The sequence below is a fragment of the Oryza sativa genome, chromosome 8, assembly GCF_034140825.1.
Source record: "Oryza sativa Japonica Group chromosome 8, ASM3414082v1".
Taxonomy (NCBI): Eukaryota; Viridiplantae; Streptophyta; class Magnoliopsida; order Poales; family Poaceae; genus Oryza; species Oryza sativa.
The window spans coordinates 24,113,836-24,384,016 of record NC_089042.1 but is presented as its reverse complement, the minus strand read 5'-3'; the positions used below and the strand labels follow the sequence as shown (position 1 = coordinate 24,384,016).

At 43.3% G+C, this 270,181-nt stretch overlaps 28 protein-coding genes, 1 long non-coding RNA gene, 1 other non-coding gene and 2 pseudogenes across 68 annotated transcripts; 16 read left to right on the top strand and 16 right to left on the bottom strand.

The window, feature by feature from the left end:
- Nucleotides 1-1,752: 1,752 nt before the first annotated feature.
- On the top strand, nucleotides 1,753-5,607 carry LOC4345901 (uncharacterized). The gene is made up of 2 exons (XM_015795612.3): nucleotides 1,753-3,783; nucleotides 5,325-5,607. The coding sequence occupies exon 1, from the start codon at nucleotides 1,810-1,812 to the stop codon at nucleotides 3,619-3,621; it is 1,812 nt and encodes a 603-aa protein (XP_015651098.1). The 5' UTR covers nucleotides 1,753-1,809; the 3' UTR covers nucleotides 3,622-3,783; nucleotides 5,325-5,607.
- Nucleotides 5,608-9,893: 4,286 nt separating this feature from the next.
- On the bottom strand, nucleotides 9,894-11,162 carry LOC4345900 (dof zinc finger protein MNB1A). The gene has a single exon (XM_015795007.3). It carries the CDS (start codon nucleotides 10,996-10,998, stop codon nucleotides 10,168-10,170), a length of 831 nt encoding a protein of 276 aa, XP_015650493.1. The 5' UTR covers nucleotides 10,999-11,162; the 3' UTR covers nucleotides 9,894-10,167.
- A 4,003-nt stretch (nucleotides 11,163-15,165) lies between these two features.
- LOC4345899 (transcription factor BIM2) lies at nucleotides 15,166-21,461 on the bottom strand. 2 transcript variants are annotated; one of them, XM_015795006.3, is made up of 11 exons: nucleotides 21,255-21,461; nucleotides 21,018-21,140; nucleotides 20,101-20,349; nucleotides 17,870-18,073; nucleotides 17,597-17,726; nucleotides 16,911-16,980; nucleotides 16,690-16,824; nucleotides 16,381-16,594; nucleotides 16,135-16,276; nucleotides 15,828-15,960; nucleotides 15,166-15,593 (listed from the first exon to the last, which is right to left on the bottom strand). In XM_015795006.3, the coding sequence occupies exons 1-11, from the start codon at nucleotides 21,265-21,267 to the stop codon at nucleotides 15,480-15,482; spliced, it is 1,527 nt and encodes a 508-aa protein (XP_015650492.1). In that variant the 5' UTR covers nucleotides 21,268-21,461; the 3' UTR covers nucleotides 15,166-15,479. The 2 variants fall into 2 exon arrangements, with proteins under 2 accessions (XP_015650492.1, XP_015650490.3); XM_015795004.3 differs by lacking the exons at nucleotides 21,018-21,140; nucleotides 21,255-21,461 and adding an exon at nucleotides 20,527-20,642.
- Nucleotides 21,462-33,331: 11,870 nt separating this feature from the next.
- LOC4345898 (phosphatidylinositol 4-kinase gamma 6) lies at nucleotides 33,332-39,444 on the top strand. 2 transcript variants are annotated; one of them, XM_015794050.3, is made up of 2 exons: nucleotides 33,332-33,654; nucleotides 37,085-39,444. In XM_015794050.3, the coding sequence occupies exon 2, from the start codon at nucleotides 37,175-37,177 to the stop codon at nucleotides 39,074-39,076; it is 1,902 nt and encodes a 633-aa protein (XP_015649536.1). In that variant the 5' UTR covers nucleotides 33,332-33,654; nucleotides 37,085-37,174; the 3' UTR covers nucleotides 39,077-39,444. The 2 variants fall into 2 exon arrangements, with proteins under 2 accessions (XP_015649536.1, XP_066159778.1); XM_066303681.1 differs by lacking the exon at nucleotides 33,332-33,654 and adding an exon at nucleotides 35,756-36,225.
- A 2,409-nt stretch (nucleotides 39,445-41,853) lies between these two features.
- LOC107281978 (uncharacterized) lies at nucleotides 41,854-46,544 on the bottom strand. Of its 2 annotated transcripts, none has more exons than XM_015793883.3 (7): nucleotides 46,107-46,544; nucleotides 44,617-44,971; nucleotides 44,284-44,537; nucleotides 43,987-44,199; nucleotides 43,821-43,913; nucleotides 43,617-43,718; nucleotides 41,854-42,486 (listed from the first exon to the last, which is right to left on the bottom strand). In XM_015793883.3, the coding sequence occupies exons 2-7, from the start codon at nucleotides 44,912-44,914 to the stop codon at nucleotides 42,109-42,111; spliced, it is 1,338 nt and encodes a 445-aa protein (XP_015649369.1). In that variant the 5' UTR covers nucleotides 44,915-44,971; nucleotides 46,107-46,544; the 3' UTR covers nucleotides 41,854-42,108. The 2 variants fall into 2 exon arrangements, with proteins under 2 accessions (XP_015649369.1, XP_025883242.1); XM_026027457.2 differs by lacking the exon at nucleotides 46,107-46,544 and adding an exon at nucleotides 45,115-45,476.
- Nucleotides 46,545-48,948: 2,404 nt separating this feature from the next.
- On the bottom strand, nucleotides 48,949-52,961 carry LOC136351602 (uncharacterized; annotated as a pseudogene).
- A 1,605-nt stretch (nucleotides 52,962-54,566) lies between these two features.
- On the bottom strand, nucleotides 54,567-57,403 carry LOC9272626 (uncharacterized). The gene is made up of 5 exons (XM_015792804.3): nucleotides 56,876-57,403; nucleotides 56,178-56,235; nucleotides 56,008-56,091; nucleotides 55,763-55,904; nucleotides 54,567-55,453 (listed from the first exon to the last, which is right to left on the bottom strand). The coding sequence occupies exons 1-5, from the start codon at nucleotides 57,318-57,320 to the stop codon at nucleotides 55,163-55,165; spliced, it is 1,020 nt and encodes a 339-aa protein (XP_015648290.1). The 5' UTR covers nucleotides 57,321-57,403; the 3' UTR covers nucleotides 54,567-55,162.
- Nucleotides 57,404-74,819: 17,416 nt separating this feature from the next.
- LOC107276662 (flavonol 3-O-glucosyltransferase UGT89B1) lies at nucleotides 74,820-76,517 on the top strand. Its single transcript, XM_015793380.3, has one exon. The coding sequence runs from the start codon at nucleotides 74,876-74,878 to the stop codon at nucleotides 76,265-76,267; it is 1,392 nt and encodes a 463-aa protein (XP_015648866.1). The 5' UTR covers nucleotides 74,820-74,875; the 3' UTR covers nucleotides 76,268-76,517.
- A 7,576-nt stretch (nucleotides 76,518-84,093) lies between these two features.
- LOC4345896 (flavonol 3-O-glucosyltransferase UGT89B1) lies at nucleotides 84,094-86,504 on the top strand. Of its 3 annotated transcripts, none has more exons than XM_015792915.3 (2): nucleotides 84,094-85,462; nucleotides 85,805-86,504. In XM_015792915.3, the coding sequence occupies exons 1-2, from the start codon at nucleotides 84,096-84,098 to the stop codon at nucleotides 85,854-85,856; spliced, it is 1,419 nt and encodes a 472-aa protein (XP_015648401.2). In that variant the 5' UTR covers nucleotides 84,094-84,095; the 3' UTR covers nucleotides 85,857-86,504. The 3 variants fall into 3 exon arrangements, with proteins under 3 accessions (XP_015648401.2, XP_066159732.1, XP_015648402.2); XM_066303635.1 differs by having other exon boundaries at nucleotides 84,094-85,474; XM_015792916.3 differs by having other exon boundaries at nucleotides 84,094-85,492.
- On the bottom strand, nucleotides 84,546-87,381 carry LOC136351471 (uncharacterized). The gene is made up of 2 exons (XM_066303636.1): nucleotides 86,979-87,381; nucleotides 84,546-86,804 (listed from the first exon to the last, which is right to left on the bottom strand). The coding sequence occupies exons 1-2, from the start codon at nucleotides 87,240-87,242 to the stop codon at nucleotides 86,505-86,507; spliced, it is 564 nt and encodes a 187-aa protein (XP_066159733.1). The 5' UTR covers nucleotides 87,243-87,381; the 3' UTR covers nucleotides 84,546-86,504.
- A 7,330-nt stretch (nucleotides 87,382-94,711) lies between these two features.
- LOC107281855 (UDP-glycosyltransferase 89B2) lies at nucleotides 94,712-101,075 on the bottom strand. 2 transcript variants are annotated; one of them, XM_066312931.1, is made up of 2 exons: nucleotides 99,394-101,075; nucleotides 94,712-94,990 (listed from the first exon to the last, which is right to left on the bottom strand). In XM_066312931.1, exons 1-2 carry the CDS (start codon nucleotides 100,822-100,824, stop codon nucleotides 94,976-94,978), a joined length of 1,446 nt encoding a protein of 481 aa, XP_066169028.1. In that variant the 5' UTR covers nucleotides 100,825-101,075; the 3' UTR covers nucleotides 94,712-94,975. The 2 variants fall into 2 exon arrangements, with proteins under 2 accessions (XP_066169028.1, XP_066169026.1); XM_066312929.1 differs by lacking the exon at nucleotides 94,712-94,990 and adding an exon at nucleotides 97,802-99,322.
- Nucleotides 101,076-104,596: 3,521 nt separating this feature from the next.
- LOC136351313 (uncharacterized) lies at nucleotides 104,597-106,986 on the bottom strand. The gene is made up of 2 exons (XM_066303313.1): nucleotides 105,367-106,986; nucleotides 104,597-105,270 (listed from the first exon to the last, which is right to left on the bottom strand). Exon 1 carries the CDS (start codon nucleotides 106,778-106,780, stop codon nucleotides 105,668-105,670), a length of 1,113 nt encoding a protein of 370 aa, XP_066159410.1. The 5' UTR covers nucleotides 106,781-106,986; the 3' UTR covers nucleotides 104,597-105,270; nucleotides 105,367-105,667.
- A 2,267-nt stretch (nucleotides 106,987-109,253) lies between these two features.
- On the top strand, nucleotides 109,254-114,123 carry LOC4345894 (uncharacterized). 2 transcript variants are annotated; one of them, XM_015794788.3, is made up of 6 exons: nucleotides 109,254-109,901; nucleotides 112,405-112,441; nucleotides 112,732-112,968; nucleotides 113,060-113,107; nucleotides 113,198-113,685; nucleotides 113,872-114,123. In XM_015794788.3, exons 1-6 carry the CDS (start codon nucleotides 109,558-109,560, stop codon nucleotides 113,960-113,962), a joined length of 1,245 nt encoding a protein of 414 aa, XP_015650274.1. In that variant the 5' UTR covers nucleotides 109,254-109,557; the 3' UTR covers nucleotides 113,963-114,123. The 2 variants fall into 2 exon arrangements, with proteins under 2 accessions (XP_015650274.1, XP_066159577.1); XM_066303480.1 differs by having other exon boundaries at nucleotides 109,299-109,901; nucleotides 113,060-113,098.
- A 466-nt stretch (nucleotides 114,124-114,589) lies between these two features.
- LOC4345893 (heat shock protein 90-5, chloroplastic) lies at nucleotides 114,590-121,176 on the top strand. Of its 2 annotated transcripts, XM_015794787.3 has the most exons (20): nucleotides 114,590-114,939; nucleotides 115,151-115,224; nucleotides 115,362-115,487; nucleotides 115,577-115,670; nucleotides 115,792-115,875; nucleotides 115,981-116,124; nucleotides 116,230-116,346; nucleotides 116,468-116,512; nucleotides 116,597-116,674; nucleotides 116,823-116,927; nucleotides 117,009-117,149; nucleotides 117,268-117,360; nucleotides 117,473-117,550; nucleotides 117,628-117,882; nucleotides 117,970-118,072; nucleotides 118,161-118,332; nucleotides 118,405-118,510; nucleotides 118,598-118,687; nucleotides 118,772-118,978; nucleotides 120,582-121,176. In XM_015794787.3, the coding sequence occupies exons 1-19, from the start codon at nucleotides 114,691-114,693 to the stop codon at nucleotides 118,973-118,975; spliced, it is 2,358 nt and encodes a 785-aa protein (XP_015650273.1). In that variant the 5' UTR covers nucleotides 114,590-114,690; the 3' UTR covers nucleotides 118,976-118,978; nucleotides 120,582-121,176. The 2 variants fall into 2 exon arrangements, with proteins under 2 accessions (XP_015650273.1, XP_015650272.1); XM_015794786.3 differs by lacking the exon at nucleotides 120,582-121,176 and having other exon boundaries at nucleotides 118,772-119,214.
- Nucleotides 119,649-122,277, bottom strand: LOC4345892 (transcription factor BHLH094-like). Its single transcript, XM_015794790.3, has 7 exons — nucleotides 121,812-122,277; nucleotides 121,476-121,709; nucleotides 121,257-121,322; nucleotides 121,080-121,148; nucleotides 120,906-120,983; nucleotides 120,590-120,784; nucleotides 119,649-120,258 (listed from the first exon to the last, which is right to left on the bottom strand). Exons 1-7 carry the CDS (start codon nucleotides 122,151-122,153, stop codon nucleotides 120,145-120,147), a joined length of 1,098 nt encoding a protein of 365 aa, XP_015650276.1. The 5' UTR covers nucleotides 122,154-122,277; the 3' UTR covers nucleotides 119,649-120,144.
- Nucleotides 122,278-129,800: 7,523 nt separating this feature from the next.
- LOC4345891 (E3 ubiquitin-protein ligase CIP8) lies at nucleotides 129,801-131,021 on the top strand. The gene has a single exon (XM_015792581.3). The coding sequence runs from the start codon at nucleotides 129,842-129,844 to the stop codon at nucleotides 130,655-130,657; it is 816 nt and encodes a 271-aa protein (XP_015648067.1). The 5' UTR covers nucleotides 129,801-129,841; the 3' UTR covers nucleotides 130,658-131,021.
- Nucleotides 131,022-131,583: 562 nt separating this feature from the next.
- Nucleotides 131,584-133,124, top strand: LOC136351424 (uncharacterized). The gene is made up of 2 exons (XR_010734519.1): nucleotides 131,584-132,702; nucleotides 132,819-133,124. It is a non-coding gene; the product is annotated as an uncharacterized lncRNA (long non-coding RNA).
- A 6,436-nt stretch (nucleotides 133,125-139,560) lies between these two features.
- LOC136351399 (uncharacterized) lies at nucleotides 139,561-140,947 on the top strand. Its single transcript, XM_066303479.1, has 4 exons — nucleotides 139,561-139,822; nucleotides 139,914-140,169; nucleotides 140,241-140,303; nucleotides 140,389-140,947. Exons 2-4 carry the CDS (start codon nucleotides 140,019-140,021, stop codon nucleotides 140,781-140,783), a joined length of 609 nt encoding a protein of 202 aa, XP_066159576.1. The 5' UTR covers nucleotides 139,561-139,822; nucleotides 139,914-140,018; the 3' UTR covers nucleotides 140,784-140,947.
- An 18,273-nt stretch (nucleotides 140,948-159,220) lies between these two features.
- LOC4345889 (bZIP transcription factor RISBZ3-like) lies at nucleotides 159,221-160,633 on the top strand. Its single transcript, XM_015793591.3, has one exon. The coding sequence runs from the start codon at nucleotides 159,455-159,457 to the stop codon at nucleotides 160,145-160,147; it is 693 nt and encodes a 230-aa protein (XP_015649077.1). The 5' UTR covers nucleotides 159,221-159,454; the 3' UTR covers nucleotides 160,148-160,633.
- Nucleotides 160,634-161,184: 551 nt separating this feature from the next.
- On the bottom strand, nucleotides 161,185-164,563 carry LOC4345888 (uncharacterized). 2 transcript variants are annotated; one of them, XM_026019843.2, is made up of 5 exons: nucleotides 164,397-164,563; nucleotides 164,225-164,295; nucleotides 163,079-163,182; nucleotides 162,497-162,548; nucleotides 161,185-161,860 (listed from the first exon to the last, which is right to left on the bottom strand). In XM_026019843.2, exons 1-5 carry the CDS (start codon nucleotides 164,493-164,495, stop codon nucleotides 161,674-161,676), a joined length of 513 nt encoding a protein of 170 aa, XP_025875628.1. In that variant the 5' UTR covers nucleotides 164,496-164,563; the 3' UTR covers nucleotides 161,185-161,673. The 2 variants fall into 2 exon arrangements, with proteins under 2 accessions (XP_025875628.1, XP_015648300.1); XM_015792814.3 differs by lacking the exon at nucleotides 161,185-161,860 and adding an exon at nucleotides 161,973-162,413.
- A 3,009-nt stretch (nucleotides 164,564-167,572) lies between these two features.
- LOC9267239 (uncharacterized) lies at nucleotides 167,573-182,346 on the top strand. The gene is made up of 7 exons (XR_010734658.1): nucleotides 167,573-167,724; nucleotides 168,390-168,504; nucleotides 171,479-171,604; nucleotides 173,534-173,848; nucleotides 173,978-174,133; nucleotides 175,263-175,443; nucleotides 181,917-182,346. It is a non-coding gene; the product is annotated as an uncharacterized protein (transcript).
- Nucleotides 169,608-170,815, bottom strand: LOC4345887 (protein SOB FIVE-LIKE 4). The gene has a single exon (XM_015793511.3). It carries the CDS (start codon nucleotides 170,343-170,345, stop codon nucleotides 169,851-169,853), a length of 495 nt encoding a protein of 164 aa, XP_015648997.1. The 5' UTR covers nucleotides 170,346-170,815; the 3' UTR covers nucleotides 169,608-169,850.
- Nucleotides 182,347-190,822: 8,476 nt separating the features above from the next.
- LOC4345885 (transcription factor MYB93) lies at nucleotides 190,823-192,706 on the top strand. Its single transcript, XM_026027441.2, has 3 exons — nucleotides 190,823-191,109; nucleotides 191,433-191,562; nucleotides 191,666-192,706. The coding sequence occupies exons 1-3, from the start codon at nucleotides 190,977-190,979 to the stop codon at nucleotides 192,474-192,476; spliced, it is 1,074 nt and encodes a 357-aa protein (XP_025883226.1). The 5' UTR covers nucleotides 190,823-190,976; the 3' UTR covers nucleotides 192,477-192,706.
- An 8,174-nt stretch (nucleotides 192,707-200,880) lies between these two features.
- On the top strand, nucleotides 200,881-203,834 carry LOC4345884 (serine/arginine-rich splicing factor SC35). Of its 2 annotated transcripts, XR_001548266.3 has the most exons (9): nucleotides 200,881-201,077; nucleotides 201,172-201,250; nucleotides 201,341-201,420; nucleotides 201,520-201,586; nucleotides 202,465-202,536; nucleotides 202,852-203,163; nucleotides 203,241-203,418; nucleotides 203,516-203,651; nucleotides 203,753-203,834. XR_001548266.3 is itself a non-coding variant. In XM_015794580.3 (8 exons), the coding sequence occupies exons 1-8, from the start codon at nucleotides 201,002-201,004 to the stop codon at nucleotides 203,519-203,521; spliced, it is 870 nt and encodes a 289-aa protein (XP_015650066.1). In that variant the 5' UTR covers nucleotides 200,881-201,001; the 3' UTR covers nucleotides 203,522-203,768. The 2 variants fall into 2 exon arrangements, 1 of the variants encoding a protein (XP_015650066.1); XM_015794580.3 differs by having other exon boundaries at nucleotides 203,516-203,768.
- Nucleotides 203,835-204,866: 1,032 nt separating this feature from the next.
- Nucleotides 204,867-213,046, bottom strand: LOC4345883 (copper-transporting ATPase PAA1, chloroplastic). Of its 2 annotated transcripts, none has more exons than XR_010734351.1 (17): nucleotides 212,435-213,046; nucleotides 212,085-212,138; nucleotides 211,823-211,976; nucleotides 211,553-211,627; nucleotides 211,153-211,430; nucleotides 210,688-210,918; nucleotides 210,321-210,419; nucleotides 210,052-210,201; nucleotides 208,965-209,111; nucleotides 208,366-208,416; nucleotides 208,122-208,294; nucleotides 207,794-207,923; nucleotides 207,483-207,580; nucleotides 207,049-207,286; nucleotides 206,104-206,605; nucleotides 205,858-205,938; nucleotides 204,867-205,645 (listed from the first exon to the last, which is right to left on the bottom strand). XR_010734351.1 is itself a non-coding variant. In XM_015794578.3 (17 exons), exons 1-17 carry the CDS (start codon nucleotides 212,909-212,911, stop codon nucleotides 205,406-205,408), a joined length of 2,880 nt encoding a protein of 959 aa, XP_015650064.1. In that variant the 5' UTR covers nucleotides 212,912-213,046; the 3' UTR covers nucleotides 204,867-205,405. The 2 variants fall into 2 exon arrangements, 1 of the variants encoding a protein (XP_015650064.1); XM_015794578.3 differs by having other exon boundaries at nucleotides 206,104-206,307.
- Nucleotides 213,047-217,009: 3,963 nt separating this feature from the next.
- LOC4345881 (haloacid dehalogenase-like hydrolase domain-containing protein At4g39970) lies at nucleotides 217,010-220,705 on the top strand. The gene is made up of 12 exons (XM_015793492.3): nucleotides 217,010-217,446; nucleotides 218,034-218,127; nucleotides 218,402-218,446; nucleotides 218,543-218,593; nucleotides 218,852-218,926; nucleotides 219,017-219,050; nucleotides 219,522-219,577; nucleotides 219,682-219,741; nucleotides 219,817-219,876; nucleotides 219,949-219,995; nucleotides 220,061-220,166; nucleotides 220,259-220,705. Exons 1-11 carry the CDS (start codon nucleotides 217,043-217,045, stop codon nucleotides 220,107-220,109), a joined length of 975 nt encoding a protein of 324 aa, XP_015648978.1. The 5' UTR covers nucleotides 217,010-217,042; the 3' UTR covers nucleotides 220,110-220,166; nucleotides 220,259-220,705.
- A 787-nt stretch (nucleotides 220,706-221,492) lies between these two features.
- LOC9267730 (putative EG45-like domain containing protein 1) lies at nucleotides 221,493-223,535 on the top strand. The gene is made up of 3 exons (XM_015794898.3): nucleotides 221,493-221,667; nucleotides 221,976-222,264; nucleotides 222,952-223,535. Exons 1-3 carry the CDS (start codon nucleotides 221,556-221,558, stop codon nucleotides 222,962-222,964), a joined length of 414 nt encoding a protein of 137 aa, XP_015650384.1. The 5' UTR covers nucleotides 221,493-221,555; the 3' UTR covers nucleotides 222,965-223,535.
- Nucleotides 223,536-223,622: 87 nt separating this feature from the next.
- On the bottom strand, nucleotides 223,623-229,118 carry LOC4345880 (uncharacterized). Its single transcript, XM_015794894.3, has 4 exons — nucleotides 228,279-229,118; nucleotides 226,722-226,863; nucleotides 225,404-226,648; nucleotides 223,623-224,488 (listed from the first exon to the last, which is right to left on the bottom strand). The coding sequence occupies exons 1-4, from the start codon at nucleotides 228,959-228,961 to the stop codon at nucleotides 223,901-223,903; spliced, it is 2,658 nt and encodes an 885-aa protein (XP_015650380.1). The 5' UTR covers nucleotides 228,962-229,118; the 3' UTR covers nucleotides 223,623-223,900.
- A 4,018-nt stretch (nucleotides 229,119-233,136) lies between these two features.
- Nucleotides 233,137-241,353, bottom strand: LOC4345879 (uncharacterized). Of its 23 annotated transcripts, XR_010734495.1 has the most exons (8): nucleotides 240,495-241,353; nucleotides 238,774-238,915; nucleotides 238,159-238,699; nucleotides 237,455-238,068; nucleotides 235,968-236,246; nucleotides 235,043-235,661; nucleotides 233,550-233,629; nucleotides 233,137-233,464 (listed from the first exon to the last, which is right to left on the bottom strand). XR_010734495.1 is itself a non-coding variant. In XM_066303502.1 (5 exons), exons 1-5 carry the CDS (start codon nucleotides 241,157-241,159, stop codon nucleotides 235,650-235,652), a joined length of 1,974 nt encoding a protein of 657 aa, XP_066159599.1. In that variant the 5' UTR covers nucleotides 241,160-241,353; the 3' UTR covers nucleotides 234,537-235,649. The 23 variants fall into 23 exon arrangements, 6 of the variants coding, with proteins under 6 accessions (XP_066159599.1, XP_015650348.1, XP_015650344.1 ...); XR_010734491.1 differs by adding an exon at nucleotides 234,786-234,922 and having other exon boundaries at nucleotides 233,137-233,629; nucleotides 237,455-238,699; XR_010734494.1 differs by having other exon boundaries at nucleotides 233,137-233,629.
- A 2,716-nt stretch (nucleotides 241,354-244,069) lies between these two features.
- Nucleotides 244,070-245,325, bottom strand: LOC4345878 (EPIDERMAL PATTERNING FACTOR-like protein 1). The gene is given in 3 exon segments (XM_015794070.3): nucleotides 244,070-244,644; nucleotides 244,647-244,802; nucleotides 244,913-245,325. Coding segments are annotated over 3 exon segments (390 nt in total). The 5' UTR covers nucleotides 245,048-245,325; the 3' UTR covers nucleotides 244,070-244,545.
- Nucleotides 245,326-247,619: 2,294 nt separating this feature from the next.
- LOC4345877 (uncharacterized) lies at nucleotides 247,620-256,002 on the bottom strand. Of its 6 annotated transcripts, XR_003243865.2 has the most exons (8): nucleotides 255,845-256,002; nucleotides 255,521-255,733; nucleotides 253,784-253,879; nucleotides 253,376-253,521; nucleotides 253,043-253,262; nucleotides 248,873-249,009; nucleotides 248,088-248,262; nucleotides 247,620-247,944 (listed from the first exon to the last, which is right to left on the bottom strand). XR_003243865.2 is itself a non-coding variant. In XM_026027621.2 (7 exons), exons 1-7 carry the CDS (start codon nucleotides 255,977-255,979, stop codon nucleotides 248,259-248,261), a joined length of 951 nt encoding a protein of 316 aa, XP_025883406.1. In that variant the 5' UTR covers nucleotides 255,980-256,002; the 3' UTR covers nucleotides 247,890-248,258. The 6 variants fall into 6 exon arrangements, 3 of the variants coding, with proteins under 3 accessions (XP_025883406.1, XP_015650725.1, XP_066159495.1); XM_026027621.2 differs by having other exon boundaries at nucleotides 247,890-248,262; XR_001548405.3 differs by lacking the exons at nucleotides 247,620-247,944; nucleotides 248,088-248,262 and having other exon boundaries at nucleotides 248,492-249,009; nucleotides 253,043-253,278.
- Nucleotides 256,003-265,899: 9,897 nt separating this feature from the next.
- Nucleotides 265,900-268,372, top strand: LOC136351620 (uncharacterized; annotated as a pseudogene).
- The last annotated feature ends 1,809 nt before the right edge of the window (nucleotides 268,373-270,181 follow it).

Below are 270,181 nucleotides of genomic sequence, written 5' to 3'. Positions count from 1 at the left end.
TCCCCAGTTGGAAATGATTAGAGGGGATTGAGGTCAAGGTGTGAAAACCCCTTTAATCCTCTTAGAGGAGGGATTAACCGAACAAAACGTAAATGATTCTATGACATGAGTTAGAATAAGAATATTAAGAAATTAGTTAAACCGTTATATAGTTGAGTATGGTAGGATATTTTCCCTCCGTACTGTCAATCGACTTACCATGATAAATTTAGACAGCCAAGCTTTTCCATCAACCCAGAAAAACAGCTGAAGATCTAAGAGTCCAATTCAAACAAAAGCTGGAGCTCAGCCAAACAATTTCAGCTCCACTAAAACTGGGAGTGAAGTTGGGTGGAGCTCTCTCACAAAATGTACTAGAGTTCTGGAGCTGGGTTTAGGCAGCTCCACAACTCCACTCCAGACTCAACTCCTGGAGTTAAATTTAGAAGTTGGAGCTATACCAAACATGTCCGAAATTCATACTGACTTGCCAGTGCCAAAAAAAGATGCAGAGGTTGAATAAACCTGACTCCATGATTAAACCAAGCATATATTCCATCCGTTTCATAATGTAAGTCATTCTAGCATTTCCCACGTTCATATTGATGTCAATGAATCTAGACATATATATTTATCTAGATTCATTAGCATCCATATGAACGTGGAAAATGCTAGAATGACTTACATTGTGAAACGGAGGGAGTATTTTTTTTCTGAGAGTATGGCACCCTAGCATGATTAGCATCCAATACCGTGTTCTTCACTTTCTATGCTTGTTTAGGCTGTGTTTAGTTCCTTCCAAAGTTGGAAGTTTGGGTTGAAATTGGTACGATGTGACTGAAAAGTTGTGTGTGTATGACAGGTTGATGTGATGAAAAAAAATTGAAAGTTTGGATCCAAATTTTGAATCTACACACAGCCTTACTGTAGTTTTCAGCTTCTGAATGTGCTTCCTCCAGCTTATTCAATCTTGTTCTGAACAAATGATCTCTCTTCAGAAACTTGTGCTGTAGTTTGAAGCCGGATGTATTTTCCATTTATTGCAGCTTAATTTTCACCACACAGTTCGTCGATTTTTTTTCAGCAATCTTTCAGCATGGTCTCTTGCCTACCTTAAGGGCATGTTTAGTTCTCAAACAAAATTTTCTAGCTGTTACATCAAATATTTGGACATATACATAAAGTATTAAATGTAGAAAAAACCAAGAGCAATTACATAGTTCACCAGAAAATTATGAGACGAATCTTTTAAGCCTAATTGCACCATGATTTGATAATGTTGTGCTACAGTAAACATTTGCTAATGACAGATTAATTAGGCTTAATAAATTCGTCTCGCAGTTTCCTGGTGGAATATGTAATTTGTTTTGTTATTCTACTACGTTTAATATTTCAAATGTGTGTCCGTATATCCGATGTGATATGTAGGGGCAAAATTTTTTGCCAACTAAAAAGGCCCTAAGTCATATCTTCCTTCAGATAAATTTTCAAAAGAAAACAAAATATTCCTGGTTCAATTGTTCAAACCATTGTTTTAAAAGAAGAAGAAGAAGAAGAAGAAGAAGAAATCCTGGGCTAAGATGGGCCGGCCCACGAAATGAAATCGTGCTCAGATTTCTGACACGGACCAGCTATTGACCTACCTCACTGACATATGGGTCCCACAGCACCGTATTGCGGGGCCCAGGTGCGTCCTCCCGAATCCTGATCCAAATCCCCCAAATCGGACTCGAATTCGCAGTTTTGTCCACCTCCCCGCCTCCACCCCCCGCCGCAAACCCTAGCTCGGGAAAAAACCCTAACCCTAGAGGCCTCGCCGACCACCCAGCCATGGAGCCCGACGGCGACGCCGCGTTCCACCGTAACGAGGCCATCTCCGCCGTCCAGGACGTGGACCAGTACTACGGCGACGACGACGACTTCGACGACCTCTACAACGACGTCAACGTCGGCGACGGCTTCCTCCACAACTCCTCCTCCTCCCAGCCCCCGCCTTCCCAGCAACTCCCTCCGCCGTCGCTGCCGCCGCCGCTGCCACAGAAGCAGCCACCGTCCCAGCAGCTCCCTCCGCCTCCCCAGCAGCAGCAGCCACCGCCCCAGCACTCGCTGCCCCCGCCGCCGCCGCTCCCGCAGGCGCCGCCTCCGCAGCAGCAGAAGGTGCACATCCCTGGCGTGGCCGCCCCGGCTCCGAATCACCCTCCATCTCAGCCCAATCTCCCGCCGCCGGCCGCCCCGGCGCCGCTGCCGCCTCAGCAACACCAGATCCAGCAAGGCGGTGGCGACGGATTCCACCGCCCGGGAGGCAATTATGGCGGTGGTCCCATCGTGGTCGGGAACGGCGGGCCAGCTGTTGTTGGGGGTGATGGTCCTGGCGGCACGACGCTGTTCGTCGGGGAGCTCCACTGGTGGACGACCGACGCCGATCTTGAGGCGGAGCTCATCAAGTATGGGCCGGTGAAGGAAGTGAGATTCTTTGATGAGAAGGCGAGTGGCAAGTCCAAGGGTTACTGCCAGGTTGACTTCTATGATCCTGCTGTTGCCACTGCCTGCAAGGAGGCAATGAACGGCCACCTGTTCAATGGTCGTCCGTGCGTTGTGGCCTTTGCCTCGCCGAATTCCGTCCGTCGAATGGGCGAGGCGCAGGTTAAGAACCAGCAATCCATGTCTGCACAGACATCGTCTATGCAGCCCAAGGGTGGGAGAGGCGGCGGCGGTGCTGGAAGCCCTCAGGTTGGTGGTAATTATGGTGGTGGCCGCGGAGGTGGACCTGGTGGTGGTGCAGGCGGAGGTGGCGGAAATTGGGGGAGAGGTGGTGGAGGGATGGGGAGAGGACCTGCTGGGAATATGAGGAATCGGATGGGAGGACCAGCAGGCGGCCGAGGGATCATGGGAAATGGTGGAATGGTTGCACCACCACCTCCAATGCTGCCTCCAGGCGGAATGATGGGGCAGGCTTTTGATCCTACTGGTTATGGTGCAATGGGAAGGATGGGTGCTGGGTTTGGTGGATTCCCTGGTGCACCAGGGGCAGGGCCATTCCCTGGGTTGATGCAGCCATTCCCACCTGTGGTTGCACCACATGTTAATCCTGCTTTCTTTGGAAGGGGTGGGATGGGTGCTGGCGGAGTTGGTATGTGGCCTGACCCCAACATGGGGGGATGGGGTGGGGAGGAACAATCAAGTTATGGGGATGATGCAGCGTCTGATCAGCAGTATGGGGAAGGGGGAAGCCATGGTAAGGAGAGGGCCGAGAGGCCACCTGATAGGGAGTGGTCTGGTGCATCGGAGAGGAGGCGGGAGAGGGAGAAGGATATACCCCCAGCACAGGAGTGGCCAGATAGGAAGCACCGGGATGAACGAGACATGGGCCGAGAGAGAGATCGTGACTATGACAGAGAGAGGGAGAGAGATCGTGATAGGGAGAGAGAAAGAGACCGTGACAGGGAGAGGGACAGAGAGAGGGACAGGGAAAGGGAGAGGGATAGGCACAGGGATGACAGAGACCGCTATGGCGATTATCATCGGCACAGGGACCGTGATTCAGAGCGTAATGAAGATTGGGACAGAGGAAGATCATCTGGTGTGCGCAGCAGGTCTAGGGAGGTTGATCATTCTAAGCGTAGGCGGATGACGCCTGAGTAGCATAGCTCGATGCGCTACTTCTCATATAGAGGCAATACCAATCCAGGGCATCTTCTTCTTTTTGCTTACGAGCATGGACAATTACCAACTCTTTACTGCTTGTAGCTGTGGTGGTTCTTACTGCTTGTGTCTCCGGCGATCTGTTGTAGCATTATTTGAGATGTAAGTTAAGCTGATTCTGATCCCTTGCTTGTTTTCAATTGTAACTCTTCATATTTAATTGTACTTGCTAGGTAGTATGGTGGCATTCTATGGCATGTAACTCATCTTTTCTGTATTGATTTTAGTCATGTAACATATCCTGTACACTAGAATATTTTTTTCCTCTGGTTTATTCTTTTGGTAGCTACATGCAGCATGGCATTTTTTAAGCCAAGAACTGCATCATAGCACCATTGTCTATCACCATCGAATGTAACTTTGACTATTGTAGCAATTAGACCCCATTCTTGTAATCAGGTTCCCTCTGCCATCTTTTATGCAGGAAAGGTAGTTTGTAAAGGCTGTATACCAGTTCTTTGTAATGAACACCGTCTATCCTTTGTTAGTGGATGTAAGGGTGACAGTACTTTATTTATCTGTTCACTCGTTCACTCATGGAGTGGATGTTATGAGAAATTAATGATTTCATTCAATTCCATGATATAGAAACCAATACTAGCTTGCTTACATTGTGGCAATCTGTATTTATTCTTGTTGGATCACTGTATTTTTCTTAATAGTATGCATACTAACATGCATAGGAATAGTTCATGCACCTTTAAGAACACACACTAGCATTCTGAAGTATCATTCATATAAATAGGATTGTGGGAATATGACAGACGGCCTAATTAAGATGTGTGTTACCACATAAATGGATTATAGGAGTGAACCCTAGGATAACATTTTCAGGAAGCTTGTTTGGCTGCATAAGAAAAACTTGGTGAATTTTCATCTTTATGCATCCTGAAAGTTTTGGTAACTTACTATATATTAGTTGGTGCAACTCCATAATTTTATTTCTGAAATCTTGTTCTGTTTTCTAAACAAGTGCAACTTATGTAAAAGAAATATTCCTTTACAAATCTTGATTAATTGACTTGGCTTATGAATAATTCAACTGAGAATCATAAAAAGTGTTATATTTTTTATAATCCACCGCTGGAGAATATCAGGTACACCCACAAGCCACAATGAAATTGGATAACGGTTCTTTTCTCCCTGTTCCATACATGCTTATCAATTGGTTAGGGTGATATACTTTTATCATTTAAATATCTGTTGATATCATATATATATATATATATATGATGTCTAATTTGTGCCTAATATGTGTAGTAAAAAATCTCATGCATTGCAACCCTGACATAGTGACATGTATGAGTATACACTAAAATTTATGGTTATAATTGTGAAAAATCTTGGCGAAGGGGACAATACCAGTTTTAGCTTGTCAATATATTATTTTTTGGTAGGGTTTGGAGAGTATTTGATTGAATGAGTTATTTTGCATTATGAACTCCTTTTTTGGCTACTTACGTGTGATGCAACATTATGCTCGCTGTCATAACTTTTTACATAAAATAACCTTCGTACATGATGCTTCGTTGCTACTACTTGTACTTTAAGACAAGCACTTCACTAATTACAACTGATACCACATTGATTGATTGTATCCTTGCATCGTTTTTTAATATGCATTTATCCTGTTTCATTTGCAGCTAAAAGCGGTTGGAGACTTTGGATCTGTTCTGCTACATGAAGATCGCCTAACCTGGATGATAGTTGTTTCTTGATGTATTTTGATGTGTCTGGGAGAGCATACAAACATAAGAATCTATAAATGTGTAAGATGCTTTGTAGTTTGGACCAATTTTTGGAAAACATTACTCTGAGGTGTACCGTTTTGGTAGTAGGATGTTTGACTGCTTTGTATTATTAAAATTCTTTGTCATCTCTGTCATTCTGTTGGTGACCAAAATGATTTTTTTGCATTCCTGTGAATCATATTCCCTTTTTATAGTTCATTTTTGTCACATTTCTGTTTATTATTTAGTAGCTAGCAGCTTGCTTGTTTAGTGTATATTAGTTTTCCTCGGTGGAACTTAGTTTGTGGAGTATCATATTACTGGAAGTTACAGGTTAATTGTCTTATGTACTTGTTATTTGTTAATGTATTCCTTGCAAAAGGAATGGCAGTTTCCTCTTCAAAAACGTTGTAGCTGCTTTCTGGAAATGATCCTCTCAGTTGCTGAGGGTGCAAATGGTCTATTAGGCCACTCCAAAGGGCGTTTCTTTCTTATTAAATTTTGGGGTATGGCGAGTAATCAATGAAATGAGAGGATGAAAATGAAATGGGTTTAATTTAGATGAAATCATGTCTACACTGTTTTCAATACAACCTGTATTGTGTATGAAACAACAAAAATAAAACAATGTATCATATGAGATATTTCAATTATAATTAGTATGTGGTACCCTTGAACATAAAAAGTAGGAATTGCCCTATATCTTCTGTGGACTGTAGTTTTATCACCTTTGCTGTGTGGATGTCTGCATCCGAAACATAGAACGTCAGGGTGGAATTTTTGCTCTCTTGGATGGTGGCGGTCAAGCAGTGGGTATGCCACTCGAGGCGTTGTGCGTCGCTCCAGTTTTTCATTGAAACATGATGCACTGCCGAGCTTATGGCGTACTGTATTTCGTACCATCTTTCGGGTAGACAATAGCTCGGTGATTGCTCAGTCGTACATGAGTATTTTTGTCTTTGGGGCACTCGAGTTCTAGAAATATCCGCTCCGGTGATCAGCAAGCTCCTCCATCATGGCAGCTTTTGTATCTTGATCTTTTCCTGGGTTGTGCCAGAACATGAACAATGTCGACTTGGAACATAGAAAGATGGGATGGCATGCCTGGGTTGCCTGATGAGGCTACGGAGCTTGGCTGCTGGTTGGTGAACCTCTGTACAAACCTGATCAATTGTGGTACTTCCTCCATTCTAAAATATAACAATTTTTATAGGACTATCCAGATTAATAATAGTACTAGCATACGTCCCATTCACTCAAAAGTTGTTATGTTTCGGGACGGAGGTAGTAATAGAAATGGAGGGCATAGTATGTAGATATATACTCTCTCCGTCCCAAAATATATCACACTGTTAACTTTTCGCATAACGTTTGATCATTCGTGTAATAAAAAAAATTATAAATATAATTTATTTATTCGTGTAATAAAAAAATATAAATACAATTTATTTGTTATGACTTATTTTATGATCAAATAAACTATAATCTTAACTTATATGTTTACATATTTATACTAAATTTTTAAATAAGATGAATAAAACAAATGACCAAACGTTATGTGAAAAATCAACGGCGCCATGCATTTTAAAACGGAGAGAGTAGTATAAAAAAGGATGGTAAATGGCTAGCGACATATTTTAGAGCCAAAATCATACGGATTACTGACCATGGGTTTTGTTTCATGATTCGTGCTCTAGTGACAATAGCTCCTGACGAAGACATTGGAGTTAGGGTTTAGGGTCGCAGGTTGGAGTGAGGTGGAGTAGGGCCAGAGGAGGGAGATCGCCAGGTTTAGAGGAATGACCATGGGAGATGGCACCCTGGTGATGGATGGTGGACATGGGCAGGTGACGAGGCACCAACAACGATGCCGAAGCCGTGGGGATGGAGAAGGGTGGTAGGTCGGTGTTGGCGGCAAGGTAAAGCAAGCTTGTGGTTAGGAGACGATGGCTGGTGGTGATGAAGCTGGCATTGAAGAGTTGTTAGAGATGGGGAAAATGGCAGGGGCTGGGGGCACTTCTTGCAGCCTATTTAGGGAAGAGAAGGTGGGGGTATAGATGAAGGGGGAGGAGATCGGCTAGGGGGCCTCACCGGCGTCGTTGATCCCTTTCAGCTAGCCGGCGTCGTTGATCCCTTTCAGCTAGCCGGCGAGGTTGGGCGGCAGTGGCGGAGGCAGTGCGGATCACGTGCTGGTGAGCGGAAGCGGCGCGATGACGTGTTGGGAGGTGGAAGAAGGAAAAGGGTTTTAGAGATTTGTTAAGTAATCGGACGATCTAAAATTCGTAAAATTGCTAAAGGGGTTTACTGTCAAATTGCTAAAGGCTCTTCTATCTTCTTCGATGACGGTGAGGCCGGGGTTGGTGGCAGGATGGCGAGACCGCAAGAGGGCCAGTGCACGGAGCGACAGCCCAGACGAGAATTGGAGCGGTTAGACCATGGTTTAGACATTACAGAAGGATAAGATCGTTTTCATCTCGTGAAAAATGAAGGTGCTGTACCCATAGTCCATAGACATCTCCATTACTTCAAGACCAGTGGGCATCTGAAAGATGGCACGTTTTCTGAACTGCCCTGCGCCTGCACCACTGCACTGCTCGGCCTTAACCACACGCACTATGCGTCGCGTCAGAGCAGAGCAGCAGCCAGCAGGACACACCTTCACCGCCTACCACATTGACTGTCGGCGCCTACAGTGCTCTTCGTTGGACGCCGTCCATTTGCCACCCCTGTACCGATGTACGTCCACTGTACCTCATCGATGTACTGGTACAACTGTTCATCGTCAGTGGAGAGTAGTATTGGCTGTGTATAGTTCCACGTTAAAATTAAAAGTTCGAATAATTTAAAACGATGTGATAAAAAATTAGAAGTTTGTTTGTGTAAGAAAGTTCGATGTAACGAAAAATTTAGAAATTTTAAGAAAAAAGTTAGAATCTAAATAGGACCATTGCCTCCGTCGTCCCCACACTCCTACCACTGCAGTACCCGTCAATGGGCACGAAGCAGACGGCGCCGAAGTTAGGCCGATCGATTAGTGCGAAATGCATAATCTAATTTCCTATCGAAGCAGAGAACCTGTCAGCAAACCACCGTCGAGTACCTGTCGAATCGCATTGGCATCATTATAAAAACGCCTAATCCCATCGGGAACCCGAGTTCACCGACCCCTGCTCCAACCAGAGCCCCACAGCTCAAACTCCATCCCACGGCCACGTCGCCGTCGCGTCGCGAACCACTCCCGCCGGCAACACGCACGCATAGTACATCAGTTTTTTAAATAGATGATATTGTTAACACGTTTAATTATATATTTTATTTTCAAAATTATGTAATTATAATTTATTTTTGTTATGAGGTTTTTATATCACTTAAAGTATTAAATGTGTTATATCTTATACTTTTAAATAATACGAATGGTTAAATATATGTTTAAAGTTAACAGAATCCTCTATTAAAAACGGAGGGATTACTACTACCCGTCGCGTCACCGTCTCGTTCATAGTTAAAACCTTATATAATTATTATGCGGAGCGTGCGTGTGGTACCGACAGCGCGCACGACACGCCACGCTTCACGGCGCCTCGGCTCGGCGCGACACGGCTCGTTCGCTGGTGTGGTCGCATGTACTACTACTACTTGCAATAGCACCCCCCGCGCGCCTCGTCGCGGCGGCAACCCTCCGATTTTGACCCCGACGCGCACGCGGCCCCGTCGCGGTCGCCGCTGGGACTGGGACGGGAGGGGTCACGGGCGCGCGCCCGCAGGTGGGGGTCGGGGGCCTCCACCGATCGGGCACCCACCATTTTTAACCCCTCCGACCGCGACGCCCAACCGAACCAACGCCACCCCCCCCCCCCCCCCCCCCCCCCCCCCGAGCGCGACACGTCCTCCTCACCTCACGCGCTCGCTCGCGTACGAGGCGGCAACGCAAGTGGTCTCGTACTCGGTGTACTCTCGTCGTCGTCTCATCACGCTCGCATCGGCGGGGCGGCAAACGGCTTGGCTGGCTGCTGCACTGGACGCAATTATTCCCGGGGCCCCCGGGGCGGCCGCTGCCGCTACACGGTGGCTGGCGACCGATCCATCACGCGATGCCCGGGGAGATGCGCGCACGACAGCGATTCCGCCACGCCCCCCCGTGGAATCGGATGCCATTGCCCCGCCGCCCCAAACGCCACGCTCCGAATCACGCCCACTACTCGTACTCCACCCCACCCCATCCGCGGCTACAAACCGCCGAGAATCACCCACGCATCAACAACTCGTCGTGGCTCGCACGGCTCAACGCCACACGGAAAACTGCCCTAACAAGTCCCCTCAGCCACATGAACATCTTGACGACTTCATCGTAACGCTCGAAAATTTCAAGAAAAGCACTTGTTTTCATCGTGTGACGAAGGATGGTACTACTGCGACTATGCAACAGGGATGACTTTTGAAGAGATTTTCAGAAACAATAATAAAAGCTGTAGAGAAATGGAGTAGAAAATAGCAGGACCATTGTATGAAAAAAAAAAGCCCAAGCCTTGATAGGAGTTATACACATGAAAAACAACCCAAACTTGGTTGAGTTAGCCCCTCTCGAGAGTAAAACACGGCCACTAATCTCAAAAAGCTAAGATTAACGTCATCATTTTCACCATATACCCCACGCGCAATTTACTAATTAATCGGAAACTGATGAAATCATCATCGGGTGTAGTTGGAAACCCCCACACCCACCTGAGCCGCCGCCGCCGCCGCCGGGCGAGTGGGCTCATGGGAGGTTGAGGAACACGGCGGTCGGGTCCGGGTCGGCGAACCCGGCGCCGGCCGGCCAGTAGGACGCCATGTCGAACGCCGGCGGCGGCCACTCGAAGTGCAGGTCCGGGTCGGCCAGACTCTTGGTGATGGACGGGTAGTCGGAGAAGTCGAGGCCGAGGGTGACGGCGGCGGAGTCCGGCTGCAGGAGGTCCGTGAACGAGTCCTCCTCCACGGCCGGGACGACGAGCTCCGTGGTGATCTCGCTCGTGGTGTCAGGCGCCGGCGGTGTCGTCGTCGTTGTGGAAGTCGTCGTCTTCTTCTCCGACGTAGCTTCGGTCGTCGTCTTGGCGGCGGAGTCAGCGGCGGCTTCGGTGAGGACGGGGGTGGTGGCGGCGAGGGGCTCGGGAGTCGTGACGCGGCGCTTCTTCGACGTCTTCTGGCGCTTGGCGGCGGGTGCTGCGGCGGCGGCGGATGACGAGGAAGACGACGACGACGAAGACGAGGACTTCTTGCGCGTGCCGCCGCCGACGGGGACGTTGCGGAGCGTGCCACCCTTGGTCCAGTAGCGGCGGCAACACTTGCAGAAGTGCCGGGGCTGGGAGGTGTTGTAGTTGTTGTAGTAGCAGAATTTGGTGTCCCGCGACTCGCACCGCGGGCACGGGTCACCCTCCCCCGCCGCCGCCGCTGCCGCCGTCGCAGCCGGGCCAGCGGCGGCAGCAGCAGTCGCAGCCGAACCAGGCTGTGGCGTCGCGGGAGCCGCCGCGTAGCCCTTGGGACGGCGCAGGTCGACGGTGGCGAACTGCTGCGCCGGCCGGCGGCCGGTCTCCGGCTGCTGCTCCTGCATGCGCGGCGGCGCCGTGGCTGCTCTGGTCCCTCCGCGCGCGCGCGCCGGTGGAGTCGGGAGGAACCGAGGAGCGGGGGCAAGCAAATGGTCGAACGGGTGGTGGGCGGTTGGCGGAAGCGGGAGTCTCTTATGGTCGCAGTCGCGGTGACGACGAAGGTGGTTACACGAGGTACACTCTCCCCACTCCTATACATACCGCCACCACCGCCCCCCAGGGGCCCACGGGTCAGCGGTCGGTTCATCCTGTCCACGGGTCCCACCTGTCAGCGACGTCCACCGTGCGAGATCGGCCATGATTTTGTACAGTTAACCGCGATTAGCGCCGCCGTACGCCGGCGTGGCGCCTAGCGAAGGGGGGAGGACGACAGCGACCGACCTGTGGGGCCCACCACCCACTTACCACCCCCCCTCCTCGCGTCGATGACGCGGGCGGCGGCAACCACCGTGGTGGCCCACGCGTCAGCGGATGTGGGTTGGGTTCACGGCGGGTGAGGAGCCGTTCGGACGGATGGACTTATCGTCTCGGGCACGGAACTATGCGCCGTGTCGGCCACCGGCGCGGGTGGTCGCGGGTTGGCCACGTGGGCGGACGGCATTAGTTGGGCAGCCATGCTTCGTGAGGCAAGCAGCTGTCTGTCCAGTGGGGTCCACCTCGTACGCCGGTGTGCGGGCCCCACCCCTGTTGACGCCTGCCTGCCCGCTCCCAGCGGCCAAACCCAACGACGCGAATCCACCGAAACCCAATAAAAAAACCAAACGAGCCGTTTCAACGCGACGCCGACCTATCAGCTCCCGCTGCCGCCGAGCAGTTCAAATCACCCGAGACTTCTTTGAGCCCCTCCTAACGTTTGAAATAATACGAAAAATTTAAACGTTTTGTTGCAACAAGTGCACTTCAAATTCAAAGTTTCACCGGCCCAGCTGTGGATGAGGGTGAGAGTGAGAGGATACCACCTCGTATGAAAAAAACATGCGACGAAATCGAATCCGGCAAGGTGGTACAGTAGTAGTACACTGGCGCAGTAGCGAGACCGCGGCGCGTGGGGCCGAGCTGCCTGGATTTCACTGGATCAGAACGGGATGGGCCGTACGCCCGTGGGCCAACCCCTCCCCGGCCGAGCACATGGCCCCCGCCCGGGCCATGGACGGTGGTCTCGGTCGCCGCACGCACGCGGCCCCCACACCCAACCCCACCCTTGCTGCTGTCCTCTGCCGCGCCGCATCACGCAACCGAACGAATCCCCCCCGCCTCTCGCCGCGCCGCGCCAATGCTGCCCGCGTCGCCGCCGCGCAACGCAATCCATCGGATTGTTTAGGACGAGCTTTACCGTCGTCTCACGGTTTAGCGGTTACCGTGAGATATATCGTGGTCTTAGGAACCGAGAAGATTATCGTACGGATATATCGTGGTCTTAAGAACCGAGAAGATTATCGTACGGTTTTGTAAACTCTGTGCGGCGTCCGCTGCGCGTCGGCGCACACGGGCGAACGGCTCGGCGCGCAGACGACGCGGAGACCACCACCGATCTCGGCGACAGCGACGCGACGCGACGCGTCGGGAGTGGTGACCGGATCCGATTGGACTGGATCGGATTGGGTTCCTCTCATCTCTCTCCGCGATCGTCGTGGGGGGCTCACACGCACGCACGATGGATCGATCGATCGATCGTCGCTTGGTGCATGGCACATTGCCTCTCTCTCTCTCTCTCTCGCACATCTCATGATCCCATCGGCTGGGCAGTCATTGTTTGCTCCCCGACACAAACTGGATAACAACATCTCATGATCTCGGTCTCTCGGGAATGAAAGAGAAGGCCTTAGAGCAAGTTTAATAGTATAGCCAACTATTGACTCTAAATCATCTATAGCCAATGTAATAGCTAATTTATACAATAGTTGTTTACTATACTATTAATACCTTGTACTACTTGTTATACACACAGTACGTCTTGAAATCCGTGCTGCAGCTGGCTACAGATCTGTAGCCCGCTGCTCTGCTCTCTCTTTTTTATCTCTTTAAAATATGTTTATAGCTGGCTTAGAGCCCTTTTGAATCGCAGGATTGAAAAACCGGAGGGATAGGAAAAATACAGGATTTTGATAGGAATGCAAGTGTAAAATAGAGGATTGGAAAACACAGAAAAAATATAGGAATGACCGTTTGATTAGACCGCAGGAAAAATGCATGAATCAGATGAGAGAAATAGACTCAAGGAAAAGTTTTCCAAGAGGTTAGAGTAGATGTTAACTTTCCTACGTTTTTACTTTAGAATTGTAGGATTAGAAAAGTTTCCTACATTTTTCCTTTTCTCATTCCTACGAATAAAGACATAAATAGTGTAGGATTTCAATTCTTTTATTTTTTTCTCTATTTTTCCTCCAATTCAAAGGCGGCCTTATAGCCTGCTATAGTACCTGCTCTTATTCCCTCCCCGTCAGTAGTAGTAAAACCGATCGATGATGGATGCTACTCCAACACGACCCGGAACAAGTTGCTAAATTAGCCGTACTCCTCCGCTATATGCCTGCATGTCGCGGCAAACGTGACGATGAGATATCGACAGATATAAATTGGGATCGAGCCTCGATTAGATCATTATCATCACAATATCCCCTTGTCGATCTGCAATTAGAGTTTAGTAGTAGTAGTTGAAAGCTGATGTTGTGAACCGTTCTTTTGACTCTGGGTAGGGGTGGCGTCTCGGCGACGTGGTGCGATGCCGTCCAAGAGACGGGAAGAGACATGGGTCGCCGTAGGATGGTCCTGGGAGATGCGAGTGATCTGCCATCTCGAAGGATTCGGATTTCTTTTCTGATCCGCCGTTTTCATTTCCAGTCATGGATTAGCCAAGTCCATGACCCGAATATATTTTCAGTATCCATCGTCTCAGCGCCGCTATCATAATATCATATGGTAGGGTCGGTCCAGAGCTATCATCCGCAAATTCGTGGGTCGCAGATTCGGTCGACACATGGGCCTGTTTAGTTCGCGAAATAAAAATCTTTAGGTGCCACATCGGACATTTGATTCGATGTCGGAACGGGTTTTTGGACACGAATAAAAAAACTAATTTCATAACTCGCCTGGAAACTGCGAGACGAATCTTTTGAGCCTAATTAATCCGCCATTAGCGCATGTAAGTTAATGTAGCACTTATGACTAATCATGGACTAATTAGGCTTAAAAGATTTGTCTCGCGATTTCCCCCAACTGTACAATTAGTTTTTCTTTTAATCTATATTTAATGTTCTAAGCATGTGTCTAAAGATTCAATGTGATATTTTTAGGAACTCAGGACTTTCCCTTGAGTTGGAAGCAACCCATCCGTCCGTCCTGCACGTTTTGATCAAATTCAGAGAACGTACAACAGTACAGAGCTTATTCTAATACAGTTTTAATGAGTTTGATTGATTCTGCTACAGCGTTGGCACGTCAGGTTCACTCGGCGTCGTGCTCAGCCGCAGGCCGGGGTCGTGTTTGGCTTTCGGATGCGGCGGCCACTCGATCGACGGACGTGGGGCTCTGCAACTGGAAGCGTCAGGGGAGAATTTCGGCTACGTATGACGCAACGGCGGCGCCGGCTAAAGATGACAGTGCTCATCAGAACCTCAGATCACACGCTTTTCAACGTGTCACGTTTATTTTTTTCTACTTGACTGCTAAACGTCAAATTCGTGGAATCAACGTGTCACGCATAGGTGCAGATTATGTGGTTGGCAGAATGGGATCCGTGTAAACATCCGGTGCAAAAGCAGCCTCATCGAGTCATCGTATCAGCCGTGAAATAGTGAACGAAGTAACCAGGATTACACGAAATAATCTACAGGTAAAACTTTTACATCTGTATCCTTCACGACTTAAAAACCAATGCTAGAATATAAACTATGTAAAAAAAAACACCCTCAAAACATACTCTAAAATTAAGTTTTAGAATTCAGATTTTTGCTGTAACTGATAAGCCAATCGATGGATCACCCTTGTGATTTATTTATGGTGAAGGATACCGGGAGGTTTCGAGCAGTAGAAAATCGAATGATGTGTCAGAGTATGCAGAAACACGAAATCATTTTCACGGCATGAACCAATGGACTGCAAATACACCATCATCAGATTACAGGTTGGTCTTGTGTAACTTCAATCTTCAGGGACAAATAACACATTACACATCACAAGGGGAACTGATGGAACTTTGGATAGCTCATTTCTGAATTATGTTACAAAAGACATTCTGTCAGAGGGTGGGAGAAACTTCTCATATGAATGGAAGCATATGGACAAAAGCAGCTTCACAATCTGCAATGGAAGCTTCCTTTCTTCCCTAGGGGCTAGAACGGCGAAGTGATTAAATGAAAGAATACATCAAGGCCTTGTTTTGTCGAGACGTCACAGGTAAACTTAATATACATAAAACCTTGGGGCTCCCCGTACACAGTTAGGAGCAAAAAATGGTTGAATATCTGGGGTTTTCAGGAGCAAACCATCAGCTGTTATCTGATTTGTGTCGCTTTGAGGCTTGTCGATGTTCTTCAGCGCCATCACCCAACCTAAGCTGACGGCCCATTGCTTGACTATTAGATGCCGGATCAGTGAGCTCCTATAACGTAAATAGCATATCAGATAACAATGTCAAAGGATTAAATTGTGCAGATTGTAAAAATGCTCTGATGCTGCCCAAGAATTGCCTCGGAGGTCCAAATTGTGTTATAACCAACGAAGTCAACATTGTAAAACAACTAAACCATGTATAACATCCATTGCCAGCTCCAATTTCAATTACCACAAACATAATGTAGTGGCTCTTAGTGTCAATACGAGACATAAATCCTACCTTAGAAGTGGAGGTTGCAGCAGGAGTAGATCTCTTCATAGCCCTCTTGCCAAGATTTATTTGCACGGAGATGCTGGCTTGGGACAAATCTATACCCGAGTTTTCCAGGGCATGATTCAACTTGTTAAGCAACCTGTTATGGACGAAAAAAACAAAATCCAACTTCATCAAAAAATTCGTGGAAAAAAATGCATGTCAGGTGTTGCATATCAAAATTGGAAACAAGAGAAAAAAAAGAAATGCGTAAACAATGGTGACACAGATGGGTAAAGCAGTTTTTACAGAAAAAAACGTTATTAGTACATACTCTTGGGAATATTGGCTTGATAGACTGATTGTTCCCTCATCGATGGCAAGGTCAGAATTATTTAACTTGTCGCAGTTTACTGTGTGATTCTCTGCAGGTGATGGTCTCACCAGTTGAGCGTGTGGCTGAGATGTAACTTTGTCTACACATTAACAAACAGGTTGAAACTTGAGAGAGTTTCTAACTCTAATGAAGGAGTGCAGAAGTCCTGCAAGTTATAAAGCTAGGTTGGACTAGAAATTGTACCTGCAACATTATTGGGACTGGGAGTGTCCACTGATCTGTAAGACACACGACTCATTGGATCAGTTTCTGCCTGATCCTGTGCACCTGAAGCAGCTGCAGTTTCAACTGCATTGTTATTATCAGAGTTCCCTGTAAAAGGGAACATATAGGGGGAACCATTTTTCAGAAGTTCTGGAGGGTCAGGTGAATGATCTGCAGGAACTTGGCCTTTGTTCTGCAAAGCAAACATGTGATGAAGGGAAGTCTTGTTAGTACCTCATAATAAGCCTCGACAAGTAAGATGTAAAGATTTGTTAGTAGCAAACTTACCTGCGCATTTTTCCAGGAAGAACGGAAATAGATGTTTGTCCATGGCACAACCTTTGCATTTTCTTGGTTCCACTCCGGGTATGAAACCTCATACTTTTGTACTTTCTCTTGTAAAAACCGTATGTATTCAATAACCTGAATTGAAATAAATATCGTTAGAGATAGTAAAGATAGTCGATAGAAAACAGATTACAACTAAAGCAATCAATAAACTTTCTTACCTCTAAGAGAAATGATGCTTTGTCTCTCTTTTGATCATTATGAGGCAATAAGTCTCTAAGAAGTTGAAATCTGCAAAATAATTGGACGTGCAAAATAAATTTAGATGGACCATTTAAACAATAATTATATGCACAACAGCAATGCTTTTTTTTTGGCAAGAAATCTGAAAACCCAAACTAAGATGCATTTCACAGTGCAGTAGTTCATCTATTTGAGCATAACTATTCCAAACTCCAGCGCATTATTCTCAAACTCCGTAATAACAGGATATCCACGATCTATTATATTCACATCTTTCTAGCCTAACCAAACACCTACAGCTTCCAGCATCTCAGGCAATGGACAACTTTGCTGTAGAAAAGATGAGCACCGTCTCCACTGTTAGCCTTAGGAACTACCCTAAATGCTACAGCCTCTCCTCAAACCAACTCCTCAAAGGTTCAGATAATTGGCATTTATGTTGCAGAAAGATGAGCACTTTCTAGTGGCACCACAAGTTCACAACATTGGATTCATGCAGACTATTTTCCCAGCAAATAGCAGCGCAAACAGTTGAATGCAGCTTAAACTGTTGACACAAATTTATTTATAGATCGACAAAAGATCCTTTTACGCATATACAACGACAGATTAGTAACCGAGAGCTTATCAAACTAGACAAGTAGCACTCCGATTCTCCACTCACCTGTCGTTGATTTTGCTGCGCCTGCGCTGCTCGGTGGCGGAGTGCTTCGAGCGCGGCGTGTTCGGCATCTGATCCGTGCCAGCGCTGCCGCTGCAGCTCCCACCTTTCCCTTCCACCCTGACCGTGAGCTCTAAACCCAAAAAAAGAAAACAAAATTAACACAAAAATCTCGACAAAAACTCGTTCATTTTCACCACCCCCCACATCCAAAATGTCTCCAAAAGCGCGTATACCAAACTGATTCATCAGAAATGCAGAATTGAGGTACTCCACCTTTCAGCGAGGAGGAGACCTCGCGGCGCGCGGCATGGCCGTCGTCGTCGTCGAAGCCCGCGCCGCCACTGGATCTGGAGCCGGCGTCCATGAATCCACCGCCACCCTTCCTCTCCGGCGGCGGTGGCTGCTGCTGCTGCTGCTGCGGCCTGGAGGAGGCGACGGCGACGGCGCGCGCGGCGAAGGGGAGCGACCACTGGTGACCTGCCGGGTGAACAAACAGCACAAAGCACACGCCTTTAGCTCCCTTTCCTCCGGTTTTTCTGAACTACTGTACAACTAGTAGGAGTGTGTTTGGATGAAGAGTTGGAACAGAGAAAGAATCATTAGATGTTTCCAAAGTCTATTGTCAGGATGATTATTGAATATATTTTCCACGTCTTAGGATACTACGGTTTGTTAAATATTTAATCTTCATGTACTCGCCTTTGGAGGTGCTGTTTGGACTTGGAATATTGTAGTAGTACAAAAAAAAAGTGTAATAAGCATGTGATGGAAAGAGGAGTTAGCTGAACGACAAAAGGACAACTATTACTTGTATATTCACAGAGAAAACCGTAAGGTAAACAGTGCTGTGAATCAAACCCGAATCCTTTTTTTAAATCCAAACCCGAATCTTTGCCCTAGCAAAAGTCTTGCCAGTTGAAACTCAAGGTAAAAAAATTGTTTACCCACGTTACATGGTTCAGGATTCATTCAAGGTACTTTAAATCGTATGATTAAAAAATAGAGGAATAGTAAAATTACATGATTTCTGAATGGAAGATTGTAAAATACATGAAAAACACAAGAATGATTATTTGATTGGACCACGGAAAAAATACGGAAATTGAACGTGAGAGATAGGCTCAGAAGAATTTTTTCAAGAGGTTGAACCTCTTACTAAGTTTTCTCCAAAATTTATATGTAATGAACCATTCTATTACTCTATAGGAATTTTATTGGATTAGGAAAACTTCAATCTTTTTAATAAAAGGGCTACATATGAAAATTTTATATAGAAGAGTAAATTTCACAAAACTACATGTATTTTGATCAAATTATCACAAAACTACATACTTAAGGAGTTGTATCATAAAACTACACATTTAGCACCAAATTTATCACAAAACTGCAGATTTTAGGTTAAGTATCACAAAAATGCATATTTAATATGAAACTTATCACAAAACTACAACTTTTGGAGTTTAAATCCCTAGCACCATTGTTATGGTGGAGTTATAAACATTATTACTTTGTGATCAAATTGGTTCTAAACCTGTAATTTTATGATAATTTAGTTACTAAACATGTAATTTTGTGACACTTCATCTTAAATGTGTAGTTTTGTGATAAATTTGATGTTAAATGTATAGTTTTGTGATACATTGAGTTAAATATGTAGTTTTGTAATAATTTTGTCATAGTATATGTAGTTTTGTGAAATTTACTCTATATAGAATTTTAATTTTATGAAATTCATCATAATTCCTTTGATTCAAAAGAAGCCCTTAGATGTAATGATTTTCACATTAGTCACATTGTTTCCTGTGAAAAATACTACAGAATCTATTAACACTTTTTTTAGTGGACTATGAACACTTTAATTAACTCTTATCGTAAAGCCCAAGCTTCACTTATAAAATCCTAATAATACAATGATATATAACAAATGGCAATATGATTTACTACCTCCTCCATTCTATAGAATAAAATTCATATACAAAGTAAGCTTTTTTAAGTTTGAAAGTGGATTCATCTGCTTGTCCCAGTATTACTTGTGGTCCGGGTCTATCCAGAAAAGCGAGCGCTCTAGTGCTCACGTCCCATGGCCCACAACCAGGCCCGTACCCGGGCCCATGCTGCTATCCACGTGCACCCAGCACGCAGCCTCTGGCCCACGTCCAGGCCCGTCCCCCACACGCATCCGGGCCCAGCGAGCCCACGTCCCCCGTGCGGCCGGCCAGGCCTACTCGCCTACTCCCTAGCCCCGCCCACCCTACCATCCCCCTACCGCCTCCGCGTGTCAGCGGGTGGCCACCAGCTACGCGCGTCGCGCGCGTGCGTCGACGTGCTCGCCGCGCGGCGGCGACGCCGACGCCCCAACCACCGGAGGAGGAGGAAGGCGCCGCGCCGGGCACGTGGAGGAGGTGGCGCGCGGCGCGCCCAACCACCGGCGGGCACCGCCACGCGCGCGGCGCGGCTCACGACGATCGCGATCGAAGGCGCAAGCGACGAGAGCACGGGCGTACCTCGGGGATCTACGGCGGCGACGGGCTGGCACCACGGCGCGAAGGGCGGCTCCTGCTTGACGGCGGTGGCGGCCGCGGCCACGGCGTGGTTGATGGTGAACGCGCCGGCGGCGGCCAACGCGTGCTGGTGGAGCAGCTGCTTCTCGGCGGTGACCGCGGCGTGGGGCGGCGGCGGCGGCGGCGGCGGTGGTGTCTGGTCGGCTCTCTTCTCTACCTGCGGCAGGAAGTCGTGTGTCTTGAGGAAGAAATCTGCAACGGAAATGATCACAAGTTCAGCATCATCGAAAAAAAATCCATCAAAAATCCATCTCTCAATTACTTTTTTTTTGTGCAATTTAGCATGCATAATATGGAGTGGATCGAGTGGTTTGGATGAAAACAGTTTAAACTTGTAGTAATAATAAGAATACGAATTCGAAAACCAACTTGCGGAGATCTGATCGACCGATAATGATCTGGCATGACAACCTGCAAGAATAATGATATGCCGACCACTTTTGCACACTAACATTCGGAATTTTTGAAAAAGAAAATCGTAGACTGCAACAGAAAGGAAGTCGTGGACGTCTCTTTGCATCGTGCCCCCTCTCTCTCTCTCACACACACAGCCTAGCTACACGTGATCATTTCCCTTCGTTAACTCGTCGTTTTCCTTGACCAAACATCGCAAAAAAGTTTATCTTTTTCCACAAGACATAAACCATAATGATATACTCCTAGTATTTAGTTTTTAAACCACTGCAAATAGTAGGATTATGACGGTAGCAATTCCTTGATCCGTTCTGGTTAATTCTGTGTGGTTTCACACGAGAACAAGAAAAGAAAAAAAAAACTATGCCGAATTTGGCAAAGTATTTCGAGACGGGAGATCCACCTCACCATCCGGGAGAAAAAAAAAATTGCGTGAGCTAGCTCACCTTGAGCGGGCGGCGGCGCCGGCGCCGAGGGCTTGGAGTCCGGGTGGCGCGGGAGCGGCGAGTAGTCCGTGGCGGTGGCGGCGGCGGCGTACAGCGAGAGGAAGTCGTGCGTCGCCTTATTCCCTGCGTATACATCAACCAAATCGATCTCAGGAGGAGAAAACCTCGGCGAAAACCCCCACTCCGGCGAGCGAACGAACGAACGAACAGGGAAGAGGAGAGAGAGAGCGCGCGTACCTTGCAGTCCCATGGCCGCGCATTACCCCGCGCAGCAAGGAAGGCGGCGGCGGCGGCGACGTGTTGGGGGGATGGGGAAGCGGATCTCCGCGGCGCGGCGAGGGCAAGCTCTCCGGGCTTTCTCCTCCTCTCTCGCTTCGCTTCGCTTCCTCAGTTCCTCTCTCTCGCCTGCGGTGGTGGGAGGGAGGCGATTCTTTATACGGCGTCGTTCTCTTGCTTTCTCGCGTCTCGCGTATAGCCGAGGCGAGTTTTTTTTTTTTTTTGCTCTGTCCGTGACGGCGCTAGTGTGACGGCCGTTAGCGGCGGGGATGGAGGTCTGGGGTTGGAGGCGTTGGACTCGGGTGTGCGAGCACGTGCCTCGGCGTGAGTTGACCGCGGTTGCATTAGGCGTTGACGTGACGTGAGGAGCCGTTTACTATAGCCGGTAACAACAAGGTAGTAGTAGGAGGAGTAAAAAATTACTCCTGATCACCATAAATTCCTCCTTTGTGGGATGCTCCATGAGTAACATGTGCAACATATACCACGAGTTAAAAGAACCATGCAAAGAACTCAGCATGGAAAGAAAATTTGCTTCTTATACTCTGTTTCTTTCTAAGAGCAAATTACTCGTAGTTCGTAGTTTAGGCACAAATATTACCGGCACGATCAGACAACGAAAAGTCCACGAGCCTACCCGCTGGAAAAAGCAGGTAGAGGTAGTAGTAGACCTCACCTCCCGGTTGGACTACAGTGCATGCGCTGCCTGTACCCCTCCTACCCGCGTGCCACTATTCGCGTTTGTGATCGAGAGATAAACACAAGACTGAGCCTTCCACAGTGCGGAACAGCGGTTGCTGCCGCGCAGCGCGATGAGGCGGTCACGTACGTACTCACGTGACGGTTGGGGGTAGCCAGCGGCGGGGGCCCGGACGCGGGCGGCACATGAGGCCGAAAATTGCGGGCATCCCGTGGATAGAGATATTGATGTAGAGGGTGGGAGGCGTCGCCGGCTGGGGGTGGTCATGTGCCCCCAGATTCCACAGGGCCACCATCCCACTCACCTCCCAAATTATGCACTGCATCTGGTAAGTAGTGTTCCGTCTTAAAATATAAGAACTTCTAGCATCTACAATTTATTTTAAAATATAACAACTTCTATATCAATATTTTTTTCTCAACCAATCACAGCTCTCTATCATTTAAATTTTTTACCTATCTTCACTTATCATCTAATCACAACCATACATTATTTAATTCTACCTATTTTTTTAATAACTATATTTAATTTTAAAAATAATTATATTCTGAGACGGAGGAAGTAATGGATTGCCCCGGTTGATGTCATGGCCTCATGGGAAGGAAGTGGATTGACGTCGTAAGCAGGGTGACCCTTGCATTTCATCAGCTGTTCTTCACTTCTTCTACCACTCTCTCTTTTTTTTTACTACTACTACAGTACTACTCTCGGTGTTATCGAGAGGTGTTTTGCTCCCGGCAAGGGGAGCACGTCTTCACGTGCGGGAGGACGCGTCCCAGAGGCAAGCATGCGTCATGATTGGATTGGGCAGCGACGACGAAGAAGTGGGTTCAGATCTTCAGGCTTCACTTCAGAGTGGTACTCAGTTGTGTTTAGTTAACGTTAAAATTAAAAGTTTGATTGAAATTTGGACCATATAACAGAAAAGTTGAAAGTTTGTGTATATAAAAGTTTTGAAATGATGAAAAAGTTAGAAGTTTAAAGAAAAAATTTGGATCTAAACACGGCCTTATTGGATACTCCCTCTGTACTAATATAAGAGATGTTAACATTTTACTTACAATGTTTAACCATTTATCTTATTAAAAAAATTAAAATTATTATTATTATTATTTACTTACTTTATTATCAAAGTATTTTAAGCACAACTTTTCAATTTTTTTTATATTTGCATTGAATAAGACCAGTGGTCAAACAGTGCAAACAAAATGTCATAATCTCTTATATTAAGGGATGGGGGAGTAGTAGTACTGGGCTGTGTTTAGTACGTGTGCCAAAAAAATTTTAAGTATACAGCTACATATTTAAAGTATTAAACGCAGACTAATAACAAAACAAATTACATATTATGTCTTTAAACTACGAGACGAATCTATTAATCCTAATTAATCCGTTATTAGCAAATGTTTACTGTAACAGCACATTGTCAAATCATGGCGTAATTAGGTTCAAAAGATTCGTCTCGCGATTTACATGTAAACTGTTCAATTGATTTTTTTATCCATATTTAATGCTCAATACACATGTTCAAACATTTAACATAATGAGAAAAATTGAAAGTTTGAATGTAAACACGGCCCTACTCTAGATCGATGTCTTTGCCTGCAAATCTTTTATTGACCTTGCTTGCCCGCAGTCCCACACGGGCACACGCCCACACCAAAGTTGCACACGCCTGATACAAACAGACTTACAGACCACACCAAAGTTGCACGCGCCTGATACAAACAGATCGACTGACCTGTCCGGACGGCTAGCCTCATGGTCTGCAGATTTGGGGGTGTTTTGCTTTTATTTTACGTTTGGGAAACGAGTTTTTATTAATTTCGTTAAGCATTATCAACCCGCAAAAAAATTAGTTCCACGCATTGGATGCGGCTGCGGCCACGGCTGCTTCTGTGGAACCATAGATTCATCGTACCAAGTCCGTCCCAAAATAAATAGTTTTAATTGATATGATATATTTTAGTACCGTGAATCTAAAGTTTAAATTCGTGATTCTATGATATGTCCTGTGTGATTAATGAGACAAATATTAATACTTTATTTTGATAATTTTTTAAGATAAATCTTAAATTCTAGAGAGACAACTATTTTAGAAATGGTGTGTATATATCTAATTCCTAAGGTTAATTGTTTCCTTAAAAAATGGTGGCCCACGCAGATTGCGCTACTAGCATCATTATATCTTCTCTCATATAATAGCATATATGTTTTCTCAATGTATTATTCAAATATATTAAATTAAAATATAATTTTAAATTTTGTACTAAATTTATGAAACTACTAATGTGTAATATTTATATTGTATTTTATATACGTATTAGTTATTAATTATTTTTAATATCAAATTTTAGTTATTTGTAAATTATATTTCTATATGTACTCTAAATTCGTCTTTCAATATTTCTTTTTTTTAATTCTGAATTTTCGTTATCTGTAATTGTATTTCTATATAGACTCTAGGCTCTTCTTCCAATATTATTTATTTTTAATTCTAAATTTTTATTATTTCTAATTGTATTTTTATGTGGACTGTAAACCCATCTTTCAATATTTTTTTAATTTTTAATTTTGAACTTCAGTTATTTCTAAATTGTATTTCTATATTGACTTTAGACTCTTCTTCCTATGTTTTTTTTAACAAATTCGAATTTTAGTTATTTGTAAATTATATTTTTTTATGAACTCTAAACTCTACTTTTAGTTTTATTATGTTTATTCCGAATTTTAGTTAGTTTAAAATTCCTATATTGACTCTATACTCTACTTCTAATATTCATTATTTTTAATTCCAAATTTCTATTATTTCTTAATTGTATTTCTATATGGACTCTATACTGTATTTCTAATATTTCTTATTTTTAATTCCGAATTTCAATTATTTCTTAATTTTATTTCTATATGGACTCTGTACTCTTATTCTAATATTCTTTATTTTTAATTTCGAATTTCAGTTGTTTATAAATTGTATTTCTATATGGACTCTAGTCTACTCTTCCAATATTCCTTATTTTTTAATTCCGATTTTTTCTAAAAAAAATTCTAATGTTAGTTATTTGTAAATTGTATTTTTATACGAACTCTAAACTCTACTTATAATTTTTTTATGTTTATTCTGAATTTTAGTTAGTTTTTAAATTCCTATATGTACTCTATTCTCTACTTCTAATATTTCTTATTTTTAATTTCGAATTTCTATTATTTCTTAATTATTTTCTATGTGGACTCTATACTCTTCTTCTAATATTTTTATTTTTTTAATTCCAAATTTCAATTATTTCTAAACTGTATTTATATATGGACTCTGTTTTATAAATTGTATTTCTATATGGACTCTGTTTTTTTTTCTCTAATTAATATGATAATTTCTAGGCCATGAGAGCGAACATGGAGACTCATTTTTCCATTCCTTTAATAAGTTAATAGATTAGACTCAAATGGTTAGAATAATTGTTGCCTTAGGTATCAGGCTCAAAGCTACTTCTAATTCATATGCGTGAATGGTACTCCCTCTGTTTCAGATTATAAAACATTTTGACTTTGGTCAAAGTTAAAGTTAAACTTTTTTAAGTTTGACCAAATTTGTAGGAAAAATATTAATATTTTCAAATCAAGACAAATTTATTATGAATATATATTCAATTATTGATTTGATAAAACTAATTTGGTATTACAAATATTACTATATTTATCTGTAAACTTAGTCAAACTTAAAACAATTTGACTTCGATCAAAGTCAAAGCGTGTTGTAAACTGAAACGAATGGAGCAGTAATCTTGACTCCGCTGAAACATTGTTTAGCACGTGTAGTGCCTCAGTGCGTATCAGCATATGTACGACACGTACTCGTGGGCGTTTCCACGTCCATAGGTTAGGCCGTATCCGCATCTGGATCCATGCGATTGCGACGCCGATTCCGCATGAGCAAAAGCACCAAGCTTTGTGATGGATCATGGATGGCACGAAAGAAACATGCGTAGGTTTTTCGCGTTGCTCATGGTTGACTTGCGTGGTGTGTTGTGTAGCTGCCGTGCCGAATCCAAGGTTCCTTCGCTGATTCACGCACTTAATTAACACCGAGCTTTTACGAGAACGCCCGTGCTCTCTTTAGCCATAACCACTTGTCCACTTCCTTTCAAGAAATGTAGGTTTCACGTCACATATTCTTTTTTGAAAATAACATAGCTAGTGTTTTGCTTGCATGCTTATGAGTTTATCAGCAGCAGAATTAAATCAAAATTTAATTCCGATGTTGATTTTGGTTTTTATTATAGTACATTTTTTATCATTAGCATTTAATTAAATAACCAATGACACAAATACTCCATCCGTTCTAATATAAAAGATTTTAGAGGGATGTGACACATCCTAATACTAAGAATCTAGATGGAGGGAGTATAAAACTTTTCACTAAAAATATTTGGGGAATTGCATGTTTCACTATTTTAAATCGTTATCACATTTTTACTAGACTAGCCAAAGGTCTGCGTTGCAACGTATATTATATAAGAGATAAAAATAAAAGAAAAAAAAATACAAATTTGTAGCATAGTTAGCTGATTAGGCATAGAATATCATATCCAAAACAAAAGCATCAAGAGTAGGAATGTTATGTCCCAATCTGTCAATGTGTGATATTATTAATGGCAAACTCGAACATCACCGTTAACATCATTTGAGGTAGTATAGAGAATTATAAAAATACAACCAAAATTGTCATTATAGCATTATCGTAGAATACTCCAATATGTTTTTTGATTGCTTTATTTGTTGTTGTTTTCGTAGTTTTATCAACCGTAGATCAAACACAATGAAACAAGAGGCTATGGGTCTGTTTAGTCTGCGAAAAGAAAATTTTTAGATGTCACATCGGATGTTTGACTGGATGTCGGAAGGAGTTTTCATATAGGAATGAAAAAACTAATTTCATAACTCGTCTAGAAACCGCGAGATGAATCTTTTGAGCCTAATTAATCCGTCATTAGCACATGTGTGTTACTGTAGCACTGATGGCTAATCATGGACTAATTAGGCTCAAAAGATTCGTTTCGTGATTTCTTTCTAACTATGTACTTCCTCCGTTTCACAATGCAAGTCATTCTATCATTTTCCATATTCATATCGATATTAATGAATCTAAATAGATATATATGTCTAGATTTATTAACAGCAATATGAATGTGGGGAATGTTAAAATGACTTATATTATATAACGGAGAAAATAATTAGTTTTTTAAATCTATATTTAATGCTTAATGCATGTATACGAAGGTTTCTATGTGCGACGAATCCTCCCCCCGTGCAGCAGCGCCGTCCAGCGACAACGGGAGGCTGCACAGCGCGCGCAGCGGCGCCCGAACCGAGAGCGATCGAGGAGCCGAGGAGTAGGGCCCTCCACGCCCCACTCCGAGCGCCGCGCGCGTCGATCGACAACGGCGACAAGCCCCCGTGCGCCGGCCTACGCACGCGCGCGTCGCACGGTACCCTGCTTGCGTCGCTGCTCCGATCTATGCCTCCAATGGCCACCACCCAACGTTGCCTTTCGCTTCGGCTGCGTGCTGGCCGGCCCCAACCCCAAGAGCTAAGCGCTGCAGCCTTCCGCAGCAGAGACCAGCGCCAGATGAGGCCACTAGCTCACGTGTCGCCGCCCAGAGCGTACGGGCAACATAGCCGGACGCCCTGACGCCCGCGCACGTGAGACCAATAGTAACCTTGTGGCAGCGTACTACTAGTACGTCCGTCCACCGCGGCCAGAATTTTTGTTCCGTTGCCGTCGGCGTAAAAGCGAAGAGAAGAAGCCCGTCACTAGCTCACAGCTGGGCTCCCACCGACGAGCTTGATCTGTATCTTGCCTAGCTAGTAGCAATAGCTTCTTTCCAGCTTGTGCACCGAATTGCATGTGACGCACCAACTCATCACCCCCTCGATCCTTTTCCTTAATTAACAAAATCCTTCCCTCGCTTGCACACACACCAGTTCTCTGTCATTAGCAGCTAACTCTATATAACGAAAGGCTGTGGCCGACAGCATGCCCTGTCGTTATAGGGAGACAAGCAACATTATTATTTTTTAGATGGCCGTGTTTAGCATAACCCGAATGTGCACCGCTTGGATCGGAGTATGCATCTGTCGATTGATTTATAGATCTGCAATTTCTGTATGCTGGAGCTAGGAATATCATGCTAGAATCCACTGGGACCTTCCTAGCTATGAGTAGAAACGGGGGGTAAACTACTGCTGCCCAATTGTTTCCATGACCTGTCCTGATTAACTTTCGCTATGTTGCAATCATTACTCTCTTAGTTATACTGTACTACTCCGTTGCTTAACTTGGATATATCAACCGACTCCATGAGTTCCAAGCATCGTACCATATCCAAATTACTAACTATCGAAGTATCGATTCGTGAGTCTAGAAAATGCGGTATAGTCCAGATTAACGATGAACAATGCACTGTACTATATACCTTGCCATGCATGCATGGGAAGGTACAAATTATCGATTTACACCTCCTTTTTCTCTTGATGAATTAACTAATGACAACTCTTTCTGACAGCAGTATCCCCATGTCAGAGAAAGTTCCTGGAGCTAATCATTTCTGCAAAGATCTAATCTAACCTACTCAAAGCGCAAGCACATGCTCAAAGGCCGCCCGTATGGTGTACGTACGTTGTCACAGACAAAACAGCCTGTTAGCTTGTTCTGCATTGCCATGTTATGTTAATTAAACCTTTTGTACCATGTACTGCCTTGCATGCTCCTTCCTCCCTCCCTTTGGATCGATCTCCACCTCCCCATCATGCGCCTGCAGCATCCTCCCATGTGATCGAGAGCTTAGCCACACACTCTCCTCCATTTCTCCATTATATCCCAAATCATTAAACTAATCACATCAATAGATGTTACTACAATATCACTGACATGAAGTAGTAGTACACTGCTCTATCACATCCAATTAGACCAAAAAAAAAGAGAGTTCAGTACTAGCGCGTATCAGTTTCATATATTTTGGACCAAAAAAATGTCCAAAATTTAGAGTTTATCTGTGGGTCTGGGACCATTACCCGAAAATGCATATGTTTTTTTTCTGCCGAGGCATAAACAAGATGTTTATAAATTCTCAAGAAATGAAAAAAAAAGATCAATTGAAACTTCCTGAAATTTTGGTCCGCTAAATTTTTTTATTCTAAAATTGTGGACCTTCTTGTTACTATAGGTGACTACGACGCCCATAACAAATCATGGATCACCACATGACCCTAGACATCTCACCTGCTTTTGTTAATTACTCATCTTGTGGCTAAAAAACCCAGCAGAGGAACAAAGCACACTCGTCGCCACAACATGTCATCACGCGCTAAAGGCAGACAGAGCTCGCTGGCAAAAAAGAAAAGAAAAACAAAGCGCTATTAGCTTAGCCCCTATCACTAATTTAAACACACTCCAAATCGATTGATCGATCGGTGCGTGGCCTGCAGCTTCGTCGTCTTTTGCGTTGCCCCCCTAATTAAAAAAAGATCCGATTATTAGTAGTAGTAGTAGTAGATTAATATTGGGCCGACACGATGCCAGAGGGGAAGATTCCAATGGAGGGATGGATGGATGAAAAAGTCTGCAGGTTAATTATAGACAGGCTAATTACCCACTTGATGGACATTCCCATGCAGAGCTGAGGCTTAGCTTTCGGCTCATGTGTTTTCTTGTCTGTACGTAGGATCATCTTAGGGATCAGTAAATTAATCGCAGATCAATCGGAGAGCCAAGAGGCAGTACACTAGTACTACTCCGGTTGATGCTGAATCGCGTCTGGTTGGGATTAGATTAGCGATAATTCTCCGCTAATCCGTGCGCGCATGTGAGGGGACGGGACGGGATTATTGTGCGACGCGCCGCGACGAGCGACACGCGCGCGGTGGGGGCGGATCACGTGACCCATCGGCCCCGCCCGGCGCGTCACGTGGCCAACTCATCCCCTGCGGGTCCCACGGACAAAATATACAAACGAGAAAAAAAGTTCCTTTGTTATTAGTATTACAGTATTACTGCTCTATCTAAAACCTGATGCTTGTTTTCTATTTTGTGCCGTGTCGCTAGCACTATTGTATTCCGGTATATTCTTTATATCAGATTTCTCTGCCTTTTTTTATCCTCAGTGTTACTGTGTGTAGAGAGATAAGAAAACTTTTGGTATTATAGCAAAGGGAAGCCAGGACCAGTTCAAGGTTCCTTCAACGAGTATATCAACTTTTCGCGCGAGATAGAATCAAATAGACGAACACTTTTCCCTTATGCTTATCAGTCAAATTAAAATTTTAATATTAAATTTGGTGTTGATTTTGAGGCCTTTTATCAAAATTTATTTTTCAGTATTCGTTTTTAAATCACTATATATATATATATAAATATTTTTTGTTTGTAAATATACCGTGGTCACCTTTGTACTGCTAGTACCACCGCCGTGATAAAAACGAATAAAAACAAAGACGAAAATGGCTATGGTGCGCCCGCGCCGTCGCGATCACGGGACGGGACGCGAGGGGCCACGCCGCGCGCTGCTCCGCCCCCACGTGCGTGCGCACAGCTCGATTATTGTTTTTTTTTTCTTTTTCCCACTTCTCTTCCGCCGCGCGATTTTTTTTCTGCTCAGGCCGCGACAGGTGGCCCATGGGCCGTCCTCCTCTTTTCAGCCCCACCCCCCGCGTGCGGCGGGCTCCGCCTCGACCGCTCTCTCTCCCGCCGTTTTGTCGCCGAGCGGTGACGGACGCCGTGAGGGAGGCGAGACGAGAGACGGCGCGTGGACGGCGCCGTGTAGTACGCGGGGGAGGCGGCGCGCACGTGGAGGCGTGGTTGCTGCGGCACATGGTCGTTTTCGTTTTTGAAATCTGTTTAAAAGCCTTTCGATGTCATGACGATGACGATTACCCGCAGTAATCCCATGTACTGGTGGTTTGACTTAGAAACGTGTCCGTTGGTGTAAGACCATGCGTCCTAGAACGGGGAGTAGTACGAGTAGTACAGTTTTGCGAATCTTGCAAGCTAAACGACACAAGAATTGTTCTTTGGCCGTGTTTAGTTTCCTAAATTTCTAAATTTTCATCACATTACATCACGTAAAAAACTTTCCTACATATAAACTATCAATTTTTCTTTAAACTACCAATTTTCTTCCAACTACCCTACTTTTTCACCATCTAAACCCAGCCTTCCATGTGGTGAATGACAGGCTCACACAAAACACAACTGCTGCAGCCAACTACAATTAGGCGCAGAAAAAAAACCAAACCAACAAAATTACTCTAAGATACGATTTTTACATTATCTACTACTAGTACTACTAGCAAAAGTGAAGAAAAAAAACCTAGAATAATTTAGGATCAAAGTTTTAAAATTTCGAGTTAGCTTTAGCACGTGCCACAGGAAGCAAAAGGTAAGCGCCCACGCGCACGCGCAGAGACGTGTCAAGTGTGGCTCGATGGGCTCCACCCCGCACAGCCCAAAAGGCACCTTTTCCTTTCTTTCTCCGCAGAAGGCGGGACCCACTCGTTCGTTCGTGCGCGGTGTGGGTGAGGCCGACGGGGCGACGTTTCCAGGCCCGAGTGGGCCCAGCGCTCTCACGTGAGGAGGCCTGCCTGGGCTGGGCCAGGCCAGGCCAGGCCGGCTCTGACAACCCTGCCGCGCTGCCTCCTCCAGTCCAGGACAAGCCCTACCCAATGGTGCCAGTTCTGGAGATGCTACTGTTCCTTGTCCTTCCGTGACGTCTCCCTGTGTGCATTGGCTGCATTGTGTTGTCAGCACTGGAGCTCAGCTTTTTATTTAACGCCTTCTTAGAAAAACAGTACTCCTACGTGTACAGTAGGAGTAATAGTATGGAGTGTCCTACTACTCCACACTAAAAAAAAAGATAAACTTTATCTATGAATTTGAATATGTATATGTCTAGATTCGTAATTTTTTTTTTACGAAAAGTACTCCGTATGCGTCTAGTAGTACTGCATATACTATAGTGATTTTCTTTTTATTTTCGGATGGGAGATGTTACTACTACCACCTTCATAAAATCCTGGTACACCTTCTGTTTCATAATCAGTTCATTTTAACTTATTCTGTGCCTACGAATATTACGTATGCATGTAAGGTTTCTCTATAATTTTAGTGAGATTAGAGATGCGTCAATGGTAATTTTAGTGAGATTAGAAATACGTCAATGGTGTCTGTCTATTTGAGTACTCCCTCTGTCCCATAAAAAAACAACTCCTAACTTCCAAATGCAAATTTAAAGAGGTGGATAAGTAGGTAAGGGGTATTGAAGGAATAAAATTTTTTGATTTAGGAACCAAGAATGGATGAAAAGGTAGAAGTTGATTTATTTTGGGACAAGTTTGAATTCCAAAAGTTGATTTATTTCGAGACGGAGGAAGTATGTATTAGGGATGTATTTACATATGTGTGAGTGTGGTGTTATGGATGTGATGGTGTATGCGACATTTGTCGTGTAATCGCAAAAAGGGAAAGGATAAAGCATCCATGCGGTTTTTTTTGCATGGAAAAAATGTCTTAGGCCCCGTTTAGTTTCCAATTTTTTTCCCAAAAACATCACATCGAATCTTTGGACACATACATGAAGCATTAAATATAGATAAATAAAAAAACCAATTGCACAGTTAGGGAGGAAATCGCGAGACGAATCTTTTGAGCCTAATTAGTCCATGATTAGTCATAAGTACTACAATAACCCACATGTGCTAATGACGGATTAATTAGGCTCAAAAGATTCATCATGCGATTTCCAGACGAGTTATGAAATTAGTTTTTTCATTAGTGTCCGAAAACTTCTTCCGACATCCGGTCAAATGTCCGATATGACACCTAAAAATTTTCATTTCAGCAACCCTTAGAATAAAAGTTCAACATACACGTGTTAATTTCTGATACTCTACCGCAATTTTCAAGTGTGCTTGAAACAGGACAGGCTGGCCCAACTCTGATCGTGCGGTGGCCTTGTTTTTTTTTTTGCTAGTAATTTAGGTTCCACAACAGATAATTTTTACATAGAGTACTAAGTATAGGATGTGTTTGGAAGATACTCATAAACTCTTATGCATGGTCATGCAATTCTTCGATCCCAAGCATGCTAAGAATAGTAAGTCTGGATAATCTTCTACGTAAACACTCTAACGAGATCTTACACCTGAACCACCTCAAAAACCATAAGTTAGACCTATTTTTGGGTACTGTAACTTCCTCGAGATTAGATTAGACGAGGTTATCTTGAAACAACTCATGCTGTTACCAGTGGCTGGCTATAAAACGCTCGTCGGTGTATGTTATTACCTCGCCTTACTCACGGTGATTAGTTTAACCCCATCCTTTGGTTGGGTCTCAAATATCTCAATCTGGGTGGGGGAAGTGGGGAGGTGTAGAGAGAGGGGGAAGAGTGTGTCAAATCGCGTCGCGCTATCACTGCCTCCTTCACAGTTAAATCTCACTATCGTCGTCGCCGTTCCCCAGTCCGGCCTGCCGGTGAATGAGTGAGTGAGGTTTGTTGGCTGCATTCTACCAGATTGATTGTTTGAGGGGAGTGTGGTGATTGTAATGAGATTTGATGAGAGAAGAAGAATGCCCACATTTTTAAGGTGAATCTACGATTATTTGGAGTGGTAAGTAGTTCATTTCCTTTTACCACGTATGATAATTTGGTCAATTTGAATTTGTGAGATGTTGTAGTGCACATGATAACATCACTTGACTTGAATATATGTAATCCATTGAATCGTGCATAATATTATTACTGTTCTAAATTCTAGCTCCAAATAGTAGTTTTTACTTTTTTTTTTCTAATATTTGTCCTCTTGCCATTTACAATGTCTGAATAACCCATATACAACTATTCCGCTTTTTTACCATTTAACTTAATTGCCACGTGTCCTTGAAGCATTCATCAAACGGGCGCATGTACTGTCTCGCATCACCTGTTGTCTCGGTCAAACGCTCTTCCCCCAGCTCCCTGTGCTGGACGAGTCAGCTATGTGCTTAGCTCCCATGGTCACATTCAAGTGCCATGAGGAAAAATGATAAACCCATGCATGTGAGCACCGTAGCCTATAGTAGGCTTAGAATTCAAAAAATATATCTAAGCATATTTGTCTGATAAACAATTATTCGTGGCATTAAATTAGTATTTGTTTTATAGTCAATAAAAATATACTATGTAGGAGAATTAATTTTAGTAGCTAATACAACTTATATTTCTCATACAGAATAAAGCAAAAAACAATACACACACGTAGATTTGGTTATAACATTCTATATATTACTTAAGAACTGTGAAATGGCACGTAGCTTAGTAACCTAAGTAACACCTAAGGTGCTGAGTTCAAATCTTTATAGGAGCGAATTTTAGATTGGGTTATTTGAGGGCTAAGTTTCCTGGTTGATAGGCTAAGTTTCTAATTTAAAAAGGCTGCATATATCCGATTGGATGTATAGGCCGGATAAAAAAAATACCCTTATATATATATATATAAGAATAAGCCAACAAATAATAATAATTATATATATATGTAATATATTAATTAAGAATAAGCCAACTAATAATAATATTTGCATAAAAAGAATAAGTATAAAAAGTATAAAATTTGATAAAAAAAATTCTTCTACTAATTTTACAATTGACAAATAATAATATTTGCATAAAAAAGAATAAGTATAAAAAGTATAAAAGGTGATAAAAAATTCTTCTACTAATTTTACAATTGTTCTACTGTACTATTTTAGGGAGAAATATCCCAATAAGGACATGAAAAAAAGTTCAGAGAGCGGTTGCGCATATAATATTACTACATCATATCTACACAAAATACAAATGATTCACATAATATATGTTGTCTACAGTATAATCAATAGTTTGGTTCTATAGGTTGTCTATCTAAAACTATCTAGCAATTAATAGACGCACCTCTTTTCTCCACATTTTAAAATATTATGTGTGGCATTCTCTCCTACACGGTGACAGAGTATAGTTCATGCCCTAAGTATGATATATGATAGGTTAAAGTTGAAAACATGTAACTTAACCATGTTAATATCTTATATTTCTAGAGAAGGTAAAATAGCTTTTTCTTGAAAAAATGATAAGGTAAAACAATTAATAGCAAGTATGAACAAATACAAATTATTTTCTTCTAAGTTTACTAATTCTAACAAATTATATGTAAAAAAAATTAAATTTACAAAAGTGAGGCGGAATTCACCAGTTTGTTTGCTTATATTACTGGCATGCTTTGATTCTTCCCCGGTATTCTACAAACATAAAACTAAATACACAATAAATAAGCATGCATATATTTGTAGGACTAGGTCGTGTCTAATCGTGTATTAGGGTTTTTATTTTTGACTTGAAAATCGTGTATTAGGTTGATATGTTTTAGGACGGATGAAGTACTTTTTAATATATGCAATTTTTTGAAAGGAACTTTTTAATATATGCAATTTACGTATAAATTTTTTATAAGTCTGAAACTAATTAATTAAAAATAGCTGTCTTCTAACTTTAATATCTAAATAGTATACATATGCTTCAGGAAAAACAAAACCAATCACATGCTAAATTAGCAATTTCTATATGGAGAACTAAATATATGATGTGCTTGGAAGGTACTCGTAAAATCTTATGCATGGTCAATTCTTCGATCCCAAGCATGCTAAGAATAGTAAGTCTAGAATAATCTTTTGCATAAAGACTCTAACGAGATCTTACAGCTAAACCACCTCCAGAACCGCAAGTGAGACCTATTTTTGGGTACTGTAACTTCCCCGAGATTTGATTAGACGAGGTTATCTTGGAACAACTCCAGCTGTTACTAGTGGTTGGCTATAAAGTGCTCGCCGATGTCTATTATTACCTCACCTTAACCACGGTGATTAGTTTAACCCCATCCTTCGGTTGGGTCTCGAATCTCTCGACCTGTGTTGGTGAAGTGGGGAGGTGCAGAGAGAGGGCGAAGAGAGCGTGTCCCATCGCGTCGCATCATCACCACCTTTTGTGCCATTAGATCTCACCACCACCGCCGTTCCCCGGTCCGGCCTACCGGTGAATAAGTGAGTGAGGTTTGTCGGGCTGCATTCTACCAGATTGATTGTTTGAGGGGAGTGTGGTGATTGTACTGAGAATTTGATGCGAGCAAAAGAATGTCCACATTTTTAGGGTGAATTTTCAATTGTTTATAGTGGTAAGCAGTTCATTTCCTTTACCATGTGCGATAATTTGTGTCAATTTGTCACTCAAGTGTGGTGTAGAGATGTTGTAGTGTACATGATAACATTACCTAACTCGAATATGTGTAATCCATTGAATCACGCATAATATTAATGTTGTTCTAAATTCTAGCTCCAAATAGTAGTGTTTACTATGTTTTTGTTCTAATATTTGTCCTCATGCCATTTACGATTAGTTTGAATCATCCACATATAGCAATTGCGCTTAATGATAAAAAAAATATATTTAACTATGAGCACACACAATGTTTTTCCATTGACGATTACTTAAAATAGACTAGATATATATGCATCTTCATGCTTTATAGAGAAGAAAAGAAAATGCACTTAAGTTCTTTTCAGTGCTTTAAGGTAATGCTAGCTTTGCAACACCTTTATGTAACACTAACAGTCCCTTCCACATATTTCTTTCATTTAATTTGCATTTTCTCCTTTTGGATTAGAATTACTTTTTTTTTTCTTAATGTCTTACTTATATCCTTGTTTATGTGCACTCTTGTTTTCTTGAACAAGATAGTTGAAGCTTGCTCTTATGTTCTTTTTTATTTTTTTAGTAATATGTAATGATAATTTAATCATAAACCGTGCAATAACACGGGTTCTCAAATTCTCATGGTTTATCTCTGTTGGACCTATATAACTATTTGTGCACCTATCCATTTTAGACATGTAACTTTATCAATTTGTACCCTTGGAAAGCTAAGCCATGAGCAACTTGAGCATTGCCTATTCATTACACTGATGCTATAATGTTGGAAGATTGTTTACTCTCCTCTAATTTCTGATATAGTTGGTCTTGCCTCCTCTATGTAGCACAAGGAAGGAGGTAACCCCCACTGACGGTTCCTTTCAGGCAGTCTATGCTTCCAAAGTCAGAACCTTGGTAATTCTGTTCAGTTAAAGATGGCTGTTGCAGTTCCGGATCACACATTCAACAATGGTTACTCCTCAAAGAATCAAATTGAGGGGAGATCACTTAGTTGGAAGCGTGTGTTTGTCCAAACTGACAAAGGCTCTGTCTTGGGCATTGAATTGGAGCGAGGAGAAAATGCACACACCGTAAAAAAGAAGCTGCAGTTAGCGCTTAATATTCCCACTGAAGAGAGTTCACTGACATGTGGTGATCAACTTTTGAACAATGATCTCAGCTACATTTGCAATGACTCTCCATTGCTTCTCACTAGGAATCACATGCACAGAAGTTGCTCCACACCTTGCCTCTCTCCAAATGGAAAGGATGTTCAACACTGTGATGATAGTAGAGTCATTGAAATCGTGGGGTGCACAAGCCCTTCTGCAAGAATGAAGCAGTTAGTTGATGATATTGTTCGGGGAATTGAAAAAGGCATCGAACCAGTAGCTATCAGCAGTGGGATGGGTGGTGCCTACTATTTCCGAGACATGTGGGGTGAGCATGCTGCAATAGTTAAGCCAACTGATGAGGAACCATTTGGTCCAAACAATCCTAAAGGTTTTGTAGGGAAGTCTCTTGGACTACCAGGTCTTAAAAAATCAGTGCGTGTTGGTGAAACAGGGTCCCGAGAGGTTGCCGCATATCTTCTAGATCACAAGAATTTTGCAAATGTACCTCCCACTATGCTGGTAAAGATCACCCATAGCGTGTTCCATATGAATGAGGGTGTTGACTATAAAACAAAGTCTAGTGACAACAAAACACAAGCTTTTAGCAAGCTTGCGTCTTTGCAAGAGTTTATTCCTCATGACTATGATGCTAGTGACCATGGTACATCAAGCTTTCCTGTCTCTGCTGTTCATAGGATTGGTATACTTGATATTAGAATCTTCAACACAGACAGACATGCAGGAAATATACTTGTTAGGAAGCTTTATAATGATGCTAGCAGATTTGAAACACAAACAGAACTTATTCCTATTGATCATGGCCTTTGTCTTCCAGAAAGCTTAGAGGACCCTTACTTTGAGTGGATCCATTGGCCACAAGCATCTATTCCTTTCTCCGAGGAAGATCTTGAGTACATTACGAACCTAGACCCTATAAAAGATGCTGAAATGCTTCGCATGGAGCTGCATACGATCCATGAGGCAAGTCTTAGGGTGTTGGTTCTCTCAACAACATTTCTTAAGGAAGCTGCGGCTTGTGGCTTTTGCTTGTCTGAGATAGGAGAGATGATGAGCAGGCAATTCACTAGGAAAGAAGAGGAGCCAAGTGATCTTGAGGTTTTGTGCATGGAGGCAAGGAATTGGGTTGAGGAAAGAGAGTGGCTGCTTCCACAAGCTGATTTTGAAGGAGAGGATGACAATGAGTCCACTCAGTTTGATCTCGATTCTGAGGATGATTCAACTACATTTGAAGCATCATTTTCCAACAATATCAGGCCAATCAAAGGTAATTCTAGGGATCCACCATCAAAATTAGCTGAAGTAAATGAATATGTGGATGAAGATGACAACAATGAGTTCAACAAGGATGATGTGGGAACCTGCACAAGTCCAATTACTACTTGGACTCCTTCCACCTCAAACTTGTCCATTTCGTCCAATGAACTTAGCTTCAGTGGAAGACGCAAATCTCATAGTGGCGTCGCGAAGAACAAGGTTACTTCTAAAATTAACAGCAATAGTTATAGTGGCAATCATAGTGCCAAGGAGAAGCTCCCTCACAACTCCAGCTTCGCAAAGTTATCAGACTTGAGTGCCAACAAATGGAGCCCATTCCTTGAGAAGTTCCAGGATTTGCTCCAGAGCATGTTCCAAGATCGAAAGCAAACTGCAGGCCGCAACCCATGGCTGACGCAGAGGCTAGGCACTTCTTGCCAATTTTAAAATGGTAGAGAAGAAATAAAGTAATGTAGGCCAACCAAGCGGTATTCCTGAGCAGTTGTGTTCTACCGTGGTAATAGTTGCATACGTGCAGTAGCCCTTCACTAGATAGTACAAGTAGAATAAAACCTTCTCTGATATATGTGCACAGTGGTCATAAGGTAGAGATATCCCTACAGAGATCTAAAATGTGAGTATGTATTCCAGCAGGACATTGTTGCGTCTTTACGTAGTTCTTTTACTTAATTATGTTTGTTGTTTTCATTATGTATATATGTCCTGTAGTATCGAGATGAACCACCAGTGATTGACCATTGTATACATTGTAAATACTTATCTTGAGAAAACATTTAAATATTACTGCATGTACATATATAATTGTGTCTATCTGTGTTGCAGTTGCTACATATATTCGTCATTCATCCTTATGCAGGTTGGTCAAGCTCATCGATGGAAGAATAATCTCAAATGTAAACACTCAATCCAGCTTCTTTTTTTTTTGAAAAAAAATACATGCTTCAGAATATGTGGAAGAGGCCTGTCAGTGTTTTGATGTGCTTTGGTCATATGATCCTAGATGTAAATTTCATAGAACTACAAATATTTTAGCTAAACTATCGCAAAACTACATATTTAAATATGTGTATATTTAGTGCCAAATTTATTGTAGAACTATATATTTAAAGCACAATATCACAAAACTACAGATTTAAAGATGAAGTTACCGAACAACTACAAATTTTAGAGTATATACCCATAACACTATTGAGATTACAAAAATAATTGCTTTGTGATGACATTGATGTTAATCTGTAGTTTTCTATACGATACCTTAAATACAGTGGCGGAGCCAGGATAAAAACATAGTGGGGGCTAAACTAAAAGTGGCTAATAAAAGTCAAGACATGTGTCATGTAAATTGGCTATATGTCTAATACAAAGTATAAATATATAGAATTAACAAAAAATAAACATTATCCATACCAAAGCTTTTTGAAAGGATCTCCATTCACTACTTTGCCACTTACGAGGAAATGTGCAAATATCTGGTTAAGTTGGACCACTCAATGCATATGCCCTTTTTACTTGATCTCTAATTAAGTTGGACCACTCAATGCATATGCCCTTTTTACTTGATCTCTAATTTCAGATGGATAATCAATTTGTTTCCGTTTCCCTGGATCACCAATGATATCCATATGACTAAACTCTTCTCTAGGCCTCTTTGACTGACTTGCAATCTCATTATTGAGTGGAGGATCGCTGGTATTTGTGTTACTTGAACTAGAATAATATGTGAGCAATGTTCTTTTTGACATCTTCACAATCTAGCAATATAACAAAGTAGCAAACTAGGAATCACAAACAAAATTTTCAATTCAATATCTCTATGATTTCTTGAAGGCTTGAACTATTAATAACAACTGGACTTGACAATTGAAATTGATTTTAAATGACAAATCAGAAATTTTATATACCTCAATTCCTCAAATCCTCGATCTGCTGTTCTGGGTGCTTGCTGCTGCCCTGCTGCTGCTAGCTGCTGCCACGGTGCCGTCCTTTGCCCATTGCCCAGGCGCCGCGCCACGCCGCCGCCGCGTCCCCCCGCCGGCCGCCGGCCGGCCTGCGCCCTGCTTGCTGCCGCCCGCCTGCGCCCTGCTTGATGCCGCGCGCCCGCGCCCCCCGACTCCCAGGTCCCCTCGCCGGCCGCCGCAACTCCACAAGCCGCCGCCCCATCGCGCGACTCGCGCTCGTCTGCCGCCGCCACACGCGAACGCGAACAGGAGGAGGCCAAGAGCGACGCCTCTCTCTACGCTGGAGGTAGGAGATTAGGGTTGGGTGGGGTTGTGGGGATTTTTAGCCCTTCTTAGCCTCTTGTGCCTTCTAAAAATATCAGACAAAGTCTATCTTAGCTCTCCTCAGGATTAAAATTGTAGGGGGGGTATTACGAGGGCTTTAATGGGTCATTAGGGGGTTGTGGGGGCTCAAGCCCCCACCGCTCCCACACTATCTCCGCCACTGCTTAAATATATAGTTTTGTGAAAAGTATGGTGTTAAATTTGTAGATATATATATATATATATATGGAGATAGGCACATCTATGACAATCTACTTTTGTCATGGAAGACGCGCAAATCGTCATAAAGTAACTTCTATGACGAATTTATGACGAAATGGGATTCGTCATAGAAGTCGCGTCACATATGTTTTTCTATGACTAAACAGTAGATTTCGTCATAGAAATGCTTATATCCATGACGAAGGTGCTCGTCATAGAACTGCTTTCCAGCTGGCTAGGACAGACGTCGTCCATGCCACGTGGCTATCACACGTGGAGTCCATGTTGGCTGTGATGTGGCGGATGACGTGTACGCCACGCTGGATCATCATCTCCCGTACGCTAGAGCCAAGTGGCAGTCGTATTTAACGCCACGTGTTGGCATTTGGTATGTCCACGTGGTGGTGCAAGCTGCCACGTGTACATATCTGATTTGTGACACACGTCTTTACCTGATGTTGCCACGTGTTAATTTGTTTGGATGACACGTTAGCACAGTAGGGATGAAGGCCCGCTCATTTTTTTTTTCTTAGCCCAGCCCATTTGGCCACATACTTCACATATTGTTGTGGCCCATCCCACTATGAGATCTAGGAAATTTTTAGCATTCACCCATTTCAAGCAACAATTAATCAGAACTTCGCAGCACATAAGAAAATAGGCCCAACATCAAGATTGATCACATGGACAAACAATCAGAACTTCACAGCACATTACAAATAGGCCCAACATCAACATATATCACATATACCAACTTCACATAGCACCATATTACAAAAAAGTTCACAGAACCTAGCACACATATGTTCACATTAAGTCCACAAAAGTTTGCCATAGGATGACATTCAGTCCACCATAGCACCAAACATCATTTCACATAATCAAGTCCACCACATGACAATAAGTTCACAGAACCATCAAACAACTAATATAAGTAGATGGAGTTCATCACAGTGCAGAAGATCATAAAGGAGACTAGGACAGATTTAAGTTACCCTGGGAAAGGCTCAAGATACGTCGAAGGAGCAAATTGTTCTCTTCCTGCTGCTGCTTGAACTCTGCCAACTCCTTTTGAGTCTTTGCCAGTGCTTCATTTGCAAGATTTGCTTGTTCTTTTAGTTCGACAACTTCTGCATGGAGAATGGCTGAACTTTGCTTTTCAGCTGCAAGTTCTTCCTGAAGTGCTGCTTCTGTCGGTGTCACTGATTTCTTGGAGCTCATCTGCAGACCAGCATTTTTCAAAAACGTGGTATTGGAATTGTCCCGAGAGAGAACCTTGGACACAACTTCTGCACTAGTTCTTGGTGTCTCACCATCAGGTACAGGTTCTTCCATAATAGCTTTCATACTTGACTGCAGCAATGATTGAACATTAGCTATGAAATTAGATACATGAAAAACTGGCTGCTGCATAACACATTCAAAATACTGGCAGCTGCACAACACATTCAAAAAGTCACTGAAAACTGATGGAAAGCTACCAGGAAGCACAAACTAGAGGTAAGGAAACTTGTATAGAATGCAAATTTAACCAAATTTGTTTTCCATAAGCCAAAACAGAAACAAATTATATGAGTAAGCCAAGCATTCCCATATTTAGAAATATTGCATTGCCCTCTTAACTGTGAAAGAGACCAGAAACATTTTGAGTTCTAACTATGGTAGAATGTAATTATTTTCTATCTAGCCTCTAGCAACAATGCAGGCCAAATGCTTCTTGACAGAATCTAGGATACTGTTTTAGCATATATCAGAAGGCTGACTTTAGACTATATTTGATTAGCTTTCATGGCAGCTTTTGATTGATGGAACACCCTGGTAGCTATAAAAGAACAAGGTTTTCCCCTCAACTACTTTCATAAAATTCGGAGGGGGTGCAATGTTATTTTCTATTCCTCCTATGATGCCTAAATATTTTCCCTAGAAACCACTAATGTTTAGAAAGAAAATACTAGTGTGGAGTACATAATCCCTCATAATTAAGTTTACTTTTCCAAGTTACAATGAAATAAGTTTTGAAGTAGTAAAGGCTGAAATATATTCAGTCTTATGTTCATATGATTCAAAACCTCAATACATGCAAACACCACTACAGCAGCTTAGGTAAAAATGAGTTTTCATGAATCACACCCTCAAACCCGGGATATTGATAAAAATACAAACTGCAACCAGGATCAATTGATGAAAAAATGTTTATGTAGCTTATTTGGCATTTTAACCCAATCTCAACTTATGTTGTATATGGTAAGTTGTCTAGCGACAAGTTTCCAGCAGCTACAAATTTAGTTTGGTATGTATTCTAACATTGTTAGAGTCTATAAATTCCATTAAGTCTGTAATGATCTTAGCTGCAAATATCTCTGCACACTAAGGACAGAAATTATCCTATGGATGTAAATATAAAATGAGCTGAATTAATAATATGTTGGCATAGGTAACAAGGAATTGAGTTCAATGTTGTAAGAATATACAGAGTGACTTACAATTGCATCTTTGGCAGCATCACTTAGACCTTTTTCCCTACTGGTATGGCAGTCCTCAAAGGCATCCACAGCATCAAGCTCTACAACCTTGTTCTTCTCCTTCTATTTCAGTACAGAAAATGCAGATCAATTATTTTATATATCTATTACATTAGATAAGTGGTTCTTAACTACAATTAATGCTAAAAGATAATGGGAACTTACGTAAGCGTGCAAGTGTGCAGCATAGCTGCGAGATCCCGTAGCCTGATGGAACCTAACATTAAGCCGGTTTTGCTTGTTCTGTTCAGAGATTTGCTACAAAAGATGTATGTGTTAGACATAGTCGCAGGTATAAAATGAAACAAATATGTCATTAGAGATGACATACCATATTCTTTGGATTTGACCACTTTGCAACAAGTTCCAGCCACTGTTCATCAGTCATGCTACTTATGGGAGAGGTAGTTCTAATCTCGTTAGCAGGTACTCCATTGAAGTAGGCCTTCTTCAAATTATACCGTGTTTGTCGTATCCCTTTCTGCAATACATCAGCACAAGCATCCCTTGTTGGCTGGTGTTTTTGGTTAATGGCCAACTTGACCTGATGGTTTGAATTGCAATCATTAAGGAGTAACACTAGGTCATATAATAGATGAAATATAAAAGAATATAGATAGGCTCTTACAGATAACTTGCCCATGAAGTTGTTAATATAGCCTTCATCATCCTTGTACTGCTTCCAATGAGGGAAGACATGAACTTTAGTCCTAATGATAACACCAGCCTCTGATGCAAACTTGGCAGCTTGCACCGGTTCATCTGGCCTTTTCTTCCCTTCGGCAACAGCAATGGGCATTCTTCCCATAGCTTTGGTCATCTTGTCAAGCATTATTCCTGCAGTTGGTGGCCTTGATTTTCTTGTGCCTCTTCGTATAGGTACTACAGAGTATTCAATTACAATGTTAGCATTCATCAAATAGTTAAAAATAATAAATTTCTCTTCGTTGAACTAACTTGCCTTCAACATCAGAATTGGTTTGCTGTGCAGGTTGCTCTTCATGGTTGGCATCATGTCCATATGACCAGTCCATCACCGGGCTCGGGGGCCAGTTCACATCATTATCTTGAAGCAAATGTCCACTGCCCACATCTTCATCACCATTGTTTTCTGTTTCTGGAGGCAGTTCTTCATGGCCATTACCTTTACCTTGTTCTGCTATGAGTTGCCTTTTCGCTGACCTTGTTGAGACTCCAGGAGGCATTTCGGTTGGAGCACCCGCCCTCACTCTCTTTGATATCCTTACTCCTGGTGGCATCTTGAGGGTAGGTTTCTTCTTCGTCGCACACTTCTTTCGTCTAGTTTGTCGAGGGTACTACAATAATAAACACAAAAGTTGTAAGCATGTGAATAAATTAGCAACAATCATTAAAAAAATAATCAAATGCTGCACAAATTAAATGCGGAAAAATTATTGCAGATATCCTAGCCCCCCCACAGCCAAGATAGAAGAAGCACCTCAATCATTATGGGGACGGGCTGCTCCGGTTCTAAATATGAATCATCATCACACTGAACCCCTTGTTCATCATCTTCAGGGAGAAACTCTGATGTATCAGAACCTTCTCCATGACTTTTCTTGGTGCCTGAGTTTTTTGTCTTTGAAGATGCATGTTGTGTTTCGATATGTTTAATAGTGGCAGCTATGTCTTTGATGCCAAGTTCATCAATCCTTCTTATATTCTGCAAGATTTTCTCTTGCCGCGTTCTTTCATATTCGTTTTGTGCAGGTTCTTACATGAATACACATATTTTAATGGTCAGAATACTAGATGGCATTTTGATGGCATTTCCTAAGCATATAAGCATTTTCAGAAATAGAAACAATAAAGTATCTAGGCATTTGGGATGAAAAAAAGAGAGACCATGCTCATCAACATTGGGGATTTAATGATCAATGGTGAAAAACAACTTTACTTCAATATCTAGTAAAAACAACAGGGTGATTCACTTTTCCATTTTAAAAGACAATTTTGATGAGAACTCTGGAAACACTTTTACAGTGAACAACATTGGTCATATAAATGATATAGCCATTATATCATTCTCTTTCACCTAATAAACTGTATCTATTTATACGACTAACTCAAATTATTGGTACATTCATAAACACAAACAAAGCAGAATCTAAATAAAATTTCCATTGTTGATCTGAAATCCACACTCTGGAAGATGCTTATGGCAACTTGAGGCACAAATTTATTTGAGAATCAACATAGCATGATTAATTTAAAGGTGCGCCTGAATAACACAGAAACAATGCCATATGCAGTAGCAAACTAGCAATAGCATCAACTGTTATTGTAGATAGTGACCTAAATCGGATTGCACACAGAAAATTCTTAATAGAAGTTGGACGGCAAATCAATCCACATGATGTATAACATCTAATAGCTTGAGACAGTACACATAAACATCTGAGCTTGAGACGACAAGATAATTTTGCGTACCTCGTGCTACTGGACGTCGACGTCTTCCCATCGGCTAGGTACGGCGACGGTGCAGGGACCTTGTCGATGGGGTACCCGGCTCCGGTGCGGCGGTAGGCGTCGACGGTGTTGTGGGAGATGGCTTCGGTGCGGCAGTAGTCGTCGACGGGGTACCGGCTCCGATGCAGCGGAAGTCATCGACGGCGTAGTGGGGGAAGGATCTGGTGCAGCGGTCGTCGTCGACGGGGTTGCAGCGGAAGGCGTCGTTGCGGCGGCTGTCGACGACGAGGAAGTAGGGGACGGATCTGGTGCAACGGTCGTCGTCGATCGGTTTGCACGGGAAGGCTCCGGCGCAGCGGTTGTCGTCGACGGGGTTGCAGGGGAAGGCTCCGGTGCGGCGGTAGTCGGCGGCGGCTCTGGTAGAGCGGCGCCCCGATGGTGTGGCGGCTGGATTTGGGGATTAGGGTTTGGTGGGTGAGAGGCTTTGTAAATATATAGTGGTTGCACAAATGCCCCTGGGTGTTGTTTTGCTCTTCGTTAGATGGAGGATAAAAGTGACATTTCCCATTCTGATTTGGGCAAATGGGCGGCAATGGAATGTTTTGGGGCTGTCATTGGCGGTAGGTTTAGGCGCCAAACGAAAAATCCTCCATCCATGAGTAATTAACATTATCCATAAATCGAAAACATTCAAATTATACTAATCTATCTGGATTAACAATTTGACTTTAAAAATATACTCCCTCCGTTCAATATTATATAACTTGAAAATTTGGATTAAGGGGGTGTTTAGTTCCAGGGTGTAAAGTTTTTAAAGTATACGGACACACATTTAAAGTATTAAACGTAAACTAATAACAAAACTAATTATAGATTATGCCTGTAAACTACGACACAAATTTATTAAGCCTAAAACATCCGTCATTAGCAAATGTTTACTGCAGCACCACATAGTCAAATCATGGCGCAATTAGGCTCAAAATATTGGTCTCACAATTTACACGCAAACTGTGTAATTGGTTATTTTGTCTACATTTAGCACTCAATGCATGTATCTAAACATTCGATGTGACATTTTTGAAAAAAAAATGTGGGAACTAAACACCCCCTAATATTATTTTTTAAAGCAACTTTCCTATAAAAACTTTTTGGAAAACACAGACAATTTAGCAGTTTAAGAAGCATTCACCGATTAATCGGAATACGGTTGTCAGACGGAATACGGTTTTCCACAACACTGCTTTAAGCATGACTGAATTTATTTTTAGAAACTAGCACCTATAATATATTATAGGTGTCTTTTTTTAATTAATTGGCACCTATGACAAATTAAAGGTGTTGGTTTTTTTTTTAAAAAAAGAAAACCAACACCTATAGTATTGGTGTCGGCTCTTCTATAGTCAAAATCTGCTGTGGACGTCTACCACAGGGGCGCGGTCGTCGTCTCCCATGTCATCGAGACCTCCATGTCATCCTCGTGGTTGCTCACCTCGCCATTCACCATCGACACCGTGGAATGCAAGAACCTGGTTCCAGCCTCGGTGGTGTTGCCGGTGGATCTAAAGCCAAGCTGGAGGATGATCGGCGACGGAGGATTTGAGCCAGGCAGGTGATAAAATCGTCTCAGTTTACCATTCATGGATACTCCCTCCGTCCCATAAAAAAATCAACTTCTGGCTATGAACCTGGACACATGTTGCGTCCAGATTTATAGTCAGAAGTTGGTTTTTTATGGGACGGAGGGAGTATATAGGTCCAATTGAAAATTGAATTTTAAAAATTTTATGTTCACTTTAAACTGGGTGAACCGGTCGGTGTTTGTAGGAAAAATGTTGGACCGGCCGGTTTTAATAGAACGGACCGGGTGGTTTGGACCGACTTACCCCTCATTCTTATCGGTAGAACTCACATATAACGAGGGTACAATCGTAAATCAACACACATATAACAACGGATTCAGATCCAAACCAAACCAAATCGTAACAAAAAAAAAAGAGCTTCCTCCTCCATGGCGGTGAGAATTAGCAGGAAGCGCAGGAGCCCGCCGACGCGTGGGCTGGGGACCTCCACGACGGCGTGCTGGAGCGCGTCGTGGCACGCCTCCCGCCGGACACATTCTTCCGCCTCCGCGCCATCTGCTGCCGATGGAGCGCGGCCGCCGCGTCACCACACCTGCGGCCGCATCCCGTCTCCGACTCCGACCGCATCGCCGCAGTAGCGGCTGGTCCAGGTGCCGCATCTCCAAGGCCGATGCTCCCAGCGCTGCTGGTGAAGAGGACCTGGTGCTGGCCATGATCGAGTAGCAAGCTTCTGGTGCTTATGCTGCTTGCTTCCTGGATGTGGGCGACAACAGTAGCTTGAGAAGAAATGATACTTCTTTGTACAGCTTGGTGAATTCAGATTGAGATCATGAATGTGAATAAACTTATGGCTGATTATTGTGTTATTTTGAAAATGTGAAGACCATATTTGTGTCATTTTTTTATGTCAATTGAATATGACAATTAAGAAAAAAGTGTAATGCTTTGAACAGATGCTTGAAGTGTAAGTTGTGTTTGTACAGATTGAAATTGGTTTTTGCTGCTTGAAATGTCATGGTCTGTACAGTTTTAGACTGATATGCAGTATGTCACTTGGAACAAATATATATGTACATCACTTTGCATACTGTTTCACCAGGAAACTTACTGGATTGCCCAAAAAACAGAAGTAAAATATTTTCTCTTCTCCTGAAATTTTTGACCCAACTGCTTCACATATTGTTAGGAATATGAGTTAGCACCATGAACCTGGGAAAGAAATCAAATAAATGCAAATCATTGCTGGTAACAACTCTGTTCTTAAAATTGCTAGCTCAGAATCTCGATGTGTTTCAGATATGCAATGGCAAATGAGTTCACAGAATAAATCAGTTGTGACATCTCAGTTACATAACACAAAATAAATGAGTTTATAGCTCATCCCAATTACATATGACATATCAGATAGATGACACAACTCAAGATATAATTTAATCATCATCGGTGTCTTCCGGCATGTCATCTTCAGCGTTCCCATTGCCACTGTCACTACAGTACTGCAATATTGTGTCATCTTCATCTGCATCATCCCTACTGTCTTCAGTCAAGTTAGCTTGGTTGTTAAGGTCTTCTAAATTAGCTTCAATAATAGTAACTTCTCCATCTTCCTGCAAATGGTCTAGATCCTCATCAGCATTACCTTCATGCACTTCATGTTCTGTATCAGAACAATTATCATCTTGGTGTACATCAAAAATGTGGTCATCTTTTTCAGACACATTATACATGTTCCTATGTTCGAATTTCTGCACAATTCGCCATTCGTTGCCCAAAGAGGTGTCCTGCAAGTAAAATATCTTCTTCGATTGAGTTGCTAAAATGAAAGGGTCATCCTTGTACCAAAATGATTGGATGTTGATGGATTTGAAATGCCCGTCATCCCTAACTCCTCTTGTCTTGCCAACTTGATTGAACCAATCACAACGGAAAAGAACCACCGATCGATAGATATCTAGATCAGAGTTATACTGCAACTCAAGAATCTCCCTAAGGACACCATAAAATTCAATGTTATCCCCTTCATGTGTACCATCAACCATTACACCACTATTCTGCGTTTGGAGGTATTTCTCACGGTCAACAGTGCTATACCGGACTCCGTTGACAATGCAAGATGCACAACTCTTTACTCGGAGATCAGGACCACATGACAATGCAAATAGTGCTTCACTGACCACCCCTGGATTTTCTTTCCTCAGCTTCCAGATCTGATATATATATATATATATATATATATATATATATATATATATATATATATATATATATATATATATATATATATATATATATATATATATATATATATATATATATATATATATATATATATATATATATATATATATATATATATATATATATATATATATATATATATATATATATATATATATATATATATATATATATATATATATATATATATATATATATATATATATATATATATATATATATATATATATATATATATATATATATATATATATATATATATATATATATATATATATATATATATATATATACAAAAAAAATACACATGTTATTCCCAATTTGAAATTTCATCACCAAAAAATGATATTTTTGTAAGTGTGTGTCACTTACATGAGTCTTAAACCACCTAGCAAATCCTTTTTCAAGTCTTCTGTCAACATCATGTGCATCTTCTTTCTCCAACTCTTCTCTATGCATGCTGTAGCAAATTATGACTCAACAATTAGGAAAATATTATATTTAATACAATACATGTGAAATAAACCTACATAAATGGTGCTTACTCCAAATATGGTTGAACCTCCTCACAGTTATTTAGCACATACCAAACTAGCTTATCCATGATTTCATCCTCCATGTACTGTATCCTAGTGGATCCTATGAGTTTAACACCATGCATAAAAACAGAGCTGTTACCATCCAATGGCCCATCCCCATGACGGGCGTCCCGATTAAATCTAGTGTCAACATCCTCCATGTACCTTGAACAAAATGTCAAGGTGTCACTTGCTACATAGGCCTCAGCAATTGATCCTTCAGGCTTAGCCCTGTTCCGCATGGAATTCTTAAAGGTGCCAAGTCGTCTTTCTATTGGGTACATCCATCCATATTGTACAGGACCTCTAAGTAGTGCCTCATCAGGTAGATGTACGGCCAAGTGCACCATCACGTCAAAGAAGGGTGGAGGAAAAATTTTCTCAAGTTTGCATAGGATCAGCGGGATGTCTTTTTTCAGTCGTTTGAGGACATCTATCCTTAGATTTCTACTACACAATTCCCTGAAGAAGTTACCAAGCTCTGCAATTGCTTCGTATATATCCTTGTCCACAAATCCTCTTATGCCGGCAGGTATAATTCTTTGGAGAAGGACATGGCAGTCATGAGTTTTGAGCCCCTGCACCTTGGAACCATCTGAACTTATGCATCTTGCTAGGTTGGCTGCATATCCATGTGGATACTTGACACCTTTGAGGAAGTTACAAAACTCAATTCTTTGTTCCTTCTTCAAGACATAGCGAGCTTGTGGGATGCGAACTGAGTTGCCATCCTGCTGTAAGTGCAAGTTATGTCTTATGTTCATATCATGCAAATCTATCCTCGAATTGACTGTGTCCTTTGTCTTGCCCTCGATTTTGAGCAATGTGCCCAAAATGTTGTCACATATGTTTTTCTCAATGTGCATCACATCAAGATTATGTGGCAGCAACAAATCTTTCCAATATGGGAGCTTCCACAGACTTACTTTGCGGCTATAAATTAGTGGCCCTTCATCCTCTCCACGTTTTCTTTTCTTACTTGTATCATGCTTACCCGGTCTAACATCTTTCACCTTCTCTAACTGCTCGAGGACCTCATCTGTGCTGAATTTTCCTGGCTCAACCTGGTTTTCATGGTGTCCATCAAAAGCATGGCTTCTTCGCCAAGCGTGTGTCCTTGGAAGGAAACGACGGTGGCCAAAGTAGCCTATCTTATTTCTTAGTGCTCGTGACAACGGATTTTTGTCACAATGAATGCATGCATAATAACCTTTTGTAGTTCGCCCTGACAAGGTGCTTAGAGCTGGATAATCATGTATGCACCATAGCACGGCGGCACGAAGATTGAACTTTCTAGCACTGAATGCATCATAAGTACTAACACCTATCCATAATTCAAGCAATTCTTCTATCAGAGGCTCCAAGAATAAATCAAAATCCTTTCCTGGAGATGTTGGACCTGGGATCAGTAATGACATAATGCAGTTCGATGGATCGACAGATTCCCATGGTGGTAGATTCAAAGGCATAACAAGGACAGGCCACATGCTATACGAATTGCTCACCTTGCCAAATGGATTGAATCCATCTGTAGCTATGGCAAGCCTCATATTCCTTGCATCTTCTGCGAAAGTTCGATACTTTCTGTCGAAGTCCTTCCAAGCCTCCCCATCTGCTGCATGGCTCATTTCATTATCCACTGGCTTCCGCTTGATTTTGTGCCACTGTGTGTCTTCAGCTGTTCGTTTTGATGCAAATATCCTCTTTAACCTTGGGATAAGTGGAAAATGCCTCAAAACTTTGCGAGGAACCTTCCTGTCGCCAACCCCATCTTCTCATCTGGATTCACCACATATTGGGCATAGATCCATATTGGCATATTCCTTCCGAAATAGCACACAATTATTCTTGCACACATGGATCGACACATATCCAAGGCCCAATTCACGAAGATATTTCTTTGCCTCATCATAAGATTTTGGTAATTGACATTGAGGGAATGTCGAGGACAACAACTTCAATAATTCAGTGAAAGCTGTATTGCTGATTCGATAATATGACTTGATATGGAGCAGCCTCACAAGAAAGGAAAATCTTGAATGGTTAGATCCTGGGCAAAGTGCCTGCTTCGCATCTTCAAGAATTCTAGCAAACCTTGGTGGCTGTCCATCTTCCTCTGCCGCAGTGTATAGTTCACCTATTAACTCTGGAACTCCATTGTCATCCTCGGGTTCATACCCGCCCACATCTGTCCCTTCATTATGGTTAGTTTCATGTACCTGTTCCAAATATTCGACATCTTCTGTATCAACTAATTCTCCATGATAAATCCACCGGGTGTATGTTGATGACATCCCAAAAATATGTATATGGTCATGCATTTCTTGCTGAGGCAGTGAAGTGTGGTTAAGACACCTACAGCATGGGCATGGTATGTCAACGTGTTCATCAAATCTTTGTCCAACAAATTCCATGAACTGTTTCACTCCCTCCATGTATGCAGGTGTGAATTGTCTCCCATGTATCCAAGTTCTGTCCATCTGCTTTGGCATGTTAAAAAAGCAATTAGGCAAACAAAGCTAATCCATTTTTTAGGACAGAATATTTTCTAAAACATTAGATGGAACAGCTGGTTGCTACATGACTTAAACCATGTTGATTTGTTCATAATACTCTGACTTGTTTCTCTGTTCATACAACACAAAGCATAATCTTTCATAGCTGAACTTGCATTTCATACTCAGAGTAATGTACTTATGGAAAATCATACCTTATATCTACTGAACGGCGTTGGTGATGGGCTGTGCGCGCTGACGACAGGATTGAGAGAGGAGGTGCTAGGATAAGACGGTGGGCGAGGAGCAGCCGATCTGTCTCAGTCGTCGAGGATCCCCCGCGCCGACCGGGATCTCTCCGCAGCCCCACCGACCAAGATCACTTCACCGCGCCGCCACCCACCACGATGCTCCACATCACGATGCCGGCCAGCCTGTGGAGCCGCCCTTTCCTGCACTGGTGGGATAAGAAACCTCCTCCTCTGCGCCGTCCCGGTGGCTAGGATCCGCCCCCACTGAGCTCCGCCTGCGCCGCCGCCACCCTCCCTCCCTGGCTGTGACCAAACCCTGCGCCACCGCCCCCCTCCCTCCCTGACCAAACCACTAGGTCGCCCGCATAAAGCATTCAATCATTCTTGTGTTCGAGAATTGAAAGGAAAACTAAAAGTAAAACATCATCAGCATGAAAGCTCCTTGCAGCGTAGTGGTTAAGCTAGAATTATGGTTAGTCACAAGTCGTGGGTTCGACCCCCAAGTGCTGCAGCATTTTTTTAGAAAAAAGAGTTCACATGGGCTGCACAGATTCACACATGGGCTGCACAAATTCACGGACTGCACAAATTTGGGCTGCGAAAAAAAAATTCACATGGGCTGCACAAATTCACGTGGACTGCACAAAGCATCTGCTGGCCCGAAAACGCACCTGTGCTGCATATACAATGTGGGGTCCAATAACAATCTGGATAGCCACGTATACAATGTGGGGTCCAGTGACAACCTAGATAGCCACATATGCAAGGTGGGACCAACAACAGCAGAATAGAGATTTACTTACAACTGACGAAATATATTTCAGCATATTGTATTAATAAAGGAGCGTCATAAGTGTGTTACATGAATGGTGCGCACCATTTTGTGACGAAATTATCTATTGTTTTATGACACCATTTTAAATTTCGTCATGGAGTTTCGATGTCTACCCTCCGCCATGAGTGATCCATGACGAAACATGAAATTTCGTCATAGATATGTTATATTCAATGACGAAATTATACAACGTCATGAGCAAAACGTCATAGATGGACGATTTCCTACTAGTAGTTTTGTGATAGATTGGTGAAAGTACTTGTAGCTTTATGAATTTTACTCAATTCTTTTAACCTTCGTCCACCAGCATGCTTTGCTCCTGTTAAGTTCCTTTCCCTCGTTCTATTACTAGGGAGTACACCAAGTATCTTCTCATAATCTGATTAAGCTAGAAATGAAAATACATAATATCTCTTCTTGTTGATCAAATATTTGTGAGATTTTTTAAGGAGATACCATATTTCAATACCTCTCTAATGTTTAAGTACCAGGAGATATATCAAATTAGCACTAAAAAGAAAGTTGTGGCACCTCCTTGTTGGGGTGGTAAACGTAAACACTTAATATTCATACAAAATGGGCTAATGTAAACCAAGAATCTTCGGAGAAATGCCACCCATTGACACATGGAGCAACCTATTCTGCTGAACATGTGAGTTCATTGTGGGCTCCATTCTCATGCAACACCCCAGTTAAGCCCAAACAGAAGGAAATCTTAACTTATTCTTACAAACCATCCACTAACAACTCACTACACCACTTTCCAAGTGGGAGTGAGCAACCAAAAAAAAAAAAACTTAGCCCTACCCTACTACACAATACATCCAAGCATCGCCAATCCCCAGAGTGAAAAACCAAACAAAAAGAAATTTTCAAGTGGGGGAATTTGAATTTGAGGTTTGATTTGCCACACCAAAAGTCTTCGGCTTGTTCAACTGCACTACTGCATCTACGGTGCACCCGCCTCGCCCAATATTTTAGTATAGTGTAGCAGCTTTGCTGGCCGCTGCAACATGCAATGAACACAGCTAAGCTATTTGCAACACTGTCGAGCTCGCGAGCGGCAGAAAAGTTCAAGGTTTTTTTTTTTTTTTTTGTCATTAGGCAGCGACGTTGGTAATGCCCCAGGAGCGGTCGGCGAGGTGGAGGCATTCAGGGAAGCGGAAGCAGTCGACGAGGTGGTCGATGACGATGCCGGAGGCCTGCATGAAGGAGTAGACGATGACGGGGCCAACGAGGCGGAAGCCGCGGCGGACGAGGTCCTTGCTCACCGCCTCTGACTTGGGCGTCCGGAACGGGATGTACTTGTGGTGCTTGTACCTCCCCACCGTCGGCCGGTGGTTCACGTGCCCCCATATGTATCCGCTGAACGACCCAAACTCCTTCGCCACCTATACTCATCCGCGTATGCTTAATATTTTTAGAGTCCATTTTCAAAAACTTTAAAATCTTGTGACATACACCATCTATCCAAGAAGATCAATTGCAGGCTATAGAAAATTAATTCTATCCCAAAAGACATATTTTTAGTTACAAATCTAGACAAATGTCTTTATAGGAAATTGATTCTTCGAGATTGATGGAGTGTTTGTTCTCCCTTGTTTAATATATGTCATATTTGTTTTAACATTTTCTTTAATGTTTTGAAGTAAAACTTGGCAAGTTTTATGAACGATTCATCGTGGCCATGCTGTACTCGCCTTCTGAATGCATTTGGCGTTCTCGATGATGCACCGGACCCTGCACTCGGCCAGCTTGAGCTCCTTGTTGCCGCTGATCTCCGCGACGTCGTTCTCGTCCATCTTCGCCACCGTGCTGGGATCGAAGTCCGCGAACGCTTCCCTGAATCGAGATCACCCAACAGCCATGCATCAGCCATCGCCCAGTTTGGACAGAACAAAACCATGAAGAAATCACGTACAGGAATGTTCAGAAATTCAGATACCTGTACATGTCTCTTCTCTTGAGTATCTCAGTCCAGTTGTGGTCGATGAGCATGCCTGACAACGCAAGCAGCTCGAACAGACGGCTGCAAATTGCAATAAAGATAGATCAAGATACAGAAATTAAGTAGAAATGGACAGTAAATAATGGTATTTTATACGCAGTACATACTTGTCGTTGTACACTGGGACACCCCAGCACTCGTCGTGAAACTGAACGTACGCCTCATCTGCACAATTGACGGGTTTCAGACTTTCAGTTAGTGATCAGTTTTCAGCTCTTGTACTTCTTTTCTCCCCTTTTGGATTTATGTTTGCTCAACAAACTGCAAGCAGGTGCCAAAAAGAAAAGCTACTACAAGAATATGGAGAGAAGTCCCTTTCTGATGAAATTGTCAACTGAATATTTTTCGTGAAGGCATCATCAAGTGATGACTGAAACTTAGTCAAAATCAGAGCTTCATCAGCCAGTGATGTCGATGTCGACTTTTGCTATATCCAAAGTCCCAAACTTGTGTTCTGCTGAGGGTAATGTTACCTACTTTTTTTTAAAAGAAGAATCATACTTAATTACTAATTGCACTCATAAGTTGGTCCAACACTAATTAACTAATTTGTTTTTTTTATCTTGCATGTTCACTTATCCGACATCCTTCACTTTTCCTAACAATAAACTGATGCTTGCCTTAGGTGACAAGTACATATTCTTTTTAACTGCCTACTGTTGTTAAGTAGGCTGAGATGATTGTTCATCAGAATCTGTCCACCAAATGAAATACAAAACCAAAAAACATATCTGCATGACTGCATGAAAATTAGCACAGAAGAAAGAAAAACATATAGCAAGTAGTAGTAATAACCATTTCTTACCACTGTTCTTGGTGATCCAGCTGCACCTATGCAAGCTCCCAGGCTCACTGCAATCAAAATCCTCTTCTCCCCCCTCAACATCATGATCACTAACCTTGTCATCATCTTCTTCCCTCCTCCTCTCCAGGGACACAAGCACATCACCCCAGGGGCTAAATGTGCCACCATACAGCAGGGGCACCTTGGGCTCCCAGCTAGAGTTTGAGCTGCTGAGTGAAGAATCATTGGAGTTCTGTGACAGGGAGAGTGATGAGAGTGTGAGGTTGGAGCTGCTCCTCTGGATCCCCAGAGGGTAGATCCTCTGCATGTACTTGCTTGCTGCATGGTTCATGGCACTCTGAAGAAGATCATGCTTGTTCCTGTCTGCTATGTTCTTCATCATGCTGTGGTTGGGGCTCCTCTCAAATGCATGGTGGTGCCTGCTATGTGATGATGTGGTGAGCATTGTGAATGCTAAGTGGCAAGAGTTTTTGGAGGCAAGATTCAAGGAGAATGGGTGGTTTTGCAATGTGTGGTTGTGGGTTCTTGGGGTATTATAAGGTCTGAAGGTTGAGGTGTTGTGTCCTGGCCTTGGTTTGGTGGCATATGGGCTTCATGGTAGCTGGCTAGCTAGCTGCAAGTCTGCAAGACAGCTTCCACTGGATCTTATTGAAAATGTGATGGATGTGATGTTTTTAGTGAGTGGAAAGTGGTGGTGGTTTGAACTTGGGGGTACAGGAGACATTAGTTCCTGGGATTATACATGGTTGGTTTTCCCCTGCTACTCCCTGTCACTAATTAATTGCCTTTTCGGTAATTATTCAGAGGGGATAATTTATTGAGTGTTTTATCGGCAAGAGAACGGTTGTGATTCGGAGGTTGGTTTTGCTCACATTGGTAAACTTGATTACTCAGTTTGCAACTATGGTTAAATATTTGAAGTTCTATTTTACCCTCCTTTTCCACAATTCTATTGTCAGTCTATATATAGTGCCTTTTGGAGTGCCTCAGAAATGGTGATTGGATGGTAGTTATGCAAAAATTAGTGGAAATTTGTTAATAGCTTTGAGTCTAAGATATTCGTATTGATGCACATTGGATATGAGAAAGTGTTTAAAGGTAGGGACTCATATGTAACTTTATTGAACACTAAAGTGACAAGGCTCAAGGACGGCATTGTAATTCCCTATTTGCATTGTCTAAACATTATAGTACATCGTTTAACAGGGGGAGTATTTGTTTAATTTGTTGCTCTTGTACTATATGGTTAAATTTAGTGCCACAAAAGTCTCAAGTCGTCCTTTTATCTCAGGTTTGGTAAAATCATCTGGATGATTCGAATTACATGTGGCTAACTTGATTCCACTACTCATTTTCATTGATCGCCTTTCCGGTAGTTCTACTTGGCTGAGAAATTCTGAGCTAACTGCAATTAATACCTTTTCCAACAGATGGTAACATGTTAATTTAGTAGCAGGAATTGCGGTAGTTCAAGCATAGGACACATAAGGTACATTTGCCTTTTTCTTTCAGATTACATGGCTAATTTCATCCTGGTTTTCTCTTTCAGTGATCATCTTTTAGGTGGGTTTAATTCATTGACCTGATAAACAAGTACTTGCCTAGTTTCATGGATCATGTAAAACAATACCCTAAATATAGTTTAACTACTAGAAAACACTGATGGTTTAGACATCAACTGCTAGACGCATTGCTTCCTTGGACTTCAAAATGTGCTACAGTATCTGTTCACTTACATGGTCAGTTTTATCCCAGTTATCTTTGTCACAGATAGCTCATCCTTTTGTCAGTTTCTAGAAAGGTTGGTTAATTTCATCAAGTAATTAACTAAACCATTTATGGTAGTTTAAACTAAAAAATGCTGTACATGTACTCTGTTGCAACCTACATTGTGACGCCTTGCTTGCATACATGCATGCCTAACTTCTTCATGCCTCTCTCATCTGTCAATATTCACTAGTGTGTACCACCCCTTGGTTTATGAGAAAATTGGGATTATACTATCGCAAAAGAGTGGTTTCGCTGGAATACTATCCCTTCAAACTGATTCACTAAAATGCTATTCTAAACTAGAGGTGTTCACCAAAATACTATTTTCACTCTTTTGGGTAAATAGAAATGTTTTTCCTCAATTTTAACTTTTTCCCGGACCAAAATACCCCTGATACGGGCCCACCTGTCATATCTCTCCACTCTCTCCTCCTCCTCTTCCTCTCTCTCGAGGGAGCGCTGGCCACTGCTCTCCTCCAGCCACCGGCGCTCCGCCTCCACTTCCACCGGCCACCGGCCACTGCTCTCCCCCTCCCCACTCGCCGCCCTCCACCCGCCCCGCCCGGCTGCCTCCTTCGCTCCGCCGCGGCGCGCCGCGGCCACCGTAGCCGTGCGCGCGGCCGCGACATCCAACTCCCCGGCGGCCGCGTCCCCGAAGAAGAGGGCGGCGAAGGTGGGGTGGGCGTGGCGGCGTGGGGCCAGCGAGGGTGGGGCGGGCGTGGTGGCGCGGGACTAACCTTGTCACCGACGACGACGAATGCACCGTCGATTGCTCCTTGGTGGTGGCGATGCGGCGGTGATGCGGCGTGAAAAGGCGGGGATTTGGACCCCGCGACCGTGCGCACGGCTACTGTGGCGGCGGCGCGCCGCGGCGGAGCGGGCGGAGGGCGGCGAGCGGGGAGGGGGAGAGGGCTGCGCCGGCGGCTGTTGCGGATGATTGGGGCGGCGGCGACGCGAGCCGAAAGAGGGAGGAGGGGGAGGAGCACGTGGGGGAGCGTCGGGGGCCGGCGCTGGCGCCGGAGCCGGAGCCGAGGGCGACGGCGCGAGTAGACTGAGGCGGCGATGTGTGCAGAGAAAGGGAAGGGGGAAGGGGAGGAGTAGGTGAGGGAAGGGTATTTTGGTCAGAAGAAAAACTAAAATAGAGCAAAATCATTTGTATTAACCAAAAAGACCAAAAATAATATTTTGGTGAACACCCCTCAGTTTAGGATAGCATTTCAATGAATCACTTTGAAGGGATAGCATTCCAGTGAAACCATCCGTTTGCGATAGCAAAATCACAATTTTCTCCTTGGTTTATAGTCTATCCTTTTTTGTTTTCTCCTTTAGGATATCAAGTTATCAACACAGTCCCTAGTACACATGCATTTAATCATATATGCATAATTTTTGTGAGAATATAACTAATGTTTTTTCATAAAAAATCTATTGATACCATTTCTATGTACCAAATCATTATATTTTTACATATATTAGTTTTAGACTAGCTTAATGCCCGTGCTTTTCTACTGGTAAAAGAAAATATCAACATGTTGCACATAGTTTTACAAGTGACCATCCATCTAGATTTGGTTGTTTTTTTTAATATTAAGAAGATCGAAGGGTAAATTGCAGAATTTACAATGGGGTGGGTGGGCACCATTAGTCCATTACCATCTTAAGGAGTATGAATAAAAGAATAGCTTTATTTGGTCTTTGCATAAGACAATAAAAAAAATCAAATTACATTTTTTTTAAAATGGATTAAATCGGTCTCTACATTCAAAATATATGTACACAACCCATGCATTCAAATTACATAAAATTAGTTTTATGTATACTAGTGATTTAAGATTTCGGTACTCGAGTACATGCATCGTAAAACGACACCAATTTGTGAATGGAGGAGGTAGCTTCATTAGCACATTCCAAACATTTTATGATTGATATAAGGGAAATGAATTCTAGTAGCTTTGAAGAAGTGCTACATGTTTTAATGAAAGAAAAGAGGGAAAAAGTGCCGATACCTAGCTTAAACCTGACTTCATATGTTACATGTGTTTGTTTGGGTGCCATTAATATTCTAGTCTATTCCTGGATTAATACTTGACAACTTCATCAATTCGTTTTATTTCTTTCGGATTGGTCTTCCCAACGGTTAATTTCACAAATTCAGAAAGCAAAAGTATTCGGTATTGGTTCTTTTGGGCTTGGGGTAGGTATCATGGCTCACTTTTCCTTCTCTTCTTAATTACATATGACCTTCTTGTATATTAGCTCCCCTAGCAAATCAAGTCTACGTCTCACGGCTAACAAATTAGTGGAATGCTGCGTGCATTTTTCTTGATTTCTTGTTGGCAGTACAGACAGAATAGTAGAATGAGTTGCATCAATTATTTGCCAATTGTACCTTGAGTTATTCTTCCTATGTCGAATGCATAAGGACCAGAGTTTACAAATTTCGACGAAAACCGGTCGAATTCCGTGAAATTTCGAGGTTTCTACGAGGCTCGAAAGTAGAAGCCATCTGAGATTTCGATGAGTTTCATCCAAATTCAATTTTGAATTGATAAAAAAAAGGAAAAAATCAAATAAAATCTTATAAATAGTATGATATTCATAGAACCTATTGGGATATAAATTTTAAAAATAAAATGATGTATTCCGTGAATTTACTGAAATTTACAGTAAAAAAACAAAAGAATAACGAATTAAAAAAAGGAAAATAATTTTAGTTTATCTCTTTTTCTAGTTACCGATTGAAATTTCGATGATTTCGCTCGGAATATCACCAAAGCCGACTGGTTTTCGCGAGCTTAAAGGTAAACTTAGGGAATTTGTATTCAAATTTTGGTTTATGAAATTTGTTTGGAATCTATCGGCTTTCCACCCGATTTCGCGAAAACCGTCATTCCGCCAGAGCCCGAAAGGCCATCTCGGAATTGTAAACCCTGATAAGGACCATGTATATGTACATATAGTATGGATCAGGATTTGTTGTGGAGTATATCAAACAGTTGAATCATTTTTAGATGTGGAAGATATATAGTTGTGTCATGCAAAAGTAGATAAAATTTACAACATGGCATCTAAAAATCGTGTAATGATGAAGATAATGACAAGTTAGCCGTTTACGACGAGGAAGGTTGAGAGCCAGTTATCCATGTCATCAATTTAGATGCGGCTAGCAAACAGGGGCAATCTTGTCCTTTTAAAATTTCTTTCTCCACTTTTTCCCTATAAATGGTAAAACAATGCCCTCTAGTATCCTCCAACCAATTATATGTGATTTTTGTGGTGTCCCTTAGTAGTGAAACGATATTGCAATGCCTCTTAGGCTGTGTTCGTTATGAGATGTTGGAAACTTCTCACATACGCACGGAAAACAAAGTGGTGGATTACCACATGATTAATTAAGTGTTAGCTATAAAAAACTAAAAAAAGAATTAATATGATTTTTCAAAATAACTTTCCTATAGAATTATTTTTTGAAAAAAAAAACACCGTTTAGCAGTTTGGAAAGCATGCGTGTGAAAAATGAGGGAAGTGAGTTGAGAACCTCAACTAAAGAACACAACCTTAGCCAATTCTAAAAAAATTATATGTCCAGTAGCAAATTTGCCAAAGAAATATCAGAGAAAGAAAGGAAAGATAATTCTTCAAGAGAAAAATTGTGTATGGCAAAGCATTATTGAAGCTTATCAACCCAATACATGCTGAATGGAGCTGTTCAGCACCTGATCAGAATATATTATATGGTGCATGATAGGCCCAATGCTAAAGATGTAAACAACTCTGAACAAATCCAAGCTTGGAAACATGCTTTAGATCAGAATGATTCACAGATCAATCATCAAGAAAGAAGCAAAGGATATGCATTGACCCTTGCATCATCATATATTCATACATATATGAAGTTCTTCTTTTGCTTTAGTTGCGAGGTCACTAGGGTAACCAGTGACCCCTTGTCCAATGGACAAGGAAGTATCATCTTTCAGTTCACATTCAAAGATGCTCAGCGTGCGCACATATCTCATATCTTCTGGTGGAACAGGCCTTTCCATCAAATTGTAAAATTGGACGCCAAGTTTGAAATGGCATATTGGCATTAGAGCTTTGGAGCTCTAGTTGCATTGGGTGGCAGCTGTGTATCAGCTGACCTCTGAAGAAATTAATCAATTCTCTGTTGCCAACCAAATTCTCTTATGCTGTATGAGCTTATCTACCTAGCCAACCAAACAGCATAAGAGAAATGAATCTAGTATAATTATCTACAACTACAAGTAATTAAGTTACTAAAAATTGCACTACTGAAAATGCCAATATGCACAAGCTCTCTTGCTCCAGCTAACTGTGAAGCTAGCTCGATCATGTATGTCACTTCCATCTTGTGATAAGGTGCAGGCTGATGAGTCATGTCAGGGCCTGCATTTGTTTAAGCCTCAGTGAAGCTGAGCCTAACTTGCCTGCTCACCTAACGCAACTCATCAAATCCCACTTTATGATCGCAAGAGCTTGAGACTACCAAACCACCGTAGACTACATCAGATTACTACTACTACTAGTTAGCATGGATTGTGTGTATGATGTAGCTAGCCACTTGGAAATTAATGAAAGCAAATTTAACTGGTATTTGCATGACTTGTTCTGCACAATCTGTGCTGATGAAGCCTCAAGCTTTCTCAAAAATCACCATCCATACATACATGGCGTGTGCATCCGGGCAACATGGCGTTTCTTGAGCCCACGCGTGAGAGCGTGTCTCGCTGTCAGACTGCATGGCATGGCAGAGTGTAAATCTCCAAATGATTTTAAGTGCGTGGTTTTGTACTGTAAATCTGTAATTTATCATGGAGAAAACTGAAGGTGATGGTGATCATGCAATGATTTAGCCACCCTATATTTGCAGGTAATATGGGCTGGCCATAGCAGTAAATAATTTGCCCGGGATTTTCTTGACAGTAATCACATTTGCGTCCAAATTACTGCATCTCTGAATTTGCTTGGCTTTGAGGTGTTTCTCTGAATTATTTTTCGTATGTTTCCATGCATGCCGAAAATGCTGCCGGTCTAAGAATTGTAGATGATTCATTTATTTTCTTGGACATCAGAACTACTGTATTCAGAAAGACAGAACAACTATTGCATTCAAAATCACAGAGCAGTTTCTGAATTAGAGTACTATAAAGTTTGTTTCTGTTCATCCATTCCCCCTTCTTTTATTTGCTACAATTAATACTTAGGCAGTTCAGTTTCTTCTGAATTGGATACTAGCACTATCCAGTATCTAGTCTTGATACACCTATCTGTACTTCTACAGGTACCCATATTTTTATGCTTCATTAAACAATGCTATACTAGTTTCAGGTAGTTGAAACTTAAGACTTCCTTCCTCAGTGATGTTTCTAGTCTCTTCTTCCATGATTTGCATGGCTAATTTCATCTCTCTAATCTCTATCATTTTAACCTTTCCGGTAAGTTCGACAACACAAAACGACATGTACCCTTGTATTTTACCATGAAAGAAATAGCGGTGGTTTGAACTTTACATAGGACAATTCCTGGCTGTACATATGCATGGCTGATTTTGCCCAGCTGCTCTTTATCAGCAGTGACTTTTTGGCACATACATACATTTGCTGGTTCTTGTTTGCTTCTTGTTCGTTTAGTCTTAATTAGTAAATCAGGCTTCAAGAGCAATACTTGGAATTATTGAATGCAGCTTAAGAATTATAATGGCTCTGGTGAAGGGTCAGGTAGAAAGTGACACATATCAGATATGCATGCAATGCAAAGATGTCATTTCAGAGAAGGAGAAGGAGAGATAATACTATATACTAGTAAACATGCAAAGAAAGAGAATGACATTAACAGAGAGAAGAATTGCCTTACACCAAAAGGGACATTAGGAGTAATAATTAGGCATGTATGCATTGCATACATGTTGGATATTATTTATAAGCTGGAATAAATTTAGATATCTACGTCACTTCATTAGAGGAAAATGTGCATGAACTTGCACCATCGTCATCATGCACCGTGAACTCTTTTCCCCATTTAGTTGTGAGGTCAGTAGGGTTTTGCGAGTGACCTCCTGTCCATGAGGACAATGAAATGCCGTCTCTTTTGTTTTGTTAACCAAGACTCCAAAGAGGCAAAGATTCTCATTGTGGGCTGTACTTCACAGTTCACTGCATATTTTGCCGGTAGATCGAAGAAGCCTTTCTCGCAAATAGCAAGATTGGAAGCTAAGCTTGCAATGACATGCAAGTCCAAGTTGCACACTCTGATAGAAGAAGCTATATAACACTCGTGTCATCTACTACCATGATAAGAGCAAGGAATTTAGAACTAGCTTGCTCCCAAGAAGAAAATGCTAGCTCTGAATATACTGTCATGAATTGATCATGTTTCAGATACTCCCAGTTTTGATCACAGTCATCGTTTTCCTTATGCTGATAAACCAAAGAATTAATCATTTTTAAATAAAAATTTTATATATGTGTTCTTAGCGATTTAAAAACAAAGATGAAAAATAAACTACAATTTAAAAAATCAAAATCAACTCTAAAATTATGTTTTAAGATTTAAATTTTTAGCTACGACTTAAGATGCAGGGTAAACGACGGAAGTGATTATCTCAGTAAGTGAAAAAGCACAATGAATTTTAGTAGACTAGCTATAGGAGAGTTTTCTTGTGAAAGGTTTTCATCGATTTTGTTGAAATAAATCATCAGATATAAGGTGATAGGTCCATTACAAGTTCCGATCATCATCTAAACAAATACAAAGTTCAGATATCATTATAGCTCACCGCTGTAGGAGATCATTACATTTGTTTACGAGAAGTGCACAAACGCATGTACTCATCGTGCAAATCTTGCCTGCTCACCTACTGCAATAAGCAAAGCTCACAGAGATCGATCGATCATGATGTCCGAGAGAGATCACGCTCCAGTGCTTAGCTTTCGCGACGACTTGAGACCATGCACCGAACCACCGTATACTTCAAGCCTCTGACTGATCATTAGATCAGTATATTAGTAATCCATAGGCTTCTAGCTTAGCTACAATTGCATGACTTGTTGTACACATATCGCCGACAGCCGACATAGGGCGATGCCTAAAAGCAAGTATAATAGTAGGCTATAAGCCGACTAAATGCTGAGGTGGAGAAAAGAAGAGAGGAGAGTGAGGAGAAGCGGGCAAACTTACCGCGGACACGAGAAGAAACTCTGTGAGAGAGATAAGTGGGTTCTATATTAATTATAAAGAGCTAACTATTATATGGGTGGGCTGAGAGAAGGCTAAAAAAACCTTATAACAATAAGTCGGCTGCATTATTAGCCTTGCTCTAACTGAAATGCGCATTATGTACGTATTAGCGGTGAACTTTAAGTGAGCGACGTCGTACGCTTAATTGAGTAGAATTGTTGGCATGCAGCGATGGAGTCACCGATCGAGATGAAGGTCTCGTGAGAGAGAGAGAGGGTGAGTCTCCATCTCGGTTAGGTCCAGGCGGCCGAGTCGGAGCGCACCACCCCCACTATCTTCCTCGACGGCGACGGCCGCCGGTGATTCGACTTGTTCTCGTCGTCTCCGTCCGTCGGCCCGGCTAGCTTAGCTTCAGTTGCAGTATATGCCTCTTCACGCGTCACATCGGTTAGGCCTAGACCGTGAAATCCCCGCGAGCGCCCAGGACCGAGCCGAGACGGACGTCGTCGAGCGTCCGGCCCGCGCACGGGAGAGTGGAGACGGGTGCGGAAAAGCGAGCCCAGGAGGGAGCGGCGCACGTACGATCTCAGGCGCGCGTGTCGGCCCACGAGAACGCCCCGAATTACGCAGCGGCGCGCGCTAGGGCCTCGCACCGTTGGAAATCCCCGCGAGTCCGCGAGCCCAAGGCCAGAAGCAACAGGCCGACGAGGCCGGAAATTGCACAGGCGCGCGCGTCCGGCGTCCCGCACGCGTCGCGCCCGAGTAGTTAGGGGAGGGTTCCGGCGGCTCGCGAACCACACCGATTGGAAGTAGGAAAAAGTCCACTTAGACTCCCTTAATTGTTTATGGAATCTAATTCATGACCCTTAACTGGAAAACCGGGTAAGACAACTCCCCGAATTATTGAAACCAGTGCAATTTGACTCCTCCAGTGGTTTTGGAGGACGGTTTTGCTGACATGGCGCTGACATGGCAGTGCTAACCCGGTTTTCATTCCACGTGGCGCTTATGTGGCATTAGAATTAAAAAAATATTTTGTGGGACCCATCTGTCATTCACACACAAAATATATTGTGGGACCCACCGACATGTGGGGCCCACATGTCATCCTTCCTCCTCCCTCTCTTTTCTAATGTGTCGGTGGGTCCCACAATATATTTTGTGTGTGAATGACAGATGGGTCCCATAGATATTTTTTTAATTCTAATGCCACATAAGCGCCACGTGGAATGAAAACCGGGTTAGCACTGCCACGTCAGCGCCACGTCAGTAAAACCACCCTCTAAAACCGCTGGAGGAGTCAAATTGCACTGGTTTCAATAATTCGGGGAGTCGCTTCACCCGGTTTTCTATTTAAGGGTCATGAATTAGATTCGGTAAACAATTAGAGGAGTCTAAGTGGACTTTTTCCTTGGAAGTATAATAGTTGGCCAAAAGGCCCGGGATCCGATGGCTCGGCCCATGGTCCAAGACCGGCACGACTGGTGTTATTCAATAAATGGACACAGATCGTTATTCAACTTCCAGTACCTTTGCAATCACGGACAATTTTGCAATCAGTTAGCACAAACTCACAAAGCACAAATACTTGAATGGAAAACTTTTTTTAACGAAAATAATGGAGAAATGCTCCGAGTGCATCGAATGCGACCAGCAGGAGGCGGCTTGCCATCGCGGCTTGAGATCCGCCCAGTTCAATGTCTACTCCCTCCGTCCCAAAAAAGACAAACTCTGGGTTTTCGTGTCCAACTTTGACTGTCTGTCTTATATGAAATTTTTTTATAATTCGTATTTTTATTGTTGTTAGATGATAAAACATGATTAATGCTTTGTGCGTGACTTGTCTTTTTAGTTTTTTTCATAATTTTTTCAAATAAGTCGGACGGTCAAACGTTGGGCACGGAAATCAGGGTTTGTTTTTTTTTGGGACGGAGGAGGTAGCTAGCTGCATGATTCGATGAACACTCTACAGGCGCCAGTGATGCGGCCTGCCATCCTAGACATGAGGATGGCCGATGGCGCGCGTGTCGACTTACTGCCGCATGGAGAGGGAGAAGTTTTAGGGATGGGGATCAATCTAGGAATGAGCACAGAGAAGAGGAAAGAAGGTAAGGGGTCATCTGCAAATTTGTATAGAGGTTGCGGGCGCTTTTCTAAAAAAAACACCCCACCTAGATCGTGTCCGTCAGATCACGATCGAAGGGTATATAACAACCGAGTGCACGAGGTTAGGTGTGTGCATAGGATATCTCTCTGCCGTGATTCTATCTCCCTCCACAAAACACAAGTTGTTTGCCTCTTTCTCCACCCAAAAGAACACAAGAAACCCAAAAGAACACAAGAAGATGATGCGTCTCTTCCCTGGGAATCCATGGGACTGCCGAAATACTTAATCCGAAATGCTAATCAAGTGCCACACAAATTGGATCCACGCGTACGAGGGCGAGGCTACGGAGCCGAGCGTCACGCGCCGCGGGCCGGCCGAGCTCGCTGCTCAAGTGTGGATGCCGGACAGCAGGACGAGCAGCTCCAACCTTGCCAAGACCCGCATCCTCAAGCAACATGGCGTCCCTTGAGCGCCGCGCGCGGCCACAAGCGCCATCAACCGTGGCATATCCGAGCTTTACCGGCGTTGAGTTCCCATGAAGGAGGATAACGGCGGATCACCGATGAGCTCCTGCGTTCCACGAAGTTGTCGAGCTGCACGACCATCTTTCGGTTCGTGATTGCAGCGACCGGTTCCTCTCGCGTGCTGCCAGCGGGTTCAGTTTATTGGGACTGGTGTATTTTGAAAAGCGTGCACGTGGAAAACGATATGGTAAGTTGGGAATCCCTACCAACAAACACAGCATAAGAGCAGGTACAATAGCATACTATTAGCCAGCTACAAATATATTTTAATGAGATAAAAAATGAGAGAGAAGAGCAGCACGAACTCCAAAACACAGTGTGTATATGACAGGTGGGACCATATACTAATAGTATAGTAAGCAATTATTGAATGAATTGGCTATTAGATTGGCTATAAATGAATTGGAGTTAGCAGTGGGCTATACTATTGAACTTGCTCTTAAGCGACAAAATTGAAAACCATAGCCTCAATTGATTCCATCTCTATTATTATAAAAAATAAGATATTTTTATTGAAATTTTGGTATGTTTTTCGTATATGAGTTAATTGTATGTAGCAAATATTCAATTCAATATGGGTATATAATAACTAATCCCTCCATTCCAAATTGATCTACATATTTCATAGGTGCACCAAGACCAAGAAAAGCTAATAACTCTCTCATACTATATTTACTCTAACAACAAACTCAATGCATGCACCATCCCCAATATTTCCTAGCCAATAGCAAATCAAGATATTGTATGTAGGTTATAAATACTTGTGTGTATGGATGCATGCATCAATATCCATTCACTCCAATGCACAAATAACGAATACACTCAATAAATGAACACAAATATGTAGATCATTTAGGAATAACCTCAAAAAAATATATGTAGATCAATTTGGAATGTACGGAGTATTATACACCTCCTCCTCCCACTCCAACACAACCAGACCACACACCATCTTGCCACCCTATTGCAGGCCCCCTCTCTTGATTGTTGTTCTCTTTTGTAATCCCCTTTTCTTGTTTCTTTTTCTATTTATTTTCTCCTAATCATCATGATCCTCTTCCTCTCTTTCTAATCATCTCTCTTTTCTCCACCCTTTTTTCCTTCCAAAATTTTCTCCTCATAAATATTTTTCTTTTAAAATAATCATTGTTTAAAGTGTATATGCGACAAGTTTGTTACTTCGCAAACGCTTTTTATCGACAGTAAAAAAACTTTCACTAATTGAATAATCAAAATTTCAATCTTTCATCGATGAGATATAGCAAAACACCAATGCATTAACTTATGGAATAGCCACTCGATCGATTCGATTTGTGAAGTTATGGAATGTTGTATATAAGAAATTCTTCGTGTAATGACGCATGAAGCGAGCGCACCTGGAGTCAATACTATATATGATTCCTAATTTTGTTTTGTCAATGTTTTGTTTGTCTTATTTCGGTAGAGTTTTTATTAATCGTGAATATTGACTTCACCTAATGCAATGCACATATATTGCTAGTTCGGTTAAAAGATGAAACCCGGTCAGGGAGACAATTAGGGAACTCGAACACGTAACCGAGGATTGAGAAGGTTGTTCCTACTTGTTGTAGAACGATTACGTCAACAGATCGTCTAAATTCGCTCCCTTCCCTCCCTTAGAAGATGAGGCATGTCGAGAAGATGTAGAAGCCCATCGTCTAGATCCGCTCCCTTCCCTCCCTCGGAAGATGAGGTGCGTCGAGAAGATGTAGAAGCCCGTATCCCTTCCCAATCAATCACACCACAGGAGACAATGAACACAAGGTATAAGGGTGGAGCTCTCTCTTTATTACTCCCTCTATCCCAGAATATAAGAAGTTTTATGGTTGGACATGTTTATTAAGAAAGTAGGTAGAAGTGAATGATGGAGGGTTGTGATTGGCTGAGTAGTGGAGGTAGGTGGGAAAAGTGAATGGTGGAGGGTTGTGATTTGTTGGGAAGAGAATGTTGGTGGAGAAGTTATTATATTTCGGGACAAATCCTGAGGGTTAAAAGTTATTATATTTTAGGACGGGGGAGTATCAATCATTGTGTGTACAATAATAGGCACCCAGTACCTCTATTTTTAAGTAGAGGAAGTTTTAGAGATCAGAACGGTTTTATCTCTAAAATCGATTCGGATTGGTCTACAAGTTAGAATTTTATCTCTATAGAGATAATATTTGTAATGCCTACTCCCTCTCTCTAGGGCTATCAACGAGCCGAGCTCGAGCGAGCTTGCCTGCCTAGGCTCGAGCTACCTAGGCTCGAGCTCAATACAAACTCGAGCCGAGCCTATAAAATGTTCGAGCTTTCAAACATGCTCGATTCGAGCTCGATCAAGCTTGACTACCGAGCTTAATTTTTAAGTAAAATAATATATACTTCTGAACCAATGTTCCCTTGCGGGTCTGCATGAATGAGTTCAAGAACTGATCCCGGGCTTGCTGCAACATTGCTTCAAAATCCTTCTTCTGCTCAGGTGTGAATTTCTCCGGATCGATGGGCACGACGTTTCCTTCATTGACGTCAGTCAACCCCAACTTTTGAATCTTTTATTTAACAGTGCTTGGGCTAGCCGAGGATGGCGACAACGGTGGCTTCTCGGCCATGAGGAAGAATTGCTTGTTGACTTCTAATCAGTCCCACCAGTGTAGGATCGAGATGTCGACTAGAGGGGGGGTGAATAGGCGATTTAAAACTAAATAACACCTAATCAAATCTAACCTAAGTTGCTAGGCTTGGTAAGGGTGAACTCTAACTAAGCAACTAAGTTATGTTTTGCAAACCTAGGGTGATAGTGGCTCAATTATATCTCTAGGAAAGTAAATCACGCTCCTATGTCAATGTTTTGCAATCCTAGGGTGATATGATCTCAAGTGTGTCTCTAGAAATGTAAATTGCACAAATGTAAATGCGACAATCAAATGAGACAATGAGACAAGAGATTTTTCACCGAGGTTCGGAAACTCGCCGGTTTCCTACTCCCCGTTGAGGCGAGCCCAACTCCACCGCTCAACCACGAAGCCACCGCACGCCCCCTTCGTCAAGGGGTGGGCAAGGCGGGAGCCGACCCACGGAGAGGACTACCCAAGCCTCGATCACTCGTGGTAGTTCTTCCTTCACTCCGAAGGTGGTGAACTCCAAACCACTCACAAACCGGCGCCGGGCCTCCTCCACAATCTTCTCGGGGAGGTCACTGGGCAACTCCTCCACAGGCCGTCTAGGAGGCGGCAACCTCCAAGAGTAACAAGCAATGACCCGGTGTGGAGACGATCAAGTGCCACACTAGCTCTACAATGGAAGCAAATGCACTTGACTCTTGGCTAAACAACCCTCTAACACACTAGATGGATGAACACAAAGCTCAAGTGAGTGTGAGAGAGGTGCAAGGGGTGTATGCAATTGAATTGGGTGCCAAGAGAGCCCCCTTGCTGCTGGTGGGGGAGTATTTATACTCCCACCACCAAAACTAGCCGTTGGGGGCGAAATCCCCCAACTCTGTGCTCTGCCGGTCTAACCGGAGGTATGTGGCCGGTCAGACCGTGCTACTCTGCAACGGCTAGAAAACTAGCCGTTGTAGCCCTATCAGAGGGCCCCACCGGCCTCGCCGGTTAGACCGGCATGGGGTGGCCGGTCAGACCGGCCTCGGCTCGGTCTGACCGAATACGGCTCCGTCGGCTCTGTATCGGCCATCCCGAGCAGCACCATCCCGGCCTCCAGGGGGCCGGTCTGACCGCGCAAATGCCGCCGGTCAGACCGGCCTTATGCTCCGGTCAGACCGCCTTCTTGCGGCCGGTCAGACCGGCCAGGGTACGCCGGTCAGACCGCCACTATGTGGTCGGTCTGACCGCCCCTGGTCAGGCCGAACCCAGTGAATTTGCAAGTGAATATGTGTGTGATGAAAAAGAGAGCACAAATGAAAATGCAATGACCTAATGTGGCAATTGTAATCATCTCTTTGCTAGGTCATTACCCCTCTTAATAGTACGGCGAAACTAAAAATAAACTAGCAAATTTGATCGCCCTACACCTCGATCAATTCTAAATTAAAGCGCTAGTTTTACCGTCTTCTTTCCCTTTGCTTTGCGCCGTCAATTTTAATCCATCGATAATCATCCATGCGCACATATGATGTGGACCTAACTTAAAATGTATAGCTCAAAGACAACGGTTAGTCCACAATTAGCGCTTGTCATTAATTACCAAAATTAACACCGGGGGTCTAGATGCTTCAACCAGGCGTGCCAAAAGCGTGTTGATAGAAAACACGAGGCCTGGGAAATCTGCTTAACTTCAGTACAGGTCCAAAGCTCGCCTTCGAATGTATGAGTGTGCCAGTTGATTTGATCCTATAATCAACAAGAAATAGAGACAAAGAATTCGTGGTCAAATCTATAAATGATAGCCGATCGACTAGGTGCCGATGAGATATCATTTATCTTTGAGCCGATGTCATATATGAATCGATCGACGGTTATAAATAGATAGTAAGGAACTAAATCTATGCGATCGGCTGTAGATATTAACGATATATAGTTCTTATATTAATATATACTTAAATCAAGTGATTGGGATAGATCGGTCACCATGCCGAGACAGTATAAATCACTTAGATCGAAATATATATTAATAACATGATTATATATGTTTATAGCATAGCCGATCAGATAGATCTAGCATGTATCAGCTAATACTCCGATACTACTTTATATAAAGATATCAAAACAAATATAATATACCAAACAAAAGCTTAATATACTTAAATGCAATAAGATCTTGACATAAAGGGCGGATTTAACATGTCTTTGAAGCATATAGATCGAATATAGTTAAATCAGATAAGATCGGCTGAAACTCCGATACTACCCTAATCGGCAACCAGAGTACAGGCTAGAGATTGATATTCTAAGCACGACTTAATAGATCAAACTCAACTGATGTAGCATTAAGTATGAAAAGAAGAACAATATCTAGACAATCAAGCCGCTAGGTGTTTCATAAAGTGGTAGATATCTTATATAATCTAAGACAACGTCGCTATTTAACCTAATCGGCTGCCTTCTATTAACGGATGTTAGCCGATTGTAGGTTAGATGACGATATTGCCAAAGATTATATAAGATATATGATAACTTGACGAATTATGTAGACAAGATTAGAGTGTCATAAAGATGGAAGCACTAATCCCGAGAACACAAGCCGTCATAACAAGTTTTACCTCTTGTTGAAGATCGAAACCGATGCAGCTCAAACCGAAAGCAAGAACTCGTCGAAACAAAACTAAAGCAAAAAGTTGGAGATGCGCCGAGATTGTATTGAACGTGTGTGTTAAAAATTACATATGGCTCGGGGTCTATTTATACCCGAGAATTACAAGATATGTCCATACCGGACACGACCACTATCTCTAACAAACTCTAAGATACCATAAGTCTTTGCGGCAGACTTTTGCCCAAACATATCTCTAAGGAAGTTACATAAAAACATCCTAATTAATAGATACAATTGCCATCTCAGGACTCTATCCATGTGCGGCAATCATCTTGAAGCACCTCAATTCAACCCAATGTCATACACCAAATTATACTGTCAGAATCGGTTGCATCGGCTCACCTAGTCCGACTCAGACCCAGCCGATCCTAATCGTAGCCGATCTGGACTTCAGCCGATTCTTGCTCTGTTCTCGGATTAATCTCCACCTTCGACTCCACCTTGATCTAATCTCCTTTTCCGATGCTGATATTACCAAATTTGGTCGTTAACACATACTTGATCTCCTAATTTATGAAATAACAACAAAAATTCATAGCTTGATAGAAACTCGAGCTCGGCTCGATAAAGCTCGCGAGCTTTGGGGGAGGCTCGGGCTCGGCTCATCTGAAGCTCGAGCAGCTCGCGAGCCTCGAGATTTTTTGATAGCCTACCTCTCTCCCTAAAATAAACTCAAACCTTAACGTCCCAAGGAGTTTTTAAGGAGAGAAACAAAAGACCATAATGCCCTTAATTAATGTGAATATTGTATTGAATGATGTGTAGGTGAGGGGTATTGAAGTAATAAAATTTATCGTTTTGTGGATTGATGGTTGGTAAAAAAATATAAGTTGGTTTATTTTTGACATAAATTTAAACTCTATAAGTTTATTTATTTTGGGACGGAGGGAGTATATACTCCTTCCAGTCCCTTTTATTCCGTGCAGAAAAATCAAAAGCTCAAAATTGACCTGCGAATAAGTAGTAGTAAAAGACTTGACCGGAGTCCACTGTCAACCAAGAAAAAGACGCCGCTTGACAGCAAGACACCCACTCACTCAAAGCCGGCTACAGCCTACGAGTTCCCACTTCTCCTGTCTCCACGGCCCACACACGCATCCCTGTCTCCCTCTTCCCGCCTTTTTCTCAGTCATGGCCGCCACCACCACCAACGGCGTGCCCTCCCGGCGGCGGCGGCGGCCGCACGTCCTCGTCCTCCCCTTGCCGTCGCGGGGCCACCTCCTGCCGCTCCTCGACTTCGCCCACCGCCTCTCCACCCGCCACGGCGTCGCCCTCACCGTCGCCGTCACGGCCTCCGACCTCCCCCTCCTCTCCGCCTTCCTCGCATCCACCCCCCTCGCCGCCGCCCTCCCGTTCCATCTCCCCGACGCCTCCCTCCCGGAGAACTCCAACCACGCGCTCCTCGCCGTCCATCTCTCCGGCATCCGCGCGCCGCTCCTCTCCTGGGCGCGGTCTCGCCCGGACGATCCCCCCACCGTCGTCGTCTCCGACTTCTTCCTCGGGTGGGCGCAGCTCCTCGCCGACGACCTCGGCGTCCCGCGGGTCGTGTTCTACGCCAGCGGCGCGTTCGCCGTCGCCGCGCTCGAGCAGCTCTGGAATGGCGCGCTGCCGCTGGACCCCAAGATTTCGGTCGTCCTCGACACGCTCCCCGGGTCGCCGGCTTTCCCGTACGAGCACGTGCCGTCGGTGGTGAGGAGCTACGTCGCGGGCGATCCGGATTGGGAGGTCGCGCTTGAAGGCTTCCGCCTCAACGCCAGAGCTTGGGGCGCCGTGGTGAATTCGTTCGACGAGATGGAGCGCGAGTTCTTGGAGTGGCTCAAACGGTTCTTCGGCCATGGCCGCGTGTGGGCGGTCGGCCCGGTCGCCGACTCCGGCTGCCGGGGAGAGGAGAGATTGCCGGAAGCAGAGCAGCTGTTCTCCTGGCTCGATACGTGTCCCGCGCGTTCGGTGGTGTATGTCTGCTTCGGGAGCATGTACAAGCCGCCGCCGGCCCAGGCGGCGGCGCTGGGCGCCGCGCTGGAGGCGAGCGGCGCGCGGTTCGTCTGGGCGGTGGGCGCCGACGCCGCCGTGCTGCCGGAGGGGCTGGAGGAGAGGACGGCCGCGCGTGGCCGCGTCGTGCGCGGCTGGGCGCCGCAGGTGGAGATCCTCCGGCACGCCGCCGTGGGCGCGTTCCTGACGCACTGCGGCTGGAACTCGACGCTCGAGGGCGTCGCCGCCGGGGTGCCGCTCCTCGCCTGGCCGATGAAGGCCGACCAGTTCATCGACGCGCGGCTCGTGGTCGACCTGCGCGGCGCCGCGGTGCGCGTCGCGGAGGGCGCGGCCGCCGTGCCCGACGCGGCGACGCTGGCGCGCGCGCTCGCGGACGCCGTGGACGGGGCGAAGTGCGGCGACGTGAGGGCCAAGGCCGCCGCGCTCGCCGCGGCCGCCGCGGCGGCGGTGGAGGAAGGTGGCAGCTCGCGCGTCGCCTTCGAGAGCATGGCGAAGGAGCTGGAAACTGCGTGCATGTCTCCTTCGTTCGGTTGATCGGTGAGGTCACGCGACACGGCGGCGTTCTTGACTCATTTGTTGTTGTTGTCACATGCGTAGCAGTATGGCACGGCAGAGTGTACCTCCAATTAACTTGAGGGGGTCGTTTTGTGCTGTAATTTATCTCAGAGACATTTAGCTGAAGGCGATCAACTGATCATGCAACACTCTTAGCCATCATACAGGGGCTGTAATGAATTTTACCAAAAAAAACCAAAATTTTCCATATTATTTACTCCCTTCGTTCCATAGTGTTGTAAGGATGTGTCATATTCATTACTCCCTCCATCCCATAATATAATAGATTTTAGAGGAACGTAACTTATCATATTACTACGAATTTGGACAGGATCACATCCCTCCAAAATCCCTTATATTATAGAACGGACCCTTATATTATAGAACGGATGGAGTACTAGATTATTATATTTTAGGACGGAGATAGCACATGATCTGCTTACAATCCATTTACAAAGACTCCTGTTGTGATTGGTCTATTTACAAGTTCACTAGTATATAAGAAAAATACAAGTTCTGAAGTTATTGCTGGTTTTTTAAAGTTTTCAGACGAAGCGCTAGAGCATTAGGGCATCCACAATATTACATGCAAAACAACCTTAAAGAATAAAGTAGTATTTTTGTTCCACCTTTATGCATTGGGAGAGGAGAAAGTGAAAAAAATGGCTATGGCCAACCTTAAGCTTAAGGCTAGACCATAAGAAATAAAAAATTAGTTCATACCTTTTGCACCATGCATGTGCTCTTTCATTCATGTTGAATATAATTTTTTAATGAATGGGTCCCAGTTTAAGATTAAGAAAAAGCTATACACATTGTAGCATATACTATATACAAATGAACATACAAATGATGTGGATTCCATCTTATAGCCATAGTGACCTTAAATATTGAGGATGCCTTATTGCATTATTGCCATATGCTGACCGACCTGCTCTTATGCGCCGCGGCTCGTGGTGACCTGCTCTTGATTGTACCCGTACTGCAAATGGTGAAGACAGAGCTCAATTTTCCTGCTCACTTGCCGCAAAGACATGTAGATCAGTGTGCCCAATTTTTTTTAAGTTATATGGCCACACATTTAAAGTATTAAATATAGACTAATAACAAAATAAATTACAGATTTTGCCTGTAAACTGCGAGACGAATTTATTAAGCCTAATTAATCCATTATTAGTAAATGTTTACTGTAGCATCACATTGTTAAATCATGGCGTAATTAGGCTTAAAAAGATTTGTCTCGTGATTTACATGTAAATTGTGCAATTGATTTTTTCGTCCATATTTAATGCTCTATGCACGTGTCCAAATATTTTATGTAACGAAAAGGTTGAAAATTTTTGTAGAAAAAATTTTGAATAACACGGCCCAATTTTACTAACCTTTGCGACGACTTTGACGACGACCCGAGACCATGCACCGAACCACCGTGTACGGCAAGCCTCTGACTAGCAATCAGCCTATATCTTCTACTACCGCCATTTACTTTTACATAGCGTTTGATTGTTTTCGATTTTTACCAATCGAACTATATGGAAATGGTTACTGATGAAAACGAAAATAAAAATAGTAAAACTATAAAAGTAGAAATGGAAACAATGTAGTACTGCATAACGACCGTTTTGGCCCGTTCATTCGACGTGATTTCGTCTCCGGCAGTTCGCTTCTGACACGTCACATCAGTTGGGCTTAGAGCCTAGATAATCAAGAGCACTCATCTTCATTGATAAGTCTATTTTCCTCCCTCCAAAAATGTCTCTAGTTGAATGGCATCCCTCAACCGCAAAACCGGGTATAACCTGTCCCCCAACTTTGAAAACCGTTCCAAATCGACTCCCTGGGTGATTTTGTCCCACATGGCATCTTGGACCCTACTAACTGGCTGAATCAGATTGTAAGACATGTCAGTGTCAAGCGTAGAAATGAAAAACGTTGAGGCTCACTGTCAGCCACGCTTCTCCTCTTCTTCTCTAGGCCATTATCTCAATCCTCTGGCCGACCGGCTCGCCGGTCACCTCCCGCACCCCGCCGTTAGCAGTTGAGCTTGCGCCCCACTCCCGATCGCTCCACTGCCTCATCCCCGCCCCCATCCCTACCCCTACCGCCTCCGAAACCGCTCCAGAAGTCGATTTGTTACGGTTTTGGGAGTTGAGAGATGTGTTATACACAATTTTGCTATTAATGGATGCGATTCAACCAGGGACATAAGTCGAAGGAAGCAAAATAGACTTATTCCCATCTTTTAATCTTTCCTCCTTGAGAAGCATCCGGCCCGCACGCTAGCTGCTAAAATGCGAGCCCACAAATGGCGTGGCGAATTGGCGATCCCGCGGCCTGTATTATGTGGCCATGTGGGGCGCATACGACCTCACGAGTTTCGTCCCACGAAAGTGCCACAGCCGCGTGAGCTGAATATGTTCACCTAACGTCTCTCAATTGTACGCCTAGTCTGTTTAAGATCCCCTAAATGCAATGCCAGAAATGTGTACCTTTGAACTATGTAAAACTGTTCAAAGAAGGTCCCAAGGCAGCATAGATGTCTGGTTTCGCTGGTGTGGCATCTAGTCAGTAAAAAAATAAAAAATAAAAATGTGAAGCCTACATGTAAGTGAGAATAAAAAAATATAGGACCCACGTGTCAGCATCATCTTCTTCCTTTCTCTTTTCTTTTTTCTCTTCTTATCTTTCGTTCTTCCTGCGGAGAGGGAGCGGCAACGGGCGCCCAGAGCAGGCAAAGCGATGACGTCGGCGGGCGAGTGTGGCTGCGGAACAGCGGCGGCGGCGGCAGGCGAGCGCGGTTGCGGATGAAGAAGAGCTGGAAGGAGGCGATGGCGAGCACCACCACGGCGTTCGCACACGACGAGTGGTCCGACGATGTGTGCCAGCGTATGTGCGTGCTCGCCACGATCCCCAGCGCCACCCGCTTCACCGACTCCATGAACGTGAAGTAGATCCGTGTTGACGGTCCTTAAATCATAATATCTGACCGTCAATACCTGCATATAATGAAATAAAACATGGTATCCAAATTAGTGGTAAGTATTATTACTAATCATTTTCACTAGTGTTGGTGAAATATGTGTATGCAGGTATTTTAAGAAGAAAACACATCCGTCAAGCAACAAACTGCACCTCCGCGTATTCAGGACATATTTACACGGATTGGAGGCCCCATAAGTCAAGTAAACAACTCCAAATGGGCCCAACTATCATGCCAATGGGTTGAGGGCCTCAAAATTAGTGTCCACGATGAAAAACGGGCCGAACGGAGCCGTCCTGGGTTCCGCCCGAACACTTTTTGTAGCCGTTGATCGTGAGATTCAACGTGGACGGCCCTGATCTCTTCCTGATGACGGTTGGAGGGTAGTTTGGTCGTTTCCCATACATGTAACCGTCATATGGAGGCTATAAATAGAGCTCCTCTCATTCATTCACAACACACAACTTTGAGCTGAATTATAAGAGGCTCTATTGTATCTTTTGTACATGAGAATAAGGTAGAGAGTGAGGGGAAGCTCTGGAGGAGTGCCCGGAAGTTTGGCGCTCATCCGACTTCTACCTCGACGAGTGTAGCTTCCTAGGAGGAATTCTGGAGGAGTACCGGAGCTGTCGGTACACTCTGCTCCTGATTCGGAGAACTTCTTCTATAAAGTAAGCATTCGTGTTCCTTTGTTATGTTATTTAATTATTTTGTCTGAGTAAGATAGATTTCCATCTTTGCAGGTTCATTGTTTAGTATTTATACTAAGTGCACTAGTACTAGGACTCCGGATAGAGAAGGAAGTTCCTGCTCGAGTATTAGAGTAGTAATTAATAACTTAGACGTGGTGTCTAGGTTAGATATTACCTTTGTTTGTTGTGTATCCCACGGATTTGTCAGAGGTAGGCGGTAGGTGGTGACAGCCCTGAATCCCGTCCAAGTAATCCTCCACGTTCGGATACATCATAGAGCTATAGCCAGAACCACGCTGACAGACTAGCAGGGGTCGGTGCCCAAAGCAACAGATAGGGAATTACCTTTAACTTAGCTTAGATAATTAAAACCCTTAGAAAGACCTTTCTAGCCTAGCCTACCTATCTTTAGTTGTTCTCCTCGGATTGTCTTAGCATTAGGTAGATTACACATGTTCCCTGAGTTTGATATCCTTTTGGGGTCACCCGAAGGTGAAGTGCTACAGCGGTATTCTGTGCGCTTGCGGATTTATCTGTGGTCGTAAGAAATACCAACAAGTATTTCTGGCGCCGTTGCCGGGGAACGGTTGTTAATTTATCCGAGTCTAGGTCATCCTCGTATCTTTATGTATATTTCTTCTTCTTTGATTCCTTTCCTTGATGGAGCAACCCACAATTCAAAACATTTCTGCTCCTCGGGCTGATCTTTGTGAGCCATCCTGTTCTTCAAAACCAATCCTTTCGGATGGCTACGAAATCAGTCCTGGCTTTATAGCCATGGTTCGAGAGAAAACCTTCTCTGGTAGTATCGGTGAACGCCCATACCTCCATCTTCGGGACTTTGAGCTAGTGTCTTCGTGCCTATCCATCGTAGGCATGACACATGAAACTCTAAAGTGGAAATTGTTTCTTTCTCTTAGAGAAGAAGCGAAACAATGGTACACTCTGTCTGTCAAGAAAGTAAGGCAGAAATTGCACTTAAGCTCCTCCCATTCACCGTGGAATTTCTTGACAGACAGAGTGTACCATTTATGGTATTGAAATACTTTCCGAGTATGTTAGTACCTACTTTACATTATGTTCATGTTATACTGAATATACTGCTAGCTTATCTGGGAGATGCTTTGGTGCGGGTATAGTGTTTGCTTATGCAATTACTCTATGTCATGATGATAATATTAGAGTAGTATCTGGTAGTTTAGACGTGGTGTCTAGGTTACGGGATATCATTATTTGGGGTTATATATTGCAGATGAGAGGTGTGCCGCTGATGGTGACAGCTCAGTACGGGTATTCCTCCGCGCCTATATATAATCCTAAGTTAATTTCCTGAGGAGGGTATTCCTCCGTATTTAGCCCTGGTTGGATGGTCATGACGGGCTGTCGTAAGGAACTCAGCAGTCAGGGGTGGCTTCTCGAAGTACCAGGAGGGCATCGGATAGAGGGTATTAGCTAGTATACCAGTTAACTAGAATGTATGTATACTATGTATATTAGAAGTATAGGAATAGATTCTCTTTCTCTTTTCTTTCCACCTAGCTTAGATTAATTATTACGGATAGAGGGTATTAGCTAGTATACCAGTTAACTAGAATGTATGTATACTATGTATATTAGAAGTATAGGAATAGATTCTCTTTCTCTTTTCTTTCTACCTAGCTTAGATTAATTATTACGAGGATGAGTAGTAATGCTTGTGTGTCACTGTACCCTTGGATTATCTTAACCCCTGCTTAGAATATGATTATCACAAGTAATATATAAGTTATTAGTTGAGTTCTCTCTACATGATCTTCCCACGGGATAAAATAAATACGATACTCTTGGAATACTCTCGGGTGAAATGCTACTATGGTGTATCCGTGCGCTTGCGGATGAACTCTATAACCATAATATACCAGAAGTATTTCTGCGTCATTGCTGGAAATTATATTTCTAGTAATGTCGTTAAGAAATACCAATAATAATTCATCTCAAAGTTGTGTGTTGTGAATGAATGAGATGAGCTCTATTTATAGCCTCCATATGACGGTTACAGGTATAGGAAACGACCAAACTACCCTCCAACCGTCATCGGGAAGAGATCAGGGCCGTCCATGTCGAATCTCACGATCAACGGCTACAAAAAGTATTCGGCCGAATTGGAGGTTCGGCCGAACCCGGGACGGCTCCGTTCGGCCCGTTTTTTTGTCGTGGACACTAATTTTGAGGCCCTCAGCCCATTGGCATGATAGTTGGGCCCATTTAGAGTTGTTTACTTGATTTATAGGGCCTTCAATCTGTGTAAATGTATCCTGAATGCGCGGAGGTGCAGTTTGTTGCTTGACGGATGTGTTTTTTTCTTAAAACACCTGCATACACATATTTCACCATCACTAGTGGAAATGATTAGTAATAATACCTACCACTAAGTCGGATATCATGTTTTATTTTATTATATGCAGATATTGACAGTCAGATATTATATTATGATTTAAGAATCGTCAACAATCCGTAGTATGCCGAGCAACTTCTGCAGGAACGGCGCCTCGGCGTCCTCATTCTCGTCGTCGGACACGATGATCCGCTACGAGGCCGCTGCCTGCGATCTGCGAGAGCATGTACTTGGGCGAGACACGCAGGTCATCGAAGAGCGGACTGAGCTTGACGAGCCAGGCAGGGCGGGCGGGGTCCTTCCACGTCCACTGAGCACGCTTGCCGGGGCCGAGCGTCCGGCGAACAATCTCCTGGTGCACCTCCTTGTAGTGCAGCAGCCTCCCCGTAGTGACGCCCAGCGACAGGAACAGCAGCAGAGCAACCAGGAACGCCGTGAGCACGATCCCACCGGCCAGCCCGGTGCCAGCCCGGTCGTAGTGCCGCCTCGGATGAGCACCGCCGACGCCTGGGAGACGCAGGGCATGGCGAGGATGACGAGCATAAGCTCCAGCCTGAGGAACACGAGCGCGCCGTAATTGCGTCCCTGTGTGTGCCTGTGGCACAGCTTGAGGTAGAAGGAAAAAAAAAGAAAAGAGAAAGAAAGAAGATAATGCTGACGCGTGGGCTTCATATTTTTTTCTTCTCACTTGCATGTGGGCCACACTTTTTATTTTTTTATTTTTTGTTGACTATAATGTCATATCAACGAAACCAGACATCTATACTATTTTGGGATTTTTTTGAACGGTTTTACATATCTTAGAGATACACATTTTTTGTTATTGTGGTTAGAGACCTCAGAAAGACTCGGCGTACAATTGAGGGACATCCGGTGAACTTATTCCGTGAGCTCTCGTGGTCCCCCAAGCTGCCCGCGAGCCCCCCGAAATCGAGATATTTAGGTGGTGTTTGGGAAGGAGGGACACAAAAGCATAAGTCCCTGTGGGAGGGACTACAATTTTATGAGGGACTAAATTTTAGTCCCTTCTTCCTAAACACCCTCTTAACCATTTGCCACATTTAGATGTGGCAATTAACTTTTTGCCACTGAACCCACATGTCATAGATACATGTGGACCCACATGTCATTAAGATAGGGGTGGCAAATAGTTATTTGCCAAGTCTGTGTTTAGTTTTTTTAAAAGTTGAAAGTTTGGGTTGAAATTGGTACGATGTAACTGAAAAGTTGTGTGTATGACAGGTTAATGTGATGAAAAAAGTTAAAAATTTAGATCTAAAGTTTAGATATAAACACAGCCCAAATCTAAAAATGGCGAATAGTTAAAAGCCCCGCCGAAATCCCTGCGAGCGTCGGGGCCCAGCCGAGTCGCCGTGTAATTTGACTTCACGAGCCTAGCACGCCCAGTGGCGGTCCGCATCCGGGTCGGTGGCGAGCACAAGCTGTTCATACTACTACCATTTCAACAACTAATTAAGTATAAAGTCTTCTAATAAAATGCTTCCACTGTCATATTATAAATATAGTCATGAGGTTACACGTTCAATTTTAATCATTCATTTTATTTTAATTATTTTTTAAAAAATAAAAAATATAAGTAACGTATAAAGTAGTATTCATGTTTGTTATCTAATAATAATAAAAATAAAAAAAATTAAATAATACAAATGATTAAGATTAGACACGAAATCATCGTTATGTTTAAAACGAGCCGGAGGAAGTAATAATTGACTGATGTTGATTGTCATAGAGCAGCTAGAAATGCTACTGCTCGACAGCCTATCACCACTCACTCCAAGCCTCGGAGGTTCACTCATCTCCAGAGACTACTGGTCCTCGCGCGCAATCAAACTCTTCTCCGGCCGCCATGTCCACCAACGACGGCGTGCCCTCCCGGCGGCGGCCGCATGCCCTCGTCGTCCCCTTGCCGTCGCGGGGCCACCTCCTGCCGCTCCTCGACTTCGCCCACCGCCTCTCCACCCGCCACGGCGTCGCCCTCACCGTCGCCGTCACGGCCTCCGATCTCCCCCTCCTCTCCGCCTTCCTCGCATCCACCCCCCTCGCCGCCGCCCTCCCGATCCATCTCCCCGACGCCTCCCTCCACGAGAACTCACACCACGCGCTCCTCGCCGTCCATCTCTCCGGTATCAGCGCGCCGCTCCTCTCCTGGGCGCGGTCTCGCCCGGACGATGCCCCCACCGTCGTCGTCTCCGACTTCTTTCTTGGATGGGTGCAGCTCCTCGCCGACGACCTCCGTGTCCCCCTCTTCCCGGGTCCCCGTCTTTCCCGTACGAGCATGTCCCGTCGGTGGTGAGGAGCTACGTCGCCGGCGATCCGGACTGGGAGCTCGTGCGGGAAGGCTTCTTGCTCAACTCCAGAGCTTGGGGCGCCGTGGTGAATTCATTTGACGAGATCGAGGGCGAGTTCTTGGAGTACCTGAACAGGTTCTTCGGCCATGGCCGCGTGTGGTCGGTCGGCCCGGTCGCCGACTCCGGCTGCCGGGGAGAGGAGAGGTCATCGGAAGCAGAGCAGCTGTTCTCCTGGCTCGACACGTGTCCCTCGCGTTCGGTGGTCTATGTCTGCTTCGGGAGCATGTACAAGCCGCCGCCGGCCCAGGCGGCGGCGCTGGGCGCCGCGCTGGAGGCGAGCGGCGCGCGGTTCGTCTGGGAGGTGGGCGCGGACGCCGCCGTGGTGCCGGAGGGGCTGGAGGAGAGGACGGCCGCGCGTGGCCGCGTCGTGCGCGGCTGGGCGCCGCAGATGGAGATCCTCCGGCACGCCGCCGTGGGCGCGTTCCTGACGCACTGCGGCTGGAACTCGACGCTCGAGGGCGTCGCCGCCGGGGTGCCGCTCCTCGCCTGGCCGATGAAGGCCGACCAGTTCATCGACGCGCGGCTCGTGGTCGACCTGCACGGCGCCGGTGTGCGTGCCGCGGATGGCGCGGGCGCTGTGCCCTACCCGGGGGCGCTCGCGCGCGTGTTCGCCGACGCCGCGGACGCCGGGAAGCTGGCGGATGTGAGGGCCAAGACCAGCGAGCTCGCCGCGGCCGCCGCGGCGGCGGTGGAGGAAGGTGGCAGCTCGTGGATCGCGATGGAGAAGATGGCGAATGAGCTGGAAACTGCATACCTCGAGTCGGTTGATCGGTGAAAGTTCTTGTGCTCGTGCGTGCCATTAAAAATTGTTAACTGCATGGCGCGGCAAGGGTGTATCTCAAATCTCAAATTACAATAATTTATAACTAGAAGTGCGTTGTTACTGTCATTTACTCCAATCTTAGATAAATTAAACTGAAGGTGATCAACTAATCGTGCAATGGTTTTGCCATCCTACATGTGCAGAATGAATTTTGTGGATCAAACTGAAACTGCATTTGACAGTAACTGAATTTGCATCCTACTGTGTGTTGTTTCGATTAGATTCTTAGCCGAGTAATGCAGAATCGATCCTGAGTTTGTGAATGGTTTTTTTTGCAGGAGCCAGTGGGTTGTGATGTCTCTTCCATGGCGTTTGGCCGAGGCTGCTTAAAGTTCGGACTTCGAGCGGCACGGCGGCGAGATCGTCATAGACGAGTACGAGTACGACTACGAGAACCTGCTGCGCCACCGCCACACCGGCCACGAGTTGCAGAACGATGCGGACGCAGAGCAGCACGGCCGCGCGGTCAGAGATCCCGAAGGCCGAAGCTGCGGACCTGATCCTGATGCGCCAGCGCCACCGCGACACCAGCCACGAGTTGCAGAATGATGCGCTTGCCAAACACGACGTGCGAGGTTCGGAACCAGCGCCACTCGCCAAACTCGCCCGATCAAATCTACGGTCCCTGCGAAAGGATGCTTCCCTATACTACCCAACCAACTGCGAGAACGCTGAGGACTCCGAATCCATATGGGAAACTATTTCGATCCTTCGAAGGATGTCACATCGTTATTTGTATGTCACTTAAAATAGTTATGAAGAAAATTTGAGAAGATGTAACATGTAATATATTACTCCATAAACATACAAGTTCAAATTTAACTTCTACATCTCGCAACGAAAAAAAATTAAACTATAGCTAGTTAACATATATTCACAGTTAAATTTATTTTGCGAGATGTAGAAATTGAATTTTAATTTGCATTTTTGTGAAGCGATATATCACATGTTAATATATCTTCTCAATTTTTTTCGTAACTATTTTAGTGACACGCACGAGGGATTAAAATCCAATCCCGAATCCATATGGCAAGTCTTGCTCTCAAGAACTTGGGAAAAGACATGGAAGGAATCTACCCTCCACGAGGAACCTCGTGGCAGTATCTGGAGGACGTCATCTCTCTTGCGCATGCTCTGTTCCTGGAGAACACCAAGCTCCACCGGTTGACTGATCAGGCTTCGCACCAGGAGGACTTGCCGTTGCAGCCGCCGCAGCACGACGATGTCCACCTGCAGCAGGGCTTCCCATTTCAGCAGCAGCCGCAGCACGATGGCTACCTGCAGCCGGTCGTCCCGTTCCAGCAACAATTACATATTTAAAACATGATTTGTTTGTTTGAGCACAATTACATATGGCGCAATATAAACCAAGAAAATTTGACACGCCTTATTCTGCTTATATTCAGAAAGAGAGATTAACTGTGTCAAGTCGATCGGAGACGCCGACCATACCATCTGGCCGTCGATGACCTGCTCCCGATCGTTGAGGGCGAGGCCGGCGAACTCGGGGTGGCCGAACTTGACGATGGCGAAGCGGAGGGCCGGGAGGCCGGTGAGGCTGTCGACCTCGCCGACGACCCTCGGGATGGAGACTTCGTCCACCACTCCGTAACGATCGAAGTGGCGGAGGAGGTCCGCCTCGCCGGCGGTGCCCGCGGCGAGACCGCGGACGAACACCCTGCCGTCCTTCGGCGGCTTCCGTCGTCGAAAGTCCATGGCGAACTAGGGGGCTAGGGTTCTCGATCTAATACTGTTTTTTTTTAAGCTTTTGTATCCGTGTTTTTGCAGGAGTAAAAACCTGGTAGGTTCGCGCGAGGCCGTATTATACACTTCCTCCGTAAAAAAAAATATAACTACGTTATTATTATGCTTTTTTTTTTCAGTGTTTTCCCTGCATTTTTGTACTCCACGCTTCTAAAAAAAATATTTCTCAAAAGGAAACTTTCTTTGTTGCATGATTATACCACCTATTCTAAGCTATTTACGTAGTTTATTTTTTAAATATTGATTTATAGTCTTACCTGGATAAACAATCCGTGCCAATAATCGAAGGAAAAAAGAAACAGTAGTGCATTAAAAGAGTAAAATACATTGATGGTAATTAACATGTGAGTGGATGTATTGAATTTATAAACTATTTTAAAAAGTATCTTAAGACCTCTAAACTAACTAAATATACCAACACCGATCCAAAATTCAACATGACATGGCATAGGATGCTGAAATAGCACCTTCACTAACCCTACCAAAATTGTACACTTTTAATAATTTGGGTTAATTTGATTCATGCCATTGCAAATATACCTATTCAGATAAATGACATTACAAATCGTCTATTTATAACCGTGCCACTCAAATTTTTAAAATTAGAACCATGCCATCGCCACCACATTTTCCATCTTCTCCCCCAATATGCACGTGGGACCCGCCTATCAGATTCATTTTCTTCCTCCATCCTCCTCTTTTCTCTTTTTTTTCCATCTCTCTCTACCACTTCTCAGCCTCCTCTTGTGAACGTGGCGGACGCCGCCTCTCTTCTCTGCCTCCTCCTCGCCATCTCGTGCTGCTGCTTAGTGGCGCAGTCCGTCAAGACGAATGGCGGCGGCGGCAACGTGTCGGCGGTTGGGGACCTTGACATACGGCGGCAGGGCCGTCCCGTTAAATTCGAGGGCCCTGTGTAAAGTTGAAGGATAAAAACTTAATTGATGATATAATATGAAAATAATTATACTCTGTAATATATTTCATAGCAATCTAGAATGGCCTAAAATGATAATCCAAAATTAGAGATTACCGGATTAGAAATTACCAGAAAGAATTAGGTCAGGGGCGCGGCAGGCGTCAACCGGCACGACCGCACGAGAGAAAGAAGTGAGGCGTCGTTTACTCCTCTCGTTCGTTGTGATTGGCAAGGTCCATAGTGGGAGGCGATTCAAGATTGCGAACCGGCGCAACTGTGCGAACCGGCAAAGGCGTAATCGAAGCCGAAACGACAAGAAAAATAACAGATTTTTAGGACTAGTTAGACTACCAATTTACTTATTGAGTTATATATCTAGTGCGTTGAAGTTTTGGGCCTAGGGGGCCCCTGAAAATTGGGGACCCTGCGCGGGCGCGCTGGCCGTACGCCCCTAGGGACGCCCTGTGCGGCGGGAAGGCTTCCACGTCGCCTCGGCCGGGAGGCCCCCGCCATGGGCAGCCCCCACGACGCCGAGCCGCCGACTGCTTCGATCTTGGTTGGTACATTCTTGTTAAATCCAATCGCTATCGGTAGATTTGATGAGTTCATTTGTTAAATTGATAGTGAGAAACGTTAAATCTTTGCAGAGAATGGCGTCGGCGAGCACGGCTAGCCAACGCACAAGGTGGTGCACAGCAGCACAGGGTGACGGACGCTGACAACAACCTCCGTGCCGGTGACCCGTTCCCTGGCGCAACGGCGAACATCACAGACGTGGGGGAGAGAGATTGGAAAAAAAAAGAGAAAGAGGAGAGGGTGGAGGAAGAAGATGAATCTGACAGGTGGGTCCCACGAGCATATGAGGGAGAGGATGAAAAATGAACGGCGATGGTATGGTTCCAATTTTATTAAATTTGAGTGGCACAACTATAAATAGACAAATTGTAATGGTATTTATCTAAATACGCACATCTATTATATTATTAAAGGAATAGAAAAAGGAGCCTCCACGTTCGCTCTTATGGCCTAGAAATTCTCACATTAATCGGAGAAAAAGAAAAAGCAGAGTCCATATAGAAATACAATTTAGAAATAGCTGAAATTCGGAATTAAAAATAAGGAATATTAGAATAGAAGACTAGAGTCCATATAGAAATACAATTTAGAAATAGCTGAAATTCGAAATTTAAAAATAAGGAATATTAGAAGAGGAGACTAGAGTCCATATAGAAATACAATTAGGAAATAGCTGAAATTCGGAATTAAAAAATAAGGAATATTAGAATAGGAGACTAGAGTCCATATAGAAATACAATTTAGAAATAGTTGAAATTCAGAGTTAAAAAATAAGGAATATTAGAAGAGGGGACTAGAGTCCATATAAAAATACAATTAGAAAATAACTGAAATTCGGAATTAAAAATAAGGAATATTAGAAGTAGAGTATAGAGTCCATATAGAAATACAATTAGGAAATAACGGAAATTCGGAATTAAAAATAAGAAATATTAGAAGTAGAGTATAGAGTACATATCTTAACTAATTAAAAGATTAGTATTTTTCCTATCGTCACATAATTTTCATTCGTATGTATGATTTTTCACTCGTCCGTGTGATCTGTCCTTCCCCGAGTCCGAGTCTGCCTTCAGAAAGAATCCCCGAGCTAGATCCTCAAATCAATCAATCAACCAGATAATCAAAAACAACACGAAAATACCAATCTCGACCTCATGAATTTGATCCCCGCAAGAAACCTAATACCCATGTATTACCTCTCTCCCAATCCGATCCATCTGAGCAAGAAAATGAATCACAAATCCACAAAATCATGAAATGAAAAATCCAACAACATTAAGTTACGTTGGGTTGCAGGCGACGTGCGGCAGCGGAAGTGCTTGGCGCGGTCGTCGGGCTTCTAACTAACTAAAATTTAGAATAAACATAATAAAATTAAAAGTAGAGTTTAGAGTCTGTATAAAATACAATTTATAAATAACTAAAATTCGAAATTAAAAAAAACATGGAAAGAAGAGTTTAAAGTACATATAGGAATACAATTTAGAAGTAACTGAAATTCGAAATTAAAAATTAAAAAATATTGAAAGATGAGTTTAGAGTCCACATAGAAATACAATTAAAAATAATAAAAATTAAGAAATAAAAATAAATAATATTGAAAGAAGAGCATAGAGTCTATATAGAAATACAATTTACAGAAAATTCGAAATTAAAAAAAAGAAGTATTAAAAGACGAGTCTAGAGTCCATATAGGAATATATATAATTTACAAATAACTAAAATTTAATATTAAAAATAATTAATAACTAACACGTATATAAAATACAATATAAATATTACACATTAATAGTTTTGTAAAGTTATTGCAAAATTTAAAAATATGTTGTGATTTTAATATATTTGAATAATATAATGAGAAAACATATATGCTATTATATGAGAGAGAATATAATGATACTAGCCGCGCAATCTGCGCGGGCCACCATGCTAGTTTGTAATTAACCCTAATAATTTGGTCTACGGATTTTCATATTTCTTTTATGTATAAAGGTAAAGTGGTTATTTTTATAGCAACTAAATACGAGCAGATGTATGGAGTACCGTTGGTTCAACGGTTTAAAAAAAAGAAAAAAAAAGAAAAAACTACAATTAGGGATGGAGGGGATACCTAGTTGGCAAGACTATGCACAGAGGTAAATTCGAGTGACGCATACCATACATGACCTTTTTTTTAACGAATAGCATTGGACAACATAAAGTTTCTATTGGTATAGTAGGACAAAGGTCTCGTTGAGATCCTAAAATTTTTGTCAAAAAAAATCACATCAAATGTTTAGAGTTTGGACACATACATGGGACATTAAATGTGAGGGGAAAAAATACCAATTGTACAATTTGCTTGTAAATTACGAGACGAATCTTTTGAGCCTAATTACGCCACAATTTGACAATGTGATGCTACAGTAAATATTTGCTAATGACGGATTAATTAGGTTTAATAAATTTGTCTCGCAGTTTATAGACGGAATCTGTAATTTATTTTGTTATTATTCTACGTTTAATGATTTAAATGTGAGTCCGTATACTTTAAAATCTTCACACTCAGATTATCTTTTTGAAGACTGTAACTTGAAGAAAACTCACCAACCACACGCCGACAACACTATCAACGTACTACAAGTCATCATTGTCGCAACTGTACACACGTGTTCCTTTTATACTGTAAGTGGTGCATCGGTCTTCACTCCAATCACTCCTCGAAAGATCCTTGTTTGTACTCCCCGTAACATAATATAGCAATTTAAAAATAGATAAGATATTTTATAGTATAACGAATCTAAATAAAAATGTGGTCAGATTTATTATACTATAAAATTTTTCGTCTAGTTTTAACTTGCTATATTATAGGAACAGAGAGAGAGTATTTAGCCGTCATGATTTCAAAGCTATTCGAGCACATGAATCCTAGCTGCTATAGGGTGTGTTTAGTTCACGTCAGAATTAAAAGTTTGGTTTAAATTAAAACAATGTGACGGAAAAGTTAGAAGTTTATGTGTGTAGAAAAATTTTGATGTGATGAAAAAGTTAAAAGTTTAAAGAAAAAGTTTAGAACTAAACAAGGCCACAGTGGAATAGCCTGAAGAATCAATCCATATTCTTCCACTAGAGCGCCGCCCATACCTTTCACCGTGGAAAATTATAGAATGCCCACCAGAATTTCGTGTACTAACTGTGGAAAAAAACCCCACCAAGCTAAATTGAGATCCTCTGCATAAGAGATACTAAAGGGAGAGGATGAAATGTACTGCACATTAGGGGTACTGTAGACCGACAGAATCGGATCGCACGCTAAGGTAAATTTGGTACAGACAATATGCAACAGTACGTTTTTTTGGTTCCAGTAGCTACAGTAAGCAACACTGTTTATGGCATTAGTTCACTGCTCCCTCATATGAACAGTACATCTCTGCAGTAGGGATGGCAATTGGGTGTGACGGGCATGGGTAGTGCCTATTCATACCCGTGCCCGTGAGATTATTTGTGCCCGTGGGTATACCCATTACTACATGACGGGTAAGGATGGTTACCCGCCACAACAAAAGCAGTGGAACAAAAAGTCTACAAGCTTCTAAGTTCAAATCAAACTTAAAACATCAAATATTCTCCGCCTCGGTGTGGTGTCTCTCCTCTGGTGACGATAGAGGGGGAGAGAAATAATAAGGAAAATAAAAGGGAAACCGTAGAAAACAAAGAACGTGGCTTATGTATTCTAGTGGATTTTGATCCTAGCCTAAATGTAAGTTAGATTTCACGGGTAAACGGGCAAAGCGGGCATGGGTAGTGATTACACATACCCATACCCATTTACCCATCGGGCATAGCTTTTGACCCAACAAGATACCCATGGGTATAAAATGGAGAACAAACCCAACCCTAATAGGTTTTTATCCATGGGTTAACGGGTAAACGGGCACAATTGACATCCCTACTCTGTAGTACTGTTGTAGTACTGTAGAAGAAGTCTTGCAGTCACCACTTTCACCGTGTGCTCCACTTGCAAATTAAGGGGCTGTTCAGATTGATGACATTTTCAACTATACCATTATTTGTTAAAATTGACAATTATGTAGCTATATTTAGTTTGTTACCAAATATTGGCAATATGTATAGAATTTTGGTAACATTATTAAGCTAATCCTACCGAAATTTTGGCAATAGTGTCAGTTTGTTAAAATTTTGGTATTCCCAAATTTTGGTAAGGTTAATTTTGGCACCAGACCTAAATTGGCAGGCAGACACAGGTATACTTACGTGTCCATGTCCAAGCCTTTTAGCAGAGAATTAGGGTAGTTTTGGATTGCTACCAAAACAATATTTTAGTAGCATAAATAGTACCTATCATTTGTTTGGATTGATGCTAACTTTTTGGTAATGTCTATACCAAATTTGGTAGTAATATAGAACTTTCTTCAGTATAGTATCACAATTTAGCAATATTTTAGTAGCAAACCAAATAAGATGAATACAAATTTATTCTACCAAATAATTGGTAGTAGTGACAAAACTTAAAAAATAATAGTAGGACACTAATCCAAACAAACCCTTACTGGTGAAGAAAACAATATGGAGTCATCAGCCAACCCTTGAGTCCATCGGCATAATAAAATGTCTCAACTCTTCCAAGGAAACCCATCGGCATAATAAATAAATTAGCTAAATGTCTCAAACTCCTGTCATCTTGCTCCATGAACCATGATAGGCATCAGTTATTGGAGCAACTAGGAAATCCTCGCGTGTAGGGTTATATAATTAGGTATTCTAATAGTAGAAGTTTAAATGTTTTTATAAATTATATGATATTGTTATAAAATATTAATAGAAATTTATGAAGCTAGACACAAGGCTGTATCAGCCCCCGTCATCAATAACACTCACTGGTGGAGAAGTACTTTTTAATCCCGGGACTACGAATCCGGGACTAAAAAGATTTAGTCCCGGTTCAAATAACCGGGACTAAAGATATTTTTTCTTTTTTTTTCTCTTTTTCATTATTTTTAACATTGAATATTGATTTCACACCATCCCCTAATCATACTAAGAAATCCCAAATCCAAATCATCACATATCACAGAACATCTCCAAATCCTCAAATAGATCATCTCTAAATACATCACAAACTCTTAAAAAAATTACATCACAAGTTCTAAAAAATACATCAAGATTCACATCACACACAAATCAAATACATCACAGGATAAATCATAAATTGTAAAAAAAAAAGAACAATCAGCCGGCCACTGCCGCCTCCTATCCTCCCCTCCGCGGCGGCCGGCCGCCGCCGGCCGCCGCCGCGCGGCCCCCCGCGCCGCCCGTTGCCTGGCCGGCCCGCCCTCTTCTCGCTTTGAATGGAAGGAAAAAAAAAGGAAAGAGAAGGCTAGGAGTTAGAGATAAGGAAAGAGATAAGAAGTTAGAGAGGAAAAAAGAGATAGAGGGAGGAGTTTGTTGTGTGGATGGGAAAAGAGGATCGGTACTAGGGACTATATAGTGTGTTTTGATTTTTATTCCCGGTTAGTAACATCAACCAGAACTAAAAATAGGTTTTTAGTCCTGGATGGTGTTACTAACCGGAACTAAAGATCCTAGGGCCCTAATACAGCCTAACATGGAATCAACCGGGACTAAAAATGATTTTTAATTCCGGTTGGAGTTTCCAACCGGGACTAAAGATCATCCTCTTATAAGTCCCAGTTTTTAATGGAACCGGGACTATTGTGAATTTGGGTCGACCAACCAAAAATGGTTTCTCTACCCATGACTTACAAAAAAAGTTGCTGAACTTAGAAAACTTACTAGAAACAACGTGCGGCTTTGCCGCGCCCAATTTAGATTAGGCCAATCTATTTTGTCAGTGGCCTTGTTTAGGATCAATGGTTTTTTTTCTTAACATATTGAACCAGAAACCTAAAGAAATAAATTAATAGACGTTGGGACTTGAGATCAGAAGAGGAAAATAAAATGTTCTTGAACAAGAGCAAGAAAAAGGACTCAGTAGAACCATTGGCAGGGGATTTATGTATTTGACAGGTGAGTATTAATTACACCATTGCTAACATGAAAAAAGAGTGAGAATCCCTTATGTGTCACTCCAAATTAACCGGTTCTCTTATATGCCCCTTCAAATTGGCTCTTCCTTTCTATGCCACCGGTTCAAGTTTGTCCTCCCTTTTATGCCATTGCCGTCACTCCACCGTCAGTTGACCGTTAACTTCATAGTAAAAAGACACATTTACCATTGAGAGTTGGTATATAACCAATGATAGGTATTTTAGTACTAATATATCTACTGGATACAACATATGAAAATTGATTTTGTTTTTCAATCACATGCAATTTTAGCCATCACCATCACAAATAAATTTTCAATACAAGTATGAAACATGCAGCTTTCCAACAATATTTTTATTACAAAGAGCATTTTCCACTTGTTCTGACAAAACTTTGTTCACTCAAAAAGGATTTAAAATAAATTAGTTATGATTTTTTTGAAGTTTACACATTTTTTAGTTGAGATGGCATATTGGTCATTTATGAAAAAAAACTAATATTTGACTAACAGTCAACAAATGCTATAGTGCTGGGAGTAGCATAAAAGGATAGAAAAACTTAACTAGTGGTGTATAAGGGAGAAGCCAATTTTGAGTGGCATATAAGAGAACTAACCAATTTCTAGTGGCATATAAGGGATTCTCTCAAAAAAGAAAGGAATGCCTTGAATGGATGCTTTGTCAGCGTTAAATTTTGCAATTCCAATTTGTTTTTCTTCCGCATTTTTGAAAGGAAAAAAATTATATATTAAAAGAATACACAAAAACTCCTACTTCGATTGGTTAAATATTGCATCTAACTGTACAGGTATAATAAAAAGCAACCTTACAAAATCTTCATGGCAATGGTAGAAAAAATTCAAATGTCAAGTACTTCAGAGGTCAAATTAGACAGTACTTCAGTACCAGGCTAGGAAAATAATCAAAATTAAACATTTAATAATATGGTTCCTTATCAACTTGAGCATGATCACTGATCTTGTTGCCTAATAACATGATTGGTTTTTTTTTATTTCTTCAAAATAATGCCAGTTCAGTTTCAGAATTCAATGCTCAGTATTCAGTATCATGTCATTGCATGAATAGAAGAGTACGCAAAGAGACCATTGCCAAAATAAAAGAAAGTGCATGAAGCTACGATTAATCATGGTACTAATTCAACCATACTTGAGTTTCGACAGCACTACAATGTATGAGAAAGATCTCCATGGGCTATTTATTAGTTTACAAATTTATTAAAATTACAAAACGATGCATGAATTTCCAGCTTATTTTCCACTTGAGTGCTGAGAAAATGCAGAAACAATCTGTAATATAAAGTAACATAATAATGCTAACGACATAACAGTTCTAGTACCAATTTCTGCTCTCTGTAATATGAATTTAATTTAATTCTAATATCTAATTGTTCTCAGATATGACATAGTTTCTGGAATAAGCTTTATTCAGATCAATTGAAGGCTGCAAGACAATGAGTTCATCGACATCAGTTGAAAGTCGAATATGTGCGCACAAATTCTAAAGTCCAATGAACCAAAGTAATGAAAGTACTTATCTTCATTTTATCCCTCCAGATGTCTATAAGAACTCTGGAAATCCTTTTTTTAAAATAACTTTCACTTCTTATTCTTTAAAGATCACGTTTTGAGTGCATTTCAGTTTACACAAAGAGCCTGAGGAATTGATTATTCGTTTAATAATTTGGTATAGCGTTTACCTCAAACATGAGCAGAATATGCTGGTGCCTCCTAATCCTCTTGTACCAGTAGATTCTTAGTAGATAAATGATTGCAAAGAAGCCTGGTCTTACGTGTTGCACATTGTAACTTATATATGCAGCTGAACTTTACCGTAGATAAACTTTACCGTTTCTTTTAATCTTTAATCTTGCACCAAGTAAGCAAGGATTCTCTCTCATTCATCTAAGTATCTAATCACCATATATGTTTTTGCAGTTCATGTCTACATAATTTTTCTTTGTGTCATTTTTTTTTATTTGTGTCATTTTAAAATTGTACATGATAATTGGTCCAAATCAGTAAAAAACTCTTGATATGAATTGTATCCCCAACCTCATCTTACCACTTAAGGTTATCATGAGATAGCCCCATCTTGACGTTTGCTATTTTAAACTTCTGAAATTACATACAACAGATAGGCAATTTACCGATTTAAATTCAGATGGTTACAAAGAAACCCAAGAAACTGACAGAGACTACATTTTGGTCTAGGAGCATTCGCATGGCAACATATTAATAAGCATTATTAAACTCTCAGTGGTCACAGACAAACAACATGATGGATTCACATCATAGGTTCTACTAATCGTTGGCAGATGACATTGTTGAACTATTTTCCACTAATAAGCATTACAACGAACAGGCAGAGTGCAGCAGGGGATAGTAGTTTGCAATTCAGAGGGGTGAGACGGTGGATGACCTGGAATAGCCGATGGAGTTGGTGAGCCAACCTGGAGAAGTCAATGCTGCGATGTGGGCGGAGGCGGCGCCTCGGCTGCCGGTGGCGGAGAAAGTGGACGTTGCGGCTGATGAGGAACACGTGGAGAGCGGCGACGCACCAGAAAATCATGGGGGCGAGGCAGCGCCCTCGATTCAACGACCGCGTGCCGGCAGCAGGGCGGGCTGTTGGCTCGGGATCGGCAGCCGCCCGGCGACAGCGAGGCGACGGCCGCGGTGGGGAACGAGCGGAGATTGGAGCCTTGGCGGCGGATGGGAACGGATGACGAACGAAGTATTTACTGGAGTATGGATACTCTACTCTTTTGCATTAAACTCCCTCGAAAGATTATATTTTACAACAAGATCCACCGCACGATATATCACCGTAGATGCGTGATCTGACGGCTGTGCGCGAGGGACCAAACCCATGAATCCAGTCATGCCACGTGGCCTCGCTAATTGCCCTCTGATTTGTACAGATTTCGATAGTAGAGATTACAAGCACAGTGCATATAGAGAGATAGGGATGAACATATATATGAATCATACAGGTATCCCACTAAAAGATAAAATAAACGTGTAGGTCAGAATTCTAAAACTTAAAAAAAAAAGAAGTTCTGCACTAGTGATTCTGTACTCCAACAGTTGCAAGAAGACACCAGGTGCATCTTGAATAACATGTCACTGTGTACATGTGGGAAGATGGTTGTTGAGAATGAGAACCATACTACTTGCTCTAAAAGAGTATGTTCATTTTTTTTTGCCACTTTCAAGGCTATCAAAGTTAAATGTATTATTGTTGTTGGTAGTATTAGAGCAGGTACAATAACAAACTATAAGCCAGATATAAATACATTTCTAGGAGATAAAAAGATGAGAAAGAAGTGCAGCGGGCTACATATTTATAGCCAGCTGCAGCACGGATTGCAAGACGCAATGTGTGTATGACAGGTGGGACCATGTATCTATAGTATAGTAGGTAACTATTGTATGTATTAGTTATTAAATTGACTATAGATATATTGGAGCTGATAGACGGCTATACTATGAACTTGCTCTTATATGTGTTTGTTGTAAAGTATTCGGTAAAGTTATTAATAGTAGTGTCGTTTGTTAGAACGCTATGCGTTGAACTAAGAGCTCAATGGTGATACAAGAGAAAGAGATTTATACAAACTCGATGAGAGATAATTATATTAATACCGTACTCTACTCTTGTTTAGTGAATTGTATTGCTATAGGGTTTTGTATATGTCATGTTCATGTGATTGCATCTGCCCCAATCTTGAGACCCACGCCCATCTTATATAGATTGAGATACACAGTTACATGTAGTTATTAGTAATTTAGCCACATACGACTTGTTTTATGTATAGGAAGCTTACGAATATTCTATCCACCCATTATCTTGTATTACAAGTGTTAGCCATTCCCAAGTTCTGCTCTACTTACAAGTAGCCGATTTGGTTCACCTCCTATTTATCAAGTCAGGTAAGCTTTCTATGATAGTATTTGTGGCCTATACCCTTTATGACAGAAACTTTCAGGATTACTAATTTTTTTTATAGGTTTCAATAGAATAGCAATAGTAAAATTTTATTTGGTTTATATGAAATTTAGAAATACTAAGAAGATATTTTGTTTGGTCAATAGCATTGCCCTATAAAATACAGTGATGGTAATAAGTTTGCTAGGACAAAGGTTAGCCGGCTTAGCCCCAATCCCAAATAACCATTATACTATTCCCAGCTTCCGAAAATAACCATTATATTCGCATCTAATCACAGTTTATTAGGAATAAAATATATACTCCCTCCGTTTTAGGTTATAAGATGTTTCGACTTTGTTCATACTACTCTAAATTTAACTAATTCTGTAGAAAAAATATTAATATTTATAACAACAGCATAGTTTCATTAAATCTATAATTGAATAAATTTTCATAATATATTTGTTTTGGGTTTAAAATATTATTATTTTTTTTATAAAATTAATCAAACTTAGAATAGTTTGACTTTGATTACGTCTTCTAACCTGAAACAGAGAGTAGCAGTTTGAATAAAAATACATTAATTAGTCAGCTTTGGCGAGCTTAGGATGCTCACCAACTCTTCCAAGTCTACGGAAGAACTCCCACCCTCCGCCACCGCCGCCGCCGTGCTCCTGCCGAGCTCCGCCGCGCGCTGTCTCACCGACGCCCCGCCGTTCCCGATCGCCGAGGCTATGGCGTCGGCCATCTGTCCGGCGTCGGGCACGGCGTCGGCGCCCTCCGCCACGGCCACGGCCACGCCGGCCTCCGCGAGCAGCCACGCGTTGGTGAACTGGTCGGCGCTCATCGGCCACGCGAGCATCGCCACGCCGGCGGCGACCGCCTCGAGCACCGAGTTCCAGCCGCAGTGCGTCAGGAACCACCCCACGGCGCGGTGGCGCAGGATCTCCACCTGCGGCGCCCACCCGCGGATGACCATACCGCGCGCCGCCGTCGCCGCCTCGAACCCGCCCGGCACCGGCGTGCCGCCCCTCGCCGCCCAGACGAACGGCGCCGCGCTCCGCCCCAGCGCGCCGGCCAGGCTCGCCGCCTGCGCCGGCGACAGCGCCTGCTGCGTCCCGAAGCAGACGTACAGGACGGAGCCGTCGTCGAACGCGTCCAGCCACGCCGCCACCCTCGCCGGCGCCACCGCCGGCTTCCCGCCGCGGTCGGTGCACCGGCCCACGGCGTCCGACAGGGGGCCCACCGCAAACACCTTCTTCTCCATCAGGTCCGGGAGCGGGCGATCCACGTACGCGGCCTCGATCGCCGTGAAAGAGTTGGCGACGAAGCATGAGCTCTCCAGATTCCACAGGAAGAACTGCCGGATCGCCTCGGAGACCTCGTCGCCGGCGACGTACGTCCGGTACAGCCACGACAGGTGGCTCCAACGGAACGTGGGCGAGCCGGGCACGTCCTGGAAGCTGACGGCCTCGTCGGGGCAGCGCCTTCTCGGCAGGCGGCGCCAGAGGGAGTGCGACACGGCGAGGTAGTGCGCGCCGGAGGCCGAGAACGTCACGTGCGGCACGCCGAGGTCCGCGGCGAGCGGCTGCGTCCACCCCGTGAACATGTCGGAGACGACGGCCGTGACGCGGCGGCGGCGGCGGCGCTGCGCCTTGCACCAGGCGAGCAGCGGCGCGCGGAGCGCCGCGAGAGAGGCCATAAACGGGCGGAAGAGGTGTCCCGGCAGGTCCTTGGTGTTCTCGCCGCACCCGGCCGGGAGGAGCCCCGACGCCGACGCCGCCGGGAAAGGCAGGGTGACCGTGGCGACCGACGACGGCGGGCACGACGCCAGCAGCGGCGCGAGGAGCGGGACGTTCCCGGGCGTCACGGCGACGGCGAGCGCGAGGCCGCGCGCGGCCAGCAGCGCGACGAGGTCGAGGAGCGGGAGCATGTGGCCCTGCGCCGGGTACGGCACGACGAGGACGTGCGGCTTCTTCGTGTCGCCGTCGCCGTCGCCATGGCCGCCGTCGGACGCAGGGCTCCGGGGCGGTGCGTGCGCGTCCATGGCCGACAGCAAAACGAGAGGTGCAACCCAATTATCAACAGTTCAACACTAGAACTGGAGTGAATTGGCTTAGACAAACACAATCGATGCAACGTCAGAGACTCTGGCTGCTGCCGACGAACGGTCCTCCGGTAGTAATTTATAGTTAGAAATTTTAAATATGTGTTATTAATGATTTAGACGTTAATCTTGAAAAAGAAACTACAATAAAAGGTCTTAAAAAATTAAAATTAAAGTTTAAGATTTAATTTTTGTCATCGCTGTATCCATGTAGGATAAAAGAAAGTGCTTCTATTGTACGACTGACCTTTTTTTTTTTTATGTCTTGTATACGAATGACTTTGACGTCGAGATAGGTACCCTGTCCTTCCGTTTCATATTTAGTAGGATATGTGTAGGGAGCTGACGTTCTGAGAAACAATTGATTGATAGCCAGTTTCTGAGAATCTGAAAAGGTTGGGTTTTACAGCTTCTAACTCCTAGTTCATTTTCTGGATTTTATAATTACAGTTTCTTAAAATCTGGACCAAAGCTAGCTATGTTGTTTGGGGAGCTTCTAATTCTGTCAGAAGCTAGGTTGTGATGGATTGTAGCGGTTGGTATCTTTCTTTTTTACATGAGCAGTAGATTAACGCATGATTAATTAAGTATTTTTTTAATTGGTCATCGTATTAAAAGAGTACGCCAAGATTAATAAAAGTTAATAGTTCTCTCGTACTATATTTACTTCGGTAACAAACTCTATTACATGTAATCCCGACTATTTTGTAACCAATAATAAACCAAAATGTTGCATGTTGATTGTATATAGTTGTGCGCATGGATATATATATATATATATATATATATATATATATATATATATATATATATATATATATATATGTATCAATGTCCATTTACTTTCATACGCAGATAATAGAAAGATTTAGGGAATGCATATTAAAAAGGTGATCATTTGGGAATAACCTCAAAATATTATATGATGATTAATTAGGAACGAAGGGAGTATTAGATAAACAAATTTAAAAAATAGATTAATGCTACCCCGTCCTAAAATATAACGACTTCTAGCAATTTATCTCCACCTATATTTTGTTTTCAACCAATTACAACCCTCCAACATTTAAATTCTCCACGTACTTTGTCTTCTTAATCAATCACAACACTTCTCCATTCAATACCCTTGCACGACTCTAAAACTACTTATATTTTGGGACGGAAGTAGTATGATATTTCAAAGAAACTTTCCTATAGAATTTTTTTCGAAACACACACGTTTAGTAGTTCGAAAAGCGTGTGCGTGAAAACATAAGAGTGGGAATTTAGTGGCAATTTAAGGGGATTCTTTTCGTTTGATTTAGATTGTCGAGTAGATTATTACGACGGATTATCGATTTGATTATAGGCATAAATTATTAATTTAAGAAATAAACTTAACATATAACATAAAAATAAGGTGGTGTTTAAAACTCACTGAGATAAAGATTAAGTTGGCGCATGTAATACGAGAAAATCATTCGCAAATGATTAATTAAGTTTTAATTATTACAAACTTGACAAAAATAGATATATTTTATATTTTAAAGTAACTTTTATAGAGAGTTTTCGTATGAAACATACCGTATGTTGAGTAATTTGAAAAACGTGCTAACGGAAACGGAGGTAAAAAGCCGACGCACGCGGCCGGGAGGAGCCGCGACGCGGACGACGGGAAAGCAGCGTGACCGTGGCGCGACCGAGGAAGGCGAGCGCGACGCCAGCAGCGGCGCGAGGCGAGGGGCGGGAGCATGTGCCCCTGCGCCGGCCGGGTACGGCACGACGTCGAGTCGACGAGAACGTGCGGCTTCGCGTCGCCGACGTCGCTCGCTGGGGCTCCGCGCCGATGCTTCCATGACCGACAGCAAAAGGAGAGAGGTGCAGCCCAACGCCGGAGCTTACCAATGAAATACTACTACTACTCCTATCAAATTAGAGCGAGTACAATAGCAGGCTATAAGTTAGCTGTTCGCACACGTACGTGGAGATGAGAAGAGGAGAGAGAAAGAAAGCGTGCTACATATTTGCAGCCAGCTACAGCACGGACTCCAATACATTATGTGTGTGGGAGGTGAGACTATATTAAAGGTGTAGTATATTTTTATAGATAACTGTTTATGAATTAGCTATTTAATTGGCTATAGATGAATTAGAGCTATTAGTTGTATATACTATTAAACTTGCTACCTTTAAACGAAGTGATAATCCCAGCTAGTAAATACTGTGGGCCAAATCAACCAGGTCGTACTGGCTACTGTTGTTGCTACTGTGCTGAAAAAGTCTGATCTTAGGACATTTTTTGACTACTTTGATAAGTTGTTCAGATCATTGCTTGCTTGCTTTCTGGAGTGCAGGATCAAAGATGTTCTACAAGGAGGTAAAATAGGATTTTTGAAGAACACGGTCAAAGTAACCCTTTTCAAAGTTTTCTAACCTAGTTGACGTCTTACACACTCTAGTTGAGACTAAGAAAAGAAACGCACAAACTAAGACCGTGTTCGTTGGTTGAAGTTGAGAACTTCTCTCTTTCACATGGAAACCGGAATAGTAGATTAGCGCATGATTAATTATATATTAGCTAAAGAAAACTTTAAATAGACTAATACTCCCTCCTTACTTAAATTTTTAACGCCGTTAACTTTTTTAAACATGTTTGACCGTTCGTCTTATTCAAAAACTTTTGTGCAATATGTAAAACTATATGTATACATAAAAGTATATTTAACAATGAATCAAATAGTAGGAAAAGAATTAATAATTACTTAAATTTTTTGAATAAGACAAACGGTCAAACATATTTAAAAAAGTCAACGGTGTCAAACATTTAGAGATGGAGGGAGTATGATTTTTACAACAACTTTCCTATATTTTTTTTTACCAAAAAACACACTGTTTAGCGATTTGAAAAACGTGTACGTGAAAAATGGAGGAGTGGAGTTGGGAAAGTGTTACAGATAGTGGAAGAAAGGGAATTCCAGATACAACGATATTGGGTTTTTTAAGGTATCGGAGATTCAACAATATCCACTAATCCTCGTTAAAACACTATGCGTAAGAGTTTTGCCCCTATTTCATATATAGTCACAAAGTCCACGATCGCCCTCATATTTTGGTTCTTTCCCACTGTGAAAAAACCCCAAAAATCTTCACACAAATGCTATTTCTCCCATAATCTTCTTATAAGACCACCAAACACGCTTCTAAGAGTGACATGATGAAGCCTTCAATTGAAGCCACCGATCAACACTAGACTCTTGGTGGGTGTACTCAAACGATCACTCTCAAGCACTACACTTGCAACAAAAGATCGTCTCCAATTAGCTATAGTTGCTCGTGGACTATTCCTCGAGTTTCTCTGGTTCAAGGGTACATGAGCAACTAGCTATTGTACCATAAAGGGGCAGAAAATCCGATCACAATCGGATTATTCGGCTGAGCATTGTCTGGATAACCTTGGTATGAAATTAATGTGTTGATTTAATATATGTGATGAACAATTTGTCAAAGGTAAGTGTTTATTGAAAATACAGTGAATAGTGTTTCTGTTGGTGAACTGTGCAGGTCGGCATTGGGTGGCCGGTCAAACCGGGTAGTACACGCCGGTAAGACTGAAGGTATCCAAGTGGTCTAAGATGCTACGTGGGACAAAACCGGCTGGGGAATTGATTTGCAGTGGTTCTGGGAGTTGTATGATGGGTTATATCGGTTGATAGATGCGACTCAACCAGGGATATGACTTGAGGGAGGTAAAATAGACTTATCCACTTGGTTTTTGACCTAGGCCCAACTGCTCTGCAAAGTTAAAGTACAGAGGCCCAAAGTCGAGGATATTGGACATGGCCTGTCTGAATTCGGAAAAAGTACACCGAAGGTCCCTCAACTTGTCATCGAGTTACGAAATCGTCCCCCAACCAAACCGGATATACGTCATCTCTCAACTTACAAAACCGTTCACTTTGGTTTTGACTCCGATTTTGTCCGACGTGGCGCCTAAGTCAGCGTGGGACCCACGTAGGCCCCACACGTCAGCCTCCTCTCTCTCCCCCCTTCTCTCTCTCTTCTCTCTGGGGCTCTGGCCTCTGGGCAGACCAACCGCCGAGTGGGGAAGAGACGACGAGGCGAGGCGGGAGAGGAGGTCCGGCGGCCGGCGACGCGGCGGCGGCGGCGGCGGTGACGTGGGAGCAGGGAGCAAGGCGTCGCCGCCTGGGGAGGAGGGGGGCAAAGCGGCGGCGATGCGTCGTTCATGCCGTTGAGCAGCTTCTTGGCGGCCGCGTTGAACTCCACGGCGTATTCGTTCACGTGGTCCAGGCACTTGCCGTTGCCGGAGTGGATGCGCTGCGACGGGATGCAGCCCAGCGGCGGCAGCGAGTTGAACACCACCTTCCTCGCGCCCAACCCGTACAGCCTCTGCAAAAGCGAACAATTTAACCACCGCCATGGACGATATATCAGGCCTCGTCTTTACTGGTCATTTTCACAGGGGAGATTAGTGTGTGTTCTTGCCTTTAGTTGCCGGTCCAGAGTGGTGATGAGGAGGCGGAGAACGTGTCGTGCGTGTACGTCTGGCCGTCCGCCATGAACGGCTGCAAGAAGTTCTTGATGTAGTCGTTGCTTCCTTCAGAAACAAATCCAGCTAACTATCTGATCAAATGGGGTCAAAACTATCTGATCAGCTGCGCGGGCGGGCAGACGACGGCTTCGAGGTCGACGAGGCCGTCGAGCAGCGAGCAGCAGGGCTCATACGGCGCCACCGCGCCGACCTTGGCCTTAACGAGGCCGAGCACGTTGGCGCACACGCGCAGCTTCAGCGCGTCGCGTGGAACGACGACGACCCGGTGCTAGGCGTCGGCGTCGGCGTCGGCCTCGACGCCGGCGGGCAGTCGGAGTCGCAGGCGCTCGCCGCCACGGTGGGGCGACGGTGGGCATGACGGTGGGGGGCCTGTGCCTGCCGAACTCGCGGCCCTGCAGCGACCGCAAGGCGTTCGTCTTCTGGGACACGTACCACAACTCCGACGCCGCCAATCGGGTCATCACCGACCTCCTCTGGGACGGCCTGCCGAGCGCCGGGAGCAGGGGCGCTGCCACCACCTCCGACGCCGCCAACCGCGCCGTCGTCCCACTCCGCCTGGGTCGAGGAGCGTGACCCCGGCGTCGAGGTGCGCGGCGACGGGGGCTGCGTCCTCCTCACCAGCCGAGGCGGTGCGGACTGGAGGCACGCTGGTGAACCCGGCCATCTCCATGCGCGCCGCCCACTGCTGCAGCCGGGCGTGCCGCTCCCGCCGGTGCGCGCCATCCCGGAGTAGGACGCCCTTGTTCTCTTCGCCCACCATGACGCGCTCCACCTGCGCGCGCTCGTCGGGCGGCCGCGGCGTCGAGGCTGTCGAACACGGCGGCGTAGTTCTGGTGCGGTGGCGGCTCCTTCCCCAGCGCCGATGGCGGCCGGTTGAACAGGTGCCCCTTGGGCCGCCCTGCCGACGACCACGGCCTCGATCCAGCCCGACCTCGACGACATTGCCAAGGTCGCCCTCCACTCCGACGCCCTCGACACCGTCAAGTCCGATGGCATGGCGCTGTTGTTCGAGTCGCTGGCCGCCACGGGCGTGCTGGAGCCGGACGACGCGCTGCTCACCGAGATGCGCGTGCGAATCGATGAGGAGGTCCTCCAAGCTGTCGTCGTCCCCCAGGCCGGTGAACCTCGCAGAGCCCCTTCTCCGGTGTCGCCGCGCCACCGCACCGCCCGTCGCCGGCCGCCGACGCCCTCGTCCTCTCCCACCCCGCCCCGCCGAAGGCAGCAGCCCGCCGAGTCGCCGACGTCCTCTCCAGCTGCCTGCCCAAACGAGAAGAGAGAGAGAGAGGGGAGAGAAAGGGAGAGAAGGGGAGAGGGTGATGACGTGGCCAGCTGACATGTGGGGCCCATGTGGGTTCCATGCTGATTCAGCCGTCACGTCGGATAAAACCGGATTGAAAACCACCGAGGGACCTCGGGTGACCGTTTTATATAGTTGAGGGACCCCGTATATCTAGTTTTGCGGTTCAAGAATGTTTTTATATCTCGATGATAAGTTGAGGGACCTTGGGTGTACTTTTTCCGTCTGAATTCTGACATCGTTCTGGGCCTCTGCTGATGGAAGTGCCAGTGTACTCTTGAATCTTGTTGATTCATGGTCCTCCCCCCCCCCCCCCCCCCCCCCTAGATTTTCCGCAATCTTATTTTGATTTTAAAAGTTTATATTTGTAAATTTCAATAAATAATTAGTCAAAGTATAATTACATGTAGTGTGTACAGTCTATGTCAACGGATTCATATTTTGAAGTGTTTTGACGAAAAGTTGATTTATACAGCTATTATTTTTAAAGAAACTAACAGCTAAAATTAATCTTAAAGATTTGTACTAAAATAAGATATGCCTTATATAAGTCAACAGACATCGTCCTATATTCATTTTAAATTATTAAATATACAACGTTGTTGTCTTTTAGACATGACGTCAGACTATTTCTATTTGTCAAAAAGACTATGCGAGCAAGATTTATTTTGTTGTGATTTGTTTTATCACTAAAAATACTTTAACTATGGTTTATATTTTCTCTAACATCTAGTAAGATGAATGGATAGATATCATTTCAAAAGTTAATAATGCTATACATTTAAAGGGTGTGTTTAGTTCACGTTAAAATTAGAAGTTTGGTTGAAATTGGAACGATGTGATGGAAAGTTGAAAGTTTATGTGTGTAGGAAAATTTTGATGTGATGAAAAAGTTGAAAGTTTGAAGAAAAAATTTAGAACTGAACAAGGCCAAAAACGGAGTGAGCAAGTCACAATTGACAGTTTGAGAACAAAAAAAAGGAGTGTCACAGCTGGCCCGGACAAGAAATGCCAGGGAAGTGCAGCTCGGGCTCCGGTGATGATGATTGACTTCCAAACAGCAGGCATACTTGTCTTGCAACTTTCGTTCTGAATTTCTGACAGCCAGAACCAAAAGAGAGTAGTAACAGCAAGCGTGCGCATTTGATTTGATCATCTTTTCACCTCTCCAGCCTTTGTGTACTCGACCAACTGGGAGAATGGAATCCTCATCAGGTCATCATTACCAGACACTACAACTGAAGATTAATGGAGGTAGATTACAGGAAGGAAAGCAGTGCATATATGACTCACTAGTTCAGACAGAAGTACCAAATCAAATGCATTTGTTCAGATGGTTTAGATGCATTTGATTTTTTTTCACTGGCTTTTACACATTCGACCTGGCTCAGGCACCAGGAATGAAAAGGAAAAACAATCGAGTATACGCAGCATCAAAAGAGACACCCAACTTTCCCCGTTTTAAGCATTGCAGAGCTTAGTTGCATCCAAAGCAGAGCTAGAAAGGCTAATGATCTTTGTTTTTTTCTCTTGTGGGGAGGAAAAAGGCTAATGATATCAATGCCATTTTGTTAGTTTAATCTGCCACGATTGCTGTGTTCCATTCGAACCAGCCTTTTCTAATACTAACAATTCCATCCACTCAGATGAATCTCAACTTGTAGTACATGGCGATTAGCAAGTCATGTTGCTGTGATAAAAATGGATGAAATTTTCTTGGCATGCTGCAGAATTGTGCATTTCTTTTGATGAAAAAAGGCATGTAGGTATGGGTTTGCAAGGGTGAGCTGGGGTGCAGGAAGAAGAGACAGTGGCAGGCAGATCAGAGCTACTGCCAACCAATTCTTCAATTCAATGTCACCTTCAGAGCTTACACTGGGTCTGGTCCTCAGCAGCAGGAGCTGCAGAAATCATGAAAAGCCAGTTTGCATGGACCATGCCTTTTCATATGGCATATACTAATAGCTTTTCCATAATTATTGAAAATTTTCAGTTAATGACTCGTCCTGCGAAAAAAATGAGCACATTTCTTGCCTGCTAATAATTCAGGTGCAATGCAAAACAAAACATACTCATAATTATGTAGGACATACTTACAATCCACAACCTCCAAATGCAGAGACCCTCTTGATGAACAGATTGATGCAACAACAACTATGCTACTACAAAGTTTTTTTTTAAAAAATCTTTACTACAAAGTTGATTGTCAACTGTGGATCAAACAATACAGTTCATTGACAAAAAATATTAAACAGAGAATAGCAACTGTTTTAGCATTAGTCGCACATCATTTTTGAATTTCTAATTAAATGCAGATATGCACTCCTAGCAACAACACCGTGAGAGAGAAAATCTTGTGCCGTGTCACAATCACTAGGGTTTTCCCCCATTTTTAGCAGTGAGCATAATTACAATCATAATCCATAATCTTAGGATATCAAGACCCGGATCAAAGGAAAGAAAAATGCGAGTGCTACATGTAAAGCCGGGACCTCACGTGCGCCCTTGCCGGCGGTCACGTGACATCGTTTCCTTTAATTCTCCCGGCAACTCCTCCGCTGATTCCCCGCCCGTTCTTTATCCCCCTCGCCCTCCGATAAACCCCTGAACTTTCCAATTATTACATTTAGGTCCCTACATAAGTTTGGTAATTACAAATAGCCCCTTTAGGGAGGAGACCTTGGCCGTGGAGGTTTCCATAAAAGCCCTCCAAATAGTTCCGGCTTTGCACGGACACGTCCCTCCCTCTCCCCCAGCCTCCGCCGCCGCTCGCCGGCCGGAGGAACCCTCTGATGCCGCTGCCGCCGGTGTCGTGAGGTGGTAGGATATGGGCGGGGTGACGTCCTCGGTGGCCGCGAAGTTCGCGTTTTTCCCGCCCGACCCGCCGGCGTACGGCGTGGCCGACGAGGAGGAGCCGCCACCGCCGGGGTCGGCTGCTCCGGCGGCGGCGGCGACGGCGAGGAGGGTGTCTCTGACGGGGGTCCCGTGGAGGGAAGGTGTGGAGGCGAGGCGGGTGCGGACGCGGCGGGGCACGGAGATCATCGCCGTGTACGTGCGGTGCCCCAAGGCGAGGCTCACCGTGCTCTACTCCCACGGCAACGCCGCCGACATCGGGAAGATGTACGAGCTCTTCGTCGAGTTCAGCGCCCGCCTCCATGTAAACCTCATGGGGTAAGTGTTCGTCAGTTCGTGTGATTATTTGTTTTGGTAGTTTAACTTTCACTGCTTAGGGGAGTAAACGTTGCTGCTTTGGTGGATGATGAATTGATGATTGATGGCTTTGCTTGAATAGCCGGGCCTTGGTTTGATCCGGGTCAATTGTTTTGCCTTCCGTTGGTGTCTTGATGAACTTGCTGCCTTGCTGGAGGGGACCAGTATATATTCATCGTTTAATTGGCTAGCTCGATTTTCATCTCTGTCTATTTGTTTGAGACCAGTTTATATTCGTCGTTAATGAAGTCCTGTGATCTTTTGAATATGTCTTGTTCTAATGCTTAGAATGTCCTGAATTTAGCTGTAGTACACAGAGCACTGTTCATAGTATTGCAGTTTTGGCTTTCAACTAGATTTCTACAATTTGGAATCTGGTAGCACTTCCTCCGTCAATTGATTGTCCTGTCGAGTATGCGTTGTCAAGGATTGATTTCCACCTGATCATTGGGATTGAGCATTGATTAGTGGTTGGCATCTGTTCTATTTGATCTGAAATTTCAGTGGGCTCAGTTCATAGAGTTTATATTGATCAGTGTATTGTGTTCACATGTACTCAAATTCTTTGGATTTGTAAACTACTCGCTCTTTTGGTTTTGCTATTTCGTGACACATGATTAAACAGCTAAATTAGTCTTACAGAGTTACAGTTATTGAGGGCTGTACAAACAGTTTCCTCGTTGACATTGGGGCTACCCTCCTGTACCCAAAAAGAAAAAAAGAACTGGTCGATTGCGCATGAACCTGGTAATAACTAGTTGTAGGTCCTCATTACACACTGTGATAGGTACATCAGAGGAATTTTCATACTGGAAAGTGGGTTGGGATGAGAGCAAGTGTGCCCAAAAAAAGACGTCAGAACAATGAAGTCACTAGTGGGCTTGTCTACAAAGGGGGAGTATTAGAGTTATTTTTTTTTAGAAAATGGAAATGGGTTACATCTCCGGCCTCTGCCCGTAGGCACATAGCCAAAAAGTTCAGAAATGAACAGAAAAGAGCTTAAAAAAGGCAAGATGGTACAAACCCCCAACTTCTACCGATAATATGATCTACTAAAATAATATTTTTTAAAATCACGTAGATTCTATCACGAAATTCTGTAGGTACTACGCCATCCAAACTGGAGTAAAAGTTCCTTAGCTACCAATTCCAAACGTGTAGCACCATTGCGTATAGTATCATGTTTGTTCCTGTGAAAGCATCATACATCAAGAGTGAAGCCAATTGAAACACATGAAGATAACCTGCATGATGTTAGGCATTTTTTTATAGTTAAAAACTATATCATTACGGCAACGCCAAATTGACCAACATAGAGCACTAGCTCCAAATAAAATCATTTTTTTGTGGGTCTAGGCACTCCCCTTAGCCAGTTACCAAAAATATCTTTTGCATTGTGGGGAGGGGGGATATTGAAGGCAAAGAAGACACATCGCCAAGCAAAACGTGCAACATGGCAATCAAAGAAAAGATGTTGGATGGTCTCTTGTGTATTACAAAAACAACATAGCTTGTTTCCCCTCCATTTTCTCTTTATGAGGTTATCTTTCGTCAAGATTACTTTTTTTTTTTGAAGAAACCACATAAATACTTTGATTTTTAGTGATACCTTTACCTCCCATAAGATCCTCTTATGGATTCTTACATTGAAATTGATGATCGCGTTATACATGGATTTGACATTTTGTATTAGAGTCATAATAGTGGTTTTCCATCCCCTCCTTTTTTTCCCCCATTTTTCCTTTTGTTGTTTTTTCCCCAGCTCGACCGATTTTTGTATCTACAACCTTCGATCTTGATACAATGATAAGCAATACGCGTATTCGCAAAAAAAAAAAAAAGCTTGAAAAATGCACAGGTATAGCTTTTTCCTGATCTCACATTCATCAAGAAGGCCATGTTTTCCCTGATCCCACAGACCCACACTCGGCAGGAGAGCCAAGTACTTAGCTTTCCAGGTTGCCTACCTCAATTAATTGGCGTCTGGATTCTTCATGTAAAGCAAATGGTCCAATGGAGCTGGTGCGCTTCCTGCAATAGCCATCGTGTTTGAGATGTTTTTGTCCGATTATTGATCACAAAAATCATTCCATGTTTCATTTTCAATGATGTTCAGAACTAACTGTTGCTGATAAACAACGCAAAAGATTCTTAGTCAATTTTGTTGTATCCTGTCCTGTAGACTTTCATTTTCTGGACTTTGTGACGTTTTTTTTTATAACAGAGACATCTTTGTCAATGTGGAGGATTTCAATTATGCTAGATAGGCTATTCGCATTCACCTTGGTGCATCTATTTTTAACTGTTTTAAGGATAAATTCCTCATATCCTACTAAAATTTTACCCGTTACCTTATTTGCCACTTCATCGTAGCAAATGAGGAATTGGTGTGAATTAATGGTTGTATTTATGTACTTAGCTCCTCATTTTCCTGCATTTGGAATAATTTCCTCAATCTTTGCAGGTATGATTATTCTGGTTATGGACGGTCATCAGGCAAGGTTAACAATGCTCTCTATTCTTTCCTGAAATTAACGCTCTTATCTTTGCCTATATAGGAGTGCAATAAACCTAACATTACTTTCGGAATGTTTTATTAGCTGATGAATTGGAAACACTTGAGGCCTTCTATTTTCTTTTTACAAGACACCGCAAAACTGAACCCCACTTGATTGTTTTCAGTTCCACAATTCCTCTTTTCAGTGAGCTTATTCCAATAATTGAGTTAAAGACTAAATTGGAAATTGAAAGCCCTATTGAATCAAATCATTCTGTTTCCTTCCATTCTCAGGCAAGTGAAGCTAATACCTTCGCTGACATAGAGGCTGCATACAAATGCCTTGTGGAGGTATATGGCACCAGGGAAGAAGACATTATCCTGTACGGTCAGTCTGTCGGTAGCGGTCCGACTGTCGATTTAGCTGCTCAGTTACATCGTATAAGAGCAGTAGTTCTGCACAGCCCCATATTGTCTGGCCTGCGTGTCATGTATTCTGTGAAGAAAACATACTGGTTTGACATATACAAGGTTTGCCTCACTGACGACTGAACTATCAAGAGATACTAAAATTAATTCCCATGCATTGTCCATGCTAACCGAACACCTGTTTTCTTTGCAGAACATTGAGAAAATGCCCCTTGTTAAATCTCCCGTTTTGGTAATTCATGTAAGCCTGAATATATATGCATCTCTGTGCATTTCTCATGTACAACTTTATGTAATTTAACTTAATATATCCTTTTCACTTGTTTTTCAGGGCACAAATGATGATATTGTCGATTGTTCCCATGGGAAGCAGCTATGGGAGCTGTGCCAAAATAAGTATGAACCTCTATGGATCGAGGGAGGAGACCACTGTAACCTGCAGACCTTCCCAGTGTACATAAGGCATCTGAAGAAGTTCATATCGACGATCGAAAATATGCCTTTGGAGAAAGAATCATCATCAACCGAGAATGAGAAGCTGCTAGCCGAAACCGAAACGGCTTCCGATGGTTCTGCTCTCTCTGACGCTCCATGGACGACCTCACAGAGGCTAGAGCCACCGAGGAAGAGCACGAGGCATGAGCTGCCGCCTCGATTGAGCAATGATCGTGTCGATAAACGAAGGCGAAGCACGGGCCGCAGAGAGAAGCCAAGATCCATCGTGGAGAAGAAAGAAAAATCAAGGAGAAGTGTTGACACATTTGACAGGACGAGGGATGAACACGATCAGCCAGATAAACCAAGAAAAAGCATCGACAGGTTGGTTCTCTGAACAATTCTTCACTTCCACCATCATCATACAGAGTTGCAGTAATCATGTTACCTAAGTCATTTTTCCTAGTGAAGAAACTTTGGATGATAAATGATATTGCCGCAGATTTGTTGTGATTAAAAAGATGATAAATACTCTTGCCACAAACTGACATTGGTGTAAATTTTTGACAGGCTCGGAGAGATGATCAGATCGATGGGGCTCTGCAATGTTGATTGCTTCAAAGAGCCTCCTCGAAGCATCGAGACTAGCCGAGATCGGTGATCGATTCAGAGAGTGGCGTTGTGGCTGTAGCTAGTCTTCTCTCCCATGTTAGATGTCAACATTGGTCTGTGTGGTGTGTGCTCCGGATGATGATCAAAATCATAAACCATCTATGAACAGTAAAGAGAAATATAGCACGTCATTTTTTTGTTTTTTTTTTACTGCTGCCTCTCAATTTGAGTCCCTGTTAAATTCTTTTGTATTGCATTGCATTATTGTGTATGCCTCTCTGGTTTGATGGATTTCACACAAGTTTGACACGATTTCATCAGTTCCAAATATATGAATTTGACGTGAAGTAGTTCAAACTTCAAAATTTCAAATGGCCCCAAAGTCCTAAATGGGCCTTGAAATTAATAAGCCCAAACCCAAGCCCAAGCAGCGAGTTGGCCCATGAAAGTACTCTCACTGACAGGTGGCCCCACACTCTGCGGAGGAACCGAGGAAATGAGAACCAACCTCTCCTCGATCTCAATCCAGCCGTCCGATCCGCGGATCGAACGGTCAGAACGACCCAACCCCACACTCAAGCGCGACACTGCACTGCAGCGGCGGCTCGCTTCGACCGCTTCTAGAAGCTTCCCCCGTCGCCTCATCTCTTCCTCCTCCTCCTCTCCTCCTAAACCCGCAACAAAAAACCCTAGCAACTCCTCCACCCTTATCCTCTCCGCCTCGCCTCGGCTCGCCGCCGTGCAGCCGCCGCCGCGCTCTACTACTAGAGGTCTCACATGGCGCCTTCGCTGAGCAGGAGCCTGGGGGCGTCGTCGGTGGCGGCGCTGCGGCCGTGCGCGGGGAGGGTTAGGGCGCCGGGGGCGGGCGCGGCGCGGGGGAGCGGGTCGGCGAGGTGCGGGAGAGGGGTGAGGTGGGAGGCGGGGAGCGGGAGCAGGGGGAGACTGGTGCGGGTGAGGTGCGACGCCGCCGTCGCGGAGAAGGCCGAGGAGACGGCGGAGGAGGAGAAGTTCGAGTACCAGGCGGAGGTGAGTGACGACGGGTCGGGATGGCTTCGGGGTTGGATGGAAATAGTTTCTTCGCTGTTTGATTATGCTAGCATTTCACTAGAGTTACAGTAATGGAATGTTGTTATTATGAATTTATGATTCATCATTTTTCATCGTGAATTCGACATGTGGTGTGATGGACTTGTATAGCCCAATATAGTAACTGTTTAATCCCTTTTGTGCTGTGTAGGTTAGCCGCCTAATGGATTTGATTGTCCATAGCCTTTACAGCCACAAGGAAGTATTTCTTCGGGAGCTTGTGAGGTCAGTAGTAACTCTCGCCAAATGTAGTGTTTCATCAATAATAACATAGCCAAACGATAGTTCCATTTAAAAGCCTTTTAAAATTTGATCCCATGGCTCATCACTTTATGTGCTAACTATCGGGTGGGTGTTCTCAGTAATGCGAGTGACGCATTGGATAAGCTGAGGTTTCTTGGTGTGACTGATTCTTCTCTCCTTGCTGATGGCGGCGAGTTGGAGATAAGGATTAAACCAGACCCTGATGCAGGAACCATAACTATTACGTAAGTTATTCTCTAATAGTTGTGCTTTGTCGACTCGAACTGTTTAGTGCAGGTAGTTTACTAGTACAATCTTGTTATTGTTCTTATAGTGATACTGGCATTGGAATGACCAAAGATGAACTTAAGGATTGCCTTGGTACTATTGCTCAGAGTGGCACCTCAAAATTTTTGAAGGCTCTAAAGGTAGAGCATTGTTCCTTCCCTTTCTACTTTCTGAATATTTGTACCAATGTCTAGGCAATGTGTACTACCTGTGTGTTTGCTTCGTTGTTTCATTCCTAATACCAAATCAATCACAATCCAGGAGAATAAAGACCTTGGAGCCGATAATGGTCTGATTGGCCAGTTTGGGGTTGGGTTTTACTCAGCTTTTCTTGTAGCGGAAAAGGTATGAGACATTTTTTGGATGCTATCCTTGTAAAATATATTTCATGGAATATGTTTCTTTTTATTTTTTCATTGATCTTTTTCCCCCTAAATTATGTGTTTGCAGGTTGTGGTCTCCACTAAGAGCCCCAAATCAGATAAGCAATATGTATGGGAAGGTGTAGCTGACAGTAGCTCTTATGTCATCAAGGAAGAGACTGATCCTGAAAAAATGCTTACACGTGGCACTCAGATTACTCTCGTTTTAAGGGTGAGTTTGGTCTTTTCTATTTGTCGAAATGAATACCTTTTTATAACTAAAATCTCACATCTTCGTCACAAAAAAATGGAAACCTCATATTCTGTAACTATGCAGCCTGATGATAAGTTTGAGTTTGCTGATCCTGGAAGGATTCAAGGCCTAGTTAAGAACTACTCTCAGTTTGTGTCTTTCCCCATATACACATGGCAGGAAAAATCCAGAACTGTCGAGGTAAGGCCTTGGTGGTTTTTTCTTGCTAATTCTCTTAACATGCATCTTACAAGTTCTTTAGAGCTACTATTCTTGATTCCTTTCAGATTTCTTTCACTGATGTGACCTCCTTGCTTGACAGGTTGAAGAGGATGAAGAGGCAAAAGAAGGTGAAGAGGCGAAAGAGGTTAGTTATCTTGGATGATCTGCTTCTAATTTCTTATCCTTATATTGACTTTGTTCTTTGAAACTGATTCGCATCCACCTATAGGGTGAACAAAAGAAAAAGAAGACAATTACTGAGAAATACTGGGATTGGGAGCTAGCCAATGAAACAAAGCCTATATGGGTAATTTTATCTTTGTTACTTCCATTGCACACAATTTGCAGTCTTTGAACCTTACCTATTTGGTATTCTATCTCCCAAAAAAAATGCATGTGAGGTGCTATCCACTGTTTAAGGAAGCAGATAGTTGAATCATATTCTCTGTGTGCAGATGAGAAGTCCAAAGGAAATTGAGAAAACAGAATACAATGAATTTTATAAGAAGGCATTCAATGAGTTCTTAGATCCTCTGGCCTACACTCACTTCACAACAGAGGTACATGAATTTGTCAAACATCACTTCACTTAACTTAAGTGCATGGAATATTGTTTATGACATGATATTTTCTGCTACCAGGGTGAGGTGGAATTTAGGAGTGTCCTTTACATTCCAGGAATGGCTCCGCTTAGTAATGAGGAGATAATGAATCCAAAAACTAAGAATATCCGGTTATATGTCAAAAGAGTATTTATCTCTGATGACTTCGATGGTGAACTGGTATATTATCTCTCAGTCCACAAGATAGTTGCTTGTGAATATGCATTTGTGTTGTCCTTCCTTGATTGTCTATTTGATTAATAGAACAAATTTCTGAGTTTAGCATTGCATTTTGCAGTTCCCCAGATACTTGAGCTTTGTAAAAGGTGTAGTTGATTCAAATGACCTTCCCCTCAATGTTTCTCGTGAGATTCTTCAGGAGAGTCGAATAGTAAGTTAATAAGAAATGCATGCCAGCTCTTATATTTCAAATTACATACAAGGAAAGTTATCATTGTTGATCTTCCTATGGGCATTTCGAGATAATTTATGTTGTTTATTAGGTAAGAATTATGCGAAAGAGACTTGTTAGGAAGACATTTGATATGATTGAGGAGATTTCTGAAAAGGATGACAAGGAGGTAAAAACTCGTAGCTACCCTGTCCCCTGAGTTTTTATGTTTGAATACGTGTTGAAGCCTTGTCATATGTACTGCAGGATTACAAGAAGTTCTGGGAGAGCTTTGGCAAGTTCATCAAACTTGGTTGCATTGAGGACACCGGAAATCACAAGCGTCTTGCACCTCTGCTGCGTTTCCACACTTCTAAAAATGAGGGAGATTTGATAAGTCTTGATCAATATGTAGAAAACATGCCAGAGAACCAAAAAGCAATCTATTACATTGCTACAGATAGTCTCCAGAGTGCAAAGACTGCTCCTTTCCTAGAAAAGTTGGTTCAGAAAGACATTGAAGTATGAACACAACATAATACCGATGAGACAAGAACTGTCATTCTTGCTTCCACTTAACTCATGTTGCTGTTTTTTTTCCCTCTTTAGGTTCTCTACCTCATTGAGCCAATAGATGAGGTTGCCATTCAGAATTTGCAGACCTATAAAGAGAAGAAGTTTGTTGATATCAGCAAAGAGGACCTGGAGTTGGGTGAGGACTGAGGAAGTGTTTGAAATTTGCTCTGGATACAGTTTTTCATGGCTATCTGCATCACTCTAATATATATTTGTTTGCACAGGTGATGAAGATGAGGACAATAAGGAAAGCAAACAGGAATACACTCTTCTGTGTGACTGGGTAAAACAGCAGCTTGGTGACAAGGTAGCAAAGGTTCAAATATCAAAGCGCCTCAGTTTGTCACCATGTGTTCTTGTATCTGGCAAGTTTGGTTGGTCTGCCAACATGGAAAGGTATTTCCTGTACGATTAAATCATTGTGTTGTACTATGCTTGATTTCTAACGCATATTTTTCAACAATTCAGACTCATGAAAGCACAAACACTTGGGGACACATCAAGCTTGGAGTTCATGAGGGGTAGAAGGATTTTCGAAATTAACCCTGACCACCCTATTGTCAAGGACTTGAATGTAAGATTTGTTGCTTATCATCAGTAATTGATGTACCCATTTCTACATAAGCAATAATTAACATGAATGAGAAACAATTGTTGGCAGGCTGCCTGCAAAAATGAGCCTGAAAGTACAGAAGCTAAGAGGGCTGTTGAGCTGTTGTATGAGACTGCTCTGATCTCCAGTGGATATACTGTAAGCAAAACACACTCATTATATTTCATTTCTTGGTCATCATGAACCTTACCATTTGACTGTTTGTTTACTTGGAATGTCCAGCCTGACAGTCCTGCGGAGTTGGGTGGTAAGATCTATGAGATGATGACAATTGCCCTTGGCGGGAGATGGGGGAGGTCAGACACCGAGACTGAAGCAGCAACCACTGGTGATGCCAGCACAGAGACAGGCTCATCTGAAGCCACGGTGACGGAGGTGATTGAGCCTTCTGAAGTGAGGCCTGAGAGTGACCCATGGAGGGATTAATAAGTGAGTTCTCTTGGGCATCCTTTGTTAGAACTTCAGAAATAGTTGCTATGGGATATAATCATGGTTTAAAAACATGATTTTGTCATAGATATTACTTGGGTTGTTACCCAGCATTTTTGTAGGTGCAGTAGAGTCTGTAGACTCATTGGCCACCTCTATCTATTGGAGGGGGTGGTCTTATCAATAAAACATGAAAAATAATCAGTACAATACAAATGTCCCTTTGTTGTTTTCTATATTTATGCAGTTTTTACTATCAATTTACATTGTGGAGATCAATGCTTAAGCCTAATATTCTTGCGCTACACATTTTGAAGAAGCATTTTGTCTAGTAAGAAAAGAATATCAAAATGCAAGATAAACAAATGATGCATTCTTACTGTCTCAAAATTTCAACTGTTGACCTATTTAGGCATCATCGTTATGATAGAATCTGTATGTTATTACTCTCAGCTGTTGCGATTTAAGTTGGCGAGATAAACCCAATATCCAAATGGTCAATGGAGCTCACAGGATGTTTAGCATAAATCAAAATTTGATTTTTAGGACTGCCTAAGATTATCTATTGTGATCATGTCCCATAAAATCTCACAGCCAAAGGACCACCAGAACAGAAAACAAACTCTGAAAGGAAGGTATACTCAATATGAAAAAAAAAGGGGCAATTGCGAAAAAAAAATGATGCATAAGCATTAAATTTCATGCTGAACAGTTGTATTTCAGTGTTTCTATCAAACATTGCTTTTCGCTGCTACTTGGAAGGAGCCACAAAAAACAAGATATGCATCCCAATGCGATTCAATTGCTCGCATCAAATATTTGGACATCCATTTTTTGTCACATGCACAGATATATTTTCTTCAGTTCTTTTTTTCCGTCCTATGTCAGAGGAGTTTCTAGCTATCATGGATTGCAGTTCTAGCTGTCCAGTTCAGTGAAGCTTCAGTTCTGATATTTGATCACAGCTACACCCCATGTACTGAATCTATGGGAAACCTCTTCCCTTCCCATTGGAAGTCAGATTGCAGCTGGTCACTTGCTCAGGCAACTAGAATTGCAATTCTGAATTGCTCAGCAGCAGTAATTCCTATGCACATGCTGTTTGTGCTTGTCACTCCATCTGCTTTCTGATCAGAATAAACCTGCTTCATCCATGTTGCTGCAATTCACATGTGAAACCCATCTTGATCTTGCCTGATGCTTAGCTCTTCTGAACTCATGACCTGTGGATACGGCATTTGTGCGGTGTTACGGAATGATCCATCCAAAGTCTGATGCATCTGTTCAAGAATCAGAGAGCCCATCAGATGATCACGTTTGCAATGAGTGTAGAATGGTGAACAGTATGTGTTTGTCTTGCAAACTGCTACTGTACTACAACCTCCTTTCTAAAATATGCATTTTTTAGCTATGTATATCTCCTTATCCAGATTCCAGATACATAGCTAGAAATTGTTATATTTTGGGACAGAGAGAGTATATAATAATATGAAACTAGATGAAACTGAATGGTATTTGGCTGGCCTAGTTCTTTCTAATGGCTTAAACCTTCCTGTATAACTTAGCCGAAGTGATACTAACAAATAACAATGGCATGTATCAGATGCAAACCTGAGGCTCTCTGAATGCTCCCTTGTCATTTTGCTGCTGCTTCTGCATGAGGCTGGTGAACACATCTGGATTGATCATGCCATGGACACCTCCCTGAAGGATGCCCGGTCGTGATAATTGTAGCCCCGGCATCATCTCCGTGGAGAAGGAGAATCCCATGGGAGCAGAGGAAGGCTGCCCGGGAAAACGAAGAACCTGAAATCATCAAGAAATATGATGAACTTGTCGCACACATTTCTGAATTTCTGATTTCTCGCGAAGCAAACTGAAGAAGAAAAACAGAGAGGAGGAAGGGAAGATGGTTCAAGTTCCATACATCCTTGGAATTGTTGACAAGTGATTCAATGTCGAGATCGATTCTTGGGTTGACTGCCGAGAGCTTCATCGACAGAAACTGCAGAGATGGAAAGTGAAAACCGAATATCAGTGTTTGCGTTGTGCTTTGTCAGGTGAAATTGCAGTCATTCCCTGTGGATGATCATGTCAGTACCTCGACTTGTCTTTGCAGGGACTGAACATAGTTGATGATCTCGTCGAGCATCAACGCCTTCCCGGTGACCTAATCGAATCAAATTCAGAAACACAAATTACCATCCATTCTTATGAAATTCACATATGATTCAGAAACCTTCGCACTGTAGCTTCAGTTCTGGGTTAGAATGCTCACTTTGCTGCAGCCAGGGACAAGGTCTTGCAGGAGCTTCATCCTCTCGCTGATCTTCTCCCTTCTCAGCTGCCAAGAAACATAACACCACAATCTTCAATTATTTGACTCATAGTTCAGGTGATCAGTTTGAAGAAATTTGTAAATATTACTGTTCTCTTCCCCCCAAAAAAAATATTTAAAAAAATTTGAAACTGTTCAAATTTTGTATGTAGGGTATACCCTCTCTGCTAAGCTGTGGTTGTTGGTTGCCTGCCCCTTCCGAGCTCTGACATGGCTGTACCCTTCCTTCTGCGCCTCGCCGGCGTCCTTGGCTCCCTTCCCTTTCGACTTGCCGCCGGCCGCCGCCGTCGCCGGCGGGCCGATCACTTCGCCGTTGACATCTTTGCTACACTCGGTCTCGTTCCCAGAATCGGCAAGCGCGTTCGATGCGTTCGCGTGATCCGTTCCAGCAATCTTGCAAATGCCGGTGCAAGCAATTGTGCAAACGATTCATCAAGCTTTTTATTAAGAATGTTTTGATCGATGCGATGAGACGGGGAGCAAGTGAGTGTGTACCTCGTCTGATCTCCTCTTCTTGGACTCCGACGAGCAGTCACCGGCCGGCTCGACGATGCCGCCGGAGTTGACCGGGAAACTGCCGAAGCCGCCGCGCACGGCTGCCGGTGGCAGCAAGAAGCCGGCGCCGCTCGCCGCCGTGGCAGCGCCGGTGCTCGGCGAGACCGTCGACGACCACGCGAGAGAATCCATCGCCGGCTGTTGCACCGGCGGCGGCGCCGCAGCGCACGAGCTGCCGCCGCTCATCTGGCCGCCATGCCATTGCCAAGCCATCGCCATGCCACCATGGACAGCCGAAGCGTTGCTCTCTACTCCAAACCCATTGCCGCCATTAGCATCCATCGCCTTGCTCCCTAACCAATCAAACAGAGAGACTCCAGGAGAGAGAGAGAGAGAGAGAGAGAGATGTTGTAAGTGTTCTTGATTTTATAGCCAGTTTGCTGCATCCAGCGACATGATTTTTACAGCCTAGGAGATCGAGGGTAGTTTTGAGTTTATTACTACCCCCTGCCTTTACCATTTCTTGGTAGCAAAGTACAGTAAAAAGTAGAAACAAACCCTTTAATCATGCTGTTTTAACCTTTGCTTTAGCTTGCTTACTCACTAATTACCCCTGCCATCTTCTCATCTGGGCAAGTGGCATCATCCTCACTCAAGTTTCTGACAATGCCAACTATCACAGGCTTTGTTTAATCTGATGCCTTTCTGAAGCCTTGCTGTAAATCAAGTACCATTCTCTCTCATCATCGTTTGACCACCACTGTCATGTCGGTACAGTTACTTTAGTACAGTTATTATTGGACACGAACAACTGTCTACACCTTCGTGATCAACATGATCACTCGTACTAGTTTTCTTCCAGTGACAGGTTCGTCGCAAAGAAGGGTGCGGGTCACTTCGCGGATAATCATTTTAGTCATTTTATTGAACGTTAACACGTACTCCCTCCATTAAAAAAATTCCAATCCTGAAGATGTATCTAAACATACATATAGTCTAGATACATCCTCTGAATTAAGTTTTTTTTGGCAGAGGAGTACGAGAAATTAAAACCTTATTCACTTATTGTCAAAATCAGCCATACCAAAATTTGTTAATACTGAATTTTGATACATTTTAGTATCATTAAATTTTGGTAGCATTGGTTTTATTTGGTTTGATGTCTTTGCAAAATTATGGTAGAGTTTTAAGAGATGAAGTTTCTAGAGCTGCCAAAATTTGATAATGTAGCAATGGTTGAAATGTGTTTAGTTTATTGTCCGATTGATAATGTAAAAATTTAGTCAGATTAAAAGTGGCAATAAACTAAATACTCCCTCCATCCCAAATTGATTATCATATATGTTTATATGTTTATGTACCAAGACCAAAAGTTAATTTAAATTGTATCAATCAAGACACATGTACACATTCTCTCATTATGCATGCATTGATTAAAACACCATGCCAATTACACCTTAGCATATACACATTTTCTCATGTCGCATTAATTATATTTCGATGAAATATGTGTCCATACGTTTATATGATAATTAATTTGAGAAATTTTGAATTCTATTATATGAATATTAATTTGGGAAAGAGTGAGTAGGTCGTAAGAAAAATGCAATTTTACATGCTTAGAATTTCCAAACTAAAGCATCACATCCATTGATCATGGAAGCAAATTGCAAACACCTAATGCTTATAGTACAACTAGTGTACTCCAATTAAGGTAACCAACCTGAGAGCCTTTAGATGCTCTTCTGATTCCCCCAACCTCACTCTAACCCTAAACTAAACTATCATTAGCCTCGGGGTTCGCGCCACCCCGAATCAAGCCTTTTGATTGGCAAAGCAAAGCCAACCAAATGCAATTCTTTTTATCCACCCCAGACACGCTTTTGCCCAGCCACGGTAATTACCAGGGGCACTTACCCCTCTTAACCCCATTTTTTTACCGCACAGTAATCCTGTCCTCCTCACTGACAGTAATCCTACCTAAGTTGCACATTGTCACTTTGCAAGGAGTGAAATGCAAGTCACCCTGTACTACTGCCTAACAACACATTGTCCACCTTTTATTCTTCTAGGCATGGAGTACTTCACCTTTCGGTGAAGACACTGTTCTGAATCCTTTTCGCCTTTCTTCTTCCTCCCTCTTCCTCGCAACTGCCTTTCTCTTACCCGAGTCCGGCTGATAACCGTCGGGCTTGGGTAAGAGGGGGGGATTACAGGTGGCTCTTACGAAAAACGCTTTGCGAAATGCGTGTAAACCGTGAGGTTATTCTTCTAGGCATGAAGTACTTCACCTTTCGGTGATGACACTGTTCTGAATCCTTTTCGCCTTTCTTCTTCCTCCCTCTTCCTCGCAGCTGCCTCCCTCTTACCCGAGTCCGGCTGATAACCGTCGGGCTCGGGAAAGAGGGGGGGATTACAGGTGGCTCCTGCGAAAAACGCTTTGCGAAATGCGTGCAAACCGCGAGATAAAGATGAAAAGGACGTGACATCGAACTCACCCCTCTCGACACGAACATTGCAATGCAGCTGGTTTTTACAGGGTTCTTGGGCAACATGATTAAAGCGTCCCCTGTGCAAAATGGGCGTCTTTAGCTTTATCAAGAAAATCACCCGGCCTGAAGCAAACGGGAGTGAGTGTCAGGCCCCCAAGATACGATCTTTTATCGTCGTCGTCGTCAGAATCTTCAGAGTTCAGAGAAAAACACATACTCACACACACGAATACACGATCAGTTCAGCTCATCATGATCCATCTGTGACTGTAAAGAGAAGAGACAAGGGAGTTCGTGCTAAGTTCTTCGAAAGGCGCAGCGAGAAGCGAAAGAGCAGTTGATCAGAGCAGCTGATTGGGTCATTACCGAGAAGATGGAAATGATTAGTCAAAATATTCAGAAGGAGCAGTTCAGGACACAGCGTTATCAAACAGAGACTACAGGACATGTTGATTAGTGTAGGCCTGCCTTGCTCAGCTGAGCTCGTTAAAAGAGAAAAGATGAGCAATTACCTGATTTGCTCCAGGAGCTTCTCTTTACTAACAATGTTTATACTCTTTATGGCAAGGTTTGTAGTTTAAGATGGGTAACTGAAGAGTAAAAATTCAGCATCTTGTGTGCCAATGGAGAAACAATTTGGCTCCAATAGTAAATTTTAGTGGTACTAGATACTAGTACAATTTGTGGAGAAATACTGAAATGTGTAAACTTGAGCAGGCATAAGCTGAACAGGCCTATTTTGCAGAATCTGGAAACCTGATAGATTGAGATTGTTTGGACCCTTGCCAGTGAAATGACAGGGCCCAGGAATGAGACCGCCATCGCGGATCCTGTTTCTGTGCCCCATTGCTAGAATAAGTTTCATGGCGCAAGCTGTAATGCAATTACAAAAATAAACTCTGATAAGAGATTCAGTCATGATCTTTGTAACAATACAATAATAAAATTCTAGTAGTACTAGATACTACTAGTACAAATTGTGGAGAAATACTGAAAGGAATGTGTAAACTTGAGCAAGCATAAGCTGACCATCTTTTGTATAATCTGGGAGCCTGACAGATTGAGATTATTTGGGCCCTTGCCAATGAAATTGCAGGGCCCAAGAATGAGGCTGCTGTGTCAAATTCCAATTTTGTGCCCCAGGGCTAGAATAAGTTGCAATCTGTAATGCAATTACAAGCACAAAATAAACTATGAAAGATTTTAGACATGATATTTGTAATGATATATCAATGAAAACATTATGAAATACTTCTAAGAAACATCTAATTGCATTTGTTCTCAAGATGCTGATTCTATATGCATGAAGTTAATGGTCAAGGTCTCCTGAAGTTTGATCTCAAGGATCACAGGAAGACCTAATGACCTATATTTAGTGGTAAGGAAATTAATGCATTGTAAGGCTATTTAGCATGTATGCTTGTGCCTGCACATATGAATTGTAAATTTGTAATAGCAAAATATTTTGTGACAAAAGATAACTTTTCTTTAATTGAAAATTTCATTGCAAAAGAGTATCTCAGAACAATCTTGGTAAGTACCCACTCCGTCCCAAAATAACTTCACTTCTAGCCTCAGCCATTTGTTCCAAAATAACTTCATTTGCACCCTCTTACCAACCATTTACCCACCCACCCACGCAGGGGTGAAAACAGAAGGAGTAATAGACAAACTACAGCATCATTTCAGTTGTTTCAGTCTCTAGCGATGCTGTAAGCCTGTAACCCAAAAGAGAACAATCTGTACAAATCTTATAGAATTCCAAAATTCAAAGCCTCTGTTCTGCACTAGTTGAGAAATCTCATTGAATCTCAAAACCTTTTGATAACCGAGAAGCTGGACCTCAAATTCTCAAAACCTGGACAGGTGAAATCTGATGGATAGTATAGGAGAGGTATATTGCGTAACGTGAGACACTTTGTATTGAGCCTCAGGGGGCCGATATATATAGGAGTACATGGGGAGGAGATAAGGAAGGATTACAGATATGGAAGGAGTCCACACAAACCAATCCTATCCTAATATAACTCTAACTACCATATACTCTAACATCCCCCCGCAGTCCAAGCGTGAGCAACGCGGACACTTGGACTGGAGAAGAAACCGGCAAGAGTGCTCAACACGGATGATAGCCCTTTGTGCCATTGTCGACGTAGCCAAAGCGAAGGAGCCGAGAGAGCCGTGGTCGATGAAGCCATGCGTATAGTAGCCGTGGTCGATGTAGCCGAAGTCAGGAAGCTGATGTTGAGGTAGTCGAGCCGCAGGGAGCGCATGAGGCGCCGTAGAGTGGTCGTGGATGCACAGGAGGGCATCGTGGACCAATGGTGCGCGAAGACACGCTAGAGACGAAGACGGTGACACAATCACGGCGATCGTGGAGGAAGATGACGCCGAAGAGCTGATGTAGTCGAACCGTGAAGGACGAGACGTCACGCCGGGTTTGCCAAACCCGGGGACAACTCGGGATGAATGCGCGCAACGGTGTTGCCAATACCGCATAGGCGAGGTAGGGGACCACCATGAACCATACGCCAATATCGGAGGGGACTAGCAGAGAAGGCCTCCGAGACGGTCGCGGCACGAGAACGGCATAGAGGGAGAATTGCCGGAGCAGCACGCGGTTGCCGGAGAAGAGCGAAGTGTAGTCGAGAAAGATACGGCGACGCTGGCGATGATTAAGTTGCATGCACCAGCCAATTGCACCTAAAAGCCTAAGCTGATAGGGAAAGACGGGCAATTCACTTTATACACTCCAACACTCCCCCTCACGCGAGACCCCCTCAAGTCTCAAGCGTGGAATATTGGAGTGGGCTGCAATTGTTTTATTTAATTGCGCGCCAGTCAGGATTCGAACTCGAGACCTCTGGTTCTGATACCATATTAAGTTGCATGCACAAGTCAGTTGCACCTAAAAGCCTAAACTGATAGGGAAAGACGGGCAATTCACTTTATACACTCCAACAAAATCTGTTATGGTTGCCAACTCAAGGCAGAAATTTTCTAAGCCAATCTCATTATCGTCCAAAGTACTAATGATTCCTCGTATAGTACACCATAGTTGATGAGTCCCTCTCACCAGCTAATCCAAGAGTCATCAACTAAAATAAAATATTCCACTCCTGCCAAAATTGCAAATTAAAGGGGCATGCAACTTGATAGAGAAAACATGAGAGCCAAGTTTATTAAAGTTAAGCACACATTTTTATTGCTTTCTGAAGTAAAATTGCAGCTCAAATGTCCACATCACACGTTTGCCCACTCACACACTTAGTCATCAGTTCAGCACAACATTTTATTATTTGCTAATAACACTTTCTGGCATGTACGTGTATTACAAACCCGACGTGATGAAGATAAAATATTGAATTGACAAAGATTCAAAGTTAGCATGTGCTAGCCGAGTACACCTGTACCGAATCATAACAAAAAAAATTCAAACCTGTAAGGCACCTTACCACCCGTCTGCCATGTGCAAGGCTTTTGACGAAGCCCAGATTGTTTAGATGATCCGTCGCAACATCCTGCTGCTAGTTGCGTTGCACTAACTCAAAATTCTTGTATCCTCCTCTTGATTCCTGGGATTTTTTTTATTCTTGTAAATTATGTGTTGTGAACTTTTCTTTCTCCCATCTTTTAATGAAATCGGCATAGCTCCTGCCCTTACCCCTCGGAAAAAAAATGTAAGCCCAACAAAGGATACCATTCCGTCGAGAAAATGCGAATTATTGTTAGCCCATGAATTGTTGGTATTTTTCATTTTAATGTTATAAAAACAAATACTCCATCCGTTTTTAATATTTAATGTCGTTGATCTTTTAAGATTTAAAAGATTCATGTAAATATCATTTTATTGTGACTTGATCTATTGTCAAATTTTCTTTAAGCAATAATCTTCTCAATAATATCAAACTGAACCAAAGGACATCAGTTAAACTCTAAAGATTAACAAATGAAAAAACAAACTTTACTCTTAAATTGCACTAGGTAGATTGTAACACGTTTCATTTTACACAGGTTTAACACTAGAATACATCATCAAACATATAGAAATTTCACAAAATCAGAATGAAATCCCATGAAATATGGTCTAAATTCAAAAAAAATCAATAATTTTTACTTAGATTTTACAATATTTTCCTTTAATTACAGAGTAAACTTCACAAAACTACAAATTTATTACGATGTATCACAAAACTACAAATTTAACACTAAAATTATCATAGAATTACATATTTAGGTGAAATATCACAAAATTACATATTTAGTAACAAAGTTATCACAAAACTACAGGTTTTATATCAATTTAATCACAAAATTTGAACATTTATAACTCAAATAAAACATTGGAGCTAAGGATTTAAACTCTAAAATCTATAGTTCTATGATAATTTTATTATTAAATTTGTAGTTTTATAATACTTAGCCTTAAACCTGTAATTTTATAATAAATTTATTGTTAAATATGTAGTTTCGAGATAATTTGACCCAAGTATCCGTAATTCTACGAAATTTACTCTTAATCATATGACACAGCATAATGCCGAAGTGAAACTTATTTTAAGAAATGGAGTATAATTTACTCCTTAAAAAAATACTCTACACAACCAAGGCGTATCACCGTATAGTCAACCGTCCAACCCAACAGCTACCAGGTAACGAACGGTTTGCTCGCCTCCGCCCCAGACGCTGCCCCGCTCAGCGTCCTCCCTTGGTTGCGTTGCGTCGCTGTTCTTCCAGCCTGTCACACGCGCACATGACAAGCAACCACCCAACCCTTCTTCCCCTTTGCTCCGCTCACACTGCACAGCGCCACCACACTGCCCCCCACCTCCCCAAACCGTACCCACCACCATCTCTTCTCTCACTAACACCTCGGGACAAAAGCACACGGCCCCACCTGTCATTGCCCCAAAAGTACAGAGAACACATAGGGCCTATTTAGTTCGCCTAAGGGAAACTTTTGGCGTGTCAGATTAGATATACGGACACATATTTAAAGTATTAAATATAGACTAATAATAAAATAAATTACAGATTTTATCTAGAAATTAGGTGATTAATTTATTAAACACAATATTGCCAAATCATGATGCAATTAGGCTTAGAAGATTTGTGTCACAATTTACACACAATATTTAATATTCCATGCATATGTCAATCAGACTGGGTGAAAAAATTTTGTTTGGTAGCTAATCAGGCCCCAAAAAAAAACGCGAGCACTTTTAATTTTCTGCTCCCGCACGACACAGCCCCGACAGGCGAGACACGTAACCATCACGCCACTGACGAGTGGGACCCACCACCAACCACTGGTTCTTTTATAATCCCCCACCATCGGGTGGCCCCACTCGTCAGCGACGAGGGTCGTCTCGTCGGTCGCCGTTCCAATCTACTACGTACCACGAGAGTTTCACTAGCAGAATTAATTTTTATTTTTATTTTATTTTATTTTATTTAGGGGAGCTATAATAGCAAGCGGCTCGCGAGACGCTAATCCAGGGCGCGATTTTTTCGTTCCCCTCTCTATCTCTCGCGTCCATGGCGTCCTCGTCTCTCCTCGTCCGGCTCGCCTCCGACGAGATGCCCCAAACCCTAGATGCGTCGTCGTCGTCTTCGTGCTACGACGCCTTCGTGCCGGTGTTCCACCCGGATCCGTCGTCGGGGTTCTCGGCGGCGTCGGTGGTGGCGGCCGCCGACCGCCTCCGCAGCCAGTTCCTCTCCGTGGAGCCCGACCTCTTCCACGACGCGCTCGTCGCGCCAAGCCCCGACCACCTCGGCTTCCCCGATGAGGAGGAGGAGGAGGAGATCCGGTGGGATTGCCTCCAATTGGATGACGACGACGAGGAGGAGGAGGGGGTGGCGGATCTGCGGCTTGAGGCCTCCAACGCGGCGGAGGAATTCGATTGGGAGGAGGTGGCATCGCCCTCCGGCGGCGCCGGGATGGATCAGCCGGAGCCCGAGTGGGAGGTCCTCGCCGACGTGCCGCCGCCGCCGCCGCCGCCCGCCGACGAGGGCTTCGTGTACACCTCCGACCGTGACGTGTACGAGGTGCTCGTCGGGGAGGGTTTGTTCCTGAAGAGCAAGCCGCCCGCGGCGAGGTCGGCCGTCGAGGCGCTACCGTCCGCCGTCGTCGCCGCCGGCGAGGACGGCGAAGGGGAGGAGTGCGCGGTGTGCAGGGACGGCGTCGCCGCCGGGGAGCGCGTGAAGAGGCTGCCCTGCTCGCACGGTTACCACGAGGAGTGCATCATGCCGTGGCTCGACGTGCGCAACTCGTGCCCGCTCTGCCGCTTCGAGCTGCCCACCGACGACCCCCAGTACGAGAGCTGGAAGGCCTCGCGAGCTGCGGCTGCCTGAATTGCTGCGCGGTAAAAAAAAAAGGCAAGCCTTTCTTTTCTTGCACAGATTTTATAGAGTTGTATGTCTTGGGTTTCAAACTGGTACTATGATGAAAGAACCAAACTGGTATGATGAAAGAAAGCGTAGAGGTAGTCGCAGAGATGGTTTTGCACCTTTCGATTTGTTTACTTTTTTTCTTAAAAGAGGGATTTGTGTTGTGACTTAAGGTTGCGAGGATATTACATAAGTTTATCCTATATATATACTGTTGTATTTATTCTGAATTTGTAGAGTAGCTTCTGTATTACATTTTGCCCTGCAGCACAATTTTGTAAATGGATATGGTGGTGAAAATTTCAGCATGTGGGTGTTCCTGATTCAACTCTAATGAGTTTTATTTTTCTGACTTATTTGTTGCAAATTCATAACAACGTGATTAATTATGTGTGTGAGTTTCCATTTCATGTTGTGTTCTACACCTATACTGTTCTTAGGGACAGTGTTATTGGCAGAAATATTCTGGAAAAAAATGAGCTATTTCTAATTTATCCTCTAGCAGATGGGAGAAATATTTGTTGCTAGGAGTTGGGATTACTTTGATTAATTTCTTGCGTACTCAATGTGACATTGTTTTATGTCCTTTGTCCTTCTTGTATTTGACTTTGGTGATCAAAATTGCGTTCCCTTTTATAATAAAAAAAATCAATCATTAGCACTTATGAGAGTCTAATCAGTAAGATGGTAATTGACCTCGCAACCTGCTAATCTCTGTGTCTGAACCAATGAATTGGCTTTGTTTCATAAAAAAAATATGGTGGAGATTCATATATAACTCTATTAAGATGCTAATGCCATCACCAGTATTTTGGATATGTCTATTTAACATTCACCATTTAAATCAAGTTGTTTTTGCTTCCATGACGATCAACAATGCTTTTTCTTTCTTTTCTCTTTCCCCACTATATTGATTCATGACCCATTAAGAGCAGGACTAATTATTTGTGTGAGTGGCAATTTGTATTGTGTTCTTAGGGACAATGTTACTAACTGAAATGTTTTGGGCAAAAGGAGAGTGATTTCTAATTTGTTCTCTAGAGGATGAGAAATATTTGTTGCTAGTGTTTGTGATTGTTTTGATTAATTTCTCGCATGGTAAGTTCTGACTATATAAGTAGGAGTCTTAGTTGTACAGGAAGCTAACTTGGAAGTACTCCCTCCGTTTCACAATGTAAGACTTTTTAGCATTGCCCACATACATATAGATGTTAGTGAATCTAAACACATACATATATCTAGGTTCATTAACATCTAAATGAATATAGGCAATGCTAGAAAGTCTTACATTGTGAAACGGAGGAAGTATGAAACATTTCACTCAGTTGGCACTCTTTTAGGCCCTTTTTTTGTTCTGACTTTCTTGAGTGAATGTGGTCTTGTTGTTTTTGCTGGAAAGAAAAAATCAACCATCAACAGTTATCGCAGTTTAATAAGATGACAATTGACCTTGCCTCTCACTAATCTCTGGGTATATTAACCCAGTATTGAGTCTCGAGCAATGAATTATGCAAGAGATTCTCATAAAACTCCATTCAGACACCACCTTTATCGCCAGTATTTTTTGGATATGTTTATTCAGTACTCACCATTTAAATCAAGTTATTTTTCCACTTCCAGGATCATCACCAATGTTCCTTTTCTTTCTCTGTTCCCAACAAATATTGATTCACAACTAATTAACAGTTAGTGTCAAAATGTAATTTCTTCTTCCGCAAAATTGTAGTAGCAGGTAATTCTCCATGAATCAACGCACAATCCACCATCATACAAATTTCACTTCTAGAGTCCATTCATTAACTAGTCCTTGTGCAAAAATGTAACAATTTCTTTTCTGAGGAATTTGTTAAAGAGATTGAAGGCCACAATAGGTGTGCCGTGCCATATGAAATTTTAAGTGTTGGTGATATATTGGCACGGGTACTGCCAGTTCTTCAGTTGAGATGGCAACATGCTTACTTGTAACTCAAACAGGAAGAGTGCTCTTCTGCAGTTCACATGTCAGTAAGGTATCCTTTTGACATCTGGGCATGTGTAAATGATGCTTAAAACTAAATTATTCATCCAATTTCGTGATGATGGATTGATCTCTGTGCTGATCAAATTGGTTCTTGCTTAATTACAGGGGAAGGTGCTGATTGAGGGAGAGACCGGACTCGTCCCAAATTGCTTCTTGCTGGATGGATGAACTTCATCTTCATCTCATCCAGATGTGCTCTGGTTCTTTTGTGTTGCTTTTATCATGTCCATGCCATGTGAATTAAGATCTGATTTGCCTTTTGCATAGTGCAAGTAGTAGTAATAATTTACCAATTAGTAGCTAAGTATTAGAATGCGAAACTTCTTGTTGCGTCGTGGCACGGATGTATCTGTGGCTGTGCGAATTCCTAGGAAAAAGTACACCGAAGGTTGCGTCGTGGCACGGATGCTATCTGTGGCTGTGCGAATTCCTAGGAAAAAGTACACCGAAGGTCCCTCAAGTTGTAAACCAGATACAAAATCGTCACCCAACCGCAAAACCGGATATCTGGCGTCCTCCAACTTATAAAACCTGTCACAATAGATCCCTTGGCGGTTTTAACCCCGGTTTTATTTCACGTGGCGGCTGACTCAGCGTGGGACCTATGTAGGCCCCACATGGGTCCCACATGTCAGATAAACCACGTCACCGCCCTTTCTCTTTTTCCCCTCTTCTCTCCCTTTCTCTCCTTTTTCCTCTGGGCGTGGATGGCGGCAGCGTCTTCGACGCAGCGTGGAGGAGGGCTGACGTGGCCGGCAGCTGACGGGGAAGGAGCGGCGCGGAGAGGAGGGCTGATGGGACGGGCGGCGCCGCTGATGGCTGCCGTCGCGCAGGGAGGAGTGCGGCGGTCGTCGTCGGGGTGAGGCGGCGACGCACGGTGGCGCGGGCGGCGCGGCTAACAGCTGGCGAAGGAGGAGCGCGACGGAGAGGAGGTCCGACGGCCGATGCAGCGGCGGGGAAGAGGGTCGACGCGGCCGACAGCGGAGAGGAGATCTAGCTGTCACTGTAGCCGCTGATGGAGATGGCGAGGCGGCCGCCGCGCGCTGGTGCCCTTGGCCAGCTCCGGCCGGTGGTGGTGGTTCTCCCACTGCCAGTAGCCGGTCCGGTAGAGGCGACAAAGGAAGGGGAGATCGAAGATGACGGCGCCGCCGATGTGGTTGCCGTTTGGCGGGGCGGAGCGGCGGGAGACCGCGGCGGCGGAGCTGGAGCCACACGCGCGACAACTCCCTGATCGCCGCTGGCCAACTTGCGCAGTCGCGAACAAGGAGAGCTACGCCTTCACCTGCGCCTTGCGAGGACGATGGTGATGAGTTCGATCTCCGGCCGCCGCCCCGCCGCGTGCATGAGCTGGAGGAGGTGCCCGGCGAGTTTCGGCAGTTGAGTTTCGTCTGTGCTTGGAGGGGTGGTGGCATGAGTTTCAGCATTTGCTTGCGACGGCGAGCTTGTCCTTGGCTTGGAGCTGGCGGCGGAGGTCGTGCCACACATGTATGCTTCACTTGATCCACTACCAGCTGCATGCACAAAGCTAACCAGCCGATAGACTTGCTCCACTAGCTCATGCAACACATGCACGTACTAGCATAGCACAAAGCCTTAGCTAAGTAACTAACTAATTAATCATGCATGCAGCGTTGGCGATGCCGTCGTGCATGACGACGCCAATAGCACGAGGCGGATGACGGTCAACCTGATGGCGCCGTCGTTCTTGGCGAGGCGGCATGCGAACACCACCGACTCCCGGTCGTCGGGGCCACCGAGGAAGATAGCGGCGATCTGGGTCCCTACCTTCTGGTCACCTTGGTTCCTCGCCGCCGTCGTCTCTTCGCTTGTTGATATCTTGGTTGGCAGCTGGAAGCTGGCGCCGCCCCTCCAGAACGGGCGGTCGGTGAAGATGCCGACGGTGCACAGGGCAAGCTCGAGCACCTTGCGGTTGAGCTCGCGGCAATGGTGCTCGCGGGCACCCCGTCGAACCCGGCGTGCTCCGGTAAGTTGTCGACGGAGGAGATGGCGACGAGCAGCAGCACCAGCCATCGGCTTTGTTGCCGGCGACAACCTCACCGTCCCGCTCCGTTTCGCCCTCCCCCCTCGCTGCCGCAGGTCGCAGTCGTAGTGGTGGTGGCCGCGGCACTCGACGCGCGTCACGGCATGACCTGCCCAAGAGGAGAGAAGAGATAGAGAGAGGGAGAGAGAGGAGGAAGGGAGGGATGACGTGGCATCCTGACATGTGGGGCCCACGTGGGTCCCACTCTGAGTCAGCCGCCACGTGGCACAAAACCGGAGTCAAAACCGCCGAGGGACCTATTGTGACCGGTTTTGTAAGTTGGGGGACACCAGATGTTCGGTTTTACGGTTGGGGGACGATTTTCTATCTGGCTAACAAGTTGAGGGACCTTGCGTGTACTTTTTCTGAATTTCTATCGTCGTTTCGTTGCATAGTGGGCCGAATTTTAGTCTCAGCTTCAAGAATTTTTTTCATTTTTAGATTTTTTTAAAAATATTTACAGAAATAATCTATCGGCCAAAAAAACAAAAATAGACCCTGCCGCCCACCACTTGGGCAGCAAGCTGACGTGGCAAACGGGGGAGGGACGAGCGGTGACGGAGGGAGGGTTTTTTGCAGGAAAAGGCGGCAAGGGGCCCCAATGCAAAAAAGCCAGCCGGGGCCGGCCATTTTGCAGGCGGCCCCTTGTCGCCCTCTGGTCGGGCGGCAGGCCTCACTGCCTATAAAAGGCCTGCCGCCTAGCCCCCGGCCCTCATTCCTCCCCCCACAAATCCAGTAAAAAAAAGAAGAAAGGGGAGGAGAAGAGAAGAAGGGGCGAAGCCCTGCCGGATTCACACGCCGATTTCAGGTAATATTCATAGATCCTATATGTGACTATTGAGTTAAATACTGTGTATTTTTTAAAACTTTGTTTGAATAAATGCATTATATTTTTAGGGTTTTAGTTGTACTAATCTAGAAGTGCGTATTGTAGATACCGATAACTACGTAGATCTGCTAGTTTGGAATCAGTATTTTACCGTTGAATTGGCATACACAAGAAGATATTACGTTGTAGGTGTTTATTGCATGAAAGAATAATATGATACTAGTTATTTTGTTGACAGATATGTCGAACAAACAAATATTCCAAGTTTACCATGGCCCAGGAAATGTCCGTTACGGGCCAACTGGGGTAGATCTGTCAGAATTTATTGTATCAGAAAGGGGAATTGACAGACCGGCTGAGAGGAGTGTACCTTCTATAAAAGGATAGTTAATGAGGGGCTTGAGAGTTGATCCACAGACAAGTGACATAACAATCAATGTTATAGTAAGTCGGGCAATTGAGGGTTTTTATTGGGAACTAATGCCAGTTCAAAACTCTCGAGTGTGGAGATGGTATGTGGAATATGCATTGCAACGCGGGTGGCCTCTAGCTATGGTTCCGTTTGTTCACCCGAAGGATCCAGGTGTGCAGATGAACATGGATGATGGCGAGGGACCAAGTGCTGAAGTAAATGAGACTTCTGTGGAAGAGGTCAATGCACGAGAGGATAGGGGCGTAGTAGCTCCAGTGGGCATTCAACCAGGTGGAGTGGCCTATGAGGGGGAGACTGTCGGTGCCATTGTGGATGAAATGGAGAGGGAGGATTCTGACAACGAGCATGTAGAGGAAGGTGATTCGTCAGATGATGAGACGGATATTAATCCAGCAGAATGGGCTAGTGAGGATTTTTCTAGTCTGGTCGTCTCTGAAGAGGATAGTGTGAGATGGGAGTACAAAGAAAATGAGGTTATTCTGGAGCGATTTATACTAGAGCAGAAGATATGAAGGAGGCGGTAAAATATTTTGCAGTGTCACTTCATAGAGAGTTTTGGGTTGCCAAGTCCAACTGGTCGGAATATGAAGTTCGGTGTGTTAAGGAAAAAGATGGTTGTCCCTGGATTGTGCACGCTTATAAGGGAAAATGGAAGGATTATTGGACAGTGTCAGTCGTTACCAAGCATACATGTTTTCTACCTGGTGTTCAGAAATACCACAGGAACATTACATGTGCATTTGTTGCATCTGAGATGTATGCGCATGTCATCGATAATCTCACATATGAACCAAGGTCAATAATCCAACACATCGAAGAAACATACAAGTATACTATTAGCTATGCCAAGGCGTGGAGGGCCAAACAGAAAATAATAGAGATGAGATTTGGAACTTACGAAGCCTCGTATGACAATTTGCCACGCCTGCTTGGTATTATCGAAGAAAGAAACCCTGGGAGCTCTTACGCAGTGAAGAAATTCCCCTCAATTGAACATCCTGGCAAGAGTGTGCTGCAAAGGGGGCGTTCTTAGCTCTACATGCATGCAAGATGGCATTCATGAACTGTCGACCTGTTCTCTGCATTGATGGGACATTCTTGACTGGAAAGTATCGGGATCAAATACTAACAGCAATAGGGGTAGATGGGAACAATCAGGTATTGCCCTTGGCATTTGCTTTTGTTGAGAGTGAGAATACCGACAGCTGGTACTGGTTCCTGAAATTGGTTAAAACAAAAGTTGTTGGTATGAGGCCAAATGTGTGCCTGATACATGACAGGCACGCTGGCATTCTGCGAGCGATAGAAGAGTTGCAATTTGGGAGTATGGAACGAGGATACCCTGGTGAGTGGGAAGATGTACATAGTAGGTGGTGCATGCGTCATATGAGAGCTAATTTCTTCAAACATTTCAAGAACAAGGAGCTCATGAACATGTTCAAGAGGCTATGCAATGAGCTTTGGAAGAGATTAGATGAGTTGACAGCCAAATGCAGTGATCAGCGTGCAGCGGCTCCATCGACCGCCGTTGCTGACCCTCCTCAAGCTCTTGGACCTCTCCCAACGGATAGTCCAACATTGGTTAGAAGAACTGGAGTGGAGATTCGGAAATTTTCTCAGTGGATTCTGCATGAACCAAAAGAGAAATGGGCCAAGGCGTATGACACATGTGGTGCTAGATATGGAATAATGACAACAAATTTGGCAGAAGTTTACAACTGGGTGATGCGCAGTGTCCGTGGACTCCCACTAGTTGGCATAGTGGAGTTCATTTTACATGGGACATGCAGGTATTTTAGGGATCGGTTCTAGGCAGTTCTTCCCTCTATACCGAACAACAGCATTTTATTCGGAACTTTCATGCAGAAAAAGCTAGAGGAGTTGTGTAAAAAGGCCATGAAACATCGAGCTCTAGTGCAAGGTACCCAACAGCACAGGTTTGAGATACTATGTCAAGATAAGGCAAGCAGGGGTATCTACCGCAAGAGAGTGAAACAAGAATGTGTTCTCAAAGCCGACGGCACATGTCATTGCTCTTGTGCAAAGCCGAAGCTGCTCCACAGGCCATGCACCCATGTCATTGCTGCCGCAACGGAGTGTGGCATACCAGATGCAGTATATGTGTCACAGTACTTCAGTAAGCAAGCAGTATATCATACATGGGGTGGCGAGATTTATGGGTTCGGCATAGCTAGGGAGTTCACAGAGACTAACGATGAAGTACTCAATATTCCTGACCCATCGAAGCTCCGAGGCAAGGCTGCAAGGAGGAAGACTCGTCGCATCCGCAACGATATGGACGAGTCGGAGGCTGCCAGGGTGAAGCGTTGCAGCAAATGCGATGAACGTGGGCACACCTACAAGCATTGTCCTAAAGACAAGGAGAAACCAAGTGCGGCGGAGGCAGGACTATCAGGATCAGCAGCAGATGGAGCTCGCCCTACGGGTGAAGGCACTACCTCAACTCGACCACGTCCTAGGCGGCGTCGTGCCACGTCTGGCTACGTGGTGTAGTTCTTGTGTTCTATGTTGGCATGTGGCTTTGCTTGTAATTTGTTTCGAACTTATCGATGTGTTTATGTTTCGTCGTGTAATGTCAGACTTCGGCATGTCATGTCTTTAGATCTCGTGATGTAACGTCAGACTTAGGCACGTAATGTCTTTAGGTATGCTGACGTAATGTCGGACTTCGGCATGTAATGTTATGTTATGTTATGTAATATTATCGAACTCTACATATATGTTAAATTGCACGTCATCGTTATGTACCCTTAGTAACATTTGTTGTATTTAAATAGCTTGTACTCTTGGCGAGGTGCCTCAGTGGACGTGGGGTTCCGCGTTGTTGGCGGCTCAGTACCGTGGCCTTTGTGAGGCTTGCACGAAGTCGGATCCCAGCGCGACCTTTGGTGGGTGCCCTCTCTTTCTTTCTATCTGGGCAGCTGAGAGGATTGCAATCGGCCGCCCTGAGGTGGACCAGCACACGTACGAGGAGTCACTATACGCGGAGCGACCGGAGGTCGACTACCCTACGATGGGTACTCTGTGGTGCCGTCGTCAGGTACGTTGCATCGATCTTCTCTTATTGTTAAGTTCATTGCTAAGTTCATTGTACATCACATCGATCGTCTCATATTGCAGCGCCGATGGGCTCACGTCCAGGTTAGGCGGTCGTATCCTGAGTTCGTTATGGAGTTCGACCGCCTTCTGCCGACTGACGTCGTGTGGGAGCCCTACAGTGCCGCGGCTACCCAGGCTCGTGCGCCGTTGGGTCTGTCCACACTCTGCACAAGGGACCAGGCGTATTGGATGACTATGATTCCGATGGTCTTCGACATCTGCGTTGAGCCTCATGCCCCTTTCCGCGTGATGCGGCAATTCGGCTTCCGTCAGCCTTTTCCAGTACTGTTTTCGACGACCGTCCCAGCTGATGTTCACCGGTAAGATCTTTCACTACGCTTTGATTTGTTGCATTAAAATCTACCTCTCCACAATAATTTGCAACATCTGTCGATTCACACTAATATGATACATTAATTTGCAGGTACTCGCGCAAGGGTCAGCAGTCAGCTGGCAACTGGCCCACCAAGTTGGGGACTTTTGTTGAGGACTGGTTGCTCGCAACCGAGGAGGTCGTGGAGCACGAGGGAGAGCCACACACCGAGGAGGTGTACCAGGCCTACCTACGCTAGTACCAGCCACGCACCCATACTAGGGTCACCTTCGCTCCCTTGGAGCAGCAGGCCCACGTTGCGAGCACTAAAGACCTCTACGCCAGGCACCGCGACCAGGACTTCGCTCGTGCTGTGAGTACCCTGCATCGCACCATTCCTTTATGTTTTATTCCTTTCTCTTCATCAAATTTTACGAATATTTACGAACAAATTAACCATGCAGGTCGTCGACATCAACAGGGTCGTCGTTGACAGTTCAACGACGATCCAACGTTTAGGCGCGGGGATTCCAGTATCCGTAGAGGAGCACCTGACGACGTACACGTGGATGGTGGAGTCGATGCGCTCGATTCTCCGAGTGCTCACCTGTCGTGCAGACGACGTTGCTCGGGCAGATGCAGCACCACAGCGGCCACCCGTACCGACTGGTCCCCGTCCAGCTGCGCACGTTCCTAGGCTGACTCCCCCTCCGCATGGAGGTAAGTATTTTTAAGGATTTTTTGTACATGCCTCGCACATCTATGTGAGCCGATTCATCTGATTGCTTCAGGGTTTCGTGCACCGTTCAGCACCCCGCCTTTCTCGGCTAGGCCTTTTGTTGTGCCCCCCACAGGTACTTACAAAACAACAGTACTTCGACAATCAATTTAGATGCATTTTATGTCTTAGCTTACAAGGGTCCCGTTGTTGATGTGTAGGTTTTGCCCAGTTCGCTACGACGCAGGCCGCCCACTTCTCCCAGGCTGCAGAGTCAGCGTCTCAGGCAACTGTGTCGACCTCGCACTCAGCGCAGTTCTGGCAGTATACCGGGACTTCGTCACAAGCAGCCGGCACGTCGAGTCAGGGTCCACCACTGGACCATGCTGGGACCTCGTCAGACCACTTGGTGGCTTCCGCCTTGCTCTTCGACATCACTGACTTCGACTTCGCTTCAGGCTCGACAGAGGACGTCATCGGCCCCTCACAGCTGGGAGGTGCACCGCCGGTGCAGACGCAGGACCAGGCGCAGGCCACTCCGCCACCAGACACTCGTGCTACCCGTGCTGTGCCACCGGATCGTTTCACCTACTCCCAGGACCACGTGCGAGCATAGGCCCGGAGGACCAAGCGTGGTCGCGGCACGGGGCAGGGCCAGTAGAGCAGACTTCTCTTTGTTTATTTGCTTCACATGCTAGTATTGTATGCTTGTGTAATGAATACATTGTTGTTATATGTGCACGATACCTTTCGGCGTATGCACGACTACTTTCTGCCGCACCGATGCAACCTCCTTTATTCGCGTGCGATACGAGTATTTGCCCGCCATTTGCCGCATACGACCAATGTAACTTTCGGCGCCAATCAGGCGTACCCACCATGCCCCGCCACGTTCACATGTCAGGGATATCACTCGATTTTTTGTGCCTATATAAGTCGCCTTAACGAGCGAGGCCTCACAATCTTTCAGAACTCAGTCGCATTCAGTACTCTCTTCCCTACTTTCTTCATTACAAATCCTACCGGCTTTCGTCAATGGCTAGACGCCTGGGCGTTGAGGATCCGAACTGGCGTAGCGATCCTTGTGTATACCTACTACCACCTTGGTGCCAGCGTCCTCTCTGCCTATGCGGTGATCGATGCCAACTAATGGCTTCGAGGAATCCTGATATTCGAGGAAGGCGCTTTTTTAGGTGACCTAACTATGACTGTGAGGTATTTTATTATCTGCATATGCTTATTCATTCCGTATGGGCAATCGTTTTATTCTTCGTAACACTACTCTATTCGGTAGACCTGCACTACGGCTTCCGCATACATCGAGTGGGTCGATACAGAAAATCCCGTTCTCGACCCTAACCACTTGTTTACAAGAAGGTCGCTGGTATTTCGCATCCGAGTACTGAGCAATACTTGCAGAGAAAAGCGGCTTTCGAACGACAATGTCGTGAACAACAGTGCGACTGGCGGGTGCTAACTACGGCACTCCCTCCATGGGAAGCCCGTCCAAGATGCAGGTGTGGTGATCGTTGTCAGGTTCTTCGTTCCATAAAGCCTACAATATTGGGTCGAAGGTTCTTTGTTTGTCCAAATATTCTTGACGACGATTTCATGGTAAGAATATTTTGATTACATGAATCCTTATTTTCTCACAACATTTACTAACTTTGCTCGCTTCACATCTATTCTTTCCTTCCAGGAACCACCAAGGAGATGTCAATACAGAGAATGGATAGACACCAGAAGGGTTCTAACTCCACCTAGCCGTGTTGTGCAGCTTGAACTATCAGAGCAATACAGGGTTACTAAAGCGCAGTTTGAGAGAGGAGATGGATCCTCATATAGGGGTTAGCTATTATCGGACAACTTGGCATATTGAAATTTCTACTGTCATGCTTCCTTGTCCCATTACTACATCGTCGTTGTGTTCAACTATTGCACTACCTCCCTCCTAGTTCAAATCTAATATCATCTATGTAACCGCAATGGAAATAGTTGTATCATGTTCAAATTGTACTACTATTTCTTCATGTTACATAATTCTCCTTGTTTAAATCCATATAATGTTTCTACGACCGAGACTGCGATAGGCCTATATCAATTCTCCAAGTACTAATACGTCGAATAAGTTACAAAATAATACCTTACTTAACATATGAAATTGCGAAACAACCAACTTCAATACATTTTTATAACAATATTAACAAGTTTTTACCAATAAATACTTGTTTAATTATTATTAACATAACATAAAAATATCATTTGGCGGTACTTTTTGCATCTGGTTCCCTTGCCGTCCTCTAGTGGGGCAGCAAGGGGCCTAAATGCAAAAAGTACGAGCTCCAAGCTCTTTATAGGCTGCCAAAATTGCATTTAGCCCCTTGCCGCCCTCTGGGGCCAAATGCAATTTTGACCGGCGGCGGCAGACGGCGCGGTTGACCCGCTGTCTGCCACGTCAGCTTGCCGCCTACCACTGGGACGGCAAGGTTTATTTTTGTAAATTTTTTTTTGCCGATAGATTGTTTCTGTAAAAATTTTAAAAAAAATCTAAAAATAAAAAAAATTCCAGCTTCGACGCAGATGCGAACCAAATTAGTTTGGGCCTGCACGTAACTTGCAATCCCGTTCCGACCCAACTAGTTTGGGCCCCAGTACGCTGCAATCCTGTTCCAGTCCAACTAATTCAGGCCCCTGCGCAAATCGCACTACCTTCCGGCCCAACTAACTTCCGCACTTAGAGTATGCCTTTCGGGCCGAATTAGTTTGGGCCCTCCCGTACACAGCAGTTCCGGCCGTTTCGTCCCTCCTCCTCGGGCCGCGGCAGAGTGTGGACGGCGAGTGTACGGGTGGCCTGATGGCGTTAATGGTTGGAGGTAGGGGTGTACCCGCCCGCCCGATCCAACACTCGCCGGGAGGAATATGGAAAAAAAAAAGATACACATACTATCTGATTTTTAATCCGAATTCATTAGAAAATACGGATTAGGATACGGGAAATCATGTATCCGCCCGTATGTCCCACATTATAAAATATGTATGAAAAACTATAATAAATCTACCTACAAACATGATGAAATAATATGGGATAAGATACGGGATGAGTGATATATTATCCGGCACTATCCGTACCTGACTCTAAATTTAAAGGAAAATATAGGTTAGGAAATGAGAATACTGACTGTATCTGCATGTTTTCACCCTAGTTGGAGGTAGGCAGAGAACTTCTCCAATTTACACGTCCGCGCGGTAGGGCGTTGTCGATGATGGGATCTGGAAGAATTGTCCTCGACCTCGGTGGGTAGTAGTGGGCATGGACGATAGGATATGTCACTTAAAAAAAATCCAATTCTAAAGTTAAATCTGGATAAAATGTTTGTCTGGGTTAATTCTTAGGTTTTTCTTTTTTAAGGAAGTGTTCGTCAGTCTATGATCGTGAGCGTTGAACAGCCCTATTGTTTTGCTTATTTTTGGAATAAGCCAAATGATATATTTGCAAACAAAAAATAATTTGTGAATAAATTTTTTATATACATGTTCTTAGCGACCTAAAAGCAAAGACTGGAAAATAAATTTCGATGAAAAAAACCTTAAAATTAGCTACAAATTTAAGGTAAAAAATTAAATTTTAACCGATAAGCATAAGCACAAGCACAAGCGAAAAGATGAGGCCAAAAGATGATGGGCTTAATAGGGAGTAGTTATATAACATTTGACAGTTTTTATGTTTAAGAACTTTTTAGATATAACTATAGTATAATTATACTGTAATGCAACTTATACGTGACTGGTATATTTTCTTTTAAAACTCGTATTCGATCAAATACCGGAGGGTATAATCCAGTTTCTACGTGACGTCGTGAACGAACACACACCCAAAAAAAACACACCCTTGTCCCTGCGAGGCTGCAACCAGCCGCACCCAGTAGTCCGGTTCCTGTGAAATTCAGAAAGTGTGAAGAGGAAAAAAAAAAAAACTGGAGACCACCTCCGGTCGACACGGGGACACACATGAGAGCACCCGACCGCGTCCGCCGCGCGGTGGCGTCACGCGGCAGCGCGCGAGCGCGACGGCGACGGCGATGGACACGCAGGATTAACAAACCGACGGGAGGGGAGGCAATGCAATGCAAACACCAGCAGTCCACCCATGATTTGACGGTGGTGCCGGGCGATATTAATAACCTATACTTACTAATCCCCCAATTATGAGCTTGATCCCGGTGGCCCCTTGATTAGCACAAGGCCAGGCAGTGACAGAGTTAGAAAAATTTCTGAGCCTGAATAAACTTCAATCAACTAGTATTTGTTAAAAAAATATCATCAATTTACTCATCGTTATTATCAACGTATCTATTTCAGTGCTCCTCGTGGAGAATTAATTAGCTTGCGGAGGATACAGTACTCTCTCCGTTTCATAATGTATTGAATATGAACAATATAAGAAAGTTTTATATTATAAAACAGAGAAGGTATCACATATCCACACTACATCGACCGTGACCTTGTGGAGAATTAATTAGCTAAAGCAAACCGGGGCGTACATACGTGAGCAGCTAGCTAATTAACAGCTTTAGTAATGCGACGTGCATTGCGTACGTCGCCAAAGTTGGTTTGCGTCACCCACCGTTCTTCAGTGGTGATCGACCATGGTGTGCATATGCACGATGATCACCTAGCTGCCTCTGTTTAATTTCTTTGCACTAGCTTTTTTAAGCTTAATCATAAATCATAATCATCAGACTACTTTTCTCCGATACGGTCAATTAGTTATGTGTGATATGCAGTGCCTTTTTGGACCCATTTGGGGTGCACATAATTAGCAAGCAAGTCTAATTTAGCCTGCTATACAATCATTCATGGTTATCATAAACCCGCTGATATATACTATGAAATGACATGCACTGGCAGTGTCCTAGGGCAGACCTGCCGCAAAGTGGTATTGGGTCTGTTTGGCTGCAAGGGCTGCAGCATGTTGGAATAGTGAAGCAAGCATTAAAAAAAAACAGCGTCTAGCAGCAGGCCGCTGCTGTACCTGCCAGCTGAACATACCCATTAATTCCTTCCAATCTAAAACATAAACATTATTAGTATTTTTTTTAAAAAAAATTGTACCACGATATAAATATTATGTACTGATTTTCATGATTCTTTGTCATTTTAATAATTTCAAATCCAATCAGATGTTTGGAAAGAGAACCTGGCCTGAGCAATTTAAGAGTAAGAAACTGACAATTAAAATGACTAAAAGTGAATTTTGCCATGACCTTATTTTTGCTAAACAGAAATCATTATATTTTAGAAGGAATGAATGGTTATAAATTGGTTTTCTTTTTTCTAACGCGATCATCTAAGGCTGCATCTGAGAGTTGAACAAAGATAAGAAAAGAACATCGATTTTCACACGTACATTTTCCGAACTGCTAAACGATGTATATTTTTAAAAAAAATCTATAGAAAAGTTTCTTTAAAAATCATATTAAACCCTTTTCAAGTTTAAAATGATTATTAATTAATTAATTATAACTAATAATTTATCTCGTCGCGTATCTTCTCTATTTCTCTCTTCTCAAACACAGCCAATTCGTGTCTGTCTCCTGGGATGTTACATATGCGTATGTAGAGTGTAGACGGTATCTGAGAGAGAGACAGAAGGATACTCCTCCTACTATGATCTTATCCGGAGAGGGGCCAATCGGCGTCGAGTCCTCCGGGAGGCAGCAACCACGACGACGCAAACGAGCCAATCGGCCGCGGCGAAACTGGCAATAATTTAAGCGGCATAATCAGCAAAGCCGACGGCTTTACGCCGGTGTGTGAGCGAGAAAAAGAAGAAGAGAAAAAAAGGTATGGATCCCGGTGCGCCATCGAGTGCGTGAAAAGGGTCATCAGGTCAGGTCGATCAGGTGACGAGCGCGTTTGGACGCATCCGGCGATCGGAAAGCAAATCGCTTGGCTCCCCATACGCGCAAGATCGATCGATTCACCGTTTTTTTTTTTCGATGGCGATCCATTAATTAATCGATCTCGCCGTACGTACCTGTCCATTGTACAGTGTATACCACTACTCCTACCTACAAGACGACTACTTTAATTTACGATACCATTCCTGTTGTTGTTCGGATGGAGTACTGTACAGGAGGAGGATTCCCTGTGAAAAATCGGTGTACGACGTCGAGGAAGAGTCTCACGTGAAATCTTGGGGTTTTGGACGAAGAGTGATCTCCGGCGAATTCTTGTTTGCGCGTGGGATGATGGAGAGAGGTGGTGGGAGTGGAGCGCGGTCACCTCGGCTGGGGGCTCGGCGTCGCAGCGCGCACGGGGTTCCCGTCTACCGGACGTGTAGTTATTTTTGATGTATCGCGCGCCGGTTGGGCGCCGTGCTCCTCCGTGGCCGGCAACGTCCCGTGGTTTCGCCTTTTGCGCGCGGCTACTTGCTTACGCTGCGTGCGTGGTGGCACTACCGTCTACTCCATATGTCCCATAAAATCAACCACTTAATGTAATATATTTTAGGCTGTATTTAGATCCAGAGGTGTAAAGTTTTAGCTTATCACATCGGATATACGGATACACATTTGATGTATTAAACGTATTATAATAAGTAATATCAAAACAAATTACAGAATCCGCCCGTAAACCGCGTGATGAATTTATTAAACCTAATTAATCCATCATTAGCAAATGTTTACTGTAGCACCACATTGTCAAATCATGATGCAATTAGACTTAAAAAATTCATCTCGTAATTTACACGCAATATGTGTAATTAGTTATTTTTTTCATCTATATTTAATACTCTATGTATGTGTCCAAACATTCGATGTGATAGAGTGTAAAATTTTACCAAGGGATCTAAACAGGGCCTCAGTACTACGAATTTAGACATATCTCATCGGGTAAGGGTTTTTTTTGGGATAAAGGGAGTATCCTGCTGCTGCTTAGCTAAATCTAGCAGCGTGAGTGAAGTTGTGAATGCATGACCCCACCAAGTAGTGTTTAAATTTTGGTGCTCACGAGTATCAGACGGACGTAAGTGGATTTTTTTGATAAAAACAAAATAGTAAAATCTGGGATGTGTGATTTGGTTACCGTCACTTTGAGTGTGGGTTAGGGTACACATTCGTGGGTGTGTGAGTATGGTGTTATATGTGTAGTGTATGTATGTGTGTGCGTCTATTGTAGTTTTAAGATAATAAAGAGAGATTTATTGATCTTAGGCAATTGCATTAAAATGATACAATTACTCTAAAACTACCCTCGGTTTATGCATAGTTACAAGCACACAACCTACCACCATTATGAAAGAAAAGAAAAAAATGTGACAACTACATAAATTGTGTCGCGGCGATCTACAATCACAAGTGAACTTCATCTCCAAACTCTACCTGAACTCCCTAAAACAATGCCTTAAAAGAATGATTTGCAGATGTACTGTTATTATTATGCTCTAAACAACTAAAATCATAACATAAATTTTCACCGAGGGAAATTATCACTACAATATAATTGAGCTATTACCTCCAAATTATTACAACAAAAAATAATTCGTAGCAATATATTATACTATAGCAATGATATTTTTTTTGGTAAATAATTATTTTTTATTGCAACAATCTATAATCGTTGTTTTATTTAGTACTTTTGTTGCAATAGAAAATGAGATATCGTCACAAAAAATCGTACTGTTGCAAAAAACATGTTTTATCGCCACAATTTTAATTTTTGTGGCAATTTATATAGTACATGGTACTTTTCACTATTTTTTGTTGCCACGATCAACAAATTCGTTGCAATAAAAAAATTATCGTCTCATAATTTAACTTATTTTTTTCATATGGACACGGATTGAGACAAATTTTATATGGAAATTATAGCTCTCGACGAGATCTACAATTTTATAGGTGATAACTTTTTCATTTGAAATCTTTTAGATATTCAAATCTATGATTCAAATCTCAGTTAGCTAGGCTCAAATGGAATGACATACATTTTCCAATAGAATTGATGCGTAAGTGAGTTGGTAAAGGAGAGCACGCGTGAAGGATAGGTCTTGGGTTCGAATCCTAGCCGCCAAGACACAAAATAAAAAAAAAATAAGTAGATAAATAGATAGGATGATAGATTAATATTTGAACTTGGTACATAAAACTAATGCCACATATACAACGATGTGAAGTGTTGCAATATGACTTTTTGTCACATCCATTCCGTGGCAACATCTAAATTTATTACCACAAAATAAAAATCGTTACAATAACCTATTACCACGCTATTTATTACCACGGCTAGCAATGATTTTATAATTGTGGCAACATGTATCTATTGCCACAATTTTAGTATTGATGCCACGATTTTTTTTTGGCAACAAATGATTTTTTCTAGTAGTGTATATGAACTATAGATAATGGCTTCAACAAGAATACGAACCACCATTGTCATGTACAACCAGCTAAGACTAGACCTTAAGATATAAACCCCAAGTCAAATTATTAGCAACAAGCACCATCTCAAAGAAGCCTCTCTTAGTATGCCCCCGTCATTCCGAGACAGTGTCGTCATATATACCTTCTGAACTTAGCACAATCACAATCAACCACAAACATTACTTCATACAACCTTCTGTAGACACGATCCCTACGAAGATAATACTGCGAAAAGCCAAAAGGCACCTGGCCAAAATCCATACATCTGTCCTATATAAAGAGAAAAAAAAAAGAACTTGAGCATGCAAGGACAGGCTGCACAGGCCAAAGCCAGCCCAGATAAACTTGTGTCTGTCAAAGGGAGGAGCCTAAGCTGTCGATCTGCCATACGTTTTCAGCGTTATCCAGTATTGCAGCAGTCAGTTGAAACGAGTTTGGACGAGACATGCAATCATGCAGGTCTTGGGATCCATGATTAATTGGCATACGCAAAAGCGGGATCACCTGCTAAATCTCGTTGCACACGATTCGCCAATTCGGTCGAAGACAAATCGCACCACACACACCTTTGGTCCACGCTAGTTTGCGTCCAAAATATTTGTGATTTTTGGGTGGTCAAATTAGACCGCTGTCTAATCGTCCCGGGCGTGTAGTGTGTGCAGAATTGTGGCTGGATTTGTCAGATTGCACGTCAAATGTTCAGCACTAATCAAGTAGTAAACGTCACAGCGCAGGCTGAAATATCTATCTGACAGGAGAAAATTAACCTCATAAATCATATCAATTTGATCCAAATCAACGGCGAAACATACAATGTTTTCCACGAGGCTGATTTAGGACCGTAGTGCATGCAACAGCGGCAGCCGCCAGACAACTATGTATATTTTGTCTACTAAATTATTACATCTCTCCATCCTAAAATATAATTATCTAGGGCTAGATAAGACATTTACTAGCACTACGAATCTAGATAGAATGTTTGTTTAGATTTGTGGTACTAAAAAATACCTCATTCGGTCATTGGTTCTTATATTTTAGGACAAAGGGAGTACATATGAACGAGTAGATAAAACGTCCACTTCGTAGTAGAAAGCGGGGGAAAAAAATATGCTGTATGTTATACTGCATTACAGTTTTCAGAAACTAAACAATAACAAAAATTGAGACCTTTCTTGACAATGGTTTTCAGAGCACCTTTGCAAAAGAAATGGATGTGTCAAGAACATGGCCAAAATCATTGATCTCTCGATGGAAAAAGTTTATCTCTTGCATGTAGTTATCTGTCTTTTGCATGGTGAATGGTACAGGGAGGATGCAGAGTTTGGTCTGATCAGGTAATTCAGGGGCAGGGAAAAAGAGCTGGGAGACCTGCCGTGAGAAAACTGCATGCCACTCACTCTTACCTTTTCTTTTCCTTCTTTCTTTTTATTTTTTTTGTGTGCGTGCAGAGAATACCATAATAATCCAGATTCAGTGGTGCTTGTAGCCAAAAAGAAATACAAAAGGAAAAAAAAAGCTGCATCGTCCCTATCTGAACGCACTACTCTGCCCTCCTCAACGGTCGTGCTGCATTTTAGAACGACGTCAACTTGAACAGTTTCAGATGCTACGTGTCAGCCTTAATCCGATCTTGAGATTAAATCTCAATCCAATTGCAGGTTTCAGGATGACAACAAACCCTTGGTTCTGTCAGAGAGTAAAAATTCAGAGCAAGAAAACCTGAAAAACACAAAGGTTTCATCTGAAGTTCTGAACCATTGCACATTTGGCCAATTTGAATTTCAAGAAAGTTTACACACACAAAAAAAAACTGTAAACGCATTTTAAGTAGGGCTTTATGCACACAAGCTTTTGACAGACAGATGGGGGCCCCTAAATAGTTGGAGTACAGATTTGTCAATTCCATGAGCACTTAAGCAGAGAGAGGATGCAAGTGGGATGCAGTGGACTGACCATCCATGTCTGAAGCTGCAGTCTATATAAGCATGGAAACTACTAATGCTACTACATGAACTTATATGTGCATCTTAGCAAATGAGACTTCAGAACCGAGCAGATGGAAACTACTATAGATGTGGCGACATGACGCATCTCATTCGGAATCTGGACTCCCCCGGCATATCAACTCCCACTGATGGGGAGTCTTCTTCTTTCTCCCCATCACTCATGGCATCTTGCAACAACTTTGTTTTCAGAGGGGGGAGAGAGAGATTGACGTGCATGGTGCCACTCAAAGTGCCACGAATGTTTATTTGTGGAGCGGGTTATTCCTGGGTATGAAGGTGCTAAATTTGGTATAATCACGTCATGGTTAGACCGCGAACGAGATATTAGGATGTGTTTGGTTGGTGACCTCGAAAGGTTTTGATCCGCCCTTGATGCTGTCTCGGTTCGGAGCAAAGTGAAATTCTGTTGGGTTGGTGACTTTGCAAAAGCACAAGTACACCTATGAGTTGTGACCTATGAACAGGTTGTTCTTAGGCAAAATTTGCTATATGATATCGTGACTTCGTGGTTTTAACTATAGGACACCGCATGAATTATCTTTTGGGGATATAAACATGGTATTTTGTCAACCGACATTGTTCGTTAAAATAATAATTTCCGGTTAAAGAGGAGATAAAAATCGGGTGAAATGTCAAAATACCCCTTGACCCACATATCAGCTCTCCCATCTCTCTTCTCTCTCTATCGATGGACAAGGAGTGGTTGGGAGTCTGCAGCTTGGTGTTCAATGCAATCCATCGGCGCCGAGGGGGTTGGCTACTCGACCGCAGATTCACTGTGTAGCGAGACGGACAGCACGACGAGATGGCGGTTCTCGATGTTAGTCATTGAGTCAGCTATCCAGTGCGATAGCAAGGTCAGGCGGGGCTAGACAGTGGCAGGGGTGCGGGATCTTCTATGCGAAGGAGGAGGTGGTGCCAGGAGGTGGTCACGCGTGGTGTGCCATGTGTGGTGTTTGGATCGGCGATCTCGCTACAACGGTATGTTGAGCGGGTCTGTGCGGTGGAAGCGGGCCCGGTGGCGAGACTTCACGCTGAGGCAGGACTAGCTGAGGTGAGGTGGCACAATGATTTTTCTACGGAGCAGAGAGCGCTGCTTGGCGAGATGGATGCACGACAAGCGACATTCCAATCCGTTGTTGGTGTTTGGGCGGTGACCTGCTGTGGCAGTGGGACCGAGGATGAGACTCGACGACGAAGTGCGAGTTAAAGGAAGAACAGCAGCAAGGGGGGTGATTGGTGTGGCACATGGAGAAGGGCGAGGCAGCTTGGCGCGACGCACGGTTGGGTTTGACATGGTGTGGAAGATGGTGGCACGGCATGATGCTAGCCTAAGCTCAGCCAAGACAGAGCTCAATGACCTCCCTCTCCCGCCCGCCCGTGTTGCTTCCCGTCGGCGGCAATGATCCCCATGGCACCGATGGAGGGGATAGAGATAGAAGAGAGATGGGAGAGCTGACATGTGGGTACAAGGGTATTTTTGATATTTCACGTGATTTTTTAATTATCTCCTCTCCAACTGAAAATTATTATTTTAATGGGTGCGGTATCTACCGGCAAATTACCACATTTACATAGTGTCTCCTCCCGTAATTAAGTCACTTTGTACGGTGTCCTACAGATAAAACCGCTAAGTCACAATGTCTTGCATAGTAGCAAAATTTGCCTTTTAATTTCTTACCGTGGCAACTGAGTTTACCGTGAGAGCGTGATAATGATAGGGATCCGGTACCTTGATCAAGTTCAAAAAATAAAACAAAATTTTGAATAATTGGTAAATTTTATCTGGTTTTTCTCGGTAGGTAATCGGGCTTACTTAGAGGTAACCTTGGTTGTGAGGCATCTTACAATTAGCATGCCTCATAAGGTTATAAAAAAAATTCTATGGACAGTGATGCAGAACCGAACCAAACCGTGTGGAAACCTCTGGCTGATATATTATGACTCTTTTATGTGGTGCCATTGTCTTCATAACATGTTTTCTTCATGCAAAAATAAATTATCTTCTCGTGTGTTAATTGCTCTGATTAATACTTAATGGCTTAGTGATCTTTTTCTCCAGAAAAGTTTTTAGAATCATAATTAATTGAGCACGCTCTATATCTCTATGGCTTCTTTAATTATTCCAGTCATTGAAAAAAACAAATCCAGATGTGGCAGCGACTATTGTAGCTTGCCAATTTATCACATCTTAGCTCTTTTCACATGCTCATACACTAGGGTCACAACCATGGAAGAACCACTTTATTAGCACTAATCTAAGTTTTGTTTGGGAGCATATGTTCCATTCGCATTATATAAGTAGCATTCATTCGATCCTATATGCACTAGGCACTTCGTTGCAAGGTCGGCTAATATATGGATATAAAGTGAAGTAAATTCCCTAAGAATATATACAAATATATATATATGTGCTGGCAGAAGAGAATCCAAAGAGATATCTCGAAATCAAGCTAAAAATCAGAGAACTTTTCTTATAGTTACGCTTAAACTAGTATAAGCTTTTAATAGTCCTCATTGCTCAGTTAACTTAAGATTTATTTGACAAAGTAATTAGCGCAGTGTCCAAACAAGAGTATTTCACAGTGCAGATTTTGCCTTTACATAGGCTTAGGGGAGCTTAGAGTGAGAGGAAGTGTTCCAATATATAGGTAACTAAATCACGTGTACTTTGCCTTTAGATGATTGATGCATACGACTTAATAGTTTTTGGCTATTATTCTTCTTGAAAATTCATCGGTCTAGAAATTTCTACCAGATTTAAGTTGTTAGGCCCAAATATTGTACATTCCATTCCACAACAAAGAAGTGTTGTTTGGGTAGTTTGGCATATTCTAAAAACCAAAATTTTCACCAATAATTATCAATACATTCAATATATCTGTCAAATCTAATGAAATAAAATTATGATATATACTATGATGATTGATAATATTGTGAAAATGTACGTGCATTTATAATATTTTGATTGCACTAATTTCAGGAGGCTTATTTTTAAATTGGTGCACATATTTTTTCTCGAATATGAAAATGGTCAGACAAACATACACCCTCCGTCTTAAAAAAAAAGACAACTTCTAAAAATGAATCTAGACAAATTCATTCATAGAAGTTTTTTTTTATGCAACGGAGGGAGTATGTTATCTTGCCCGCGGGAATTAAATTCAGATGGAACTTTAAGTAGGATATATTTTTTTTTACAATTTGCGACAGATCACATCGACATGATGCTCATGAATGGAGTATAAAAGTACTCCCTCCGTTTTAAAATGTTTGACACCGTTGACTTTTTAGTATATGTTTGACCATTCGTTTTATTCAAAAAATTTAAGTAATTATTTATTCTTTTCATATCATTTGATTCATTGTTAAATATACTTTCATGTACACATATAATTTTACATATTTCATAAATTTTTTTGAATAAGACGAATGGTCAAACATGTGCTAAAAAGTCAACGGTGTCAAACATTTTGAAACGGATAGAGTAGTATTTTATCTGGAAAAATTGATGTTTTTTTTTACCAACTTGACACGAAGAATTGAGCATCTGCCTAGCTAGCTAGCTAGTTAGTGACACTTTAACCATCACCAAAAACGAAGTATATTAGTACTTCCCAAAATACTTCTTCTATAACACCCAGTGCGTTTTTTCCCCAAAAAACGAAGTCCACCCAAGAACATTCCAATTGACTTTGTATCCAGCTCACTTTCCATGATTTTTCTCTTATTGCCATGAATAACGCATCACAGAAATTCCGAGTGCACTTAACATACACGTTTACCAAGCTCGTAAACGATGCTAAACTTTCTTAAAAAAAACATTATATAAGGAATTTCCTTATAATACTATTTTTAATCTAACTTTTTAACTTAATGACATTCAATTTATTCGTTTGTACAACAAATAATTATCACAAATCGTTCAGCTATTTAGCCATTCTTCCCACTCAACACTAAAGAATAGCTAACTATCGCCGGTAAATAATCAACTACGTTAGAAGGAAAAGCACAATACAAAAGGCACTTTTAACTTGCGTATAAGTCTAAGGGAAAGCTTTTAGTAGTTGCGGCTTCTCACAGAATTTCTAACTCCTATCCAGATTCTGAGAATCCGTAGTTGTAGAATCAGAAAATAAACTAAAAGCCGGAAACCGGAAAAATCCAATTTCTCCAAATTCTCATAAGCTAGTTACTACCCACAGATTTTTAGAATCCTAAACGGGGACGAAGACATATGACCGATACAACGAGAAATAATTTTAAACTAAGATCTTTTACCCTCCTAGTTCTTTGTCCAAAATCAAGTTCAGGGTTCAGTGACGAAAACGACAAAGAACTACCTAAATTGATTGGAAATTGACTGCGTCTTATAAGTCGCAGCTCGATCAAACAATGTTCTAAAACAACTAAACTATGTTCTAAAATTTTAAATTGTCTACGTCTTGTAACCATAGCTCAAAACAACCAGACCTAACCTCGAACAGTGTTGGTCGCATAACTATCACTGTTCCGTTCATAATTATCCACTTGTAGTGAGTTCTACACCATGCTGGGTGCAAACATTGCAGTGGACAATCACCTCAATCATCGTAAAGCTTCATGGACCCCCTGCTGCCTTTGCACGAAGTGACCCATTTGGATGGCGTCACATTTCCATCCAAATCCAATTGGCAACCGCTACCACAAATAATGCAACAATAAGTCTCAACAAAAAAATAATGCGGCATTAGTGGAGTTTTAAATTTGTGGACAATGGTAGTTCTGGTACGACTCTGTCTAATAAGCTACGTACACAAGATCCAAGTAACGGTGCTTTCTCTGGTCACAAAAATATGTTTTGGATGAGGTCAAACTTTCAACTTTGCATCAATTTATTTTTATATTTAATTAAACTGAACATTGAAAGATCTTGCTCATATATTTGTCTCGAAGAAAACGTACTTCCGTACATAATATTTCGTCATGTTATAAAATACATTGATAAAAAAATAGATATTGAACTGAATTTTGTAGATGATATGTTCTCTTGACTAGAAAAAGGTAATTGATTATCAGGTGCTTTGCTCCAATTGATACTGCAGGGGAACTCCATGAACAAAAAGATAAATTTTGCTATAGCGCACTCGAAGTTTTTGTAATTTGCTTGTGAACATCATAAAAAATGTATCATAGTTGGAAGGCGCATTCAAAAAGTAATTTACTAGAGGACACATAATCCATATTTTATTATTTTCGCTGGTCCAATTGAATAAATAATTTTTCAAAAAAGATGGGAATTCTCCTCAGACCATAAGTTTCTAACCTAGCGTTGGAATGAAGAAGGAATAATATATATACTACTTCCTCTATCCCAACATATAAGAGATTTTGAATGGATGTAACACATCTTACAACATTTTTGCATTGATATATGAAACTTGTCTTTTTTGGAACTCCACTTCATATGGAGGAATTTAAATGGAATTTTACAAGAATTGAGCTAATATTCCAAAATAGGCCTTAATGTACACTTCTTTTTCGGATAAAGGGCATTTCATTAAGTACATGAAAGCATCCGGCTTCTACACCAAGTGCACTCAGCCAAAATGCAGTGGGCAGCATGGATATGATGTTGGTGCGTGAAAAGGCACAATCCGACGCCGTTTTGCTCTCTGGTTGCTCCTATTCTTGCTTTGTTTAATTAATCTCATGGTGCCTATCCGCAAGCCTGTGAATTTACTGGCTAGCAGAAAGATTTATGCTCGATCCATGAACAATGTTCAATTAAGAGTTGGCAACCGAAAGCAAGGTATCTGAGTAGGAGAATGTGTAAAAGCTAGAGTTTGGCATGGATATATACTTGAATTCATTTCGCGATGAGAGACTGACTTGAGTCAAGTCACGCTAATCATAAAATAAAACCATCCAGGTATCAGCTATAACTTGGAGAAGGGATCTATATATATGAGCCACGTGCATTATCTATTATGATTTTTTTTTAAGATGACCTACATGCATTAAACTTTTCCTATTGCTATAATTCATTAAACGTTTGAGAATTTGATCAATACTAAAACTTATTTCCCTTAGTCCCTAAATAAGATCATTCTTGGCAAGTGAGATACAAATTACTATATATATAGAGAGAGGAGGGGGGGACCCAATACATCCCTTATTAATAGGAAAGTCATTGTACCAGTGGGTGGATAGTGAAGGGTGTTGAAGGGATAAAACTTCGTGAATTGTGAAAATCGAGAGTAACTAAATGGATAGAAAATTAACTTATTTTTGGGATAGATATAGTAACTACCAGACCCTAATAGTTGCATGAAGGAGCTAGCTGATCGATATTGAACTCATGAGCAACGTACTTTAGCTGATTAAACATATGTTAAGATGACTTGGCACTTTGGCAGACATATGTGAAAGGGATGAGATGTGTGTCACATGCCCTGATGCTTGCACCAAGTATATATACCAATACCATGATAAGACAATACATCGGCACGTTAACGCCGGCTAAAGATGATATGCATATCTAGTTTTCGCGTGGAACTAATTCGTCGTGAATCGGAATTTGGCAAATGGTATACATGTCTAGGGGCAAAAAAGCTAAAAATCCGACCTACATCCTTAGAAATATTTTATCTCAACTGCAAATATCACACATATTGGTGTTGATAGTAAATCTTGCAACAAATATGGACAAATGGCAAACCTAGCTATACCCCTCTCACAGCTGGAAACCCCATCTTTACTCTCGGTTCGCAACCCCGGTCCCGGGTTGCAAACCGGGACCCCGAATCCGGGACTAAAGATGAAGTTCATCTTTAGTCCCGAATCCCATGTTCATCTTAGTCCCGGTCAAAATATAATTGGGACTAAAGATATATAGTAGCGCTATGTGGCCCGGTTGGTGTTACTAACTAGGACTTTTTTCTTTTATTTTTTTCATTGTATTTTTGTTGCTTGCATTTTGATTACAAATCGAGTTGCTCCCTACATCCCCAAATCAAAGTAACAACATCACAAATTCTAAAAAAAAAAGGTACATCACAAATCCAATGAATCACAAATTCTGGCGTTGCCGCCTGCCGAGGCCCTCCAGCAGAGGAGAGGGCCGCCCGCCGCATCCCGCCCGCTGCCCCCCATGGGCCGCCGCCCACCGCCTACCGTGGGTCACCTCACGCCCGCCGCCCATTGGCCTCCTCCAAGTCTGCCACCGCCACGATTACCGGGACGACAACAATGACGGTGTTGGCCGGCGGCTACCGCTTCTTGTTGGGGACGCAGCTGCCGCCCTTCCTCATCACCGGCTTGCCAAGGAGAGAGGGGATCAGGAGGAGAGGAGAAGAGGGGATCCAGAGATAAGGACAGTGGGAGAGGAAAACAGGGGCTGGAGAGGGGAGCGCAGGAGATCTTAAGGAGAGAGGGAGAGAAAAAGGGTAAGGGCGCGAACGTGTGGCGCGCGCTCTCTCTCTCTCCCGTGCGCTATTTTCTATTTTTCAAGTCTGGTTATTTAACAACCGGAACTAAAGATGGTTGAGGCCCGACACATGCCTAATAACATTTTTAATCGGGACTAAAAATAATCTTTAGTCTCGGTTGGTGTTACCAATTGAGACTAAAGATCAAAAAGTACCCCTGGCTTTTGAACCAGGACTAAAGATATTCTTTAGTCCCGCACTACTCAAACCAGGAGTAATGTGATTTTTGCATGACACAGCAAAGATCATTTCTCCATTAGTATCTCCTTTGGCTATACAAAATGCCCAAACCCTACACAAAGTACACAAATGTGGAGGTGATCTATATCATTTCACCACATGCCACCCTTGCATTTTTGTCAAGTTAGCTTGATTAATTCATCGCCCTACTCGCATGGACTAATATATTAGCCATATACGTACATTCTGGTGTTTTCAATAATCTATGCACCTTCGTGCATGATACTTCTGACTTACTGAGCTTATATCATGATGTCTGAACAAATTAAATTTAGGGGAACTCCATTATTTTGTAGAATATGTTTTGAAAAAAAACTAAATAGACAAAACTCATATTTATACGTGTCCGTTCATGTTTTATTACATTAAGCCTACTTAATCGTATTTGTACGTGTCCGTTGCATGTTTTTACATTATTAAGCCTACTTATTAATCATGATTATATAAATTTACATCTAGCAGGGGCAGAGACAGGCCAGCCTACGGCACTTAATTAGGCTTAAGCCCGGCCTAGGCCTAGCTTCATAATCCCATTAAAATCTTATGAAAACACCATGTAATTCGTGAAAAATATTTAAGGTCATGTTATAACTCAACCCTTTACTTGAGAATTTCCAGGTTCCACCCCTGTCGTCTAGTAGAGAGATCGAGAAACGGTAAAGCAAAACTCTAACAAAACAGTCTTTTCAGAAGAAAATGTAGCTCAACAAGATCCAAGGGTGTGTTTAGTTCACGTCAAAATTAGAAGTTTTGTTGAAATTGAAACGATGCGATGGAAAAATTGAAAGTTTACGTGTGTAGGAAAGTTTTAATGTGATGAAAAAGTTAAAATCTTGAAGAAAAAGTTTGGAACTAAACTCGGCCCAAATCAATAAAAATTCAATACGGTGGACCGAACTAAAGTCTTCTCTCTCTCTCTCACTCAAGGAGAGGGATGGAAAGGAATCATCCAAAGCTAAGCTACACTGTGGCACACTATAAAAGGGCCATCACCAACCCAGTTTCTCCTCATCCGATCACACACACACCATAGCCAAAAAAAACACAATCACTCGACCAAACCACACCTAGCTACTACAAAGCTAGTGATCATAAGCTAACCTTAATTAGCTTTAATTAGCCAAGAAGAGACAAAGAGCAAGATCGATCATGTACCACCACCACCATGGCGGCCATGGCGAGGTGGCGAGCCTCCACCTCCTCTCGCCTCCAAACCCTCCCTTCTTCGGCGCCGCCGCGCACCACCACCACCACCACCACGGCCTCATCAACATGGCGCTGCCGCCTCAGGCCTACTTCGTCCCCGCCGCGCCGCCGCCGCCGTTCCAAGAAGCCACTGCTGCGCTCGCCGCCGGCGACGACGCCACCGCCGCGTTGGCGGTGTTTGAGCTGGAGCGCATCCTGGAAGAAGCGGCCGCCGCGGGCGGCGGCGGCGGCAATGGCTCACCGAGCTCGGGCTCCGACGGGTGCTGCTACGGCCTGCAGGGCGTGGCTCCGGCGGCGGAGGAGGAGCGGCGGCGGCGGCGGATGGTGTCGAACCGGGAGTCGGCGCGGCGGTCGCGGATGCGCAAGCAGCGGCAGCTCAGCGAGCTGTGGGCGCAGGTCGAGCACCTCCGCGGCGCCAACCGCCGCCTCCTCGACGAGCTCAACCGCGCATTGAGGGGCTGCGCCGACGTCCGCCGCGAGAACTCCCGCCTCCGGGACGAGAAGGCCGAGCTCGCCGGCAAGCTCCAGCTGCTGCTCCCGCGGCAGCCGGCGCCGGAGAAGAACGCCGCCGACGACCAGAGTAGCTGCTCCTCGGAGCCATGCAAGAACAGCACTACGACTACCGCTGCTGAATGAATTATATTATTCATTATTATTATTATTATCCACCAAATTTTCACTTGAGAGGATAATAATATTAACAATAATATGTTTATCAATAAGAAAACGTGTATAACTAAACAAGGATAATTACTGGGGATGGAGGCATGCATGCATGCATGCGCCATGAGATCGATTTTTCTGTTTCGAGGAGGTTTTTGCTGTGTATTTTTACAACTAATTATATACTTATACCTGCGGTTAAATTAACATGGATCAATGGATCATATATATTATTTCTATTTACAAGTTGCAAAACTGCAGTTAATAGAACACTAGTAAGACAAAATGATGGGGTAGAAGAGGCATGTACAACTCTAAAAGTAGTAGACTACTTGTCAAAACGTTGTGCAACTATGAAGTTAAAAAAAATAGTGCCTTTCATGTAATGATGTCACGGGGTTCAACTAACTTGTAATGGATTATGCTTTGGGATTGCTAATGGATGGCATACTTTCTTGATGTTAAGTTACCCATAATAACCCAACTGCTGCTGCTCTGTTCTGTAGTTCATTAGCTATTTTACCTAGTTGTATCAAACAAGGTTCTGGATGTGTATCAAACAATTTTGGTACTCCTATATGAATGTTCCCATCAAGATCTGAACCACATATTCCTATTCATTGAGATGCTTATCGAATAGGATTCCAAAGAATCTTAAGGACAAGCCCGGCAACATGTGCCACGAAACAAATCTAGGCTTTTGTCAATACATAAACGTGAGTGTTCATCAAAACAAACGAGCAAATTCAAAAACATAGCATATATATATATATATATATATATATATATATATATATATATATATATATATATATATATATATATATATATATATATATATATATATATATATATATATATATATATATATATATATATATATATATATATATATATATATATATATATATATATATATATATATATATATATATATATATATATATAATTGAACATGATGTCGACTTACATTTTTTGAGGTTTATGCAGACATGAATTTCACACAAACATTTCGGTCTCAAAGATGTGCAGGATCTCACAGAATCCCAATATCAAATATTAACATAGGATGTCGTACATATATTAACTCATTTTCCACAGTAAAGGAAAAGAAAAGGAGGTACATTTCTATTGCAAATTGTGTTGCTGAAGATAGGAACGGCAGCTGTGCACCAGATCAGAACTAAAAAAAACAAATCTAGAGACCGGTGATGCATTTGCCATTGCAAGTGCGGTATCAGCCAAAGGATGTCCAGTCCAGGGTACTACGTGTGAACCTGAGGGAGAAAGGCCCCACCATAGTTGGACGCTCACATCGCAGGACCCAAGCAAACAGTGGTTAAAAGGGCATGGCCCCTGCCCTTGTGCGGCGCACGGTGGAAGAAGCACCAGTGCACCATGCAATGTCTCACGGTGGTGGCAATGGAGATCTCTTTTGCAAATATGAGGAAACAACTGGAAAGTACAAGAGCACCTCAACAAACCGTCGCTCATAGGAGCTATTTTACCTGGTGCAGGTTAGCAGGTACAGTTGCACGAAGATAAGAATGGCTGCAGATGCAGTTCAGGTGTGTTTGGTCATACATCTGTCCACCATGATTCCAGGGGCACTTGCAGATGAAGCTTGCCATGTATGTTGACAGATGCACCGGAATAATCGGCAATGGAGGCCCTGGAATGTTGGTACTACAAACGGAATATAGAAAGTTCAAGATACTAGTACCCTACAAAATAACAGCACTCTGTAGAAAAGGAACAATAAAAAAATATGCAAAGATCATGCATGTGAGTACTATGGTGACAGGTAAAATGTTGGAGACATCCCCCTAGAGGAATAATCTCAATATGAGCATTGTTTTGCATAGAGTTAAGTTCATAGCTATCTATATGCTCAACAGGCCTACAAGAAGAAACTAAACTCTCAAGTTAAATTAGGCCTGTTGATATTTTACATGTTTCAGTTCATTTAGTTTAAGGATAACATATGTAGTTAATAATGTAACTACCCAACCCTCATCCATTAGGTGGTATTGATAGACAGGTGCCACTTGGCAGGTGTTAAGAGTTTTCTGCAGACAAACTGTCCGCTAATTACTTCGACGAGTCTTCACGAACTAGAGATAAATGGTTATGCTTGGCAAAGGAGGCATTTGTCAAAGATGGATAAATGTCCTCTTTAGTACAGCTCTTCTCCCGGCAAAATTTTGCTGGATCTGCAAATAAACTTGAAAACGGGCACCTAGGAAACAAAAGGAAAATGGTTCTTATGATGAAATTTTAGAACAATATTGGAAAAACACACAAATAGCGAAGACAACTCACCTGCTTAACAGAATGGTCTCAGACTGGATAGTCATTTCTTCAAACACATTTTCTGTCCACCAAATGGTGAAACGTTAAAAAAAAAATCATTGTCAATACGGGGAAAAAAACTATCACTTGAAGTTAATTCATTAGTAAGAAAACAAAAAGGCAAACTCTACTACCACATCTGGTCACTGGCTATCCTTACAAAGTAAGGAAGGCATATTAATGCATTTCTTCGAGATGATTGTTAGGATAGTCAACTTAGCATATCTTGGATTCAATAATATAAATATCTTTTAGTAATGACAGGTTGCATCTCAAGGCCAAAACATGACACAGACTAATTGTGTTTGTTGATTTAGTGGATCATGACTCAGACCATTTGAAGATTCCATGTCAATTGTTGAACCATACAGTTGAGCTTTCTTCTAAGCTAACATGCAGGAAATGATCTATTAGATATCAAAGTTTTTTTTAAAAAAAAAAAAGATAATCTAACCAGGCAGATATCTGACTGCCTGAACAAACAAGCAAATCTTCTGTAAACCATAATATGCCATGCCATACTATTGTCATAAGATTGGAGTGCACTGGTACCTTTACCAAAAGCCTTGCCAGAAAAGTATTTGGCCTTCAAACGAGCTGCAAGGACAGCCTGATATTTGTTGACCTTCTCTTCATGCTCTCGGGTTTCCACTTCACTATGCAAAGTAATACAATAATGTTTACTATATGAATCCATTATTTGCCCAGGTCACTAATCAGGAACTTAACTACAAATTAAGAATATACAGGTTCACAACTCCAAATCATTTGACCAAGAAGAAGATATACAAAACAATTCAACACAATTGTTGGAATTGGAAACATGCATTTTCATTTTAGCAGATCAAATAAAGTTGGTTACTATTGAAAACAAAATACAAAAAATCAAGGCCAGGGGCTCTGCTTGTGGGGTTTGCAATCAGTGGGTAAGTAAGTTAGTTGTGAGAGAGGTTGGGAATGGGAATCATGCCCAATTCTGGGATGATGTGTGGTGTGGAGCAGTGCCTCTGAAAGTGTTGTTTCCCAAGTTATATAGCATAAGCAGGAAGAAGGGGAGGACTGTCAATGGGATGTGGTCAGAGGAGAGGTGGAAATGGGAATTTAGAAGGCAGTTATCAGTAGAGGACCAGATAGACCAAACTGATTTGGAAGGGAGGTGATTTCTGTTCAGAAAAAAAGTAGGTCGCCCCCATTTTTTTTATGTAACCCCTATTTTATTTTGAACTCAACACATTTCTATTTTCTCTAACCAGATGAAAAGCATCATTATTAACCATTCCTTCTTGTTCACAGCATTGTTCAAGATTTCAAGTACCACACCCAGGTGCTTGCACAAGATAACGAATTATGCAGGTAAAACTGTTGTACTTCATCTTGCTTATTGCCAATATGTTCCAAGCAATAAGTCGACCACATCAACCATGAACCAACTACTGCCCACTTCATCCGTGTCACAGACGAGCAATTAAGCAAAAGACCAGCACTATCGACTCGAAGGCTCGAAGCTAATACAATGGCTGGTTCTTGCGCTCACATTCGCTTACTGAAATATCTAAATTGCAGAGATAATCATTCGTGGCGACAATATAACAAACACAATTACCTCAAAAAAATATAACAAACACAAAGCACGCATTGCAGAAAATCAGAAACGGCCAAGAAAAAGGTGGGGAGAGGGGCATGCAAGAGGCATTTTACGAGTTCTCCGCCGGAGAAACGCGGGGCCTGGACTCCTGCGCGTTGGAAGCGCCTGCTCCTGCTCCTGCCTCCTGCGCGGGTGAGACGAGAAACCCTAGGTGTTAGGTTCAGCGAGCTGGGGCGGCGAGACGAAGGGAGATTACCGCTGGTCCGAGAGGGGAAGGCACGATACCTTGACAGGGTGGCGCTCCGACAGCCAGGAGTAGACCACGGCCGGCGCTGCCCGCGGCGGCGGAGCGCCGGCGGTGGGGATCCACGGGGAGGACGGCATTTGGAAGGCCGGCGATGACTAACGAAAGCGGCCGCCGCAGAAGAGGTTTTGGGAGTTCGATCTGAGTTGTTCATCTCAGATCCGGCGGTTGGTTAAATAATTGCTTTTTTTAACCACTAAAAGCAAAAGTTTCAAACTTTTTTTTTCAAACTTCCAACTTTTCCATCACATCAAAACTTTTCTACACACACAAATTTTCAACTTTTATATCACATCGTTCTAATTTCAACCAAACTTACATTTTTGGCTTGAACTAAACACAGCCTTTCTTAAAACATTATTGTTTTTCTCAAAAAACAAATAGAGCTCTAGATGAGCACAGCTAAGTTTTTTTTTTTACGCTCAGGGCCTATTTAGTATAGCTTAAGTTTAACCAAATAGTTTTAACTTCGTTTAAAAGGGAATGAAGCAGACTGAAGTGATATTACAAAATAAGCTAGAGCCATTGAGTTGGGTTTAAGATGCTTCATAACTAAATTTAGGCGCGCAAACATGCCCTGATGTTATACTGTGCAAATTTCCTTTTGGATTAGATATAGACGAAATTACTTCAAAATAACTATATAGACAATATAATGATGTAAAGAAAAAATAAATAGGGATCCTATGAGGAAACATTTGAATTACTTTTGAACTATAAATAAAATGAGACTTAATTTCTATTCATTAAGTTTTCAGCATGTGTTCTTGTGGTGGAATATGTTCACCCAGATTTAAGTTTTAAATTTAGCATATAAGCTCACATTTACAACTAATTATTCTTTTAGTGATAAGTGACCTACTCATGAGTAGTGAGATATACTTGTGATGACTGAGTGTGTGATGACTGAGTGAATTTCAAAATATGTCGGCTTAATCTACGATAGGTGCTCACGGGGGCAAAGTTCGTGAATCTCAAAATATGCCGCTTTATTAGTCATTAAAGGTGCTTATAAAGATATGGTATCTGTGTGGGTGAGTGTGCACGCGTTTTATACGAGCATGTGTATATATTGTGTTAAAAAGTTATCATCTACTCCTTTTGTCCCCAAAAAATGAATCTAAAGCTGAATGCGACACATCCTATTACAAAGAATCTAAACAGAGATATGTCCATATTCATAGAAATAGGATGTGTCAGAATTGTCTTTTTATGGGACGGAGGAAGTAGTAGTATAGTGTTGTACAAAAATGGAATAAGTTCACTTGAGATCCCTTAACTTGTCAACGAATCCGATTTTCATCCTTCAACCAGAAAACCAGATACAACGGCTCCCTCAACTATCAAAACCGGTGCAAAGTAGGTCTCTCAGCGGTTTTGATGGTGGTTTTGGCAGATGTGGCGTCTACGTGGCTGGTTTGACTTGGTCCTCATCCTATGTGGCGGTGACGTGGCACTAGGAGCAAAATAAAAAAAATTGAAATAAAAACAAAATGTGGGGCCCACATGTCAGTCGGACGAAAGAAAAACAAATAGTGGGACCCATCATCTCTATCGACGGACGACGAGAGAGGAACGACCGGCGCCTCCTTCTTTCTCCCTCCCGGCCATCCTTCCTCGCCGGCGAGCGCGCACGGAGAGGCAAAAAGGCGGCGGCCGGCGAGGAGGGCGGAGACGGTTGCTGGCCGCCGCCCGCTGCGCGCTTCTTCCTCCGCCCGTCGCCGTCGAGCCCCGCCATTGCCGGCCTCCCTGCCTCCTCCCTCCCTGGCTACCTCGCCGGCCGCCGCGCGCCGCTCCATCTTCTCCCGTCTCCCTTCGGCCTCGTAGGCGACGGACGCCAAGGCGTCGCGGCCGCGTGCTCCTGCGCCCCCGCCACGCTCCTCATGCTCTCCGGCGACTCCTTGTAGCACAGCTCGTTCAGCCCGATAGCCGGGAACGCCTGCGACAACCCCGCCATCACGCGGCGACGGGAGCGCTGGGGGGAGGGGCTCCGCGCGCGGGGCGCGCCCGCCTCGAGAAGCTGCTCCTCGTCTCCATCCATCCCCAGCTCTTCATCCCTCCCCTTTCTCGTGTAGCCGTAACCCAACTGCTACTCGCTCCATTTTATTCTAGGTCCATCCATCCCTTCTCTTTAATTCGCTCACTTATTCACGATTAAGAGAAGCTGAGATCAAGAAACGTACTTTTGCCTGCGTCCTTGAAAGTTGAGAATTTAAATGACTCAAAGGAAGAAGCAATTGGTGAGATGAAGAGCAGGAAGAAAAGCACAAGCACAAAAGCAGCAGGCAGCTGCCACACCAGCAGCAGCAGTAGCAAGATGGAGCACAACGACGTGGAGAAGAATCGGCGCCGCTGCTGCAGCTGCTACTCCCCGCCGCCATCACCACCACTACTCCACCTCCTCCTCTTCATCGCCGCCGTCGACTTTGACAAGTACAGGGCGCGAGCTCCATCTCGTCGGAGACGGGCGGCGCCATGGCCTCGAACTCTTCCTCGAGTCAACGCGTGGGGTCTGCACCGACGCTGCGGGCGAAGATGAGGAGCAGCTTCTCGGGGCGGGAGGCGCCCCGCGCGCGGAGCCCCTCCCCCAGCGTTCCCGCCGTCGCGTTACCGGCCGCCCCCGCCGGACCTCCCCTTGACCTCCCGTGGCGCCTGGAGGCTGGAGAGAGGAGAGGGGAGAGAGAGAGGAGGGGGTGAGAATGACATGTGGGGCCCACGTGGGCCCCACCATTTTTAATTCATTCTTTTAGTGAACATGACATGTGGGGTCACAGTTTTTATTATTTTACAAATTAAATTGCCATGTCAATGCCACATCAATGCCACGTCAGATGAAGACCGGGTCAACTTTGCCACGTAGGCGCCACGTCAGCTAAAACCGCCGTCCAAACCGCCATGAGACCTATATTGCACCGGTTTTGACAGTTGAGGGATCTGTTGTATCTGGTTTTATGGTTGAAGTACGAAAATCGGACTCGTTGACAAGTTAAGGGACCTCAGATGAACTTATTCCTACAAAAATTGCTTCGAGCCCACGACTAGCAGCCCATCCGGTAGTTCAGCCCCATGGGCCTTTACTGCCCGCAGCCCACACGACGCGCCCAAGGCCCAACCCCTGCCTCCCTTTCCACCATCCGCGACGTGGCCGTCGCTTGGTAGGTTAGCGTCGCCCGTCTCTTCCCCCCCATGTGATCGATCGCCACCGCCGCTCCCGCCGCCGCTGCTCCCTCCGGTGCGCCTCCCGTGGGCTCGCGCCGCTCTCTCCGCCGCGATCTCACCCTGCTCCGCCGCCTCCATCCCCGCTCTCGGGTAAGCTAACAACGACGGCAACAGCAATCCCGCAGCCCGTCTGGTTCGTCGTGCGCGCCGACAAGGGGGTAGAGCCATGTGCGCGAGTTGAGTATCTCGCGACAGAATCCGTGTGTTTTGGTGTTAGACGCTAAGCCTCCGAGATTAGTTTACTCAAATGTGCTAGGTTAGGATAAGGAACAGGGCGCCATCACCCATATCGCGTAATTTTCTTAGATCAAAATTAGTACAGGGCAATTGCAGAAAGTCTTGCATTGTTAAACGGAAGAAGTCCTAAACTACTGATGAACTTCAACCGGATCTGTTTATTTTTTATACTGTTCCATTTCTATCTGAAAACTGAACATTTCAGTTAATATTCTTTACAGTGTCTTGATCAACTTCGACCGGTTCTGTTTTTTTTAATACTGTTCCATTTCTATCTGAAGACTGAACATTTCAGTTAATATTCTTTACAGCGTCTTGTCAAAAAGTTCGGGTCTGTTCACTTTGATGCTATTTTTAACCTTATCAAATTTTGGTAAAGTTGCAAAAAAAAGTGGCTACATTTAGTTTGCTACCAAAATTTGATAATTATATAAGAAATCCTGCCAAAATTTTGGTAAGGTTTTTTTTGGCATCGAAGTGAACAGGCCCTTCATGTATAATTGTTCTTTCTTTCCCAGGAAAGGGAGATTGGTACTTTCTCTGTATCGTTTCCCAACAGGAATGATCCAAACAGTGCCAAAGCTGCTTTTAGACGGCTGCTGGATTCGAAGGAATGATACATGCTATTAGCAGGTGATAGCTGGACTCACTTGTTTACATCTTCTGCTGTGCTTTGTTTATTGTTTCACGCACACCTACATGATTATACTTATACGTTTCGATGATGAAGATTTCCGGTGGCAAATCATTGGCCTGGGGCTTAAATGCAGCATGTTATTGCCACCACATATAGAAGATGCAGCGTCCTGCCATTGTTTAATTCTTGTGCTAAAGTATAGCAGCTCATTGCTATGGTTTGGTGCAAAAGTGGTGCATTAGCTGTACTCATGTTGCCCATTTTCATATATTCTTCCAGAACGTGATCCTAATTTTCTGGTTTGGTTTATAGCTAGGGGGAGGAGAGAAAATGAGGGAGAGCTGGTTTTAGTACATAAGCCAGCTTACATCATTGTTGTTCTGTTTATGGCTATTAATTAGACCGCTCTGTGAGATGGACAAATCATTGTTTCCACCCTGTCTAGAACATGTGCAGCAATTGCTGCCTTAATGCTGCATGAGTGGTGTGGTTAGACAAATATTCCCCTCTTCTGGAGTGTTTAGGTCACATAATTCTTCTGGTGCATTGTTATATACTTACCACATGATGGGCATCGAACAAATTAGTTCAAGCCAAGTCACCTGCTCTCAGCATCTGCTTAGCGCAATGCTAAAGAATGTGAGTTGGCAAGCAAAAGTTTCAGAAAACTAGTAGTATCCTCAATGTCTGCCTCTGGTACATGTTACCATTTCTTTTATCATTGGATTGGGTTTAGGTACTAGTCATGAATCATTGTGGCATTGGGCAGAAAGATAAAAGTGGGGTGATTTTTCTTTGTCGAAATATGATGCGTGCGATTTTCTTAGCAGAAAGATAAACATGTGTGCCGTATGTACCATATATTTCTAATAAAGTTGTAATAAAATATGCATGAACGCTTCTGACTTTCTAGACACTGGGAAGCAGAGGAGAATTAAATTAATTGACCTAGCATCTTCTTCTCTCTTTACTGTTATTGCAAATGCTTCAATGCTTCAAACCGTGTGAGAGGAAATCTACCTGGACAGAAACTTTCAGAGTAGGAGCAGTGTTCATTAATATCTTAGTAGAAACATAGGAGAAGATTGCAAGCTCTGCAAGCGACATTAAAGGCAGGGCATTGAAGAATAACCGAAGGTTACAGTAGATTTACATGGCGGCAACAGTTAACCTACTACTGGGTGGTCAACCATGGGAGAAGCTCTATGGAAGGCAAAAACAAGGATCCAAAAAAAGCCTTCCTTTCTCCATGCATGCATACTCCTAGCAAGGATTCAATCTTACCAAGAAACTGAAAAGAGAGATTCCTAGTACAGCGATTCTAATGCATTTTAGAAAGCCATTACCAAAAGAATCTTGTTCTTGATGAGCTTCCTCTCTTGTTCTGGCCTTTCTTGGAGGACTTCCCTTCTCCTCCTTTCTCCGTCTTGCCGGCTTTCTTGCCGGAGCTCATCGAGAATTTGGTGTGCAAGCCATGATCTTCTTCCTCCTCCTCCTCCCCCTTGCCGCCGCCGTCTTCGTCGCCGTCGTGCTTCCGACGGCCGCCGGCGTCATCGCCGTCCGGTGCGGAAGGCACCTTCACTTTGGCCGGACCGGTTGAAGCATCGGAGGCGAGGGAATCGTCGTCGTCGCCATCGCCGTCGTCTTCATACTCCTTGCGGCTTCCCCGACCGCTGATGTAGCCATAGCCATCATCAACATTGCTTCCTTCGCTGCCGCTCCTTTTGCCGCCGCCGTCATCGTCGCCGTGCATGGGAGAGGCAAGGTACATTGTCCACCCGGACTCGCTGCTGTTGCAGCCCTCGCCATCATCCCCAGTGATATGGGATGACTCCATGGCAGAGGAGAGGAGAGGAGAATCAAGAAAGGTAAGAACTGATAAAAACAAGCTAAGCCAGAGGGAATAGAATAGAATAGAAGGAAGGTGAGATAGTTGGAGGAGGGAGCTTTGAGTTTGAGAGAGAATGGATACTAGGAACACTGGCTGGGAAGAATATATGGCTAGCTTCCTTCTTTATTTATGCTTCTCTTCTGGACCCCTCATCAATGCAACATTAAAGAAGACATTGCTCTTGCTCTCTTCTTGTTTGTGCTCCCTCCTTGAATACCCTCAACCTGAGGAGGAGAACATTGAAGAAGCCTCTGACACCCAGCCATCTTCCTTCTCATAGATAAGCATAGGAAAGGAGGGGATTACAGAAGAGGAGCTGAGGCAGCAGGAGGAGGATTACTGGAGAGATGCCAGGATCTTTGTTGTGTGTGTGTGTTTTCTTTTCCCCTGTGGCTTGCAAAAGGGTGGCAGTGTCCTTAAATGGGAAGGACAGGTTATCCTTCCAACTGTCTCTAATAACTTTGCCAACCATTTTGTTCTCTGTCTTGTCACCAAGCCAGGAGGAGAGGAGGTTGATGTGAAGATATGTGAAGGAATACCTGTTTCCAATGCGTAGCCACAGTGGTCACCTTGTGTTGCCCATGTGGCCTCGTGGTTGGGGGGGCCTGGTCTGCCAAAATCTGCCATGTTGGGGCGCAAGAAGATGGCTATCTATGGGGTTTGTTTGTTAGAATGAGGCAGGCACCGGGTAGTAGTAATAACTCGAATAGCGTCTCCGGTCACCACCTGACCAACCTGTTTTAATGCCATCCCCTACTCATGCTGGAGTATGCATGATCTTCAGACTTCACAGAGAGAGAGAGAGAGAGAGAGAGAGAGAGAGAGAGAGAGAGAGAACATGTGTTCAGTTAGTTTGAACCAACCTAGCCAAGCTTGTGGAAGTCGTTGGCATGCAGTGATGCAGATGCAATCATGCAATGGTGGTGCTGTTGTAGGGTTAGTTCTTAACTGAATTGTTTCATGTGCCACATTGTTCCTCCGCATTGTGTCAATGCTAACTGTAGTTTATGTTGAATGTGCCCCTGTATTCTATCTTCTCTTCTTTTTGTAAGCTTAATGTATTCTTTTCTCGGATGCAGGATGGATCTTCACATGCCATATCATCTCCAAATTTTAACTGTGGCGAGGGATCGGTTGACTGAAATGAGTGAAATTGAACTGAAGTACTCCAATGTCCAATCTACGAACAGGTTTGATTGGCAGCGGTAAATCCTCTGAAAGCACATTATTCTGTTCATCCGGTCCTGAATGTTCTATACACAAGCTTACTTTGCATGTCATGCATGCACACATGACACACCCACGAGGCCATGGCCAGCCCAGGCAGCGACGTGACACTGAAAACCTGTACAGTACAGATTATAGAGAGGCCGACGCAGCGAGCTGCTGTTCAGTGCATCACAAACAGTGTCGCACAGACAGTAGATACAGACACCGTAGTAGGAAGATATTGTACACCTTTGCTGCAGCTCACATTTTGAAAAACTTCAGTGCTAGTACATGGAAACAAAGTACTCGGAGCGCGCTGTAAAAAAAAAATTTGAGGGATGTTGTAGGATTAATTAGGATCCTTTCAAAAAAAAAATCTGTAAGAAATCTAACATGGGGTTGAACCTAGAAATTGCTGTTTAGGTAGGTCTGCTCTGAAACAAAGAAGAAAAGGTAGGGATTGCTATTAAACATTTGAATTCTATGGAAAAAGTTCATACAAAGTTGTTTGGAACAAAGGATTGACCCTCACAAAAAGGATTGAAACAAAGGATAATCAAGTTCTTTGAAATTCTTTTGGAATTAGCTATTCTATGAGAGTTTTGGAGGAAAATAAGTACAGAGTATCACATTTATGTTTTCTCCTCCTTGTCCTCTTGAACTTCTACGGGTTTTATGTGTCATTCAAACAATAATTTTTAGAGTTTTGTATATTTTTAAATCATGGCGAAATTTAAATAGTGATCATGATGTTCCATTCATGTGTTTTACTAACAGTCATGTGTTGTTACAAAGGAACGCTTATGTCTCTCCCAAATCCCAATATCATGTCTTTTGCTTGCAAAACATCCAACACGTTTGAGTAATTTCTCTATGTTTTGTAATTCCTATGAATTTCGGTTAGACATGGCACCTCATTCCCTGTTTCCTCCCCCCCCCCCCCTTACTTTTGCAATTCAGCAGTGCCCTTAGCCCCTTACCTCCTATTCCACTAGCCTTTTTTGCTTAAGGAAATTAATAAAACAACACAATATGTTTACGTAAACCGCAAAATACCTCCCTACGTTTTTTCATACATTATGTTATTTAAGGACATACGTAAACTGTAAAACATCATCGTATTGTTCAAGGACATACATTTGATCATTCTTCTTATTTAAAATTTTTATGTAAACATAAAAAAAATGGCTTGCTTAAAAGATCCTTTAATGATAAATCAATTACATAATTTTTTTAAACATACTCCCTCCGTCAAAAAAAAAAACTCAATCTAGGGGGGAATGTGACCCATCCTAGATTCGTTGTATTTGGATGAGTCACATCCCCCACTTAGGTTGAGTTTTTCTAGACGGATGTAGTATTTTAAAAATCAATAGCATTATACTCTCTCCGTCCCTAAATATTTAACGCCGTTGATTTTTTAAACATATTTAACCGTTTGTCTTATTCAATAACTTTTTAAAAATATGTAAAACTATATGTATATATAAAAGTATATTTAACAATGAATCAAATGATAGGAAAAGAATTAATAATTACTTTTTTTTAATAAGACGAACGGTCAAACATGTTTTTAAAAAATTAACGGCTTCAAATATTTAAAGACGGAGGTAGTAGTATTGTTTTTTATAACTTTGTGATACCATCTCATATAGTGTACTTTCTCCATCCTATAAAAAAACAAACTAACATGGATTGATTTTCTATAGGATGGAGGGGTACTACTCAAGGTGATTGACATCTTGTCAGCGGTAAATGATCCATCTTCTACTCCCTCCGTCCTAAAATATAGCAACATAGTCCTAGATGGGATATAACCTTGTTCAACGATTCTGGACAGCGCTTTGTCTAGATTCATTGGACTAGGATGTGTCTCATCTAGTCATAAGTTGTTATATTTTGGGACGGAGGGAGTATTACTGTAGGTACTCTAGGGTGAACCCGAGTCCATGTCAAATGATCGTGAAGCTAGCAATGTCAGAAGAGGGAGCAAACAGCCAGCCGGATTCTGCGTCGAGCCGTCGGCACGAACGTCGCCGTAGCAGCAGCCAGCAATGCACCCCCCCCTCTCTCCTGTTGCTGCATGCCGATGACGGCATCCACAAACCATCATAGGCGTCGCATCCACACCTGTTTCCATCGTCCGTCACCACGTGCAACCCTATCGCCGCTGCCGGCCCGGCCGGTGAGCCATCCATCCATCCATCGCCGCCCCCACCGTTGGTGTTGACGGCGACGACGTACGTACACCCGGCCGGCGACGACGGCGACCGCCTCCCAATGATGCCACTGATGCTCGTCCTTCCGTCCTTCCCATGCAGAGTAGTCTGCAGCAGTTGATAAGTTCTCGCTTTTGGTTTTTCTTGCAGGGTTTGCAGTTTGGCGCATCTGAGAGCGCGTGCAGGGCCGCACATGGCGAGGCGGTGGTGCGGCGGCGGCGGAGGGGGGAGGGGAGGTGGCGGAGCGGGCGGAGGGGGAGTAAATTCTGGGCCAATGGGAGGCGCCGGTTCGTCGTCGTCGGGTAGGTGAGTGGAACATGCCCCCTTGTCCCCCGCGCCCAACTGGATTTGATGAGGCCTCTCTTTGCAGAGATAGAGATAGATAGAGAGAGAGAGAGAGAGAGAGGAGGGGCAGACCAGCCCTACACAATCTTGCTGCCCGTCTCTGATTCATTCACCGGTCCATTCAGACGCATTTATCGCTTTTTGTTTCTTCCTCTTCTTCTCATCATCATTTGCATCTGCATTTGTACGAGTACAGTAAACTCACTTCCAAAATACTCCGTATAAGAGATTCTAAAGATATATGACACATCTTAGTACTATGAATCCAAACAATTCAAATTCATGATGTTAGAATGTGTCACATCCCTCTAAAATTCCTTAATATCATGGGACGGAAGGAGTACCTTGCATTTTGCATTTGTAGGAGTACAATAATATTGCCTCCGGTTTCATGCCCAATTTTAAATTTGTCTTTAGTTTTTTTGTTTGTCTTAAAATAGTTTAGTTTTAGGAATCATTGTATCGAAGTTTGTAAAAATATGAAATAAATACTGTATGTTGTGAGTGGATAAAAAAACAATCGTATTGGGATTTGATAAGGTGAGGATATTCTTTTTATTTATTTTTTTTTTATTGCTATGTGTAGGATGGGTGAAAAGTGAACTTATTCTAGGATGGAGATAGTAAGGCTAACTTTATTCATAAATACAAATATTTAACGCTTGTAACAAGATTTAACTAATTTTTTAAAATTCTAACAATCGATTTTATATTAAAATAAGTTTATAATATCATGGTATTACTTTTTCAGATAAATCTTTGTATCCCATTCTATTGTTTTTACACTAAGCATTTAAGAAGCTATTGATTATCGGAATTTTAAAAGTTTAACTGATTTTTATCTTAAACATCAAATATTTTTGATAGGAAGGAGCGCTTTCTTGCTTCAGCTTAATGGTCAATAATCAATGGATGAAATTTGCGTTAATTCTTCAATTCTTTTTCTGAAGAAATAAGAAGTGGGCATTCTTCGTTTTTACTCTGAAGAAATAGAAGGGGGTAGAGAGAGAAATGTGGGGAACAGAACTGCAGGAGTGAGATGTTTGTTTGTGTAATATTTTTTTTAAGATAATGGTGTTTGTGCGTGCAGTGTCATGCGTGCATGCGTGCAGCATGTGGCCTTCCGTGCGCTGGTGCGTTGAGGTGCCTGTGGCTGCCGGCGCTGCGGCCACATGCGAAGCTATGCGCCTACGCTTCCAGTGGCAATGGCATGGCACTCTCTATGGCAGCACGCGGCGCGCTTAACGGCGGGAGGTAAGCTGCCGCTCTGGGTAAGCAGTTACTCCTCCTACTAACCAAAAAAACCTAAATCTGACAGTTAAAATCTGAAAGATGCTCATGGTTCCTTTGAACGCTGTAGTTTTCTACTGTACGATTTTCTTCTTTCAGAAAAAAAATACTGTATGATTTTCACATGAAATGTATTCCCTCCGTTCAAAAAGACTTAAGGCTTTATTGTTTCACTTATGCTTGTGCTTATGCGAACCGTTTATTAGCAATTTAAAAATAATTTATGAGTAACACTTTTATATGTGTTCTTGGAGATTCAAAAGTAAATGATGTAAATAACATACGATAAAAAAAATCACAAAATCAACTATAACATTAAGTTTAAAATTCAAAATTTTGTTTGTAAGCATAAGTATAAATGAAACAATGGAGCTCTTAAGCACTTAAATTTTATTTTTTAAAAAAATCATTTCTACCTTATTTACTTCTGGTCCATAAATCAGTATGTTTTCTCTCTGACCTATCACTTCACAGTATTATTATTTCTTATGAAAAAGTACGAATTATACCCTTAAACTATCACGGTCGATCAAATTACCCCCCTAAACTCGAATACCGGATATTTTACACCCCTCAACTATACAAACCGGATAAATAACCCCCTAGCTCAATCAAAGTGGTTTTAATCCTACGTGGCAGTCCAGTTAGCAATTTTTTTTAAAAAAAAAATAGTGTGGGCCCCACCTATAAGACTCTCCCTATCTCTCTCCTCTCACCTCTCTCAATCTCTCTCTTCCCCAAATCTCTCTCTAGCTTCCCTCCTAGAACTGAAGAGCGCGGCGACGGCCGGTCGGCCTATCGTTGCTCGCTGCCGACCGAAGCCCCCTCCTCGTCGCTCCCGCCGCCGCCTGGAGCACCCTCCCACCTGCTGTACGCGCTGTCGGGTGGGGTGGCACGGTTCGGGCTGCACCACTGTGTCATTTACGCCACCAACGCCTTCCTCGACTCGGACCTCGGCTCCTTGGCCGAGTAGCTCGCCTCATAGTGGTGCCTCCTAGAGGGGAGGGAGAGGACGCCTGGACCCGACGCGCTGCCGACTGGAGCACCCTCCCATCCGCGCCCACCGCCGCTCGCCACCAACTGGTTCCCCTTTTGCCGCGGCGCCTGCCGCCAACCGGAGCACCCACCTGTCACGCCCAGAAATTCCTGAATAGAATTCCAAGCAGAATGTGCATTAAAATCCCCGTCCAGGACCGGCCGAGGTACACAAACGACAATGTTTACATTCAGATCCACGTCTTACAAACATCATAAAAGTCTTACATAAATGCAGCGGAAAAACGAAAGATAACTGGAGCTAAGCCTTGACTTGAACTGCAGCGGGAACACCACTCCACAGGCATCCTCGACGGCACGGACGAAGCCTACTCCTCGGAGAAACCACCATCTGACACATACTTGTACTCTGGGGTTGGGGAAAATAGAGCAAGACTGAGTACTACCCACTGTACTCAGCAAGTCATACCGGAATAGGGGTATGATGCAGGGAATTATCAAAGGAGAGCTAGAGTGGTTCATTTGCATAAGGCGAGCATTTATAAACAGAAGTTGAAAGAATTAAACAGTTGTAATAATTAATCAATATTATCCATCCACTGTCCAACGCTATACCACGTTGCGACAGGCCCAACCATCCACCTATACTATCCAATTTCATTAGACTAAACTAGGGTGAGACTAATCACGGTGAATCTGGTTGACTGCCCATAACCGCGGGCACGACTATTCGAATAGTTTTACTCTGATCAGAGGTGTACAACTGTACCCACAAGACACAGCCCCACGACACGTTTCCGTGCACCGACATGCCACCACGACATACCGGAAAGAGGCCGTGACAGGACCCTTCGCATAACCCCCTCTAACCAAGCACACCACACCTCAGGTTTCACCCCCACTCCTCGCAAGGCAGCGGGCAGTCCCCTCTCTTGCCTAGGTGAATCCGGAAGCCGCATAGGCCGTCGCAGGGCCCATCCAAACTCCATCACGCCCACCCTTGCCTGGATGCGTCGGCTAGAGAAAAGCTACACTACAAGCCCAGCCGTTGCCCACGCTGGCTTGTGGTAAGTACGATAAGTTCTTCCAGGGCATCCCGCGAACCGGTCCTTAACTGCCATGGGTGCGACCAACAAAACCATGCACCCACAGCCCACCATGTGATTTATTTTAATTAACCAACACCGAAGCGGTGTCACTAATCCAACATTACCATTAGAACCTACCGTCTAAACATTAATAGGATCTCCCTCATTGTGTGCTAGTTGAACTAAGCATGGCTAAGCAATCCCTAGTCTAATCTCTAGTCATGTTATATCCCAAGCTAACAAAGGAACATGGTACAAAATAGTACGGCTATGACAGTAGGTAAACATCCCATAGTAACATTATAAAACAATACAGTATTTGAAGAAAAACAATAGAGCATTTGCAATATAGGATCAACATGTTCAAGTGACAAGCATGACTTGCCTTGCTCTGCTGCTGGAGGAACCTCGGCGACTATTTGGAAGTACACCGGAGCGTCGGAAGAACCGGAATCTAAGCGACATACAAAGCAAACAATACAAACAGGCTATAAGACTATTGAAACAGAGAACAAAACCATTTTTAATGGATTCTACACATTTTTCTTGATTTACTGAGACTTGAATGGGCTTAAACGGAGCACAGATGAATTAGTTATGAATTTTAGAAGATTCAATGTGTTTATTACTATAACAAAAGTCCTTAAATCATTTATTGCGCAATAAGCCCCAGGGCTAACGTCATCCCGGGGGGGGGGGTCGGCGTCGACAGGCGGGGCCCGCATGTCAGTGGAGCACGGGTGGTCGGTCTACCGTGGACCAGGACCACGCGGATGGTCCACCGCCAGTCCACGGGATCGACGGCCCAGATCGGCCCGGGGCCGATCGGACGGTGCGGCGGCGGCCTGGCTCGGCTCGGCTCGGCACAAAGCCGGCCGGCCGGCCATGGCAAGGGCGGCGGCGCGCGCACGCGACCACCGGCGATGGCAAGCGGCGGCGAGGGCGGCGGCAGCGGACGGCGCCCCGGCGGCGGTGACGACCGAAGGCGACGGCGAGCGCGGGTGACGGCGGCGCACGGGGAAACGGGGAAGGAAAGGAAAGGGGAGGGAGTCCTCACCGGAGGGGCGGCGACGACCGGTGACGAGGAGCGACGGAGGGAGGTCGACAAGCGGCGGACGGGGTCCGGGACGACCTAAAGAACGAAAAGAAAAAGATTAGAGAGGGAGAGAGGGGCCATAGAAGGCGGGAACGCCGGCCGAAGGCGGCGGACATGGCGGCTCTCACCGTCGCATGGCGGGAATGGCGCTCCGGCGGCGAACCTCGACGGAGAAGGGGTGGACGGGGTGGACCTTGGCCACGCGAACCCGACGGTGGCGACGACGTGGTGTGGCGGCGAGCCTAGCGTCGGCTAGCAGCGGCCGGAGTAGCGGGAGCGGCGGTGGCGGATGGGTGCACGGCGCGGGAGCGATGGAGAGCTCGGGAGAGTTCGGCGAGATGGGTAAAAAGAGAGAGGGGGTGGCGGTGGAGCTTAAATAGGGGAGGAGGAACTCGGACGTGGCCGGTAAGGGCGGGATTCGCCAGCCGACGTGGGGAGGTGGAGGTGGAGAGAGAGGCGGGATTCGGAATTCGAATCCCGGCCATCTCGGGCGCGGGCGCGAGCGGGAGAGAGGAGGAGTGGGTGCGGGAGGCGCGGCGCATGCGCGGGCGTGGCCGACGTGGCTCGGAGGAGGCGGGGATGTGGGCGCGGCGGCGGTTTCGGCGGTGGTGGCAACGTGGGGCGGGCGGCCGGAGGAAGGGGACGACCCCGACAGGTGGGGCCCACCTGTCGGCGTCCCGGGGAGAGAGGGAGGGGCGGCTTGGGCCGGCCCACAAGGAGGAGGGCGCGCGCGGCGGCGGGGTGGATTGGGCCGACGGCCCAAGAAGAGGAAAAGGAGGGAAAAGAAAAAGAAAAGGAGGAAAAGATTTTCCCTGGGATTTAAAATTGCATGTGCTCAATTTTAATTGGTTAAAATTATTTCGAGAGCTCTGAAAATTCCACTAAAAATCTTGTTAGCGAATTTCGACATGTAGAACTCAAAAAAAATTCCACATGCCAATTCCGATTATTATTTGCATTAATTTATTAAGGTCTACTCTTGCTTTACACTGGTATTTTCTTGAGACCATTTATAACTTCAATTTAGGCTTGGGAAAGAACTTCGGGGTGTGACACCACCCAGCCGCGTCCACCGCTGACTAGTTCCCCTTTCCCCACTGCGCACACCGCCGACAGTAGCACCCACCCAGCCACGCCCCGCCGCCCCAGCCACTCATGCGAGCTTCGGCTCCACCACCGCCGTCGCCACCTTCACGCAAGTGCGAGCTCCGACTCTGCCAGCCGCTGCCGCTCGCTGCAAGGAGGGAGGAGAGAGAGAGAGAGAGTGTGTGTGTGTGGATCGGGATCGAGGAAGAGAGAGTAGAGACTAGAGAGAAATTGAGATGTGAGAGGAGAAAGATAGATAGGGAGAGTCTTATAGGTGGGGCCCACACTATTTTTTATAAAAAAAATTGCTGACTAGACTGCCACGTAGGATTAAAACCACTTTGGATTGAGCTAGGGGGGTTATTTATCTGGTTTGTATAGTTGAGAGTGTAAAATATCCGGTATTCGAGTTTAGGGGGATAATTCGATCGACCATGATAGTTTAGGGGTGTAATTCATATCTTTTCCTATTTCTTATAATAAGAGGTACTTTGATCTTTTATCCCTGCCACTAATTTGTTAATCAATGGCTAGAAATAGAGTTTTAGGGTGTGTTTGAGGAGGAGGGGATTGAGAAGATTGGGAAGATACGCAAAACGAGGTGAGCCATTAGCGTATGATTAGTTGAGTATTAACTATTTTAAATTTTAAAAATGGATTAATATGATTTTTAAAGCAACTTTTCTATAGAATTTTTTTACAATAAACGCACCGTTTAGTAGTTTGGGAAGCGTGCGTGCAGAAAATGAGATATTTTCTCACCCGGGAACGAACGAAGCGACTAAGATGGCGGGAGTAATTTATTTTCTTTTACTAGTAGTAAGATTTATGCAAAATTCATCAGTTCTAAAGGAGCCCTGAGTACTGGAGTACCCTTTGGCAGTTCTTTGTCGATACTATTGCAAATTTCAAGCCACCATTTTTGCGTTGAATTTTTTTTTTCATGGCATGTAAACTTGTAAGAAGAAAAATGTGGCACATCAGGCAACGAGTAACAGAAAACTAAGGCTGTGTTTGAGAAGAGGACGTAGAGGAGATTGGAAAGATACGTAAAACGAGATGAGCCATTAGTACATGATTAATTGACTATTAACTATTTCAAACTTCAAAAATAGATTAATATGATTTTTTAAAGCAACTTTTATATAGATTTTTTTTTGCAAAAAACACACCGTTTAGTAGTTTGGGAAGCGTATGCATGAAAAACGAAACAAACTGACTTACAATCACCCAGGAAAGAACACAGCCTAAATACTACTCGTAGTGTAACTATATCGAATTAAATTCTACAAGTTCTGGCATCCAACGAAACGGCCATTTAGTGCAAGATGGTGATAGAAGTGCAACCGGCTCTTTCAGTTTTGTTGCACCCATGCACACTAAGGCCATTTCCAATCCAGTATTGCCATAGCATTAAATAAACTGTCACCTAGAATTAAAGATGATGTGGCAAGTGAATAAATGATGAAAGAGAAGGAAACCAGGTATTGCATGAGACATGGTTTCTACATAACATTCAAGACATCATGTGAGATAAGTAGCATTTAATTTAAGTATGTAAAATTGATATTTGCATTGTAAGAGTAGTGTTTGGTACTAGTTTCTTGATGATGTGAAGTTTATAGAAACTATGTCTAGTATCTTGGGTTGGGACTGGTCTAATATCCGAGACATTTTTTCGGCTCATTACTCCCATAGACTATTAAATTAAATTTGTGTATTAGAGCGTCTTCAATGTAAAGCGTCAATATTGAGTGCTTAATTAATTTAGTTACGTAATTAAGTAGTACTATCTGTCTAAGAACTCTCTTGAATGCAAACATCTCCTTCTATGTGCTTATAAATCAAGTAGTTGAGGACTTGAGGTAAGCTTTATATAGGGCATGTACAACGGTCAACTTTATTAGCGGATTTTTTTTATTGCCATGTAAGTAAATTTAATGGCATAGAAGAAAAAGAGGGGAGGAAGGAGAAACATGATTACTATGTATGACATCGGCTTAGATACAACTTTTAGCATTTATAAGAAAATTTTGTTGCATAAGGATAAAAGAAAGGAAAAAAGAGTACTAGTAAGAAAAAAATATTTAGGTGCATTAATGGTTAAAGACCATATAATCTCGGTTGTTGTAAGAAGTTAGTCTCTATATGGAATAAAGCTCATACCTGACTCTATATTTATTTGTAGATGCCCTCACACAGTTGAGCATCTGCTCTGCTAAGCATCGATGCTTCAGGATTAACACCTCTCTTATACTAAGTGGCAAGACAAAACAGTTATTTCTTTATAAGCACATACTTAAGCATCCACATTGGAGATGGCCATACTCTCTCACGATATTTCTCTTTTTTTTCTTTTATGTAAGTTATCTGTTGACTCTCCACAATGCATTCACCCTCCTTGATAAAATTTACATTGGGTTTCTCCCTAATGTACCTTATTTTTAAGGCTACGCAAAGTGCAGATGGCAAAGAGTAGCCGTCGAGCTGCTTGTGGCCCATGTTTTTTTTTTTAGCGAAACGACACATTAAAGTGCCATTTTTATTGAATAGAGTGAGAAAAAAAGTTGTACAAACACCAAAACTTTACAAAGAGGAAAAAATTTTATAGGATGATCTATGCAAGGTGTTTTGCTTCTGGCAGGACCCAAGTTTTGGCCTCCGATTTTCGTCATGAGGGACAGCGTTGCGAGCTTCATTTGCTGGAACACCTCTGGTTTCTTGCGGCCCATGTTTGACTCTCAAGAACACACTCATCATCCTTCTTAATAAAATTGACATTGGGTTACTCCTGAATGTCCCACATTTTAAGTGTGCTTGCTAGAATAGTGGTAGGTGCGTGGTTTCAATCCCGAGACCCGTGTGTTTAACTTCTGATACGCTCACACCTTCTTAATTAATTAGTTGGCACCGAGTTTTTTCTTAGTTGTCCAACATTGTGCAGCACAGATGACAAAGAACAGATGATGTCGAGCTACTCGCAGCCCGCATTTGACTCTCTAAATGCTCTCACCCTCCTTAATAAACCCTAATGTCCCATGTTTTTATATTATTTTTTAATTGTTAATGCTTATTTGCTCATGCCAGTAGTTTCTAAGATCCCGGTATTATGGAAATAGATGTAACTAATAACCATGAATAATTTTGAAATGATTATGTAACATATTATTTTAACATCTCGTAGTATTTCGTATCTAAAAGAACATGAATAAATTCATATACAAAACAGAAATGTATGTATATGCTTAAGTTTGATGAGCCGATTTTCCTAGTTTTGGGCTCAGATGGGCTAGAGAAGGTTTTAGGCGTCAATTGTTGTTGGCGAAATCCGTTTAGGAAGTGAACTGAACTTAAATCTTTTGCAAATTTTTTCAGGCTGGAGCTGTCGTGTAATCACCTCTATATGCCGGCCCATGCATGTAGAAAGCGAGAGTACTGCGAAGTCAAAGTGGGGGACATGAGCCGTAGCTGTTGTTTTCTCTTGCAACCGCGTGATCTGGTGAGGTCAGAGTCGTTGTGCTCCACGAGTGGATTACCAAACTGCAATGTTATTAATGTGTTACCGTGCAAGAAGCCAAAGTGCAAACGGACAAGTACTCACGCAGGAAAATTCGTGATTGAAATTCGGACTTTCAGAGTGACTGGAACAAGGTACGTAATTTTCTATGTTGTTTGAACGGTTTCGTAATCTAGTTGTTTGTTCGTCAAAACCTTTTTTAAGTAATCTTATGTAGCTCTTGTGTAAGTGTGTAACTCTTGGCTATGTATATTCCTGGTAGATGTAGAGGTAGGATTTAATCAATCCGTTTTCTCCTGTAATAATATTTTTTAAAAATATATTTATATAAAGAATGAAATAAAATGCTCTTTCTGTTTCATATTATAAGTCGTTTGACTTTTTTTTAAGTTAAACTATGTTACTCCCTCCGTTTTATAATGTAAGTCATTCTAACATTTTCCACATTCGTATGGATGTTAGTGAATCTAGACATATACATCCATATGAATGTGAGAAATGTTAGAATGACTTACATTATGAAACGGAGGGAGTAAGTTTGACTAAGTTTATATAAAAATTTAGCAACATCTGAAATATCAAATTAGTTTCATTAAATCTAACATTGCATATATTTTGATAATATGTTTGTTTTGTGATGAAAATACTACTATATTTTTCTATAAATTTGGTCAAATTTAAAAAAGTTTGACTAGGAAAAAATCAAACGACTTATAATATAAAACAGATGGAGTAGCATTTTAGTTCAAATTCAAAACGTCATATTGGTAATTGATATGTCCAAAATTATCAAGTTCTGTTCACCAAGAGCAAGAACATTTATCCCTTGACTTAGCTTGAAGGGATGCTAATGTCCTTGTGTCATGAACATGCTGTAGGGGAAATCTCTTGCAAAATGGAAGGATAAATACCGTTTACACTGGATGGTAGGGTACCAACCCTTATGATAAGTAAAATCATTGGCGTGAAGGGGAATATTCAATATTAGTGCTTGTCCAGTGTCAATGTCACCAAAGATTGTAATCAGAACAGATCAGCTTACCTGAAGTCAACCACCGGGTTTTTCTCAAAGTCTGGTTCCTAACCAACATATAACAATATGACAAAGAAAGAACATACAGTACCCAACAATGGAGAGAAATTACAAATTCTCTCTCTCTTTTTTTAGAGGGGAAGTTGTAGCCTCTGCAGGCTTTGTAAATTAACAACCTCATGCTTAGTATTGACAACTCTTTTAAAAAAACTCCTATTTAGTGTTTGTTAAATCTCGCAGGAAATCTTGTACTTTTGGACAGGATCCATGATACCCGTTCTTAACTGGGATCAAGTCAGCCTTTCCTCTTTGTTCAAGCAAAAGATCTTATTTTTGCATTGGTGTTCCATGTACTGCACCAGACTAAACTTCACCTGTTGATCACCCTTGTCTTTCATTCTCATAACTATATAATTAGCTAGCTGCCTAGCTGTGATTAACAATAACTACAGAATGCAATGGAATGAAATAAAAAGCATAACTTTCCTTATCACTGCAGGCCTTAATAAGTTAATATCTTCTCTTACTCCTCCGTCCAAAAATATATCTATTTCTGGTTATAAATTTATAATTACTCATTCTATCTTAAAATGCAATTATTTATAGCTAGGAATTTAGATTATCTAAAATTGTGGCTAAAAATAGCTACATTTTAAAATGGGGAAGAAACTATTATCCTCTTGATCATCAGCTACACTTTGCAGTTTGCTGACTTCTTCTGTGGCAGATACAAATGTGCCTTCTAGCAGTTACTGCATTGTCAGAAACCCATGCATGCAAGGAAACAAACAATTGTGTGGGTGAGCTCAGTTAATTGCTACAGTACTCTATCACCAATACAAAGATCAAATTGGTGACATAAGACTCTGGGCCAGCATAGTCACTGCTTGCAAAAGATTTTTTGATGGGTTTGCCCATCAAACAAGCTTCATCAGGCAGGCAATATAGAAATATCAGAAGCCAATTAGCTAGCATAAGTTTCTTTCAGAAAAAAAAAAGTTAGCAGCATAAGCCATGCACCTTAGCTTGTTGCCGACGACAAATGATGCAAGTTTAGAACACAGCCATGCAAAAAGGAGGAGCAGAGAAGAAAAGCACAAATTTTGACAATTTGACTCTTTGCAAAAACTATTTTTACAAATGAACCGCTGCCAAAACTTATTTCAAATCTGACCTTTTTGCTCAACGCCAAATCATGTGGCGCTGAACTTAGACATCTCAGCGCCACGTCAACTGGCGCTGAATGCCGTGCCACGACGGATGGGAGACTATGTCAGCGTGCCAACGTACATTCAGCGCCATGCTATTTGGCGCTGAGGTATCTAAGTTCAGTGCCACACGATTTGGCGTTGAGCAAAAGGGTCAGATTTGAAATAAGTTTTGGCAGCGGTTCATTTGTAAAAATAGTTTTTGCAAAGGGTCAAATTGTCAAAATTTGTGGAAGAAAAGGACTTGCATTGACTTGTTTAGTGGGTTGATCCATCCTCTTCCAAGCTAGGTCCTACTACTCCTCTTGTGGGTTTAGTTGGCTCCATGAATTAGCCTTTTCATTAACAAATCATGAAGCAGTTTAGACTAAACCGCAATGCAAAGCACCTTTCTACCTAAGATGAAGTTTACCTTATCCCATGAAATTGAGGCATCAACCTTGAATGCCCCCACACTGATCTCTCTTGAAGCCAACCACCATGTAAACATAGACAAGCTCATAATGTTCTGAGGCAGACTAATGATTTCAAATTGATTAGAGTTGGAACCATAAATCATAGTAGTATGCTATGCTATAGTGGCATTCAGTTTACTCCATAGATTCTGAATATTTTCATACTCAGTAAGGTCTCATGTATATCTTCTTTTTCAGAGATTTTATGAAAAAAAATTATCTGTAATCCTTTTTGGTCAGATAGTTCTTGCCTTTTTCAGATCAAGCATTCCACAGGCATTCCCCTTGTTCTTTTCAGCCAGTACACCATGGACTGTTCCAGTACAGTTTTAAATCACAAGTTCCTACCAAACCAATCTACTTTTCAAAAGAACAAGGGTGCAGAACAACGAGATTGGGTCCCAGTAATTTCTCAATTTGTTTGTTTCCTAATGTATGTGTGTGTGCTGCATTCTACTTGATCCTGGTTGTTGCTAATGTTGGACCATTCACCCGGCATAGCTCTGTTCATAAACTGTGCCATAGTTCCTGTAGGAATGAAGAATGAACAAAAAAAAAATCATAAACCGTTTAGAGCTCTGTTCTTAAAACTTAGGAGTAACTGATTTTTTTCTCCTGTTTTCAGTGTGAACTCTTTCTTCCGTCGACGTGTATCTCTTCTTTATCAATGAAATGAGGCAGAGCTTTGTTTCAAAAACTGAATAAAACTCTTCAGATTCATGAGGGAGTAACTGAACTGTTTGAGCAAAGTTTCTATCCTCCAAATGGAGCCCAATTGGTAGCGAAAATGCAGTAAGAGGATTAATCACTTAACTAATTAACATAGCTTTTTCATGAAGTTAAGTACTGTACTACTCTAGATAACTAACTGAAATATACATTCTTCCTTTAGAACAACCACACCATGACATCATTCTTCATCTTCTTTCCCTCAGTGAATCAAATCCAAAACATCATCAACAGCATTAATTACAGTCGCACAAAAATACTACGGCGAAACATCCATTCTTGCAGGGAAGCCTTTGATCCCTTTTTGTCGCCTTCGATCATTGACTGAGCTGACCAAATCATCATGGAATACGTACACTACTTCTGCACACTTTCACATTGAATGCCAGATCTGCAAAATCAACCACAAATTCCAAAACAATCTGCTGCTATGGTTAGGACACTGTTCATGATGCTAATTGCTGTCACTAAGCTGCAGGTGGTGATGGTGGCTTGGCATTAGAGCAGATAGAGAGTAGTTTAATTAATTATATGCTTTGCTCAATCAGGTCAAAGATTCACATATGCCCAATTAATCTAAACCTGGACATCCGTACGTATTTGCAAGAAGTACCTGGAAACATGTCAGTTAATTAACTACCAGTGCTTTTTTTTGTTCAGAAACATGATAAGGATTTCAGGCTCGTGTGGTCTAAGAACAGCCGTATATACGGGTCTGTCTGTACACTGGGTAGCAGCATGACACAATCAACCGTGTAAAATTGTAATTATTTTTTTTTTTGGCAAGGGCCCGTATAATCTTCGTCTTTTGTCTGAAGAGAGCTAGCCTATGAGCTATCCATTACTATTCATCACAACTCACAAGACCTAGACCTCTGTGAGTACTGGATTTCTGAAAATTGTTGAGCAACTTCAGCTTCTATGCATAATATACAAGTGCCAATTAGGAGGTCAACTACTAGCCTGCTGCTAGTAGCCCTGGTCAAAAAGAAAAAAAATCAATCATTTTTTTAGAAGTTTTGAGGTCAACAAAAACTCCAGTTTGTCAGAGAAATATATTGGAAAAAAGCAGGGCTAGATACATCAAAAGCTCTATATATGTGTTCGCTTACATCTCATAGTTTTGCCTACAGCTGATTACAAGCCGTTACGCTTATCAGCGATGAAAAAACAATTTACAGTCAAAACTCTTAAATATGTGTTCTTAGCGGTTTAAAAGTAAATATTGAAAAATAAACTACAACGAAGAAAACATCAAAATCAACTCTATTTAATTTTTAAAATTTAAATTTTATCTATAATTAATAAGCTAAAGAGTAAACGATGGAGCATGTTTCCCATAACATTTTAACTCATACTGTTTTCATACTTCTAAACTAGCCCTACAAATGTTGAAGTCGATGCGGTTAAATTCTGCTAAAATCTGATTGGGCAGCATTTTTCTTACAGCAATATTAATACAAACTAACAACCATGCTGTGTACCGTACGAACAACCATGCAGAATTTGCAGCATGGTCGTCAGGGCTTTGCATGCATGCATTGCAATCGGAGACCTGACCTTTCACATGTGCCTTCATCAGATCATCTCTGGTGGTGGTGCCTGCAAAGCATGATTGTTCTTCGTCATCGATCCCTCATCTATCTGCAATTCTGCATTGCATTGCATTGATAAATTAGTTGGGCATTTGGACATTTGCAGTTTGGGGGAAAGAACTGTAGTTAGTGTACCTTCCCGGCCGTATGGTCAGCGTCAGAGCATGCAAGCATAGAGCTGGCAACAGGCTCCAGTTGACAAACAACTCCAAGAAAAGAATACGCGAGCTTAATTAGATTGCCCGTCAGATATCATGGAAGCTGCACCAGCTTAATTAACTTCAACATGTCTTTGATTATCTGGACTCTGGACTCTGGAGTGTATAAGTGTATTTATCATCGAAGCACTGAAGGGCATGATATGCTTGGGAACAAGTACTTTGGTCCCGTTCTTTTCTCCAACAAGAGTTGGATAAAAATTAAGATTTTCGTGACACACTTTTCAAACTACTAAACAGTGCGTTTCGTGCGAAAACTTTCTATATAAAAGTTGCTATAAAATATTATATTAATCTATTTTTTAAGTTTGTAATAATTAAAACTCAATCAATCATACGTTAGTTCCACCTCGTTTTGCGTAAAAAAAACTTAATCTTAATCTTCATCTTCAAGAGAAAAGTACACTACCTTTGTCTGGTCATCGACTCTTTTACCCTCTTCAAGGTGCAAATTTGACCACATTTTCATAATAGAGTAAATTTATAAAATCTAATAAACCTATGAGGTTATGAGAATAGTTTTCCAGACAAATCTACATATATTACTTTTATGTTTTGAAATGAAGTATTTTAGAAATTATTAATAGTTAAAGTTTCGAAAGTTTGACTAAAAAGTCAAACATCATACTGCAGGATTTATGTTTTGTGTTTTTTTGTCTAACCTTAGGTGTGCTCATATTCAGTAAGAAAAAGAACTTTCTAACTCTACCCCTATTCAGTTATGTATATGCAGCGCTCTTTCAGATTTCGTTCAAAAAAGAGAGAGAATTTTCAGAATTTTTCTCTCTAAAAGGCATAACTTTTCAATGCTATTACCAAGCCCATTACAAAGAAGATCATGTTACATCACCGCGGTTTACCACAGAGAAGAGGAGAATGCAGAGATGCAGGGTCTTGCAGTTCTCGTTCAAAAAGAAACACAAACATTTCAGAAAAATAAATTTCTGAAAGGCATAACTTTCCAATGCTATTACCAAGCACATTGCAAAGAAGATCATGTTACATCACCACAGTTTTTACAGAGAGAGGAGAACACAAAGATGCAGGGAGAAAGTGAGAAAGTTCAGGCCTTTTAGGGGGGAGGGTGAGACAGGTGATCTGAAGGAACAACAAATCATAAAATGTTTGCGTGCATGGGGTGCTAATCAAGCGTCCATAATGAAACAGTCCACAAATGACGCAGGCAATTAACCATTAATTTCTCAAAGCGATGGAAGAGTGAAAGAAAGAAAGAAAAAAGATCGATTTGTTGGATGATCTGATGGGAGGAGTTGCTGCTGCTGACCTCGGATTAGTTCAGTTTCTCTCTGATCAAGTAGTAGTAAACACGAAGACTCTTTTGACAAAAGCTTGGCCCAATTCAGTTCCTTCACCTTGACTCCAGTGCAGGCAGCTGATGCCAAACTGCTAGGTGACAAACCTGCATGAACTCATCCAATCATTATATATTTACGTGCTACGTGCATGTGTATGATGCTTGCTTGTCACCTAACCATCAATCCATCAAACATGCAGTCAAGGTGTATTATTCAGTATATCCACTTCTGAATTGTAACAGTACATACAATTAGTGTGTTTTACATGACTGAATGATGCTTTGTAGTATGATGCAGAGAAGTGCTAACTTCCTTACACTTAGATAGTTACATGTATGAAGGACAGAAATATACGATTGCAAATCTTCAAAGCATTTCTAATTGCAAATTTGTTGGTGTACATGAACATGAAATTCTAGTTAATACCTGAATTTTCTGTAATGGGACATACACAGGCCACAGTGTTGCAGTCACGGACAGGGTTTACCTTCCCGTTTTGGAAGTGATAACCGCTCCCCACTGGTTTGCCGAAAACCAGTAAAAACCAATAACTTTTGGTCAACTCCGTAAAAATACTAGCTAAAATCCATCGGTTTTACAAACCGACCATCGGCGGTTCCACGAAAATCGATCGGTTTTGTTAACCCTGGTCATGGAAGCATCAAGCATATTTCCCGTACATGTGTACACAATAGAGTTGTGACATGTGGACACAACAGTTAATCTACTACTATACTAGTATTCTGAAACTCTGAATTTGTGGAGCTAGTCAAGTAGACAGATCATACTATTCCCCAATTTCTTTCAGTGGGACACGAACCATGCTATGCTCTCTCTGGGCTAACCTAGCTAGCTCTTGGCTGAAATTTCCAATCATCTTGCGTGTGCAAGACAGCAAAGTCTCCTCTGCACAAAGTAAGCGATTTAGCTGCAAAATCCCAATAGAAAATTTGCAAAAAAGTTTGATGCACTCCTACTACATATAGAGAGACAAAGACCACACGTAGGGGACAGGTTCTTCAGGTCCCAGGCTTCAACCAGTATATATAAAGCATTAAGCAGGCAGACATCTTCTTCAGGCCACCACTTCAAAGCTAAGGATCAGAAGCACTGATCGATCAGCATTTTTCAGCTAGCTGATCGATCAGTTGGGCTTCAGTTCAGTGAAGTTCTTGACATGGGAAGATCACCTTGCTGCGATGAGAGTGGCCTCAAGAAGGGGCCATGGACACCGGAGGAGGATGAGAAGCTGCTCCACTACATCCAGAAGAATGGCCATGGCAGCTGGAGGACACTGCCCAGGCTTGCAGGTACAGTTCTTCAGTCCCCAGCTCCAAACTTCTTCAGACTGTCAGTTTGTCAACACAATACCAACTCCACTGCACCTGAATTAAGAAGTGCTTTTTTAAAAAGCAATAATTCAGACGTGATATGTAACTGCAACTGAATTCAGATGTTGTTACAAATTATAGACTTGAATTTAGAGTACAATGCCAATAGAGTGGCAGACACAGAGGAAAAAAAATTCATGATTCGAAAAGCACTCATTTGCACAATGATTGTAGAATTTAACACCTGATATCTGAATCTTCTGCTGATCTAGCCTGATCAATGAACACCTTGTGATTCGCAGGTTTGAACAGGTGTGGCAAGAGCTGCAGGCTGCGGTGGACGAACTACCTGAGGCCGGACATCAAGAGGGGCAAGTTCTCCCAGGAGGAGGAGCAGACCATCCTCCACCTCCACTCCATCCTCGGCAACAAGTAGGATTATTCCGTCCATTGATCATCGATTCGATCGATCGATCGATCGCCATGAGAGCTCGATTTCTGAGCTTGCAATGGATTTTTTGTTTTGTTTATGCAGGTGGTCGGCGATCGCGACGCACCTGCCGGGGAGGACGGACAACGAGATCAAGAACTTCTGGAACACGCACCTCAAGAAGCGTCTCATACAGATGGGGTTCGACCCCATGACGCACCGGCCGCGCACCGACTTCTTCGCCGCGCTGCCGCAGCTCATCGCGCTCGCCACCCTCCGTGACCAGCTCGCCGCGACGGCGTGCGGCGGCGGCGGCGGTGGCGACACGGCGGCGGCGGCGGCGGCGCAGATCATGCAGGGCGCCGGTGGTGGTGGTGGCGCCGACGTTGCCATCCAGGCCGCCAAGATGCAGTACCTGCAGTGCCTCCTCCAGTCCGCCGCCTCCACCATCGCCTCGGCCGGCTCCGGCGGCGGCGGCGGCGGCGCCATGTCCGCGCACGACGCCGACGCGGCTCTCGCCGCCGCCGCCGCCGCCGCGGCCACCTGCTCGTCGTCGCCTGCAGGCAGCTCTGTCCCGATCACGCCGACGGCCGTAGGCCATTCCGGCGGCGGCCAGACCCAGACGACACCGTGCGCGTTTTCCGAGGCTCCGGTGATCACGAGCGACGACGTCGAGGCCAACCTGAGGCTCCTCGGCTGCGGCGCCGGCGGCGCCGACGCGTTCACGTGCCACGGTGGCTCTCTGCCGCCGCTCGCCGATCTCTCCGACGTGACGACGACGACGATGACGAACCCGTTGGACTGGTGCAGCGCGACGGCGTCGGCGTCCAGCTGCGGCGGCGGCGGCGGCGCGAGCAGCCCGTTCCCGTGGCCGGAGTTCTTCCACGACGACCCCTTCATCACTGATTTCCTATGACGTCATGATAATACTGCCATAATAACGTATACGAATGAATATAATACGTACCTTATACCTATATATATACGTACGCTGATCTATTCACAACTTTTGTAAGATCTATACACGTCTGCATGTATAAAAAGTACTACGTATAATTTTTTTTTTGTGAGGAGAACTTGTACGGCTACACTGACAGTTCTCTTTTGAGACTCTGAAAATTAATTAAAGATTAGAAGCTTCGAATAGACTGGTTTAGAGTTGTCTAATATCCAGCTCAACGAAAAAGGATTGAACGAAGACCAATTTATTTGGAATTCAAGAGATATAGTATAAAGAAAGTTCATAATACATTCTAATTTTTTAGAAGCACAGTACAAATGTAGGCGCTCGTATAAACGTGTGCACACTCACCGTATAAATACACACATGTGCACCCCATCCCTATAAGCACCTCCAAATACTAGACCGCAAGCGCTCACATAAACACGCACGCATTCACTGCTATGAACACATACATGTACACCCTATCTTTGAACATCGTCGAATACTAGGTTGTATAAGCGCTCTTTTAAATGTGTGCACTCTCTATGAATGCACACACAGACATCTTATTTCTATGAGTACCTTCGGATACTAGGGTGGCATATCTTGAAATTTACGAAATTACTATAGGCGTCTCTCTGTCAACGGGTACGTGACTTACCACTGAAAAATAATTAGCCGTAAATACGAACGCATGTGCCGAGTCTAAGACTTAGAACCCGAGTGAGCAGGTTCTACCACCATGAATTTTACCAGATGAGATACATGTATAAGTGTGTGGCGATGTTAAAACACTAAAGTGCAAATTCGGATAAGAAAGAAATGAAAGTTTCGAGTGTCCTTAGAAGTAAAAAAGTATGGGACTAGCATATATTTATGCCATCATACTTATCTAAATAAATGATTTTTTTAAGAAATAGAAGGCACAAATATCACAGGCATTTTTTTTCAATATACTCCCTCCATTTTTTAATAGATGACGCTGTTGACTTTTTTTCACATGTTTGATCATTCGTCTTATTCAAAAATTTTATGCAAATGTATAAGATATAAATCACACTTAAAATACTATGAGTGATAAAAACAACTCATAACAAAATAAATTATAATTACATAAATTTTTTGAATAAGACGAATGGTCAAACATGTGAGAAAAAGTCAACGACGTCATCTATTAAAAAACAGAGACAGTATATTGGACAGACTATCCAACATCTTTTAATTTCCCACTCGTGTTGTTTATAATGCTATTACTTCTACTAACGAAGTTCCATCCAAGGATGTTGAGAATACATGGATGTTTCATAAGTAGCTACACAGTCAAGCAGACAGGTTTTCCCTGTCGGGTCATCGTCAAGGACAATTTTTCTGTCCGTATTTTGATTTTCCCTGATGGTTTTTGGCTGTCGTGAAAGATACAAAAACGTTTCTGGACGTGATACTAATTTTTTCAACTTGATCTTGTGCCTTAGGTTTGTCAACTTGGCTATATTTCCAACAAAAAAAAAAAGCTTTGGCTACATTTTTTAAGATAATAGATAAATCAGACGTTGTATCTAAAATGCACAAAACCACCATCAATTCTTACAATAGTATAACATTTTTAGAAAGATAAATACGCAAAGAAGAAGCATCCGTTCAAAAAATATATGCAAAGAAGAATCATTCGTTCAAAAAAAATGCGCAAAGAAGTTTAAATTTTTTTTTGTCAACTTGTGAATATCCTATTGATATATATCCACCCATGGGCAGGATATGCACAAGTTGATGCAACTGACTCACCATGCTTCTTTTTTAAGCAAATACCAAAAGAGTGGCTATGAAGAGTACGTAAAAATCATTTGGGTTAGTCAAATTCGCTATATAGCCATAATGTTGTTTTGATAGAAAGAAATTTTATCATCTATCCTACATGCATGTTATTGGCACAATACTTTTTCGATCCATAGATCTTTGATGCGTGGATAGAAGTTGTATATTTAGGGAGTCAAGGGTTTGTCCTATCATTTTTTTTCTTTGTTTCAATGTCGCGCGTTTAGCTTTTGTTCCTCCTGACTTGTTTGCGTTTTGCCAGCGACATTAGAGCTTTGTGCCTATGCCGTGTAGTTAGCTAGAGTTCCTAGCAGTCACTTGTTTTGTTTCTGTTTTGCCTAATGTACCATACTCTTAGGACAATAGCAATGCGTCAGTCAATTTGTTTAGCCTGGGCTGCCAAGTGAGCTCAAGACCTTCAAAGGCCACATGATCCACAGTGCAATGTGCCTCAAAATCACGCTGGGAGAGCCAAGCAACATCCTCCACAACACGTCACAAACTTCTCCCCCACCCACCACGCCTCGATCCATGCAAAGAACGGCTGACCAAATTTAGTCACAACGAATTTGCTATATATTTATCGATAAATTTTCCTCCAAAAATTTGTCAAATATAATTACAGTACAATCGTAGTGTAATTATACTGTAACTATAATGTAACTTGTATGTAACTTTCAAGAATCTCTCGGTAACATGTTATTTCAGTAAAATAGAGGTCATGGGAACAAATCCTTTCACATATGTGTGTGCTGTGATTTTTTTTCTTCCTCACCAGAACAAATCTTGTAATAGATCTAACGATTCAAAATTACGTGAAACTTACATACAAATTACACTGTAGTTACATGCAAATTACAGTGTAATTACATACAAGTTATAGTGTAATTACACTGCGATTATACTATAATTACATCTATCAAATTTTTAGTAGAAAATTTGTCGACAAATATATAGGTGGTCCCCTCGGGCCAGATGATAAATCACCGCACTATGAAAGCCCTTATACTTTCAAGTAAAAGCTACTCTCTAAAAAAATGCCTTGCGTTTCCAATTTTTCTGTTGGGTAGCCAGTGCATAGCTCATATAGCATTGTTCCTTGAGACATCACGGTGGAGCATAATATTATTAATTACTAGTCCAGCTAGATCATACTACTAATTAATACTCCCTCTGTCCCACATAAAACGAATTTAGAATCAGATGTGACATATTCTAGTACTATAAATCTAGACATTATATGTATGTCCAGATTCATAGTACTAGGATACGTCACATGTGGTACTAAGTTGGTTTTTTTTTGGGACTGAGGGAGTAAGTTGAGGCAAAAACATACTACTCCTTCCATTCCAAGATATTAGAAGCTTTGGTTGGATGTTTGTCCAAATTTATATTACTAGATGCGTCTCATACAACCAAAGCTTTTAATATTTTGGGACGGATGGAATAGTAAATAATGACTCCTACGTGTTATTGATTCTGATCCTTATAAAAAAGTTCAAAATATATGTTGTGCAATTTACCCTTTTTGTCGGTGCTGAAAAAAATAAGATGCTACATGCTACTTCCCCCGTCCCATAAAAAAACCAATCTAGTACTAAATGTGACACATCATAGTTCAGTAAATCTGGACATGCCACTGTTCAGATTCGTTATATTTGGATGCGTCATATCAGGTCCTTAGATTCATTTTTTTTTCTAGAGACGGAGGGAGTAGTTCTAAAGTAATTAAACAGAGAACAGTATTCTTACTGTTGCACTGATTACATGCATGTAGGACAGAAATCAATACTAAATGTTAAGGATTTATATCCACCATTTTGTGCATATTTGCATTAGTTTCTAGGAGTACTTATGCATTTGCAGTCGATGATCCCCTTTCCGCTGAATTCTGAGCATGACATGACAGAATAGAAAGTGGATGTTGCTCTCTTTGTGTTCGTTGCTGTTGGCGACCGAACCTCCTACTCTTGAGACAATTAGGTTTGAGAAGATTGTACATGTGCCACAAAGGCTTCAGGAAAAAAAAAGATTAAGTAAACTACACTCCATACATAGACATAGTTAACAAATAATCGAGACCTGCCTTTTTCTCTCCATTTTCTTGTTGAGCAGGTATGAGTTTATTCACTCAATAATCACGGCTTGATGCTGCTGAATGGCGTGGTTACACCTGGCATGTATTTGTATCAAACTGTTCTCATACTGCGTTTGCTCTTCTGAAATGCATGACTTGTCGACGAGTAGTTCAATTTTAATTTTAAATCTTATTTTGAGAGTTAATTTTGATGTTTTTTTATTGTACTTTATTTTAAACCGTTAAAAACACACATAAAAGTTTTACTAATAAATTATTTTTCAATCGCTGATACATGGATCGTGACAGTGCATGATGCAATGAAAAGTGTAGCTGGTTGTGGTTGCTTAGGACATCTTAGAGAAAGGTGGCAGCTTAGCACAGGATGCACACTATCGCACTGGAAAGAGGGACACTTGACGACTGAGCCGTCTGAGCTAGCGCTCTCGTACGTACGAACCTAATCCATGCCCCATGTAACTTGACTATTGTCTCTCAAGTTTGACAGGTCATGTAGAGATGATAGATCACCAGCTGAAAGCATGAAGAATAGAGTTACAAGTCCGGAGTTCCTATATATGATACTGTGCATAACCCAACTGCTTAATTGGTCCTACAGGAGGGTTATCTTCTTTTCTGTTGAGAAGTCCATGGGTGCCTTTTAAGTATAAACATAGTCTATTCATATCATTTAAAATTATCAAATTGCCTTTTAAGTATAAACATAGTTTAATCATATCATTTAAAATTATCAAATTTTAACGAGTAAAAAAATTGTTTGCATGGTTATAATTTTTGGGGGGGGGGAGGATTTATGGTTACATTTAGCGTGTAATTAATGTAGTTCAATATTATAGCATAGTTTTAAATATTCATGAATCCGTTGCTACAATAGGAATGGTCAAATGTTAGGATATGAATAACACCCAATGACAAATAATTATAAACAAAGTATTTTATCAAAGGTCACCGAGTCATCAGATCCTAATATGAGTTATGTTCGTATATGAATTTGCCCTCCCTATATTACGCCAACTGCAGCTTAATTTAGAGCAAGTATAATACTATAACTTACTGTTGGCTCAAAACAAATTGCTATGGTTTTTTCTTAATTTTTTAAATATTTTTCATATTTGTGTTTATCCTTTTGCTCTTTCGAGAAGAGATCATCCGCCAATAGTTAAATAGGAGCTAACCTGATACAACTAGACATACCTTGGAATGTGTGTGGAGTTAACGATTATTTATTTTCTAGTTCACACTCTCTACTCCTTCCTCTTCTTCTTTTTTTTCGAAAACACACTGAGGCTAGAGCCTCAGGGCTTGTTTAGATTCAGGGACTAAATTTTAGTCCCAGACACATTGGATATTTGGACACTAATTAGAAGTATTAAATATAGACTACTGAGAAAACCCATTCCATAACCCTGGACTAATTCGCGAGACGAATCTATTGAGCCTAATTAATACATGATTAGCCTATGTGATGCTACAGTAAACATGTGCTAGTTATAGATTAATTAGGCTTAAAAAAATTATCTTGCGAATTAGCTCTCATTTATGCAATTAGTTTTATAAATAGTCTATATTTAATACTCTAAATTGATGTCTAAACATCGATGTAACAGGGAATAAAGTTTAGTCCCTGGATCCAAACACCACCTCAGTAGGATATAGTGATAGACAACTGCAAGTACATGCAGTTTTGCAGAGAGTCCCTTAACAGATGGGCAAAAAGAGATACATATCTGAAATTTGCAAAGAAGGCCTTCTAAAGACAAAAAAGCAATCAAGTCCTTCGTTCTTCCACCAAGATGAAGGCCAAATCTTTCGTGACGACAACAGGAGCAAGAAGATCAATAACAGTTACGAAAGAACACCAGGAAGCATACCCGCAAGGGGCCTCTGTAGTTGGAGGTTGAGGCTTCCTTAACAAAACAAATAAAACTCAGCCACCCCTTGAAGACCCGTTTTCGGTGACAAAGAAGGCATGCATCCTCATGAATAACTTGCCGGAGATGACGATGATAGCCGACGCGACCTCCTGCAATGGATATCCTCATCACTTCTATATGAGGACGTCGAGGATAAATCCATGGAAGCCAGTCACTTGAATCCATGTAGCAGCATCAAGACAAGAGAAATTGCAACAGAGACGGCCACTTGTGCTGTACAACAGACCCAAAATAACCAAAAAAAAGAAGAAGGGGAAAGACCCTACTACGGGAAGAACCTGACTACCTAAACCCTCTTTCCTATCACCGACGAGTGAATGTCGTCCGAATTGATGGGGAAAGGGGCCGGACGGAACGAGGAAGAAGCACTCTCTTTTTTTCTCCTGGAGAGTTCTCACCGAGAGAGAGAGATCTACCTTTTTTCACATGCCCATCTTTTCTTCCACTCCTTCCTCTTCTAGATCACCAGTTTTTCCAGCAGAGTCATGGACGCAATATAGCTGGCTAAAGTTGTCTATTGTACATGCTTTTACATATGCACATTTATACCTAATTCTTTTATCGTCCTAGTCTCATTTGAATTGGTCTCAAGCCTGATTAATCCTCGTGTATAGCCAGAATAGTTAAAATATTAAGGCTTATTTGTGAAGCTCTAGATTTTGAGAAACAAGTTAGGAACTAATGAGAATTTGGAGCTCCAACTGGTGTTGAGAATTCAACTCATCAACAGGTAAGAAGCAGCTGATCAGAATTTATCTTTTGGCTTCTACTTCTTCCATCTCAAAATAAAATCAGATTGGTTTATTTTAGGATGATGGAGAGAGTAGTTCATTTTCTAAATTCTACAACGAACATTGCTCCGCCAAATTGCCCCTAAATATCCAGGTTTATACTACACCATAAGATGATGGGCCGTAATCTCAGTCCGTCCAAAGGAGGCCCAACTAAAGAAACAGGGAAAAAGTGCACCGAAGGTCCCTCAACTTGAACTTGTTATCAGGATACAATAACGTCCTTGAACCGCAAAACCAGATATACAAGATCCCTTAACTATACAAAACCAGTCACAATAGGTCTCTCAGCGGTTTTGATCCCGGTTTTATCCTACGTGATTGCTGAGTCAGCATGGGACCCACGTGGGCCCCACATGTCAGCCTCCTCTTTCTTTCCCCTCTTCTCACCCTTCCTCTTCTCTCTCTCTCTCTTCTCTAGCTCTGGGCAGGCCGGCGCCCGGGCGAGGCGGGGGAGGAGATCCAGCGGCCGGCGACGTGGCGGCGGTGGCGGCGGCGGCGGACACCACGCTGGGTTTGCTGCTCTCGGCGCTGATGCAGCACTACGACCCGTCGTAGCGCCACTTCCTACTGGAGAAGGACGTGCCGTCGCCGTGGTGGCCGGAGCGGACAGAGGCGTGGAGGAGTCATCGGCGGCCTGGATGCGTTGACGGCGGAGCACCCGTGCGTAGCGACGTAGTAGGTCCGGAGCACGTCCTGGCGGACGCGGAGCTTGCCAAGGTAGTCGAGGACGGAGACCATGTTCGCTGTAGTTTGAGCATGGATTTGTGATTTCTTTTCTTTTTTTTTTTGCCTTTTCATGATTTGCTCGATGTAGATGGGCATGGAGCTCTGATTTGCTCGCTGCAGTTTGAGCAGGATCTCTGATTTTCTAATTTGATTTTTCATTTGCTCGCATGTTTATATTGAAGAATTTAGCCTAAAAAATTAATATGCCCGGTGAAGAACGAGCTGGATTTATGATTTATTTGCAGATTGCAATCCTATCCAATCTTCTAGACATGCGATGTGATGTTCTCGACTTTGTTGGAGAGGACGAGGGAGCAGAGGTACTCAGGACGCTCGCGCGTGACGTCGACGGTGGCGAGGAGCTGCTGTGGTGAGCTTCGGCGAGCTGCGTCGTGGAGGAAGAGGAAGGCGGGGGTGGCCATGGCGTCGGCGAGGAGGGAAGATCGGCGATGAGGTCGGCGTCATCTTGTTCCTCTTCTGCCAGCTGCCGATTAAATCTAGGGAGAGAGGAGAAGGGGAAGGAGGCCGGCAACAGCCCCTCTCCGCCGGCGGCCATTTCCGCGTCGTCTCAGCCGCCGCCACCGCCACGTCGCCGGCCGCCGGACCTCCTCCCCCGCCTCGCCCCGGCGCCGGCCTGCCCAAAGCCAGAGAAGAGTGAGAGAGAGAAGAGGGAAAGAAAGAGGAGGCTGACATGTGGGGCCCACGTGGGTCCCACGCTGACTCAGCAGCCACGTAGGACAAAAGCGGAATCAAAACCACTGAGGGATATATTGTGACCGGTTTTGTATATTTAAGCCGGTTTTGTATATTTAAGGCACCTTGCGGTTCGAGTACGTTTTATATCTTTTGATGACAAGTTGAGGGACCTTCGGTGTACTTTTTCCAAGAAACAGCGCGCACGGCCCAACCAACTGTCGGCCTGCTCGAGCGGGCCACCTGTACGGATAGACAAAAAAAAAGAAGGAAAAAAAACGCGTGTCGATAAGATTTCCCTCACTGTCCGAGCCCCACCCACTCCACTGCACACACTCGCTGTCGCCCTCGCCCCGACTCGACTCCGCCGCTCGCGCGGCGCCGGAGCCCTAAACCCTAGGTCTCCCACGCGGCGGCGGCGGCGGGCGGGGGTTTCTCGCCATGTCGCACTTCGGGAGGTCGGGGCCGCCGGACATCCGCGACACCTTCTCGCTCCTCGTCCTCAACATCAGCTTCCGTGAGCAAACCCTAGCCCTAGCGGGAATCGCTCCGCTCGCTAGCTCGCTCGCCCCACCTTCTAATCGGCGTTTCCGCCGCCTTCCTCCTCGCAGGTACCACAGCCGACGACCTCTTCCCGCTCTTCGACCGCTACGGCAAGGTCGTCGACGTCTTCATCCCGAGGGATCGGAGGTGAGGAGCCGCTTTTTTTGGGTGGGGTGTTTGTTCTGCTCGTTGTTTTGTCTGGATGTTTTTGCTCAAAATTTTGTTGCCGCTATTAAGGACTGGGGACTCGAGGGGATTCGCGTTCGTGCGCTACAAGTACGCTGAAGAGGCGCAGAAGGCTATAGATCGGCTTGATGGTGCGTAACCTTTTTTTCTTTTTTTGATTCCTTTGTGTTTGGGTTTCGTTCTGAATTTCTGATGATTGAGTCTGATGGTGTTTTTTTTACGCTGTGCAGGGCGTAATGTGGATGGGAGGAACATCATGGTGCAGTTTGCCAAGTATGGGCCCAATGCGGAGCCAATGTGAGTAGGGTTCCTCGTTCGATCTATTGTGATGTCAATATCTAGTTATATATGTGCATGGGTAGGTTCTTATTGTTTGAACATGGCAACCATGTTATTTGTACTGTTTGTTTGATGTGTTGTTAATGGATCTTGCTTTAATGTGTCAAGCAGTGGTATCCAATCATTGGATGTTAGAATTGTATGTTAATAGGGAATATTGATTGGATTGATGGTGCTTAATGAATTTTATGCTTGTAGTTTGGAGTTAATCACCTAGTTTAACTATCTATGTTATGGCCAGCCGTTTTTTTCCAGTTTAATTTTCTCATTAAAAAATAGCTGGATATAGACAATGCAACTCTGAACTTTTTTTGGATATTATCATGAAGACATTATGTTCAAGAGGATCCTACAAGTAAAAGGGAGTGGGAGTCTGCTTCTCTCTTTAAATTAGTGAATGCATTAATCTGAAGCAGATCAATTAGCCAGATGCTTGCAACCAAGTTCATGGGGAGTGGAACACAACATTTTTTTTTTTGAGAGAGAGAGGAACATTGTTTTGGTTTAATGATATGTAACTTGTATGTTTTTGTTTGAGTTTTTAACAAAATTTCATAGAGTGGACCTAGTTAGTACATCTGTGATTTGCATGTGCTATAGGGATGGTGGCTGTGATTGTGAAGTGAAGAATAGATGTGAGGCACATCTGGTGGGCTCTGATGCCTCACTCAGATATGCATGGACTTTTTAGCAATGTAGTTATGGAACATCACCTTTTGTTCATTCTTGTTTTCATTTGTGTTGAACTTTAAGAAACATTTGTTTTGTTATTATCCTCTACTTATGTAAATGAAGTCATATCTTTAATTTTGTTTATGTTCTTCCAATCTCTGTAGACGAAAAGGAAGGATCATAGAAGAGGTTGAGAAATCACGGGACAGGTCAAGAAGCCGTAGCCCAAGGCGAAGGTGCATACCTTATTTCCTTTTACTTTACTTTTGCATATAGGGAACTTGTTTTTCTAAAAAAAAATAAATAAATTTCCTTCCCAAATATTTCCATGTTGGCTTCAGTGGTCTAGAGCTCTGGACAGGGTCCTATTTGCATTATGAAATATGGACATCTGCCCCTTCTCTAAAAAAACTCGTTTGCTTGGTGATGCGACATTTATTATTGCAGGGCAACTTAGTATAGTATAACTATCTAAGAGTGATTTTATTTGATCTGATTTCAGTAAAATTTTAGTAGCCCATGGGATTTATGGTATTTATTGTTTCAATCAGGCACAGAGATGACCACAGAGATAGAGAACGCAGGGGCCGAAGTCGCAGCAGAAGCAGAGAAAGGCATGGCCGTGACAGGGATAGGGATCATCGTCGTCACAGCAGAAGCAGAAGCAGAAGCAGAAGCCGAAGCCGAAGCCGAAGCTTAAGCCCAGACTACAAGAACCGTCGTAGAGGAAGAGATGATGATAAGCGTAGGAGCAAGAGCAAGAGCAAGAGCAAGAGCAGGAGCAAAAGCAGGAGCAGGAGTAAGAGCAGGAGCAAAAGCAGAAGCAGGAGCAGAAGCAGGAGTCGGAGCCGCTCATTTCATAGGTGCTTCACAGCTTCATGATAATATATTACTTGGTTCTTTGATTTTTGTCTGCAGCTAATTTGGTATCGTCTGTTAGTGCATCGCCTACTCGGCACAGCGCTAGCCCTCCTCTCAAGGGATCAACACCACGCAGGAGCCCTGCTCGCAATGGAAGTCCTGAAAAAGAGACAAATGGAAAAGGTTCACCTCCTTCACGCAGTGTTTCACCATCACCACAGCGTGCTGGCTCCCGTAGCCCAGGTAGTGATGACAAGGTAAGTTTCAGACTTAACAGCTGGTTATATTGTATTGTTCTGCCTCTGCATGTGTTACGTAGCCATTTAACTTCTGGAGACTAAAATTTTCTTTCAGGAATAAAGTTTGTTGATCCAGTGATGCTTAAGAAGAGTCTTCAAATTGGACTAGAAAAGTTTGGCTGAGCATGGGAGTAGCACCGAAGCAGATTCAAGGTTGCTAGTTCTTCGTGGTTTCTAGATTGTATTTCCTGGTACTGTCAGAATTATGTTGTCGGTTTGTATTTTCACCTCTATTGTGCCTTATTTTGATACTGTCGTATTAACTTGTGTTAAAACATTTGTCATTTTCTAGTTATCTGTTCGTGAGACGGGTTGCTGTTTTCTAGTAGAATGATATTGCACGGGATCGCCCATGATGGATGATGTTCTAGCTATTAGTCTTTGTTGTTGGTGTGATGCCCGCGATGGTGCAGCTGATGATTGTGGTGATGGCGCTGATGCTGATTATGGGCAGATCTTGGTATTGACACACTGATGTTGTTCACTGCTGACAGAGTTCCTTGAATTGTTTTTGTTCAAAAGGTTACAAAGAAAATCATGAAGTTCCATATGGATCTCATGATTGGTAAGAATATTCTTGCACAACAGTGGCCTTACTCTTCTATGGACTTACTCCACATATTTTTTCCTCTCTTGTCAAAGGTTTGACTGCGGTTCTTCTCTGGCCATGCTGTTGAGTGTTGAGCAACAAGATGTGCAGGCATTGTTTTGTGGACATGTGCTGCTGACCTCTTCTTTACTTACAGATGAATAGAGATTTGACATTTACCAGTGCCTTTCTTCAATGCCTTGCACATTTGTTTGAGTAGTCTTGACGCTAGATAGTTGTGTGGCTGACAAGTTTGCTGGATAGAACTACAAAGTCAGGAGCTGGTAATGCCTTCATCTTACTCTGAATTCTATCGTGGTAATGCCTTCATCTTACTCTCAATTCTATCAAAGATCCCAGGAACGCTGCAGGAGGCCAGACTTCCTTTCCAATGTTTACGGTCATGGTGCATTGGCTTGAACGAGTCCTGAACGTTTAATTGTGACAACGGTGTGCAGCTGAAGAAACATGGTATCGTAATAAGGATCAGTTGTGCGCATTGTCTGTGAGACGATCTCCGGAGTAAAGATTCATCACGCACAACTTAAGCTAAATGCCAGTTTATCATGAAAAGTAAAAATTAACTATTCAAACTCCTATATTATTCAAACACCAAATTAAAGGTGAGTTGGGGATATCACATTCTAACCTATCATAGCAGATCACACAATAGAACAAGAGCAGGGAGCCAGGTAAGTAGGTAACCAAACAAGGGAGCAGGGAGCCAGGTAAGTAGGTAACCATACAAGGCACTATTCGATGGATTACTGAAATATATATATACCACATAGATAAGTGCCAAAAGGTGAGAATTCAGTAGCTTAACAAATTGCACGATTCTCTCTTAATCTGATTACCACAATGAGTGCAACTGTGCGAATCACCATGGTTAACAATTGAGAATGAATTCAGAAGAGTATCGACTCTACACAGTATCTAAGAGACGCCACCACATGAGTTCTGGTACGCGGACCGTCATTTCACTCGTCAATAGTGTTTTTTATCAGAGGAAAAACGTTACAGCATAGCAAATACTATGCATGAAAGAAGTACCACATATCGGAGAGGATGTTGCCCTCGTGTGTGAAGTATCGGCCTGTACCTGTATACTAGCATACTCAATACTCTTTTCAAAGAAAAAAAAAACACCAACACGCGGCAGCTGAACTCTCCTAACCCTGTGCTTTATCTGATTATTCTTTTGTTCTTATGACTGCATCTGATCTCCGAGACAGGACTACCTATCACGACATCCAGTTCCGGGCCAAATTACTGTGTTTTCTCTGCGACGCGTGTTACTGCTATGAACTCTTTAAGGCAAAGCAGGTCAGCCGGTCATGAAGAAATGGATGTCAGCTAGGCACTCCATTTTGATGGATAACTTTTCTCTGACTCGGCTGCGTTGGGTAATACATCAGAAATGGTCGCCTGTGGCTTATGGATTGGTTGCTGCCTTGAACTCAACCTCATTCTCAAGAACAGTGAGTTGGCCATTACGCCGACAGAACTAAAACCCATTAGAGCTCCAGCTATCGACGGGGTCAGCACCGTACCTGTAACTGGCAGCAATGCCCCAGCAGCGATGGGTAGTCCAACCTGCAAAGCACTCAATTATATGAGGTGGTGCAAGAAGAGGATAAAACAGATCCAACCTAATAAGTAATAACTTCGGAAGTTTTAGTTTCTCGAAATTCAGGCCCAGCTACACGATTAGTTGATAACCTATCTAGGCCACACAATTTGTACATATTGCTGAATGCATATTGTTCCGTGGAGAAGAGAAGACAAAGTAAGAAAGGGAACCATACAATGTTGTACAGAAAAGCCCACCAAAGATTTTGCTTCACTGTCCTCATGGTCTCTTTACTCAACTCTAAAGCATCAACAAGCTGCATGACAAGAAGACTCGAATTTTTTTTCAGGAAAAGAAGAGATTAAATCGGCATACAAAAAGTAAAAGTTAATTGAGTCTGGCAGCAATACCAAGAATACAAAACAGTGGATTTTTCATGCTTAAGAATTCGCAAATTTCAAATTGTTGCATATGAGATTACCTGAGATAATCTATTGCCCATAAGCACAACTGAAGACACATCACTAGCCGCACCAACACCTCCACCCATAGCAATGCCAACATCAGCTGAAGCTAGTGCTGCAGCATCATTGATGCCATCACCGACCATGGCAACTAGCTTGTGCTCTTTTTGAAGTTCAGATATGAAACTCTTCTTCTCATGTGGTTTAACTTCAGCAATGACCTGATTCACATTCAGTTGCATACACAAAATAAATAAAACATAACAAATCATAATGAATGAATATTCGAGATATATTACTGTGCTTCCTTTTCGTTATTCAATTGATTTCATTAAGATATATTTCTATGTTCAAATATTCAAAAGCCTACTGCCACACATTGTCCCATGATTGGCATATATGCCGCTCTTTCATATTTTACAACCAAGGATCGCTTGTGGAGGTCTCAGATTGATCTGCACTCTGTTATCTATGAATTGTCTTTTCCATTTAATGAAAGGGGAAGGAGGGGCCTTGCTTCTGGCAAAAAAAAAAAAGGATACATTTTCAACTGTATCCTACGTGAAATTGAACAGTCCATAATCAAAAGTCAAGATAAATATGAAATAGTTCCTACTTATAAAGCTACATGATGGGATAATTTAATGAGCAACAAAGTCATGTTCTCAGGTAAATAATACTAGCAGGTAAAACTTCTGAAGCATTTAGTCGTCTCAAAAATTGATAGAGAACCATATCATCAGACATCAGTGATGTCTTCTAAGATTACAAAGTCATGTACATGGTTCCAAATGGCAGCAAAAAATATAGCTAGGGACACTTAACATGTTCATTCCTGTAAAATTTTTTCATGTAATACGTATTGTGGAACATTTTCTGCTTTACTGGAGAAAACTGGATAAATGATGCATTCACATGAATGAAATTGCCACGTCAGCAGTGCAAAAAACAATCGATATTACCTTGTCTGCCTGGATACCAACAAGTGAAGCTACATTCATAGCAGCACTTTTCTTGTCCCCAGACAACATATACACACTAATCCCTTGCTTAGATAGGATATCAATAATTTGATGAGAATCTTCTCTCAGCTTATCCTCAAAACAAATAAGTCCAGCTAGAGTACCATCCACAGCTACATATGCAACAGACTGACCAAAATTTTCTCCATCAGCAAATGGATTGTGAAGAACTCCATGCCTGAAACAATTAGGTAGTGAGCAGAGTCCCTCAGTGATCATATTTAGTACATCATTAAGTATTGCTAGAACTAAGAAAATAGTAGACTTAAGACATAACAGATAGCGTGAAGAGTAGAGAACTGAAGTTTGTAAATTTTCTATCAGAAGGACAAGGCATATTCATCACAACTGCACAATAAATAATTCATTTGTACCTCCTGATCCAATCAAGTGTTCCAACTGAAACCTGTTTCTCGCCAATGGTCGCCACAGCACCAGACCCAGGTTCTTCCATGAAGGATCCATCTTTTGCCTGTAAATGCATAGATTGGCAAAGAATGAACACATAGAACAGTAAAATTTGAAACTTCGATGGGAAATAGTAGTGTTGTGCAACAGAAATACTAATTAGACGAACCCATTTCATAAAAACAGAAGGTACGCAAATTTTAACTAGACGAACTTTTGTAATTCATGTTTCAGATCATTTTAGCTCAGGTATATAGTATACTTTTGCTGCGACTACCTGCAGATAGAGGCAATTGGCAGCCTGAGCAGCTTCCATGATGGCTTTTCCAAGCGGGTGGGTTGTATTTGATTCTACACCTGCTGCCAAACTCAGAATCTCACCAGTCCATTCATTGTTACAGGAATCCCTGATGAACGAAAAATGTTTTATCAACAGAAATATCTCATAAATAAATCTCACTACCAGAATCACTGGTATGCTTTGCAGAGAATTTTAATCAAATGGGAAACAAAAAATTTAAAACCTACTGAAACTTTAAAACTTTATTCAAGTGATTGAAGCATTGAACACAATACATAAATTAAAGTACATAAGAACACTTAACTTTGTATTTTCATCTCCCTCTCTGTGAGAAGCTATTACTTTAGTCACTACAGGTTTCCCAATTGTTAAAGTTCCAGTCTTGTCAAACACAATGGCATCAACTTCTGAGAATTTCTCTAAAATATCCCCACCACGCAAAAGGAGTCCTCTTGTTGCACCTAATGAAGTCCCGACCTGGAAACATATATCCAAATAATTATGGATGGACTATTTACTCAGGCAAAAGGTCATATCTTGTTGCATACCAGCACAGCAGTGGGTGTGGCGAGCCCAAGGGCACATGGGCAAGCAATTACCTGCAAATGAAAATCAAATTAGTAGCAATTTTGAGGTAGGGTTCATGCTTACAAAATTATACATGAAACAATTTTTCTCTTAAGTGAAAATTATGGCACCTTAAAAACAAAGGATAATCAGATAACATAAATGAAAATTATAATTTAACATTCAAAACAGAAGTATATTTGTTGGGCCTTCTAACAGCTGTTCCTATCCTGATACCCATCTATTCTACTAGAATTTCTCGATGCTAATGAAAACAAAGGCATGATTCATCCAACTCTACCCTTGATCTTATTTTGATTTACAAGAAACTTAATACTGAATCCTTAAAAGAATCACAAATAATACCTACTGTATAAAACAACCTTTCGTCATGCAAAGTATAAAAATTCACACAAAATAGCTGCATTTGGCACTACAGATTGTTTTTTTCTTCAATACAACCTCGTTTTGACAATACTATTTGAATTTATCCATATACTAGCTTTAGAAAAATCTTTAGCCTTCATTCATATGAAATTGTCCGAGTTGAAGTGATAATCATTTGTTCCTCGTATCATACCAGAACGCTACAAGAAAGTTGCAATGCCAAAGCCATTGCACTTCCATGCTGGATAGCAGCAGGTACAAGTTGTGAACCAAAAATACTCCAGAATGTATAAGTAGCAGCAGAAAGAGCCATAACTCCATATGTAAAGTTCCCAGCAACCTGTGGTGAGCAAACAAAAAAAAAGGTTATGATTAAATATGTCTTGCACAACCAAGTGTCCCTGTTATGCTACATGGTTTTGCTAACGAGAGTGCTCTTTGGTGCCTCGCCGGCAGCACAGCACTCCGTGAGTTGTTTCCTAGGTTGATCCCTGGATGGTTAATCTGTGTGGAATGATTGTTGGTGGTCTTTTTATTTGTGGTGCATTTGTTTTTAGTTCCCCAAGATGTGTGCGTGAGGTGTGTTTGGGGGTCGAAAAGGGGTTTTAACCCCTAATCTCCCCTTTGTAATTATTCTTCTTAATGGAATGGCACACAGCTCTCCTGCGTGTTTGAAAAAAAAACATAAGAGTATCTGATGCATCATATGGTGCACTGAACTCTGATAATCATAAACCTATCCACTGGAAAACACCAAAAAAATATCATTATTGGTCCACAATGGATTCTCAGGATACAGTACAGGAGAACATAAATCTCACAAGAAATAACAGACACTAATAAGCTAATAGATAATGGAATCAATCCATATCTTCATTGATCAAGAACTTGATGCATTGGGTATCGCACTGAATGTCTGAACCAAGTCATAATTTGAACGTGCATCCTAAGTAGTAAGTGAAAAAAGGATCATAGCCTACTTAACTAATACACTTAAAATAACTAAAAGCTGGTTATTTGGATCTTACCTATTAAAAATAAAAAAAATGTGGAGTTGATGGCCCATATTCCATAATTATTATCCACTTCGCAAAGAGGATCCATGTGGAAAGTTAATGGACATTATCTACATGGAGTTATCTCCATGGTTTTACGAATGTGTGCAGAATTGTGATAGATAGCACAGTAGAAGCATAATTCAGAATTAAATAAGACACTAACTCTAAGTTACTAGTTTTGCTAGAGCCACTCTCAACTTCCACATGCAAAGATGGCAATACCTTGTCAGCTAATCGTTGAACTGGGGCCTCCCTCGTCTGTGCTTCTTCCACTAAACGGAGTATGTCAGACATGGCAGTCTCACCACCAGGTCTTCTAACTTCAACAGTGATTTTACCATTTAAGTTAATGCTTCCTGCTGATACTTCTGTCTAAAAAAGAGGAAGCAAGGAAACATTATTATGCAGCGCACACGATAGATACTAATGCTTAGCTAGATGTGGCTGATATATCCACATTAAGGAATTATAACGTGGTCACAGAAACTGACCCCTGCTATCTTTGTTACAGGCATAGGTTCACCTGTCAAACTTGATTCATCAACTGTACTCCGTCCAGATTTGACAACACCGTCTGCTGGAACACGATCCTAGACAGCGCATCATTAAGCAATGGTTACACTCTAAGCATAGCATAGGACCATACAAAAGCTAACCATAATGGATTTCATCATATAACAAGTTTATAATTGATTACTTCTGCTGAAATTCACCTGAATTTTTACTGTTAGCATACAAGGAAACTACTAGCAAAGTAGCAATCACATATAACAGAAAAACTGAAATTATCACCGTTAAAATTGCACATCGTGACATAGGCAGAACTAAGATTTGAATTAGTATGTGTGCAAAACTCACCCCAGGCAGCACTACAATATAGTCTCCAACAGAAAGGGTATCGCATGGGACCTCAGTAAATGATGATTGCTCAGGATCATTGTCCACCATTAGGCGTGCTTTTGATGGAAGAATATTGAGCAATCCAGTCATATCACTAGTAGCTTTTAGCTTCGCCCTCTGCTCAAGGTTCTTCCCAAGAAGAACAAAAGCTACTAACATAACCGGCTCCTCAAAAAATGTCTTCCACCCCTGCAAGAAACTTAAACCGTAAAACAAACTATTATGACAATGCATCACATATACCTAGATTAAACTAACGTGCGTAAAATAGAGCAGATGCAGAATGAATTGGAACATTTGTGATTTTTCTCAAAGGATATACTGTTGAAGTAGAAAAAACAACCATTCTTTTTTTATGTGTATGGATATAATGTATGCAAGCACGTGACATAAGATGCCTTTCAATAAGAGAGTAGGAGCTACCAGCTTTGGAACGAAGGCTGCAATTGAGCTGACTGCAAAGGATGAAAGAGCACCCAAACCGACCAATGTATTCATATTGGGAGACCCCTTGAATAGACTATTTAATCCGTCAAGAATTAATCTTCGACCAGGACCAATAAATGTAAATATTGAGAGAGACAAATGAAACCCAGTGGAATGCAGCAGGTGCATCAATGGTGCATTAACTCCAAAGAGGTGAGAAATGTGCCCAAGCAGGCAAACAGCACATAATGCCCAAGATACAGCAAGTTCTCGACCTAGAAGAGAAATCAATAAGTTGTAAAAATAAAACTGCCACTTTGTCATCATAAAAAAAAAACTCAAACTTGTAGAAAGCTCACAAGATTTATGGTTACTTGTTTCAGAAATTTAATTTTACCACTTTGTTTCAGTTGTTGAAGTTTTTCATCCATCTTTCTTTCAAAAACCGTCTGTGAACTTGCTTTTGAAGAGTCTGCAGGTGCAATAGTCATTTGCATTAGACTGAAAATAATGGCGATGCATTTATTTATTTATTTATTTTGGGGAGAGGAGTTTCAGATTTAAACTAAAGAAAGCAGAAGCAGAGAAATACATCATCTCATTTGTACGTAAGTATATATACAATGTGAACAACAACAATTATGGCATAAATTATAACAATGTATACCTCGAAGGTTGGATTTGTAACCACATGTTGTCAACTGGTTGGCAAGCTTCTCACCCAACTGCAGCTTCCAGTTTTTCGCATCTTCATCTTCTGGCACCGCCCACACGACTGCCATCTCAGTGGCAAGATTAACATTTGCAGACCGCACTTGGGGCTAAAAAACAACGCGCATACAGGCTTACAAACACAATTAGCAAGCTAGTAACACCGTGCCAAAAGTTTTACATGTGAAGCAGAGGCAAGCTGATTTAACTTATTTCACCTCACTCTCCAAAATGCGCTTGACACTTGCTGCACATCCACCACACGACATCCCCTGCAAACAACCAACAAAACAACTAAATGTTGGTGTGGCTATGGATTTTTGTGGTAAAGCTGGCAACCACTAGCACTTCAGAACAAACATTATTCTAGTGACAGTTTAAGAAGAATGTAGTGCAACTTTGGTACGGATATTTGCAGAATTATAGTGACAAAGCTAGCACCATACATTGATCATTCCCAAATATGAAACTATGCACCTAAGTTTTACTTGAGCATCGAGATAGAACAGGTCATGTGCAATTCATCCATCGTCAATTAGTGCACTTCTATCAGATAGAATTGGCATACCCCAACATCAAGGATTATGACGTCAGCCTCCTGCCCGGAGGCTTCCTCCGCCACCGCCGTTCCCTGCGAAGCTCGCGGGCGCTTCCACCCGCCGCCGCCTCCCCCTCCACCGCCCCCATCACCGCCTCCCCCGCCTCCACCGCCGCGCGGTGGACCGTTCGACGCCGCCGAGAGGCTCGCGAACCATCGGCGCGCCTCCGCGCGCGGGGCCGGGCCACGGAGCGCGAGGCGCGCGAGCGAGAGGAGCAGGAGATCGCCGGGTACGGCGAGGCGCCGCGCCGCTGACGCCGAGGCGGAGGAGGCCGCGAAGGGAGTGCGGCGGGGCGGGGGCGGCGCCGGAGGGAGGCACCCGCACGCGCCGCTGCCGCGGCCGCGGGAGAGGAGGAAGTGGTGCGGGGAGGCGAGGAGGGAGGGCTTGGAGCGGGAGGAGGAGGAGATGGCCTTGGAGAGAGCGAGGAGGGGCGCGGCGGGGTCCATCCCTCCCGAAGCTTCTAGAAGGATTGAGCGGCTTCGTCGGCGGCGGCGTGCAGCATCACTCGCCGGCCGCGGTGGCTTTTCGCGTGGTGCGGTGGGAGATGGGAAAAAAAGCAGGGGCGGGTTTTGAAGGGTAGCGGCCGTACCGATGGATTGGGTTGGCCTTTTTGGCTTTTTGATGAGTCGAGATGGTGCGTGCGCGCGTGGCGCATGTGTCAAGTGTGTCAACTGTCAAGTGCGCAAGTGCAGGTCATTTCTCTTCACTAGCGTGCTCCCTACTTTTTTACTCTCGTCATAATACTCTATAAATGATAAATCTGAATGAGTAAACAATGAAAAAAATCTACGCTATCTGAATGACTAAACACTGAAATGTCACCGACCAAATTGATCAGTCATTCTGTTCGATGATGATCGTTTACTCGTACCAATTAGTACAACATAGGCCCGGTTCGAGGGAAGATAAAATTTTGGATTTTTGTAGCATGTTTTTCAAACTGATAAACGGTATGTTTCGTGTAAAAATTTTCTATGTGAAAGTTGTTCTAAAATATTAGATTAATCCATTTTCAAATTTGTAATAATTAAAACTCGATTAATCATAAATTATTACCACATCGTTTTACGTTAAACACTTAATTTTTATCTCCATCTTTATTTTCAGGAGATTTAAATAGAGCATATGGCTACTATAATATTTTAATCTATTGCATTACTATAACAAATATGCTCCCCGTACGTTCAATGCACAGGGGCCTTCACCTCTTCTCTATTGTTGTTGCGGTGATGCACATCATCGAGCAGTACATTGGGAGTACGTGACAAAACATTAGGAGTACGTGACAACTGACAAGTATAGCTTCTGACGGTGGCCTGCCAAAAGGAAGTATAGATCGATAGGTGGCAGTGGCTTGGGTGGAGCAAAGATTTTGGGGGAGAAAGAGGTGACAAGAAGGTGGAGGGTGGGTGTAGAGCAGTTCGGCGGTACTTTGGCATTCTCAATGTATGTTTATCAAGTGAGTAGTAAGGTGAGACCTTATAGTTGTTTTTATCTCTCACAATGTGTGGGTAGCAAGGGGTTGTTTGTGATAGGGGGACTTAGGACTTATGCTTTTATGAGAGCGACTAAAATAAGTCCCCCCATCCAAACACTACTTGACCCACATTTTAAAGCAATGATTGAATAGAAAAGAGAGTGAGAGAAGAGAGTTTAATATGCTTGTTACCAGGTAGTAGTGTTATTGACTGGTATAGTTATTACCTGCTCTACTACCCACCTCCACAATGGTAAAGAACTAGCATCATCGAACTCATGCATGGTGCTTGGTGAAGAGGATAAATGTAAAAGAGGATGGACTAATAGATACGAGTAGGAAGTGGTGCTAGGAGAAGTTATGTTCAGAGAGGATGTTTCAAGAGAAGAGCCGTCAAAGGAGATGTGCAAGTTCTAGAATGATAGGATCTGTTCACTTTGATGCAATTTTCAATCATACTATTTCTGATAAAGTTGTCAAAAAATATCTACGTTTAGTTTGTTGTCAAATTTGGTCAACATATAAGAAATCCCACCAAAATTTTGACAATATTGCCATCTTGTTGGAATTTTGGCATAGCTAAAACTTGGTAAGATTTATTTTAGTTACAATCTGAACAGGCCATAAATCTAGCTAGATCCAAATTCAAATAATCGTAGCTATGAGCACAGGGAGCTCAGATCCGATCACTAGAGTAGATGAAGAGGAAAGGTCTAGGGGAGCGTATCCTATGAAAACCAGCTATCATGTGTAAACTTTGGAAACTCCAATCAAGACCTCTGTGGATGGGCATCCGATGGATAGGGTTGGAGGTGGGACAATTTTGTAAAAAACCGTCCGCAATTAGCCTTGCTAATCTCGTTTTGTTATTGCAAATCACCTCCGCAGCAACCCCGTCCAGCGCCCTGGGGCGCGTCGTCCGCTTCGCTTCGTTTCGACTCCGCCTCCCGTGATTCAAGACGACGACGACGACGCCCAGTGAATCGTCAGACGCCGCCGGGGTCGCGGGCCTAACACGATGCCGCCGACGCCCGCTGCCCCTTCTTTTCTCGTCGCGCCGTCGTCCCTTTGCGGGTCTCCCGTCGCCCGCCCGCTCGAGAGCTGGCGGCGCCGCCCTTCTCCGGCGATGGGCCCCCGGCACCGTCGCGTGAGCGGTGGCGATGGAGTGTAGCAAGGCCGGGACTGTGAATGGTGGTCAAGAGGAGGTGGCCATTGGCCGAGTGGAGATGCCGCCGGCGCCGAGCTGGACAGAGACGACAGTGCAGATATTCAGATAACCAAGTGCTTTCTTCAGATAACTGAGTGCTTTCTTCAGATTGGGAATGCTGTGCATCTGATAGTGGAGTAATTTTGTTGTTACACCTTACGTGCTTGCTTGATCCTAAGCAAGTAAGTAGTGTAATATTTTTACTCCAGATTCAGAACCATGTATATCTTTAGATTCAGAACCTTCTGTGTCAACATTGATTTAATGCCAATGATAAGTACTCCATCTGTTTCACAATGTAAGTCATTCTAGTATTTCCCACATTTATAGTAAATGTGGGAAATACTAGAATGACTTACATTGTGAAACAAAGGGAGTAGATTGCAGTGAACTGAAAATCAAAATGGAATGTGATTAACTCAAAATTGACCTGGCAAGTACATGCAGCACAATTGAACTGAAAATTAGGAGCAATAAGCTGAATGATGTCACTAGTAAAAAAAAGGTGTTTACAAGAAGCATTCCATAGCGGGCGCCGCACAAGAGTACATTGTTCAATTCATCTTAAGAGTACATTTAAGAGCAGAAAACAAACAACAACAGAGCTTCAGCTTCATGGCCGTGATGAGCTTCAGCAGACAAGCAGCAGGAGGAAGGAGGAGCACGAACAGCAGCTTGTCCCAGGTGGGCAGCACCAGGGGCCCGATGGCTGTGATGTTGACCTTGAGCGCGTCCCCCGCGATGGCGATTCACTGGGCGGCGGCGTCATCGTCTTGAATCGCGGGAGGTGGAGTCGAAACCAGGGCGCCGGACGGGGTTACTGTGGGGGGTGATTTGAAAAAAAAAACAAGATTAGGAAGGTTAATTGCGGGTGGTTATTTGCAAAATTGTCCCACCTCCACCCCTATCCATCGGATGCCTATCTAGAGGTCTTGATTGAAGTTTTCAAAGTTTACACATGATGGTTGGTTTTCATAGGATACGCTGCCAAGGTCTAGAGAGGTAGACTCTTATTAAAGATATTTTGATCCTTTTGTTACTATCCATTATTTATCTTTTTTACACTTTATTGTGTGCAAGTATTTTACCCTAATCGGATAATACAAATGAAGCTACGAACTAATCATAGAGGCATGTCTTCCGCCTAGTTGAAGGTCAATTTTTCCTTGATATGGTAATTAGTTTTTATGTTTCACATATCGATTGTTGGTATTATAATCAATATATTTTAAAAATATTTCATCTGATTTAAGCATTTGATACCGTTTAATTTATGGTTTGGGATCGACCGTCCGACGTCTAGTCACATCCTAATTTAAAATGTACCACATTATGTTAGGTGTGTTTTAGTAAAAATAGAATGATGTCATATACTACATTCGTCTTAAAATATAATAACTTTTAGCTATGAATCTGGACGCACAATTATTCAAATTCATAGCTAAAAATATTTATATTTTGGGACGGAAGGAGTAATATTAAAATAAAAGAATAAAATCAATTTAGAGTTAAAATTTATGTCTTGAAAATTAAATTTTGACTACAACATATAAGTTGAAAAGCAAACGATAAAAAACTAATTTTGGCTACTGAGTACCGTCGCAAATGTATATCATATCGTTATCAACACTATTTTTTTTAAAATAGCGTAAATATTAGAAAATGATCTAATATCAAATAATTAAAAGAGACGAGACTCTAAACCTAGATAAGTTGGCCGGAAGACCGTATAAAACAAGCATGGATTTCGCATTTCGTATCCGCTGAGTTTCCCTCCTCTCAAACACGATAAGAAACAGACGAACGCGAAAAGCCCAAAAAAAAAACCGATAAGCACCCATTCTCGAGCCAATCGCGCCTATTCCACTCCACTCCACCCGCCCACGATCACCGATGGCTTCTTCCACCTCTCTCCTCCTCCCCACCGCCGCCGCCGCCGCTCGCCGCAGCCCCTCCGGCCACCGCGCCCCCCCTTCCGCCGTGCTGTCCCCCCCGCGCCGCCTCGCCACCCTCCGCTGCCTGGGCTATGCGCGGCGGCGAGCGCAGGCCCGGCACGTCGTCGCGTGCGCCTCGGCTGCCTCCGCGGGGTCGCTCGACGCCCTCATCTTCGACTGCGACGGCGTCATCCTCGAGTCGGAGCACCTCCACCGGCAGGCGTACAACGACGCCTTCGCGCATTTCGGGGTGAGCTGCGAGCCCGCCTCCGCCGCCGCCACCGACGCGCCGCTGTACTGGGACGAGGCCTTCTACGACGACCTCCAGAACCGGATCGGCGGCGGGAAGCCCAAGATGCGGTGGTACGTGCCGCCGTGGTTGCGTGATTCGGGAAACTCTGATCGCCATGCGCATTTCGCCATGATCCTTGAGTAGTAGTAGAGCAGCAGACCAGCAGTTCAACAAACAAAACTCAATGGCGTAAAGGGAATTTCAATTTCTGCTTGCTTATAACCTAGCATGGCGATTTCTTGTTTTGCGGCGATCAGAATGCAGCCTGATGTGCCCCCCGCTGCTCGCCTCTAGCTCGGGCAAGCTTGTGCTTTCTTGTGCCCTCTGCCTGTTTGATGCTTTGCCTAAGCAAACGCACTGGAGCTGAGGTTGCTGGCAATGCTTAGGTGGATTTCTGCGAGCGTGATTCTTGCTTAGCTGCATTGCGCAAGTGCATATGAATGCTCCTACAATGAGGTACAATGCAGCTGCCTATGAGATTGGCATGCAGATGGTAATGTGGACAGATTGATCTGGAAGGAATAATATGACCTTGCATTTTTAGCACATAAAGGGAATTTGAATTTCTGTGGCCACACGCTGTAATGTTTCGGACTTTAAATACTTGATCTGCGTGTGAATATTTGGTTCTGATAAATTTGGTTGTGACCTTTGATAGGTACTTTGGGGAGAATGGGTGGCCTACTTCAAAGATCTTTGAAACACCACCTTCAAGCGACTCTGATAAGGAGAAGCTAGTTGACATCATTCAGGCATGCCTTTTCTTATGTATCTGGAACAAAATGAAACAAATGTAGCTATTTAATTCCGTTTTTATGGCAGAAGTAAGCATGGCATACTTATAATTTAAGATTAGTTTGAAAAGCGTTGTGTTTTCTACAAATAATATCAACACATCTTCCCATTGCCGTGTCTAGTTTGTCCATGAAACACTGCTCAAAACTTATAATTGCATACCAAAAATCATTGCTATCTTTTTTAGGTTTGGATTCATGAATTTTACAGACGTAACCACTTATTTTGCAGGACTGGAAAACAGAAAGATACAAAGAAATACTAAAATCTGGAACAGTAAGTGCTCCGTCTGCTTGAATATTGTGAACATATTGTCATACTAATAGTTATCTACTCATCATCTCATGCTAATCTGATGTTCTGTATTGCTAGGTGAAGCCAAGACCTGGTGTTTTGCGACTGATGGATGAAGTAAAGGGTGCGGTAATACTCCCTCTAGTTGCAAAAAACATGTCATGCTACAACGTGTTTATTCAGACTGTTAATTGTGACCAAATATATTCTCCAAGATATGTAGTTTGGATCTATTAAAACACATGGATAGGAAAGTATTTTAACACTCTCACAAACAAATGATATATGACATGCACACTTCAGTGAAATCGAATTGGATGTACATATTTTTGTTACATGAGCCTGGAGTTTTCAGGATTTGTGGTGATTTTGATTATAATGGTATAGGGTATCAAGCTAGCTGTTTGCTCTGCTGCGACTAAAAGTTCGGTGATTATGTGTCTTGAAAACCTCATCGGACTTGTAAGTTAATTTGACTTTTCTTTTTTTTGTTTTCAGATTTGTTTTATTTTCTTAGTTGTGGTTACAGTTCTTGCTTCTTCTTTTTTACAGGAACGGTTTAATGGCCTTGATTGCTTCCTTGCTGGTATAGTTCTTGTTGTTTCTACATCCTTATCTGTTGTTATTTATTAATTTTATGTTGGTATGTTTACATTTATTCTTTTGAAATTATCCGACAACAATCACCGTAATGAAGAAGGTGCCTAGGATTTTGTCTCGGTGAATCTAATTTTGGAACTAGTATTGTATTACTTCAAATAAAATGTTGTGTTGGATACATTATATAAAGATGCAATCAACATGTTAATTTGAAAAAGATTTAGTGGTTTACAAAAAGGGAATAGATTCATATTTTCAGTATGTATCACATCATATAAACAGTCAACACTGTCAAATTCAAAACAATGCAAAATATAGTTTACTTATTAGCTGATTCTGGAAAGTGTAGAGATATGCTTTCACCTGAATGCGCGCGAGGGATTTTGATCTGACAGTTGGCTATGTTCTGGCTGGTATGTTAATGGTATCATGACATTCACGTTCTTAAATGTTGCAGGTGATGATGTTAAACTAAAGAAGCCTGATCCATCAATATATATTACAGCAGCAGAGGTGGGGAAAACAGCTATAGAAGATAGGAAAGAAAATATTTTCAATTTTTCTTATGGTCCTCTCAAATTTAGTGATGTGATGGAATAATTTATTGTTGTACCCAGAAATTAGGTGTGCAAAGCCAGAACTGCCTTGTAGTGGAGGACAGTGTTATTGGACTACAAGTAGGTCTTCTTAATTTTTATTTTGATTAACCAATTTTCTTTTCTTCTAAAGACGAGATGTTTCTGTTTTGATAGGCAGCAAAAGGAGCAGGAATGTCATGTATAATAACATATACTCCTTCGACTGCTAACCAAGTAAGATTTGAGCTTCGCTACAATTTCTTGTCTTTGATAACACCACATGCTGATTTGATGACTTTTGCATAGGATTTCTCGGATGCAATTGCCACCTATCCTGATCTCAGTAATGTGGGGTACGTACTGACTTGTCAATTGACCTTTTTTTAATCATGTAAATTATAGATGTCGATCTTTACAGGCTTGAGGACCTCAAGTTGTTGCTCCAAAAATCTCTTGTTACTGGATAGCGAAGTGCTTTTGTCCAAAAAATAATTGACAAATTTATGTATGCATTGTTATCCACAGTAAGTTTTTTTTCTCGATCGACTATCCATTCTCTTTTGTTTCGGCTCATTGCTATGTCCTAAACGCATTTCCCTGCCTGACAAATATGCAGAAGTTCACGTCTAGATTCAAGCTAGAATATATCTTGTTTCAGCCTCTTGGTGTCTTCAAGATCAACCAAATGTTGGACAGCGAAGATGCTGATACATTCTTTGAGAATTTCTGTACAGTGTTGTAAGAAGGAAAAGCCAACCAATCACCCCAAAAAAAAAAAAACTTTCAGCTGGAGTTACAGGTGGAACATGCAGCTGGTGAATCCAAGCAGTCATATTGTTGACTGGTTTGCGTTTGGCACGGAAATAAGTATAATTTGACTCTTTGATATTCTGTAGAAGTGCAGATAGTGTTGTACATATGGAAACTCTGGGTACATTGTTGGAAAACTGCTGGAAACCGTTGTCAAGAAGGGAAATACATGATCATCTGTTGCAACACACATATACTTGCTTGTATAGAAAATGTTCCTTTCGTTGCTTAATTATGCAGTCTATTTTGCTCCCCCCCCTTTTTTTTACCTTTTTTGCTAGAGCTGAACTTGTCGCAGCAACTAACCAATTGGTTGCATTTTTCTCCTCAACTATCTTAATACAATTGGTTGGCTGTCCTTCGGCCAACCCTTTTTAACTTGTTGCAGCAACTACCCACCGCCCTGTGGATCCAGTTGCATGTATTATGTAAGAAATAAAATGTTGCTGAGTTCCTTTGCTACTTGCCTCCTTGCTGCGCTTCTCGTTTGATGACAATGTGATGAGATGTCTCCAAAGGAAGCCTAATCTGCGAATGAACTAGTTTGTACTTGTGCTTCTCTTCACTGTCAGATAGGTTTGGCATTGTGCCCAAAGCTAAGGAAAATCCAGTTGTTTTGGATAGGCTTGTAGCTAGTCAACTATATTATCTTTATCATGTAGACTAGCCAGTCCACGACCATAACAGTGTACTTTCTACGTCCCAAAATAAACCAACATCGTATGTGATGTAATACATCCTAAAACAATGAATGATATATTTGTATTATAGGATGTGTCATATCCCACACGAGGTTGATTTATTTTGGGACGGGTAGTCCCGAAGAGAGGGAAGTGTCATCTTCGTCCTGGCATCCTTCAATTCCATCCACGAATAATGCGTATATATGCGTGGAAATATATAGCCTCACGACGAAGATTTGTCACATTTTCTTGCTTCATTGACTAGCACCAATCCATTCGCCCTTGCTCGCCGGGGAATCCAAGATCTTCCACACGATTTTCGCCTATAAAATGCACGGTAAACCAGGTCATTTTGGTGTGTGCTTTGCGGTATTAACTCGTGCTTTCCCTTCAGTAGTTAAGCGTAGAGAATTTGAGGCCATGGCAATCAGCAGAAGGAGCTCCATGCTGTTGGTGATGGCCTTAGTGCTTGGGACGGTCTCCCTTGCCACGGCCGCATCTGGAGTCGCCACCTTCTACACTCAATACACACGTAAAATTGAATCCACTAGCTAGTAATAACTAATTAAGTTGGATTTTTTTGCTTCACATGCTTCATAACAACATAAGCTTAAATTATAATTATGAAAAAAAAATTGAAACACTTTATTTTTCATTTTTGCATGCAAAGCATATGAAAGAACTGTTAAACTAAACTAACCATCTCTCTCTCTGATCTCTTGAAATTTACTAACCATGTCTCTAATCCATTCTCTCTCTCTATATATATATGTGTGTGTGTGTGTGTGTGTGTTTGTTTTGCTATATGACATAGCTGACCATGTATCTGTGTCTCTACAGCGTCGGCGTGCTACGGGAACAGGAACATGGGGAACATGGTGGCGGCGGCGAACGACAGGTTGTACAACAACGGCGCCGTGTGCGGGCGGTGCTACGCCGTGAAGTGCGCCGGCGCGGCGGCCGGCGGCGGCGGAGGCAACCCCTGCACCGGCGCCAGCGTCACCGTGAAGATGGTCGACAACTGCGCCAGCAGCGACGGGTGCACGAGCACCATCGACCTCTCCAGGGAGGCCTTCGCCAAGATCGCCAACCTCGACGCCGGCGTCATCAGGATCACCTACAACCCAACGTACGTATAGTACGCCCCCGGCTCTGGCCACACTCGATATAATTATTTCCTGCATTTTCGCTTTCGATTTCTGGAAGAAAATGTTTCTAACTGAATTTTCGCTTCTACTCGTTAATAAACTCTCACGGCTATATGTAAGGTCATCTTTTTAATATGAAGTTAAATGTAGATGGATAAAGAGTCGAGAGTGGTCTACAGTATTTTTTTTAAACATTAAACGGCAGGAGATTTGTCGGATATATTAGGAGAAAAAGAGTCTTACATGGGCCTTTAGGAAAATAAAAACAACGGAGAAGCAAAAGAGTGATTTGAGTGTTATAAAGGTAAAATTGTCCGATCCAATAAAAAATATTGAATACCCGGTCCAAAGTAAAAACATTGGTTAAAATATGATCCAAAGGAAAACATTGGTAATAAAAAATGGTCCAGAATAAAATTCACTCTAAGTTTATTTTTACGTTGTATACAATTATATCAATCAATCTATATTGTTATAATCTGAACCCACCATAATCAAACGTTGCAGATATTTTTCCTTTTCTTTAATTAGTGTGTTAATTACTTGACCAGTTGGCCTCTATAGTGGATGTGGTAGCTTTTTTTCAAGCTATCTTAATATAAAAAAAATATTGTGTTTGAGATTTTCCATATGAATGTGGTGCATTTCATCTCCTCTTTTTCTCTCAGGGTATGTCCGTAGAGTTTCGGAGCTACTTCCTCCATTTCACAATATAAGTCATTCTAGTATTTTCCACATTAACATCAATGTATCTAGATTCATTAATATCAAAATAAATGTGGAAAATGCTAGAATAACTTACATTGTGAAATGGAGGGAGTAGACCATATAATTATTATTATGGTCATCACATTTGCCACGTCGAGGCAAGAACCCAAGAAGGATAGATATTTCAGATTTTCAGTAGTAATATAACGCAATAATGTTCCTGGAAGAAAAATATAAGAGGAATGTAATAATGTTGGGTTCTGTTAACCCTAGCGGTTATGTCATCGTTAAATAAAAGAAAGGAATGTAATAATGTTGGGTTCTGTTTATCCTAGCGGTTATGTCATCGTTAAATAAAAGAAGTTCCCACAATGGTTTAGTGAATTAATGTTCAGCATGCATGTATTGATGTATTTTTATCTGCTGGAATATATAATTAGTAGAAACACCAAAGGTTCTAAGGCTGTAAGGCTGAAAAAAAAAAGAGAACTTTTGTATCAGATGATGATAGTGAATGTTCGTCATGAAAGAAGATTCGTCCAAATCGTTGTCGTATGGATTCTACCAGTACCAGGTCTATCACGCGATCAGCGTGCGATCAACTTGTACCTTTGTTGCCAAACAATAATACTACATCAAAATCTATCTCATAAACTCTTTTTGGATGATGGCTGCGTACAACCCTTGAATCTTACTGGAGATCCATCCTGCCAAAAGTACAACATTCAGTGGGTTTTTCTCTTGGGGTTTTCTTCACATTTCAACAGAAGTACGTACAGAAGAGAGTCCACAAAATACAGACATCGTTCCTAGATACCCTACTAAAACTCTGGGGTGCAGGCACACCGCAGCTAACCTTAGACCAAAGATCCAGCAACAGAAATGATTGTAGACCAGCCACAACAGTTATCATGGTTGCCATGGACCGTTATTGGGCGCATTAGGATTGCCTGACATCTTCTCCTTGCAAGCTGGGCAAATGAAACCAAACGAACCAGATTGCTGTGCATCAATGGGGCCAAAATGGTGGAATTGGCTGTTGCACCATATACATAACACTGGGAGCATGCCTTCACTGACCATCCTTGACAAAGATAGATCCCATCCTAGCTGGGCTGGAGGGCCATTGACCATCTGAGGAGTATAGCCCAATACTAGAGTTGGTTCAGACGTGGTCGGAATGTTTTGCCTGGCCATGCCCCCTGCAAACTGAGAGGAATCGGCTGGTGGTACAGAAGTAGGTGGCCTGCTTGCAAACTGAGAAAATCCTGTGGGCACAAAATTAGGTCTGGCCAAGCTCCCTGGTTGAGAGGGTCCAGTAGGCAAAGCATCGGTTCTGGCCATACTCCCAAACTGCGGCTGAGAGGGTCTGGTGGGAATTGAACTGTTTGCTGCCATGCCCCCAAGCTGAGGGGACCCAGACGCAGCTGGTCTAAGTTCTCCATAACCAGGCAATATCTGCTGCTTCTGACCACTAAATCCAAGTTGCAGATCACACTGTGTAGGAAAAATAAGATCAAATCAGCATGTAGGACACTCAGCATGAAATGTCATAGTCGTTCATGAGAGGAAAAAACCATTCACTCTATGCACACTTTAACAAAACTGGTAACAATGACAAAAGCAAAACAACTTATAAGCAATAGTCTTGAGAAACACAATGTTCATTTCCTCCTTTCCTATTGCATAGTCTAATTATACTGGTTGATTTATGTCAAATGAACTGACCTAAAGAGGCATTATATTACTGGGTTCCACTAGATTTACAAAAATAAAATATCGAAAGCATTTTTAAACATCACAGGAGTGATCAGACTAAAAAGAATGTTTGATGCAGTCTACCTGATCTCTGGTTGTGCTGCTGATTGGAACATCACCAACAGAACAAACCAGAGCGTAAACTACACATGACCAAAATTGTCCTACATAGGCATAAGATTGTTGGCATTCTGGCTAGTACTTGCTGAAGCGAGCAAGTTACAAGCAGTGGCACAATCATTGTATCGATTTTGCATAACACTACTAGTCCTTCCCAAAACCTCAAGCAGAAACTAGTGGGTAACAAAAGAGCCCATTATGCAGTTGGAATTGCTTCTATTAACAAAAGAAACCTTCCAGTTGACATCACTCCCCTTGCTTAAGTTACTGGCTGCTAGTGTGCTTGATTTAGGAAGTGATGAATCGTGGCTTGAAATATTAGGTCCTACGTGACTGGAGTTTCTATTACACTGGGTAGACTCCTTTCAGTGACACTGCCAGTCAAGATTTTATTATTATAAGCATCAACAGAAAATCTAGCTTAGTTACTAGTTTTGTTTTGTATGCTATCCATTCATTCATTTGTATCATACAGATGTCTGTTGCTATTTTTAAATGCACTGAACAGGAAATGAAGCAATCCATGTTACTTACAGGAGAGACTGGGCGCATGGCCAAACTTGTCTGATACACCATGGTATTGTTTTTGTTGCCAATATTGTTAGCTTCAGAAGCACCATTTTCATTAACATAACCAGCATTGAAAGATCTTGCAGCAATAGATGATCTGTCAGCTACACCGAGGGAGCTAGGAATTTTATTGTTTAATCCAGAACTGGGCAACACGATAGATGCAGCACCATCATTGTTACTGAAACTTCCACTAAAACCTTTTCCAGTAATGCATGACCGATTCACGTCATTAAGGGCAGTCGATGTTTCATTGTTCGCAGTTGCAATAGGAAAGGATATTGTGTTCAGGCGTGAATTGAGGTTGACATCTCTTGATTTCATACTATTATTAACCTCAGCATGCTTGGAAGCAGCTACTGCATGATCAATTATCTGGCCTTGACAATGGTTGGTAGTTCCAAAGGAGGAAGGTCTAAAACCTTGGTGTCTTCCTGCTTGATCGTTAAAATTAGTTGCTTCAGCAAAGCCACTAACCCTGCAATCCATGTGATCATTGGGCTGAGGTGCTGTTCTCGGAACAGTTCTATCAGCACAGTTCGTCACATTATTTCTATAAGTCCATGTGCTTGGAGCATCTGTGGTGGGAGGAATTTCATCAGGTCTACACCAAGTTTGATTATGCCCATTGAAGTTAGCTGGACAATTTGAGTTAAAAAGGTCTATACCTCTTGTACTATTGCCTCCATGTTTAGTTGAACAATTGTGATGCTGTGATCGTGCTTCACTAGCAGTAGTCTTCTCATTCAGTTGTGGTGATCCGACCAAATCTTGAAGGCTACATGACAAACCTGCAAAAGAATCGTTACCAACCTTTCCTGACAAGGTTTGTAGGAATGCTTCAGGAGTCAGCCCGTGATACTTTGCATGGGATCCAACGTGACCAAAGTACCGTGACTGTTCCTCAAACGTCTTATTACATACTGGGCATTCAAATTTCCCATCTTTGCCTATCACTGGCTCACCAAATTTGCCAACCTTGTTAATCTTACGCCTTTTAGAACCCATTTTGTGAAAAGTGATCAGGTGATGCGCATAGGCACTCTGACCATGAAAAGTTAAATTGCATTGTTGACATTCATAAGAATTTATATCATCTGCATCTGTTTCGTCTTGATCTCTTGAATGACTAGAAAAGGTAATAGAAGCAACTGGCAAAATACTTTGACTGTCCATACCTGTACCAATTTGGTGTTGAACACCTAAAACCTGCCACAAACCCAAAAATTAAACTAGACAAACTCAAGTTCACAAGATAAAGTGACATACACTTTCAACTTACATTAACACCATCGTCAGCACACAAGCCATGTTGTTGTGTGCTACCATACTCAATATTATCCGTTTTGAACTCCGGATACCCAAGAAGGGACATGAGGTATGCAGAAACCTCTTGGCAAGTAGCAAAACTCTGTCCCTTGGGGCTGGAAAGTACAATATGCCCATTTAGTACAGGGGAAAAAATGCGACAAACAAAATTATTGCGCTGAAATGATGCAGCCATTCACAACATATGTTCACTGAGCAGATAAATAGGCATGTATCTTAACACGTACTTTCAAACTAATAGTGATGAGAAGTGATCTTTACTATTATTACAACAAAATTATTCATCAACGACAGATGATAAATCTGAGCATATATGGTGGAACACCTGAGTTCTGTGGAACATTCGAGATAATGATTGAAATGCTCATGTGCTCTAGTCACTACTTCAAATAGGCATTGCAGTTAAATAAAGCAAATGAAAATTAATGATTGTTTTAGACACCATGCCATGGCCTTAATTCACTTTATCCACTGGTTCTCATTGACAAGTTGGATTAGGACCTGTGTATCAGTGAGAACTCGGCAGGAGAAGCAAATTTACACATACATGTGTTATGTTATGTACTTGAGATATCATATGTGCCATACGAATCTATCTTAATGTTTAACCTATGATATAGTAAGCATCAATCAAGCCATTGCTAGATAATGCTGCTGCAATCGCATAACATGCATGCCTTAAAAGCACAGATCAAATGAAGTGCCGAAAAACAAATATCAAAGGAATAAAACAAAACTCATTATCTTAAAGCAATAACACTCCACGCTGCTCTTATACTATGGTAGGCAAAAGTCATGTCTTTGCCCCCCAGAATATTCAGAATTATCATTTAACTAGTATGTCATTGAAACGACTGGGCTTTTGGGTCAATCCCCTTTAGATATTTCTTATTGCTTAAGGCATAATCCAGTACTAGGCTACCTTTGTATATTGAGGTGCCTCTAGATAAGGCAAAGGAAACAAACTAGTATCTAATACTACTAGGACTCCAATGACAAAACTAGGAAACTCTAATGGAGAAATAAGGAGTAGAATATCTATTTGTCTACTATGATTCTCCAATTGCTGCAGCACATGCTAATCCTGAGGCCAGCCATAGCATTTCCCCCTCGTCATGAAACAGCTCATCCTAGGGGGTGTTCAGTTATTGTTAACCAATAAGATTTATTCTTCCTTAGAAAGTAGGCAATCCACAGAATGACAGCAAGAAGGCCATGTTGAAAAAAAAATCAATCATTCAAAACTGTCAAGAACTGATCTGATAAACTTGTGCACGGATTGATTAGCATCAGTTGACTACGCTAGAAGAGTATAAAACAATCTTCACAAACCAAATCCACCACACATCCTTTGCAAGTTTGCATCTATAGTCACACATAACCGCATCTCTAAACATCATAGCAAGCATCCAGGCAGCTAGCTTATTGCAATTTATAACCCCCATTCCAGTTACTAACAACAGATCCCCTAACATTGCAGCATTTGTCAGTAAAGGATGATGAGGCTCACCTCACATAACTGAAGCAGTTCACCCAGGCCTTGCGGTCCTTCCGCTTGATCCCAAGCTGCAGCCTCCACCCGCTGGGGAGGTGATCCCCGAAGAAGGACGCATCAACTAACTTCCTCCGCATCCTCTGGCTCACCCACTGACCCGCGAGGCTAGAGATGAAGCCCATCAGCTCCTCCTCCGTGGTCATCCCCGCAGTCCGCTTCCCGAGCTCCGCGTCGTACGGGTCGGCAAGCCGTGAGAGGCTCACCAGATCAACGGAGACCCCCTTGGAGTTGGTGGTCAACTGGTCGGGGTCGGGAGACGGCGGCGCGGGTAGAGCTAGGGTTTGGATTTGGGGAGAGGAGGGGTCGTCGGGCGCGAAGAGGCGGCGGAGGTGGTAGGCGATGAAGCTGTCCTCCTTGTCGTTGCCCCTGGGCAGCTTGGCGGCGGCGGAGGGGGAGGGGGAGGAAGGGGAGGCGGCGACGGCGGCGGCGGCGCCGAAGCGGACGCGGGAGAAGGTCTGCTTGCGCGAGCCGGCGCTCTCGTTGAAGACGGCGCGGTCGATCTTCAGCGGCGGGAGTTGGTCGGCGTCGGGGCAGCTGCCCCCCGGGGCCACCGCGTGGGCTGAGGCGGCGGCGAGCGCTTCCAGGTCGGACTGCGAGAGCACGCGGAGGTCAACCACGGGGAACACCTCCGTCTCCATTGCACCCCCACCCCCCCCCTCCTCCGCCTTCCCCCCCACGCGGCTTCTTCTCCGGCGAGGCGACCGCCGCTGCGGCGGTCGGAGCTCCGGTGGGATGCGACCGTGTCGCTCGCCGGGGGGATGAGGTGGCGGCGGCGTAGTTGGGTTGGGGCTCCACGAGGAGAGAGAGAGAGAGAGAGAGTGGTTTGGTGTGAGCTATAGGCTGTCGTTCTGACCGTTGGATCTGGGCTTGGGTGGCGCGGCGCCGTCCGATGAGGAGAGAGGTGGGGGGACCGGGGGAAGTGAGGCGCGTCGCGCGCAACGACAAAATGGAGCCGCCCAAGCTTGACTTGGGCGGTTATGGATGGGAGCGGGGTGGGGGCTACAAGCGTAAATGCTACGTGGGCCGATATCTCATGGACCATAAACATATGGGCTGACCGATAAACAGAGTGAAGAAAGTACTCGGCCCATTAACCTTGCGCATCCGACATGAGGGGAAGATGGTGTAGGATTAGGAGGGCCCATTGCCCCATTGTGACGCTTGGGATCAGTAGGGCCCATTACGACGCGGAAAAAGTACACCGAAGGTCCCTCAACTTGTCATCAAGTTACAAAATTGTCCTCAAACCGTAAAACCAGATATCCCGCGTCCCTTAACTAATCAAAACCGGTCACAATAAGTCCCTCGGCGGATTTGATCCCGGTTTTATCTTACTTGGCGGCTAAGTCAGCGTGGGACCCACGTGGGCCCCCATGTTAGGATGCCACCTCATCACCTCTCTCTTATTTTCCCTCTTCTCCCTTCATCCTCTCTCTCTCTCTCACTTTTCTTGGCCGTGGCTGGGGCGCAGGCGAGCTTGACGGAGAGGCGGCATCGGCAGGGCGAGGCGGCGTCAGCGGGCGAGCGCGGTGGCGCAGAGCCGGTCTCCACCAGGCGCCGCCACATGCTCTGTGCGCCGCGCCGCCGCCTCCTCAAGCTCTTCACCCGCCTCACTGTCCTAGGCTCCCCCACCAAGCGCCACACCGCCACCGCTGATGGAGGTGCGCACGAGGCCGACAGATGTGGAGGCGGACGAGAGCGACGTGAGGGAGCGCGTTGTCGCCGCCATCGTAAGAGCAAGAGTTCGGGATGGGTAGGTCAGGTGCGCACCATGGCAGCCGTCGTGCTCCTCCGGTGAGTCACCATGGCAGCCGTCGTGCTCCTCCGGCCAGCACGGCTCCGACCTCTCTCTCCGCATGTCCTCGGCAGAGCGCGACGAGTATGTGGAGGCGGCGGAGTCAGCAGTGGCAAAGCGATTGGCGACAGGCGGCGCTGTGCCACGGCGCGACAACGAGGATGCGGACGGCGGGGTTGCCTCCATCGGCGCGACATCGGCTGCCAGACCTCCTCCTCTCCCCTCCCCCCGGCGGCCTCCTCCCCACAGCGCTACCTGTCGCCGGCTTGAGAAAAGTGAGAGAGAGAAAGGCAGAAAAGGGGAAATAAGAGGAAAGAGATGAGGTGGCATCCTGACATGTGGGGCCCACATGGGTCCCACGCTAACTCAGCCGCCACGTCGGACAAAACTGGGGTTAAAACCACCGAAGGACCTAAAGTAAATGGTTTTGTTAAGGGATATCATAAGTCTGGTTTTGCGGTTCAGGGACAATTTTGTAACTCAATGACAAGTTGAGGGACCTTCGGTGTACTTTTTCCTTTGACGCACGACAAGGGGATCGAGACGGCCCACTTACGCGTGGGAAAAATTGCTATTGCGAGAAGGAAAAAGTATATCGAAACCCTCAGCTTGTCATCGAGTTACAAAATCATCCCCTAACTGTAAAACCAGATATATGATATCCCTCAACTTACAAAACCATTCACTTTAGGTCCTTTGGTGGTTTTGACTCCGGTTTTGTCTTATGTGGCAGCTGAGTCGGTGTGGGACCCACGTGGGCCCCACGCGTCAGCCTCTTCTTCCCCTCCCCTCTTCATCTCTCTTCCTCTCTCTCTCCTCCCCTCTCCACGAGCGGTGACCGGCGAGGGAAAAGCTGAGCGCGGCAAGCCGACGGATGGGAAGGAGGTCGGTGGGGCGAGGCGGCAGAGGAGAAGGTTTGGCGGCGGCGACGGGGGAGAAGGGGACACCCCACACCAGCTGCAACTCTAGTCGGCGGAAGAACCGCGAGTCTTGCCGCTTCATGGCCCTCCCCACGCCAATGTCGCCACCACCGCCAGATGCCCCAAGCTCCTGTGAGCTCACCGGCGACCGCGATTGCCAGCGAAGAGAGGTAGGAGCGGCAGGAGCGAAGGAGGCCTGCAGGTAGTGAGGCGGCGACGCCTCACCAACGCCATGTATAGTGTGATTCCGGAGAGTGAGTCGGGTGCAGTCGGTGGCCGATGAGCGGCTTTGTCCCGCAGCAGTGACGAGGACGATGGTGACGAGAGAGAAAGAGATGGATGCAGCGGCGACGACAACAACGACATGTTGATGGATACGGCACTCCACGTCGGGCTCGTGGCACCTAGGTGGCGACCTGGACGGAAACGGCGCTCCGCGTCGAACTCAGGGCAGAGAGCGAGGAGAGTGGAGGGGAAGAGCGGCGCCGGCGACTGCATCTCTTCACACAGCGGCGACCCCTCTCTCTACGACGCCAGTCGAGCTCTGTGTCGCTGGTGCACAGTTCCTTCCCCGCTAGCCACTGGCTACGCCCGCCGCACCAACCTACTGCGCCCAGCCTGCCGGTCGCCGCCGTGGAGAGGAAAGGAGAGAGGAAGAGAGGTGGAGAGGGGAGGGGAAGAAGAGGCTGACGTGTGAGGCCCACGTGGGTCCCGCATTGAATCCACTGCCACATCAGACAAAACCGGAGTCAAAACCGCCGAGAGACCTAGTTTGCACTGGTTTTGCAAGTTGAGGGATGCATTTTATCCGGTTTTACGGTTTAAGAACGATTTTGTAACTCGATTCTAAGTTGTAGGACCGACCTTCGGTGTACTTTTCGCTTGCGAGGATCGTAAACTAATGGATGGTATGATGTTCCCTAGCCATCCTTCTTGGATAATTCTATATTACACTATATCCGGTTTTACAGGAGGTGATCGATTGTGCTAGCTATGATTGTACCTATTAGTTTGGTACAATGTAGCAACAATGGTAGCCAAAGAGGGCCATAGTTGAGAGGAGTTTTTAGGCAAATCCAACAATTAAGAGGGTGCAATCTGCAATGTGGATTTATCCCTATATTTTTTTTAAAAAAATGAACAATTGCTCTGGACACTTAAAAAAAGGGACTCTATGTGACAAACGGCTGAAAAATTTTGGGCTTTCAGCCGTTTTTTGCGCCGTGCGATTGATACACGCGTCGTCCATCCCTCCCCCTCCCCCTGCGTGCAATAAAATAACAGAGCGCGTAGCGCTTTGAGAAACAAATCCCACTCCTTTTTTATGGGCTTAGGTTTGTCTCTCACAGCCCACCGAAAAATATAAGAAAAAATACACGACGATTTATCTTAACAACATTGCCTCTAAGATGTTCAGTTCTCACTGAAAACAACTGAAAATTGCTAACAAATTACAAAACACAAAGCTACTGCTTGTTTGTCCCACTTTAAATACTAGCTCTAGGTGTTCAGATAAGGGGGCTTATGAACAAAATATGTTGAACTATGAATGGCTATTAGATGACAAAAATACAATCTGTTGTACTTAATTAAATTTTCAGGAGAGGCGTAGGTGTGTGATCTTGGCAAAAGGAAGGCTGAAGGAGTTGATATTACTCAAGGTATTCGAAGCTCCATTCGGATGGCCTATTCAACTAAAGAAAAAGCCAAAATTTAAATCTTTAAACTTAACTTTGACATTGATTTTGAGATATTTTCAACGTAGTTTCTTTTTCAGCATTGGCTTTTAAGTCACCGAAAACACATATATAAAAGTTTTACCTACGAATTTATTTTTATTCTCTAATAAGCCGTTTTGGCTTATTAGAAAAAAGCCAAACGATGAGGCCCTAAGAAAAACTAGATATAGTTGTGGTTACATTTTGCCTGGTGTGAAGCATGTAATCTTTTTGTTGTATTTTTTTCTACAGCTGGTTTATAAAACTAAAAACTTTACAAAACTGACAAAACTAAACATATAAATTGTGTTTCAGGTTGGACAAACACAGAGAGATAATAAATTACAAAATTCTTTTACAAAACTGACAAAAGTAGGAGATAACAAAGAGCACGATCATTCATAAACTATTTCTGACAAATATGAAACATGGTATGAAGCATGCAATATTTCTATCAATCTTTTCTACAGCTGGTTTACAAAACTAACAAAATTGATAAAACCAAACATACAAATTATGTTTCGGGTTGGACAAAGCAGAGAGATAATAAATTACAATTTTTTACAACGGACAGTAACCTGACACAGTATAGTAGTTAAAAAAAAAGTCAGATGAATTTGTACTGAGCTCTTTATTTTGAAACATGGTAGCTGCTGGAAGACTGTAATGGCACTTTGGAAGTAAGTACTGTTAATAGCAGTTGGAAGTCTGAAACATTGTAGCTTGATTTTATGGCCCTTTTGGAAGTACTGTTACTAGCTCAGAGCTATATGGAAGTCAGCCAGGCTTTTACCTTGGTGAGGAGGGAATGGCAGGTGGCAGTGGCATCGGCGTCGGGCTAAGGATGAACGGTGGAGGAGATCTACAACAGACCTGAGGAACACATGCATTAATTTAAAAAACTGACAAAAACAAGATACAAAAATAACAAAACCACTTATTTTGAGAAGTTTAAAAAACTGACAAAAACAAAATACAAATATGACAAAACCACTTATTTTGAGAAGTTAAAAAACTGACAAAAACAAAAGACAAAAATACAAATATGACAAAACCACTTATTTTGAGAAGTTTTAAAAAAAACTGACAAAAACAAAATACAAATATGAAGAAATAACTTATTTTGAGAAGTTAAAGAAAATAACAAATTGTGTTTCAGGTTGGACAAAGGATAGAGATAATAAATTACATTTTTTTGACAAAATTTACAAAACTGACAAATTTACAAAATATAGTTGTAAAAGTTTTTGTAATTACAAAACTAACAAATCTCAAAATATAGTTGTAAAAGTTTTTGTTATTACAAAACTAACAAATTGTGTTTCAGGTTGGACAAACACAGAGAGATAATAAATTACAATTCTTTTGACAAAATTTACAAAAACTGGAAAATCTAGAACAAACAAAAAAAAGGGACCAAAACTGCCACAGCACGCCATGCATTCCTTTGACAGCAAAGTTCAGAATTACATAAGTAGGGTTCAGAAAAATTCAGCAACATGAATTTCAAATTTCAAATTTCACACTAAAACTACTGACATGATCATTTTGTAACAAGTTGAATAGACAAATGCAGGCTTGAACTTGTTTCCATACATCCATTTTAAGTCTGAGTAACAATAGTAGTAGCCCCAGATGCGCCTCATATTTACATACGATTCAAGCATTCTGCTACTACTAGTTCTGCTTATCTACAGTATTCAGACCATTGTGTGAAAAAAAATCTACAACATTAAGATAAACCCCTACAACATTCAGATAAGCCCAGAGTGCATACAAATTGTCTGGTGGTGCCTGAAATTGAAATTTGGCATACATATTTCGCTTCTGCAGTTATGTTGTTGTACAGTATTCTTCAGACAAATCCTAACTCAACTAGCAAACAAAACATGACTGCATATTTCCACAAATTCCACAACAGGCACAAAACAGTAGGCATTTCTGAAAACTGGAAAATCTAAGTGTTAAACTGACATCACAAAATCAGAAAAGTGCACACGGTTGTTCATGCCAAATCACCCTTGCTTACATCTGCAAACAAAATGTCTAAGAAGACATATCGCTTTGTTCATTCCACAAAAATGACCCTTGCTCAGATCTGAAAAGCATGGTGTCTAAGAAAGACATATGACTTTGTTCATTCCACAAATCACCCTTGTCTCAGATCTGAAAGCACAGTGTCTAAGAAAAAAAAATGAGATAGTACACCACCACTCCTCATTCGAATCAACACACAAAAATCAGAAACCATGTGGTTTCCTTGTTGCAGAAAATAAACTAGCTCACCTTGTGAATCGTTGTGGTCTCTTTGTTGCTTGCCTCCGGTTCAGAACTCCTGGGATTCATGATGAGATTTGGTTGAGAATACTTGGTCAGCTCAACCACCGGTGCAGGTAGTACCATATGCGCATCGCCGCTGCACACGAATGGCTCCACGGAAGCCTCGTCGACGACCGCCGTGGGGACAACAAAACGTGTCTCTCGGACAAAACACGACGACCCTCCTCCCCCACGCTCTCTGCCAAGCCCAAGGGCTCCCTCCGCCACAGAAGACGGCAACGGCAGCGCGAGGGCTCCCCCTGCCGGAGAAGATGACGGCATAGCGCTCCCGCTGCTGCATCGCCGCCACCTTCTCTCCTTCCCTCTCACCGAGATTTCCCCCACTCTCACTGACAGCTTCTCTCTCTCTCTTTCTCTCGTGCGCAATGGAGAAAAAAAGGAAAGAGGAGATTACTGTTTTTCAAACTGTAGCAGATGGGCGCGTGTCGGGATGAAAAAATGTGATGCGAGGTGAGGGTCCCACTGCTGCTTGGGCTGGGCATTTTTGGCAACATGCGATTGCTTGGACTGGATCACGTTGAGGGTGCACGAATCTTGAAGGGAGATCCAATGGCTAAAAAAATGGCTGACAAAGACAAAAAAACAGCAGGCTGCTAGTTAGCAATTCCCAAAAGAAATGGTGGGATGTGACTAAGAGGGATATCATGGGAAAACATCGGGCAAAGTAAAATGTTATCGAAGATTTGACCAAGGAAAAATATATTATTATATGAAAATTCCAACTATACCACAAAGATTTGACCAACCAAATAATACCACAAGATTCTTTCATCTCCACTCAATACCACAGTGCAACAACGTTTCTTTTAAGAATACCACATATTTCAACAGACGTTACCCAATCTCATACAAACTAATTTGTCTCCGTTACCTGTGTTTGAAAAGAAGAGTACTGAGGTACCCTGTGTGAACAAGATTTAGGAGTTCTCCAATCCCATCGTGGCCTTCAGCTTTAGGAGTTCTCCAATCCAGCTGCATGATGCATAAGCTGCCTTTGGTGATTAGCTGGTGGAGCTCACAACCATCCAGGACCTTGCTCAGGCATGTAAACTGATGAAGCAGTCCGTGGGTGTCTCACAACTTGGCCTCCATGCCGCTCGGACACCACAGCGGCTGTCCTTCTCGAAGCAACGCCGCTGCTTTGTTTGCCCTGCTTCGCACGGCAATGGGTTAGAAAATCGGAGGAAGCGCAAACACCAGCGACGGAGCATAAAAGTGCCTCCGTACGGGGGACGGCCGGACGGGGCCAAACCGCCGGAGCCGGAGTGCCGGACCAGTGGGGTCTCCTGCCCGGACACAACACCGCGGCGGCATAAGCAGAAAAGTGCCTCCACGCGGGCCAGACCAGTGGCGATCTCCTTCGTCCCAGACGCGATGCAGAGATTATTCAATTATTATATGTTTAATGAAACTATTCAATCCCTATCGCTGAGCAGAGATTGCCAACCCTATCACTTAAAGAGATGAGAGAACGAGAGATGTGAGGGCAGTTTCATCTACTTACTCTGTCGGTTCTCCGTGAAGTTTGTGGTATTTTTGGAAGGAGGAAAAATCCTTTTTTTTTAAACAACAAGGAGAAAAAATCTGGTGGTATTATTTGGTACTGGTAAAATCTTTGTGGTATAGATGGAATTTTCCCTATTATTTACCTCATATGGACAATGCTAGCGTCGAGCCGCTACAGGGCTGAGGTCGGGAGTGCGCACAAAACGAAGCGATGGCTAGCGCAAGATTAATTAAGTACTCCCTCCGTTTCAGGTAGTAAGACATTTTTGACTTTGGTCAAAGTCAAACTACTCTAAGTTTGACTAATTTTGTAGAAAAAAGTAGTAATGTATTTAACCCAACATAAATATATTATGAAAATTTATTCAATTATAGGTTTAATGAAACTATGCTAGTGTTGTAAATATTACTACTACTTTTGTCTATAGAGTTAGTCAAACTTAGAAAAACTTAGAGTAGTTTGATTTCGACCAAAGTCAAAACGTCTTATAACCTTAAACGAGGGAGTATTAGTTATTTTTTTAACAAATGGATTAATATGATTTTTAAAACAACTTTCCAGTTGACATCACTCCCCTTGCTTAAGTTACTGGTCGCTAGTGTGCTTGATTTAGGAAGTGAATTATGGCTTGAAATATTAGGCCCTATGTGACTGGAGTTGCAATTACACTGGGTAGACTCCTTTCAGTGACATTGCCAGTCAAGATATTATTATAAGCATCAACAGAAAATCTAGCTTAGTTACTTGTTTTGTTTTCTATGCTATCCATGTTATTATTATAAGCATCAATAGATGTCAATTGCTATTTTTAAATGCACTGAACAAAACGTGAAGCAATCCATGTTACTTACAGGAGAGAGTGGACGCATGGCCAAACTTGTTTGATACACCATGGTATTGTTTTTGTTGCCAATATTGTTAGCTTCAGAAGCGCCATTTTCATAAACATAACCAGCATTGAAGGATCTGGCAGCAATAGATGATCTGTCAGCTACACCGAGGGAGCTAGAAATTTTATTGTTTAATCCAGAACTGGGCAACACGATAGATGCAGCACCATCATTGTTACTGAAACTTCCACTAAAACCTTTTCCAGTAATGCATGACCGATTCACGTCATTAAGGGCAGTCGATGTTTCATTGTTTGCAGTTGCAATAGGAAAGGATATTGTGTTCAGGCGTGAATTGAGGTTGACATCTCTTGATTTCATACTATTATTAACCTCAGCATGCTTGGAAGCAGCTACTGCATGATCAATTATCTGGCCTTGACAATGGTTGGTAGTTCCAAAGGAGAAAGGTCTAAAACCTTGGTGTCTTCCTGCTTGATCATTAAAATTAGTTGCTTCAGCAAAGCCACTAACCCTGCAATCCTCGTGATCATTGGGCTGAGGTACTGTTCTCGGAACAGTTCTATCAGCACAGTTCATCTCATTATTTCTATAAGTCCATGTGCTTTGAGCTTCTGTGGTGGGAGGAATTTCATCAGATCTACACCAAGATTGATTATGCCCATTGAAGTTAGCAGGATGATTTGAGTTAAAAAGGTCTATACCTCTTGTACTATTGCCTCCATGTTTAGTTGAACAATCGTGATGCTGCGATCGTGCTTCACAAGCAGTAGTCTTCTCATTCAGTTGTGGTGATCCGACCAATACTTGAAGGCTAGATGACAAACCTGCAAAAGAATTGTTACCAACCTTTCCTGAAAAGGTTTGTAGGAATGCTTCAGGAGTCAGCCCCTGATACTTTGCATGGGATCCAATGTGACCAAAGTACCGTGACTGTTCCTCAAACGTCTTGTTACATACTGGGCATTCAAATTTCCCATCTTTGCCTATCACTGGCTCACCAAATTTGCTAACCTTGTTACTCTTACGCCTCTTAGAACTCACTTTGTGAAAAGTGATCAGGTGATGCGCATAGGCACTCTGACCATGAAAAGTTAAATTGCATTGTTGACATTCATAAGAATTTATATCATCTGCAACCGTTTCGTCTTGATCTCTTGAATGACTATAAAAAGTAGCAGAAGCAACTGGCAAATTACTTTGACTGTCCATACTTGTACCAATTTGGTGTTGAACACCTAAAACCTGCCACAAACTCCAAAAATTAAACTAGACAAACTCAAGTTCACAAGATAAAGTGACATACACTTTCAACTTACATTAACACCATCGTCAGCACACAAGCCATGTTGTTGTGTGCTACCATACTCAATATTATCCGTTTTGAACTCCGGATACCCAAGAAGTGACATGAGGTATGCAGAAACCTCTTGGCAAGTAGCAAAACTCTGTCCCTTGGGGCTGGAAAGTACAACATGCCCATTTAGTACAGGGGAAAAATGTGACGAACAAAATTATTGCGCTGAAATGATGCAGCCATCCACAACATATGTTCGCTGATGAGTAGCACACATGATAGATAAAGGTGAAGCAGATAAATAGGAATTTGTTATCTTAACAGATACTTTCGAACTTATAGTGATGAGAAGTGATCTTTACTGTTATTACAACAAAATTATTCATCTACGACAGATGATAAATCTGAGCATATATGGTGGAACACCTGAGTTCTGAGGAACATTCGAGATAATGATTGAAATGCTCATGTGCTCTAGGCACTACTTCAAATAGGCATTGCAGTTAAATAAAGCAAATGAAAATTACTGTTTATTTTAGACATTTTAGACACCATGCCATGTCCTTAATTCACTTTATCCACTGGTTCTCATTGACAGGTTGGATTAGGACCTGTGTATCAGTGAGAACTCGGCAGGAGAAGCAAATTTACACATACATGTGTTATGTTATATACTTGAGATATGATATGCGCCATACAAATCTATCTTTATGTTTAACCTATCATATACTTCCTCTGTTTCATATTATAAGACTTTCTAGATTCTAGAAAGTCTTATAACCTGAAACGGAGGTAGTAGTAAGCATCAATCAAGCCATTGCTAAATAATGCTGCTGCAATCGCATAACATGCATGCCTTAAAACTACAGATCAAATGAAGTGCGGAAAAGCAAATATCAAAGGAATAAAACAAAACTCATTATCTTAAAGCAATACCGCTCCACGCTGCTCTTATACTATGGTAGGCAAAAGTCTTGTCTTTGCCCCCCAGATTATTCAGCATTATCATTTAACTAGTATGTCATTGAAATGACTGGGCTTTTGGGTCAATCCCCTTTAGATATTTCTTATTGCTCAAGGCATAATCCAGTACTAGGCTACCTTTGTATATTGAGGTGCCTCTAGATAAGGCAAAGGAAACAAACTAGTATCTAATACTACTAGGACTCCAATGACAAAACTAGGAAACTCTAATGGAGAAATAAGGAGTAGAATATCTATTTGTCTACTATGATTCTCCAATTGCTGCAGCACATGCTAATCCTGAGGCCTTGTCATACCGACACCACTACTATATATACTATACCATAATGTCCAGCCATAGCATCCCCCTCGTCATGAAACAGCTCGTCCTGGGGGTATTCAGTTATTGTATGTTTGCATAATAATATTGTTAACAAATAAGATTTATTCTTCCATGGAAAATAGGCAATCCACATAATGACAGCAAGAAGGCCATGTTGAAAAAAAAATCAATCATTCAAAACTACCAAGAACTGATCTGATAAACTTGTGCATGATTGATTAGCAACAGTTGACTACACTAAAAGAGTATAAAACAATCTTCACAAACCAAATCCACCACACATCCTTTGCATCTATAGTCACACATTACCGCATCTCTAAACATCATAGCAAGCATCCAGCCCTCTAGCTTATTGCAAGTTATAACCCCCATTCCAGTTACCAACAACGGATCCCATAGCATTGCAGCATTTGCAAGGAAAGGATGATGAGGCTCACCTCACATAACTGAAGCAGTTCACCCAGGCCTTGCGGTCCTTCCGCTCGATCCCAAGCTGCAGCCTCCACCCGCTGGGGAGGTGATCCCCGAAGAAGGACGCATCAACTAACTTCCTCCGCATCCTCTGGTTCACCCACTGACCCGCGAGGCTAGAGATGAAGCCCATGAGCTCCTCCTCCGTGGTCATCCTGGCAGTCCGCTTCCCGAGCTCCGCGTCGTACGGGTCGGCAAGCCGTGAGAGGCTCACCAGATCAACGGAGACCCCCCTGGAGTTGGTGGTCAACTGGTCGGGGTCGGGAGACGGCGACCGAGCTAGGGTTTGGGTTTGGGGAAAGGAGGGGTTCTCGATGAGGGAGGGGTCGTCGGGCGCGAAGAGGCGGCGGAGGTGGTAGGCGATGAAGCTGTCCTCCTTGTCGTTGCCCCTGGGCAGCTTGGCGGCGGCGGCGGCGGAGGCGGAGGCGGCGGCAGCGGCGGCGGCGGCGGCGGGGACGAAGCGGACGCGGGAGAAGGTCTGCTTACGCGAGCCGGCGCTCTCGTTGAAGACGGCGCGGTCGGGGCAGCTGCTCCGCGGGTCCACGGCGTGGGCGGAGGCGGCGGCGAGCTCGTCCAGATCGGACTGCGTGAGCACGCGGAGGTCAACCACGGGGAACACCTCCGTCTCCATTGAACCCCTCCCCTCCTCCGCCTTCCCCCCCACGCGCGGCTTCTGCTCCGGCGAGGCGACCGCCGCTGCGGCGGTCGGAGCTCAGGTGGGATGCGACCGTGTCGCTCGCCGGGGGATGAGATGGCGGGCTGGCGGCGTAGTTGGGGCTCCACGGGAAGAGAGAGAGAGGGCGGGTTTGGTGTGAGCTATAGGGTAGGGAGGGCAACGGGTCGGGTCGTTTATGTGCATAGCAAAACCATGTCCCGCCCGAGATCCACGTGCTCGTGCCTGACCCACGCCCGCAAAACCTATCGGGCAAAATCTCATGCCTATGCCCATGCCTGTCGGGCACGGGTATGCTTGACGGGTACCCACTGGGCTTACCTGCCATGTGCCGCCGCCCGCCGCGCCGCCAGTCGCGGCCTGTGCGCAACCGCATCACCGGTCACCGGTTGTCGCCCTCACCGCTAAGTTGCCCGTCGCGCTCCACGCTCATGTGCCGCCGGCCATGAGCCTGCTGCCGCCCACGCTTGTGCACCACCAGCCGCGCGCTAGCCATCGTCGTCGTGTCGCTAGCTCACGCCGCGCCGTTGCGTCGCGCCGCCAGCCACCTCCTGCTTCTTTCTCGTGCGCCGCCGCCGCGTAGAGGAATAGATGATTGAGAGGTGGTGGGGAAAAGGATAAGGCTAGGGTTTCGTTGAGTGAACACATATATTGCTATATACAAATAGGCTAAATGGGCTATTGGGTCTTGAGGAGAGGTTAACTATTGAAGGCATGAAAGATATACATGGGCTAAAAAATTTTTGAGTCAAGCATAGGTTATCGACGAGCAAAATATAAACCCACGTATACCCACTAAGTTCTCGGGCATCGGATCAAACATGCCCACGGGTTAAAAAAAGTGCCACGCCCATGCCCATCGGGCCGGGTATCCGCGGATACCCGAACCCACGGGCAATACTGCCATCCCTACTATTGGCTGTCGTTCTGATCGTTGGATCTGGACTTGGGTGGCGTGGCGCCGTCTGATGAGGAGAGAGGTGGGGGGACCGAGGCAGTGAGGTGCGTCCGCGCAACGACAAAAGGAGCCGCACAAGTTGGGCGGTTATGGATGGGAGCGAGGTGGGGGCTACAAGCCCAAATGCTACGTGGGCCGATATCTCATGGACCATAAACATATGGCCAACCGATAAGAGTGAAGAAAGTACACGACCCATTAACCTTGAGCATGTAACGTGCGTGGAAGATGGTGTATTGGTGTAGGATTTGGAGGGCCCATTACGAATTTACGATGCACAACCAGGGATCGCGACGGCCCACTACGATGAATGGGAAAACAAATCTCTATTGCGAGAATCATAAACTACCGGATGGTATGATGTTCCCAAGACCCTAGCTATCCTTCTTGGAGAATTCTATATTACACTATATCCGGTTTTACATGAGGCGATCGATTGTGCATTTGTGCTAGCTGTGATTGTACTTATCAGTTTTGGTACACTGTAGCAACAATGGTGGCCAAAGAGGGCCATAGTTGAGAGTAGGGGTGTACGTGGGTCAGCCGGGAACCAACTTATAGGTCAAAATAAGTGGGTTTGTGGCTTATTTTTTAGTCTATAAGTGGGTTTCGCGGGTTAGCCACTTACACCCCTAGTTGAGAGGAGTTTTTAGGCAATTCCAACAATTAAGGGGTGCAATCTGCGATGTGGATTTATCCCTATTTTTTTTTTCTAAAAACACGAACATTTGCTCTGGAAAAAAATGGTGAGATGTGAATTAGAGGGATATCGTGGCCTCATGGGAGAACATCGGGCGAAGTAATATGTTATCGAAGATTTGAGCAAGGAAAAACAGATTATTTAGCAATTGGGAAATGGAGGGGTCGCCGCCAACTCAAAACCAGACCTCATAAGAACGGTGCTAGTGTCGAGCCGTTACTGGTTACCAGGTTTTAAATTTCCGGCTATAGCTGCCACCATCTTTGACTATAACTGTCTGAGAAGGGTATAGCTATTTACTCTCTTATACAATTTTAGCCGTTATAGCTCTATTTAGCCCGCTATAACTGTTTGAGAAAACCAACTAAACGTTTTAAACCCGCTATTTAAAACACTGCTGATTACACCACTGCGCGATGGGCTGCAACTGACCTCAATCGGTTAAGAGGAATGCCGCATTGCAAGTTTCCACTCGTCTTTGATGGCTGCACACAAGTGTTCTACCGAAGTTGGCCTTCCCATAAAAAAAATTCAATCATTACGTTCCTTTCAAATCAACCAAATCACCACGATCACACCGGCATGGAACGTTTTTGGATCATGGGAGGATTGATGAATATGTCGATTACATAATCAATCGTACTTACGGCAATAATAAAGGATGTAGTGCATGATCGATTTTCCCTGGCATGAAACCTCAAATGAACAAAACTGACCTATGCACATCAACGCACAAAAACATACTATCAAGCAAATGCATGCATGCATAGCAGATGCAGAGAGGGACCAATTACCAATTTACCACTAGAACTATACCGTTCACTTTGAGAAAGGGCATGTAGATTGCAGCGATCTGAATAACACTCTAAGGCTGTGTTCGGGGAACCCTCACTCCCCGGCACGCAAAACGGAGTAGCGATTAGCGCGTGATTTAATTAAATATTAGCTATTTTTTTTCAAAAATAGATTAATTTAATTTTTTAAGCAACTTTAGTATAGAAACTTTTTACAAAAACGCACCGTTTAATAGTTTGAAAAGCGTGCGCGCGGAAAATAAGGAGTTGGGAACCTGGTCTGCCGAACGCAGCCTAAGATACTTAAGTTCAAATCTTCGTTTGAACGAATTTCAGAATGGATTGTTTGAGTAGCTAAATTCTCAATTTAAAAGACAACATATATCCGATTAGATGTAAAGTAAAAAATATCCATCTCCAACAAAAATAAGAAAAACTACCATTCACTACATCCATCCATCCATCCAGCATGAACGATGATGGATTCCCATTAGATTCCATGGAGGAGGCATGGATCGATACATGAAAAACATGTGTACATGCAAGAGGCAACCCCACACCGCAGAGATTCCAAAACGGCGAGCAGATGCCAGTGAAAGATACAGTATAGGTGGTGAAAGTAGCCGAGCCGATCCAGCTGCATGGGCAGCAGCAGCGGTGACAAAATTTTGTCCTGGCATATTACACGGAATCTATCAACAATCCCTCTCAGCCCGACGCGACGACAACGATTCCACCACCACCAGCATCAGCAGCAGTGCAGCGCCATGTGCTGCCGGGCACGCGACGCGGCCACACACACCGTAATTCACAGCGAGAGCGCGAGCGCGAGCCCCGCCATGCACGCGCCACGCCACGCCACGGCGCGCCACGGGGCGCGCGCGCCTCAGGGTCAGGGGTCGAACAGGCGGTCGCGGCACTGGCACTTCCACCCTAGCGGCTTGTAGTTGGTGAACGTCGCCACGAGCGGCGCGGCGTCGTGCGCGGCGCGGCGGCGGCGGGGACGGACGGGGCGGACAAGGTGGGCACCTGCACCGCGACGCACGGGCTGCACCCGTAGCACTTGCTGTAGCAGCTCGGCGGGCTCGACCCCAGCCGCACCTTCTCCTCCTCCCCAGCCACCACCGCCACCGCCACCTCGCCACCAACCTGCATCGGCATCGCCATGGACGAACACACAGCGCATCAACTAACCGAACAAAATTTTTAAAAAACACTCAGGTCGATCAAGAACGGCGGCGGCGAGGGCGTACGCGTACCAGGGGAAGAAGACGGCGAGGAGGAGGGAGCCTGGAGGCGGAGGCGGAGGCGGAGGCGAGCAGCAACGCAGAGAGGAACACTGCCGCGACGGCGGCGGCGGCGGCGGCGAGAGGCGGCGTGGCCGCCGTCCTCATAGCTGAGTTCTCGAGACAACTCGATCGCCGGCGACACCTCGCCTACCAAGAAGCTCGCCCACGCCCACGAGGCCGTGCCATGGCGCGCGCGGGAAGCTCACGGGCAGCCAAGGAAGGTGACGCCGCGCGCCCAGCTACTTATACCCAGAAGAGCACTGTGACAGTGTGAGTGAGGCAGTGAGCAGCACTGAGCAGAGCAGAGGCAGCGAGGTGGTCTGGTCAAAATGGCGAGACGGCGAGCGGGCTGGACTGGAAGCAGCAAGACGGGGCTGTGAGATGTGAAGGAAAGGAAGAAACAACGTGTGGCCGGCTACACTTTACATAGGCACAATTTCCAGGGCGGCAGGACGGCTCTCGGCACCGTCACGACCCTCTCTTCTTTTGGACCTAGGATCTCTAGATCTTTCAGCCTAATCTCTCGCTTTAATTTTTCAGGATTTATATAGAAATTTTATAGAATTTAAATTCTATAGAAATTTTTTTTATTTGGCCCTTTAATTCAAAGAATTGAAGCTTTTCAAATCCTATGAAATTCCTATGAAATGACACATAGCATGTGGATTTTGGAGAAAATTTAGCAATAGCTCTAGCCTCTTGAAAATTTTCCTTTGAATCTATCTCTCTCATTCGATTCCTGCGTTTTTCCTGCGCTTCAATCAAACGACCATTCCTGTGTTTTGCAATCTTCTGTTTTACCCTTCGATTCCTATCAGAATCCTATGTTTTTCCTATTCCTCTATTTTTTTCAACCCTGCGATTCAAAAGGGCCCTAAACGTAGAAATAAAAAGATAAATTTGAAGTGTAAAATAGAGAATTAAAAGACACATAAAACATATGAAAGGGCTTGCTAAGTTTTTTTCGGTTTGATTAGATCACAGAAAAAATGTACGAGTTGAATGAGAGAGACGACTCAAAGAAAAATTTTCAAGAAGTTGAAATTCTTGCTAAGTTTTCTTCAAAACCTATACGTCAATTACCATTCCATAAAAATTTTATGGGATTTAAAAAGTTCCAATTCTTTGTAACAAAGGGTAGAAAAATTTCCATGTAGGTCGTGAATCCTATGAAATTCTTTATAACTCGATTCGAAAGGGCTTTAAAAGTCTGCTATGCTCCTACGTCGTTCTCAAATGGAAGCATTTCTATGATTTAAAATTTTACTCTAATATAAATATTTATTGATTTCAATGCATGAAAATTTATACTACTTCCTCTGTCACAAAGTGTTCTACCTAGCTTCCGATGGGACACTTTCTAGCTTATCCATTGGGAGGAAAATATATTTCTAACCAATGAGATGTCAGACAAGAAAGTCTAAGCAACTTAAAATTTAGCTCAGCTCCTAAAGTGACTAAAAGAGAATTTTTTTTCTTATATATCTTTGTATTTTACTAAAATAATCTAAAAAGTCATATATTAAAATGGTGAGAGTTTAAATGTGATGCCTGATAAAAAAAATCTAAGAAATTTAAAATTTAGCTCCGAAAGTGATCACAAGAGTGTTTTTTTCTTATATCTTATACAATACTTTACTTAAAAAAAATCTTAAAATTTTTATATTTTGAAATGGCGAGAGTTCAGTCCTGCTGCTCTCATCTCATCTCTTCTAGACAGGCAATGTGATCGAGGCGAGTGAGGTGAGATCAGATCTCTGCTCTGACTCGTGCCTGTCTAGCTGCTGCAGTGCAGGTGCAGGCTGGGCAACAGTAGTGTACGTACGGGTGCGAGTAACCACGGTAAATAAAACGGTGAGGTTTTACCAACCGGGCCAGCCATTGATTGCCACCTGGGTCATGGGGTCGGGAGCTTTGACTAGCCTGCCATTCCTGGAAGACTGAGGAGACAGCAAAGAGAGAAATCATATCAGATCCAACCGACAGTAGCAACCATTATTAGCAGCCATGGGACTCAATTTTTAGACAATGCATGAATGCCAATGTGTGTGTGTAATGTTAAGTTGAAGATATTGGGGGTATGTATCCAAATCCAGCATTTAATTCAGGTGGTGCAACTGATCTGCCAGGTGCCATAGTGTATGCTGGAGTACTACAGTTAGTACTCTTACTTAGCATGACAGTGTCCATCTGTTCTTACTGTATGCAATTATTTTGACAAGGTTGGAGAATAATGCCATAATATTGGGTGTCTTTGATTAAAACAGCTCACCGAAATCAGACCATAAGGAAGAATGATGGCAGGAGGGATTGCTGATGGGGCAGTATGGTACAGAAGGAATGGATCTGTTCTCCTTCCGGTCCATGCATGGTTCTGCAGGCCAGAGAGGCAAGAAGGAGGCGAGTCAAAGACCAAGAGGCATATAGGAGCACTAGATGTGTACTCTGGGTCTCTGGCTACGCCATAGCGTGAAAAGATGGTTGCTGCTGGTGAACAACGACGCTCTAGATGGAGCAGTAGCATGCTGTCATCTTGGGGTCCTGTTACTCCTGTATAAATAGTCAGGCAACGGTGCAGGTGATGACCTTTGTGGGTTTGGACAGTAGGAGAATAGGAGTACTATCACTGCACGTTTTGGGTTGTTTGGCTTGGTGCCACACATTGCCACACCACATGTTAGGTATGCCACAGATTGTTAGTTTAGCGTTTGGTTGCTTGTTTCAGTTGTGACAAGCCACACTTTCTTGTTTCATGGGCCTACATGTTATATACTCATTTTCTAGCCAAACATTGCCACACTTATGGCAAATTGAGTTATGGCAATGTTAGGCAACCAAACATACCCTTAAAATAAGGTCTTGAAATCTATTCTTCCAGCTCCCAATTAGTCCCAACTTCCAAGAGGCAAGAGATATTGGCATTACATATGATCAACATGACTAGATGGATGTGTTACCAATGAAGGTAATCAATGGAAGGCATGGGATACACCTTTGTGAAGCTGCAATAAGCATAAAAGGTGTCACATTTACATATCCTCACACTAACATAAGAGGCAAGTATTAGAACAAAATCAGAAAGCTCCCACATTAACATAAGAGGGAAGTATAGAATAGAATCAGAAAGCTCGATCAAAGATCTTACAGTATTCAACACACTGCTTCATGTGGACATTCAGTTCCAGAGCTATAAATCGAGCACATATTCCAACCATTGCCAGGACAAAAATCCATGTCAGTGTCCAACTCAGCCCACAGAGGCTGGTCCCAGAAATTGTAGCACCACTGTTCTTTTATCTGCTTTACCTCCGAAGCATTATCTATAGACAGAAGCCCAAAGGGATGGGCAATGAGGTGAGCGTGGTCCAAGAACTGAAGCAAGCCCTCTCTAGTTATTAGGTTGGTGAAAGGTCCGACCAGTGCATCAATAGTTTCTGGGCAGAAAAAAACATGCCATATGCTCCAGCTGCAAGACCCCAACCAAGTCCAACTCGATTCAAAATACCAGACTACCAGTCTAACACAGACCATTAGTCCACAGCATGCATGTAGAAGTAATAAACTCAGTTACTCATAGTGTTTGGGCAGCTTGTCCTGGTAATAAAGCAACACAACTAGTACAATTTTGGGGACATACTTTGTACTCCTAGTACAACATTGAAGCCGAAAGAAGAGAATACATTTGCAAAATCTATATTTCAATAGTTGTTACTTACAAACAGATGTAGAAGCAATCAATACTGTGTAATTCTGCAGATATACTATGTAACAACACCGTGGACTTGTTTGGGGAAATGGACAGCTTGGTGGACTCTTTTATTTTCATTGGTCCTTGCTTACAAAAACCAGATAGTATTTACTGCTCCTTGGACAGTACAGGAAATTCACAAAAGCTTTTCTCTGATGACGTGCTGTGCTTCAGAAACTAACCTTTTGACAACTTCACTAGCTGGTATGATCTCTGTGATTAGCCCAACACCCTGACCAGCATACATGACCATGCTATCAATATCACCTGTTGTTGTCGCATTAGGAACAGTACCAGCGAACCGACGAATATCCCTGTGCTGGAATCAACAAATCATTATTTACTTGTCCAATTTCTAGTGTAAGTGGCCGAAGTACAAAGTGTGCATTTAAAGTTGTAATGAGTACTATGCCAAACTACTCTATTGAGGTCCATCATCATACAAAACAGCATAATAGATCACCATTACTCAGCACATGTATGGTTCAATACAAACAACACTATGTCAACATATATTTAATAAACACGGTAAAAAGAATGCTTGGTAGACTATTTACGATGAACACGCACACTACGGGATATGCATCCCTGCATACACAAGTCCAGCAAAGCCACCAAGTTTGATTTAGGATGAAAGTATAAATCATATACCACAAGCTTCTGTCTAACAGTATCGGTCCAACCATCTTAGTATCTAAAAGAACAACTTAAAATACTAGAATTATAAAGAACAAATTTACCAGCGATATAATCTGATTTGTTCAATCCAGCACTTAAAAAAAGTCTCATTATAATCTGAAACTTGTGTAACAAATAGTTAATTTCCATAGTTATAAACCTTCATGTTGGCAGTCATGGGGATCTACATATTAAATTTCAAGTCGCTTACATTAAAAGCTATGAAAATTATTTTTATAAAAAAATCAAATTAGTAAAGATGATAAAAACATTAACTTCTTCATTATAAGGTACTAAATGTAGATATGATTTAAAATTTTTATTCTTGAAGAAAGCTATATACTCCAGGTCATAAAAACAGAGGTCTATTTATGTTCCTGATCAGATTGTTGCAATTACAACTAAGGCAGATATGATGCAAATATAAATATTAAGTGCACACAAATTCAACTGAAGAAGTAAAATATTATCTAGAACGAAAACAAAATATTTTTTACTTGACAATCTCACGTTGTTCCAGTACTTAAAAAGGAACATAATGTAAGATGTTGATAAAGACCATTACAATAGCAATAGCCATGGCTTTGAACTAATATGGCATCTCCAAGGTTGTGGACAGATATCCTATCCATCCATCACGTACAGTGCAAATCACTCCGGTTGCCTTTAGCAACCTATGTGACATGGACTGGAGGGTGCTAAGCAGCTCAACCTTTTTCATGAACCAGTCCCACACACGGTACACACCGACATCTCATCGTCATCGAGCTCTATCATCTGTATGTGCATTCGATCACCGTGCATGGCAAAGAGTATGCCCATGTAGCGTGTCATCTTCCCTTTCAAATTATTCCTCGAGAAAATAGCCCAATCAACAATAGTGATAGCGTTGCCACGGTACCACAGTGCCGCATTTCAACTCATCCAGTTACAGAGCAACACGCAGACGTCCCCACCTTCATCGGTAATCTGGTCTAAAGCACAGTTGTTGTGCAAGAACTTAGGTAGGAGAGGTATCGTCGTGGTCTCCCTGGTAAATGGGTTGATGAACACGACAAAGAGGTCGTCATCTTTGTCGACAACAAGAAGGTGGCCAAAGCCAGAAGCAACTACCTTCTTGCCCTTGATAGAAGGACTTGTATCTTGATATCTTCTCTATGGAGGATGAGTAGAAGGTGATGTTGTCGGAGTATTCATCCTCATCCCAGTGGCTCACCATCATCAACAACTGGAAGAATTCATGCCCTTTACACGGCACAACGGTTCTCCAATGCAGGCAGACCGAGCGGAAGCGGACAAAGTCATCTCCACTCATCTTTGTGAGCTAGAGACTTTGTCCGCTTCCACACTGTGTACCCATAGAGGTGAGCCGTTATGCCACATAAAGTTCATGGCTTTTTCCAACCGTAGATGACGAGCATTGGGATGAGGACGAATTACTCTGACAACGTCACCTTCTACTCCCTCTCCACATAGAAGACAATCAAGGTACATGTCTGAATGTCCCAACTATCATGGGCGAGCAAGTCATTACTTTTAGCCCTGGTTACCTCTTTGCCATCAACAAAGATTATCTATTTGCCGTGCTCGTCAACCCGCTTAACAGGAAGAGCACGGCTGCCTCGCCTACCTAAGTTCTTTCACAACAACGACGCTCATGCTGGATTACCGCTGAACGCGGGGACATTTGTGTGGCGTTGTATAACTAGATGAGTGAAAATACAACATTTTGGTACCGTGGCAAGCCTATCACTATTGTTGCTTAGGCTATTGTCTCAAGGAATAATTTGAAAGAGAAGATGAAACGTTACCCGTGCATACTTACTACCATGAATGTTGATCAGATGCACAAGCAGCTGATAGAGCTCGATGACGACGATGTCAGTGTGTGGGAGTGGGTGGATCATGAAAGGTTGAGCTGCTTGTCACCTGCCAGTACATGTCCGATAGGTTGTTAAAGGCAACATGCCCATAACATCCCTAATGGTTTGCACAGTACATGATGGATGGACAGAATAGAGTATCTGTAAACGACATCGGAGATTCCATATTAGTTTAGAGTCGTGGCTATTGCAATTCCACCTAGATGATCCCATCGAGCCTTGACTTTGCTACACTTCGTAGCAAAAATGCCTTCTACTATCTTGGAAGGTAGTTCCTTTTTTGTGTTGCGTATAATGCCCTATATAAGAAGAGCCTGGCCAATGGAGTTTAACCATCGGACAACCGGATCATGCCTACTTTCGGGTAGTAGCTAGCTAGGTGCATGTTAAGAGTTCCATGAGTAATTCCATATATTTGTAATGGTCTTTAACAACATCATACATTATGTGTCCTTTTTAGCACCGGAACAATGTGAGATTGTCAAGTTAACAAATATTTTGTTTCTGTTTTAGATAATATTTTACTTCTTTAGTTAAATTTGTGCATACTTAGTATTCATATTACATCGTATTTGCCTTAGCTATAATTGCAACAATCTAATCAAGAATAATATTAGACTACCGCATATCAAGAATCATTTTTTAATGACCAAGAGTATATCTTCAAGAATATAAATTTTAAATAATATCTACATTTATTACCTTATCATGAAGAAGTTAATGTTTTCATCATGTTTATGAATCTGATGATTTGATCGAAATAATTTACATTGCTAGACGACTTACAATTTAATCTAAAGATCTCCATAACAGCCAATATGAAGGCTCATAACTATGAAAATTAACTATTTGTTAGACAAGTATGAGATTATAATAGGACTTTTTTGAGATGTTGGATCAAACTAATCTAGAAAATATTTATTATATTTCTGGTAAATTTATTCGTTATAATTCTGGTATTTGAAGTTGGTTTTTGTATGTACTAAAAATGGTTGAATCTGTACAGTTATGGAAGTCCTATTGTAAAAATACAAAGCTTTATCTAGAAGAATTGACAGGCCACCACTGTAGATGTCTATCGGTATTAGAAAACAGCAAGCAGTACCATTTTGGCCAAAAGCGAAGCAATTAATTAAGGGCTACCCTACCATATCCAGATGTCCTAAGAGACAAGTAGCGGTGCTCTATCTTAGAAAAACAGAAGGTAAGAAGGCAAATATAAAACCTTGTTGAAATGGGTAATACTCCCTCAAGGAAATAGAATCCTGAACTACAATAACCATTTCAAATCTGTTTGTCTGAACTTCGCAGTTTGGAATGTCTTGCAAACTGTTATTCAGGGCAAGATATGTCTTGTGAGCTTAGTCTATTTTGTTTTTGTTAACTGCTGAGCTAAACTGCTACTCATAAAACTTGGTCCCATTGGAATTCATTGTTTTCCTATGAAATTCCTGTAATCCTGTGGTACACTGTTTTTAGACTAGGGAGGAGAAAACTTCATCTATAGCATTCATATTAACCAAAAGTGTTTGTTGCGAACTTACAGCAGCAAAGCCTTCATGTTCTCATTGGGAACTAGACTACTGAGGTTCTATTTGCCCATATTAAAAGCCTGAGCTGATTTTGATTGTGTCTAGATGAAGTATCATGTTGGAACTGAAGGCATTGAAATACTTTATACCAGATAGCAAAATAAGCCAGAAAAAAAGGCCATAAGCCCATAACAAAAATGATTGCAACTTATAAATAAAGGAGGACAAATTCAACGAAAAGAAATAACCGAATACTTACCACACCATGGATGATAGTGTGGCCTATGATAGGTTGATTTTCCTCTGTTTCTTGTTCTGGGAGATTCTTCCACTGATCATAGAAGGTTGTTTTCAGGACACGTTGGGGAGCACCAGGCCATCTAGCACGCCCAAACACATTGGTATAGCCCGTGCAATTAATCTCGATTAGCCTTTTCTTATACAAGGGATGTGCAAAACTTTCTTCAGTGGTCAAGAACCTGAATGTTCATGGAACTAGTAATGTGAAAATCAGACTATGAGTTCCTAAGCAAAGAAAAGATTGCAGATGGACTATCGAGAAACTCGTGCAGAGAAAAGATTGCAAGAATACCTAGTTCCTAAGCAAACGCCCTGAGCACCAAGTGCCAATGCAGCAGCATAGCCACGGCCATCTACAATTCCACCAGCGGCGATAACTGAAATGTCAGTATCTGAAACTAGATCCACCACTCTGGGCAGCAAAGGTAACAGTCCTTCCTGTTTTTCCCCACAACAAAAAAGGCATTGGAGAAGAAATCTCATGAATATAATTATATGGCGACAAGCTAGGGAGGTATGTTATGCTTTAGAGATGGCACCACAACAGGGGCCCTAAGCTAAATCTTTAGCCTTTTATATAGATTCGAGGCATACTGTACATTCTAAATGCATGCATGAACACTCCTGAAGTTGACCAAGAAGCTTCTTGAAAGGCTGCCTGAGACTTTTAACAAACCAAAACTACAAAACACTGGCTTACCTGACCAATCACATGCCCCCCTGCTTCACAGCCTTGAACAATGATCCCATCTACACCAGCTTCCTTAGCTTTCGCTGCCTCCTCAAAGCTACCAACCTACGCAAATAACAAGGGATATTGCAAAGTTCATAATCAACTGAACAAATGTGAAGACGTATACAGGAAAGAGTTCGTGTATCATCATCACAAAGTGCAAAAATGTGACATCCTGGCCCAATTAGGATGAGGCATGTGCGGCCCATGAGAGCTGTGTGCGCTTGTTTAGTACCACCTTGTTAGTTTAGCAATGGTGGAACCAACTTATAAGGCCTCTTCCCTCCAACCATATCACTTCCGGGTTAACCCTTTTACACGAAGCGAGGACGAAAGTATAAGTGGAATTGTATGTGTAAATGGGCCCGCCCGTCGGTTGGGCTAAGCTGTGCGGTTCTTCTGGAGGGAGGGTTGTTACAAAAAAGTTTTTTGCAGTGGTGCTTGTTACATCTTTCTTTGCACCAAAAGAAGAGTATCAACGCCTGAATGCTCTATAACAGATAAATCGTACTAACACTAACAGTGTTCACTTGTTCCTATATTTCTACTTAAGCCAAGCCAAGGAATGATAGTGAAAGGAGCCAATATAGTGTGGCACTGTGGCTCATATAGTCATATGTGGGCATGTAACAGTTAGGAGCAGTTTCCGGTAATTCATGTGGTCTGTTTTTTTTTGTTTTTTTTTTGCGAGGAAAGAGAACTTTCATTAATCAACAGCCAAAGTAAATTCAGCTTGTATTAGCTGTGCTACAAAATTATCCTCATGACCAAGCCAAAAGAGCCTGAGGTTTGGACTAACCGACCTGCATTAGCTAATTCATGGCTTGTCTCATGTGCTCTTTGTGATCATCTTTTGCGTGTTATACCGTTATCTTAGACAATCATTGTTTTTGTCATGAGTGCTGTCTTTTTGTTGTCTGGCATCTACTGTTCCGACTTCCAACACATGCTTTGACTATTAACAATTTGTTGGTAACTATCTCCAGCCATTGACCAGTTTACCATCGATGATTTTTCCTCTACTCTAGATAAAATGAAATGGTTTTTCTCCTTTCAGCGTTGGCAAATTGGTTGCTTATCAGTTAGCATTTTGAGCAAACAAGACCAACATGATCCAGAGTGGAGTACTGAAGCACTCCTGATTCGCAACAACGTTAAACATAAGAATATCTTCAAAAGATTCACCAATCATTTACAACATATTGGGAACAAATGGTCTATTCAGCAGTCATTATAACTACAACCTCCCTAATAATAAGTAACCACAAACAATGGCACTGGCATAACAATTAAGAAATACTACTAATTAGCGAAGTTCTAGCTAGCAGCTATTATAACCTCCCTGATAAGTAACCACAATAGCATAACAAATATACTCCTTCTGTCCCAAAATATAAGTTAATTTTTCACCTCACCCATCCCACACATACCAATACAAACCAAAAGGACTGAAATACCGCTACTTTATCAAATCTCAATGCAATTATTGCCTACTTTATCTACCCCAATACAATTGTTTACTACTTTCATAAACTCCGATACAATGATTACTCAAAAATAAACTTATTTTGGAACAAATAGAAGCTAAAAGTAAACCTAATTTATGGAATGGAGGAAGTACTAACTAGCGAAGCTCTAGCTACCCCACTGGCAAAAGCACTGATAGAAGCTAATTGAACAGACAATGGCATGTGAAAATCTCACCTGATGCAACACCTTAACACCGGCGAGGTGCGCCTCATCGACTCGCTCCCTCGGGAACTCTCCCCAGTAAACCTGCAGCACGGCGAGCTTCTCCTCCAGCACCACCCGTAGGTTCTCCTCGTGCGGGAAGGCCAGCACAATGGCCGCCCCGAACGGCCTCTCCGTCAGGCTCCTCGTCCTCCGTATCAGATCCCTCACGCGATCCGGCGCCGGCTGCAGTGAGCGAATCAGAAAAAAAAAATCGAACAGAATAATACTAGTACTAGCTGTGAAGAAGAGCCCCAAGGGAAAAGGGAACAGATAGAGGGGTGGGGTGGGGGGTACCCAGTCGGGGAGGCGGAGGAGGCCGATGCCGCCGGCGTTGGCGACGGCGGCGGCGAGCTCCGGGCCGGAGATGTCGGGCCCGAGCGGCGCCTGCACAACGCCGTGGTCGAACCCCAGGATGCCCTTCCACCCCATCTCGCCGATCCAAGTAAGCGCGCGGGGGAGGAGGTGGAGGCCGCGGGTTTAAGCAGGTGGCGGACGGCGTCATCGGTGGGGTAGGTGGTGGTCGTCGACGACGAGCCGTGCGGCGACAGCGAACCGCCTCCACCGCGCGCGTCCAACGGAGAGAGGCGTCAGCGGGGACGTCACGGCGGGCGGGCGGGCGGGCGGCGGCTAGGCGCGGCAACTGACAACTCGCCATCTGGGGCTTTCTCGTCATCGCACGTGGCACGTGGTGAATAGGGCGCAGTCACGTGATTTTCAACCCCGTCGTTCGGCGTATCGGAGGAAAAAAAAACGGAATATTTATAAATGAAAAATAATTTGTGAATAAAATTTTTATATAAAGGCTGAAGAATAAACCGCGATGAAAAAAAATCCCAAAACAACTCTAAATTTAAAGTTAAAATTTTATATTTTGACTGATAAGCATAATTAAATGAAAATAAAAAGATAGCGTTGTTTATCACTAACATGTGGGACCGATAAACGTTAGGCTCACATGTGAGCTGTTGTGCAAATGAGACAAGGGGATGTCAAGAATATCGTGCGGCGGCGCAGGAGCTTGTCGTCGATGAGCACCAGCGACCACGAGAGGTGGCCATCACGATGGCGAGCGGCATAGGTAGGGATGTTGAATATTAGAGGAAAAGATTACTATGAATTTTAAGTCTCGGGGATGGTATATTATAATCATATAAATAGCAAATTAATCACACCTAACATAATAACCAGATTCTCTATAAATAGCAATTGATCATACCTACCATAATAACCGGAGTCTATGTAATCCTATCCATATACTCTAGTAGTGGAGACGAGGCGGGAGGGATTTATCCTACCTACCATAATAACCGGATTCTCTATAAATAGAAATTGATCATACCTAATAACCGGATTCTATGTAATCCTATCCATATACTCTAGCAGTGGAGACGAGGCAAGAGGGATTTATCCAATGGCCATTGGTTGCTCATGCAATCTACTCCCTCCATCTAAAAGTGTAAGGCATATTTCTTTTGTCTCCAAGATCAAGGAGTAATTAGATCATCCACCATGTGACAAAACCAAATAACCATACACATGCATACAATCAATAAGTATTAAGATGGCTTCTTAGGTTTCAATTAATTTAATTTAGCACATAGAGATTACAGATATGACTTAGGCTGTGTTCTCCCCCCTCCCTTTCCCAACCACCTCTCTCGTTTTCCACGCGCATGTTTTTCAAACTGCTAAACGGTGTGATTTATACAACAACTTTCTATATGAAAGTTGTTTTAAAAAAAAATCATATTAATCCATTTTTCAAAAAAAAATTAGTTAATACTTAATTAATCATGCAATAAAACGAACTTTGTTTTGCGTGCCGGGGAGGAGGGATTCCCAACCCCTCTTCCGAACACAGCCTTAGAACTTTTGGAAAAAAACCAAAAAAAAAGATATATGTCTTAAACTTTTGGATGGAGAAAATATAACATCTTGCAAAATATTGCCTCTATCCCAAAATAAACCGGTGACGATGTGACAACCTAGTATAATGAGTATAAATAGTCATTCTCCTGGTTTAGTTTATTTTAGAATGTTGATTAATTTTAGGACGCCTTATCTAGATCGCTATAGTTAGTAGCGAAATGAATTTTCTTTTTGCGAAACTACCCCTAATTTGAAATGGTAGATATATTAAGATATTTTGTAAATCCCATGTTGGGATCAAAATGTGTGCAAAATATACCACGTTGTAAAATTGCCCTCAGCTTGGGTTGATGTTTTTCAAATACTAGCTAAATACTCGTTCTTTCCTTCAGATAAAAGAATATATATTATAGTATTGCTGAAATAAATAATAACATATTTTCTATGAAATATGTTCACTTTTTTATATGGAATATTCACCTTTATTTAATTTTTATGGTGCTATCCATTTAGATTTCGATTGTTTTTAATACTAAAAATCTGCATGGGTAATTTGCAAAATTTACTATGGTAGTAAGTGGGATGGCATATTCACTGCCGCCACTGCCTTTTTTAAAATAATATAGAAATTTAAGGATTTATCCTCCTAGGTTTTTTTAGATAATAGAATATAATATCTCGGCCTTTGCTCAAGAGGAGCTACAACCAATTATTACAAAGTAGCACTCGAGATAATAGTATAGTTCAAAAAAAATAGAATACACTTAAATAGAAAAAGCCAAAATAAGGAGAACACATTTATTCCAGCCTATTTGTGAATCTCCATCCATAGTTGGCCTTAAGTTGCATAACCATTTTCTCCAACTTGCGACATGCAACTTTCAGAAACTCTCCATCTTCATCACACCTTTGTAATTGTGCCCAAAACCGGAGCCAATGAGTTGCCCTGAAAATTATCTGCATATAGGAAATAGATGGTGATTGAGCCCAACAAATGGCCGAAGCTCCGACAAGTATCAGTTTACTCTTTTTCTTGTCAATCCCCAAAAGCCACCTATCGAAAATATGAGATATACTAATTGGAATGTTAAAACCAAAAGAAAACTGAACTGCTCTCTATATGAATTTTGCATAATCTTATCCTCCTAGGTAAGAGAGCTTACTTGTTCTTTGTTTTGAAAGAGGGTTAGGTTTAGGAAGAGAACACATGTGAGGTGAGGCTTTGATCAACCAAATCCATCACTAACCCTAGGGTGTGTTTGGATAATGAGAAATAGGTAGTGGATTAGGATTGGGAAATAAATGAAGGGTTAGGATTAAATAGAAAAAAGAAAAATAAATGGTTAGGATTTAAAGATGGGTGGAAAATCATTTCTTTTTCCCCCTAGTCTTTGCCACTGTCTGAGCGTGCCGCCAGACTCTACGCACGCGCTAGGATGGTGGAGACTGGAGACATGGCCCTCCTATTGGCCAGATCAATAGTGGCGGCGAGGGCAACGTTGGCATTGTCCAATCTAGCGTCTGCCTAGCTAGCTCTGGTGATGGAGGTGTCTGCACAAGGCGGTTGCGCTTGAACGGTGATGTGACGATTGCATAGGGTGGCTATACCCCATAGGCCATAGCAATGAGGAAAAAGTGCACCGAAGGTCCCTCAACTTGTCATTGAATTACAAAATTATCTCCCAACCGCAAAACCGGATATCCGGTATCCCTTAACTAATTAAAACTGGTTACAATAGGTCCCTCGACGGTTTTGACTCCGGTTTTATCCGACGTGGCATCTGACTCAGTGTGGGATCCACGTGGGTCCCACATGTCAGGGAGACCACGTCACCACCCTCTCTTTTTTCCCCTCTTCTCTCCCTTCCTCTCTCTCTTTTTCCGATGGTTGCCGTCATGCGGGGAGGAGCGCGGTGGTCGTTTGCCTTCCCTCCTCCTCCTCGGCGTGCCGCGCGGCGCCATTGCCGTGGCCGCGCGTCGTCGTCGGGGTGAGGCGGCGACGCACGGTGGCGCGGCGGAGGGGAGGGGGGCGTTGGCGGCCACGGTCACCGCGCCACCTTATGCCGAAATACCCCCACCGTGCGGACGCCATCACCTATCTTATCTCCCCGAGCGCCACCAGCAGCCGAAATTCCCCTACCGCGCGGACGTCCACGGCGCCGCCGCTCGCCGCCTCCCCCTCCCCCTCGTACCACTCCCTGGCGACCTCCATGACGCCGACGATGTGACGGGAGGTGGCGCCGGCGCTGGAGTGGTAGAACAGGCAGCGGTCGCCCCGGCGCAGGGCATAGAGGCTGTTGATGGCCTGGCGGTTGCAGACGCTGTCCCATGGCGCGATCTGTATTATCTGTTCTGCATTGTCTGTTCAGATTCAAGGAGATGACATCAGCATCAATGTCTACTCTGAACCTGAGTTCATCTCCTCTGACCAAGCAACAGCTCCGATTTGGAGCCAGCACACTCACTGCAGAACACATTAGTGGATTCAGCTCTGCAAGGCCAGCTCCATCGCTGTGCTGCTCCAACTCTCACTAGCGAGCGATCAAGCTGAGACCGAGGCGGCGGCCATGGCAGCGCGCCGGAAACCGGGTCGTCGCGCAGGCCGGCAGCTACAAGGTTGCCATCCTTGGCGCCACCGGTGGGATCGGACCACGACCACTCCCCCGACTCCGTCTTGAGCAGCCAGTACTTGCAGTTGCCGGATGCGACGACAGCAGCGTTGGGTGTTGCTTTCTTCGGCGGCGGCAGTAGCAGCGACAGCACCAGCCGACGCCCTCCCTCTGATAGGCGATGGCGGCCGCGGTCACCGCCGACTTCTCGTCCGCGCCGCCGACCGCACTAGGGGGACGGGGAAGCCAGCGAGCCCCCACGCTAAACAAGTCGCATCACAGTCGCCGGCCGCGTGCACCGCCGCCCGTGCGAGAGTAGAGAGCGAGGGGGAGGAAGGAAGAAGAGAAACAGAGAAAGAGAAGAGGGGAAATAGAGCATATGCTGACGTGGCACCCTAACATGTGGGGCTCACGTGGGGCCCACGCCAAGTCAGCTGCCACGTCGGACAAAACCGGAGTCAACTAGTTTTGTTTAATTAAGGGACGTCAGATATCCGGTTTTGTGGTTGGGGGATGATTTTATAATTCGATGGCAAGTTGAGGGACCTTCGGTGCACTTTTTCCTAGCAATGATCTGTTACCGACGTCCGTGCTTGTGGATGCTTCGGTGACTGGGCTTTACGTCGTTGGGCCCTCAGGCCAGCAGCTCAGGCCTGAGGGCCCAAATGCTACGGTGGCCGTCAGCTTTGCCATCGGAAGGGCCTGCTGGGCAACCGTAGTCTTTGGGCCGCGACCTTGCCCCCCAGAACTAGCTCCCCCGTCACTTGGCTCCAAAAGCCTTCAACAAGGTGCAGCTCCAGCCTCCAGCTATGAGAACCTTTTGCTCTGAAGTTCCCGTAGCACATGAATTATTTGCAGCTACTGGGTTGTGCAGGAGTGTAAATTAGTCGTGAACGCCTATGAGGGCCTCACATGCAATGGATTGGTGCGTAATAATGTATTATTACTGTTGTACAGAGAGACCTGATGGATTGTTACTATTGCGCGTGATAATGCACAGGGACCTGACGGATGATGACTAGGGATGTCAATCGGGCGCGACGGGCACGGGTAGTGCCTACCCATACCCATGCCCGTGAGATTATTTGTATCCGTGGGTATACCCATTACTACATGACGGGTAAGGATGGTTGCCCATGCCTATTGCCCGCGGGCGCCTTATGCCCGCGGGCGTGCCCGTTTACCCGTCACAACAAAAGTAGTGGAACAAAAAGTCTACAAGCTACTAAGTTTGAATCGAACTTAAAACATCAAATATTCTCCACCTCGGTGTCGTGTCTCTCCTCTGGCGGCGATAGAGTAAGAGGAGAGAAATAATAAGGGAAATAAAAGGGAAACCGAAGAAAACAAAGAACTGGGCTTATGTATTCTAGTGGATTTTGCTCCTAACCTATATGTAAGTTAGATTTCGCGGGTAAACGGGCAAAGCGGGCATGGGTAGTGATTACCCATACCCATGCCCATTTACCCATCGGGCATAGCTTTTGACCCAATAAGATACCCATGGGTATAAAATGGAGAACAAACCCAACCCTAATAGGGTTTTTACCCGCGGGTAAACGGGCAAACGGGCACAATTGCCATCCCTGATGATGACATATTGGTCAAAATGTTTCTGTGGGTGTTGTTCATGAATGGTGTTGCTCCATGGTCCAAATTATTCGATCACAAGGAGCAAGAAAACGACTGAAAAGATGTCCTACGAGCCTTGTGCTTGCTTGCCATGGTAGAACTGAACGATCTGTCCCCAGACCTCTGCACCTGCTTGACACTGTTAGTCTGTTACCGCTTAATTACCTGACGCAAAACGCGTTGCCTCAGGTCACGTGTGCCACTTAATCATCATCATTTACTGCATCACGTCTACTTTTAAAAAGCTTTAGCGAGTGCATTGTGTCATACTGTAGTAGTATTAAACTGTGTTAAAAGAAGCATGCTTGGTAAGTCGGCAGTCGGCACATCTGCACATTCAACCACCGGACAAAAGCTTCAGGATGGAATAATGGCCACAGTTAATTAAATAATTAGTGGTCTTAAACATCGCTGTTCTTCCCTGGAATGGCTCGCCGATCAGTATGAAAAATCGCTAAAGCAACTGACGCTGTCTTGGATGCCATCTTTTTCTTTCAGAGCGCAACGTGTGTAGTAACAAGCATCTTTTTTTCACCTTTGAAAACTACTACGACCAGCCTTTTGTAAACGCGGATCTTTCGTCGCGTTTTCATATGCACTGCTTCCTCGAGGGATTCCTGCTGCTAGCCTGCTATTCTGAAATCTGCAGCATGGGGGACTGCGTAGATGCAAAGATCTGTTCCTCTGAAATGTTGCCAAAATATACTACTGATGAAATGGTTAATTCGGTTATTGTCAGGCCGAATGCCTAACAAAACTGCGACGAAGTGTTGGATTAAAGTGGTACGCTTTTCAAACGGCTAAACGGTGCGTTTTGTGTGAAAACTTTCTTTATGAAAGTTGTTCTAAAATATAATATTAATCTATTTTTTTAAGTTTATAATAATTAAAACTTAATTAATCACACGTTAATACCACCACGTTTTGCGTAAAAAGAATTAATTTTCATCTTCATCTTTATCTTTAGGAGATTCAAACACCACCCATGTGTTGACTGCTGCCACATCTAACAAATTATGGTTGAAATCGTACCTGTAAGTTTTCAAAATCTTAGATCTGTTCCTCACCATTTCTCTTATATACTTATTATGAGCGAAACGGCTTATTAACCATCAGAAAATATTTTATACGTAAAACTCTTATGTATATTATTTTATATGTTATTTGTGATTTAAAAAGAAGGTTGGAAAGATAAACCGTAATAAAAGTACACCTAAGTTTAGCTTTAAATTCAAGTTTTAAAATTCAAATTTTCACTTACACTTAAAAGCCGAAGGCTAAGCAATTAGTTGAGAATATGATGCTAAGTTCCAAAACTGAATATGATGCTCACCGCCCATGATGCCTTCTATGGAGTGTGTCAATTCATCGTAAGGATGGACTCATGCTCCTTGACAAACGTCAGGACACTGTTCCTTTCAGCTGTTCTTTGCCAGGACCAGCCTAGAACAGCAAAAGGCCGGTTCATCTTCGTCAGAAATTCAGCATGGATCGCAAGTGGTTAGATTAGCATCATAACACACTTCAACGCCCATGTACTCTTGCAATGATTGATGGTCTCCTTCGTTGCCTGATGGCCACCATTTCAGCGTAGTACGTGCAATTAAGTTGTCATGAAACACGCATCATATGATTGGCCAGGCAAAACACCATCCATGTAATGTTCATCTCTCACTGTCAAATGCCCCGACATTATCACAATACCGAATTAAGAGGATTGATGACTTTGTGATGTTGGCCGTCTTAAGTCGCATGTCCATCTTTTGCAGGACATGTGTACCTCTTGTGTGAATATATATTTTCCCTATATTCTACTCCCTCCAACCTATAAAAAATAAACCTATGATATTTTTGTTCATATTCATAATACTAAAAGAGTAATATATCATATTCTGTTTTAGGATTGTTTTTTTTATGGGACGTAGGTAGTGCTTCATTTTGAAGTCAATGGCAATAGCGGAAGAACGGTTGAAAATATAAGCATGGTTGGAGGCGAGGGAATTGTGCATTCCATGATCAGTGTATCGAGGTGATTTTGCATCTGAGCATGGATGGATGGATGCCCAGTTTAAGCCTTTAAGGACAAACAGATCATTTGGGTTAAAACTTGAAACGATGGATTGCAATTGGCCCGTAAATTAACAAAGTTGTCACTTACACGTGACAAAGGAGGACGAATCTTGTACGAGGCGTCACTTACTCACTGGCAAGCACCGAGACAGTGTTAAGTGACTAGCACACAGTATCAATGGTACAACACTTTGAACCTTTTGCAATTCCCCGGTGCACTTTAGTTAGAGCAGGTACAATAAGCTGACTAGACGGGCTTCAAAAATGTGCCACATCATCATATTTCTATATAGAGGGGAGAGAAACGATGAGAAAGAAGCAAGCGAGCGACAAATCTATCGCCCGGCGATAGCTCTCTTTTCCACGTGCTATCGCTTGCTTGCAGCCTACCTGGGCGATAAAAAACGCGATTTGTGGACCCCACTCACAGCAGCCGATCCCTTCCCCACCGTAGCCGATCGAGATCCCCTCTCCCCTCCACCCAGCGCCCGCCCGATCTCCGCCCTTCCCGCGCGATCCTGGGCAATTGCGCTCGATCTCCCGCACGATCCCGGGTGATGGCGCTCGATCTCCCGCGCCGCGCGCCATCTCTTCCCCTCTCGCGCGCGAAGATCTCTTCCCCTCCCGACACAAATCCACCGAAAAAAAAATCCCCATCTACTATTTTGCCGGCCCCAAAAATCCGGTAAGATTTACTGTCTCCGCCTCCCACTATTCGCCTTTCCTCTTCCCGTCGCTAATCTCTCCCGCCCGCACGCGACAGATTTGTACCGAAAATCCTAGTTCATTTCCACCAACAGCCATGTCTCGCCGGAGGAAGAGGGAGGTTGCGCCACCTCCACATACCAGCTCTTCTTATCCTCCTGGTGTTCCTACCCTGTCGGCAGTGCCATATCCTTATGGAGGTCCTTGGTTCGCCACCCCACCGCCAGCTTGGTTTGCTTCTCCACCATCGCAAGCCATGCCGAGTTCATCTGTATGTCCTCTCCCTATGGCTGCCAACACCAACATCGAGTTGCAACACGATTTTAAAGAATGGTAAGTTAGTTGCGAATTTGTCATAGTTCTGTCTAATATTTCAGATTTTATATGCATGTTACTATTGTGTTCGTGTGTTAAATGAATTTGAAAAGATATTTTTGCGATCTATGTTAAGGACCATGTTAAAATTTTACAATTTTTTTCATGAATGTTAGTATACGTGATGTCGATTAAAATGAGAATCAGATGACATTGGCTGTAGTAGCATTTTTTTTACATAAAACATAGCATGTGAGTTTTATTACTTAATCTGCATTACTAAAAAATGCCTATACCATATCCTGAGCTGGGATCTTTATCTAAAATTATTTTTAGTCCCTTGCTGTAAATCAATCTCTCCCCACAATAAACAAAGACCAAGTACATCTCTCCCCATTAAAAGAGAAAAACAGTCCCGTCACGGCATATCATCTTGATCTACTAGAACCGATCTGGTTTAACGCACACGGATCCTAATGATATATAGAGATAGATTTATTTCTTCTTATTTCTATTTTCTACTTGCTCATGCATGAAAAAAAATAATATCAAATGTACAAACTCTATAACGATCAGGCCAGGAACTTGTTAAGTAGAGAGTCACTTGGATAAATTCTTCTTTAAGCAGTACACCCTTGTACATGCTATCTTTTTATAGAATTCCCAGGGGTGTTAAAGAGAAAATATATTTTGTAAGGAGATATTTATGGCAAGAAGATCAAGGGATCAGAAAATATCACCATGTACAATGGCCAATAGTGTGCTCTCCAAAAGAGCAAACAGTGAACCATATTAATATTAATGTGTATGATTTTAAATATAAAAGATGAAGCACGAAATTTCGGTGCTAATTATACACTAAAAATGATATAAGTACCTTGTTTCTGTGCTAATTATAAGTTTCAGTAGCTTGTTTTTAGGATATCAGTACCTTAGCTTGTTTTAGTTACAATTGCAGCAGTGGTGGATCCAACATAAACAATTTAGTTATGGTGAAACTATAATGTTCTTGCTTTCTATACAGAGAAGTGGAATCTCGTCCTCTTGGTGGGTTTGTTAATCTTATCAATGCCCCATCAAACCATATGCATCATGTCGCCGAAGGGAGTCCATCACGGCCTATCAATGTTGAGAATGGAGATGTCTTTAGGACTAAGAAACGCTTGTCATGGACGAACGATGAAGACTTGAGATTGATAAGTGGCCTATGTGAGTTATTTATTTGTCAATGTGATGTGCATCACTCACATTACTAACACCAGTAAACATCTTTTTCCTAAAAATTGCAGATTAGCGCCTGGCTGAACAACTCAAATGATCATATAGAATCAAATTTCAAGAAGAATAATAAATATTGGGGCGATGTTGCTGCAGCTTACAACAGCACTACCCCAAAAAGCCGGGTTAGGCAAGTTAAGCAAGTTAAGGATCGTTTTGGTAAAATTAAGAAGAAGGTTGGGAATTTTTGTTGCTCTTGAAAGGAGGCTAATTCATTATATGCTAGTGGGGAGTCTCATGATGATCTGATGGCTAAGACAGTGAAAATATATGAGAATGATTTCAAGGATGGTCCATTCTTGTTTATGCATTGTTGGAATGAACTTAAAAACCAACCGAAGTGGCATGCATATTTGGAGCAGCTTGACAAGTCAAACAAAAGGAAGGTAGATTACAATGATGCCATTCCCCTTAATGGCTGATTATTTTGCAGATCGGCCACTCTACTATGACAGAATGTTTCGCACAAGATTTCATATGCGAAAGCATCTCTTTTTACGTATTGTGCAAGCCCTAGGTCAGTGGTCTCCGTACTTTACTCAAAGAGAAGATTGTTCTGGTCGCACAGGCCTTTCTCCACTTCAAAAGTGCACAGCAGCGATTCATATGTTAGCATATGGAACCCCTCCTGATGCCTTAGATGAATAATTGCTAATTGGCAAGAGCACTTCCTTAGAGTGTTTGGACACTTTTGCTAGAGGGATAGTTGAGGTCTTTGGTGGGCAATATTTGCGACGACCCACAAGTGAGGATATAGAGCATATACTACAGGTTAACAAGTCTCGTGGCTTTCTAGGTATGCTAGGATAGATTGCATGCACTGGAGGTGGGAGAGTTGTCCTAGAGCTTGGAGGGGCCAATTCACCCGTGGTGACTACAAAGTCCCAACAATTATCCTTGAAGCGGTTGCTTCACATGACCTTTGGATTTGGCATGCTTACTTTGGTGTCGCTGGTTCTAACAACGACATCAATGTGCTGAATCAGTCCCCTCTATTCCTTGAACAAGTTAGAGGGGAGGCTCCTCGGGTTCATTTTTCTGTTAACGGGAATGAGTATAACAATGGGTATTACCTTGCTGATGGTATATACCCAGATTAGGCTAGCTTCATGAAATCTATATCACTTCCACAAACAGAGAAGCATAAATTGTTTGCTGAACGTCAAGAAGGGGCAAGGAAAGATGTGGAGCGGGCTTTTGGAGTGTTGCAAGCCCGTTTCAACATTGTGCGCCGTCTAGCGAAGAAGTGGAAATGGAAGAGTGTTGGGAAAGTCATGCTAGCTTGTGTGATTCTCCACAATATGATTGTTGAAGATGAGAGAGAGGATTGATATGTGACATTGACCTCAATAGAATTCCTAGGACATCAATAGTCCTGCCTCCTGAAGTAACTTCTGGTGATAATCCATGTTTTACTGATGTGCTACGTAGAAAATCTGCTATTCGTGCTCGTTTTGTGCATACCTAACTGAAAACTGATTTAATTGAGCATATTTGGCGTCGGTTTGGACATAGGCAACAGGCATAAACATGGTAGGGTAATAAGCATGTGGTTTCTTTGCCTTTTCTTTGCCGTGTGTAGATTATATCAATTAACCTTGTGTCTAATTTATTTCAGGAACATGCTCTTCTCAGAATGTCCAAATCATGGTGCTGCACTTCTCAAAGGTAGCTTATATGAACTAAATTTAGTACTAGGCCAGATTACTTACCGACACATTCTAATGATTCTCTTTTCTTCCTTGTGATGATTTACTTGTACTAAATGTACTCCTAGTTCAGACTACTAATAGCCACAATTCAGTATTTCTCTTTTCTTTCTTATGATGCAGTAGCATGGTGTTTTGTTATTGCTTTTACCTGCTAAACTCACTTTTAATTTACTTGTTATGCATCTGGGCATACTGCACACTGTTACGAAATGGTCAATAAAATTCTTAATTTTTATGGCAGTGCAACTATTTCTTTGTAAGATATACCAACTATAGAAAAATGCATGTACTGATTACTCCTTTTAGTAAGGTTTCACTGAAAAGAGATTTCATTGTTTCATTTATTCATCAAGTGACAAACTACTCAGGATGTTATATGTGTTTTTCTTCTCCCATTAAGTTGATGATAGCTCAGGCAATGGTAATATGATGCAATGATCCTGCTATGAAGGGTCTATCTTCGATGAAGAAATCAGTCTATCTTCGATGAATAAATCATTCTCACTTGTTGGACAGCATATTTATATGTACTTTTGCTTAATGCCCTATTGTTGATGTGACTTTTGGATCTGTAAACCGTTATGTTTATTTTGCTTTATCCTCTATTACCTTGTCAGTTCTTTGGAACTACAGATATCTTTCGTTACCATGTCCTTTTGTTAAGACTTGTGTTAGGACTGGCATGATATTATCGATTAATCTATGGTATTTGAGTTATTGTTATGTAGTAATACTGTCTTGTAATTTTTGTACTATAGAGATTTTGGTTGATATGGTATGTGAATATGCTATTGGCACAACTGGCTACAAAGATGCAATTCACTCTTGATCACACACATTGATATGTGCATGATATAATTTACTATTTGATTATGAGGTGTAGCCAGCCAAGAGACAATCTATTGTACTAGTAGCTAGCTTTAGCAATGGGCTATTAATCAGCAACTGGCTATACTATTAGCCTTGCTCTTAGTAAGCATGGACAGAGATTTGCAGTACCAATTGCTCTTCAGGCCAAAATTTGAATATCAACTTTAGAGTTAATTTTGATTTATTATTATTAGTAATTTATTTTGTATGTTGGACTTTAAATCGCAAACGACTCATATATCAAACTTTTACCAACAAATTATCTTTTAGTCGCTAATAAATGTTACGGCGGCGTAAAAGCTTCCATTTAAATAGTAGTATATATCTTTTTGGAAAAAGTACGAATTACCCATTGAACAATTGTGGTCGTCCGATTTACCACCCTAAACTCCAATACCAGTTATTTTTAACCCTAAACTTTACAAACCGGATGAATTACCCCCTAAGTCGATCCAGGCCGGTTTTGGTCCTACGTGGATGCATACGTGGCAGTCTAGTCAGCCAAAACAGATAAAAAGATACGGGACTCACTTGTCAGCCCAATCCCCTTCTTCTCCCCTCCTCTTCACCTCTTCCCCACCTCTCTCTCTCTCTCTCTCTGTCGAGCGCAACGGCACAGGGCGGCGCGGGGGTGCGCCGACGGCAGAGAAGGAGCTCCCCGGGCAGCGGGCAGCAGAGGCGGAAGCAGAGCAGGCAAGCGGCGGGCGGCGGGTGGCTGAGACGGAGGCCGAGCGGGAGGCTGAGATAGAGGCCGAGCGGGCGGGTGGCGGTGGAGGTGGAGCTCCCCGGGCGGCGGGAGGCGGCCTGTTGAGGTGGAGGCGGAGCTCCCCGTGCGGCAGGCAGCTGAGGCTGAGGCGGAGGCGGAGCTTCCCGGGCGGCGCCGCGGCAGGCGACCGATGACGCCATGGAGGAGAGCATCGGCGACGGCGACGCGGGAGCAGGCGTGCGTGGCTAGCGGCGGACGGCAGCGCGGCGGGGGACGGCGGCGCGTGGGGGCGGACGGCGGACGGCAGCGCGACGGGGGGACGGCGGCGTGTGGGAGCGCATGGGGGACGGCAGCGCGTGGGGACGCCGGCAGTGAGGTCACTGTCGGCCTCGCCGTCGCTTGGTCCATACCCATCTCCTCCCACGTCTGCAGCGTCGTCGGCCCAATCGAGCGGCGTCGGCGCGCGGCGCTTGACGGAGCCCACGGGGATGGGGTGGTCGCTATCGTCGCAGACCTCCACGGCGCCGCAGCCCCCGGTGAGCTGAGCCGCCTTCCCCAACTGCGTCGGCGCTGCCCTCGGCCGCCATCACGAGCTCCGTGGCGACTAGTCCTCCGTGATTCCACAGGCGGCGCGCAGCTCCTCCTTGGACTTCGCCGGCGAGCACGTCTCCTCCTGCCATCCCCGTCGTCCCCGCCGCCACGCTGCGTCTGGCTCTGCGCCACGCCGCGCCCGCGACATCAAAGGAGAGAGAGCTTAGTACTACGTGTACTCCCTATGACATGTGGGGCCCATTTTATTTTTTTATTTTTTTCGGATTGGAATGCCATGCTAGTGCCACATGTATGCCACGTAGGACCAAACCAT

Coding starts and splice junctions, on each gene's coding strand:
- LOC107276662 (XM_015793380.3), top strand. CDS start 74,876: ATGGCCGCCACCACCACCAACGGCGTGCCCTCCCGGCGGCGGCGGCGG.
- LOC9267730 (XM_015794898.3), top strand. CDS start 221,556: ATGGCAATCAGCAGAAGGAGCTCCATGCTGTTGGTGATGGCCTTAGTG. Junction 221,668..221,975: donor CTTCTACACTCAATACACAC/GTAAAATTGAAT, acceptor GTGTCTCTACAG/CGTCGGCGTGCTACGGGAAC.
- LOC4345892 (XM_015794790.3), bottom strand. CDS start 122,153: ATGGATGCTAATGGCGGCAATGGGTTTGGAGTAGAGAGCAACGCTTCG. Junction 121,323..121,475: donor ACCACAGCTTAGCAGAGAGG/GTATACCCTACA, acceptor GTTTCTTGGCAG/CTGAGAAGGGAGAAGATCAG. Junction 121,149..121,256: donor TTGTCCCTGGCTGCAGCAAA/GTGAGCATTCTA, acceptor TGATTCGATTAG/GTCACCGGGAAGGCGTTGAT.
- LOC4345877 (XM_015795239.3), bottom strand. CDS start 255,979: ATGGGGTGGAAGGGCATCCTGGGGTTCGACCACGGCGTTGTGCAGGCG. Junction 253,880..255,520: donor GTGTTAAGGTGTTGCATCAG/GTGAGATTTTCA, acceptor TTATTTGCGTAG/GTTGGTAGCTTTGAGGAGGC. Junction 253,522..253,783: donor GGGGGCATGTGATTGGTCAG/GTAAGCCAGTGT, acceptor GGGGAAAAACAG/GAAGGACTGTTACCTTTGCT.
- LOC4345883 (XM_015794578.3), bottom strand. CDS start 212,911: ATGGACCCCGCCGCGCCCCTCCTCGCTCTCTCCAAGGCCATCTCCTCC. Junction 210,919..211,152: donor CAGCCTTCGTTCCAAAGCTG/GTAGCTCCTACT, acceptor AGTTTCTTGCAG/GGGTGGAAGACATTTTTTGA. Junction 207,287..207,482: donor ACACTTGATTGGATCAGGAG/GTACAAATGAAT, acceptor TAATTGTTTCAG/GCATGGAGTTCTTCACAATC.
- LOC107281855 (XM_066312929.1), bottom strand. CDS start 100,824: ATGGACGCGCACGCACCGCCCCGGAGCCCTGCGTCCGACGGCGGCCAT. Junction 99,323..99,393: donor CCGTAGACTTGGAAGAGTTG/GTGAGCATCCTA, acceptor TCTCTGTTTCAG/GTTAGAAGACGTAATCAAAG.
- LOC4345893 (XM_015794787.3), top strand. CDS start 114,691: ATGGCGCCTTCGCTGAGCAGGAGCCTGGGGGCGTCGTCGGTGGCGGCG. Junction 116,347..116,467: donor AAAAATCCAGAACTGTCGAG/GTAAGGCCTTGG, acceptor CTTGCTTGACAG/GTTGAAGAGGATGAAGAGGC. Junction 116,513..116,596: donor AAGGTGAAGAGGCGAAAGAG/GTTAGTTATCTT, acceptor ATCCACCTATAG/GGTGAACAAAAGAAAAAGAA.
- LOC4345891 (XM_015792581.3), top strand. CDS start 129,842: ATGGCGTCCTCGTCTCTCCTCGTCCGGCTCGCCTCCGACGAGATGCCC.
- LOC4345889 (XM_015793591.3), top strand. CDS start 159,455: ATGTACCACCACCACCATGGCGGCCATGGCGAGGTGGCGAGCCTCCAC.
- LOC4345899 (XM_015795006.3), bottom strand. Junction 16,595..16,689: donor CTTCCTGGAAAAATGCGCAG/GTAAGTTTGCTA, acceptor TTTGCTTTGCAG/AACAAAGGCCAAGTTCCTGC. Junction 15,961..16,134: donor TCAAGCCAATATTCCCAAGA/GTATGTACTAAT, acceptor CGTCCATAACAG/GTTGCTTAACAAGTTGAATC.
- LOC4345887 (XM_015793511.3), bottom strand. CDS start 170,345: ATGGAGTCATCCCATATCACTGGGGATGATGGCGAGGGCTGCAACAGC.
- LOC4345885 (XM_026027441.2), top strand. CDS start 190,977: ATGGGAAGATCACCTTGCTGCGATGAGAGTGGCCTCAAGAAGGGGCCA. Junction 191,110..191,432: donor GACACTGCCCAGGCTTGCAG/GTACAGTTCTTC, acceptor TGTGATTCGCAG/GTTTGAACAGGTGTGGCAAG. Junction 191,563..191,665: donor CACTCCATCCTCGGCAACAA/GTAGGATTATTC, acceptor TTGTTTATGCAG/GTGGTCGGCGATCGCGACGC.
- LOC136351313 (XM_066303313.1), bottom strand. CDS start 106,780: ATGGGCCCCACATGTCAGCTGGCCACGTCATCACCCTCTCCCCTTCTC.
- LOC4345900 (XM_015795007.3), bottom strand. CDS start 10,998: ATGCAGGAGCAGCAGCCGGAGACCGGCCGCCGGCCGGCGCAGCAGTTC.
- LOC4345881 (XM_015793492.3), top strand. CDS start 217,043: ATGGCTTCTTCCACCTCTCTCCTCCTCCCCACCGCCGCCGCCGCCGCT. Junction 218,128..218,401: donor AGCTAGTTGACATCATTCAG/GCATGCCTTTTC, acceptor CTTATTTTGCAG/GACTGGAAAACAGAAAGATA. Junction 218,594..218,851: donor TGGATGAAGTAAAGGGTGCG/GTAATACTCCCT, acceptor ATAATGGTATAG/GGTATCAAGCTAGCTGTTTG.
- LOC107281978 (XM_026027457.2), bottom strand. Junction 43,914..43,986: donor GGTCAAATCCAAAGAATATG/GTATGTCATCTC, acceptor CATCTTTTGTAG/CAAATCTCTGAACAGAACAA. Junction 42,487..43,616: donor ATGCTGCCAAAGATGCAATT/GTAAGTCACTCT, acceptor TCATTGCTGCAG/TCAAGTATGAAAGCTATTAT.
- LOC4345880 (XM_015794894.3), bottom strand. CDS start 228,961: ATGGAGACGGAGGTGTTCCCCGTGGTTGACCTCCGCGTGCTCTCGCAG. Junction 226,649..226,721: donor GTGCTGACGATGGTGTTAAT/GTAAGTTGAAAG, acceptor GGTTTGTGGCAG/GTTTTAGGTGTTCAACACCA. Junction 224,489..225,403: donor CCATGCGCCCAGTCTCTCCT/GTAAGTAACATG, acceptor TTTCCTACACAG/TGTGATCTGCAACTTGGATT.
- LOC136351471 (XM_066303636.1), bottom strand. CDS start 87,242: ATGGACTTTCGACGACGGAAGCCGCCGAAGGACGGCAGGGTGTTCGTC. Junction 86,805..86,978: donor AGGTCATCGACGGCCAGATG/GTATGGTCGGCG, acceptor GACCGGCTGCAG/GTAGCCATCGTGCTGCGGCT.
- LOC4345888 (XM_026019843.2), bottom strand. CDS start 164,495: ATGCCGTCCTCCCCGTGGATCCCCACCGCCGGCGCTCCGCCGCCGCGG. Junction 164,296..164,396: donor CGGAGCGCCACCCTGTCAAG/GTATCGTGCCTT, acceptor TCACCCGCGCAG/GAGGCAGGAGCAGGAGCAGG. Junction 162,549..163,078: donor TGGCAAGGCTTTTGGTAAAG/GTACCAGTGCAC, acceptor TTTGGTGGACAG/AAAATGTGTTTGAAGAAATG.
- LOC4345901 (XM_015795612.3), top strand. CDS start 1,810: ATGGAGCCCGACGGCGACGCCGCGTTCCACCGTAACGAGGCCATCTCC.
- LOC4345879 (XM_066303501.1), bottom strand. CDS start 241,159: ATGGAGACGGAGGTGTTCCCCGTGGTTGACCTCCGCGTGCTCACGCAG. Junction 238,700..238,773: donor GTGCTGACGATGGTGTTAAT/GTAAGTTGAAAG, acceptor AGTTTGTGGCAG/GTTTTAGGTGTTCAACACCA. Junction 236,247..237,454: donor CCATGCGTCCACTCTCTCCT/GTAAGTAACATG, acceptor CGTGCGAAGCAG/GGCAAACAAAGCAGCGGCGT.
- LOC4345898 (XM_015794050.3), top strand. CDS start 37,175: ATGGCTGTTGCAGTTCCGGATCACACATTCAACAATGGTTACTCCTCA.
- LOC136351399 (XM_066303479.1), top strand. CDS start 140,019: ATGGTGGAGTCGATGCGCTCGATTCTCCGAGTGCTCACCTGTCGTGCA. Junction 140,170..140,240: donor GACTCCCCCTCCGCATGGAG/GTAAGTATTTTT, acceptor TGATTGCTTCAG/GGTTTCGTGCACCGTTCAGC. Junction 140,304..140,388: donor TTTTGTTGTGCCCCCCACAG/GTACTTACAAAA, acceptor GTTGATGTGTAG/GTTTTGCCCAGTTCGCTACG.
- LOC9272626 (XM_015792804.3), bottom strand. CDS start 57,320: ATGCTCACCACATCATCACATAGCAGGCACCACCATGCATTTGAGAGG. Junction 56,092..56,177: donor GTCCCAGTGTACAACGACAA/GTATGTACTGCG, acceptor TGCAATTTGCAG/CCGTCTGTTCGAGCTGCTTG. Junction 55,905..56,007: donor AAGAGAAGAGACATGTACAG/GTATCTGAATTT, acceptor ATCTCGATTCAG/GGAAGCGTTCGCGGACTTCG.
- LOC4345894 (XM_015794788.3), top strand. CDS start 109,558: ATGGGCGGGGTGACGTCCTCGGTGGCCGCGAAGTTCGCGTTTTTCCCG. Junction 109,902..112,404: donor CTCCATGTAAACCTCATGGG/GTAAGTGTTCGT, acceptor CAATCTTTGCAG/GTATGATTATTCTGGTTATG. Junction 112,442..112,731: donor ATGGACGGTCATCAGGCAAG/GTTAACAATGCT, acceptor TTCCATTCTCAG/GCAAGTGAAGCTAATACCTT.
- LOC4345884 (XM_015794580.3), top strand. CDS start 201,002: ATGTCGCACTTCGGGAGGTCGGGGCCGCCGGACATCCGCGACACCTTC. Junction 201,251..201,340: donor TTCATCCCGAGGGATCGGAG/GTGAGGAGCCGC, acceptor GCCGCTATTAAG/GACTGGGGACTCGAGGGGAT. Junction 201,421..201,519: donor GGCTATAGATCGGCTTGATG/GTGCGTAACCTT, acceptor TACGCTGTGCAG/GGCGTAATGTGGATGGGAGG.
- LOC4345896 (XM_066303635.1), top strand. CDS start 84,096: ATGCTACTGCTCGACAGCCTATCACCACTCACTCCAAGCCTCGGAGGT. Junction 85,475..85,804: donor TACCTCGAGTCGGTTGATCG/GTGAAAGTTCTT, acceptor TTTTTTTTGCAG/GAGCCAGTGGGTTGTGATGT.